Raw genomic sequence first — 288358 nt, 5'->3', positions numbered from 1 at the left:
CCAATACTAGGAAGGAAAAAAAAAAGCTTATTCTTTAGTTCTTTACCTGATGTAGATTAAAGTTGATTGTATCTTTAATGTGAGGGCCTTTACATACTCACAGGCTGAATGGATTGTGATTGTACTTTTGTTTTCTTCCAAAACTGAATGATCCCTTTCCTTCAACTTTTTTTTGTCTTCATTTTCTACACATGCTCAAAATGTATAGTTTTCTATACATTTCCATTGCTCAAATTAGCATTTAGGCAGAGATGAGTATAAACGAGTATTTTTGGTATGTGCTATTACCCTGAAGACACAGACATACCTTGCATCAGGCAAACCTTACATTTGCCAGGAGTTGGTGATTCATTTCAGAACATTCTCAGCAAGATATCTTCAACAGGACTACTTCAGTATTGTTATAACTTATAAAATGTTCACGTTGAGCAATTCTTTCATAAATTACAAACCACAGAGTGAATGCAGCCATAATCCTACTAATGTCTAGCTAATGTATTACTTGGGTTTAAGATATGGGCTATTATGATTAGCATACTGCAGCACAATTCACAATAGCTAAATTATGGAATCAACCCAGATGCTCATCAATGAGTGAACAGATTAAGAAATTATTCTCTCTCTATATATATATACACACACAAAATGGAGTTCTACTCAGCTATAAAAGAAAAAATGAAATTATGGCATTTGCTGGTAAATAGATGGAAGTGGAGAATATCACACTAAGTGAAATAAGCCAAACATAAAAGGTTCAATGATTTCTCTCATATGTGGAAACTAGAGTAAAATAAATGAAATGGGGAGGAAAGAATAGGATAATATAAAGAACCAATCAAATATAAATTAATGAGTGAAAGGAAGTCAACTAGAGGAAAGAGAATGGGAGAGGGAAGGCAGGATGGGAAGAAAGGGAGAGAAAAGGGAGACTCATGAACTAAAATAGAATTCCATGAACATACAAGTTTGTGGGGATTAACCAAAATACTATAAAACTGTATAACTATAAAACCCTACTTTAAAAAAAGAAAAAGAAAGATATGTGCTTTATTCTTGTATCTGCTACTGGAGATATGAGTTCCTCAGCTCAGTGGTAGAGCACATGCTTAGCATGTGCAAGGCCCTGTCCTGTGTTCAATCACAACACCAAAAAAAAAAAAAAAAGTGTGAAGTGAATGTGAATATGTGTGGTGAGCAAAGAATTCCAGGAAAACATGAATAGGATGTAATGTCAGATATATATTTATAAATAATGTAGAGTAACTTTTTTCTTTTAAGGGCCATATTCCTAAGAATACAAATATATATCTGGTAATACATATTTTATATATATATATGAATACAAATTATATATATATATGAATACAAATTATATATATATATATATATATGGCAATACATTTAAAATATATATATATATATATATACACATAAATTTTTTTGGACTGGGGATTGAACCCAGGGGCACTCTACCACTGAACCTATTTTGTATTTTATTTAGAGAGAAGGCCTCACTAAATTGCTGAGACTGGCTTTGAACTTGAGATTGTTCTGTCTCAACCTCCTGAACCACTGGGGTTACAGGCATGTGCCACCATGCCCAGCTCAGAAATCTTAATCTATATGCCACCAGAATTGGAGTGTTTATTTTGTGCTACTGTAAAAGAAAACAACAGACCAGTAATTGATAATGAACAGAAATTTATTGGCTTGCAGTTCTGGAGATTGGAAGTCCAAGTCCAAGGTGCTGGCATCTGGTGTGGGCCTTCTTGCTTCATCATACACACGGCAGAAGGCAGCACATGGGCATGAGAGAGAGAGAGCACAAAAGGCCAAAGCTGTCACATTTTAAGCACCTACCTCCTCAATAAGAAGCCCATTCCCTTTATAATGGCATTAACCCAGCCTCCCAGCTATGCCACAGTGTGGATCAAGTTTCCATCATATGAACTTTGGGGGACATGTTCAAACCACAAGAGGGTGAGATGGACTTCACATAAGCCCAAATTTAACTAAAGCTGGCCCTATTTATAGTACCTTTAAGATTTCATCCAAGCAAACAAAATAACAGAATATAATCCATATAAGTGCTCCTTGGATTAAAAATATGGCTTCTCCCCATTATTATAGATGAGAGCTTGAAAGGTAGAGTTTGCACCCAGTAGAGGACTGAAAATGCTTGGTGGTGATTTCTGCCACAAGTATTTTGATAAACATGGTAATGGCAAATCCCCACAGCCACAGTGGAAATTCTACTAAAGAGTAACTGAATAGAGATATAAGAATCATGTAGGGAAATCTTCAACCTGTATCTCAGTAGCCTCTTTAAAAAAAAAAAAAAAAAAAAAAAACTTTAATATTGCTTCTTAACCACCCTTCCAGCAATACAGTTGGGGAATGATACTGGTAAATTAATTCTTTAGAGAAAAAGATGTCAGCATTACTTGTGTATCTTTTCTTCTTTCTACACACAATTACATGTGTGCTACCTTTCAAGTTCCTTAACATTAGATATCAAAATAGCCTCCACACTAGATCCGCAATACAGGTACCAGTACATCAATAAAGTGGGTACTCGGGCTGGGGATGTGGCTCAAGCCTGGCATGCATGCGGCCCAGGTTCGATCCTCAGCACCACATATGAAGATGTTGTGTCCGCTGAAAATTAAAAAATAAATATTAAAAATTCTCATGCATGCTCTCCCTCTTTTAAAAAAAAAGCAAAAACTCAACATCCTCAATTTTCAAAAAATAAAAAAAATAAAATAAAGTGGGTACTCTACAGCAGCTTTTTCTGAATGAAAAAAACACATTTTTTTAACTTTCATATTCAAAGTGTTTAATTTAAAGTTGATAAACACAAGAAATTAAGCTTGGTCTTCTGAGTTTAGGAGAGAGGCTTCAAATTGATGCTCCCCAGCTCAATCTTGGTCTGTAGAAGTATCTTGTTTGGCCCACACAATATTCTGAAAATCAGGCCTACATACATATCAGACAACATTTCCAGTTTCTGAGAGGGTAATACCAAATCCATAATCCTGTGTAACAAAAACTGACTGGAATTTATCATAATTGTCCCTCCCTTTCAAAAATTACTCAGATCCCCCTATGTGTAAGCGTGATATATTTCACTAATTTACAATAGTACCAGGCAGGCCTCTATAGATACTGCAGAGTGATTTTGGGGGGGGGGAGGGGGGATGTGGAGGGAGTCTAAAAATTGGAGATATCTACCATAAAAATTGTTAAGAAAATTCAGTAAGAACATATATTAAAAATTGCTAGGCCAGGGGCAGTGGCACATGCCTGTAATCCCAGCAGCTTGGGAGGTAGAGGCAAGAGATTGTGAATTCAAAGCCAGCCTCAGCAATTTGGCAAGGCGCTAAGCAACTCAGTGAGACCCTGTCTCTAATAAAATACAAAACAGGGCTAGAGATGTGGCTCAGTGTCGAGTGCCTCTGAGTTCAATCTCTGGTACCCTACCCCCCCCCAAAAAAAAATTGCTAGCACAGGGTTGGGATTGTGGCTCAGAGGTTTGATCCTCAGCACCACATAAAAATAAATAAAATAAAGTTATTAAAAAAATTGCTAGGGGGCTGACACTGTGCTAGCAATTTTTTTTAAGTTTCTTTTCTTTTTTTTTTAATATTTATTTTTCAGTTTTCGGCAGACACAACATCTTTGTTTGTATGTGGTGCTGAGGATCGAACCCGGGCCGCACGCATGCCAGGCGAGTGCGCTACCGCTTGAGCCACATCCCCAGCCCCAACTTTTAGTATTTTTATTGGCACATAATAGTTATTTATAATAGTAGGATTCATTTTGACATACTCATACTTGAATATAATTTGATCAATTCTATGTTTATGTATTTTTGGTGATACAGTGATAATTGTTGAGAATTGAATTACATCCTCCCAAGATTCATATGCTGAAGTCCTAACTCCCAGTATATCAGAATGTGACCTTATTTGGAGATTGGGTCAAGTTAAAATGAGATCATCATGGTGGGCCCCATAAGAAAAGGAATTTGGATACAGGAATACATAAAGGGAAGAAAACGTGAAGAGACATAGAGAAGATTGTTATCTGTAAGCCAAAGAGAGAGCCTTCTGAAGTAATCAACCTTGAGCTAAGACTTCTAGCTTCCAGAAGTATGAGACAATAAATTTCTGCTTGTTAAATGGCTCAATTTGAAGTACTTTGTTACAACAGCATAGAAAATTGATATCTTCCCCATCCCTCAGACCCTAAAAAGGTGCTGTTCTTCCCCTCAATAAAAAAATATTATCCCTGACTATAAGGATGATAACTGCAATGAAGGAAAGCCTATAAAAAGGAAAACAGGAATGATTAAGGATGTCATCAAAGACTTCCTTCCCTGAGGAAGTTTCTTTAAAGATTTTTCCCCTTTATTAGTACATTTTAATTATACAGAATAATGGATTTAACTGTGGCATATTTGTACGTGGAAATAACATACATTGATCAGCTGAGGAAGTTTTTAACTAAGCTGAGATTTAAAGTAAAAAGAAAGGAACAAGACTTTTAGGTAGAAGAAAGTATTTTAAATCCCCTTACAGGAAGAACAAAAAGAAGGCAAGTACCTAGTTCAAAGAAAGTAAGGTGCACAATAGGAGGTAAGGGTGAAGAGGCAGCTGAAATCCTCATTATGTAGGGGGTTTAGGTCATGTTAAGGATTTGGGAATTTATCTGAAAAAGCACTGGCATGAGACAACCAAACATTGGGTGCTCATACCATGAAGAAATGTGAAGTACCCAGCATCACCTATGAGTATCCTTGTTTAAAGAGAGGATCCTAAATCTAGCTGGGCCTTTGGAGCTAACTTCCAGGTATAGGAAATATGGGAAATGGAAGAACAAGTTAAATAATCCCACAAGGAAGTAATCAGACAAATCCAAAATATGGAACATTCTCAGTAACAATCAAGTCAGTTCCCACAGAGAAAATTACGTGACAAAAAACAGACAGGAGAGAAGACATACTCTAGATGACTAGACCAAATAGAACTCAAGAACATTGTTTAGATGCTTATTGGAACAACTCAACTGTTTTTTTCTTTAAAGAAAAAAAAGGCACTTTCAAGTAATTGGTGAAATTTGAATGTACTATAATGATACTAAGGAATTAATGTTACAAAATTTTAAAAATATGTTGCTTTCCTGTTGAAGTTGTGATCTTGATAGCACAAACTGTATGTAAAATAGGTATCTAGGATGCATGGCTAATGCTGATGCTGAATCTGAGTATTACAAATTTAGGAAAAAAGTCAAGAATCCCTGAGAAATAATTTGTATCTTTTCAGAATTATGAATTTTAGAGTTTTGAAATGACAAAGAGAAATTATCCAGTCAAATTCATCTTGCTTTCTGATCATCATGAGAGCTCCTTTTCTTGCCACACTCTTCTGCCATGATGTTCTACCACACTGTGAGCCCCAAGGAATGGAGCCTACTGTCTATGGTTTGAGACCTCTGAAACCATGGGCCCTAAATAAATTTTTCCTTCCCTAAAATTGTTCTGGTTGATTACTTTAGTCACAGCAGTGAAAAAGCTGACTAAAACAGAAATTGGTACCAAGAAGTGGGGTCATTCCTGTGACTAACCTGACCATGTGGTTCATAAGTTGTTGGAGCTTTTTGGAATTGGTAGGAGGAATTTTGAGATGTGTAGCAGCACAAACTTGGATTACTTCAGATTACTGTAAGCAGAGATTAATGGCCAATTCTGATGGGAACTCAAAAGAACAGAATGCCAACAGGACTGTGAAGACAGGGCTCAAGAGGGTTCAGAAAAGGAGGATCCTATTAAAATCTGGAGTAGAGGCTATTAGTGTTATGTTCTGAGAAACTGTCTTCACTTTGCCTGTATCCTGAGACTTTCTGTGAGGCTGATTTTAAAAGCGATGTACTTCTTAATCTGGTAGAAGAAATTTTTGGATAGCATAGCATTCAGGAAGTGGCATGGATATTGCTGGTGACTTTTAGCCAAATTTATTCTGATATTCAGGAGTAGAAAAAAAAAGAAATATTTGAAAAACTTGAACTTGAAAAGCAGGAATAAAACTGGGGATATGGAAGTTGCAAGTGTTAAAAACATTACTGCCACTAAATAAATCCTGAAGATTTTGCTCAGAGACAATAAGAAAGATTGCTTCAGGAACTGGCAAGACCATACCTAGCTCAAGCTCAAGGGAATAAAAGAGAAAATTCTCTTGAGAAGAGACCAGTGGGGCACCCTTCTTGCACAAAGGAGCCTAGGAAGTTGTTCAACATGCTCAGCTACTCAGGCACTCAGAGGTTGCTACAGCCAGGGTCCCTGGAGGCTTGGCTACTGCTCGAGATGGTGGCAGACCTTGGCATCAACCACATGGTGCTGGTTTTGCAGGAATGCTGTATGCTGAAGTTAGAGGGTCATGGAGGCTTCTACCAAGATTTCAAAGGAAGAACTGGGAGTGCAGGCAAGGTTCAGCAGGGTCAGAGTCCCTGTGGGCATCCCCTGAGAAAGCAAAGTGTGGAGATATGATGAGGAAGCTGAAGCTGCAGTGGAAACCCCCAAGATTAAGAAATGCTTTTAACATGGGACATCATCCTAGGAAAGCTGCAAGAATCTAGCAGAAATAAGCCAACAGGAAGGCCACTTGGGCTGCAACCAACAAAGCCACAGGGGTGGAACTACACAAGCCCTTTGGAGAGAATACCACAATGCCATATGTCCCAGTTGCTGGATATGAAGCTACAAGACTTGTTTGCTCAGCTGGATTTTGGTCTTGCTTTGATCCTATCTCTTCTTTCTATGCCCCTAATTTTGTGAATGGAAATATTTACTCTGTACCATTATATATTGTATACCTGTAAATTGCTTTTGTTTTTACAGGACCTCAAAATGCAAGATTGCCTTGAGCTTCAGAGAAGACTTTGGACTTGAACTTTGAGCAATCTTGGAAGAGTTGACACTATAGGGAGTTTTGGGAATGGACTAAATGTATTTTACATTGTCAGATGAGTGTGAGCTTCTGGGGGCCAGGGCTGGAAAGTTATGGTTTGAATGTGAGTGTACCCCAAAAGCTCAGGTGTGAGACAATGCAAGAAGATTCAGAGGAGAAATGACTGGGTTGTTAAGAGTCCTAACCCAGTCAGCGAATTAATTCCCTAACAGTGATTAGCTGAGTGGTAACTGAAGTGGTAGGGTGTGGCTAGACAAGGTGGGACATTGGAGGCGTGGCTCTGGCATGTATATTTGTATTTGGCAAGTGGAGACCTCTCTCTGCTTTCTGATCACCATGTGAGCTGCTTCCCTCTAATACACTCTTCTGCTATGATGTTCTGCCTCACCCTGAGCCCAGAGGAATGGAGCCTGCTATCTATGGATTGAGACTTCTGAAACCATGAGCCCCTAAATGAACTTTTCCTCCTTTAAAAAAAAAAATCATCTTAAGCATGAGGAAAAGAGCACAGAGCTCAGTAGGGGTACAGCTGGTTTGTAAGGCAGGCTTCTGTGGTAAGCCCACGTTATACTTCTTTCAGTGTAGATTACAGGGAGGTTCTTATAGCTCACAACTACATAGCTCACAACTCAATTATTTCTCCTTCCTCTTTTCATTTGTATTCTCACTCTTCCTCCCAACTTTTATCTCCAGGCATTTTAATTTATATTCATTTGACAACTTTTACTTTCCTTAGGAAAGCTGCCAAAGGTAATGATAACTGAGAAGGAATCATAATGAGCAAAGGGAAAACATTTCAAAATCAAGGTAAAATTAAGAAAAAAAAAAAAAAAACAGCTGCTACTTCAAGATTTTTCCAGATTTATATAGCTACTTCATCCCCCTGGCCTTCATGGTCACATTTTGTTCCTAAGTTCTGTCAGTGAACCCACAGGAGCTTGCTATCAATTGTGTAATTCTCAAAGGAAAAAAGGACTTAAACCATTGTGACCTAAAGAATGGATGTGGCTGAAATACCCTCTTACTTTCCCTTCTTTTTTCTTGTCCTTCATCTGTTCTTTTAAAAAATCACAGCTAATGAAAGACCAGAAATAAAAATATTATTAATTATCATAAGCATCTTAATAATATGTTGCTTTTTAAACTATGCATATTACTTTAGTAAAATTATTAAAGTTTAGAAAACTGAAGTATAGCTATCTAGAAATTTTTAACACTATATGGAAAAATTAAACTCAGCCTATACACTTATGGATTTATACTATATGCCAGGCAACCAAAATATGAGTTTAGACAATAAGTTAAACTAATGTCAACTACTCCAAAGAATTACAATTGTAGCATACAAAGGGATAGAAATGTGGGATTAATTAAGTATAAACTAAGTGGAGAATATGTGCTTCTGGGGCCTACTACATAAAAATGATGGCCATCTTCTACTAAATTTCTCCATCGTGTTATATTATACATATAAATTATCACTAATCCTCATAACAAGCCTAGATCAGACAAATTTCACAAATGAGTAAAAGATAGTACCAGAATTTTAATAAGACTGACTCCAAGTTCATATTCTTTCCATTGTGACATAAAAAATACATATCCAATTTAAATTTAGGAGAAAAAAAATTATGTTTTTTATTCCTATTCTATGTAACAGCAGCTAATTTTTACCATACCCCATGGTCAAGGCTGACATTCAGCTGCTATGTTCTGATGTGGCAATAAGAACAGAAAGCTGTACTGATTGGTTGGATGTCTGTTCCGCTTGATTGGTGCCCCTGTCATATTGATCATTAACGATTTTGATTATCACACCTATACAAGGAACAGAACTCTGAGTTCTCAAATACTTCAAATATTTACATATTTGAAGTCATAAAATAACACTTTATGACACATAATAACATTTATGCCTATAGGTATCCCAGCTCTACTTATGAGCAAACCTTGGCTGGTCTTCCCTCTAAGTAAGAACATGTTAAGATGCCCGACTTTAGTAGAAGCCTAATCTTTGCCATATTTATATATGCCAAATCATGGGGCACATCTTTAAATCAGCAGTATTTTTAAATACAAAATTATTATACTCTAGCTTTCTGTCAGCGAGTCAACCTTGAAGTATCTATCATCTTGCTTTTTCTTGCATTACACAGAAAAAGGACCTCAGAGGTTTTTTCCTTAAAATATCAAGGATTCAAAAATTCAAAAATGAAGATTTTCAAGAAGCCAACTTGAAATCATAACAAAAAGAAATGTGATTTACTTCTGAGAGCTTCATGCACTAGATTTATTTGTAAGTTAATTATGAGAAAACTAGTTTGCCTGTAAAATGTTGTACAAGCTCCCTCAACTGGCTAAAATACAGAACTACCAAAAAACATGTTCCATTAAATTGACTGTATCTTCTTCTTCAGAAATTTCTGCAACTCCAGCCTGAGATCGAAGAATGGATATGATGTCATTAGATAATTTGTCAAAGCCATTCTGTAAACATATATTTGCCAATTGTTGCCACATTTCTAGGGAGCAATATGAATCATTTATCACAAGATGTTCTACTGCATCTGAGAAGAAAAATACAATATTACAGTATAGTACTTATCTGATAATCCACACTTAGTGATTCTCTTCTTCTTTTTCTTTTTTCAGTACAGGGGACTGAACCCAGGGGCCCTTAACCGTTGAGTTCTATCCCCGGTCGTTTCTATTTTTTGAGACAGGCTCTCGCTAAGTTGCTTAGGACCTCACTAAATTGCCCAAGCTGGCCTCAAACTTATGATCCTCCTACCCCAGCCTCCCAAGCCACTGGGACTACAGGCATGTGCTACCATGCTGTGTTTAGTGATTCTTCAAAAAAAAAAAAAGGGACATAGTTTCACCTGAGTTACTTTTGAACTCTACCTGATTTCCATTAAGTTTAATGATATAACATTTAGTATGCTTAGACCTGCTCAGGTTAAGTTTTCAACTGTTAGTTCCTTCTCCCCCTTTATCATTTCTCAGTTCAGCCCTCTACCACTTTCCACATTCCACACTTCTCCACTCATCTCCTTTTGCATAAGGTAGTAGACACTCTGAAGGCTATAAGGTAAGGAGCTCAGAAAGTGAAGAGTGTGGGCTCTTCCTTATTCACAGAGCCTATAATGCTCTACCAGAATTTGTCAAATAACTAAGGATCTGTTGCCCGAGTTCTCATGATTCTTCAAGCACTTCAGTAAATGCCTTAGTAGTGCTGTCCCAAGGGTTTCAGAAACTCTTAGGCAAATCTTCCACCATTTCCCTAAATGGAAGCCTCGAAGCCACATCCTTAATGTGGTTTCTATAGCAAATGGTTTTCTAAAGAAATAATTTTGTTTTTAAGTGAAATCTAATGACATTATTTACTTTTAAAAGTCAATTAGTGACTCTGTGATCTATCAATTTATGTAATTAATTTTTTTAATTAGTGCATTATAATTATACATAATAGTGAGATTCTACAAAATGAATTTCTTACCAATTACCTGCATTTACTTAGTGATACTTAATAAAAGAGGATTTCTCTTTGGAATAGTTACTGCTATTATTTTATTTATACCACAATTGTAATTTATTTTCCTATCAAATATTTTAGATAATATCTGTAATGAGAATTTCAAAATATTAAATTATCTTCACAAATATGTTTTCAGGCAATTACATGTGGTGGTAAACATCTGTAATTCCAGCAATTTGGGAAGATGAGGCAGGAGGATTGCAAGTTCAAAGACAGCCTCAGCAACTTAGTAAGGCTCTGAGCAACTTAGTGAGATCCTATCAAAATAAAAAATAAAAAGGGCTGGGGATGTGGCTCAGTGGTAAAGCACCTCTGAACTTTACTCAACCCCCAGTATCAAAAAATAAAAATAAAAAATGAAATCAAACTGTCTGCTCAAATTCATGTTAAATTAATGAAAGAGAAAAAAGTGAATTTTTAAAAATTCTCTATCCCACTGCAGTTCAGTTCAGAATGATTATCATATTAAATATTCATATATTTGGTTTAGAAATTAAAATACATGTTTATATCTAAATAATATTTAATAAAATACACATAAAATATTGCTAAAAGTACACATACAGGCTGGGGATGTGGCTCAAGCGGTAGCGCGCTCGCCTGGCATGCGTGCGGCCTGGGTTCGATCCTCAGCACCACATACAAAGATGTTGTGTCCGCTGAAAACTAAAAAATAAATATTAAAATTCCCCCCCCCCTCTCTCTTTCCCTCTTTAAAAAAAAAGTACACATACATTAATATATGTAAAGTTTTATAATTTATAAAAGTGTTAGCTATCAATTGTTATTGCATTCCCCTCTGGCTTTAAAAAGATTTTCTCTTCATTCTAATTCTCTTAAGAAATATATAGTATTGTCAATAGACTATTATTGGCATGGAATTGTTATATTTACAAACTCCTAACTCTTTTTTTGCAGGGAATACTATCCCTAGTATTCCCCTAACACTTTTTATTTTTGTATATTGAGATAGGATCGCACTAAATTGCCCAAACTGGCCTCCAAATTGAAATCCTCCTGCCTCAATCTCCCAAGTAGCTGGGATTACAGGCATGTGCCAATGTTACCAGCCTCAAATTAATTCTTTTTCTTTTTTATTTTTTTATACCTTTATTTTATTTATTTATTTTTATGGTGCTGAGGATCAAACCCAGAGCCTGGCACGTACTACCTCTAAGTGCTCTACCTCTAAGCCACAACCCCTCAGATTAATTCTTGCTAAGAAGGAACCCTAAGGAAAATTTGTGTTAACTTGTACATAACTATCTTGAACCTTTCCTTAAATAATCCACTAATATTTCTTTCACAACAACATTTTACTCTACTTACCTGTCCCACCTTTGTTTATTTCTTGGAGTAGCTTAATGCCAACTTTTTCCATATTCACAGAGAACAGATGAAGTATGGCAAGTCCAAAAGATAAAAATGGTGGTCTCCCATTCTTTTCTTCAGTGAGACATTGAATTAGTTCAGTTTGAGGACATAATGTTATTAGCTTCATCAGGTCATCTGAAAGTAAAAATGAAAAACTATCTCAGCATCCTGATATAACCTAGGTGTTTCAAAATTCTGAAATAAACATTATTTCCTTAGTTTTTTCAATTTTAATACTTTAGAATATTATATATGACAGATAAGTTCAGTAATTTTAAAATAGCCCTATGTAGCCTGGTCCAGCATATCCATTAAAGTTATCTTTAAGAGTATATATTTCCATTTATACCCAAAGGACTTAAAATCAACATACTACAGTAATGCAGCCACATCAATGTTTATAGTAGCTCAATTCACAATAGCTAAACTATGGAACCTACCTACCTAGGTATCCTTCAATAGATGAATGGATAAAGAAAATGTGGTATATATATTCAATGGAATATTGCTTATCTTCAAAGAAGAATAAAATTATGGCATTTGCCAATAAATGAATGGAGTTGGAGAATATCATGCTAAGCGAAATAAACCAATCCCAAAAAACCAAAGGCCGAATGTTTTCTCTAATATGTGGATGCTAACTCACAATAAGGCGGTGGGAAGGGGGGTGGGGGGGCACTAGAGAAGAATAGTGTTACCTTAGATTAGGTAGAGGGAAGTGAAGGGAAGAGAGGGGATAAAGGGATATGAAAGATGGTGGAATTAAACAAACATTATTACTTTATGTATATGTGTGACTGCATGACCAATATGATTCTGCAACATGTACACTCAGAAAAAAGAGAAATTATATCCTATCTATGTATGATATATCAAAGTGCATAAATGCATTCTACTGTCATGTATAACTAATTAAAACAAGATTTTTTAAAAGACTATATATTTCTAATATCATCTAATTTACTAATGTTTTGGGAAAATGCATAATGAATTTTAATGTCTACCATGAAATTCAATTAGCTCCATCTTAACTATTTTCATGAAAAATTACAAAAGAAATATCCTACTTATCAATATGTATAAAATAGATTCTATAATGTAAATTTAAAATAATGCCTGCCGTGATCAGTGATCTTAGAAGTCAAGTCCAGAATTTGAATGTACACAAATAAGTAGTCTCTTTTATTTACCAGGAGTAAAGTCCTTGAATTGTTGTAAGTATTCTATGGCCCCATGGATCTGACCCTGTTTACACAGGCAAAGGAGAACTTTCTTATGCAGGCCACATTCACTGTAGATAATCTGAGCTAAAGCCAGGCACTTGGCTTTGTTAAAAGTATCTTGTTCCCCATAATCATAAATCACATCCCCAGCCTTCTCTGAAAATGTCAGCCTAGAGCAAGCAGATCAATAAGGCACACATTAGAGAAATCTTGATGAGTAGCTGAGACTGAAATATTTGAAAATTCAGCATGACTTCTCTATACCTTATAATGATTCCAAATCAGTAGACAATTGATATAAAAGAAATTAAACATATCTGAGATTTAACAACAACAAATGAACAAGTATTATTTGAGGGGAAGACATTTTGGTGAAACTGATATCAAGTTTTTAAAACATCTACAAACCCCAGCAACTCAGGAGGCTGAGGCAGGAGGATCACAAGTTCAAGGCCAGCCTCAGAAATTTAGCAAGACCCTGTCTCAAAAGAAAAAAAAAATCAGATTAAAAAAAATCTATAAACAAAGTTAAAACTCTCCTGATAATATCGACAGGACTTAAAATTACAAGATAAACAAAACTTCTCTTAGAATTGGGGGTCACAATATTCTCAGCAGCTACATAGAGTCCAGAACTGTAGAATATAAAGAACTTATTAATTGTTGGTTAAAGATAGAACAATTTTACCTCAAAATTAGTGATAGATCTTTCAAGAAACATTTGTACTAAAAAGAAAACAGAGAAAGTATGACAGCATTGTTACTTTTAAAATTTGTTATAGATTTATAAGAAGCAACGGGGGAGAAAAGACATAACTGTGCCTATTAGGAGAGATAAAAACTGAAGAAGCACTTCTTTTGAGACAGCTTGATCGAATAGATTTCATTTGCCTTTTTTTTTTTTTTTTTGGTACTAGGGATTGAACCCAGGGATGCCTAGCCACTGAGCTATATCCCTAGTCATTTTCAGGTTTTATTTTGAGACAGGGTCTCACGTTGGGTCTCCATAAGTTGCTAAGGCTGGCTTTGAACTGGCAATACTCCTGCCTCAGCCTCCAGAGCAGCTGGGATTACAGGCCTGTACCATCATGCCCAGCTGTCATTATATCTTAATTTTCCATCTTCACACACAGTTAAAGTGAATCATCTGTATTATCACAGTAACTCTTCCTAGAAATCATCAGCATGAGCAATAAGAACATCTGGGTATAATTAAAGATATCACTTTTAATTTCTGTTTGATAAAGGCTTGATAACCAAGGTCATCCTACCAGGCAAGTCATCAAAACCAACAGAAGTGCAAGAATAAAAAAAAATTTTAATTAGATGACAGAAGAGAAAGATAATTAGTACTATTTAGTATGGATGAATCTGAAAATAATTATAAGTGAAAGAAGCCAATCCAAGAAGAAAAAAGAATACATAACTGTATAATTCCATTAATATAAAATTCTAGAAAATTCTATAAACTATTCTACAGTGATAGAAAGCCAATCTGTTGTTACCTGGGTATAGAAAGGGAGGTGGTCAGAATAAGGAAATGGAGGAAGGAAGGAGCAATACAGGAAGTATAAGGAAACAGTTGAGAGTTATGTATGTTAAATTACCTTGATTATGGTAAAGATTTCATGAGTATATACTTATGTCAAAATTTGTCAAATTCTGTACTTTGAATATGTTGAGTTTTTGTTTGTCAGTTATATCCCATTAATGCTTTTTCTAATCAAACTCATCAAATTATATTCTCTAAGTATGTGTAGCTTATTGCATGTAAATTTTACCTCAATAAAGTTATAAAAAAAAACAAATTATGTAGTATCCTACATAGTAACAGGAGCTACAGTATGTCCCACTAACTCTCCTCAAGAATTATGTTTCCCTAGGAATTAAGACCACAGAATCCTGCAGAAGTTGGATACTTTTTTTTTTCAGCAACTTATCAAGAAAGATAACTCAGTGAGACCCTGTCTCAAAATAAAACCTGAAAAGGACTAGGGATATAGCTCAGTGGCTAGGCATCCCTAGGTTCAATCCCTAGTACCAAATACTTTTTTTAGGGGGGGGGTGGGTATGAGGATTGAACTCAGGGGCACTTGACCACTGAGCCACATCTCCAGCCCTATTTTGTATTTTAGAGACAGGGTCTCACTGAGTTGCTTAGTGCCTCAGGCTGGCTTTGAACTCGTGATCCTCCTGCCTCAGCCTCCCAAACTGCTGGGATTACAGGTGTGCATCACTGTGCCCTGTGAGTATACGTTTTTTTGTGTGTGTGGTGCTGGGGATTGAACCCAGGGCCTTGGGCATGAGCAGCAAGCACTCTATCAACTTAACTATATCCCCAACCCCGTGTATACTTTAATGTGAGAATCAAATAGAATGACTTTGTGCAACTGGTTGACTGGAATTGATGCCACTCAAATGTCCCATCCAAATTTTCCCTACAGGGCCAGAATATTCTTCCTGATAGAAAAATATAAAAGACTGGTCCATTACATCAAGGAAGAACAGCTCTATAGTGTGGTTTATGCTCCTGAGCAATAAATTAGGCCAAGTAGACTTTGTCTGAGGCCATATCCTTGCTTGACTCTTTCCCCCTCCCTATTCTATTTCACTCATTTCCTAATGTATTTCCTGAGAAGCCCTACCTCTATTAATCATATTCACCCAAATTCTTGTCTTCAGGCTTTGGTTCTAGGGAACCTAACCTCAAAGAGCTAGCACAAAAACTGCCAATCTGTGCTGAGATTCAGCTTCAAGAAGTCACCTCTCGCCTGTCACCTTGCCTGCTTTATGTGTTCTTTATCATCTTGGTCCATATTCTTCCTGCTTATACACTGTCTCTTGGCTGTATTCTTTACATGTCCCCACAGCCTATCCAGAACCAGATTTGAATCTGCCTTTTCTCTCCCAATCAGCATAATACTGACCAATCCTTCTCTATTCTTTTTTTTAAATTTTTTTTTCTTTTTTAAAAATTTTTTAAAATTTATTTTGCATTACAATTCTTAATACACCATTATACCATAATTTATCATATCTCTGATTATATATGTTGACATCAAATTCACATCTTCATACATGTATTTTGTATAATGATGAGGGTCTCCTTTCACCACTTCTTTATTCTTATTGCTCAACTTCCATCTATCATTAGGTTCTTTTTTTTTTTTAAGAGAAAGAGAGAGAGAGAAAGAGAGAGAGAGAGAGAGAGAGAGAGAGAGAGAGAGAGAGAGAGAGAGAATTTTTAAAAAATATTTATGTATTTTTTTTTTAGTTCTCGGAAGACACAACATCTTTTGTTTGTATGTGGTGCTGAGGATCGAACCCAGGCCGCACGCATGCCAGGTGAGTGCGCTACCGCTTGAGCCACATCCCCAGCCCCTCATTAGGTTCTTACAAATCACCTTGGAGAGTGCTGTCACTCAACTCTTTATTTGTGCTTATTGTGACTAAGTCTCATTACTCTGTGAATGCTTAGTAAATACTTTCTGATTAACTGCAACAGGGACCTGATCTAAATTAAATGCTCAAATAATGTATTGATATGAAAACTATTATAATTTTTAGACCAAACAATAATATTAACAAAATGTCACAATTAAGATTTAATTTTGCTTACTTTTCCTGGGTGACCCAGTTGATAACTAAATCCAGCCGTTTTTCAGATAATCCACATTTGATTCCTTCTAGGGTTAGATCTGCATCAACAGGAGTTTTAAAAGCATGGCTTGTGCTAAATATAGCCTCAAAAAATAAGAGTAATGGAAGAGTTTTTCCTCTAATTTTTCCAATAGCTACAAGAAAAATGTTAGAATCAAATATTTTAAGAAAGTTTGCTATTTCTTATTTCATATTATTATTTTCATTTCTGCATTTTCTAAAAACTTAGTATTACGTATAGATTAAACTTTATATATTGGATGAGGACTAAATATCATTATTTACACCCTGTGAAGATGGAGGCAGAAATTAGAGTGATCCGTCTACAAGCCGAGATATGCAGAAAAGTTGCTAACAGTGACTAGAAGGTAGGCAAGCCCACTTAGAGTCTCCAGAAGAAACCAACCCTGCTGACACCTTGATTTCAGACTTTTGGCCTCCAGAACTGTGAGAAAACAAATTTATTTTATTTCAAGTGACAGAGTCTCCCATTAATGGTGTGACCAAAAAGAAAAAAAAAAACAAAACCTGATTTGAATAAAGAACACAAAAGATGTAGTTATAAATACATTGAGGATAAAATTCCTCATGCAGGGGCTGGAGTTGTGGCTCAGTGGTGGAGTGTTTACCTTGCATGTGTGAGGCACTAGGTTCAATCCTCAGCACCACACAAAAATAAATAAATAATAAGGATATTGTGTCCAACTACAACTAAGAAAAAAAAATTTTAAGTCCTCAAGCAAACTACATTGCTCTATAACCAAATGAGAAAAATATAAAACTGGGTATTCAGAACTACATATTTAGCCAGACTATAGACCTTAACTTTGAAAATAATTCAATGAGAATAATAAATTAGAATCCTTAAAAAATAATGTGAAGCTGGGATTACACCTGTAATCCCAGCAGCTCGGAGGCTGAGGCAGGAGAAACTCAAGTTCAAAGCCAGCCTTAGCAATTTAGCAGGGCCCTAAGCAACACAGTGAGACTCTGTCTCTAATAAAATATGAAAAAAGGGCTGGGGATGTGGCTCAGTGGTTACATGCCCTGAGTTCAATCCTTGGTATCAAATGATAATAATGTATATTAATTGTACAAAATAATGGGTTTCTTTGTGGTATTTTCATACATGCATATAATGTATTTTGATCTTATTTACCCTCACTGTTACCTCTCTTACCACTTCCTCCTGATCCTTGGTTCCTCTCCCCTTCCCTAACAGTACCCTTTCTACTTTCATGCTGCCTAGCCCGCCCCCCTCCAGATTCCACACTAGAGAAAACATGTGATACTTGTCTTTCTGGGTCTGGCTTATTTTATTTAACATGATGAGCTCCAATTCCATCCACTTTCTTGCAAATCACATGATTTCATTCTTCTTCAGGGATGAATAATACTCCATTGTGTTTATGTGTATATACATGAACTGATAAAAACGTGATACATAGATGTATATACACACCCTGACACGCACATATGAACAGTTCATTTGTTGATGGGAATCTAGGTTGATTCCACAACTTGCCTATTGTATATAGTGCTGCAATAAAGATGCACATGCAGTTCTCTCTATTGTATATGGTAGTTCCATTTTTGTTTGAGGAAATTCCATACTAAAATTCCATAGTGGCTATATTAGTTTACCCTCCCACCAACAGTGTATTCCTTTTCCCCTGCAACCCTGAGAGCTATTTTATTTTTTTAAAAAAATTTTTTTTATGTGGTGCTGAGGATCGAACCCAGGGCCTCACTCATGCTAGGCGAGTGCTCTACTGCTGAGCCACAACCCCAGCGCCCCCCCAAGAAGCTTTTTAATTTGATAAAATCCCATTTGTCCATTCTTGCTATTACTTCCTGAGCTACTGGAGTCTTGTTGAGGACACTGTTGTCTATACCAGTATCTTGAAGTATTTCCCCTGTTTTCCTCTAATAATTTCAAAATTTCAGGTATTATATTAAGGTCTTTGATCCATCTTGAATTAGTTTTTGTGAGAGATGGGGATCTAGTGTCAATCTTTTACATGCAGATACCCAGTTTTCCCAGCACCATTTATTGAAGAAGCTGTCTTTTCTCCAGCATGTTTTTGGCTCCTTTCTCAATAGTCAGATGACTGCAGATAGGTGGATTTATTCCTGGATCCTCTATTCTATTCCATGATTCTATGTACCTATTTTTATGACAATATCATACAATACATGGCATATTTTGAAATCAGGTATTATGATTCCTCCATCATTGTTCTTTTTACTCAGGATTGCTTTTGACTATTCAGGTGTTTTGTGCTTCCATATGAACTTGATTAGTTTTTCTAGTTATGTGAATAATGCCATTAGTATTTTTTAATTTTTTTTTACATGTTGATGGACCTTTATTTTATTCATTTATTATATGCGGTGCTAAGAATTGAACCCAGGGACTCACACATGCTAGGCAAGTGTTCTACCACTGAGCCACAACTTCCAGGCCAGTCATTAGTATTTTGATGGGGATTGTATTGAATCTGCAGATAGCTTTCAGCAATATGGTCATTTGAACAGTATTAATTCTCCCAACCCATGAATATGGGACATCTTTCCAACTTCCATTATTTTCTTCAATATTTTTTCAGTGTTTTATAATTTTCATTGTAGAGGTCTTTCAACTCCTTAATTAGGTTTATTCCTACTGTTTTTGGTTTTGTTTTGTTTTTGAGATAATTGTGAATATGACCATTTTCCTTATTTCATTATTGGTGGATATAGGAAAAGCTGCCAATTTTTGTATGGTGATTTTGTATCCTGCTACTTTGCTCAATTTATCAGTTCTAAGATAATTATGGTGGACTCTCCAGAATTTTCTAGGTATAGAATCATATCATCTACAAACAAAGCTAATTTAACTTTTTCTTTTTCTATTTGTATCCATTTTCTTTCTTTCTCTTGCCTGACTGCTCTGCTAAAGTCTTCAATGCTAAATAAGAGTGTTAAGAGTGTACATCCTTGTCTCATTCTTGATTTTAAAAAAGATTCTTTGTTTTTCTCCATTTAGTATGATGTTGACTATGGATTTTTCACATATAGCCTCTATATCCTGAGATATGATCCTGTATATATAATTCATTAAAGGTTTTTATCCTGAAGGGATGCTGAATTTTATCAAAGGCTTTTCTGCATCTATTGAGATGATTATATAATTTTTATATTTGATTCTATTTATGTAGTGAATTACATTTATTAATTTGCAAATGTTGAATCAGTCTTGCATCCCAGAATGAGACCAACTTGACCTCAGTGTATGATATTTTTAATGTGATATTGAATTCAATTTGCAAGTATTTTATTGAGGATTCTGCATCTATGTTCATCAAGAATATTGGTCTACAATCATCTTTTTTGTTCTTCTTTTTTTTTTTTTTTTTGATATGTCTTTTTCAGGCTTTGGTAGTATAGTAATTTTGGCTTTGTAAAAAGAGTTTGGGAGAGTTCCTGTGTATGCCTTTGTCTGTTTATAGAGTAATTTGAGAAACATTGGTATTCACTCTTCAAAAGTCTGGTACAATTCAGCAGCGAACCCATCTGGTCCAGGACTTTACTTTGCTTAAGACTTTATTATTGCTTAGGTCTGATGCTTGTTATTGGTCTATTTACATTTTCTTATATCATCTTGATTCAATTTTTGGCAGGTCATATATGTTCAGAAAATTTATTGGCATGTAGTACTTAAAAAATATGTCCTAATGATCCTCTGGATTTCACTGGTATTTGTGAAATACTTTTTCATCTCTAGTTTTATTTATTTGGTTCTTCAATTTTGGTTAGTATGGTTAGGGATTTGTCAATTTTATGCTTTCAGAGAATCAACTCTTTGTTCATTGTATTGTTTTGCTTTTTTAGTCTCTATTTATTTCTCTCTGACATTTATTATTTCTTTTTTTCTACTGACTTTGAGGATTGGTTTGTTCCTGTTTTTCTTTTCTTTTTCTTTTTTTTGAGGGGGGCCCAACGGGGATTGAACCCAGAGGCACTTAACCAATAAACTACTGTACTTTTTCTATGTTTAAATATATAAATACTTATTCTTGTGTTACAGTTGCCACAGTATTCAGTATAGTAATATGCTGTATAGGTTTGTGGTTTAGGAATAATAGGCTATACCATATCGCCTAGGCTATTCCATCTAGGGTTTTTAAAGTGTGTTCTGTGCTATTTGCACACTGATAAAATTGCCTGACAACCTGTCAGTACACAGTACACATGACTTTAAAAATGAAATATATTATTGTACAAGAGACGGTATAAATAACATACACATATTATGTACTTTAAATACACACAACTTGTTGTATGTATGTCAATTTATGAAAAGAAAGTTGTTTTTTAAAAGGATATGCCTGCCTATCGGGCACAGTGGTGCATGCCTGTAATCCCAGCTACTTAGAAGGCAATAGGGAGAATCATAAGTTCAAGGCCAGCCTTGGCAACTTAGTGAGACCTTTCTCAAAATAAAAAATACAATGGACTGAGAGTGTAGCTCAGTAGTAGAGCACCCTTGGGTTCAATCCTCAATATAAAAAAAATAAGTAAATTTGACGAAATATTAACATTCATTACATTTTGATAGTGAGTATATGAGTGTTAATACATTTCTCCATATTTTCTATATACTTGTAATATATCAAAATTTAAGTTAGAAAAACTATTCAAAGTCCTTAATTTTAACAGTAAATGACAGAGATAGGGCTGGAGTCTAGATCTAATCTTTAGTCTCTCAGTTTAATATTCTTTATATTCTATCAAGAAAAAAAAAGTATAATTTACATACATGGATAAGGTTTGGAGAGAGATGCTTACCCTTAAATTTATCCATTGAACCCATGTTTCGAAGAATCCTTCTAGGACTGCTTGCTGCAAAATAAGCTGCCTTTTCATATTCACCAAGTGACATTAGTTCATTGAACCTAGAGCCATTGCATTGTATAATGGTACACAAAAAAGTAAGAACGCTGATTAGAAATATCTAATACGAAGTAAGTATAGTGGCATAATATAGAAGAACAAAAAACAATTCTAACGAACTATGACTAGATTTGTTTACTTAGAGGCTGTTCATTCAATTTTTTCTCTAATATTCTTGGGGGTGTTTTGTTTTATCTCATTATAAAACAAAGCTGACTTTGAACTTGATCCTGTACATATTCCAATAGTACTTAGTCGAATGCCCCTGAGTTTAATCCCTGGGAGGGAGGGAGGGGAGGGAGGGAAGGGAGGGAAGGAAGAAGGAAGGAAGGAAGGAAGGAAAGAAGGAAGGAAGGAAAAAGAAAAGAAAAGAAATTCTCAAAAGAACATTTAAGACCAGTAAATTGATGGCTAGGGAATGCAAGAAAAATGTAAATAAAATTTATATCAACACTACAATCCTCTTATCTTCTCTGAAATGTCTGCTATAAGCTGTGGGGTTTTTTTCCATAAAAAATGAAATTCTACTTTATGTTCTAAATTTTCAACTAAAATAGAATTTTAAAGATATAAAAACCAAAGACTACAGCTTATCAAAATACTAAATAAATGATAAACATGGTCACTTAAATGTAGAAAATCAAAGTTTTAAAAATATTTGCCTTTCAATGTAGTACAGTATAATTTCAGCATTTTTTGCCTTGCTTGGATCATCTTCAAGCAGTTCTTCAACAAAGCCTTGGTCAACTATAAATGCTAAAAGGACCAACATAAGATATTTAAGGTTATTTACCAATAAAAAATAATAAACATACTTTTTTTTTTTTTTGGTGGTGCTGGGGATTGAACCCAGGACCTTGTGTGTGCAAGGCAAGCACTCTACCAACTGAGTTACACCCCAGCCCATAAACATACATTTAATACTGCTTTGGTTTCCAACAGTACCAACCTCTTCCTAAACTGAGTGGCATCCCTGTCCCTTTGCTCCTTATTTTCAGTTCATTTTAAGGATTCCCTCTTTGGCTCACAAAGTCTATTCTTAACTAATATCTGACAACTGCTGAGGGAAGAAACCCATAGGATATCAGAGAACTAGTAGAGGTAAGTATATTTAAAAAAAAATTTTTTTTAGTTATAAATGAACAAATGCCTTTATTTTACTTTATGTGGTACTGAGGATCCAACCCATTGCCTCACACATGCTAGGCGAGCGTTCTACCTCTGAGCCACAACCGCAGGCCGAGGTAAGTGTATTTTTGTTTTCTTTAAACTCAGTTCATTCTTAGTTTTCTAGGGGAAAAATATTTCCTACTACTTGTGCTAATTTAAAAATGTAGTAAGCTACCATGAAAATCTTTGGTTTTCTGAATTTCTTCCACGAAGTCTTCAAATGTTTTGCTCTTATCAGATTTTACCCATGAAGAAAGTGCATATAAAATAATCTGCAGTCTTTGATGACTATAAAGATAAAAACATCAACAAAATACTAAGCCTAAAATTGAAAGGTAGAATATTAAAATAAACAAATAAAACCTTTAAACTTTAAAAACATACAATCAACTTTCATACCGAAACTGTAATTTTTCATTCAGATTTTCAGCTATATCTCGCCGTTTTAATAACACAATCATTTCCTCATCAAAATCAGCCATCCTTTGAATTGGTACATATTTTACCAACATAGCTTGCTTCATTTCTCTGTATTTATCTTCAAGGTGTTTCCTGAATTTCCTGAGAGCATTTAGATTGACAGAATCTTGGAGAGTCATGCCTATGAGAAGAGGAAATAAATCAACAGGCCAAGCAATTTTTGGGACTCTTGTGCTCAGACAGTGTCTCAGCAAAATAGAGCAGAGATTCCAATGCTAAGAAATAATTCAGAAGTAGTAGCATGTACTTACAGCTCCTGACATAAGCAAAATTAGCATAAAATTGCAAAAGGCTAGCAGTTTTAAACATCACCAATGAAGACCCAGTTAAGATTGCTTGTTCTAGTTGGACACAGTGGTACATGCCTGTAATCCCAGTGGCTCAGGAAGCTGAGACAGAAAGATCGCAAGTTCAAAGTCAGCCTCTGCAATGGCAAGGCACTAAGCAACTCAGTGAGACCCTGTCTCTAAAATAAAACACAAAATAGGGCTGGGGATGTAGCCAAGTGGTTGAGTGCCCCTGGGTTCAATCCCCAGTACCAAAAAATAAAAAGAAAAAAAAATTGCTTGTTTGAGAACACACAAACCTTAACATCTGCAAATTTTTAATATATATATACATATATATATATGTATATATATACATTATATATATATATATATATATATATATATATATATTTATAGATGGACACAATACCTTTAATTTTTTTTTTAATGTGGTTCCGGGGATCAAACCCAGTGCCTCACACATGCAAGGCAAGCGCTCTACCACTGAGCCACAACTCTAGCTCTTGAAATTTTTTTAATTACCTCATCAGTACTGCCTGAAAACTCCTAAATATCACCAAAAGCCTCTGCCTAATAACTAAGGATTGAATCAACAAATTTCCGTTTCCCATTATTTACAAAAATTAACCCCAATATAATCACCTTATTTTTTCCAACACAAAACTTATAAATGCCTGCCAAAACTCTAGTTATCTCTTCCTCTCTTGCTGTCCCCTGAATTAATTATTCCTAACTCAAACACTTCAAATGTCTTCCTTTCTCATCTGGGCTAATTGCTAACTTTATGAAATACCTCAAAATTCCACTCCTCCAGAACCACTCTGGATTAACCCTACTGGATTTTAATCACTCCCTTGTCCTGTATCTTCTCACCAATTTATTTGTCAGTTATTCTGTACTTATTCATATATATCTTTTTTTAAAACAATTGTTTTAAATATTTATTTTTTAAGTTTTAGGTGGACACATATCTTTTATTTTACATTTATATGGTGCTGAGGATCGAACCCAGGGCCTCGTGCATGCTAGGCGAGCACTCCACCGCTGAGCCACGACCCCAGCCCCTATTCATATATCTTATTTGAAGTTTGCTAGTCACAATTTTATATTTATATTTGAAAATGAATTTAGACAAAAAAATAGAATGTGAATCTTTATTTCCACAAAATGCAAGATGATCATTCAAAGTTAGTAAAAATCCTTTAGTATAGAGTAGCTTATTACTTCAAGGAAGAGCCTCTTCCATTTAGACCAAATCTGGCATCCTACAATTTCCACTTATTGATTCTACCAAGTAAATATCTTTTAAGTTTTGAATATCATTACCTATTTTCAAAGTCTTTATTTTCTCCAGGATAAATACTTAACAACTACTTTATATATTCACCATACAAACCTCTACAAATCCTACTGAATTCCAAGATACACTCCAATTTCTTAAAATATGTATTATACTAAGATGTTGAAACAGTGAATGAAGACATAAACACAAATAATAATAAGATGCATGAGAACAATATCCTACATTTTTTCCATACATTATAACAGCGGTTCTGAAATTTTATAATACATCATAATAACCAGAACTGGATAAAACATTGACTGCCAGACTCAATCACTGGGTTTCTAACTTAGTAAGTCTGCAGTGAGACCCAATAATTTGGATTTCTAACCAATTTCCAGGTGATGCTGATATTGATACAAGAACCATACTTTGAGTCACTGCTTTATACTTCATATAACCCTGACAGATTGGAATGCTTAAAATGTTTTAGGGTTGTTTAAAGTTTTCTATTTTCCATGTATCCGTCTAGAACACTGACTAAAGTTGTTTTGTAACATACAACTGATAGATATAAACATGTCAGCATGCTTATATAAATTTGTATAATAGGTAGTAACTGGAAATAGTTGGGCTTTCTCTCGAATATTTTTTAAATACTTTTTTAGTTATAGTTGGACACACACACAGTATCTTTATTTTATTTATTTATTTTTATGTGGTGTTGAGGATTGAACCCAGTGCCTCGCATATGCTAGGCAAGTGGTCTTCTGCTGAGCCACAACCCCAGCCCCCTCTCTCGAATATCTTAAACAAAATACAGTACCTGGAATAGGTTTTGAAGGATCTTTGGAGAGAGTACAGTATTTTGCTTCTTTTGTGTCATACTCTGCCCTAAGCTGTTTCATTTGATCTATTTGCAATTGAATCTTCAAGGAATTATTTTCAATAATCCTCATTCTAAAAAACAGAAATTCTTATGTTTCTTTCAATTAATTTAATTCTTGAATCATAATATTTAAGATAAGCAGGTTAAATCATTATTTTATTTTGGCTAATTATCATTTTGAACCATTATGAATTAGGTAGAAGTTCAGAAAAACATGTCCTGAAAAAGTTAAGTAATCTCACAAATAAGGAACAATTTTCTTTGAGAGCTTCAGTAAAAATATAATCTAATATTGGCTATGATTATTAACCTATCAGAAACTCATAAGTATTAAACATATTCTAGTCACAAAACACCATCTATTCCTTTTAGTAAAAAAAAAAATGACATTTGCAATTTAAATATCATTTTGGTAAATAATTGTTTTGGTTTCCTGTGGCTATTGTAAAAATTATAGAAACTTGGTGACTTAACAGAAATTTATTCTCTAGCAATTGTGGAGGGCTAAAGTCCCAAATCAGTATCACTATACATAAAATCAAAGTGTTTTGAGGGCCATGCTTCCTATAGAAGCTCTAAGAGTCAATCCATTCCTTGCCTTTTCCAACCTCTGGTTGCTTCAAGAATTCCATAGCTGCAAAGCTTCAATCTCTGCCTTCATGATCACATTGCTCTCTCCTATTCCTCCCCCTTATAAGAATACTTCTTAATATCTAGGGCTTATCTGGATAATCTCCCTACGTCAAAACCTTAATTTATTCACATCTGCAAAACCTGTTTCCAAACAAAGATAAACATTTGCAGGCTCCAGCAATTAGGACCTGATGTTTATGAGGGCCATTATTCAATCTACTGCAGAGATTTTGATACTAAAGCTAGAGGAAAGATAACACTTCCCTGAGGTAAAATTGAGCACATTCAGAAATACAGATCCTAAAAACTACAAAGTAGTGCTCAGCATAGCGGTTCACACTTGTAATCCCAGCAGGTTGAGGATTAAGTCTCCCATCTTGGGAGGCTGAGGCAGGAGGATTAAAGTCAGCCTAAGCAATTTAGCAAGACCCTATCTCAAAATAAAAAAAGCTGGGCGTGTGGCTCTGTGGTTAAGTGCCCCTAGTACTGGGGGGGGGGGGGAAAGAAATGAAATTTACCCTACTTCTTAGTTTAAGAAATAACCAAACTTAGTTTTAAAAGTACCTTAAGTCCGCACTATACAACTGAGCTACATCTCTAGCCTGTTTTGGTTTTGCTTTACTTTTTTTTTTCCTTTTAATATTTTTTAGTTGTAGATAGATACAATACTTTTATTTTATTTATTTATTTATTAATTTTTATGTGGTGCTGAGGATTGAACCCAGTGCTTTACACACTCTAGGTAAGCACTCTATCACTGTGCTATAACCCCAGCCCTGCTTTACTTTTTGAGACAAGGTCTTGCTACAGAGCCCAGGCTCACCTAGAACCTGAGATCTTCCTGCTTCAGCCTAATTTCAAAAATTCTATTAAGGATTATTTGAGGTTTATTTCCTAGCTTTGGTGGTCCAGGGGGAAAAATAACAGACTAAAATAAGTTAGATACCCTTGCAGAAAAATTAAGCAAGAGGGGCATGGCAAGATCTAGGGACCACTGTAATGGGGTTCTGTAGTAGGAGAGAAAGATTGGTCTCAATTCCTAATACATTTGGCAAGTGGGAATACATAGTCAAGAAGCTGTGGTGGGGGAGTATCAGTGGAAAAAAAAATAAGAGGAAACATCAGAAGGGAAGACTCTGGGTAAGTAGACCTAACAGAATTGCTGAAGGCAGGCCAGCAAGGCTCCACTATCTCTGATATGATCAGACATAAGGAATTTAGTCAGACAATGAGGATGATCAGGTATTTAGGGCTGGAAATTCTGCCTAAACCAATCTGATAGGATTCTTGCTAAAATTATACAGTCATAGGTGGATATGAAAGTCCAGAAGTCAAGTCTATATGAAAAAGAGTTCAGGGAAGCCAGATAAAGAATCTTTGTCAATATTTAAAAAAAAAAAAGTTATTTTTTTCTTTTTCTTGTTTTGCAAATTAAAACCCAGTTTTTTAGTAGATAACTGCTGTCCACTTCTGATTATTATACCGAATTCTTGGTAATGACAGATGACTCAAAGTAAAAGCCAAGTATTTATAATAAAGGGATTATAGAAATAAAATTTATTTAGCTTTATTCCAAATAAACTTCTGCTTGTGAAAGAAAGCTATATTAAAAATAAACAGGACTTCAAAAGAATTTAAAGCAGGAACTCAGATACTAGCATACAAACGTTCATAGTGGAATAGCCAAAGGTGAAAACAACCCAAGAATCCATCAACAGATGGATGGATACACAAAATTTAACACAACATTTAACGTACATATGATAAAATATTATTTGATCATAAAATAATGACATTCCAATTCATGATACCACATGGATGAGAAGGCTTCTAAGCGTTGCTCCTTTCTTTTTCTTTTTTTTTTTTTCTTCTAAAATGTTTTGGATGTTGATGGACCTTTATTTAATTTATTTATTTATTTTTATGTGGTGCTGAGAATCGAACCCAGAGCCTCACACATGCTAGGCAAGCACCCTGCCACTGAGCCACAACCCCAGCCCAAGTGTTGCTCCTTTCTATGCTACTTTTATGGTCTATTTTTTACAACTTCACGATGATAGATGTAGCTGAGGATTTCTTAGCATTTATCACACTTGGCTTTCTTGAATCTGTGAATTGGTATATTTCACCAATTCTAGAAAACTCTCAGTCATTATCTCTTCAAATATTACTTCTGTCCCATATTCTTTTCTTTTAGAGCTGTGATTAGACAAGCTAATATGACCAATCTGCCACATCTTTTATAATAGTTCTATTGATATGTAGTTCAGATTCTTTTAAAATTCACCCTTAAGAGTATAATTCAGTGAATTTTAATACAACCATCACCACTAAATAGTTCTAGAATGTATCATCATCCAAAAAATAATCCCTATACCCATCAGAAGTCTGCTGAGCAGAAAGTAATTTTCCATTCAGTCCCCAGGCATGGAGCAGTTCACCTGTGGTTTGCTCTACCAGAGTGGAGTCCTTTATCATTCTAGCTTTATGGGGAGGGCTTCCCAGTGGGCTACACCCCTTGGGCAGAGCCTAGACTTTGTCTTTTATCCCAAGTTGCATACTAAAAACTGAAATTTATGGTCACAAGTTTTAATAAATATTCTCATGGACAAACAATTTTTAGTGCTCTGCTTATTTTTTATCTTCTGTTAGATTTTGCCCTCATAATCTCTTATTTTCTCATCAGCTTTCTAATGCTTCTGGAAAGACTTTTGTTTATTTTATAAGCTGGGTACAGTGGTACAAGTCTGTAAACCCAGCAATTCAGGAGGCTGAGGCAGGACGATCATAAATTTGAAGGGAGGCCATAAGCAACTTAGCAAGACCCTGTCTCAAATCAAAAAATTACAAGGATGGGGATATAGCTCAGTAGCAAAGCCCCCTTGGATTTAATCCTCAGTATTAAAAATAAATTATAAAGCCAGGTGTGGTGGCACACACCTGTAATTCAAGCTACTTAGGCAGCTTAAGCAGAAAGATTGCAAATTGAAGGCCAGTCTGGGCAACTTAGTGAGAGCCTATCTCAAAATAAAAACAAAAAGAGCTGGGAATGTAGCGAGCGCTCAGTAGTAGAATGCTTGCCTTGCATGCATGAGGCCCTGGGTTCGATCCCCAGTACTGGAAATCTTTTAAAAAGAAAAGAGAGATCCCTAATAGCAAGGTCTATACCAACATCTAGCCATTCATATTACCAGAAAGGTCAAACTTTGCATAATTTTTAAGTTGATTTGAAATCATCTATAAAAATATTTATCAATTATTTGTCAAATTTAATACTGAAAACATGACTACTCAACAAGAGTATTTTCTCCACTCTAGTAGGTTACTTACTTTTGTACATTACAAGATTAAGCTCTAATTCAGAAATAATCATGAAATTGTACTATCAAATCACTGCTGGTGGGACTGCAAATTGGTGCAGCCAATATGGAAAGTAGTATGGAGATTTCTTGGAAAATTGGGAATGGAGCCACCATTTGACCCTGCTATCCCTCTCCTTGGTCTATACCCAAAGGACTTAAAAACAGCATACTACACAGCCACATCAAATATATAGCAGCACAATTCACAATAGATAAACTGTGGAACCAACTTAGATACCCTTGAATAGATGAATGGATTAAAAAAATGTGGCATATATACACAATGGAATATCACTCAGCAATAAAAGAGAATAAAATCATGGCATTTGCAGGTAAATGGATGGAGTTAGAGAAGATAATGCAAAGTGAAGTTAGCCAATCCCAAAAAAACAAATGCCAAATGTTTTCTCTGATATAAGGAGGCTGATCATAGTGGGGTAGGGAGAGGGATCATGGGAGAAATAAAACAACTCCAGATAGGGCAGAGAGGTGGGAGGGAAAGGGATGGGGCATGGGGTTAGAAATGATGGTGGAATTGTGATGGACATTGTTATTCAAAGTACAGGTATGAAGACATGAATTGGTGGGAATATACTTTGTATACAACCAGAGATATGAAAAATTGTGCTCTATATGTGTAATAAGAATTGTAGTGCATTCTGCTGTCACATACAAATAAAAAATTAATTAAATAAAAAATAAAAAGCTATTCCATGAATAAATAAATTAATTAAAATTTTTTTTCATGCAAGAAATTACTTAGAGAATCATTTTTTGCATCCCCAATTTTATGAAAACACAGTGTACCTCTGGTTTTCACAAAGTTCTCAAACAAAATTAATACTCCTACTTGAAACATGTAAAAAATATAATTAATAGGAGAGGAAAGCATAAAAACCCAGCTTTTAAAATTAAAATGAAATTTAAAAGACTAATAACCTTTGGTTAAAGTTATATTGGCTGGTTATTATAGTATAGAAACAATTATCACCTTTTGGGCTAGCTACTAATATACTTACTTTGCTTCAAGCTGGATAGCTCTTCTCTGATGATATACCAAAACTGTGGGCTCTGCTGCCCAAACTTTAAGTTTTCCATGAAGAAAAAATGTAGTTCTTCGGTCTTTCTTTAGTGTCTCAATAAAGGCATCATATTCTTTTTTGATTGAAGTAAGAATGGATTTGTATGCAGTGACATAGTCTATTACCTGAAATATGATATTTCTGCCCATGATACTGAAATTTTTTCTAGAAGACTACAAGTCAAAAGCCTTACAAATAGCATTAAGATTATTTCTTAAATGAAACATGATTAACAATTACAAATCTAAAAACTTTACAGAAAGCTCATACATGACTGGGCACTAAAGACAATATTTATTGAACATATACTCCTTATGGATCATTACAGTGGAGACTGATCTTAAGTACCAGAGAGAGGAGAAAAAAGACTATTTCTGTTTTACCTGTTATAAACGCATACCATATATTATGTCAGTTGAATCTAATACCAGGTTAAATTTTTCCAATTCTCAATCCTTTAATCACATATCTTCTCTTAGTTCCTTCATTTAAGACCTTAAAATCCTGAATTCCCTTTACCTACTGGCTAATCAATACTCTGAATTGATGTTGAGAGCCGCAGGCAAAGAGGCCCCAGCAAACTTCCAGCTGATTGGCTCCTCTGTGGTGATGCTCATTGGGCTCTTTCCCCGCCCTTTCAGACCACGGAGCTGCTCATTGGGGGACTCTTTTGGCTCCGCCCATGCGACCCAGCCAATCTGCCTCAAGAGTGGTTGAGGTGCTCACCAGAAGAGCCGGTGGGCTCTCGGGGAATTCCTGGAGCATGGTTTGCATTCAAAAAATAAAGTTCCTTCCTGTTTGACAAGTGGCTTGTGAATTGTGCCCAGCCAGACTGCGGCAAATTCCTAATGCATGTCTATTCTCAAGGTGTCAAATGCAACTTTAAAAAACCCTCATCACTACATAGTCATGGTTTCCAGTGGTGTTTAAGTAAAGACTATCTCAGGAAAGATAACTGAAGAAAATAACAAATAACTTAAGAAAGGATAACCGAAGAAACAGTGGGCACCTGCTGAGAACGGAAGGGTGTGAGATGAGAAGGACCAACCTTCCATGTACTAGGTTTTTTCCTTTACCAATTTTCTTTTTTCTTAATCTTGTACATTACCCATGCAAAAATAATCAAAAATACTTTTAAATAAGCTAGGAAAAAAACAGAAAAATTATAAATAATTATGGTTTCCAAATTTTGCTCATGAGGATTTGAGAGGGTACTGATGTGTACAGGGAATAGAAATGATTTGCTCAAAACTTTCTCTGAAGCCTGCAATTATGCTTTCTATCCCTGCTACATTCTAGACTCTAGTATCCCCCAGTAGTTTTCTTTAGCTAGTCAATCTAGAAAAAGTTATCCAGGAAGACTTTCAGTTGATCAAGAAATAAAATAAAGAGATAATAAATCAGTGGCAAGAAGGAGGAGAAATCACTTGAGTAGGAGATAGGTACTTGTCTCTTTTGGACATGACCAAATTGTTTACCTTAATTAGAATAGGGGTCAATAATAGAATAGAGGAACAATCTATGAGAACCCAAATTAAGTACCCTGCTGCTCCTATCATCCTCTACTTCATGAAGCCCTGTGATGTGCTCCAACAATGCAGCACAACTCATATACATTAATGAGTAGATAACAGAACTATAGTGATACCAAGATCAGATTTTCTGTCAGTTTGCTAGAAGAAACAGGTTTCAGAAGAACCACCCATGATATCTATGAGAATGCACAGAAAATGCTTTAAAGTAGAAGATGCAAACTGGCATGCCACTAATAGAAAACAGGTGGAAATTTTGCCTGATCCACAAAACAGCTTTAAGTTAAAAAAATTTCACCCCCAATAATATTTTCAGCTCCTCTTGAAAACTCTGAAAAGTCTACCAGCATGGAACCCACATTCCTTAATGGCAATAATAGCTGGACCTTTAGACTGAGTTGATTCTTCATTTTACAACAGTAAAAATTCTCTCAGAACTAGTCACTTAACTCTTTATATGATCATTCTGGCCTCTGCAGGAATTAAACTTTTGAGACTTTGTTATTAAGATTTCCATTAAACCCAAGAAAATCACAACTATACTTACTTGCTACAGGGATCGGAGGGAGAAAAAGAATGGCATTCATTCTGTCTCTGTTCCTACACATGGATCTGAACTATTTGTTCAACACACTATCAGGAACACAAAAGTCTAGTCATTTTCTAGAGTCCAGTACCTCCATAAGACACCCATTTCTATAGAAATTCCCTCTTCTAGTTTGTGTCTTGTTTCTTAGGCCTCTGACTCATTCTACATCTAACCCCAATTCTTAATATATGCATCTCAGGGGCTGGGTTGTGGCTCAGTGGCAGAGCACTTGCCTAGCATGTTTGAGGCACTGGGTTCAATTCTCAGCACCACATATAAATAAATAAAATAAAGTCCATTGAAAACTAAGAATATGAAAAAAAATATATATATATATATATATACATATATATCAGGTCCTCTCTGCTTTGATTCAGGTTTGATTCTCTACGTCAAATCATTTTAAATATAATTTGGTATTTGTTCTCCAATTCCAAGAACCTGAGATGCAAGTTGATATTTTTTATCTTCTGTCCATCAGATCCTTCCAAGAGAGAAAGAACTGGGGGAGGCAACCAAATCATCCAAATCAATCAAATCAAGTCATCTATCATCAAATGTGCTGGAATAATGTGAAAATCAAAGAGAAGCTAGGAAAAAAGTTTCTCTATTCTCCTAAAAGGATCAAATGATTTCCATTTCAGAATTGCCTCTCAGTCTTGAAAAACAGATTCTTTACAAAATAAATAAATGTACAAATTTTAATTATAATGTGCAATCTAGATGGAAATCTTGAAAAACAGAAAGAAAGGGGGCGTCAACTACAGATATAGATAATGTTTTTTAATTAATCACATCTGCTTTTCTAAGAATTAAATTTACCATTAGGCATGATTGTGCACACCTGTAACTCCAGCAACTCTGGAGGCTGAGGCAGGAGGATCACAAGTTCAAGGCCAGCCTCAGCAATTTAAGGAGGCCCTAAGCAACTTAGGAGACCCTGTCTCAAAATAAAAAATAAAAAGGGCTGGGGATGTAATTGAGTAGTGAAGACCTCCTGGGTTCAATCTCCAGTATAAAAAAAAAAAGGAGGATGATGATGATGATGATGATAATAATAATAATAATAATAACATTTATCAACACCAATTCCAAAATTATTTCATTTTAACTATACTAATTTAGAACAGACTGCTCTTCAGATGACAAAAATTCTGACAAAGTGTTATCATTTGGTCATGCAAAGATAAGTAGGTCACACAACTTTTCTTTGCTGATTTCACACAAATAGAGTCTTAGCGTAACTTATATTTATGAAACCTAGTCAAGATAATACCTTTATTTAAAACATTGACCCAGTATATTTCTTAATCACCAACTAAAAGACCAACATACAATGAACACATTAGATACAACATACAGACAACACATACAATGAAGATAATCTTAAGCAGTTCTAAGGGAGAGATGTTCTGTATGATTTAAAGGGAAGGGGAAAAAACCTCTCTATACTCTCATACATATGTATCAAGTTTCTTAATTCCACTGTTAGGTATATATCACTACTTAGGGCTCACTTTTCTGTAAAGTGAGGCACTAGGTTTTTGTTTAGAGGAGAAATAATTGACTCATAGTGTACTAACATTTAAAAATTAAGCAAAACACAGGGTTCCTATTTTGCCTGTAGCTATTTTACCCAGAAACCAAGAAACTTAAGGTAAGCACTTCCTTTAGGCAAAGATGAAAGGATGCTGATTTCTGTCAGGGTACCTTCCAAGGGAGAGTTAAAAAAAAAATAGCTAGGCAAAAAATTAGGATACATGTACAAATTGTAAATGTTTATAAGGAAAAACAATTATTTCTAAAATCTCAAGGAACTAAATCAAATGTTATATAAAGTCATAACATTTTTTAATCTAATCTCTATTATTTCCAGTGTTAGGTCCAGTCAAATCTCTTGCTCATGCTTATAAGACCACTAACTACAAGCGGTATCATGTTTTTATATCAAGTATTTTATTTGTTTATTTGTTTGCCTATTTATTTAGAGTCTGGGTGCTATGTTACCAAGGAGGGCCTCAAATTCCTGCCTCAAGGGATTCTCCAGCCTCAGCTCCCTAAGTATCTGGGCTATAGGTATATGCCACCATGCCAAGCTCAAAAGGTCTCAATTAATATGCTAAATCAAATTTGAACCAACATTTAATGATATCACAAACAAACCCAAAACAGTAAGGAACTAGCAAGCTCTTGATTAAAACCCAATTCCTAACAAGTTAGATGCCACCTTCAGATAGAGAGATCAAAATGATTATGAGAAGAGAAAACACAACCTGTTAAGTTAAAATAACTAAAACATTCATTAATAAGTAATGTAAATCCAGCATTGCATTTTCCTCATTCATCCCTTTCTGACAAACCAGTTGAACTTCTAAAAACCAACAAAAAGAATGAGGTCAAACAAGCAGTGGTATTTTTAAGGCAATTATCAAGGTAGGACATTTCTACTCTCATGAAAACTTCATTGCCTTAAGAGCATTAAGATACCTTATTAAAAACATTTTGGTATATGATGTAATATTCATCAGCAGGTCCTTCCTCATTACAGCCCACTCTTTCAATTTCTGTAATTATGTATCTTTGCGTACGTTCCAAAAATTCCTTGTCACATCTACTAATGATAGGAGGAAGAACTGCATGTTTATGTATTTCTTGGATGGACATAAGTCACAATCTGCACACTTAGTCACCAAAGAAAAGTGAAATCTTGAACTGCTTTTGTAACAAAGCCAAAACTTTGATAATCCTGAAAGAAAAAAGACCATCAATTAATCTAAAGGCTTAAAAATTATAAATTGAATATTAATCTAAAACATCAGAAAAATTCCCATTGATCTGTTTTTAAGAAAAATATTTCAATCTATAAATTAAAAGGTCTATGCTACAGAGTAGGGTGTAATTCAGTAGTAGAGTGCTTGCTAGCATGTGCGAGGCCCTGGATTTAAGCACCAGCACAAAAGAAAAAAGAAAAAAAAAGATCTATGCTATTCTAGGCCATGTAGATATCTCTGGGATAGAAATACCAATTACTAGTTAATTAGGAGCTCTTCCTTTATTAACCAAGCACAACTCCTCATATGTATCATATAATAAATGGTTTAACGCAACACTTTCTTTTTCTTTATTTTTTTTTTCAGTGCTGGGTTTCAAACTCAGAGCCTTGCACAGGCTAGACAAGTGTTCTACCACTGAGCTATACTCCAGCTCTCAATTTATTTTTAGATCACACTTTAATAATTATAAGGATACTTCAGGCAGCTAGAAAACTCAAATGAAGGTTTAATATTTTATTTGTTTCATATGGAAAAACGAGTTAGTAAGTCTCTTGATGACACAAATAAGGTCAGATAGGGCTGGGGTTGTAGCTTAGTGGTAGAGCGCTTGCCTTGCATATGTGAGGCTCTGGGTTCGATCCTCAGCACAACATAAAATAAATAAAAATAAATAAAGATATTGTGTCCATCTACAACTAAAAAATTTTAAAAAGGTCAGATACTCCCCTGCCCAAGTGCCTACCTGGCCCAGTCACAGCATACAGTACCTATGAAAAATTAATTTTTATAATAGATTTTATAATGATTCGCATCCTTGATACAAAGGTGCTAACTGAAAAGTAAGAGGCAGGTCTTCTGTTAAAATCCATCCATCAAGGCTGGGGATAGGGCTCAGCAGCAGAACCTTTGTCTCACATGTGGGTTTGATCTTCAGCACTGGAAAAAAAAAATCTATCTATCAATAATGTCAAAGATAACAGTACTTTGGGGAGTACAGTTTTCAAACAGCTTTTTACAATGCTTTTGGCAAAGAATCATTATTCAACTGAAATTGGATACAGAAGGTGATTCCTAAAATTCACTCACATTAACCCATTGAGTAGGCTGGGGTTGTAGCTCAGTGGTAAAATTCATGAATTTGTGTTTAGCATGTGCAGGGCCCTGGGTTCAACCCCCAGCACCAAAGCAAACAAAAAAACCATACTGTCATTGTATTAAACGTCAGACAGAACAATTGGTTGGCTTTGTCTGGCAAAGAAAAACATTTTAACTTTTCTCCCAATTACAGGAATATATATCCATGGAATAAAATCTGAAAATATAAACCAAAGAAAACTATTGAAGAAAACAAAAATCATCCAGAATCCTATTACCCAAAGATAATCATTATATTTCCTACCAATCTTTATAAGCATTGGGTTCAAATTCTATATTCAGTTGTGTATTCTAATTTTTTCACTTATTTTTTTAATTCTTTTACTTGTAGATGGACACAACACCTTTATTTTATTTTTTTATATGTGGTGCTGAGGCTTGAACCCAACGTCTCACTCATGCTTGGCAAACGCTCTACCACTGAGCCTCAACCACAGCCCTTTTCACTTAATATTAAAAGCACTTTCTATTTTGTTGTTTTCAACACATAAGTTCTAAAGATTGCAAAGTATTTCATAGTATGATATTTTATAATTTGTTTAACCATCCCCCTAATTTTGGATAATTTCACTATTATAAATAATGCTGTAATGAATAAATGTCTAAACCAATTGTATGATGTTTTGGCAATCAAATTGACATCTGGTTATCTGAAATAACATATCTATTATTTTCTATACAACTATAGAAACTATATAACTATAAAACCTATATAACTATAGGTCATAAAAAAAAGAAGAGACAACCAAAATAATTTTGAAGTTTAAGAGACCAAATTAATCTTATACTGATGAACTAGATAACAAAAAGTCAATTTAAACTACAACAACGTAATAACCCATAAATGGATAAACAGTTTTCTTAAATGAAAAAAAATCAGTGAATTTTTATTCATTCCTTGAGCCAGTATTTATTGTCTACTAAGCACCAAATAATATTTCACAGCTAGAAATTCAGCAATAAATAAGATAACACCACTGGTTCCTTGGAGCTTAAGATGTAGTAGGGGAGACACACTAAAAACCATGTTTTTTTTTTGTTGTTGTTTGTTTGATTTTTTGTGTGTGTGGGGGGGTGCTGGGGATTGAACCCAGGGCCTTGTGCATGCAAGGCAAGCACTCTACCAACTGAGCTATATCCCCAGCCCCAACAATGTAATTTTAAATAGTAAAAGATAAAAATCAAAGGAGGAAGGAATGGATTTAATCACCAGGGAACAGATGGTCAAATCAGAATACCAGTGGCTTCCTATAACCCTTAGGATAAAATTCAAATTCCTTTACTTGACCTATTAATGCCCTTTAGGAACCAATGACTCTTTTTCTCTCTGATAAAATCTACCCTTTTCATGTTCTTGTCCTTCTCCCCATACCATTCTATCCTCACCCCTATGAATTTGCCCTTTTACCTTAGGATCTTGTATATTTCTCCCTTCCTGCAACTCTCATCTCACACTCATGTTCCCCTTTCCCCCAAAAAATTCACACACACACACACACACACACACACACTGCATCACTTGTTCTCCAGATCTCAGCCTACATGGTTTCAGGAAAGCTGCCCCGAATTCCCTCAATGGTCAGCGCCATTGCCATTGTTCTCCTATAGTACTATGCACGTCCCTTGTCACAGAATTATTACACTGTTTTGTACAGTTTCTGTTTATATTCTCTGCCTCTCCCGTTAGGATGTAAATTTGACAAGATCTGGAACCAAAATGTTCTCATCCCCATTACCCCTCCTCCACCCATGTGCACTCCAGTACATAGTAGTCCCTGGCAGAGTGGGTATTCAACAAATATTTGCTGAATCAGCAAACAAAATCTTGTCCCAGAAGACAACTGACTTATGGTGGCCTCAAACCAGGAAACAGTTAAATTATTTATTCCTTAGCATATTCAAAATGTCACTGAATTACATATATCAACTAAGATTGCCATTCACTTGTTTTTAAAAACAAGTCACCTGGATTCCCAATCAAGTCTGTTGGGTCTAGTAAATGAGCCACTGCTACAGAGCAGAGAAGGCAGTGTGAAGCAATGAGCAGAGTACACTGGACTACAGATGCCCACAGAGCATTTCACTAACCTGTGAGAGAGGAGAGAACATTAAGTAGAGAACATCCAGTGGAACAATATAGGGTAATGCTTAAGTTGTGCTATACTTACTTCTTCAATAAATACTGAGGGCATCTGTCACTATTCTAGGCACTGGAGATACCAAACTGACTAAAACAAAATCCTTAACCTCTCAAAAAGTACATTCAAGTAGAGACAGACAACATATAAGTGAAAATATATGACAGATGCGGCAAATTGTATGAAGAAAAATAAGACATTATGGGAATAAGAAGCTGGGAGGGTGCTATTTTATGTAAGACAGGGTCAAGAAAGAGGAAAACCTTCACTGACTAGGTGACATTTCAGAAAACGTGTCATGCAGATTCCTAGAAGTGGTTGAGGTACAGAATAGTAAATCCAAAGGTCTCAAGGTGGGACAGTATATTTAAGGAACAAGAGGCCTGTGGGACTTGAAGAGAGAAAGGGAGAGAAGAGTTAAGGTCTGAGGTAGCTGTCACATCTTGCAGGATACAGGGCCACGAAGACAGGACTACTACCAGTTGATTTGGTGCCCCTTTCTCTGGGCAGTTTTGGCAAGAGGAGTACTGAGCTGGACTGTGGCCTTCACTTGTTCCTGTGCTGGAGCAATAGTCTCACTTATAGGAATTTAGACTTTGCTCTGGGTGAGATAGAAAACAAAAGAATAGCAGCTGATTTACATTTTAAATTAAAAATGACAGCTGACTTTCATTTAAATTGCTGGGGCTGCTCTGTGAAGAATAGATAATTGGGATAAAAGAGTCAAAGCTAGAAGTATTTTTAGAAGTGTTCTGTACATATACTGAAAACAAAGCCAAGATTTCCTTACAGATTAAATGTGGGGTATAAAAGAGCAGTCAGGGATGACCATACAATTTCTGGCCTTAGCAAATGGGAAAATGAGAACTGCCATATATAGAGATGGGAAGTGCAATTTCCTGAGATCAGGAGTCTGTGACTTGTCTTTTACAGAGGCTGAATACATATCTAGATATGTGAATCAGAAGCTCTGGGAAATGGTCTGAGTGACAATTTATGAGTCTTCTGCATATAAATGGTATTAAAAAGTTATTAGAATGAGATAACTTAGGAAATATAAATAAAGGAGAGATTTATAGACTGGGGTGCTCTAAGTCTAGAGGTCTCATGGTTAAAAGAGGTCTCATGGGTGAAAAATAAGACCCCGGAAAAGAGCTTTTAGTACAGTAAAAGTGTTAAGAGATACCCTGAAGTCAGGTGAAGAAAATGTTTTAAAGATAGAGGAAGTGATCAACTGTGTCAAATGTTGCTTACATCAAAGAAGATGAAATGACTAGCTTAGCAACATGGAATACACAAGTGCCTATTACAAGAGCTACTCCACCAGAATGGTGGGGCAAAAGCCTGACAGAAGCAACAATGAAGAGAAAAACTGAAGATAATGAGTATAAACAAGTCTTTGAAAGTTCTGTTGTAAAAGTGGAGACTAGTTGCTGGCTCACATGATCCTGCTGTCCAATGGTGACCTCTGCTGGCTCACATGATCCTGCTGTCCAATGGTGAGCCCTGCTGGCTCACCTGATCCTTACCTACCAATTAGAATGCACCCCAAGCCAGCTGCCAAAAAACCCTTTAAACTGTTTCAACTGTCAAACCACCCCCAGCTCTATAAATATGCAGAGCTGCCTCAATAAACAGGCATTTTTTTCTCCGAAGGCAAGACTTTATTGTTCTTTCAGGTATTGTGGCTATTCACAAATATATATATATATATATATATATATATATATATATATATATATATATATATATATATATATGAAAGAGAGAATGAATATGAATATTTATTAGAAAAGATTCTGTGGTTTGTAGAGAAAAAGCCTAACTTGCTATACACACTCCAAAATTTTCCTATCAGGACCTTCGCCAATGCTCGCCACGTCCAAACTTGTAAATTCTACAACTAACCATTTGAACGTTTCTTTCGCATAAGACTCCATTCTTACATTTGTAAAACTCCAGAAACTTTCGACATATTAAATCCTTTCACACCGAGGAGTGACATAACCGGCCCAGAGCCTTCCTCCAGCGAGGAGGCTTGGGGGTAGAAAGTAGGCTACAGAACGGCTGATGCCCCATTTTTGAAAATTTCATCTGCGCTCCGATTTGCCCCTTTCCCTTTCCCTGGAGGTCTGAAAGGCGACGCCTAATTCTCCCTCCCTCCCTCTGCGACTCAGTAAGAGCAAGAAGGATGCTTTCATGCTCACACCCCTTTCCCGCCTCTTAAGCCTTGCCTTCTAGTTACTTTCGGCACAGTCCCACCCTCCCAGAAACCATTACTCCTCCTCACCTCCTCTTGGATCCTTACCTGAATCCCTTTCTCCTAACCCGACTCCAGTGAGTGCTTAGTGACTGTAACTAGGGAGCCTGGGGTGTGGAACTGCATCTTGGGACAAGTAGTTCTGACCAGAGGAAAGCAGTAGAAAACTACAATTCCCAGAATACACTTCCATTACTTCCCTTTTCTCCAATCTTATTAGCCACTTTGAAAGACCCTCTTAGCCACATCGACGGCCTGCGAAAAGTCTTCTTAAAACATCTTTTTTAAGTTATTAAAATCTAGCATTTTAATTACATTCTGAAAGCTAACGTGAGAAATAAGCTCAGATTTAGAGAAAGGAGGAAAGAAGTCTCGCGACCCATTCTGGCACTGGGTTAGACAGCTGCTGTGACAGCGGCCAGGCATCTGCCTTGGTCGCCTAAGGGGTGGGACCTTCGGCCAGGAAACCTCGGGGACAGCGCCGCGCTCTTCCTTTCCGATCCGCCATCTGCGGTGAGTGTGTGCTCTGCTTCGGCCTCCAGTCGGCGGCTTATGAAACGCGTAAACCGGTATCCCCAGGTCTAACCCTGGTCTCCCTTTTTCTCGGCTTCAGGTGGGACCGCCGCCGAGATGCAGATTTTCGTAAAAACCCTTACGGGGAAGACTATTACACTCGAGGTACGGGCCAGGTGGTGTGAGGAAACCGAGGCCTGAATAAGGTGGTGAGGTGTAATTGGGGGCCCCGCGCCGCTTTCCAACCCTTAGGACATACCTCCTAATTTGAGTTCTGAAACCTCTCCCTGAATTGAGGGTGGTTTGCGGAGCAAGGCCGCGCCTTTCACCTCTCGCGTGGCTCTGGCCAGCTTGAGGTGAGGAAGGAGACGCTTGTCGCTAGGCGGGCGCGTTGTGGCCCAGCATCCGCCGGCCACCCTGTGCTAGGGAGCTCATCTGTAGCGTCCATTGGAGAGTGCCCACCGGGTCAGCTTTATTGAGTTCTGTTCTGTGGAAACTGTCGATTGAATTAAGTCAATGTTCTTTCTAGTGTAACCAATATACTTGGATTTTAAAATTCATAGGTTGAACCCTCGGACACTATAGAAAATGTAAAAGCCAAGATCCAGGATAAGGAAGGCAAGTAATATTTTTGAAGTTCACGAAAATTAACTTGTACAGACACGGCCTACCTGTTAAGCATTTAATGTATCTGCTCTTGGGGGGAAGAGGTCTGATTGACAAAGTACTAATGGAATCAAATAACAAATATTAATGAGAATGGACTCAGGCTACTTAGATTGGAAGCTCTGTAGAACATTTTGCATGTGTGAATTTCAATGAGGTTGGTTTCTTGAGATGGGTCTCACTAAGTTGCTCATGTCCTTGCTAAGTTCCTCAGGCTGGCCTTGAACATGTGATCCTCCTGCTTCAGTCTTCTGAGCCACTGGGATTACAGGCATGGGCCACCTGTGCCCAGCATTAATTGTGTTCTGATATATAAAATGATTCTTGTATTGACAGGTTAAATTTGCGAACATGTAAACCTTCAGAATTGTGTGTAGCTCTGTAAGGACTTAGTGACAGAAATAAATAGCAAATATTTGAGTCTGGATTATTTTGCAAATCTGGAGCATGTATACCTTTTTTCTGCTAACTAAACTGAGGGTTTTTGTTTTCTGCATTAGGAATTCCTCCTGATCAGCAAAGACTTATCTTTGCTGGTAAGCAACTAGAAGATGGACGTACTTTGTCTGACTACAACATTCAGAAGGTTTGTTTCGGGAAAAGAGGGGCTCCTTAAAAATAAGTCTTACATTAGAAATTTGGGCACATACAAATAAAGAAAATGGCAGTAGATTCTCAGGTGATTCCTACACTAACATTTGAGAAGCGCTATTACCATTTCTCACATTAATTAGCAGGTGCCTGATATTGTCCTTAATGTAGCATAAAAATGTTTCATCCTGTGTTTACAGGAATCCACCCTTCATCTTGTGCTGAGGCTTCGTGGTGGTGCTAAGAAAAGAAAGAAGAAGTCTTACACCACTCCCAAGAAGAATAAGCATAAGAGAAAGAAGGTTAAGTTGGCTGTCCTGAAATATTATAAGGTGAGCCAGTTTTATGTGGAGTAGAATATCAGAAAACTTGTTTATTTGTAAACTGTCTTCACAGTAACTTGTTGGCATTTTTCTTATGAAATAATTGGAATTAAATATACTTATATCTAAATGAGCCTACATTTGGTTTAAACAAGGTATTCTGAAAATGAAAAGCTCAATTTCTGAAGTCTTCTGCTTGGTAGTTGATTGTGCTTATATAGTGGAGTTCTGCCCTAGTTGCTTATTCCATGGGGTTCTGAATTTGAGGTAAGATCTGGATTCAGAACTTAACTTCATCTACCAGTAAGCAAAGCTGTATTTTAATGTACAAATGTCCTATGACTTTTATTATAGTAGTATTGGTAATAATTGGAGTACTTAAGCTTGTAAGCACAAAAGCCATCAGTATTGTGGAGTTAAAAAGTTAAATACTTTTTAAAATTTTTTTTAGTTGTAGATGGACACAATACCTTTATTTTTTTATGTGGTGCTGAGGATCAAACCCAGCGCCTCATATGTGCGAGGTTAGTGCTCTGCCACTGAGCCACAATCCCAGCCCAGAAAGGTTAAATTCTTTGAGTCATTGAAATCAAATACCAAAATGTTTTCTAAGATTATCTTACAGCAAGTTTGTGTTTTTCAGGTGGATGAAAATGGCAAAATTAGCCGCCTTCGTCGTGAGTGTCCTTCAGATGAATGTGGTGCAGGAGTTTTTATGGCCAGCCACTTTGACAGACACTATTGTGGCAAGTGTTGTCTGACTTACTGCTTCAACAAACCAGAAGACAAGTAATGTATTTGAGATAATAAAAGACATGAACTAATATTTAATTGTTGAATTTCTTTGCGGATTTAAAGAATACTTTTTGAGCATCAAATTGATGGTCCCATCATTCTTTGATATGCCTCTTCATGTGAATTATTTGACCTAGTGGTTCTGGGTCAACTACTTGGTATTTTTACTACATAGTAATTTCATACTTTGGTGGGAGTTACCTTAGCAGCTGAGTAAATATAAGCCAGTTTTCAATTCAAAGATGCATCCCATGTTGGTAGGATATCTGCCCTTTGCAATACAAGGGAACACACTGCTAGTTAATGTTATGCATAAGCTCTTAGAAATTATTCAGGATGGATCCTTATAAAATATTTAATGGTGTTCACGGCAAAAGAAAACAATATTTCAAACAGTACATGTTTGTGTCATATTTTACCCATTCAGCTCAATTTGGGGAGGATTGGTTCGTTGGTGCCACTCTAGCTAAAGTTTTATTAAACTATTACATTCAGTGGTAATGCTACCAACTCCCTTTTTTTGCATGTTACATTCCCACTTGAGAATTTCTCATTGGAGATATCCTTGAATGGTTTATTATTTCTGTACCAATCTGACATGCTCTAATACACATGGTGTCTACAAGTACTTTTTGACCATTTAATGGTGAAGCTTTAACTTCTGTAAAACAAAACCAGTTGGTGTAAAATAAAGCAAAGGCATTTCATCATTGACATTTTTAATATAGTTTTAAAATCCTGGGTCCCAAGAAGTCTTTGCTGAAACTTCCTTTTCTTCATAACAAACAATTTCATCTCCCACTTGGAATTCCACTTTTTCTTCATCTAAACTGAGACCACAATCCATTCCAGTTTTAATGACTGAGATGTCATCTTTATGGTGTTTCAACGAGGTCAATGAGCCTTAAAAGGAAATTTAAGGTGAGTATATTTAACAAAGTACTAAGGCAGGCATGAGGTGCACACCCATAATCCCAGTAGTTTGGAAGGCTAAGGCAGAATGATTTTAATTTTGAGACCCGCCTCAAGTACTAAATGCTATGTAGTTTGGTGTTAAAATAAAAATTCTCACTGGAATTCTTTGAAACTTTATTATACAGTCCTGTCATTAAATGGGATTTTATGCCAGGAAAGCCCAAAAATCTCCCACTTCAAGACCGCAAAGGATGGGATTATACTCAGGACTGCTAAACACTGTAGACGGTAGGTCAAGTTCTGAAAAGATGGGAGTAGAGGACTGGAATGTGTAAGTGTAGGATGAAAGTGAAGCCAATTTTTAAAAGCTTGGGAAATCGCTGCATGCAAAAGTACATGCCTATAATCCCAGCTACTTGGGGGCTGAGGTGACAGTTTCTCAAGTTCAAGGCCAGCCTGAAAAATAGGCTCAGTCTCCAGAAACAAAAGTAGTTAAAATCAAGTCTGAGGAACTAACAATCTAGAGGAATTGTAAAAATTAATAGGAAGGGAACTCATCGCTATGGAGAAGAATGCTAAAACAGCGTTATGATGGGAAAAGATCAATGGATTTCAGATGGTTATGCAATCGGTAGGTTTGGGGCCTGGATAAACCATAGAAAACATTTTGATGTTGCTTACCTTTCCAAATAACCTGTCCCTTGCGGATTAATTTAAATTTTTTTTGTTTTTCTAACTGTCCTTTTTGAACTCTGCAGCCAGCCACAGGAATTTTCTTCTTTCCTTCTGTTACAGAGAAGGTAGCTAGTATAGAAGCCTCACCTTTAGAAAGAAAATGATGTTAATGATCTGAAAAATAATGCCTCCTATTCTACAGTATTAAAAAAAGATTGTGTTCTATATGTGTAATAAGAATTGTAATGTATTCCATGGTAATATAAATTTTAAAAAATTAATTTAAAAAAAGGAATTCTCAAATTTTAACTATACTACCATGAGTCAGATTTACTAAAATGCAGAATCTTATTCATTAGTTCTGGGATGGAACTGAGTTTTCTGAATATGTAGCAAGCTTTCTAGTGATTCCAATATCAGTGGTATAAGAGAAAGTTTTGAAATGCAACAAGGTAGACCACCAAAAGGAAATATTTACTAGTAAATTTTAATGTATGTTATTAAAATAGGAAATAACAACCACCACCAAAAAAAAAAAAAAATGGGACCTAGGGATAAAACCACAGACCCTGTGTTTAACAGAAGAAAAAATAGGCCCTAATCATGGGGGATTAGGCCCCAATTTCCTGAATAAGACTCCTTTGGTGCAAGAATTAAAATCAAGAATCAATAAATGGGATGTACTCAAACTAAAAGTTTCTTCTCAGCAAAAGAAACAATCTGTGAGGTGAAGAAAGAGCCTACATCTTGGGAGCAAATCTTTACCCCTCACACATCAGGTAGAGCACTAAACTCTCAAAAAGCTAAGCACCAAAAAAACAAATAACCCAATCAATAAATGGGCCAAGGACCTGAACAGACACTTCTTAGAAGATGATGTATAATCAATCAACAGATACATGAAAAAATGTCCATCATCATTACCAATTAGAGAAATGCAAATCAAAACTACTCTTAAAGATTTCATTCACTTCACTCCCGTCGAAATGGCAGCTATTATGCACACAAACAATAACTGTTGGTGAGGATGTGGGGAAAAAGGTACACTCATACATTGCTGGTGGGGAGACAGACTCTGCAAATTGGTGCAGCCAATATGGAAAGCACCATGGAGATTTCTTGGAAAATTGGGAACGGAAGCACCATTTGACCCAACTATCCCTCTCCTTGGTCTATACGCAAAGGATTTAACAACACACTACAGGGACACAGCCACATCAATGTTTATAGCAGCACAATTCATAATAGATAAACTGTGGAACCAACCTAGATGCCCTTCAATAGATGAATGGATTAAAAAATGTGGCATATATACACAATGGAATATTACTCAGCAATAAAAGAAAATAAAATCATGGCATTTGCAGGTAAATGGATGGAGTTAGAGAAGATAATGCAAAGTGAAGTTAGCCAATCCCAAAAAAACAAAAGCCAAATGTTTTCTCTGATATAAGGAGGCTGATTCATAGTGGGGTAGGGAGGGAGAGCGTGGGAGGAATAGACAAACTCTAGATAGGGCAGGGTGGGAGGGGAAAGGAGGGCGCATGGCGTTAGAAATGATGGTGGAATGTGATGGACATTATTATCCAAAGTACATGTATAGAGACATGAATTGGTGTGAATATACTTTGTATACAACCAGAGATATGAAAAACTGTGCTCTATATGTGTAATAAGAATGGTAATGCATTCCATTGTCATGTATAAATAAAAAATTAATTTAAAAAATGAACTTGTGCATAGAAAGAAGTCCTGGTTTATTTCCACCAACTTTATTTCCCTGTCCAATAATTAGAAATAACAGATGAACTTGGGGCACTGAGGTAGGAGGTAGGGTATCCAAGTTCAAGACTAGACTGGGCAATTTAGTGAAACTCATCTCAAAAAGGGCTAGTATCCAAAGTACATGTATGAAGACATGATTTGGTGTGAATATACTATGTATAAAACCAGAGATATGAAAAATCATGTTCTACATATGTAATAAGAATTATAAAGCATTATGCTGTCATATATAAATTTTTTTAAATTACATTTAAAAAAAAGGGCTGGGGATGTAGCTTGGTGGAAAGCATTGGCTTAGCATGAGAGACTCTGTACTGCAAAAAATAAACATGAAAATCCTTGAGTGTTGCCACTGCTCTATGAAAACCTATTTTCTAGAGTAGATTACCTATCATTACCTGATCTATTTTTAAGTCACTTAAATGTTTTCAGATCCGCTTATAAATACTAATTCTGTAAATATTTTTCCTCTCAATGAAAATTAAGTTCCAATAATGAAATAACTTACTATAATTACCAGTTTTTTAGGGTGTTATTTGACTAGTGGGATTTGACTAGTAAAAACCCTCATAATATGACTGTTTTTCCAAATTGCTACTAGTATAAGAACATACAAATATCTGCATGATCATATTTAGCAGGTCAGAAAGGCATAAACTAACTTTGTATGAACCAAAATGTAAAATCCAATCTCATCACGAGGAAACATTAGACATTAAAAATTAAGGTATGTTCTACAGTTGCTTACATACACTTCAAAAAGGTCAAGGTCAAGAAAGACTGTAGAATTATTCCAGACTAAATGAGCCTAAAAAGAAATAGGAGGGGCTGGGGTTGGGGCTCAGTGGTAGAGCGCACACCTTGCACGTATGAGGCACTGGGTTCCATCCTCAGCATCACATAAAAATAAAATAAAGGTATTGTGTACACCTACAACTTAAAAATATTTTTAAAAAAAAGAAAGAAAAGAAATAGGACAATGAAATAACAACCCAAGATCCTGGACTAGAGGGAAAGCACATGCATTACAAAGTACACTGTGAGGGGCCTGGGGATATAGACCAGTTGGTAGAGTGCTTGCCTTGCGTGCACAAGGCCCTGGGTTCAATCTCCAGCACCAAAAAAAAAAAAAAAAAAGTACACTGTGAGGACAATAGACAAAATTTGAATTTGGACTGAATTAGAGAATATTGTTTGATCATTGTTAGTTTTATAAGAATATCCTTGTACTTATTTAGCAAATGTACATATTTAGAGGCAAGTGGGTACAATACAAATTCAGCCTTTAAATCTGGCTAAAGGATATGCTAGACAATACTTAACAATATTTAACATTTAAATATAAAGTAATTTTTCTTATTGTATAATTTCTTTGCCAGTCCCAGTGGCACCTTCCAAAACACTGTTAATTTTATATATGTGTGTGTGTATGTGTGTATGTATATATGTGTGTGTATGTATATATGGTACCATACGTATATATGTATGTATATATGTATGATGTGTGTATATATATGTATATGTTTATGTGTATGTGTATGTGTGTGTGTGTGTATATATATATATATGAAACCAGGGATTGAATCCAGGAGTGTTTAACCACTGAGCTACATTCCAAGACTTTTTTAAAATTTTCAGACAGTCTTGCTAAATTGCTGAGGCTAGTCTTGAACTTGTGATCCTCTTGACTCAGCCTCCCAAACCCATGGGATGACAGGTATGTGCCACTGTACCCAGTGACAGTGTTAATCTTTATGTTGCTGATCTTAGTCAAATTTGTACTACCATTAATTGCTCATGTCTACATTTGAGGGCAAGTTCTTAATGCCTTATTTGCCTTTGTATTTTCAGGGCTTAAATGAAGCACAATGTGTCTTACAGGACACATAATACATATGAGGTTACCAGGAATTTTCATCTTATGGTCATCAGTTTTTCTAAAACAATAGATATTTATTGGAAAAGTGAATATATTTCTCTTCAACTTTGCTTTCAGGGGCTGTTTACAACACCTAAGATATGAATGCTTAAAAATAACATTCAGGGGGCTGGCATTGTGGCTCAGTGGTAGAGCGCTTCCCTAGCATGTGTAAGGCACTGGGTTCAATTCCTAGCATCATGTATAAATAAATAAAATAAAGATCCACTGACAACTAAAAAATAAAAAAATAACATTCAGGCCAGGCATGGTGGCGTACACCTGTAATCCCAGTGACCAGGGAAGCTGAGTCAGGAGGCTCACAAGTTCAAGGCCAGCCTTAATAATTTAGAGAAGCCCTAAGCAACTTAGGAGACCCCATCTCAAAATAAAAAATAAAAAGGGCCAGGGATATAACTCAGTGGTAAAGTGCCTCTGGATTCAAACCCCAGTTCCACAATAAAATAAAAGAAACATTCAGTGAACACTCACCTATTAGGTGTTCCTCTACAGTACAGGGCATTCTGCTGCTCAGTTCCTCCTGCAAATCTTCAATAAGACGGTAAATGATTTTGTGAAGTTTAATTTTTACTCCCTTTTTTGCAGCTGACTGCTGGATAATATTGCTTACATTCACATTAAAACCAAATATAACACCTGGAAAAGAGAAATAATAAAGTAACACAAGTATTATCATTTGTCTTTCAAGCAGAACTCAAATTTTATTCTAAATAAGTTAAATGGCAATAGCAATTGGGGAAATGAAAAATTGTGGGGTTTTTATCCCACAAAAACTAGTAAATTTTCAAATCACTGAATTTTATAAATTGTTTAGTCAGGAAAATTTCTTCATATTAAATTATTAATTTAAGAAATATAATTTCTTAAGTGTCTATAATGTGCAAGGCAGTATGCTAAACAAAGCTTTGGTTTTATACCAGAGAAATAAAACAAAAAATGATCAAGGCTAAATTATTTTTTATTTTTACAATAATTCACTATTAAATTGTAATCCTGGATTGGGGTTGTAGCTCAGTGGTGGAGCACTTGCCTTACAGGTATAGGCAGTGGGTTCAATTCTCAGTACCACATAAAAATAAATAAATAAAATAAAGGTGTCCATACAATTGTAATTCTATTGTCTAAAAGTTTTTTGTGGTTTATATTTAGGTATCCATTTGGCCAAAAGTTGTTCAAAAATAGTTACTTAATTGGAAAAATTCAAGAATTGACCATTTTACCAAAGAATAATAATATTTAACTGCAAATACTTTGGAAGAAAAAGAAACAAAGGTGGCACACACCTATAATCCAAGCAACTCAGGAGGGTATGGCAGGGGGACCACAACTTTGAGGCCAGCCTCAGCAACTTAGCAAAGCCCTAAGCAACTTAGCAAGATCCGACCCTACCTCAAAAAATAAAAAAGAGCCAGGGATGTGGCTCAGTGGTTTAATCCCTGATACGAAAAGAAAAGAAGCAAGGAAAAACACCTTGAATAGGATGAATGAGAAAAAAAAAAAAAAGAAAGCTTAAAAGAAAAAACTCAATCACCCTGAAAGTTTTAACATTAAGAAATCTGTGGGCTGGGATTGTAGCTCAGTGGTAAAGCGCATGCCTGGCATGTGTGAGCCACTGGGTTCAATCCTCAGCACCACATAAAAATAAATAAAGGACAAAAAAAAAAATTCTTACACTGTATACCTTACACAGAAAAAACAGTGCTCGGCTAGTCAGTGCCTAACAAATACTTTGGTTAGCATTACTGAAAAAGACCTTTTCATTAATAGAAGTGATATCTGATCCTATAGTGGAAAGGGTAATGATAATGGGAATATTAGGTATGTCAAGCCAAACAAGACAGAATTAAATAATCACAATGTGATTGAGGGAACACAGACAAATAGGAAGTAGAAACCTTACCATCAAATGTTTCAGCCAAGTTAACATCATTTTCACTAATATCACCTACTCCATAATGTACTAAATCTAGTTGACATTCATGTGAAGCATCATAGGTATCCATAATGTTTAAAATGGCCTCAACAGAACCATCAACATCACCTAAATACAGCAAAAGTTTAAAATTGTTAATGTCAAGAATTAGGCATTAACAAAAAGAAAATTTAAAAAGGGAAAAAAATTTTAAAGAATTTATATAAAGTATAATGAGCCAAATGTTCACTTACAACTAAATTAGCAAAAAATATGTTGACTTAGAAAAATGTCTCTCAAAATACGGCATTAATTTTCACTCAAATTACTACTAAATTTGAGAAGAACAAAGAATAAAAATATACATGTATTCAAAAGGTGAGTTGTAAAGTAAAATCTTCAAAAAGATACCTTTAATAATTAGAGGTAGTACGTTTGAATCTCTTTCTATTTTCTCTTTTGGCTTTAAGGGTCTTTGTTCTTTTCTTTCTAAGTACTTCATAAATGATCTCTTCTTCCAGTGCAAAGTGCCATACTTCTCACGGGTTTTCCGATGTGCTTCTTGGTGTTCCTTTCGTTTTTCTTCCAGTATTTTCAGATCGTCTTTATTTTTCTCCTGTTCTTGTTCAAATTTCCTCCAGTTAATAACTTCACGTGCCCTTGCCTTTATATGAGAAATACTGGCATTATTTAATAAAACAGACACTGATATATGCTAGGTGAAAGGCTTTTATTTTCCCCCACTATGCAATTAATTAGTCTGAAACCACTTTTATAAGTTTCAAGAAACTTATAAAGTTTAATTGGGGAGCTTCTTATATAATTAAAAATTTTAAATTATAAAATTATAATTTAATTAAATTACAATTTAATTTTAAAATTTTATCTCAAAATTTAAAAATAATGCTAAAGGGGTTGTGGCTCAGTGATAGAGCACTTGCCTAGAACATGTGAGGCCCTGGGTTTAATCCTTAGCACCACATAAACATAAATAAATAAAACAAGGTATTAAAAAAATAATAATTTCCATTTAAAAAAAATGCTAAAGTCAAATTCTAAAAATGACACAACTAACTCCCTCAAGGCCATGTACAAACTAGAATTATTTGTTAACATCAATCACTTGATATAACAGTACAAACTTGATATTTAAAATAATTAATATCACTTATGTGTACTTATGAATATGTAACAATAAGTCCCACTATTATGTATAATTATAATGTACCAATAAAAAGGAACATTTTTAAAAAATAAAATCATTCTATCATATCTAATATTCAGGAATTAAACTTGAAATACCTCAGATTCTACTTCAAGAATTTCATCTCCTGCAGAAGGAAGGTCCTTCCAGCCTATAATTCCCACTGGCATGCTGGGATAAGCTTCATTGATTATTTTTCCATTTTCATCAAACATTAAGCGTACTTTTGCCCAACTCTTTCCAGCAACCAGAATTGAGCCTTTTCTCAAAGTTCCTCTTTGAATGATAGCTGTAGTAACAGGACTAAAATGAATATATATATACATATTTATTTAATGCCATAATAAAGATATAATTATACTTTCTTAACTATAGCAAAAATGTCTATATGCAGTTTAAATATATATAAACCTATGCATTAATTCTCTTCTCAACTACCGATTTTTGATACTATAAATACATTTTTTTGAAGCTGGGCATGATGGTTTATACCTGTAATCCCAGCTACTTGGGAGTCTGAAGCAGGGAGATAACAAGTTTGAGCCCAGCCTGGGAAACTTGGAGAGACCCTGTCTCAAAACAAAAAGGGATAAGGGCTAAGGATGTAGCCTAGTGGTAGAGCATATGCCTAGCATGCACAGGGACCTGGGTTCAATCCCCAGTATCTCTCTCTCTCTCTCACACACACACACACACACACACACAAACAGACATAAATCCTGAGCTGCCTAGTATTCTTAAAGCCCTGGGTTAATCCCTAGCACTACCACACACACACACACACAAATATATATATATATATATATATATATATATATATATATATATATATATTTTCCCAATAGCCAGAAAGTGAAAGCAACCCAAACATCCATCAACAGAAGAATGGATAAGCTGTCCAAGGAGAATGTGGTACATACACACAAAAGAATATCATGCATCCTTTTCAACATGGATGGACCTTAGGAACATTATGCTAAATAAAATAAAAGTAAGTGGGAGCTGAGGATATAGCTCAGTGGTAGAGCACATGTCTAGTATGCATGAGCCCCTGAGTTCAATCTCTATAACAGGGAAAAATAAAATCACAAATATGTGGATGTTAATTCACAATAAGGCGGGGGCACTAGAGAAGAATAGCGTCACCTTAGATTAGGTAGAGGGAAGTGATCGGATGGGGAAGGAAGGGGATGTGGGGATAGGAAAGACAGTAGAATGAAACAAACATTACTACTGTATGTATATATGTGACTGCATGACCAATATGGTTCTGCAACATGTACACTCAGAAAAATGAGAAATTATATTCCATCTATGTATGATATCAAAGTGCATAAATATATTCTACTGTCATATATAACTAATTAAAACAAATAATTTGGGCTGGGGATGTGGCTCAAGTGGTAGCGCACTGGCCTGGCATGCGTGGGGCACTGGGTTCAATCCTCAGCATGACATAGAAATAAATAAAGATATTGTGTCCACCTGGGACAGAAAAATAAATATTAAATAATAATATTTTTTAAAAATCCTGTATGATTTCACTTGTAAAATATATAAAGTAGTTAAAATTTTAAAAATAGAATAGAAACATGGTTGCCAAGGACTGGAGAAAGGAGGGAAGAGAAATTAGTGTTTAGTGGGTATATAGTCTTAGTTTTGCAAGATGAGGAAGTTCTAGAAATCTACTGCACAACAATGAAATATATTTAATACTATTGAACACTGGGGATGTAGCTCAACAATAAAGTACTCCTGGGTTCAAACTCTGCTACCAAAAAAAAAAAAAAAGGATAATATGCTATAATGTTTTTTTCCTTTTGGCAGGACAGTGGATTGCACCCAGCAGTGCTTTACTACTTAGCTACATTCCTAGTCCTTTTTGTTTTTTATTGAGGCAGAATCTTTTTGTACCAGGAATTGAAACCAGGGGTGCTCAGCTTCTGAGCCACAACCTCAGCCCTTTTTATATTTTATTTTGAAACAGGGTCTCACTATGTTGCTTAGGGCCTCGCTAACTTGCTAAGGCTGGCTTTGAATTCACAATCCTCCTGCCTCAGCCTCCTGAGCCACTAGGATTACAGGCATGCTCCATCATGCCCAGTTTAATGCAGTAAATTTAATAATATATTTCTTACTAAAATGAATTTTTTTTTCCTTATAAAGTTATGGTAAGGGAGGAAGCAGAAAGCAGAGTGTTTTGACACCATCCTAATATACTTTTTATGCCACTGGCCATGTCAGCTAAGAGATTGCTCACAGTTGGTACAGCATACAAAACAATGAAAAAATCTTTCTTGCTAATAGGGAAATTCAAGAAGAGAACACCATTTTAAACACCTTTCTATATATTATTTTTTATTTTTAACATTTATTTTTTAGGTGTAGATGGGCACAACACAATGCCTTTATTTTTATGTGGTGCTGAGGATTGAACCCGGGTTCCGCCCGTACTAGGCAAGCACTCTACCACTAAGCCACAATCCCAACCCTCTATATATTATATTAATGGGTAATGTCATTAAGAATTTAGAATTGCTATTTTATTTTAATTTAGGTCAAGCCTAGTCAGGAGAAAAAAATTGAATTACTTAAGTCATCAAAGTATGACTAGGTGTATACAGATAGTTGCTATGGTCTATTGACAATAACTGCATTTTTGTGTTCTGTGTGCTAGTACAATAAATACTTTTCAAAACAAATGCTTTGAAAATATTGTTCATGAACTAAAAATAATATGCAATAAAAATATGTAGTCATATAATCAAGTCATAAAATCATGAAACAAAATTATCAAAGAAAAGCATCATAGCATAGTCCTACCCTCTTCCTTTGTCTGTGAAAGACTCAATTACTGTTCCTTCCACTGGACCAGTGGGATCTGCTTTCAATTCTAACATTTCTGCAAGAGCAGTTGTTGCTTCTGCCAAAGCCATCAGATTATCGCCCTTTAACAACAACAACAAAGGTTAATATACATTAATAAATACTATCTGTAAATATAAATACTAGGGTCAGAAAACCAAATTATTCTTGATCTTTTTCTTTAAGTATTTAAAGTAAGAATTACCTATTTCTTAGAAGAAAGGAAGGAAGAATTAGAAAGAAATCCTGACCCAGGAACAGATCTTGCAAGGAACAACTGACTTACTTGTTTAATAGGTCGGTCACTGGTGGTGCTTGCTAATAATCTTTCATAAACGCATGCTAATCCATTCTTTCTCCTCCATCTGCCTCTACAATTGCTTTCTTCCTCTCACTAACTTCTAATGATGCTACTTTACATTTCAAGTTTTATCTAATTAAATAAGCCTGAATATATATTTTTTTCATCTGATCCACTCAAGAATCCTGTAAAGTAAGTGAATCAAGCATTACTTAGCATTATTAAATAAATGAAGAGAAAAAGCACTGAATACTCTCAGGCTTTAAGCCATACTCTGCAACCATCCAGCTATGCACTTTCATCCACACATCTGTCTCTCAGGTACCGATATTTACCGTGAGCGCAGAGACATGCACTGCTTGAACATCGCCTCCATAATCTTCACACACCACATCATAAGCCAGCAACTCTTTTTTCACTTTTTCAGGATCAGCCTCAGCTTTGTCACATTTGTTTATTGCAAGGACAATAGGAACTAAAGGAGATTAAGAAGAATGTAAATGAGAGTATCTTTAATTCTATATTCACAGTGAGACACCGACCTGTTCTGGCTTTTATTTACTCAGTAGATGTACTTATTTATTGAAAGGCTTAAAAGGTCCACTTTAGACTCACACCACCACTCTGTACTCTCTACACATAAAGAATGAATCCAAGGCTGGGATGTAGCACGCTCGCCTGGCATGCATGCGGCCCGGGTTCGATCCTCAGCACCACATACAAAGATGTTGTGTCCGCCGAAAACTAAAAAATAAATATAAAAGAAAAATTCTCTCTCTCTCTCTCTCTTAAAAAAAAAAAAAAAGAATGAATCCAGATGTGAGATATTAAAACTGTAACTATAAGTAAACTCTGAATTAAGAGCAGACACTTGACATGAGAAAAAAATTTAAAAACAATATTTGGGAAGTGGAGACCTATCCTTAAATCTGAAAGTGAGTTCAGTAACTACATAGATGATAATTTTTAGGGGAAAAAAATCACAAGTCTAGTTTAATACCATCAGATCACTTGCCTCTTCTTCTTTTTTTTAGTACCAGAGATTAAACTCAGGGGCACTCAACCACTTAGCCACATCCACAATCCTATTTTGTATTTTATTTAGAGACAGGGTCTCACTGCGTTGCTTAGCACTTCACCTTTGCTGGCTTTGAACTTATGATCCTGCCTCAGCCTCTGGAGCCACTGGGATTAGAGGCATGTGCCACCGCATTCGGCCTATAATCTCAGCCACTTGGGAAGATGAGGCAGGAGGACTGCAAATTCAATGCCAGCCTGGGCAACTCAGTAGTGACACCCTGGCTCAAAATAAAGGATACAAAGGGGTGGGGATGTAGCTCAGTGATGGAGACCCTGGGCTCAACCCCCAGTTCTACCAAGAAAAAAAAAAAATTCTCTTGCAGTGCTAGTAATGGAACCCAGGGCCTCATTGTGCATGCCAGACAAGCATCACTGAGATACGATTCCAGTCCACGCTTTACTACTATTTCTTTTCAAGAGATATTTTTCTCCAGTTTTCCTGTAGGAGACAATGATTAAGTGCTGCACTTTGATTCTTTGCATCAAACTGCTTCAGCCTGTTGGTTCTCCAGCTGCTTCCAATCATTCATCTGCTGGGTGCAATTCCCTGTTGAAAGCCTTTATTCATTGTTAAAACCTAATATCCCACCTTCAGCTGAATCTAAGTATCATTATTGCAAATTTTCTTTTAGGATTTAGAACAACTCTTTATTTATATACATACTCTAGTGACCAACACATAGTGGACTCTCAATTCAATAAGCATACACTTAAAGAATCTTATAATTTGTTCATCATTATTAAACATATCCTTTTATTAGAGATATCACACAAAAATCTAGGAGATAATTCTAGTTGAGTTTTACTATCTCCACCATTTTCTCAGGGTCAAAGGAACAGAAACCAAAAAAGACACAAAAAGTTTCTCAATCTATAACCTCTATTGTGAAAAAGTGCATATTCTATATAGGCGAACTTGAATTTAACAAGGATCAAAAGAATAAATGCAAAAAGCATAACAAGATGAATTGATTCTATCTCAACCAACTGCTTTATTATGGGATCCCTGGCAAATTTATACCCCTCTTCTTTTTGCCATGTATTGCCTAGAATTGTTAAGATCAACATACAAAGACAGTTATTATGGGCTGGAGTTATAGCTCAGTGGTAGAGCATGTGTGAGGCACTGGATTCGATTCTCAGCACCACATATAAATAAATAAAAAATAAAGGTCCATTGACAACTAAAAAAATATGTAAAGACAGTTTTGAGGAATTTAAAAGAAAAGAGGGCCTGTAATCCCAGTTACTTGAGTGACTGAGATAGGAGGATTGTCAGTTCAAGGACAGCCTTAGAAACTTAGCAAGACACTGTTTCAAAATAAAAAATAAGTATCTGGAATAAAATAAAATAAATAAAAAGGACTAGAAACGTAGCTCAGTGGGAGAGCACTCCTGGGTTCACTCCTCGGTACTACAAAAAGAGAAGGAAAGAGAATAATACTGGAAGCTAGAAGAGTCAGATCCCAAATTCAAACAAGTTGCACATTAGCTATGTAATTGTATATAATTGGGAAGAGTTCTGGCTCCTTCCTGTCTGGGTTTCAGTTTTCGCATTATAAGATGAAAGACTCAACCTAGATCAGTAATTCTCAACCTTTTTTATTTCTTGCCAACAAACCTGGGGGGATACAACACTTCATGTTTTCTCATTGGGGGTAGGTACAGCATCATACCACAATAAGAATGAATGCAGGGCTGGGGTTGTGGATCAGAGATACAGTGCTTGCCTATCATGCGTGAGGCACTGTGTTCGATCCTCAGCACCACATAAAAAAATAAAGGTATTGTGTCAACCTACACCTAAAAAATAAATGTTAAAAAAAAAAAAGAAGAAGAAACCTATAGAACTGGGATTGTGGCTCGGTGGTAGAGTTCTTGCCTAGCATATGTGAAGCATTGGGTTCAATCCTGATACCTCAGCACCACATAAAAATAAATAAAATAAAGGTATTGCATCCATCTACAACTAAAAATGTTTTTTAAAATTTTAAAAAGAATGAATGTATAGAATAAATGTGTGTGCATATGTGCAGTATTTATTATTATAATTTTTCCCCAATATTGGAGACAGAACCTAGGGACACTTTACCCCTCAGCTACATTTCCACCTCTTTTTATTTTGGGACAGGGTCTTGCTATACTGCTGAGGCTGTCCTTAAATTTGCAATCCTTCTGCCTCAGCCTTCTGAATCATTGGGATTACAGGCATGCTCCATTTATTATAATTTTTAAATGAGGAGGCTGGGGTTGTGGTTCAGCAGTAGAGCCTAGCACATGCAAGGTCCTGGGTTCGATCTTCAGCACCACATAAAAATAAATAAATAAAAAAAGACACTGTGGGCTGGGGTTGTGGCTCAGCGGTAGAGCACTCGCCTAGCATGTGTGAGGCCCCGGGTTCAATCCTCAGCACCACATAAAAATAAATAAATAAAGATATTGTGTCCAACTAAAAAATAAATATTAAAAAAAAGAATTAAAAAAATAAAGATATTGTGTCCAATTACAACTAAAAATAAATAAATAAATATTAAAAAAAGAAGAAAGAAGGGAGAAGATGCTGGGTGTGGTAGCAAATGCCTCTAATCCCAGTAACTTGGGAGGCTGAGGCAGGAGGATCACAAGTTCAAGGCCAGCCTCAGCAACTTAGCCAGGCTTTAAGCAACGTAGGGAGATCCTGTCTCAAACTAAAAAATAAAAAGAGAGAAATAAGGGAGAAAATGACCAGGTGATTTTTCCAAAGCCTACAATTTTATTCCTTTGATTAAATAAGAACTTATTAAAGCAGATGAAGATCCATGTATATCTAATATGTCAAAATATACTCTGCTGTCATGAACATCTAAAAAAAACAAATTTAAAAAAAAATAAAGGAAATGAAGAGAAAGTTTCTCTTAAGAATTCTAGGTAAATGAACAAGGAATAATGAAATATCACCTCTTGGCAACTCCTAATAAATCTGAAAAAGGGTTAATAGGATTCATTATCCTATTCTTAATGTTGCATCTATATAAATTCTCTATAATAAAAAGTTTTTTTTTTTTTTAAAGTGGAAGTAAGATTATCTTGTGATCACAAGTCCCAAGTCAACTCCTGCTGACACCTTTCCTTTTAGTTATATATCAGTGGGAAAATAATTTAACTGTCTTTGAAGCTTATCTGTAAAACAAGTATAACAATCCTGGGGCTGCTGTGATGATTAAAGCTACATGTAAATGGCTCCAGAACTGCAACTTTATGGAGGAGATCATTTTTTAAAATAAATAAATAATAAGCAACTTCCTTCCTGATACATATAAGTCAGACACACAATACCTTGAGCATCTTTAGCATGCTGAATAGATTCTATAGTCTGTTTCATCACCCCATCATCTGCAGCTACGACCAACACAACAATATCAGTGACCTGAGCACCTCTGGCTCTCATTGCTGAGAAGGCAGCATGTCCTGGAGTATCAAGAAAGGTTATTTTTTCCCCAGAGGGCAGAGAGACTGTGGAAACAGAAATCCAAGAAAACCAAAGATTCAAATATGTACTTCCTTAACATATATACGGAATGTACATATGACATTATTGAATACAATCAACAGTTCTTCAAATTAATTACATTCCTTCCACTAATCTTAATCAGAACAACACAGATTAAAATTTCACAATGAAAATTTACAAAATACTAGTGAGACCTTTAGGGTTTTCTTTTCATATAACAATTTCAAATTCATACTTCTAAAATATAGTAACTTTCATAAATGTACCAACTGACATCCATTCTGAAGTTAGAACAGACCAATAGTTGTAACAAGTCAGTCATCCCCTACATTAGCAAACCACATCTGAACAATGGCCTTGAGCCAGAGAAAGGCAATTTAGCACAGTTAGTAGCTCAGGATCCTTGAATTTAAATCTCATCTTTGCTGCTTACTAACTATGTACTTTGGGAAAGTTACTTAACCTGAAGATATCAACCTCCTCAGCTGTAAGTAGGAATATTAATACCTACCTAATGATGTTGTTGTGAGGATAAAAGAGATGAAGCATATAAAATGCACAGTGCTGGGCACATGTTAAGTGCTCACTAAGCAGTAGTTATTAATTATCATGAGCAACATTATCACAACCTAGCATAGGAGATTATATAAGCATAATTAATTAATTGAGTAAAAATTTTAGGCTCATTAAGCCAAACTAAGAATGACCAAGAAAAAACAGTAACATAAATTTCTTATAGAAAATACAAAATAACTTTTAACCACTTGCTCTACATTTCATTAATCCAATGGCTTCCCTTTTACTTTGATTTTTTATAATAACATTTTTTTTAATCATAACATTTGATTAAAAAAATAGTAAGTGGGGTTCCCAAGCCTTGTAAGGTAATCTGTGTCATACCCAGAAAGGCACCAATGTGCTGAGTGATGCCTCCAGCTTCCATTGCTGCCACTTGAGTTTTTCGAAGTTTGTCAAGTAACGTTGTTTTCCCATGATCGACATGGCCCATTATAGTAACAACAGGGGACCTTGGGGTTAATAAAGCTGGATCTGCTTGGGGCCTACAATTAACAGCAAAGGAGTTTCATTGCTTAAATATCTGAAAACATTTTATAACCTGTGAATTGGTTTGCCGTTATCTCTGCAAGCTACCATTAACTATAAAACCCAACATTCAATTTTAATTAGACACAACTCTTCTCTACATATAACTACTATAACAGAATATTTAATGACTTTCTACCTATACTTGGCATCTTCATAACAATGGGCAGATATGAATCAAAGTTTAAAATTCTGGTTAATATATATATTCAACATTCTATAAAAAAATAACCTTTAGAGTTTTATAATAGCCTGAATATACTTTCTGATGCTTTAATCGCTTTGAAAAAAAAGTTGACCCTGCACTCACATATCATTTTAATTACAAAAGAATTTTTAAGGCAAATCTTCCCACTAAATGGTCTCCCTCCCGCAACATATAGGTAATATTTACCTTCTTACAGCATCTTTATTTTCTCTGACTTTGTCCTGTTTTAATTTGCTCCATTTCAACTTCATCCCTGCCTTCTTTATTACTTCTTTGATCCAGATTTCATCTAACTGTGAGTGTGCTTCTAGTGAATCTATGTCAATTGCAGTATTCAATAAAGCTTCATATACATAATCTGGTCAGAATAAGACAAAACCTTTTAGGATCATGCATTAAATGCTTAAGAAAGTGACCTCTATTACTAAAGTCTACATAAACAGTACATCAATGGTGTATATAAATGGGATATACAAGTATATAAACTTTCTCTTATGTTAAAAAAATCACAAAGTTGAAAAAAAATTAATTCCTTAAAATGATACATTCATATTAACTGACAATTCTATATATTCATAAATATTTGTGTACCTTCTGAACCATCTGAAACATCAATAAAATGTTAAGTTGTATGTTGTATATATTTAGCATTGTGTGGTTGATCAGCCTATTTCTTTGAAAACTTGTATGCTCATATGTCATGCATATAAACATGTGTATATACAGAGTCATTTCTTGTTATTTACAATAGTTATACTCTACAGAGCTGCCATGAATACTGAATTAACAAATATTGAACCACACTGCTCTTAGAGGAAATGCAGGGTTAGGCTCCTTCAAGCCTCCAGTTGCAACATTTCATCAACAGATTAATACATAAAATCTTATTTTATGTGTTTCTATCTAAAGATACTTTAAAAATACATATTGTCAATTAACATTGAACTCACAGCTAATAACATTATACCTGACACCTAAACAAGCTTGTGTTAGACATATATATTTCCTACATAATACACATCACAATTTTCTTGTTTTAGGAACACTGGATAGCACCTCATCACAACAGTAAGGGGCCATTTTAAAGAGCAATATCATCCACAAAAGCACAAGAATTCAGAAACATGATATTAAATGTCACAGTATGACAGGTGAAACAAGAAGGCAGAGAATCGCCTTGTTCAATATCAACTGGGAACATATGCATGGAGCAACCCAAATTTTTCACAGCACTGAGCATGTCCAGGATAACTGCAAAACTACAAATAAATATTAGCAAGTAGGCAAATCTGTAAATACAGAATCTATGAAAAATGAGCATTGCCTGTATGTACATACAGATATACAGACACACACTCATCTCTGAACATATGTACCCATGATTTATTTACTTGTTTATGTATCTATTTAGGGTTTCCAAAAAGTCATGAAATAGCCGGACATGGTGGCACATGGCTATAATCTCAGTGACTTGGGAGGCTGAAATAGGAAAATTACAAGTTTGAAGCCAGCCTCAGCAACTCAGCGAGACCCTTAGCAACTTAGTGAGACTCTATCTGAATAAATAAATAAATAAATAAATAGACTAGGAATGTAGCTCAGAGGTAAAATGCCCCTCAGTTTAATCTCCAATATAAAAAATCTTGAAATAGAGGAAAAATATTTATTTATTCTCTTACTCATTTTATTTAATGTGCTTTGTTTTAAACTCAATCATATTTCCCTGTGGATAATAAGTCATGTATCTGTGATGATGATGAAAAAAATATTTTTATCTTTAAAGACTTTCAGTCACCCATTAACATACTTAGGAGATATGATATAAAAACATCTTCAAGTAAGAGCAGTACACTGAAAAACTCCAATTTCATGGTGTGCTGATAAATGTTTAATAATGAAGCTCTCAAAAATAAAAATCCGGGGCTGGGGGTGTGGCTCAAGCGGTAGCACGCTGGCCTGGCATGCGTGCGTCCCTGGTTCAATCCTCAGCACCACATACAAAGATGTTGTGTCCGCCGAGAACTAAAATATAAATATTCAAAAAAAATTCAAAAAAATAAAATAAAATAAAAATCCCAGGCTGGGGATATAGCTGAGTTCATAGAATCCTTGCCTTGCATGCACAAGGCCCTGGGTTCAATCCCCAGAACCACAAAATAAAAAAATAAAATAAAAATCCCTGTTTTGTAATATTTCCCAATTTCTGTAATGTAAATACTCCAGTCAAATTTGATTTCAAGATACCAACATGAAGTCAATGAATGCAGAGACAGGAAAAGAGCAAAACAGCACACTGTTATATAGTATTTCTATTATACAGATAAGAATAAAAAACCTCAAAGCAATTAAAATGGTTAGTAATAAAAAGCACTTAAGTAGTTAAGAAGTAAAGAGTTTTGTTGAATTTTGTTTTGTTTTGTTTGCAGTACTGGGGATTGAACTCAGGAGTTCTTTGACACTAGCTACATACCCAGGCCCTTTTATTTTATTTTGAAACAGGGTCTTGCTAAATTGCTCCAGCTAGCCTTGAATTTATGATACTTCTGCCTCAGCCTCCTGAGTCACTAGGATTACAGGTATGCACCACTGTGCTTGGCTTTGATGAGCTTTTAATATTTTCTTTTTATGATTTTATTGTAAAAAATTATTATGTGTAAGAACTAGCTCAATAATTCTTTTTAATTTAGCTGGTCCCAATTTGGGCTCAAAAACTAGTTTTTGCAATACTAGGAATTGAACTGAGGAGATGCTCTAGCCCTGAGCCATATCCCAACCCTTTTTAGTTTTTATTTTGAGACAGAGCCTTGCTAAGTTCTGAGGCTGGCTTTGAATTTGTGATCCTCCTACCACAGCCTCCTGGGACCTCCTACCCAGCCCTGCTGGGATTACAGGTATGTAGCACCACACCCAGCCTGTTTCTTATTTTGAGACAGGATCTCACTCTCCTGCCTTGGATTCCCGAGTTGCTGGGATTACAGGCATGAATGGGGGCAATACTGTTTTTAATAATGCTAAAAATACCTAATAATCCAATTACTACAGTTTTCTAATAAGTTATCCTGCACTTTTGAGAGGTACCTGGTATTAAGCAATAATCCTTTCTCTCCTATATTAAATACATATTATTATCAACATACTATTTTATCTTTATTCTAGCATGTTCAAGGCCTTGGGTTCAATTCCCAGCACAGCAGAACAAAAGTTGTAGTGATTACTATAAATATTTTTCTCTGGACTTACAGATATTGTTAAAATGAATGAAAAAAAAAAGGAAATCTGAAAATTATAGAAGAGACTGGGCGCAAGGCCTTGGGTTTGATCCCCAATGCAACACAACAACAACAAAAAAAAAAACACAAGAAAATTATTGTAACAAAGGGGAAAAATAAAAGTGTAAGTATACCCCTTAGTGCAAAAGCATTCTTTGGACTTATTCTAACAATCCACAAAGTTGCTAAAAAGGAAAAAAATAATTCAGATAAGAAAATATATCCCACTTTTATTAAAAGCAAAAGCATAGGGCTGAAGTTGTAGCTCAGTGGTAGAGCACTTGCCTAGCACATATGAGTGAGCCACTGGGTTTGATTCTCAGCACCACATATAAAAATAAATAAAGGTATTGTGTCCATATACAACGAAAAATACTAAAAAACCCCCAAAAAACAAAAAACAAATGCATAGAGAACTACATTTAACAAAGAGTGAAAATACTACTAAAATTTGTAACCTAAAATGAAAAATATTGGAACGACTTATCTTCTTCAGTCTAGTTTTTATCCCTGACTGCCTTAATCTCATTTGTAAAATTCCAGGTTTTCCACATCCCCATATTTTTCCTTGTAAACTTATCTGCTCACCTATGTCTTTTTCCAGTGCTCTGGCTAGTTCCTCAACAGTCATTCCAATCCATACTTCTACCTCCTTTTTAGTTTTTGTTGAAGACAATTGAGATTTCCTTGGTCTCTTTTCCTATTTTTTAAAAAACAGACAAATAAGAAGAAAAAAATTTAAGTGACAATTCAGATTTATTCTGGAATACCTACCATGATCACGACTACTATTTCTATCAATAAACACTTCCATAAGTAGTTAAACCTTAAGCTAAAATTTTAAAATCCTGCATCCTTTATTCATTGTTTTATAATGATCTCTAGGTCATCAAATTCACCAGCATTACCAAACAACAAACCAGAACTTCCCTTCCTCACCAAGATCTCTAGCCTAGAGTACAGCATTAAGTAATAAAGATACTACAAATGACAAAATACTAAAAATGAATTTCTACTCCTCTTTCGAAGCATTTTAATATCAGGCTAAATAATATTATAAGAGATAAAAATCTGTAACTACCTCCTTTGTTACTAGAAGCCTGTATTGCGATAAAGTAGCCCCAATGAGCACATCTGTTTGCCATGGCCAGGCGTACATCTGAGCTGTCCACACTGGGTAAGCAGATGAAAATCCATGCCTCCACTGTACTAATGTTCTTCTTTGACCCAGGCTGTGCAGCTGCCTACAAACGGTGTGATATTTATAGGTCTGAAGAAAATGTAGCAAGTTCTCCAACTTTAGTAGCTTCTGATTCATGTTTTTCCTAAAAAGAAAGACTTAAAAATAATGTTTGGATTAACATTTAAATCAAGTTAGCAAATATATTAATTGAACATCTACAACATGTCAAGCACTGTACAAGGGTATTAGAGTACAACAGTGAGTAAAACTGGGTTCCTGCCCTGAAGGAGCTCAGTCAAGTCAAGAGAAGGGATTTTTCTAAACTGTATATTTGAAGTCAATTACTTCTGCTAAACACCCTCTGATGACTCCCCATTAGCTAGTACAATGTGCTAACATCCTATATAAGCTCTCACTTTATCTCTTACACTCAGAAAATCTCCCCACTCCTATCTACCAAGCTTTTATATTCTCACCCACCTATAATCTCTAATTGTGTCCATCTACAACTAAAAAGTAAAATAATAATAATAATAATGTGTATCTTTTCAGACCTTTTCTTTATGCTTATATCTACTTAGAAAAAAATGAAGTCATACTATGTGTATAATTTTTCCCTAAAAAATATATTGTAAATAGTGTTTTATATCATTAAACATTATTCTTTAACATTACCAAAAGAAAAAGAAAAAAAAAAAAGTAAAAGAAAACCCAGGCAGAGTGGAACATGCTTGTAATACCAGCTTCTCAGGAGGCTGAGGCAAGAGGATTGCAAGTTTGAGGCCAACAAGTTCTGGCCAACTTAGGGAGATCCAGTCTCAAAATAAAATCTTAAAAAAGGGCCAGAGAGGGGCTGGGGCTGTTGTGGCTCAGCAGTAGCACACGTGCCTGGCATGTGTGAGGCACTGAGTTCGATTCTCAGCATGGCATACAAATAAATAAAAATAAAAGTCTATCAACAACTAAAAAAAATTTTTTTAAAAAAGGGCCAAGGATATGGCTCAGTGATAAAGTGCTTGCCTAGAAAGGCCCTGGGTTCAATTCCCAGTACTTAAAAAAAAAGAAACATTTCAATGTGTTTACCGTAACTATATAATTTATAAAGCTATCTTGAACAAAATTCTCAACTTTTACATTGCCTTAAAATACTTTTAGCTAGGCGTAGTGCCACAGGCCTATAACACCAGCTACTCTGCAGGTGAGGCAAAAGGATCACAAGTTTGAGGCCAACCTCAGCAACATAGTGAAACTCTATCTCAAAAATAAAAAAATTATAAAAATTTTTAAACTGTTTCTCATACAATATGGTATTTCTACAATATGCTTATAGTTTAATTACAGAATTACAATAAAATATAATTACAAAACATTTTCATAGAAATTAAATTCTTTTAAAAAATATTTTTAGTTGTAGATAGACACAATACCTTCATTTTATTTATTTATTTATTTATTTTTATGTGTTGCTGAGGATCAAACCCAGTGCCTCACACATGCTAGGCAAGCACTCTATTGCCAAGCCACAACCCCAGCCCCATTTATTCTTTTTTTTTTTTTTTTTTTTTTTTAAGAGAGAGGGAGAGAGAGAGAGAGAATTTTAATATTTATTTTTTAGTTATCGGCGGACACAACATATCTTTGTTTTGTATGTGGTGCTGAGGATCAAACCTGGGCCGCACGCATGCCAGGCGAGCGCGCTACCTCTTGAGCCACATCCCTAGCCCCCCATTTATTCTTTACATATATTTTCTACTATATACTCTTTAAAATTCTTCAGAAATGATTAATAGTTACAAGATATGATCAAAGAAACTGGGGCCTGAGCAAGTGAGTTTTGTTACAAAACTAGACAGTAAAGTAAAAATTAAATGTTACATTTTAACCAATCTTCCCCATATGAATTTTATGTTCCTGAAACAACAAATAGAGTTTTTGCTTGTTTGTTTTGTTTTGGTACTGAGAATTAAACCCAGGGGTACTTATCTACTGAGCCATATCCCTAGCTCTATTTTTCATTTTGAGAGATGGTCTCATTAAGTTGTTTAGCGCCTTGCTGAGTTGCTGAAGCCAACCTTGAACTTGCAATCTTCTTGCCTCAGCTTCCTGAGCCACCAGGATTACAGGTGTGCCCTACCGTCCCAACCCTGAATATTTGTTTTCAAACAAAAGAAATGAAAAAGGTGCAGTATAGTGAACAAAGTACCTGACTAGACAACAAAAGAATCTTGGATGGATACCTGCTCTGACATTTGGCAGCCCAGTGTTGTTATCTTGACTGAGTAAATCACTTCTTTCCTATAAGCCTCATTTTTTTCTGATCTCTGTAAAAAGAAAAGAAAAAATTGATTTAATGTCTGTCCTTCCTTCCACAAGGCTACAAAGAAAAAAAATGAGGTGATGTATATACTTTGTCACCAGCTATTTTAAACTACATTATATCATGGGTTTTTTTAGTGATAGTTTATATGCTTTAAGGATTAATTACTTGTAAGTTAAAAATATTCACAAGTCATTATCTTGTTTATATACAGATGATTCTGAGAGGTGTGTGTGTGTGTGTGTGTGTGCACGCGCGTGTTAAACAGAGTTAGCAAGTTACCTTAAAAAATTTATTCAAGTAAAGATCAAAAGAAATGCTGACTTAATTTCAAAGAAATAAACACATTAAGATTTAGAAATTCATTCATACATTAAACACTTCAAGAACTGCACGTTTAAAATCTTTTTTAGGTATGTACCCCTAATCTAAGAAGTAAAAAGTGCGCAGGGAGCACAGGCTTCCTTGGGAAATTATTTTTTTAAATTAATCTGAAAACAGATTTTACAAGGGCATTGATTCAAGGAGTAAGAGGAAAGACCCTACAAGATATTAACCTAAATCCAGGTATGTAATTGAGGTAGGAATTAGAAAGACACATTGGAGGCAATAAACCAAACGTCAAAACTGGAAGGAACCTTGGTTGTTATATACTACAAGACCCTCGTTTTACAGCAAAGGAAACTGGAATGCATGCAGAGGGGTCAAAAATACTTCTACAATGTCATACCGCTAGTTAGTGGCAGTCGGGACTAGAACCCAGGTTTTCTAACTCCCAGTTCGGTGCTATTTTGCCGCAAGGGTACTGGTGTGGGGAAACTAAAAAAAAAAAAAAAAAAAAAAAAAAGGACGGTGGGCCTACGTAACTGCACCAGTGGGAACGTCTACTTAAGAGCTGGAAACTTAGGAGCTTAAATGAAAAGAAAAGGAAGTCGGTGTAGAAAAATTACGAATGTGGGGTGGTTTCGCCTCAAACTCGAATCCAGAAAGGCTTTTGCAAACAGGAAGAGTAAAGACCGGCACCTCCGAGAGGAAGCAAGCCGCTGGCGGTTTCTCCAGGAACGATGAACAGGATTTGGTGAATGTCTAAGTGGAGGTCACGCAGGGACGAAATGCATCTTGGAAAGGCTTCCGAATGAGCAACGTTCATGAATTCGCGTGATTTATGCCATTGACATTTTAGACCAAATAATAAACGCCACCCGGAAGACCCTGGCTAAGGAACCCCACTCACTCTACTCCTACAAGAGGCTCTGGGCACCACGATTCTGATTCCAGTCGGAGATCACCATCCGGACCCAGAAGAAGTGTCCATCTGAAGGTCCGTACCATAAACGGTCCCCGTCGGGCTTCCGGTCGTTCCGGAAGTGGTTTTCCCCCGAATTCTAAATAGTCGCTGTCGCCCCGAACTCTGGCTGTCCGACGTGTTGTGATGGTGCAATCAGGGGTCTCCTTCCAGGATCCACCGCGTGTGGTTTGTCGCGTCTGCTGCACGTTTCCCTTTTTAACAAATTACTGCTTCTCCGGGATTGTTTGTGGCTGCAGTGTCTACACCGGAGGGAAAACTAAACGAGGAAATGTGAGAAAATGCTGTCCTTCAAAGACACATGTAACTAACAAAAAGGAAAAAGTTCAAGGAAAGGTGGCGATGGTGGTACTGTACGAGGAGTTCTTTCGGAAGTATTTCGGACAGAATTTATAGTAGAGCCAGGGAGCTTGGGTTCTTAACCTGATTTATTTCCCATATGTACGGAGGTGTTTTGTCAACTTTCTTTGCCTCACTTTCCTCATCTGTAATATGGTAACGACAGAAGCTATTTCACAGGATCATAGTAAGGTTTAGTGATTTGATAAAGTGTTGATAATAGCGCATAGTTCATGTAAGTGTTTACTCTTGTGATTTTTAAGCCACCTCCCACCTATATGCCTCACTTTGAGGAGAGTGTCTTTGGGCCCGTTCCCTTGACCACAGCCATCACCGCCTCTGACTGTTAAGTGTTTTGACATCGAACACTGCCATAGTTAATGGCTTCAATAAGTTAACTCTTATATAGAAGATTTTACTTACTCAAAAGCCTGCTTTCCTTTATTTCTCCCATAATGTAACCTCCTAATTCATGCCTCTACCCACCCATCTTTTTTCTTTTTCCTTTTTTTTTTTTTTTTTGGCCTTCGGGTGCCTACCACAAAAGTTTGTACTAAGCCTTACTGGTTGGGGCTGGGGGTGTGGCTCGGGAGTGGAGAGCACACATAAGCAGGAGGCCCTGGGATCAATCCCCAGCCCTGCCAAACAAACAAAAGGCAAAAAAAAGTGTTGCTCAGTGATTGAATGTAAACCTTACCCCCTAGCCTTCCCACCACCCCGCTCCTGGGGATCTTTTAATTTAAACCTAACACTCACATACTTGAAAACTGTTGAAATTCATTCCAGTTACTATCGTTGACCTACCATTTACAAATATCTACTGAAGTTTACTTTCTCCAAGAAGTAGTTCTTTGTTCTCTGGCCTTGCAAAGCAGTTGAGAAGCAGAAAATAGATTGGTAGAACACCAAAGTAGTATTTATATCTTCCCCTCCCCCAATATTAAACGGAAAATAATCTAATTTTATGCTATAAAAATTCAAGCTATACAACAAAATATAGGGGAAAATGACAATTTTTAAAAAATGAGGACAGTAAAGGAACAGAAAGCCAACTTGGAAGAGCTCTGAATAGCTTTGATAGTGCTGAGGATTGAACCTAGGGCTTTGTGCATGTTAGGTGAGCACTCTATCACTAAGCTAGAAACAGTTGAGCAGCAAAATAACAGTATTGGATTTCAACCCAAAATGTTGAAAACACACACACACACACACACACACACACATACACATACATGCTGATATAAATTCTCAAAAAAAAAAATAAAAAATGGACAAATCTTTCTTACAGCATTTCAAACAATATATGTATATAAGCCCCATTAGGAGGTGAAGTTTAATTCTCCTGTTTCTGTGTGTGTTTCATGAATTAGATTTAGTGCTTTCCTTCCAAAGGACAGAATATGGAAGTCAGAAAATAATAATTTAACTGGGGAGAAATACCACCTTAACCAAGCTTCTGAATAGGCTCATAAGAGATTCCTCCCCTTTTTTAAAAAAATTTTTTTTAGTTGCCAGTGGACCTTTATGTATTTATATATGGTTCTGAAAATTGAACCCAGTCCTCACACATGCTAGGCAAGAGATTCCCTCTTCATAGAGAATATTTACAGAAATAGAATCATGGTAACATAATCTGTTAGAGTTTTGTTGTTGTTTTGTTTTGGAGCAAATTTTGCTCAAAATATTGGTGAGTGATGACACCAGCAGAAGTTCTTAATTCCCATGATAAGCTATCAGGAAATAGCTCCTTTTTAAAATTTTAATTGATGAACCAGCTGTGAAACAGGAAATCAGTCATTTTATTAGGATTTCTTTCCAGGAGATATTTTAAATTATGGCACATGAAACAGTTCTGTTCAGATCAAACTTCCTTTATTAAAAGGCTACGTGAGCCCCCAAATCTAACTGCTTCTTAGAGTTTGACTTCTTTTTTGTGAACTTTTATTCAGGTAAATGTTAATAAAAATGGTGTTTTTTTCTTCTGATAATGTCTTTTGTTAGTTTAACTCAAACATCTCTGTGAATAAACCTAAGAGGGTAAGGAAAAGGTTTTCATCCCCAAAGCCTTTCTCTCCTGGAAAGTAATGTAATTCTGAGGGGTGCCTACTAGGTAAGGCTCCTGTCCTCAAGAACATTATAGTTCTTATGGTAGGAAATTCCACATGGATTAAATGTTTAAATGTTAAAGATGAGAAGATAATGTTAATTATGTGATTCATTGACTTGAGTAGGAAAGACCATTCTAATCATAATTTCAAAACTAGAAGCTACTGGGGAAAAAATACTATTGAATAAGACTAGTGGTCTCTAAACTTAAGTATGAGAGTCACCCAACAGGTTTGTTCTCTTGCCATAGAACTTGCCCCCATACACAGCACAACTGCCAGTACATATCATTATAGGGGATGCTTCATTTGCTATGATCATCAACAGTGTGTAGTTCAGCTCACTGACTACTTTGTCCTGCATTATTATCAAATTAGTGTCTGTTTCTGGCTCTGCAGCCACTGACATCCACACATCTTTACCTCTTGTTTCTGGTACACCTTCACAGGTAACAGGCTCTAACACCTCCTAAAGTCTCTCCTCCCTTCTGGCTACTGGCATATCTGGGCTCTCTTGGCCCCTGTTGGCTCCTGGCACACTCGGGCTCTCTTTTGGTCCCTGTTAGCTCCTAGCACACTGGGTTCTCTCTTGGCCCCTGCTGGTTTCTAGCAATCTAAGTCACAAGGTTGTGCAGTATCAATAACATATAGCATATGGACTGTCTTGCCCCTGTTGATTCCCAGCACCCTTAAATCTCACAGGCATGACCACAAAGCAGCCAGGGACTCTCCCAACCTCTGTCTAAATTGTTTTCCAAAGTCCACCATCCACCTGTTGTTCACAAGAACCCTTGGCTGCTGCTGCTTGGTTTTCTGCATTACCACTGTTTGCCACTGGCCAGGCTTGCAGGTATTAATCTTCCTCCTCTTTGAACTCCATCAACAATATGGGGGAAACCAAGAGGTATTTTCAAGGTTCATAAATCCTCCTGCAACTGTACTTTGGCTTCAGAGGCTTCTTTCTTATCTTGCAACTTCCTCATCTTGGCAGTCTGCATCAGTTTTTTCTCTCAAAAAAAAGTTATTTCTTCATCCCACATCCACACTGGCCATGTATGTGGCTCCTCAGGTTTCTTTTTGGTTAAGGCGACTAGCTGTAAATTAGGTGTGGGCACATTGTGTAGATCTTTGAACTTGGTGACATGTAAATTATTATGTTTTTCTTCTAGTTGATCTGGTACAAGCATACACTGAAGAATTGTTCATCTAACCAGACAAGCATGTCTGGTCATGCTCATATATCTGGGCCTCCATCTAGTAAGGATCTCTTTTTCTTTCTCTCCAAGAGCCCACCTATCTTTTTTAAATGCTTGCTGCAATCCATGTCTGTTATGGTTTAGATATGATGTCCCCCAAAAGCTCATGTGTGAGACAATGAAAGAAGATTCAGAAGAGAAATGATTGTGTTGTAAGAGAGTCTTAACCCAATCAGTGAGTTAATTCAGTTCACTGTAGATAATTTTTAATGTAACCTATTTCCTATTATTACTGTTTCCAATGTATTTGCTCTGAAGACAAAGGACTATACTCAGGATAGCATTTAATGCAGTGATCACACATATGTTTAACAAATAAATATTGCATTAAACCTGAGTTATGATAGTAGTTTTTTGTTTGTTGATCAGTGACATAGTTCTTTCACCATAGATTATTTAGCTCTGTTTTATAACAAAAGTCTTGGGTTGTAAAATCTTGGTTGCAGTATACTTGGTTGTTCAATCACAGGTACTTAAAATTAAAGAAGCCATTAGTGCTGAGGCATGGTGGTGCACACCTATAATTCTAGCAATTAAGGAAGTTTTGGCAGAAGGAGCACAAGTTTGAGGCCAGTCTGGACAATTTACCAAGACCCTGTCTCAGAATAAAAAATAATAAATGGGCTGGGAAGTAGCTCTGTGATAAAGCACCCCTTGGTTTAATCCTCAGTACCTAAAACAAAACAAAACAAAAACAAATCATTAGTGTACACCAGGGTGTGTGTGTGTGTGTTAGTTATCAGGGATTGAACCAGGGAGTGCTTACTACTGAGTCACATTCCCAGTCTTTTTTTAAGCTTTTGAGAGAGGGCTGGCCCCAAACTTGAAATTCTCTGGTCTCAGTCTCCCATGCAGCTAGGATTACAGGCATGCAGTGATCACACATATGTTTAATAAATAAAATGGCTGTCTGCCATTTCTTGGAATGGGTAATCTTTACTATTCAAATTTCATTTTTGGCAAAACCTACTGAAAAAAGTGAGCACATCACACCTAATATGCTAAAGCAAATCTTAAATACATTTTAATTAATTAAATATTCTTTTATATACATATGTATATATATATATATATGTCAACTAAATATATATATTTAGTTGTAGATAGACACAATACCTTTATTTTATTTTTTATGTGGTGCTGAGGATCAAATCCAGTGCCTTGCACATGCTAGGCAAGCGCTTTACCACTGAGCCCCAGCCCCAGCCCCATAATTAAATATTCTTTTAAAAAAATTTTTTTTTAGATGTAAATGGACACAGTGTCTTTATTTTTATGTGGTACTGAGGATTGAACCCAGTGCCTCATACGTGCAAGGCAGGCACTCTACCACTGAGCTATAGCCCCAGTCCCCCATAATTAAATATTCTTAAGAAAACAAAACAGAAAATAGTCTGAATATTCTATTGCTGGAGTTTAAACTCCTAAGTTTAGAAACTTAGGTCAAAAAAAGCTTAAAAAGAGTGACATTTGGTTACACAAAAATGAGTTTACTTCTGTAGATGGAAGCTGGAATGAAAGAAACACGATTTGGAGGATATATGACAAATGAAAGATAATTATTTATCAGTATCAAACCCATTAATATTCATTCAGTGGATAAATGAGTCAAGAAAGGAACAAAGCTAGTTCACAAATGGGAAAATAAAATAATAAACATGGAAACAGATGTGATCAGGTGCATTCAGGCTGGTAGGACCACAGACTAAACATGGAAACATATCCAGGTCCTGGGTAATCAGAAAAAAATGCTTATTAAAAAAAGAAAAAGAAAATTAAATTACAGCCGGGCTTGGTGCACAGCCTGTAATCCCAGCAATTCATGAGGTAAGGCAGGAGGATTACAAATTCAAGGCCAGCCTCATCAATTTAGTGACATCTTGTCTCAAATCAAAAATAAAAATAGTGGGGATATAGTTCAGTGGTGGAACACCTTGGTCTCAATCCCAAGTACTGTTATAAATAAATAAATAAATAAATAAGTAAATAAAATTAAATAAATAAAATTTTAATTTAGAAATTATATATACATATATGTAATAATCAGAAAAATGCATATTAAAAAATAAATGGTCCCTTTTGTCTGTCAAATTTTAAAATTATATATCTGCCAAAATGTAGAAAAATGGGTTAATTCATACATTGTTAATATATTATAAATAAGAATAATTATTTTGGAAAGCGATTTAGAATATTAGAATTCATTAACACAGGATGTCTACCAATGCAGAAATGATAAAGAAAATTATTATCCTGGTTTGGGGATGTAGCTTAGGGGAAAAGGACTGGTGTAGCATTCATGAGGCCTAGAGCTCCACCCCAGTACCTCAAAAATAACAAAAACTAATAAAAACTCTTAACAAAACTATGATTTAATACATATCTATTAAAATAGGAAAACAGTGTAGAAACAGGAAAATGCTTGTAACTGATAAAAGCAGGATACAAAACTGTGTATATATGAAGGTTTCAATTATCTGAAAAACTTTCGTTTATACAAAACAACAAGAATAAAAGAAACAAGCACAAGAATGGAAAGACAGACCTAAGTAGCAATAGCATTATAGGAACACTGGAGTTTGAGTGATCTTTACTCTTGTTTTCCAAATGCCCTGTAACGGTGTAATGCGATAAATTGATTTTGTTGTTGATCTGAATTTACTGAGGCCATGGGAAATGACCTGTTGTTTCTATAATCAGAAATAAAACAACTGCGTGGGGGTGGGGGATGTAGCTCAGTGGTAGGCACAGCACACAAGGTCCTCCAAGGTTTAACCCCCAGCGCCTAGAAGGGGGAGGGGTAAGCAAATAAGCAAACATGGACCTTAAAAAACAACAACAACAACAACAACAAAAAACCACAACTTAAAAGTCTAGGAGGCAGATAAAGCTGAGAAAATTGTGTTATCTAAAGTCAGTTCTGGGTGAAATTAATTGTAAATTCAGCCCTGATTTCTTTTTCTTTTGCAGCTTCTTCCAAGGCTCCTGGTAAAGACTCATTTTGCAAGTGATAAGAGAAGTTACCCGAACTCATCCACACAAACATTGAACGTTCCCAGGTTCCGTATGATATTTGAGCCTTAATCTAAATCTCTAAGTGAAACCCTAACGTGGAATTTCATGCCTCACTCAAGTGGTGAATGCGTGTTTGCCAGTATAGCTGAAAACACTGCACCAAGATGTTATCAAACTACCAAGCAAAAAGTGAGTCCCGGTTAGCGCTGCAATGGAAATGGATTCTATTTAAACGAAAAACGTGCGGACCCAGGAAACTTTCGGCCGGATCTGCGGGCACTGAGCGAATACAGTAACCTCCCTGCCGCAGGCAGGCATTAGCGCGTGGAGACGTAGGCTGGCGCAGAGTGGCGGGGCGGCGCGGCCCCGCCTCCGGAAGGTGCGCAACTGGGCTTCCGGCTCGGCTGTCATCCCTCCCGCACTTCCGCCTCAGGCTGTCGGCGTGGCGGTGGAATGGCGGGCTCTGAGTTGCGTGCAGCGCTGGAGCAGCGACTCGATGCCCTTGCCATCCGCACGGAGGTCGTGGAACACCCCGAGGTGAGGCTTTCGCGTTAGGCGTGACTACAGGGATAGCCCTGGCCAGAGCAGGTGCTCGCTCACTGCAGGTCCATCCGCCGAGGCCGTGGAGATCAGGCGTTCCAGGGGTGATGTACAGCAGAGTGCTTTCGATTAGGACTGTAAGGTTGTCCTGAAACTTGTTTTCTTCTTGGAGTGACTTGATCACATACTGTGTTGAGAACTAGTTCAAAATATGGAAAACTTGTGCATCTAACCGGTCTGGTTGTGGTCCGTTTGTCCACTTTGTGTATATAAAGTGATACAAAGCACCAAACCGCCTATTTAGTGGCCCCTACGTACAGCCGGAGGTGAGGGGTTGATATTTTGCAGTCATGGATCAGTTTATCACACTTTATCAGTTTATTACACTTTACCAGCATGGCAAAAATCACCATTCCCTCCAAAAAAAAAATGGTTGCGAATATGCACATTTTAACATTTTTTAAGACATATTTTTAGATGTTGATGAACCTTTATTTTACTCATTTATTTATATGTGGTGCTGAGAATCGAACCCAGTGCCTCACAGGTGGAAGACAAGAACTATACCACTGAACCACAACCCCCAGCCCTTAACATGGTTTAATGTACTAATGTGAATATTTGTACGTTTCCTGAAACTAGTGTAACTTGAGTGGTGCAGGGGCATAAAGCTTACCCAAAAGTGACAGTCGATAATGGCTAAAATGGCGATCTCCAAAGACTAGAATACAAAATTAGTATTCCTTACCTTTACAAATCCAACATCAAGACTGTTTTTCTGACCTTCCTCTCTTCCATATGGTCTCTGACATCCTCGCCCCCCACCTTTTGGTACTGAGGGGTGCTTAACCACGGAGCCACATTCCAACCCCCAACCCCCGCTTTTTGAGATAGGGTCTGCTAAATTGCTGAGGCTAGGTTTGAACTTGCAAACCTCCTGCCTCAGCCTTCTGAGCCACTGGGATTACAGGTGTCGCTAGGATTACAGGTTGTGCCACTGTGCTGGGCTTTACCTGTGCATATTGCCAGATTTTTTTGATGCGTTTTATGTAAGTTTCCAAGTCTTATGCAGCTGTCTACTTTTAATACCCAAAGTTTGAAGTTTTTTTTTTTTTTTTTTTGGAATGTGAGAGCATGCTTGGCTGCACCTTGGAATGGAACACTGGTCTAAAGAGAAACTGCCTGAGATCCTAAGATGAGGAATTGAGAAAAGGGATTGTAAATATTTCATAATGTGTAAGTATGTATATATGCATATTAATTCCTAAACTTCTCATATATGTGATTATTTTGTAGGTGTTTACAGTTGAAGAAATGATGCCTCATATCCAGCATCTGAAAGGAGCACATAGTAAGAACCTATTTCTTAAAGACAAAAAGAAAAAAAACTATTGGTTGGTGACAGTTCTTCATGATAGACAAATTAATTTAAATGATCTTGCCAAACAGTTAGGTGTTGGGAGCGGAGGTCTGCGATTTGCTGATGAAACAGTAATGCTTGAAAAACTGAAAGTTGGTCAAGGCTGTGCCACACCTCTGGCCCTCTTCTGTGATGATGGAGATGTAAAATTTGTTCTGGATTCTGCTTTTCTGGAAGGTGGACACGAAAAGGTATACTTTCATCCAATGACCAATGCTGCAACCATGGGATTGAGCCCTGAAGACTTTCTTACATTTGTGAAGATGACAGGACATGATCCCATAATACTAAATTTTGATAAAAATTAATGCTCCGAATAACTGTATTTCTGAAAACTGTCTTTCTTGTAATTTTATTTTTTTAAAATGAATTATATATAAGATTTATTGAATCTTTTAAGAATTCAGGCCTAGAAGAAAATAGGCCTTGGGGTGAAGGTAAGGACATGGAGTTTTTATTTTATTTCTGGTACCCTATTTTATCCCCTACTCCCCACTTTTTTTTCCTGGTAATGAAAGTGAGTACCAGGAGGCAGGAACAGGGGAGAGAAAGGGGAGGTATTGGAGGGAAAAAAAATGACCATATTATATAGTTATATTGTGTTCCTGTACAAATATGTAACAATTCACTATTTTAAATTATATGAAATAAAAATCAAAAAATTGAAAGTGATAAAGTAGTATCTTTGGTTTTGGGATTGTGGCTCAGTGGTAGAGTACTTGCCTACCATGCATTGAGGCACTGGGTTCCATCCTCAGCATCACATAAATGTAAAATAAAGATATTGTGTCCACTTAAAACTAAAAAGTAAATATTAAAATAAATAAATAAAAAAGATGGAGTTGGGCGAGGTGGCACAAAACTGTAATCCCAGTGATTCAGGAGGCTTAGGCAGGGGGATCACAAGTTTGAAACCAGCCTCAACAACTTAGTGAGACCTTAAGTAACTCAGTGAGACCCTGTGTCAAAATAAAAATGAAAAAGTATGGGATTATAACTTAGTGGTGAAATGCCCCTAGATTAAATCCTCAGTACTGAAAAATATAAAAGACATACTGAGGTAGTTTTAGTCAACTCAGATCCTGTTTTCCATCTCCTATAACAGTAAGTCATTACAGGAATGCCTTAAACAATTAGGAACGCTTAGCTTTAGCTAGCTTACATCTTTAGAATGCTTATTGTACTTGAAAAAGCAAGCTGAAAAACAGTGTGTGTGAAATTTACACATGGTAATGTACATAATACAATAAAAAAGGAATATATTAAATTGTTATTATTTCGGAAAATGGGGATTAAGGAATAAGGATTCCCCAACAAGATAATTAAAACAAACATGGGAGAGAAGGATAAAAACTCCGTTGTTGGGTGTTCCATTGATTTTTATGCCATTAAAAATGATTTATTATCTGGTTCAGAGGTTATAAATCTGAACATACTTCCACAAGTTTCTTCTGTCCTTTAGGGTATTTTACTACACTACTTCTAGGATTTTACTCATTCAATTATGACATCTGAAATAGTATAAAAGCCTATAAAAATGTAGTTGGTTGTCATATAGAAACTAGTTAAAAAAACCAGAAAATTTGACTTTTTTTCACTTCACTTAGAATCAAACAAAAGCCTTCTTTAACTGAGGATCTGACATGGTTTAGATTACAAGAATTCCTGTTGTGGGTCATTAAAATTCACATACTTTTCTCTAGTACATAATCAAATGGGATGTTACTGAAAGGTAAAATAAAGGTAATGATTACCTGACTGTAAGGTTCCATGTTAGTTTTTAACTAGTCTGTACTGTATTTCTAAGACAATAGTGACAATAGTAATTTTAGGTTGCTTTGCACATAAAATGAAGGAATAAAATCACAATTTGAGGACCTTGAGAAGCTTGTCTGATGGTGAAAACAGGTCTAGGAGGTCTGATTGCCTCCCAAAGTCTGTAATTTTGTGCAGTCTAGTACACTGGTCCCCACTTCTCTGCAGTTTTGCTTTCTGAGGTTTTAGTTACTCATGGTCAACCACAGTCCAAAAATATTAAAGTGAAAATTCCTGAAATAATTCACAAATTTTAAACTGGGTGTTGTTCTTAGTAGCATGATGAAATCTCACATCTCATCCAGCTTGGGGTATTTATCATTTCTTTTTCCAGTGTATCTATGCTGTACCAGCCCTTTAGTCACTTAGTAGCCCTCTTGGTTACCAGACTGACAGTGGGTCAACCGTGTTAGGATCAACTGTAGTGGTATCAACTGTGTTAGGATAACTGTAGTATTGCTGTTCAAGTAATTCTTAGGTAGTAGTAGTCTAATGCTTTGTTACAATTTCTACATCATTGACCTCACCCCCCTTACTTCATCACATTATTTTTATCATTTGACATCTCATGAGTGAATACAATAAGATATTGAAAGAGATTACACTCATGTAACTTTTACTATAATGTTATAATTATTCTATTATTGGTTACTAGCATTAATGTCTTACTGTGTCTATAAACTTTTATCATAGTTATGTATGTCATAGGAAAAAACAGTACATATAGAACTTGGTATTACTTAATACTTTTATCAGGGATCCACTGGGTTTTGGCCTATTTGGGGGGCCAATATATGTAAACTGTATTTATACCTATTTTGGGATTGAGAGAACTGACAGACTCTTCACTTTCTCCCCAAACCTCTAATACTCATCCCAGTATGATAAGAGCAAAGTAATCTGAAGTTAGGAATTACATTTGAAAGTAGTTCTCCAGGGTACAGAATGACACTTGGTTAAAATTATGACTTAAAAATGATTACTACTTCTTGTAAAAAATCACCTTTTATTTTTTATATATCAGTCTGAAAAGTGAATGTTAATCCAACTTTTTAAAGGAGAAACAAAGTTAAAAGCTAAGTTGAAAATGAATGTTTTTAAAAGACAAATCAAACAATGGTGCCTCTTTTCACGAGTTGGATTTCTATGGCTGATATTAAGTATTGCCAAGTAATAAACATTTTGCCATTCAACTCCAAATTCTCATCAGCATTAGTTTTAAAGGAAATGTTACAGTTATATATTGATTTGGTATTTAATAACAGTTGTAAGTACAATGGCAAACACTGAAGAAAGAACCCTTAGAAAAGAAAAAGGCCATTTAAAATCAGGTTTTGTTAATGGGGGTTGTAAGTGCAACATTATCCGTTAAGCATTCCTTTTAAGGCATTTCATTATCCAAATAACATGTACATCAAGTTTGTATGTTATAAAATGGGCTCCTTTTGTATTACTCATTCAAGGCTTTAAGAAAAAAAACACATTTTGGGATTAAGCAGTTGAAAAGAAAAACACAAAATTCACTTTTCTTTTAAAAAGTAACTTAAAATACAAAAGTAATTTAGAATACATTATTATTCCCATTATAATTTCAGATTTGGTACAGTATCATTTTCATTTCCTGACATAATCTGTTAAGACAGTACAGGTTGTAGAACTTGATCTGTGAGGTGGCTGCAATTCTATTACACGCACGGTGGTTTTTTAAAATAGGCCCTTACCATGCCTGGCATGAAAGGTGCTACATACGAACCTGTCTTATAAACTCTTTGGTAACCACCAATTCAAAAACTTGGACCAAAACATTTCCACATGGCTAGATTTGAAGCACATGATTACAGCTCTAGGCCAAAGTTATTACCCTGTATATTGAATTTTTCAGTTTCCTTAGGGGTTTTAGGTATTGATTCAGAGTAGAACCAGAAAATTAAAAGTATGTCTGGCTCATCAGGAATAGGCCCTGGTGAGTTTCCAGTTGGCTTTACTATTTTGTTTGACAGAAGTTTATGTATGTAAGGTAAAAGAGTGGCTTCCTACATGTTTGCTTCTGGCGGTAGCTTTTGGAGAAAGTAAAATATTCATGTGGTTATTATCTAGTCCTTTCTTGAAATGGTATGAAAAAGGTGATGAATATAATTGAGAGTATTTGTTATTTTTACAGTCTCACTATGTCCCCTTGTTTGATTCTTTTCAATTGTCCTTTTAGATCAGCCTTTTTAAATTTAGTACTTCAAAGGCTGTCATTCAGCATTTTCTGTAGAAACAGTAATGTGCTGGTTAATTCAGCAGATTCTCTATTTTAGAATATTAGTATCCTGGAGAGGTGAAAGTGTGATATTCATCTTCATTGGGCCACCTCACACTCATTAAATTTCAACTTTTCAGTAACAGTTCTGGGATGTGTCCTAGCTGTGCAAATTAGATGCTAGTTAATATAAATCTAAGTTACCCACTTACTGTATTTAGCTAAAACATAATGTCTACATTTACTTTCAACTTACCCAACCAAAAATAAATTTACATTTTTTACATGCAAAGTGTCTCTAGACTGTCATGATACCCATTTACCAATTTGATACTTGAATCAAGGGAGTCGTGATAGAGAGATCTCAAAGTCTAGAGAATAGATTTTGAATATTTCTGTTGTGCAATATTTGTATTTCAGTAAGAATCCTTTGTATTTACATTTATATAGCACCTTTCATCCAAGAGTTTCAAAGAGATTTAACTTTATTTGGTGGCAAAACCTACGTTAATGATGACACTGAGTTAATAAATCCAAGTTCTCTAATTTTCATTTCTATTTCTGGTCAGCTAAACATGCTGTCTCTCTTTCTTTTTTATTGATGGTCTTTCCAAAGACAACTATAAATACAACACTGCTAACCAAAAAGAGAGACAGATGGACGGAAGGGGAGAGAGGCTATTCTCATGGCTACTGGGTTAGTGATGATACACACACAGTTCATAAACCACATATTAAGGAATAAGGAATCATTTCTAAAAAGTCCTTTAGAGCTGGTAATGAGAGCCTAAGAAGTGTGCTATTAAAATAAAAAATAGTCAATATCTTATTTCAGAAGACTATTTGATATTTATTGTTAAGTAATGAATTTGTATTAATGAGTATCAATGCAGTTTTTTGGACTTCATAAGAAAATAAAACTGTGATATAAAAATTGGAACTACTAAAAAATGATGTTTCTCTGGGTTAACTAAATCTACTTTTTTGTGCTTCTTCCAAATGTTTAAGGTAACAAATGCATACAAATATTTCAAAAGTACCTGTTATTCAGTTTTCAACTTTAATGTAATATTATAAAGAACAAAAACAGAAAAGTTCTTATTAATAAATGATAACCTTAATAATAAATGAGTTCCTGGCAAAATGCAGATTGTAATAAATTATTTACATTATTTTTGCCATAAGAAAACTTCTTAAGCAACAGTCAGCTCTCAAGTTAAAAAAAAAAAAAAAAAGAAAAGAAACATACGTAGCCCAACAGTAAAGAAGTGAAAGAGTGAAACAGCTTTACCTTGGGAATGCTATTTAGTGGAAAACCATCTTATTAAAAAAAGTTTCAGAAAAACACTTTTATCTTGGATCAATATATGAATGCTTAGTGTAGCTTAGTTAGGAATATGGAAGATTAATATTTTTATAACTCCTATCTCTTGTTATGAATTTTCAGATTTATCTTATAAACTGAATTTTTTGCAGTGCATCAAGATAACTGACTTTAAAAAGAAAAAAAAAAAAAGTACCAACACATGCAGTCTAACGAAAAAAAGGCTCTGACATGCCAAAACAATTTTCTCTGTATCTTCATATATAGTACATTCCACAAAATACTACAGCATTTAATTTAGATTTACACAACTAAATATAAATGGCTAGATTTGGGCTAATACTTAGCAGAAGCATTAAGCAAACATAGATAAATTCATAAACAAATGATGAGAGAAGTAGATTGTTCCTGGAGTACTTCTTTTAACACTTGACCTTAAAACACTTGGTCCTTAGTGAGAGAACGTCCTTTATTCAGTAGAGCTTAACAATACAACGTATAGTTAAGTCCTAAAACCTTCTAAAACTTTTGGCAGTTGAATCCAGTAGTGCTCCTTGATTCAAGGAAGGAATGAAGGTTTGTATTTCTTGCCTGCTCTATTCACGAAGGATTGTTTAAAAGTCTCCTTAAAGATTTTAAAAAAATGGTTCCTATAGTTGCTAGGTGTCTTGTTACTTCAGAAATAAAGGCTTCATACTGAGAAACTGAAGGACACTTTTCTCTCTGTATTTAGTTGAAAGGCAGAAAGAAGAAAGAAAATATAAGAAAAGCTTGAAGATAAGAGGGATACTAACTACAGAACAGCCACTATGAACAGCATGCACCAGATACTTCAATGGGAATGAGAGAGTGACAGAAAATGAGACAACTTTTCTTTATAGAATAGGCATCTAGTTTATTCTCATTAGTTATCAACAAAATAGTGGGGGAAGCTCTATTTTTACCATAAAAAGATTATCATTACTCACCAGAAAAATTAAATTTAAAGTGAAGGGAAAAGAAGAATATGTAAAGATTTGTTCCCTGTCCTGACAGGCAAAAACCTAGGGCAACCAACTAATCTTGTTTTACTAGTAAACAAGACAGAAAGTCAACCAATTAAGCAAGCAATATTTACATCTGTTAATGCAATATGCACTTGTTCTCAACTTAATTTGGTTAGTTTGTATAAATGAGACTAATCTCATTTACATTATAAGCAGTAAACTCACCACTTGGCCCACATGTCATGTAGTGGGCAATAGAATTAGGAGCTTTGTTGCTCCCTAGACCTGCTTTTTGAATGTCTGCTTTCTTGTACTTTGTCCACATCTGCAGGAGAAAAGCAGTTCATGTTATTTATTCAAAGTTAAACAAAACAATTCATGAAGATTAGACACTAAAGAGTTCTCATTGAGTAGGGTAAGGAGAAGGAAACTGTAACTGGGAAATTTATTAACCTGATAGACATCTCATTATTTAAAGATGATTTTCACACTTAATTCGTTAATTTATTTTTCAGTATTGGGGACTGAACTCAGGGACACATTACAAATGAATTACATCCCTAGCTGTTTTTATTGTTTATTTTGGGACAGGGTCTCACTAAGTTACTTAGGCCCTTGCTTAAGCTGCTGAGTTGGCCTCGAATTTACAATCTTCCTGTCTAAGCCTCCCATGTTGCTGGGATTACAGGCATGTGCCACTGCGCCTGGCTTAATTTTTAAATTTATTTATATAATTATGAATTTATGTATTTATTTATTTAGTTCAGGGCTGAGGATTGAACCCAGGGCCTCACAAATGCCAGGCAAGGTGTCTTGCACAGAGTCACATCTCTAGCCCTTGATTTTTATATTTTAAAGCTACAAACATTATAAAAGCTATCACTATTTCTTAAAAACCTATAACAATGATATTTTTCTGTGTGTCAGGCTCACATGCTTTATTTAGTAAATATTTGTTTATTTACCAAATGGTTACGTAACATACAGTTTTTTTAAACTTTATTTTATTTATTTACTATTTTATGTGGTGTTGAGGGTGCTGAGAATCAAACCCAGTGCCACACATGTGCTAGGCAAATGCTCTACCACTGAGCCACAACCTCAGACCTACATACAGTTTTTAAAGTAAACTATAATTTTGCATATAACAGAAGCATCCAGAATGAAATATTTGTATTATTTACTAAGAAAACTAGGGTTGAGTTATATTTTTTAAATAATATGCCACTCTTACTGATTACAGCTAAAATTGTTTTGCTCAAAGTGGATCTATAGCATGACATTATGTGTATAATATTGCACAAATCATATGGGTATAACTTCTGGAAACCTAACTCAGGAATATAAAAGCTATTTAATTTCATTGTTTATAAAATTGAATAATTTTGAATCTTCAAATTGTTTTCAAATAAACCTTTGTGAAGCTGTAGATATTCAGGGAGGTGTCTTAGAGAAAATAAGCGCAGCTGCTTAACTGAGTCTGAATTGATTTATCTTAAATTTTCTTTTGCCATCTACGTAAATTTTCATTTACAGAAAGTATTATGCTAATTTAAACAAAATTTTTGGAGGCAATGGTTCTGTACAATTTATAAGTTTTTTTCCCCCACCACAAAAATTTTACTTCAATTGCTCTGAAGTAACGGAGGTAAGATACTAGTTTTGTTTTGGGGAAATTTCATGACTCCATGGCAGGTGATGGTTTCTGGAGGAAGTCTAATCTGCATTCGCAGACAATCTTCAGGACTCATGGAAATGTTATGTATTTGTTCTACATGCACAGTGTATATATTCATTTTGAAAATATGCTATATATCTATACACATACAATTATTTGGGAGGAAATACTTCTTTCCTATAAGTTTAATTGTAAAATAACCACATTAATATAACAGTACATGAGTTTTAAATGTATTTTGAATGAATAAAGTTAATATTTTAAGTTTAAAGTATTATGGGTAGATTTATGATATCTAAAAAATTTGAAATACTTGCAAAACAATCTTTGACTCAATATGGAAAAGGAACAACACTAATTGTATTTGTATCATATATGGCTCCCATCTAAGCTATATTTACCATTAAACTGATACTAGGTGATAAAAAAAGACTATAATCCCAGTGATTTGGGAAGCTGACGGAGGAGGATGGCAAGTTTGAGGTCAGCCTTGGCCACTCAGTGAGACCCTATGGGTTGGAGGGGAGTAAAAGGGAATGGGAATGCAATTCAGTGGTACAGCATCCCTAAGTTCAATACCCAGTGAGAGAGAGAGAGAGAAAGGAAGAAGAAGGAGGAGGAGGAGGAGGAGGGGAGGGACAGGGGGAGGAGACAGAGAGAAAACAGAGGGAAAAATAAATATTAGTACCCAAAATTTTGGAATGTTAGGACTAACTGAGCAAAAACTGATAGTAAAATAGAATGAAGTATTCATGCAGAAAGTGTAGTAGGTGGTACTAAAAAAGGTGAAAATTTCTGATTTTGTACATCTGATTACCTAGATGTAAGGTACTGGACCAAATGGAAGGAGCCTAGTCTGTGAAATGATGTTAAGTATGAGACTTAATTTACCAAGGATACACATTTCATTAAGCAAAGATTCTCTGTGATTTTTCCTCTAGTCCAATAATAACAGCTTAATAATCATGAATATAAAATAATAATTAATTCTTTCTTTCTTAAAGTCACATTTCAAGGCATTCCTTCCAGATTCCAGGCTGAGTTATTTTCAGTAATAGTTAGGCTCAACCAAAATGGCAAAAATATTCCAAAGACAGATCTAAGATATATTCCTCCAGATGTAAGTGAATCAGGATTACAGTTTTTTCCCTTAATATTCTGGGAATTAGAAATTCAAGTTTATCTGGTTTGCTTTAAAAGTTATATTAACATAGAAAGATAATTTAGAAGTGTATGACAGGGCTGAGGTGTACCTCAGTGGTAAAGCACTTGCCTAGCATGCGCGAGGCACTGGGTTCGATTCTCAGCATCATATAAAAATAAATAAATAAATAAATAAAATAAAGGTATTGTGTCCATCTACAACTTAAAAAAAAGTTTACGACAACGGAGTTAAGAGTTTGCAATTATATTTATCTTATATATTGTGTTTTTTGCTACAGCGTTTATATTTGTTTTTGTTCTATAATTTGTCTTATAAAAACACATTTGTTTGTTTAAATGGTTACAAGTCCTAATTGTACATTTTAGCAAAAATGTATTAATTTTAAAAAACTGCTTTAAGGACATACATACATATTTTAATCATTAATTACAGAAGTGATGATTTTCACTTTGTAAACTTGCTACCCTTTTGAAATAGAAGGAAAAATACAAAAATTTCGAACACACTGAGTATGATTGTTTATTTCTCTTTGAGTCTATAAAAAAGAACTAGAAAAACTACTGTGTTAACTGGTTCCAAGTAAATAAATCATCTTGAAGGAAAGATAGTACTTAAACTGTTGTATTTATCAGGAAAATGCAAAGAAGAGAATTAGTACAACTGCTTCTAGTCACTGTGTAAATGACATTTAAATTTGAAGGGGTTTTCAATGGGTAACACTAAATTTATGAATATTTACAATGTCTTAAATCTGAACAATGTTTTATAAACATGGGCATCATTAAAATTTGCTACACAAAATGTTAAATTGCATTATTAACTATTTCTTTGTATGCACAATAGACAGCATAGTTAAACTATATAAGAAAATGATTTTTTTACATATTTTTCTTAATAATACTGTACATGTGCAATATAAAGTGCACATTCTGGGGGTAAAAAGGAGAGAGAGAAAAGTAGGAGCAGAAGATGAAGAAGCAGAGTGAGTGGACATTCGCTTTTTGTAAGCAACAAAGCAAATATGACTTTGAAATGTCTTACTGGAAACAGAACATGCAACTATTTTAACATGCATAGGATATCAATGTAATAACCTCTTTATCAAGTGACAAAAAATGTGAAAGAGGAGCACATATAGTTGAGGTTTTTAAAGTCATGCATACAATGTACAATGTAATTAATATTTCATGCAGGCTTTGGTGTGGTTACACATTTATGTATATATACATGCCATCACATACAGCTGAAGACAATGCCACAATTTTCAAATTAAAAAAAAAAACTAGCCAAATGATACTTTTCAATAGCAGCTCTTCAAATCAGATGAGAGAAGCACAGTGCATATTAAAGAACATCAAAGTATTGTGCAAATTTGATCATACACAACCATATTCATACCAAACAGTTTGATTATCCTCAGAAACCAACAATGCAGCTTCTGTGTCATCAGGATAGAGGCATGCAGGAATGATAAGGTTATTGCTATCTATAGAGGACTGTGAGTTACTGTTACTAGGGTTCTGACTATCAGAACACTGCTCATTATCTTTCTTTGCAGCTTTATCCGAAGGGGCAAAAACCTGGTCAGTATCTCTGGTGACTGATCTGAGAGGTAACCCACTTATGTTACTAACTAATTCTGTATTCAGGGATAAGAATGGCTGAGATGAATGAACCATAGTAAGTGATCCTATGTTATCTTTAGTTGCTATTCCAAATGCCTCATTAGATACATTAAAAGTAGCAAAAGTTTGGTTTGGAAAATGTGACTTTTCTGTTCTTGAGCTTCTAGTCAGGGCAGATAGAGACTCAAGCATATCTGTAGCTAAATCATTTTGGGCATGAGAATCTACAGCACATGTTGAACTGTGAAATGCATGAGAGGACCACTGGTGTAAATGGTACTCACTAGATGCTGCAGTGATGTTGCTATCAGCAGCAGGTGGAGGTGAATCAACTGATACAGGTACTCTACTGTCCTTGGTCAAAAAATCATGGATGCTTGTCCTTCGTGTAGTTCCTTCGGCAGTAGAGATCACACTACTTGCACGGGGTAAAGTGGCATAAGGATTGCTATCTTTTGATTGTCGTGACAGAGAGGTTTCTTTTACTAATTTTATCTTTCCTTGAGTGCCTGGTGTAGTTTTTCCTGAAGAACTAATCAAGTATGCATCTTCAGTCTTTCGAGGACCAGATCTCACAAATTCAGGCTTAGTTGTCCGTCTCTCATAGAAGTCCCCTGGGGCTTTTCCACTTACTGACCTGGCAAGACCAGAGCTAACTGGTTTGTCTTTTCCCAAAAAGTCAGAAGAGACAGACAAACTTTTCATTACTTCATCTAAGAGATTCTCTTGGCTTGAGGACTTTAACTGTTTAAAAAAAAAATAAAACAGATCAGTAAATACAGCCATGTTTTGATTTTCCTGATATACTGAGCTGTATGATATACAGATGCTGGTAATTCTTAACACTCCAGAATTTTTTAAAAAAAGCTCTAAAGTTCAAACAGATATTTAACTTGTGATTTAACTTGTGGTATTCTTCTTCTTCTTCTTCTTTTTTGGCACCATGGATTTGAACCCAGAGGCACTAACCACTGAACCACATCCCCAGCCCTTTTTTATTTTGAGACAGGATCTTACTATGTTTCTTAGGGCCTCCCTAAATTGCTGAGGCTAGCTTTGAACTTGCAATCCTTCAGCCTCAGCCTCCTGAACCCTGGGATTACAACCACTGCATGAGGTAATATTCATGTTAATTAAGGTCATCATACATAAAACTAACCTGTATTGAGGTAAGCTTGTTGCTTTCTTCCAAAAACTGTTGTAGAGTAACAATTTCACTTCCAGGGGAACCAGTTTTGATTTTGTGATGTGCTCGACTTTCTAGTGTTTCAGGCATTTTGTGCTGGAGCACTGGACTTGATCTGGTCTGTCTTTTCAAGTACTGGATTGGACTGCTACCACTGCTGGACCAAGTCTCATGATCATGAAGCAGGCTAAATTCTCCACTGCTGTGGCTTTGTGGCCTGCTTTGGTTATTAACTGCACCTGCTTTTGGAGTAAATGGTATGTTGAGACTTCAGTAATAGAGATGAGATTAATACTACATAAGCAGTAATATTTGTTGATGGGACTCTTACTGTATGAATAGTCAATCTTATTTTCAGGTTTTATTTAGAAACGCTTAGTAAACCACATTAATCTTTCATCAGTTTAACAACTATCTGTCACAGCTTGCTTCCTTATTTTGTCAAATTGACAGATATTTTAAGTTCCACGAGGACAAAAATTTGCTTTTACCATAATTCTCAGAGCCTAAAGAGAACCCCTTACATAGAAAACATTCAACATACTGATGACTAAATATATGAATAAACAGATGAGTGAATAATACATTTTTAAAAATTCAGGCTCAATTAATTGTAAAATTTAGTCAAGAACATGATTACATGAATTTTAAATTATTTCAAGATGTTAAAATCTAAAACTGTTCTGAATGCAAAAAAAAAAAAAAAAAAAAAAAAAAAACAGAGGTAAAACAAGAAAAGATTTCTAGTTCTTTGTTTCTCTGTGAAGTTCCCTTTACTTATTTGAAGGTTCTGTTCATCCTAATTGAATACTTAAATTAAAATTTAAATAACACACACATAAGGTAAGTCAAATGGAGACATGATACAGTTAGTTAGAAAACTCCAGTAAAATATGAAATCAAATATTTACTGTTTTATTCTTTTCTTAATGAATCATCTTATTGTTCCTACTGTCCACTGTTGGTATGTTGCCTACATAGTCTTATAAGACTCAGTTGAAGGTCAATTATATAGAATTAGTTAGTTCTGGAATAAAGCTCCCTAAAATTGATACTATTCCTAAAGAGTACTGATTTATTTTGATCAATAAAAAACTGTATAACACATCAAAACAGAAAATGAAACATTCCATGGTTTCCTAATTACAGAGAGTAAAGTGGGAGATGAAAGAATTTATCCCAACTTATGTAACATTTCACAGCAATAGCATTTTCTTAAATTTTCAAATAAAAAGAAATTCTTCACAGTTTATACTATGTTTTCTTACTGGATATAATATGCTTGTAAAAATTTTTTTTAAATCCCTCAAAATCAGATATTTTACATCACTGCAGTATGGCATAGCATTCATGATGAAATTACAACTGAGACAAAATAATTTTATAATCCTCAAAGCACCAGAATATATTCATTATATAATTTGATAATTCTGGACTATACAGGATAACTATAATAGATTGGTTAAATAATTCCAGCATCTGAAAAGGCAGTATATCTTCAAAGAAAAAGATTTTAGTCAAAGTTTCCATACATTTAACATAAAAGCCTCACCTCTGAATGCATATTTAAGAAGTGACGAAGAAGTATTGAAATAATTCTTTCTATGAGCAATATGCATCCATATAGTTCTTGTGCAACACACACACACAGACAACTGCTTTTCAAATTAAAAAGAACAAAGCTTAATTTTATTTTGTGGATAAATTAAGCTAAAAGTATTTCTAAAATATGATTAATGTAAGTTTATTTATTTATTTATTTATTTTATTTATTTATTTTAGTTCTCGGCAGACACAACATCTTTGTATGTGGTGCTGAGGATCGAACCCGGGCCGCACGCATGCCAGGCGAGCGTGCTACCGCTTGAGCCACATCCCCAGCCCTAATGTAAGTTTAAAGTACATGAATCATAAGAAAATTAAGGACAATCACTTAGATGTCCAACAAAATGTAAGTAAAATAAGGACCTATGAACAATTTTTATGTACAACACGAATATTTTATCTGTGAAGATGAAAAACTGAAACCAAAATAACTGCTCCTGTTTTTACATTAGTATTCATTGAAATACATATGTATTACAATGAAAAAAATACAAATGTTCAAAAGACTATGTTCCAAACACAGATTTGTATTTCACACTTTATCCTGGAAATGTCATCTCATCTCCAACTTTGTTCCCCACTGGTGCTGAGGACTGAAAACAGGGTCTTGTGCATGCTAAGCATGTGTTCTACCAATAAGCTACAGGCTCAGCCCCACCCAAACTTTTAATTAGTACTGGAAATGGATGGATTACATTAATAAATTTACCTACAGCATACCTTTGACTTCATGGAGTGAAGCATTATTATTGCTATTGCTAGTGGATGTTCTGCCACTATCAAGGCTGGCTGGTCTTGAAGCTAAATGAAAAAATCAGGAGACAGTGTGATAAAACTTCTAAGCTGATAACACTGAATTGTACATTCTGATCACAGAATGCTTTGAGGAAGCAATCATGCATACTTTCACAGACTAAGCATGCCCACAGACAGGTGAATCTTGTAGTTTAGAAAGCAAAGACATTTTCAGATTGTAGTCCTATCTACAATAGATAGAAACAGCCGTACAGTTCACATTGCCCTATGCTACTACTTCTTAAAACCCTGCTTAAAATTCCATGAAATTCCTCTATTATGTTATCCATTTATTATTATTAATAATGGTTAAGTTTTTTAACATATGATTTCAGGTGGAAATTAAACAATCTGAAATATTCAATTGTAGAAACTTTGCTAAAGTTCATCCTTTGCCAAAATGAGTATTTACAAACCAATGGTAAAATTAAACTCTTATAACTAAGCTTATGTAAAAATAGAAATAAAATTATCTTTGGAGATTGTGCAGGCATATTTTATAAATGACCTTGATTAAAAGAAAAAGCATGTAAATCAAAGGCTGAATGTTCTCTCTGATAAGTGGATGATGATTCATAATGGGGGAGGATGGGAAAAATGGAGGAACTTTGATTGGGTAAAGGAGAGGGAGGAAAAATGGTGGAATGAGATGAACATCATTATCCTAGGACCATGTATGATTGCACATATGGTGCAACACTACATTGTATACAACCAGAAAAATGAAAAGTTGTGCTGCAACTGTGTAACGAATCAAAATGCATTCTGCTGTCATATATGCCTAATTTATATAAATAAAAAAAAAACAGAAAACACATAGAGAAACAATAATATTAAAAAGGACAAAAGGGAGGATTAGGTTTGAAGAAATGGCAGAAGTAACTGTGAGATTCAGGACAGACAGAACATGCTTGCTGGCAATACCACATTTACTTTTCAATGCAAGAGTGTCAGCATTCCCATTTAGTATTTAATGTGTACTCCCTAAATAAAGGACCATAATCTTACCATGAACTCTTGATCCTGTACTAGAATCATCACTAATACCATGTGGACTTATGTCTTCAAAGGATGTAGCATCTACATAAAATAGCAAAATGGATATAAACATATTTTTGTAACAAAACAATACCACTACAAAATATTATTTACACAGAATATAGAAGTTCTTTTTCAATCACATATATCTTGACTTAACATATTTCATAGACTCAGCCAGAAACTGGAAATAGAAGTAAAGAATCAAGTAGTTCTGATGAGAGTTGACTTGCTTAGGGAAAATGTCAGAAGCAATGAAACAATCACTCCTGTGGCCCTGGAAAGTAAAACAAGAACCTGGATTGTTCTATGTAGTACTTTTACATTTTGTTTTGATTTTTAAACTTAGATTTCTTTCTCCTTTTTTCACTCTTTATCTGGTATACTTCTTTTCAATTGTTAGTTTATCAGCTGTTTATTATGAAAGTAGGCCTAGAGTAGATTTTAATTATTTGTGTAATGTTTTAAATTTTTGAAATGCTTTGGAAATTCCTCCAAATTAAATCCAGATTATGTTTTGATAATTATTTAAGGTTGTTTGAAAAAAAGAACACAGGGGAAAGTCAAATTAAAATTCCTGCTGTCAACAGTTACACCACAGTGCAAATAGCAGACGGCCTATACCTTTATTATTAACCAAATGCTTGGATCTGATGCCTGCAGAAGAGTTGACAGTTGAAAAGTTGATGGCTGTAGTAGAGAAGGCCATAGCTCCCAATTCTTTTCTCCTTTTACCCGTTGAAATATCATCAGGAACCTCCAAATTCTCAGTACTACCTGTCCACTGTCCTCCTGCTAGGACCATGGACTGCACCAGGTCATTCATGGCTGGGATGCAAATGAAAGCAAATGAATCAGCATGGTTAATGTATTGCTTTTATTTCTATTTTGTATTAAAAATGATCTGATTTTTGTCTATGAACTAATGAAAATGGACATTAAAAAAAACTATAACCACAAGGTCATTTGAATTATGACATGCATTCAGTTGAATGAAATGAGGAGGCCAAAGGCTGATAAGTTTCAGTAAATATTTTTATCCCACCTCCACCCGCTTTAAAAGACAAAGAAAGGAATTTTACTAGGTACAATTGCCATGCTTTTGCACAATGATGTGCAATATAATTAGAAGCCTTCATAATGTGGTTTTGTGGTGACAAAATGGAATGAATTAAGATGGAGAGCAATTCTTATATAGCATCACTATTGAAAATGAAGGAGTCCTTGGTCAGAGCAGGTTACTGAAGAAATTATTCATTTTATAAATAAGTACACCACTGAATAAAAACCTGAAAGAGATGATCTCCAGTGATAGAGACATTTAACGTGATTATGTAGTTACCCATTCCACTTAGAAAAAAAGAAACCCAGAATATTATTATATAAAGAATGACAAACATTTTCAAGGATTATAGGCCATTTTATTTATTTATTTAACCAGGTTCATTAAGTAAACAAATACCTAATGCTAAAGATTTTGTTATTTTTTCCTTAAGTAAATTTCTTGAGGGAAAAAAATCTCCATGGCATATAAAATGTTCTTTTTTCTGCCAACTTTCAGAAAGCACTGGAAATTTTAAAGTATATTACATGTATTATTAAACATATGCATGTATATGTATCAGTAGACATACATATAATGCAAACTCAGTGCAGACTTTGAAAAAAATATTCTTCCAGCTCCTTGTAGTAAAGGAAGACTGCACTTTGCAAAATAATAAACTGGCACAGTCCAGAGAAAGGTTAGTGAAAAATTAGTAATGGAATCTAGTGTAGTCATTTGAAAGAAGCTGAACTGTCATAAAGTCTTACACATGGAACGACGGTAGCAGGCCTTCATTTTGTCTTTATCCTTCGGTCTGTTCCTCAAAAAGGGCAGTCTTTTCAGTGCAACCACTTTAATGTCAGAGCATGAGGGAAAAACAGAAACAGGGAAATGAAAGAAAAAAGGGAGAAGAACAGATGGGAGTTAAATGTTGAAATTAAGGACAGAAATGAATGTTTTGAGTTTCAGCTATGTATGCTATATTAAAGCTTATTCTCATGCTGCTGAATGATAATGAAATATGAAATATGTACTTTGATATTTTAAAATACTTGGAAAAGCACTGAAGACAATGATGAGGAACATACTTGGAAAGCTTAGATTGGCTAAAGTACTATAAAAACAGGAACTGGTTAGAATTACTTAGGAAAGGACCAATTTTTCTAGTTAAATCATAAAGGCAAACTTTAAAAATTAGGCTATTGGTGTTCCATAAAGTACATGATGAAAATGAACAAGGCTTTTTAAGCCCTTATTTTCTTTTACTTTTGAAGTTAAAGGCTTTATTTTAGAAAAAATAATTTAGGAAACTGTACATTCTATTGTAACACATCAACAAAAAATTAGGGGTCCCTAAAGATGTTCTGAATAATCTAAAGAAACTTTTGAAGTTACCTTTCATTTTCCCCCTAAACTTTAATGAAGAAAATATTGATCTAAACTGTCTTCTAGTGCATCATTTATCAGTACCACAGAAATACATATGGTTTCAACCAAAGTCTAAAGATGAAACAAGCAATTATGTGGAGTTCATTTTACAAAAAGTTGGCTGGGGAAAAGGAAAAAAAGAATATATTGACAGCAGTAATAAGTGATAGCACTAAGCTCTGGTAAAGTGAAAAAGATAAAGACACCCCAAAGTAAGCAAAATGAGATAAAAATGCATATAATATTTTAAAACATTTCAAAGGGTGCTTTGGATGAGTTTATTTAAAAAAAACATTGCGTGAAAAAATTTTATCAGTGAAGGGATTACCACTCAAGCATAGGAGTCATTAGAATAAAAATTAAAATGTTCACTTGAGTCACTTAATCATTCTCAAGCTACATTTTTGTTAAGATTTATCTTAAGTATACGAAAAATTATGACCCCAGAAATGTAATATAGGAGTTGAGAAAACAACTTTTACAAGACTTAAAAACATATTACACACCCTTCTCAGGGTGTGCTATCATTTTGTAAATCATTGAACCTCTTTTAATAAGTTGAAAAGCATCATTCATTAAAGAGAATGCAATGGACATACAGTTTTTTAACTTGTTTGACTGCTAAGGTCTTTAATCTGACCTATTTCTCCTCAAACTTGGTAAACACAGCTGTTTTCAATGATTAAAAAGAATGGACTGAAAACAATGTAAAAATGGACACTTAGCTAAAACAAAGCTGGGTGGTTGCAGCATGCATGCACACACATGTTGTTTTGTTTAGACACTTTTTTCTTTTTCTGTTTTCAACTGTTTTCCAAAGACTGCTCTACTGACAGACAGACACTCTTCCAAAATGGATAAGATAAAAAATTTTAAATTTGCCAGGGATGAAATGTGATTCTTCTTATGGCAGTTAGTGTGCTGCTTTTTCCAAAGCACACTTAAAATTAAAGGAATATTAATACTGTTGGGTTTTGTGTCTGCTTTAAAAATTCTAAAAATGAACAACTGTAGGAAAGCAGAAGCAAGAATCCTTCTGCTTCTTCTGAATGTTCTGGCAGAGAGCATGAAAGAAATACAGATTTATACTTCTAACAGATAGGATGACCTCAAAAGAGATTGCTGTGCCTTTCTTGTGTATGCTCTCATACCTGAATCAAAACATCTTTGTTTAACTAAAAAAAAAATGAAGTAGATGTGTTACCATTTTTTTACTTAGTGTGAGGTATTTTATATCTAAAGGAGACAGTTAAAACATCTTTTAAAGGAAAACTTTAGGATTTCTCTAAAACAATAACTACAAATTTGTGGACAAGAGTAGATCGCAAAAGACCTAGGATGACAATAATTTTATTTGGAGAAATAGAATCAAAACTGCTTTCTAGAGATTAGTGTTTACATGTAAGAATGCATGTTTACTTTCTATTATTGTTGCTTGCCTATGGATTCTTGTATTTTGAAATACATGTTATAAAATGTTTAATATCCTCACTCCAAAATAATTGTTCCCTTTCAAAGATAATTCACCTGAAGCTCAAACACTGTGCAGTTTTCTGAATACTCTGAGAATCACTCAGGTGTAGATCTTATCTCTGGGGGAAGCAGCTGCTTTTGCTTATTATTTATTTCAAAAGAATTGGGGTGTATCTATGTGTGTACTCATTTAAAATTTTAAAAAATTTAGTCATTTATATTGGTGATAATGTGAGAGGATTCAAAGTGCCTGGTTTACATATTTTTAAGAACTCTAATAGTTAACTTATTGGATTTTTTTTCTCTTGAAATATGATTTTTTAGGCTTTTACTTTGCTCTTCCTGTGTAAGCAAACTAGTAGCCAAATAAAAAGGTTACAAATTGTATAGAGCATGTTATGATGTGATACTTCTAAAATTTGTAATAAAAAGTTAAATCACAAGTTTAGTATTGCCAATTCACATCTTTATTTCATTTTAATCAAAACTTTTCCCAAGCATCCCTCTCTAATTTGATAATCATCAAATTGCTCAAAGTATATGAGCAAACCCCAATTATAAATGCCTTATTTTGATTATTATAAATATTTATGAAAATGAAATCTTATACATATTTCTTACTTGTTTCTCATAACCACCCTGTGAAGTATAAAACAAAGGTAAAAACTGCTCATGTTAAAACAATCTGCAACCTGCAATTGGCAGACCTATTCTGGCTCTTATGTTCTTTCTACAATATTTTACCTCTCAGGCCAAATGATGATGCATAGTACATTTTAGAAAATTATGTGACTGGGTATTACTGCAGTATGTGATTAATTTGATATTGGATTAAAAAGAAATACCATATATCAGATTGTTTTCCCAAAAGATTGCTTAAGTGTTTTTTGAAAGGACTCCTAAATCAACACTAGGTTTAAAAGTTTGAGCACTCACTGCTGCTTTTCTTGGTCCCCAGGGTTTGGCCATCTTCTAAAGAGTTTGATCCTACTGAAGAACTATCTTGACTATCTTGATGGGGCAGCTGAAGAAATCCTTCACTGGAGTCTGAACGAGTAGGTGTTAACGTTAGAGATTTCTGACGTTCTCGATTAATATCTTTCTTGGATTTTATCAATTTTCTCATTTTTAGAGTAATCCAGTTGCCTCTCCTAATAGAATAATTTAAAAAATTCTTAGTCTAAAATTCAACACATAAATTCCTCATGAATTAGAAGTCTTCAAAACTAGAACAATTTATTTTCCAAAATAAAAATTCATAAAATTTGGTTAAAAGTACCTTCTAGGAGGAGATGGGTCATAAAATTTGTATTGGTCCATAATTTTTTCTTCTAATTTCTCCTTTTGCCGTCTTAATTCATTTAACTTATCACTATAGAAATAAAAATGTTTTAGGACATGCAGTCATGTTTTGTACAGCTATGAATGATATTAAATTATTCTGGGACTATGATATAACTTCTTCCCCAAATGTAAACAAATGGTCACTATGATTGACAACTCTTAAGTTTGTTTATTAGGAAGAACAATGGGTTTTTCCCATATTTCTCCTTTTCTTCAAATTTCCAATTTAACTGGGCATAATGGTGCATGCATGTAATCCGACCAGCTTGGGAGGCTGAGGCAGGGGGATCACAAGTTCAAAGACAGCTTCAGCAATTTAGTGAAATCTTAAGCAACTTAGTGAGACTCTGTCTCAAAATAAATAAATAAATAAATAAATAAATAAATAAATAAATAAATAAAAAGGGCTAGGGATTTAGCTCAGTAGTAAAGTGCTCCTGGTATCAAAAAAGAAAGAAAGAAAGATCATTAGAAACTTCTCAATACTACCTGTGTTCACTGTCACTCCTGCCAGAATCATGTGATAGAGGCATTTGGCTAGAAATGTCCAACATATAATAAGGATATTTTTAACTTATATTCAGTGAGTCAGAATGGATAATAATATTTGGAAATCAACCATACAAAAACATCACTTAAACCCTGGAAATAAATTAGTCACCATGGGTCAGAATATTAAGACAAAACTTTGGGTAATACCTCTGCTTAACGAACAGGAAACTCAAATGCCAAGAACTTTATATATACTCAGTGCTTTTTTAACTTACAATATGGCAGAGACTAAAGGAACATATATTCCTAAAAAGGTTGTAGTCCAAAGTGGCCAGCAACAAATGTGAAATTTCTTTAAGGTTTTGCATTTATCTTAAAAGTTCATGCTAACTCTGAGATGGGTATGATGGCAGATACCTGTAATCCCAGCTATTTGGGAGGTTGAGGCAGGAGGACCACAAATTCAAGGCCAGCTTAAGGCAGCACAGTGAGACCCTATCTCAAAATAAAATTTAAAAACTGCTAGGCATGTAGCTCAGTGGTGGAGTGCTTACCTAGCATGCACCCTTGAATACAACTGCCAGTACCATGCCCCCCTCAAAAAATATTAAAAATAAAAATTTAAAAAATTCATGCAAACTCTGTGTTCCATGTGCATTAATATAACTGATGTGAATCTGCAATCTGTGTATGGGGTGAAGGTGGGAGTTCATAACCCACTAGAATCAAAGTGTGGAATATGATATGTCAAGAAATTTGTAATGTTTTGAACAACCCACAATAAAAAATTAAAAAAAAAAAAAAAAAAAAAAAAAAAAAAATGCTCCCTACCCTAAATTCTATAATAAAATAGATATTTGAAAAATATATATATTTTGGTTTCAGATGTGCCTTGGCTTCCCATCATGAACAAGTCGGAAAAGCATTATTTCATTTACACTTTAGAATAACATGGAAGTAGCTGTTATCTTTATTTTAGAGAGGCAGCAGCTAATGATCAAAGAAATGAAGTGACTTGTTTTTAGTCTTCAGATAAAACTGAAAAATTAGGACATAAATTAGGAGCTGTTTGATTTCAACAGCTGGCAGTTTCTATGACACTATGGTGTTTCTTATTTTAGTGGGGAAAAGGAAAGGAAGAATTTAATATAGGTGAATCATGGTATAATAAACTGACCTGCCCAGGTCCAAATCTCTGAGTCTTATCAAATTCCCCCATTCTTAATGTACTTAACTTCTGAATAATTTAGCTGGCTAATTCTGTCTCTCATATAATTTTATTTTTTATTTTTTATTTTTTGCTATGCTGGGGATTGAACCTAGGGCTCTGCACATTTAAAATAAGTGCTTTACCACTGAACTACCTCCCCAGGCCCATGTAATTTGATCTTAACTTATGGTATAAAGAAACTTTTGTGAACTGGCTCCATATTTCTCTAGTGTTCCTCCTCCATCAGTTTGGCTATAGAAATAATAATTAATTTTTAGTTCTTACAACACACTCATCATACCTCCATGTTTTTGCATTGTTATCTATTTTGGTCTAGTATGTACCTTAAGCAAATTTTTTCTTGTAACTTCAAGTCTCATCTTTGAAAACTAGGGCCCCCTATACATATCTCCATTATGTGTGTATGTGTGTTTGTGTTATATTGACAGTATTGGAAACTGAATCAAGGGATTCACACATGCTACGCAAGTACTCTGCCACTAAACCACATCTCCAGCCCTTTTTGTTTTGAGACAATTTCTTGCTAAATTGCCCAGACTGACTTCAAACTTGCAATCTTCCTGCCTCAGTCTCCCAAGTACCTGGGACTCTAGGAAAGCACCACCAAACCTAGCTTTAGCATCATAGTATTAAAAAGTATTTCCCTGTCTTTACTGCTTTATATTACTAATTCTTTCAGAGCAGGAACCATGTGTTTTCATGTTAGTGTTTCTGGAATATAAGCACTCAAAACACATATTCAAATAATGCTGATAATCAAGAAAAATGAGTATGAAATTTTCTCTGTCACCAGGTATGGCAATGATAATATCATGACTACTATTTCAGAGTGTGAAATTATTTGATACCTACATGTACTGTCTTTGTTCAACATGAAAAAGATCCTTGCTTTCCATATTCTGCTCCAAAAGTGTTCTGTTCTGTAGCATGAGAGTTTGAATTTGATCTAGTAAGTGTCGATTTTCTTCTTCCAAATTTCCTTTAAGTTGGCTAAGCAACTGTTTAAACACACACAAAAGAAAAATTTTTTAAACATTTACATTTTACATAAATCACCTGACCCAAAACATTTAAAATATATTAAGTACTACACAAAGACTTAAGTCTTCCGCTGTTTTAACAATTAGATGGTTTCACTTTGGTCAGAACATGAATGATTATTTTAGTGATAATGACAGGTACAGCACTGGGTTACATGCTATACAAATGTATTTTCTTATTCCCTCAAACACTGGGTTTAATATATCATAAATGATCTGTTCCAAAATACTTTTTTTTTTTTTTTTGGTGTGGTGCTGGGGATTGAACCCAGGGCCTTTTGCATGCAAGGCAAGCACTCTTCCTACCAACTCAGCTATATCCCCAGCCCCCAAATAATGCTTTTTACCTTAAAAACTGTTTTACTTATAGTTCAAAAGCTAGATCAAATCTCTGGTCTTTTGTTTAAGTGGCTAAGAAAGTTTGGACAAGTTAGTTAATTCTCAAATCTATAAAATGAGAATAGCTCTTACCATGCTGCAACTGTTGAAAATAAAGTATACCTATGTCACATAGTAGATAGTTAATGAAAAATTCTCAAAAGGTAAAGAAAATCAGGAAGAATGATACTTACTATGAATAACCATACAAAATCATCTTGATCCAAGAAATATCAATATTGTACATGACTGGTTTATTTATATATTGTTATATTGAAATATAATGTGGTAGATTCATTGAAAAACAGTTATTTTCTTTCTTATCCACACCTTCTTACATTATGACTTCTCACTCTTCCCATAAAGCAGTGGAATCTATTTCCCCTCTTCTTGAATTTGGAATGCCTTTGCCCAAGAATAAATGGGAGTGATATATGAAAGTTCAAACCTGGGCCTCAAGAGGCCTTGTATACTTCACCTCAGTCTATCCAAACCCTTCTAGAAGATGAGAAGCCACATAAAACAGAAAAGAGGTATCTCAGGCAGCTGTCCAGCATATCTGCCAGGTAACTATAAATGCAGAAGCAAATCACTGGTCTATACATTAGTGGGTGGATTGGTACATCTGCTTGGCTAACACACAAACTATTGAGCACAAAGAAATGTTTAATGTCCATCACCATTGAGGATTTATGGTTGTTATTATGTTAAAAGACAATGGATGAGACATATATTGAACCCTGGGCACTTAACCACTGAGCCACATCCCCAGCCCTTTTTATTTATTTTGAGACAGGCTCGCTAAGTTGCTGAGAGGCTGGTTTCAAATTTGTGATCCTCCTGCCTCAGCTTCCCACGTTGCTAGGATTATAGACATGCACCACCACATCCAGCGAGACATATATACAGAAAAGAGAACAGATTTTAAGTGTGTATATACAGTTCAATGAATTATCACAAAGTTAACGTGTTAAGACAGCACCCAAATCAAGAAACAGAACATTAATTGTATTCCAGTAACACTGCTATGCTATTTTGCAGTCACCATTCCTTCCCACCAAGGTTAACTACCATCCCCAACCTCTTTCTTACACTTTAGACTTCTACATTTTCCATATCATTTTATTACATGACTTCACCCCTAGCCAAAGATTAACATTTGTCCCAACTTGTGACAGCCAGGCAGAAGCAGATAGCTAGGGCCTTCTCTGATCTCTCCTGACCAGCATACCAGATACCAGACCACTTGGTGAGACCTACCAAAACTCACTGTGGTAGTCTTATTTCTTGGATGTCTTAGTTAAATTTCTGACTAATTTGCTAGTCAATTATTTGCCTCAATGTACTTTAATCTCAGGCTATCTGGGCAAGGAGCTTTTCCCTGCTCTGCTCAAAATCAAGCCAGTCTTCTCTAAGAGCAGTGCTGCTGGTTTTTACAGCTTACTTTGTGCTGTTAGAACTTCAGAGGAAAGAGATACCACAAGATAAAAATGCCTCAGAAAACCAACCACAGTTATTCTCTAAGGTTGATCAATTTTTCTCTAATAAGTGCCTCTCACTTTTCTGTATGCCATTACTTGAGTTCTGGAGTTCTAAAATATTTTTTGACAGTTCTATCAAATTTTATTATTTGTTGAGGAGTTGATTTACCAAGTACACCCACCTAACTATATGTTATTTAGATTTCTATAAATCATAGGTAGAATGAATGCTCTGCACCTTTTAACTTTGTTGGGTAATTAAATATATGTGCTTTCAAACTAATTTTCCTTTCTACTGGTTTATAGTATCACAGTAGGTGTAACATAAACATTTTTTCACTAAGGAAACACATAACTTTACAATTCAAAGTATCTGGACATAAAAGTTTAAATGAATAATAAAAATGAATGAAATTAAAGATACAGTAGGTTTTTCTAAATCACTTGTGATTTTAATTATTTGTGATCAATTCTTTTGAAAACATACCACTAATTATATGCTGCTGATGTTGTTACAATATGATTATTTATTTTTTAGGCATGTTTTGATATCCAAAGGAAGTAAACAGTGATTCAATTTGTTAAAGCTCACCTCACACTGATTATTCAGCTTAGTGGACGTGATATCTAGCTGTTGGTACTGCTCCTTCAGTTTTGAAAATTCAGCTTCTAACCTTGTTTGTTCCAGTTTAGAAGTATTTAGAAGACTTTTCAAATTTTTATGGTCAGTTTGTAAAACTTCAGTCTCTTTTAAAAGCTGAGTATATGTATGATTCAACCTAAAATTAGAAATCACAACAGAAACATCATTAGATTCTCTTAATAGCTTTCATGTAATTTACATATTGTAAAAATGCTGTATAAATAAAAGAGATATTTAAAGAATATACAAGATTCTTTGCCAGTTACTAAACTGATCAAGAATCAGTCTCTTTTCTGGGAAAACTAGATTAACAAATTTCTGAGTACATTTCTGTAGAAAAGAATCTTTATCCTTTAAATAGGTTGAAGAAATAAAGATGTGGGCTGGGGTTATGGCCCAGCGGTAGAGCGCTTGCCTCACATGTGTAAGACCCTGGGTTCAATCCTCAGCACCACATATAAATAAATAAATGAAAGTATTGTGTACAACTACAAAAAAAAATATTAAAAAAAAAGAAAGATGCTCACAATTTTGTCACAAAAAGTATTAATAAAAATATTTAGAAAAAAAGATAAAAGAAGAAGTGACCAATTCAGTTTTGGAGAATTTAAAATTCAACATGAAACAAAGCTTTTTCTTTTTTCCCCCCATTATTTATATTCAGAACAAGGTTCACTGATCTCTAAGGAAAGAAGTGATAGACACACTTTCTGTAAAGAACCAGAGAGTAAATACTAAAGTTGTGGGCCACATGCAGTGTCTGTAGCATGCCCCTTTCCTCCCATCCCACCAACCCTTTAAAATATAAAAATTTTTCTTAGTTTTGGGGCTGTACCAAAACATGTCTGAATTTGGCATGTAAGCTAGCAGTACTTTGCAAACCTCTATCTTATAACATTAAGAGCAGAAACCCAAGAAAAAGGGAGGCAGCCAAATGAAACAAACTTGCTCAGTGTGGTCCCTGTTCAGAGCATCTAATAGTTTACACTCAACTCATTTCTCAGAGAATTTAAACCAGATTACAAAAATCACAAATAAAAATAATATATTTATAAAATTAAGACTTGGTAAAAAGAGATCAAAATGGCAAAATCAGAAACATACAGCAAATGGGTTGAATCAATTAACAAATGCACACCATGAGTAAAATAGCTGGTCAAACTTGAGACAGCTATGTAGTACATTGACAACTATGACAATCAAAAAATTTCCTGGGCTAGGGTTGTGGCTCAGTGGTAGAGTGCTCACCTAGTACATGTGAGGCACTGGATTTGACCCTTAGCACCATATGAAAGTAAATAAATAAAACAATGGTATTGTGTCCATCTATAATTGAAAAAAAAAATTCCTGCTTATGCTTCAATTGAGGGGGGTGGTATGGGTTATATAAAGAGATAATGTACAAGGTCCTAGTATCTCTATGGAAATGTTAAAATGAGCTGAATTTTTATTTTTAATTTTTTTTGTAGATGTAGATAAATAGCATGCCTTTATTTTATTTGCTTACTTTTTTTTTATGTGGTGCTAAGTATTGAACCCAGTGCCTCACACATGCTAGGCAAGTAACCTGCCACTGAGTTACAGCCCCAGCCTGAGCTCTTTGAATTTTTATATACTGCCCTTTAAAACATTAATAACAAAATGCAAGTGAGTGAATATAATTCTAAAGAGGCCAAGACAACCTAGTCTAAGAGGGAAACTTTTTTGGTCAGGCATTACCTTAGATTAAACAGACTAAGGAATAGATGAATTATTATCCTTCAGATATCTTCATAAATATACTTATTAAAGAAAACATCTCTTTCATGTTTTACTTAAAGCCTTTTCTTTCCTTAAAACACAGACATGAATCCACAAAAGCTGGGCAAAGGCAAATCCAAGAAAGAGAAAATACTCAGAATCACTCTTTCCCTCCAACTTTAGAGATTTTTTTGAGGTCAAGCTCCTTATACTCAATTTCTTCATTTTGGCTAAGTTCTTTCTCAGGAGGCCCCTATGTAATGTACACAATTAGATTACTGTAAGGCCCACCTAGGTCCATGAACTGTCCCAATTATGTTAAAATCCCAGCAATGGAAAAAGATTAGCTAAAAGATGGGACCTTCAAAGTAAATATTCCCCAATATGGTACGTAATAAAAATGATGCTATCCTTACATTACATAATTTGTCACAGTCTTTTACTACATAAACTATACATACATATTCTCTTTACAAACTACAGTCTTTTTAAAAAAAATTAAATTTGTTTTAAAATTAGTTATACATGACAGCAGAATGCATTTTGATACATCATATATAATGGAGTGTAATTTCTCATTCTTCTTGTTATATATGATGTATACAGTGTTTTATTTTGGCTTGATATTGAGCTTATTGAAGTTCAAATTTGCAGTAGAGAATTTCTAGTTTTAACCATAGAAAACTAAATTCAAAACTATTGATGTGTGGGCTGGGATTGTGGCTCAATGGTGCTGCACTTGCTAGGCACATGTGAGGCACTGGGTTTGAGCCTCAGCACCACATAAAAATAAATAAATAAAATAAAGGTATTAAAAAAAAAAACTGGGCTGGGGCTATAGCTCAGTTGGTAGAGTGCTTTCCACACATGCACAAGGCCCTGGGTTCAATCCCCAGCACCACAAAACAAACAAACAAAAAAAATTGTTATTGATGTGTAAGCCTTGAGTTTAATCCCCAATACTACAAAACAAACAAAATCCCTGTTGACTATGAAAATAAAGATGGCTCTACAAAGTTAGGGATTTTAAAAAAAGGAAAACAAAGTTTAGTTTTACAAAAGGATTGTATTAGGGGCTGGGGACGTAGCTCAGTTGGTAGAGTGCTTGCTTGAGTGCACAAGGCCCCGGGGTTCAATTCCCAGCAGCACATGAAAAAAAAAAGGAAAAAAAAAAAAAAAGAAAAGAAATGGCTCTTACAAACGTATTAAATTCATAATTGAACAATGCCTATTTGAATTTTGTATGCTATCTTTCGGTCCCTCAGCTATGGCAGTGTAATTGTAGTACAAATGTCACAGCTGTTCAAGCTTTTTAAGAAAAACCTTCACATAGCCAAGGAAATAAGAGGTTGCTCATTTGTAGTAATTTCAATTTGTGTGTGTGTGTGTGTGTGTGTGTGTGTGTGTGAGAGAGAGAGAGAGAGAGAGAGAGAGATAGAGAGAGAGAGACTGGGGATTAAACTGAAGAGGGAGGGCATAAACCACTGAGCTATATGCACAGTCCTTTTCATTTTTCAATTTTAAGACTGGGTCTTGCTAAGTTTCTGAGGCTGGCCTTAAATTTATCATGCTCCTTCTTCAGCCTCCACTAGGCCCATCTTTATAGCAATTTCAAAAGACAAGAATCGGGATACCAGAATAGTGAAAAAAAGACATAAATGATCAGGTTTAATTACAATGTAGCAAAAAAAAAATGTAGAAATTTTGTTAAATATTGTAACTTAAAAACTAATTAGTTGAATAAAACAAGAGAGACCAATACATGAAAATAAGAAAATTAGGTTTTTGAGTGATTCCATAGCTGCATGATTTTGTTATGGGTTTTTAAAGAAGAATTCCTTCCTTCCTACCCTCCCTCCTTCTTTACCTGTAAAAGGAATTGTACCAAAGAGTCTGTTTTTTAAAATTCTAAGTCCACATTATGGTTGGTATCACAGAGTGGTAATATAAATTTCAGATAAGAGGAAAACAAAATTAAAATATTTGTTAAATAAATATGAATTAAAATAAATATAAATTTGTTAAATAAATATAAATTAAAAATTTGTTAAGTAAATATAAATATTTTTTACCTATCATTTTCACCACAAAGTTTCTTGTATTCTGCAGCTATTGTCTCATGGTTTTTGTTTTCAAGCAGGATTTTTTCCTGTTCTACTTTGAGCATTTTTTCCAAATCTTCCAGTTGTCCTTTCTGTTTTAGTAACTGATTGTAACTGGAAAAAAATTAGGTATATGGTTTATAATATTTCCAAGAAAGAAAATATTTTAGAAATAAAAGTGAATATGTTAATAAGTATCAATAAAACACACGTAAATTTAAATATATTTCCTTCATAAATTACCTCTTAGATGTGTTTAATGCATAAGTTTATTATACTACTCAAAGATAATTTGATTTAAATTAACAACACAATGAAATATAATTAATTACCGGTCTTCAAGGTCTTTATGTTCCACCTCAAGATTTTTGTGGGCAGACTTAAGAGTTCCATGTTTAGAGATGAGAGATTCATACTCTGAAGCCTGCCGTTCATGAAGAAGTTCCAGCTTTTCATGATCTTTGACCAAAGAATCATAGAGAGATTTCAAGTCTTCTCGATCTTTGATTAAGGATTCATTTTCATTTTCTAAGGAAGACTGCTGGATTAGGAGTTGTGCATTCTGGTTCATTAGTGAGGTACTTTGGGAATTAAGGGTGGAATTTTCAACCTGTAAGAATGTGTATTATTAACAGACATAAGAAAACTAGTTAATGTTTTCTTTTTTAGAAACAAAAAATTACAATGCTAACTTAGGGAAGCTCTAAATCATAGCAGATATATTCATATTATACTAGAAAACTTTGGATTTAGCGTCCCAAAGAAAAAGGCTACCATTTCATTTTTATTTTGGAGTCATCATGATACATGTATGTACACACACACAATATACATATGCATAAATTAACGTGTGTATCATATGTATATTTTGAGTTGAATTTGAATTTTAATGCATAAATTTATTATACTACTCAAAGATAATTTGATTTAAATTAACAACACAATGAAATATAATTAATTGTCCCATTATATTTTTTGGCTATTTGTATTGAACTTATGAAAAAGTAAATAGTTTGAAATGCTAGTATATCATTTCTAGAACTTAAAAGTTGATAAAACTGAAAAAATTATGAGGGAACTTGTTTCTGTTCTTTAAGAAGTTTGTTTCTGGTACAGGGATTGAACTGGACCATATGACCATATCCTCAGGCCTTTTTATTTTAACACAGGTAAGTTGAATTTGTGATCCTCCTGCCTCAGCCTCCCAAGTTGCTGGGATTACAGGCGTGCACCACTATGCCTAGTTTGCTCTTTAAGAAGTTTTGATAAGAACTGTGCTTTTCCCCAATAGATTGTTTTAATAGAAAAAACAGTGAGTGACAGGCTGGGGCTGTAACTCAGGGGCAGAGCACTTGCCTAGCCATGTGTGAGGTACTGGGTTCCATCCTTAGTACCACCTAAAAATAAAGGCATTCTGTCCATCTACAACTACTACTACTACTACTACTACTACTACTACTAATAATAATAATAATAATAATAAATAAAGACAGTGATAGCTGGATGCCTGTAATTTCAGCAACTGAGTATGAGACAGGAGGACAGCAATTTTGATGCCAGCCTGGCAACTTAACGAGACCCTGTCAATAAAAACAGACAGATAGATAGGAAGGACAGGGGATGTAGCTCAGTGGTAGACCAGCTGGGGGTTCCATCTCCAGTACTGCCCCCTACTCCAGCCAAAAAAGAAAGATAACACTGGCAATGTTAAGTAAAAGATGGGTCCTTTCAACTAAAGACAAGTCTGATGACAAAATTCCAATGTTGTGTGCTTTCAACTAACTAAACTACTGATAAAAAAGTTGTAAAAATGAAATATGGAATGGGCTGGGCTTGTGGCTCAGTGGCTGAACATTTGCTTCACATGTGTGAAGCACTGGATTCAATTGTCAGCACGGTACATAAATAAATGAATAGAATAAAGGTCCATCAACAACTAAAATAATTTTAAATAAAAATGAAATATGGATACTCTAAAGCAAAGATTTTTACCTGATTAATTAGAATCAATTTATTTAAGTGATGGAAAGGTAATAAAATGAATAAAAGAAAAATTACCTTTACTTATTTAATTTTTGGTGAGTTGGGGATGTGGCTCATTGATACAATGCTTGCCTGACATAACCAAAGCCCAGGGTACAATCCCCAGCACCGTAAGAAAAACAAACAACAACCAACAAACAAAAAAACAAAACAAACAAACAATAACAACAACAAAAAAAGGAGAGCCACTTATAAAATTTTTGGAGTGAATTAATAAATACATAGAGGCTCTCACATTTTAAAAAATGCTTTTCGAAAGTTTGGCATGGAACTAAATAAATATATATTTTTTTTTTTTTTTAATTTTAAATAAATATATTTTATCTTCAATTATTAAATGCACTCACTAAGAAACAATGTCTAGTTTCCCTTATTTTAACTATATAACTCAAGAGTTTGGTTACATATTCCAAAGACATTACATCACAACCTGAAGCTTGGCATTCTGTGTTTGAAGAGTAGTATTCTGTTCTTGTAATGACACCGTCTGCCGCTGAAGAGCAAGAATCTGAGCCTGCAAATTATTGTTCTGTGTTTCAAGTTGCTTCAGTTGAGTTTTCAAAGCTTGCTTCTCTGCTTGCAGTGTAGCATTCTTAACAAAGAAAGAAAGAAAGAAAGAGCCATCACATATTTTAAAAATAAAATCAACATCAAATGTATTTCTTTAATGGACACTGGAATTTTATGCAATTAACATTCATCTAAGAAAAAAGGCAATAATAGTAAAAACTTAATATACTATTTTGCCTATGTCCTATTTGCTTTATAATGTCCTAAATATTCCATTCTAAATGTATTTAACCCAAGAAACTAGAATGAGATTTTCTGTTTAATGGGGTTTAGTTGTAGATGGACACCCTACCTTTATTTTATTTATTTATATGTGGTGTTGATCATTGAACCCAGGGCTTCACACATGCTAGGCAAGTGCTGTACTGCTGAGCCACAACCCGAGCCCAGTTTAATGGTTTTAATACTGCTCAAAAGTACTAAGGCTGTATCCAGCTAAGAGAGCGTGTCTTTTCTAATTTACTCAAAGCAAATATATACATAGGTGAGTGGTGGTCCTGGGGATAGCAGCAAAACTAAGTATTTTTTAAGTACAAATATATGGAAGAAAGCAGGTTTACTGAAACAATGTTATTCATCTATTTAAAAAATTTAGTCCATAACAGACCCAACAGATATTACATCTTTTCTTTATTTTTTTTTCACAGTATAAAACACTTAGTAAAACTCTTTTTCAATATAGAATTATGGAACATATTCATTTCAAATGGCCACATTTTAATTTTATAACAGGTTAATTACTACACAAATCACAGATCATTTTATTTAATGTGACAAACATTAAAATGCTTGTTATGGATAATACATGTTCAAGATTATTTACAAATTTCATAAAAAATAAATTGCCATCAAAAAGTATTAACAGCCAGGTATGGTAGTACATTCCTATAATCCCAGTGGCTTGGGAGGCTGAGGTAGAAGGACTGCAAGGTCATAGCTCGTCTCAGCAACATAGTAGGACCCTGTCTCAAAATAAAATATAAAAAAGGGCTAGGGATGTGGCTCAGTGGTAAAGTACCCCTGGGTTCAATCCCTGGTACCAAAACAATTAAAAAACCATAAATGAAGAATCTATCAGATATTAGAAATAAAATTTTAACACACAAAAAGGCCATAATTGCTCTATTGTCACTATAATATGCATAAAAAGTTGCAACCAAATCACAACATATCACTCTTACATATACTAGGAAACAAAGATAATACTTATTTTCATCTCATATATACTTCATGTCAATGTATAAAAGGCAGATCATAGATGGGTGCAGTGGTACACACCGGTAATCACAGCAACTCAGGAGGCTGAGGCATGAGGATTGAGAGTTCAAAGCCAGCCTTAGCAACTTAGCCAGGCCTAAGCAACTCAGTGAGACCCTGTTTTTAATAAAATTTAAAAAAGGGCTGGGAATGTTGCTCAGTGGTTAAGTGCCCCTGGGTTCAATATCTGGTGTCTCTCTCTCTCTCTTTCTCACACACACACACACACACACACACATACACACACAAAAGGCAGATCATTATTTGATTCATATATTATATCATAAAACCAAAACTGAGGAAGAAAAATATTTCAAGATGCTTTTTGATATTGTACTCTTCTTTTGTTCATTTGTTCAAATAAAGGATGATATGAATTTACATTGGAAAAATATGAAATACTGATGTATTTACATACTATATTGGTACAAAAAGGTGAACAAAAAGACTTTAGAAACTAAATTGTATAAGCTCTAATGATTTATCTGAGTATCTCTAGAAATAAGAAAAATCCCTCTAGACTATAATGAAAAGAAGAGATAGCTGAGAGTAGAAAGGATATATCAGAAAATGAAAAAAAATTAGAATAAAAAAGTACAAAGTTAGTCAATGTAATACTGACAAATGCAGAAAAATTACCAGTTTATAACAGGGCTAACCATTTTTATAACCTTATCAATAACTGTCAAATGGCAAAAATGAGACAACCAAGTAATTTTTTTCTAATGAAAATTTATTAAGTCAATAGAAAAAAATGTATCACCTTATAGAACTTTACATGTGAGCCAAATTTTCTGAAATCTAGTTATGAATCCAAGTGACAGAAGTATATGTGTATACATGTGTATAAGTATATGTATATCCCTGAATAATTACATGTTTATAAATGGCTAATAAATATATGAAAAGATGCATACTTCATTCATAATTTAAAACATGTAAATTAAAATATTTCCTCTTATCACTTTAACACAACCTAAAATGTTGGTAATACCCCAAGTTCTTTAAAGATAGGTACTCTATCAGTGGGAATGAAAATTGGCATGAGTTTTAAAGACTAATACAAAAAACATCAATTAAAACACACACACAGGGCTGGGGTTGTGGCTCAGTGGCAGAGCGCTCACCTAAAATGTACAAGGCACTGGGCTCGATAAAGATAAAGATATTGTGTCCATCTACAACTAAAAAAAAAATTAGAAAACACACACACACACATATTACCACTGGTTTAATAATTATATTGTAATTCAGCATCCCATATTTATACATGGATATTCCCTGCAGCAAAACCTAAAAATAACCTTTATGTCCATGAATGTAAAATTTATTTAAATAAACTATAGTAATATCCACACTATGGGATAATGTATACAGTCATTAAACAAAATGAGATAAAATCATATTTGCTAAAATTGGGAAATTTCCAAGATAAAATATTTGAAAAATGCAAATAAGAATTTTATATAGTATGACCTTAGAGGCATAAATTTATAAAAGAAATAAACTTCCATATACAGATAAGTCACAAACAGTTGGGAAGATAAAACCATTTACAGTGATTACTTTTGGATGACAAAGGAGGAATCAATGGTGTTAGGACTAATTTTTTATTTTAAAGCTATAAAATAAAAATGAGTGGTTTTTGTTCTTTTTTTTTTTTGGTTGTTCTGTTTTGGTGGGATTTTTGGTTACTGGGGATTGAACTCAGGGACACTTGACCACTGAGCCCCATATCCCCAGCCCTGTTTTGTATTTTATTTAGAGACAGGGTCTCACTGAGTAGCTTAGCATCTCAATTTTGCTGAGGCTGGCTTTGAACTCGTCAGCCTCCGGAGCTGCTAGGACTACAGGCATGCGCCACCGTGCCTGGCTTAGCTTTAAGTTTTTAATTAAGTACATTACTTTATGTTAAATTAAAAGAATAACAATTTAAAAATTAAATTAAAAAATAACAATTATTTTACTTGCTAGCAGGTTAAGTTTCTTAAGCTTAGTCATCTTTGAAGGTAAAATATTTATTGATGAAACAATTATCTGCTAAGGTGCAGTTTTTTTTAATAAACAAACTGCAAATTAATGAATAAAAAATATAACTTCACTAGTGAGGAACACTATGAAGAAACAATTAAGAAGTATGATAGTAAATTGTTTAGGTTGCAGATAGCTACTTCCTTAGGAGAAGGGTCAGAGAAGACCTCTTGCAGGATATGTGATATAACATCTGAATGCTAAGGGAAGCCAGCCATGTGTTTGGGAAGGGTAAACAAAGAGAAAGGTCTCAAGGTAGACACAAATAGAAAAGATCAATATAATTAGAATTAATATACTTATTATGTGCCGGGCATTGTTTAATACTATTATTCTCAGATTTTAAAGAGGGACTTGGGTGCAGTGGTGCACACCTGTAATCCCAGTGACTCAGGAAGCTAAGGCAGGAGGATCACAAGCTCAAGGTAAACCTCAGGAATTTAATGAGACACTCATCAGTTTAGTGAGACCTGTCTAAAAATAAAAATAAAAATATGGAACTCAGTGGTAAAGCGGTATTGAAGCTCCGATTCAATCCAAGTACAAGAGGGTGGAAGAGGTAGAATAGTAGTGTAGTATAGGCAGGGCAAGACACAGTAAAGAATATTAATTTGATTCTAATTGAAACTGGAAGCCATAAAGGATTTTAAATAGTGAAGTGACATGGTTTGGATTATATTAAAAAAGATCACTCTGGAATATTACTCAGCAATAAAAGAGAATAAAATGATAGCATTTGCAAGTAAATGGATGGAGTTAGAGAAGATAATGCAAAGTGAAGTTAGCCAATCCCCAAAAAAACAAATGCCAAATGTTTTCTCTGATGTAAGGAGGATGATTCATGGTGGGATAGGGAGCGGGAGCATGGGAGGAATAGACGAACTCTAGATAGGGCAGAGAGGTTGGAGGGGAAGGGAGGGGGCACGGTGTTATTAATGATGGTGGAATGTGATGATCAATATTTAGCAAAGTACAGATATGAAGACACGAATTGGTATGAATATACTGTGTATACAACTAGAGATATGAAAAATTGTGCTCTATATGTGTAATAAAAATTGTAATGCATTCCACTGTCATATATAAATAAAAAAGAAAGAAAATAAGTCATCTTTTTTTTTTTAATTTTTAGGTTTTTTTTATGATGGATACAGACAATGGAGCAAAGGAGGATTTTTTTTTTAAAGAGAGAGAGAGAGAGAGAGAGAGAGAGAGAGAGAGAGAGAATTTTTTTAATATTTATTTTTTAGTTATCGGCAGACACAACATCTTTGTTGGTATGTGGTGCTGAGGATCGAACCCGCGCCGCACGCATGCCAGACGATCGCACTACCGTCATCTTAAAAAAAAAAAAGATCTCTCTGGCTACTGCACTGAGAATGAGTTTGAATTGGGTATGAGTGAGAAAAAAAAGGAAGTGGAGATTGAAAAAAAAAGGAGAGATATTCTAATAGTTGAAACAATGAGATGATTATTATTAAATTATTAGATCTTCAGTCTTTTGCCTATTAGACAATAAATCAGTGAAAAAAGTACATGACAAAAGTACAAAATGACAAAACTAAAACCCCAGTTTCTAAATTTCTAATTTATCTAAGATAAATATAGCCAATTATGCTTCCTCTCTTTCTTTTGGTACTGGGGATTAAACCCAGGGGCATTTTACCACTGAGCTACATCCCCAGCCCTTTTTATTTTTTATTGTGAATTTAAAGTTGCTGAGAGCCTTGCTAATTTCCAGAGACTGGCTTTAAATGCTCCTTCTTCATCCTCCTGTTTAGTCTCCTGAGTTGCTGGGATAATAGGTTTATGCCAACGTACCCAGTTACTTTTGAGGTGGCTTTCTTAAAGTAGGCTGCAAAAACACTAGAAAATACTGGATAAGATATATTCTTTGTTTGCTAATTAAAATATTAACAATGTGTTCATCTTATATAGACAAAATTATCGGATTTAATATACCTCTCTATATTACTATAACACTTATCCTGATTCACTAATTTATCTTTGATGTTTTTACACTTTATTTCTAAAACACTTCATTCATATTTTAAAAATTTAAAATTACTTACATTTCTTTCTACTTCAATTAATCTGTCTTTAACTTTTAGAAGCTCTCTGGTTGTTTCTTGACTTTCTCGCTCCCATTTGTTATCTTCACCAGTTGTTGGAGGAGAGCTCTGCACCATCCTTTCCTCATCTTGTCTCTGTTTGAGAGCTTCATAATTTTTTTTTACCTAGAATTTTATTTTTATGGGTAGAAAAATCAAAGTTATAATTCTCATTATTAACATAATCACAACTTGTGCTTTAAAAAATGAAAATCACTCCTTGAAATATTAGAAATTTGCTTCTATACCATGCTGCTAAAATGTATTTTATAATTTCAAGGATTATAGTGTGTGATGAAAATGGCCCTTAAGAATAGATTAACTGGACACAGATATGCAGCTAAATACTAAGAACTCTTTGTAGAGATATTTATTATAACCAGTTTAGAAATTTAACAGAGATTCCTATGTAAAGAAAAAAAATGAAACTTTGACATATTAATAATTAGTCTTAAAAAGATTTCTAATAAGATTAGAAAGTATCTATTAAATGTCTGTTTTTTAATAAAAAGATATATTACCTAGAATGGATATAGATATTAGATATTTTTACACTTATCCTGATTCATTAATTTATCTTAAATGTTTATCATAAACTTTAAAATTAATCCTAAAGTTTGTGCTAAGACAAGAATATAGTTAAAATAGCTCAATATTTATTGCAGAACTAAGAAACCTGTAACTCAACAAATTAGTATTGCTATCAGTGAGTTAATGGTGTGACCCTACTTTGGGTACAACCAGAGAAGTCAAAAATTGTGCTCCATTTGTGTACAATGCATCAAAGAGCATTCTGCTGTAATGTATAACTTATTAGAACAAATAAATAAATTAAAAATAATAATGACAGATGAAAGAAAAAAGATGGCAAGAGAGAATGTAAAGTTTGCAAATGATCTAATAGTTGTTCTGGTATCCTGATTTTCTAGGTATTTTTCTTTTCACACCTTTTTAACAAAAGATGAGTGGGCAACATTTTCATTATCCTATTATACATTAATTTCCTACAGGGACTCTTCTAGGTTTAGAAAGGTCATAGATATACACCATTATTAAGGAGAGCTGAGAATAAAATTCAAGGTTTTTCATTTTTAGTCCATGGTTAAAATTAAAATGTCTCCTTTAATTGGACATGGTGGCATATGCTGTAATCCTAATCACTGGGAGGCTGAGGAAGGAGGATCACAAATTTGAGGCCAGTCTCAGCAACTAAGTAAGGTCTAAGCAACTTAGCAAGACCCTGTCTCAACATAAAAAATTTAAAAGGTCTAGGAATGTGGCTCAGTGGTTAAGTGTTCCTGTGTTTAAATCTCTAGTACAAAAATAAAATAAAAGGCTAGGGTTGTGGCTCAGTGGTAAAGCGTTTGTCTAGCATGTATGAGGCACTGGGTCTGATCCTTAGCACTACATAAAAATAAATAATACAGGCACGTTGGCGCAAGCCTGTAATCTCAGTGGCTTGGGAGGCTGAGACAGGAGGATCACAGTTCAAAACCACCCCAGCAATGGCAAGGCGCTAAGCAACTCGGTGAGACCCTGTCTCTAAACAAAATACAAAGAAGGGCTGGGTATGTGGCTCAGTGCCCCTGAGTTCAATCCCTGGAACCAAAATAATATAAAGTAAAATAAAATAAAATAAATAAATAAAATAAAGGTATTTTGTCCATCTACAACTAAAAAATATTTTAAAAAATAAAATGTTTTCTTTACCTTACATACAATTAAACCAAAATGTTTAACTTATGTTCAAACAAAAAATTAATAAACTGAATCAAGATAAACTTTGTAACAAAAAATGGTTAATTTAAATCAAATTAATTTTTATTAAATTCATCTATCAAAGTTTAATTAAAATACAGTGTTGCAAATTAGGTTATTATGAATTCAAGTTTAATGGTTCCCAAAGATAATGTAATCTTTAAGAAAAAAGTATGATTTCTATACAGTTACTAATACACAGATTTTTAAGTGAAATTTGGTGATTTTTGAGAACAGCACATACCCATGACAGAACATTTCAATCACTCTAGAAAGATCACTGCTAACTAGGCAACCACTGTTTTGATTTCTTTCACTAAAATTTAGTATTGCCTATTCTAAAAAGCCATATAAATGAAATCACACACTATGTAATCTTTTGTGTTTTCCCCAGCTATTTCTAAGCTTTATCCATGTGTTGAATGCATAAGTAGTTTCTTTTCTACTGCTGTGTTGTCTTCCATTATATGAATATATCAAAATTGCTTATTCAATTACCAATTAATGGTCATTGAGTTACTTCCAGTTTTTAAAATAAAATATGACAAATCAAGGTGTTATGAAAATTCAGTTGTTTTTATTCTCTTTGAATAAACAGAAGTAGAACTGCCATTTCAAAGATTAAGTATACATACGCCTGACTGTATGAGAAAGTGCTATAAAACTTCTAAATTAGTTATACCATCTTAAATTCCCAACAGTATATGTGATAGTTCCAGCTGCTTAAAAAACATGCTGTCAATACTTCCAGATAAATTTTGGAATCAGATTATTTTTTAAAATATTTTTTAGTTGTAGATGGACACAATACCTTTTTATAAATTTTATTTATATTAATTTTTATGTGGTGCCTTACACATGCTAGGCAAGGGCTCTACTACTAAGCCATAACACCCACCCTTGATTCTTAATCTATATATTAATCTTATTTGGATTTTCACTGGGATTATGCTGAATCAAGAGATTCATTTGGGGAGATCTGTCATTTTAACAATATTGAGTATTCCAATTCATGAATATGGTACTCTTTTCCATTTACTAAGATATTCTTTAGAATGCTTCTATTAAATTTCTTTTAACATTATCTAAAATTTAAATTTATAGTACGGAATTCTTACACATTAATTTTTTATAGTCTTCTCTAAGAAGCTGGGTTGCTTAATGGTGTTTTAAAAAAATTATTTTCTAACTTTTCATTGCTAATATATAGAAATACAATAGACTATTACATATTAACTTTTATTTGGTAACATTGAGAAGTTCACTTTAGCTACAGAGATTTTTCTGTAAATTTTTCAGGATTTCTGTGAATAGAATCATGTCAGAGGCAAGTAAAAACTTTTTTTAAAATATTTATTCTTAAGTTTTAGGTGGACACAATATCTTTATTTTACATTGATGTGGTACCGAGGATCAAACCCAGCGCCTTGTGCATGCTAGGCAAGTACTCTACCACTGAGCCACAACCCTAGCACCCCCCACCCGGAAGTAAAAACTTCTAAAAAATATTTTAGTTGTTGATGAACCTTTTTTTTTTAAAAAATACTTTTTTAGTTGTAGGTGGACACAATACCCCCACTTCATTCATCTTTATGTGGTGCAGAGGATCGAACCCAGGGCCTCGCACTTGCTAGGCAAGCGCTCTACTGCTGAGCCCCCACTCCAGCCCGCCTATGGACCTTATGCTGAGAATCAAACCCAGTGCCTCACACATGCTAGGCAAGCACTCTACCACTGAGTTACAATCCCATTCCCAAATAAACATTTTTATTTCTTCCTTTCAAATCTGTTTATTTTTGCCTTGTCTTATCTTATACACTGATTAGGATAAACAGTACATTTAATAGAAACAGTGAGAGCAATTATTTTTGCTTTGTTTCTGATTGAAGGGGAAGTAGTCTCTCACCATTAAGGATGATATTTGCTGTAAGTTATTCATAAAAGCCTTTTATCTGATTGATGAAGTCATTTTTACTTGTTGAGATTGGTATTAGGTCCTCTAATGACAATTGTGGATTTGTCTTTCTCTATGTAGTTTTATCAGTACTTGTCTCATGTATTTTAAAGATTTTATTAGGTATGAATACATGTATCTTATTATTTTGAGCTAAAATTTCCCCTTTATTATTGGAAAATGAATGTCTTCAGCCCAGTTACTATTCACTGCCCTAAAATCAACTTAGTCTAATATTAATATAACCATAATAACATTCTTTCATTAGTATTAGAATGCTATATCATTTTTCCCCAAAGTTCTTCAGGTGGCAAATAATTGAGTCTTGCTTTTTTGTCTAATTTAATAATCACTGTTTTTAAACTGGGGTACATTATTAATATAGCTGGTTTAAAACTATCCTTTTATTGTTTTTATGTTTGTATAAACTATACTTTGTCCTGTTTCTTTTTATTTATTTTTGACTTCCAGTTTATCTTTTGGGGGACATATTAGCTATACATCTTTGCCAAATTACTTCAGTGGTTATTTTAGACCTTATGCTATTTGTCTTTAACTTTTACAATCTGCTTTCAAGTGATATGCCTTTTCATGCATAATATTAGAAGCTTAGAACAATAGACTTTCAGTTCAACTGATGTGACAGGAAGCTAATCCATAGCAGTTATGTCAAAATGGCTGAAAAGTGGAAGACAATGAAAGAATAAGTTCTATCTTCTAGACCTGAAACACACATACACCAACCCATAGCCAAAGCCACTTATTTTCAAGCTGAGTAGCTTCATGAAAGTAAATTTTATTCGTAACAAACTGATACTATTTAATAGGATAAAAAAAACTTAGGATGTGAATTAGATTAAAAAAAAATCTGGCACCAAATTTCACTTTATATTTTGGATAATCATTCACATTAACTAAGCAAAGTTGCTAAACTTCTGCCAACAATTCATGTTCCATTGCAAAATCTGTGACAAATATCATGATGGTGTAGCAAATGGTGAACAAAAACCATTTCCTTTTCTGGATGAAATTTAAATTTGGTTAACTGTTTTTCTAGAAACCTGCTAAAATTGTATAATTTTACTTGGTAAAGTTAGCATGAAAGAAGAACAGATTAAATATTAATAAAATGACATCTGCATTTTTATTTTATACTTTTCCATCCAAATGTTTATAAGATAAATGATAATTAAAATTCCTTCCAAGAAAATCACTTACTGTTTTAAGTTCTTGGCGCAATTGCTGATTATAATTTGTGGATTCTTCTAATCGAGCTTCTAAAGCAGCAATCTTTTCTTCTTTTATTTCAAGTGACTTCTTAAGAGTAGATTCTAATTTTGATTCCAAAAGTTTGTACCTACTATTCAAGTAAAAAAGTAAAAAGGTCCATCATTGGAGAAAATTATTTTTAAAGATAACTTATGACCATAAATATTGCTGCCATAAATGAGTCTTATCAAATTCTTTCAGTGTTAAGAGGCAAATTCAATTATCTTGTCCCACTCCCTCTTTAAAACTTTCCCTGGTCATAAACCAACAAATATCAGTGAGTGAATATTGTTCCAGATTACAACTTGGATTGTCAGAAGCAATAATTCATGTTGAAAAAAGGAATCTGGAAAACTTAGTTCCCAAAATATTTCTTTTGCTTTTATAAGACTAAAATTGATAGAGAAAGGAAATAAATGGATTCATTATATCATTAAACATTTGCCTATGATATTATTATGTAAAATAGTCATACAAGGACTCATGAAAAATTAAGACATAAAACTCGAAAAATGTAATGACATACTTGTGATACAAGATGCCAACAGGCAGATATAAGTGACTGTCAAATATTCTATTTGCCTTTCTGAATGATGTATCAATAATTAAATTATTATTAAATAATTTTTTTGGTATTGGGGATTGAACTCAGGGGCACTCAACCACTAAGCCCCTCATCCCCAGCCCTATTTTGTATTTTATTTAGAGATAGGGTCTCACTGAGTTGCTTAGCACCTCACTTTTGCTGAGGCTGGCTTTGAACTTGTGATCCTCCTGTCTCAGCCTCCCGAGCCACTGGGATTATAGGCATGTGCCACCACGCCTGGCTAAATAAATTTTTTAACAAAAAGGATGGTACACGAACACAATTTGAGAATGTATCATAAGCCAAGGATTATGATTAATGTATTTCTTTTATTTAAGGATGCTGAAGTCAAAGATAAAACCAAATAAAAAGCTGAATATATATGAAATTTTATCACATTCTTTTACTATAATTAGTTTGTATGTATGTATGTATGTGTATATATATATATATATATATATATATATATATATATATATATATATATAGTTTCTGTTCAGATCTAAAGTTCATTTAATATACAGAATAAATCTCACTCATTTTGGCATTGGCTTGAGTCAACAAAAATTCTTAATGAAATTTACTGATTTTGGATATGCTGAATTTGTAATATTTGAGTTGCTTCTGGGTGATCTTGATAATGATGTACAGAAAGTAGAGAAAAAGATCTCAAGTGAGATGATGGATTGGAATGTAAGTACACACAATGAATGGTAAGAGGCCTGAAAACATAACTCTAAGAAACAACTATATTGAAAGAGAAGACAGGATGAAGAGCTGTTGAAAGATAAAGTCAAGAATAATCACATCTGTTTACAACTCTAACTTTGCTACATTTCATCTATTTATACATTCAATTCACAACTAGCCTATATATTCCTTGATAGGACAAATAAGTGTCTTTAATAATACCTGTATCTTCAAAGAAGGTCAGAAGAAAAGACATTAGGAAGACTAGACTAATAAAGGAATTAGAGATATCATCTGAGACTGATACATATAAATTCCAAGTTGGAGGAGATGAAAGGTTAAAGAAATTTATGTCTATAAGCTTTTCTTTTCTTTTCTTTTCTTTTTTTTTTGATTTTTAGTAAGTAATTTTATTGGTAATTGAGGAAAAGTTGGAAATCATTTTCAAACATAATCAAGATTGAAAGTTTATTTTTGAATCTTTTTGTTTATGTCTGCATTTTATATGTCATATAACTTTAATTCTCTCTTTGCTGATCTTTCTTTTCTTCCTTCCCAAAGAAGTAAATTCTCCTAGGAACGTTGAATTTTTCTTACCACAGGTTAGACAACATAGATGTGATTTGAAAGGTCATTTGGTCTTTTTTACACTATTTTCAAAATGATTCTCTCCTTTGGAATAACAATGGATGCTCACTTTTAAATAAGAAACAGATTTGAATTTGTTGGTAACCAATTCATTTTGTTAATTCACAAATGGAAATTTCATATTTCATATCCATTAGTGGGAAGCTAAAAAGTATGGCCTTATATCAAAAGGCTGATATGAACTTTTAGTTTAGGATCTTATATGTATTCATTTGAAAAAGACAAAATATAATTTGTCTTCTATTTATTTTTTTTTTAATTTTTTATTGTTGGCTGTTCAAAACATTACATAGTTCTTGATATATCATATTTCACACTTTGATTCAATAGATGAATGGATAAAAAATGTGGCATTTATACACAATGGAGTATTACTCTGCATTAAAAAATGACAAAATCATAGAATTTACAGGGAAATGGATGGCATTAGAGCAGATTATGCTAAGTGAAGCTAGCCAATCCCTAAAAAACAAATGCCAAATGTCTTCTTTGATATAAGGAGAGTAACTAAGAACAGAGTAGGGTCGAAGAGCATGAGAAGAAGATTAACATTAAACAGGGATGAGAGGTGGGAGGGAAAGGGAGAGAGAAGGGAAATTGCATGGAAATGGAAGGAGACCCTCAGAGTTATACAAAAGTAAATACAAGAGGAAGTGAGGGGAAAGGGAAAAATAATACAAGGGGGACAAATGAATGTCAGTAGAGGGGGCAGAGAGAGAAGAGGGGAGGGGAGGGGAGGGGAGGGGGGATAGTAGAGGATAGGAAAGGCAGCAGAACACAACAGACACTAGTATGGCAATATGTAAATCAATGGATGTGTAACTGATGTGATTCTGCAATCTGTATATGGGGTAAAAATGGAAGCTTTTCTTTTCTTTGTGAAATAAAAGCTTACTTACTGAGAAAGAAAACTTAAGGACTTAAGACACTTCTTTCCCAGTTTCCTTAACCTAATCACAGCTATCAATTGCTTTCAATCTCATTTCTTGAAAGTTTTAGTTCAACATATACTCTTATCCACCTAAATTTACATGACTTTCTGATCAAATAAAAAAAACATTTTCTCATAAAATACCTGTAATATTTATTCAACATGATAAATTTCTATAGTATCGCCATATGGTAATACAATATGGTTGTCTGACTTAAACTGACAGAATAAATATCTGAAACTATTTCTCTTTTTTATTATAGAGCTAACCTTTTTTTAAGAAATATAGTTTTAGTTGTTGATGGACTTTTATTTTATTCTGATTTATTTATATGCAGTGCTGAGAATCAAACCTAGTGCCTCACATGTATGAGGCAAGTGCTCTACCACTGAGCCACAACCCCAGCCCCTGGAGCTAACCTTTTTAAGTGTCTATTTTCTTTTAAATATTCTCAAAATTACATTAGTAAATACTATATAATAAGCATTACTTTTTCATAATTGTATTTATGTTAATATAGAATATTAATACTTGAACAGTAATAATAGGTAGATCAAAAAATATAAATTACATTATTATAAAAGTTCCAATAAATTAAAATCTAATCTATATAGAACAATATTCTTGGGGCTTTGGCTGTAGCTCAGTGTTAGATAGCTTGCCAAGCCTTTGAGGCCCTGAGTTGTATCCCCAGCATTTCAATAAAGGAAAAAAAAAAAAAAAGGAAATAGTATTTTTAACAATATAAACTTCTGTCCTATCTGGAATCACACAGCCCAGGATGCTGGATATTAGACTACTTGAAAATGAAATTAACCCTAGTTGATAGACTGTAATTACCAGGGAAAAACAGAAATTTTCTTTAAATATATATTGATCATTTTTTAAAATTAAAGGGATATGAAGTAATTTCCTATCTTGTTTGTAAAACTTTCATTTTTCCACATCATTTTTATACTTTAATCACTTCTCAGTATATTTTCCTTTGTTTCATACTTTTCCTGAATTTCCTTTTTTTTTTTTTTTTTTGTGGTGCTAGGGATTGAACCCAGAGCCTTGTGCATGCAAGGCAAGCACTCTACCAACTGAGCTATCTATCTCCCCAGCCCTCCATTTCCTTTATAGTCCACATTTTGGCAAACAAAATAAATGAAAGAACTGAAATAGGGAAGATGGGGTTAAAAAACAAAACAAAACTGAGGTACTTAAGCACATGATTCAGATGAAAAATAACTTGCTTATCTATCTGTTGTTTTGTTGTGCTTCACAGGTGATTACAGCTCCTGATCATCTTCTACCTGGGTGGCCTCCTGTTTTTTCTATTTTTTCATTGCATTTACATAATAACATTGTAACTTTTTTTCTTATATTGATATTAGGTGTCTTTGATAGTTTTTTTTCTTACAGAACTTTCTGTAAGGGAACAAAGGGCTCAGAAATGGTGAAATACATAAATATTTTCTGTATCTAGTACAGGAAGGAATTCATGTTGGGCCAAAATAATAACAATAATTCCAACTTTTTGCAAAACAGACTTTGTACTCACTCACTCACCTGTCATCAGTACTTTGTTCATCATGCAACAGTCTTTCTTTATTTAACCCTATCTTCTCAAGTTCATGAGTTAATTTTTCAAGATCATTATTCATTTGTTGAGTCTTCAATTTTTCACTCACCAAATCCTTATTTCAAAAGGAATGCACAACTCACTTAAGTGTAAGAACATTAATATCTAGAAAGTCAGCCAAGATTCTAATTACTATCATCCAGAAATACACATAATTTGACCAGGAAAGACAGAAATATTGTCATTAAATCTTTTATTATTAAAAAAGTCAAATGGCAAAATTATAACTCAGTTGAAACATTTTTTCCTTCTTTTCTTGTGCTAATGCTTCTTAAACCCTAATGTTAAAACTAAAAAGGAGCAACTTTTTTGTGTGAATGTACACCTCAGTCTGAAAATTATGAGGGAAAATAAATCACACATCCCATTCAGTCTTTAATGACAAAACTTTAGTGCCTACTTCTTCCTATGAATATATATTGAGTATGACATTCCTCCTCCACAACAAAACCTCTTCTCCTTGTAGAAGAGGCCTAGGATATTGACCTGAAGAACTAGGTAATGAAGTTCAGGCATAAGAAAACTGCTGTTCATGTCTATAAGACTACAGAACAACGGGGGGCGGGGGAATTGTAAAGGTCCTTCTCAAAGTCTCTTTAGAGAAACAGAGAGAGCACAATGTGACTTTTTGCCAGAATGCTAAGACATTTTAACTACATTAAAGGGTTATAACATACCATATTGCACAGGGATGGGAAAAAAGAGCCAAACATGTTATCCTCTGATATGCACCATGTTTCACAGGAAACATTACCACATACTTATGAATTTAAGAATTTTTAATACACAGATCCAGGAAACAACCAGTTATTTAGTGCTGACCTTTAACCTGAACCTAACTTGTAATCTCTTGCTCTTCAAAATTCATGTGGCTCACGGGGCTTTGGAGCCTGAAAGATCTGGGTTTGAATCCAGAAATTCAACTCTGCCATTTATTAGCTGTGTGATCTTGAGTAAGTTACCGAATGGTTTTTAACTTGTTTTTTAATATGGAAAGTGCAGGTAATACCTACAAGATTTGGTTATAAAAGTACAACTTAAATCCAAGTCATTAGACCAGTCAATACTTGGCACAAGGTATTCAATAAACAGAAGCTAGTATGCTTCCTATTATACTTAGCATTTAGTGAGAGTCCTGATCAAATATCTTAATATTAGTTTAAAAAAAGTTATAATATATTATAATATAATGAATCAGATACCTCAAAGAAAATTTATTACTGCAAATCATTTTTTCCCTACCCATTTGATAAAGTTTTATTAGAAACTATAAATCTCAAGACTTAAAATATTAAGCAGCATAGAGATTTGGTTAGGAATTACTACAAATCTTTAAAAATACAATTAATATGTACTTTTTAATAAAAGTAGGAAACCTGAAAGCTGTTTCTAGTTCTAATTCCAAAATTCTACTAAACCATAAAAAAGATGATACAAATTACTGATGGTATCCAATAAAATTTAAATCTTGAGTTAAAAATATAAAAAATATAAGCTTTAAATTTAAGTAAGTGTATATTTACCTCACGTAATGTAACCAAAGTTTTTATATCAATAGTTGCTCTTTTCACAAGTTCTTTGTTTTCTTTCTCTAATTCTTTTAGACGAACACAAGATTCTTTATATACACCAATTTCTTTAAATAAAGTTTTATTTTCTTTTTCCAAATTTCCAATCTTCACATTGTTTTCTTCTAAAGTGGTATCTTTTATTTCTGCTTGTTGTCGGAGTCTCTTATTTTCCTTCTCCAATTGTTTTTTATCTTTTTCCAGTTGAGATGTCTCTTGCTCTAATGATTTATTTTCTTTTTCCAGTTGTTCTAGTCTTTTGCTAGATATTTTCAATTCCTCTAGGTTTTTTTGCAATGTTTGATTTTCCATCTCTAAGTCTTGTAGTTCACTTTCTAATTGTTGAATTTTTTTATTGCTATTTTCTAGAGCTTTCTGTAGCCGCTGATTTTCTGTATCTAATCCCTGGTAACTAACTTCCAAACGTTCTGTTTTCTTGAAAGATGCTTTCATAAGCTCCAAACTCTTCTTAAGTTGCTCTTTTTCACTTTCCAGTTCTTTGTTTTCTAATTGTAGCTGAGCCATTTTCATGCTGGCACACTTCAAAGATTCCACATTCCTTCGCAGTTCTAAGTTTTCCTCATCAAGTTGGGAATTCTCTTTTTCTAGGGATTCTAACTGAAAAGTAAGATTTTTAAAGCTATCCAATGTTTTTTTTAATTTTCTATTTTCTCTTTCTAGCTCTGAATTTTCATGTTCTAAGGCCTCAATTTTTTCACAAGTAATTTTTAAATTAGTTATCTTTTTCTGTAACAACTCATTTTCTTTTTCAAGATGATGCAACTCATTTTCAAGTTCTTCAGCTCGTTCTCCCTTTTCTTTATAATGCTCCAATTCTTTTCTAATTTGCCTTTTTTCAAATTCAATCTTGCTTAGCTTGCTACTTGTTTCTTTGATAGATTCATGGAGAATCTTATTTTCTTTTTCTATGTCTTTCACCCTTGCTTCAGCACTTATCTGGGAGCGCTGCCTTAAGGAAGACACTGTTTGATTCAGATGTTCATTTTCCTGTTCCAATATTTTAACCTAATTTTTAAAAATACAAAAAGAAAAATTTAAACTATAGTGAGCAAAACTCAAATATTCTGAATTACATAATTTTTACTTTCTAAAAATGAACAGGGAAAAGACAAAGGAGTATAGAATGTATGTATGTCTTATTTTAAATTCTGACAAATATTTATTTACTAAAGACTGTTGTGTATATATATATACTGTCAGGTTTATTAAAGTTCATGTCTTTAGAGACAATATAAATGAGACAATCTAAATGAGTGGTTGAGATAGACATTCATAATTATGCAGTAAAATATGAATTAATAAAAATTATCTTCAGATTGTTTCAGATTATTTATGCTTCAAATTCAGATATAAATGTAGGTGAAATAATGTGCGCATGCCTCCTTACAGACAGGAAGTTTTATTTTCAGGTAACCATTTTTGCAATGCCTGTGCATACTGGGTCCTCAATAAATATGTACACATTATATTTGTTTATATATATGGGTACATGTATGTGTATGTTCATTCCTAAAATAATAAAAAATTCTAGTTAGGAAACACCTAATAACAAAATTACCTAGTACATTTGATAACCAATTAATCCAATTTGTAGTATAGCCCAAAACAATTGGTCTCAAAACTTAGTGTGTTAAATAATCCTTCGAAGTTTGTAAAAGTACCTGCAGGAATTTCTGTGCCCTAAAGAAATGTGAATTTTTACTGGTGGTCTTAGGACTAACTACTGCCTGGATGATATAAAAGAAGCAAGTAAAAAATAAACAAACATTTCAAAAGCCAAGATAATCTATTCACTTTTCTCAGATATAAAATAAGAATGACTAGCAAACTTGACAGTAGTTAAGATGTCTGCTGCCACCATCCTTCTTCCTCTTTAAATAGGGTCACAATACACATGCATTTCTCTAATTCCACTCAGATTTCAAAATCTGCATTTCTACTCCACAGACATTTGAAGGAATAGGTGCTGCAAAATTTTATGCTAGATTACTACTAAGCACACAGGCAATTAAAAAAATTTTAGGTTTTCTTTTCACCTTTCCTGAAACAGAAGGGATAGAAAATGATGTAGAATTACACAGTAGTCCTTCCTTATCCATGGGGAATACATTATAAGACTCCCAATACCCACAGTACTGAACCCTGTGTGTACTCATCTTCCCTATATCCACACACCTATGATAAAGTTTCATTTAAAAACTAGGCATAGTAAGAAATTAACAATAACTTCCTGTAGATCTTACCAATCTTGGTGTATTTTTTTCTTTCCTTATTAATTCAAAAACTTTCACCTTTACATTTAAAGGAAGCATTTAACAACCTCTTTGACATATCTGAATTTGTAGCATCACTACTCTTGCAATCTGGAATCACTACTAAGTAAAATAAGGATTACCTGAATTTATTAACCACTATGATACTACAACTAGAAAGTTGATCTGATAATGGAAGTGACTACTAAATAACTAACAGACAAATAGTATGTACACAGGGTGAATATGATGGACAAAGGGAATGGCATAAGGTTTTATCTTGCTACTTGGGATGGCATGCAATTTAAAATTTATGGATGGTTGCAGATTATGGGTAACTAAAACTGCTGAAATAAAACTGTGGATAAGGGGATAATACTACAGTTAATTTGAAAATCTAAAAAAAAATCTAAAATATTTCTCTTTAACATATAAACATTCTGTTTGCATATACTTTAAAGCCACTTGTTAATAAATTTTAAAATACATTGTTTGCTTAAGTAAGAAATTTATGAACCTGTCTCTCTGAATTTTCTCTAAGTGTTTCAATCGTTTTTTCAAGCTGAGCTTTCTCCTTCATTAGATCCTTGCTTAAATTCTGACAATTCTGAAGACTTTGCTTTTCTTGAATAATCTCACTTTCAAGAATTTCAACCTAGAGAAAATTAAATCACAAAAAAAACATTAACTATTTTCCAAAAGAGGAAACATGTCAAAACAAAATATAATGATTGATTTAAGCATATAGTTTTAATACCTAAAGGGTGAAATTTAAGAATTTAGAATAGAAAGTAAACTAATTTTAATAGATGTATAAAATATGCAGACATGATTATCTTCCGTATCCTCTGCATGTTTTAGGGCATATTTCTATTTCTAAACACAAAGACAAATCCAACTGAATAAATGATAATGACACACTACATAAGGATTATACAAATCTTACTGAAATATTCTCTTAGTTTAAGTTGATTAGTAATATAAAATTTTAATTATAGTCATGGAATTTCAGTGAGCAAGGAGGAAGAGAGGGCTGGGGATATGGCTCTGTTGGTAGAGTGCTTACCTTGCATGCACAAGACCCTGGGTACAATACTCAGCACCAAAAAAAGAAAAAAAGATGGAGGAGAAGAATATAAAAAGCATAAAGGAGCTGGGTGCAGTGGCACACGCCTGTAATCCCAGCAGCTCTGGAGGCTAAGACAGGAGGATTGGGCAAGGCACTCCCCCAGTACTGCCCCCCCCCCAAAAAAAAAGGCTGAAGCAGACAGACTGCAAATTTGAGACTAGCCTCAGAAGTTGAACAAGACCCTTTCTCAAAATAAAAACTAAAAAGGGTTGGGGGAATCTAGCTGAGTGATAAAGTGCCCCAGCTTCAACCCCCAGAACTGAGAAAATAAAAAAAAATAAAAAAATAAAAAGTATGAAGAAAGAGATAAAAAATGGTATAATTTTAATAAAGCAAGAAGGAACTGCTTTAAAATAAAAAAAGAGAAAAAAGAGAAATAGGGTTGAACAAAACTATAGCAAAGACTTTTATTTTAGGTTTAAATTTATTTACTTTTGGTACTGGGATTGAACCCAGGGCCATTCTACCCCTGAATACATCCCCAGCCTTTTTTATATTTTTATTTTGAGACAAAGTCTCACTAAGTTTTGAGCCAGGCTTTGAATTTCTTCTGCCTCAGCCTCCTGAATGGCTGGGATTACAGGTGTGCCACCATGCCCAGCTGACAGAAATTTATTCTGATTGATAACATTTTAAAGATAAAATAATATTGTTGGTTAATAAGTATGGGATAGCAATTTCAAGCTAAAATATTCCAAACTATTGGTAATCTTATTATTTATATAACATATTCAAACCAGGCATTTTTTTAAATGAAAATGTACAGCAGTCTATATCTACACAGTTCTCCAAAGTCTCATGTGTTAACAGCCTGGCTGACAGCCTGTAGAGCAACTAGAAGGTGGTGGAACCTTTAGGAGGTAGGCCTATTAGAAAGAAGTTGGGTCATTTGAGATGCACCCTTGAAAGGGTAATTGGCACTTGAGTCCCTTCTTATTGTTTTGCTTCCTAGTTGCTACAAGGTGAGCAGCTTTGCTCCACAATGTGGTCCCCACCATGATGTTCTGTCTTGTCACAGACCTAAAAGCAATAGAGCCAGCCTGCCAGGAAGTGAAACCTCCAAAACCATGAACCCAAATAAGCTTTTCTTCCTTATAAACTGTTTACCTCAGGCATTTTGTCATAGCAACAGAATGCTGACTGACATAGAAGACTTTATGAAATATTCCACTTCAGGTTTAAATGTTAAATTCTTATTTCAATAATGAACTCTAGGGGCTGGGGTGTGGCTCAGTGGTAGAGCTCTTGCCTAGTACATACGAAGAACTGGGTTTGACCCTCAGCACCACATAAAATAAATAAATAAATAAAGGTATTGTGCCAATCTACAATTAAAAAAACATTAGGGCTAGGGTTGTGGCTCAGTGGTAGAGCACTCGCCTAGCATGTATGAGGCACTGGGTTTGATCCTCAGCACCACATAAAAATAAAGATATTGTGTTTATCTACAACTAAAATATAAATAGTTTAAAAAAATTTTTTTAAATTTTTTTTAGAACTCTAGAACAAGTTTAATGTTTCTGTTTTAACAACAGTGGTATATAACTACACACAGAATACAATTTTCAATTAGTATCTCAAAAGCCATCAAATCACAATTTTTTTTTTTTACTTAAACCCAGGCCCTTGCACATTCTAGGCAAGTACTCTACCAGCAAGCTACATTTCCATTCCTTTTTAATTTTGAGAAAGGTCTTGCTATGTTGCCCAAGCTGGCCTCAAAGTGCAATCCTCTAGTCTCAACCTTCAGAGTGGCTGGGATTACAGGCATGTGCCACTACATCTAACTTCAAGTTACATATTTTACTGGGTAATTCAATTAAACATTAATTTGCATGTTCAGGAAGTATAATTATTACTAATTAATTAATCTGGTTCTCCCAATATAGATGGAAATACATGAATAATAGTTTATTAAACTCACCTACTGGTTTACACAAATGGGATTCATAAAATATTAAATTTACAAAAAATTTCTTTCATATAATGAACTGACCAAAACTTGCTAGAATCACTAAGAATTTACTAGCTATCAAAACTAAGTTCAAAATGAAACTATACTTTACAGGTTTAATTATAATGGTAACCAAAATACAAATGTTCCAATTTCTAAATGAATTTTCTAATTTAATATTCTATCAATTGCCAGATACTCATCAAGATTACTTGGTTAACAGACTGGTAACAATCAATGCAAAAGTATTTTAAAGCAGTAAAAATTTTGCAAGAAAATCATGGAATATATTTGCATAATCTAAGGCAGTGGTTTTCAAAACATGGTTTTGGGACATTATGATGAATATCACATAGGACTTTTTTAGGAAATGATTTTATTCATGCAAAATTATGTGAGGGGGCACAAAAATATACGCAAAAATTAATTACTTGGTTTAAATGTTACAAAATTAAATATTTCTGTTCAGCTAAAGCCTAATTAAAATTCGGGTTTCAAGATGATAAATTGTGAGCTCCAAATAACATTTCCCATTTAAAAAAAAAAAAAAGATTTAGAGAAATAGGTATTTCCATGTCTGGGACAAAAAATGTTAACAATGAACTTAGATTTTCTCAAGGAAGAAAGCAAGGAACGCTTTTTTTAGGAGTGCTAAGTTGTGTCAAAGATACTATTTATTTATACATATATCTAATATCTATAGTAACATAATAAACTTATTTACCTTTTTACTTAACCTTTGATTTTCTTTTTCCATTTTTAGAATTTTGGAGGTGTTGCCTTCTACAGAATCCATAGTACTCCGGAGCTCTTCCACAGTTTTTGTCAAACTCTGGTTTTCCATTTCTAACTTTAATAACTTACTTGATGTCAGCTCATTCACCTCATGGCCCAAGGATTTCTGTGGTGCTATAATATTGAAAAAATATGCCATTAGTAAAACTACGTTTATATAAAAAATGTTGAATGTTAATGCATTAGGACACTTGGTTTTTAATTTTATAAAATCAATAAAAGTTAATAGTTATATAAGCATGAAAAATTTAATGTACAAAATTTAGCCTTAAGAGAGTAGAAAGAGCTGGGCATGGAGGCTCACACCTATAACCCCAGTGGCTTGGAAGGCTGAGACAGGGGAATCCTGAGTTCAAAGTCAGCCTCAGCAATTTAGGCCTAAGCAACTCAGGGAGACCCTGAGTTAAAAAAAAAATGTATATATATACATATATATATATATATATATATATATATATATATATGTATATATAGAGAGAGCTATAGATATATATATATATATAGATGGATGGATAGGATAGATATAGATATAAGCTAGCAATGAGACTTGGTGGTTGAACACCCCTGGGTTCAATTCCTGGTACCAAAAAAGAGATCACCAGTTCTAGTTCCATGAGAAATGAACTACTTGACAATGGCCAATCCACTTTACTCTTAATGATTTTTAGGTTTCTTTTGTAAATATAGGTACTGCTCTGTGATCTTAGTGGTCATTGTGTAACCCAAATAAGAAATATAAAGCATATTTATGCGATACCTTCAAAAATTAAAAGATGACAGATTGAAGAAGAATCTTATGATATGGACAAAGTTAAGACAGTATACATGGGTCATTTTCTTCTAAATTAAGAATTCATGACCATGTGTAGTAGCACATGCCTGTAATCCCAGTGGCTCAGGAGGCTGAGGCAGGGGGATCACAGGTTCAAGACCAGCCTCAGCAATTCAGCAAGGCCCTAAGTGACTCAGCAAGACTCTGTCTCCAAATAAAACATAAAAAATAAAAAAGGGGCTGAGGATGTAGCTCAGTGATAGAATGCTTGCCTAGCATGTGTGAAGTACTGGGTTCAATTCTCAGCACCGCATATAAATAAAATAAAGGTCTGTCAACAACTAAAAATACATTTAAAAAAATAAAAAAGGGCTGGGGGGATATGGCTCAGTGGTTAAGTACTCCTTTCAGTCCCCAGTGCCAAAAAAAAAAGAAAGAATTTTTACGAGCAGAGAGCAAATCTATTCTCTTTTGCCAAGAGAAAGCATCTTTAGCTTTACATATTTTAAAATAAGAAAACTTGGTGTCTACTTCTGAAAATACTCTTCAGTAAGCCAAAAATAATTATTTTAAAAATAACCCTACAGTAGTCTGGGCGTGGTGGCACACACCCATAACCAGAGCAACTCTGGAGGTGAGACAAGAGGATTGCAAGTTCAAAGCCAGCCTGGGCAATTTAGAGAAACTAAGTCTCAAAATAAATAACAGAAAGGGCTGGGATATAGTTCAATGGTAGAGCATCCCTGGGTTCAATCCCCAGTACTGGGGGTGAGAGGAGGCTCTATAATACCATAACTTGCTAGTGCAAAAATATTAGGCTAGGCTGAGAATCACTTGAGCCCAGTCTGTAGAACATAGTAAGACACCATCTCAAAAAAAATAAAAGGAATTACAAGTGAAATACCATACCTAGGATTTTTAAAAATCCCTCAAGAATTGAAATGGATGAGGTATTAGAGGGCATTTCTATTTTGTGCTTTAAAACTTTCTTGATAAAAAGCAAAGAAACACTCACACAGCATTTACCCCTGCTTGCATACATTCTCTTAAATATTAGGTACAGTAAATAACTTCCTAGTTCAAAAAATGCAAACCTCAATTTTTATGTCTGGCTTTAGTTGTAGTCATCATGTTGTTAATCTTTTATTAAAATTTTGTTGGATAATTTTATAATTCCATTAGTTCCCCAAATCTCTTTTGTTTTGTTTTCACCTATAATCTATTTACTCCATCAAAGAACAGCAGAGACAGCAGAGTAAAGGAAGAGGAATAGGGGGAAGAAGGAGAAAAAGGAAAGAGAAAATACTGGGAAATGAGTTGGAACAAATTGTATTACATGCTTGTATGATTAGATCAAAATGAACCTTAATATTATGTATAAATATAATGCACTAATAAAAAATCAGGAAAAAGCTGGGCACAGTGGTGAACGCCTGTAATCCCAGAGGCTCAGGAGACTGAGAAAGGAGGATCACAGTTCAAAACCAACCTCAGCAATGGCAAGGCGCTAAGCAACTCAGTGAGACTCTGTCTCTAAATAAAATACAAAATAGGGCTGGAGATGTGGCTTAGTGGTCGAGTGGCCCTGTTTCAATCCCTGGTACCACACGCCCCCCAAAAAAAAATCAAGAAAAGAGGAAAAAAAAGATTTTAAAAAGACGATTTAACTAAAAACTTACAGGATAAATTGCTCTAACTGACAACTAATGAAGCATTAAAATTGAATTTTGAAAAGACACCACTTTTTTCATTTGGGTAAGAGTTTAAAAAAAGTGACATGCCCTAGACTTGATGAAATTATTCACATTTTTCCCATTTCTATTTCCATTATCAGCCTTTTGTAAATCTGTTCCATCTTGTAAATGATATTAAAACAGCATAGAGGGGCTGGGGAGACAGCTCAGTGGTAAAGTACCTGCTTAGCATGTATGAGACCTTGAGTTCAATCCCCAACACAACGTAACACAAAAATAGCATAGAGGTGCTGGGGTTGTAGTGCAGTGGTACAGCTTGCCTAGCATGTGTGAGCTACTGGGTTCAATCCTAAATGCCACATAAAAATAAATATAAAAATAAAGGTATTGTGTCCATCTACAACTAAAAACAAAATATTAAAAATAAAACAGCAAAGAAACAATTTAGATATACATCATTCTTGAGTATTATTATCAATCCAACGTGGATTTTTTTTTTTTTTTTTTTTGCACTAGGGACTAAACCAAGGGATGTTTTATCACTGAGCTATGTCCCTTATACTTTTAATTATTATTGTTATTTTTTGAGACAGGCTATTACTAAGATGCCTTGAACTTGAATTGCTCCTACCTCAGCCTCCTCAGTCACTGAGATTACAGGCATGTTCCACTATGCTTAGCTCTGGATTAGATATTCTAACAAGAAAAAACAAGCTTGTTTGTCAAATTAAAAATGTAAAAATATTAATAAGCATTGTTTTTATAAAGCATCTATAATTTTTTAATCTAGGATTTCACTAATTCACTTTATAATTTTCTTTAGTTATAAAAAAGAGCAACAAAAGGAATTATAGAAATTCTCTCAATCTTAAATTCACATTTTCATTTATTAAAAATTTTAATTGTTTTCATGCTACAATTACTGACATATTTATTTGTTTTTTGTTAACAAAAATTGTATATATTTATGGTATATATATATATGATGTTTGGATATAACTACATTTTGGTTAAATGAAGCTAATATTTTATTACTTCACATACTTTTTTCTGTGTGTGCTGAGACCATTTCATTTTACTCTTTTAGTAATTTTCCAGTATTCACAGGGTTTTTATGAACTACAGGTACTATGGATGTACAACAGACCTCATAAACTTATTCCTGTATAACTGAAAATGCTGCATCCCTTACCCAACATCTCCCTTATCTTCCCATTCCGTAGCTTCTGGTAACCACTAGACTTTTTAAGATTCCATGTATAAGTTAGACATTGCAGTATTTGTCTTTCTGTGCCTGAATTATTTAACTCAACATATTGTCCTCTAGGTTTTTCCATATTGCCAAAAATGACAATTTCTTTTTTTTTTTTTTTTGGTGCTGGGGATTGAACCCAGGGCCTTGTGCATGCTACATCCCCAACCCACTTTCCTTGCTTTTTTTTAAGGCTGAATAATATTCCAGTCACATTTTCTTTATCCCATTCACCCACTGATGGATACTTAGGTTGATTCCATGTCTTAACTATTGTGAGTAATGCTGCAATTATGATGGGAGTGCAGAATCTTTAACAAGCTGATTTCATATTTTTTGAGAATATACCCAGAATTAGGACTGCTGGATCCACCTGGTATATCTATTCTAATTTTTTAAGAAACCTCCATACTGTTTTCCAAAATGGTTCTACCAATTTACATTCCTACCAACAGAATACAGATGCTCCTTGTCATCTGTATCCTTACCAACATCTGAATCCTTTGTCTCATAAACAGCCATCCTAAGAGGTTTCAGGTGATATTTCATTGTGGTTTTAATTCCCATTTCCCTGATAGTGACACTGAGTTTTTTTTAATATACCTATTAGCCACTTGTATATTTTCTTTGGAGAAATGTCTATTCAGATCCTTTGCCCATTTTTAAGTCAAGCTGTTTTCTTAATATTGAGTGGAGTTCATTATATCTTTTGAATATTGACCCTTTATTAGATGCCATATTTTACAAATATATTCTCTCCACTCTATAAGCTGTCTCTCTTCACTCTACTGATTGCTTCCTTTGCTGTGCAGAAGCTTTTTAAGTTTGATGTAATCTTGTAAGTGTATTTTTGCTTTTGTTGCTCTGTTTTGGGGATCTTGTCCAAAAATCATTGCCCAGACCAATGTCATGGATCTTTTGCCCTATATTTATTTTCTTCAGTAGTTTATACTTTCAGGTCTTATATCTAATTCTTTAATCCATTTAGACTTGTTCTTTTGCATGTGTCTGTTCAGTTTTTCTAGCACCATTTATTGAAGAGATTGTCCTCTACCTATCATTTGTTCCTGGCATGATTGTCAAAAATCAATTGACCACAAATGTGTAGGTTTACTTCTGGGTGCTCCATTCTGTTCAATTCATTTATGTGTATGTTTTTATGCCCATTTTATTTATTTATTTGTTTATTTAGAGACAAGGTCTTGCTAAGTTGCTGAGGTTGGCATTGAACTTGCAATCCTCCTACCTCAACCTCCTGAGTATCTAGGATTACAGGTGTATGTCATCATGCCTGGCTAGTTTTGTGCTATTTTGTTTACTATAACTTTGTAGTAGATTCTGAAATCAAGTAGTGTGATGCCTTTGGTTTTATTCTTTCTATCCAAGATTTTGCATGGTTTCAATGAAGTTTAGGATTGTTCTTTGTTTTCTATTTCTGTGAAAAATATTGTTGAAATTGTAATAGGGATTGCACTAAATCTCTAGATCACTTTGGGTAGTATGAGCATTTTATTCCCCCATTAGCAGAGACTGAATCCAAGAATGCTTGAACACTGCCCAGGCCGTTTATTTTTTATTTTGAGACAGCTAAATTGCTTAGTGTTGCTAAGTTGATGAAGTTGGCCTTGAGCTTGAATATTCTTCTGCCTCAGCACTTTCTATATTAAAAGAGTATATCATCTGCAAACACAAATTTAACTCCTTCCTTTCTGATATGGATTCCTTTTATTTCTTTCTCTTGTCTAACTGCTATGGTTAGAACTTCTAGTACAATGTTGAATAGAAGTAGTAAGAATAGCCATCCTTCTCTTATTCCTGACCTTAGAATATCAGGATGCTAGCTAGCTATGGATAATAATGTTGGCTATGATGATGGCTGCAGTCTTGTCACTTATGACCTTTACTATGTTGAGGTACATTCTTTCTATCTCTATCCTAGAGTTTTTATCAAAAAGAGGTTTAGCCAGGTATTGTGGTGCACACCTGAAATCCCAGTGGCTCAGGAGGCTGAGGCAAGAGGATCAGAAGCTCAAATCCAGCCTTAGCAACTTAGTAAGGCCCTAAGCAACTCAGCAATACCCTGTTGTCTCTAAATACAAAAAGACGGGTGGGGATGTGGCTCAGGAATTAAGTGCCCCTGGGTTCAATTCTCAGTACAAATAAAAAGAGAGGTTTAATTCTTTTGTCAAATGCCTTTTCTATCCATTGAGATGATCATATTGTTTTTAGTTCTTTATTCTGTTAATGTAGTGTATCACATCTATTGATTTGTATATGGTGAACCATCCTTGCATTCCAAAATTAAATCCCACTTGATCATGAAGAATGATGCTACTGGATGTGGTGAGAATTTTTCCATTTATGTTCACTGAGAATACTGAACTGCAATTTTCTTTTCTTATAGAGCTCTTGTCTGATTTTCAAGAATTAGGATAATGCTGGCCTTGCAAAATGAATTTGTAAGCTTTTTCTCTTCTTCAACTCTTTTGGAAGAGTTTGAGAAAGATGGTATTAGTTCTTTAAATGGTTCATTCAGCAGTGATGGAAGACTTTATTAATGATTCCATCTCCTTACTCATTATTGATCTGTTCAGATTATATTATTTCTTTATGCTTCAGTCAGACCAACTCTCAGTCACAATTTGTAGTCATGTGTTTCAATAAATAATATTACGCTATAACATGGTATATATTAATACTTCCAATGCTATGACTGTGCTTCACTGAAGCTTCATGTCAGATCATGATGTATTAAAAATGAGGCTTACAATACATTTTTAGTAATATGGAAGAGTGTCTATGTAGTAGTGTTAAGTAAAAAAAGGAATTTGAATTTTATACACATTGTGACCTTGTAATGTTTAATTACATATGTACTGAAATGTTCTGAAGAAAGTTTTCTGAAATGTAAAAGTAATATAAGCAACTATTATTGATCTTAATTTCCTCCTTTGTACTTTTCCACATACAATTAATTTTATAGAAAGAAAATCCCTTGTATAATTTGAAGAGACAACTACTACACCACATTAAAACAAATATTCTGGTCTACAATTACAGTTAAAATCAGTTATAAAACAACTGTGTGACATAATGATTACAATGATAGTTACTATCTAAGGATTTTGAAGTATCAACAAAGTTAATCCTCACAATCCTCCCAACTACCTCACAAGGTAGTTAATATTTGCTCCCGTTAGGTGAAGAAACTCTTAACTGTAAATTTTAACTACTTTAATAGAAAGCATTTAGTTTGAATCACTTTCTTTGCAACTCAATTCCCAAGGAGTAGGAAAAAACAAGTTAAACAAATATTTTAAGTAACCCATCTCTGTAAGTTCATTAACTGAATGTGGTCAGTACACAGGGGACCAGAATTTTGAATTAGGTTGTCAAATTTTGTAAAATTAGGAAAAACCTTAAAGATATAATATATAGGATAAGTCGTGTGCATAAGTAATTATTCTATAAGTATCTGATTCTAAAATCTCTTAGAGATTATATTACCTCAACACTATATCCTCAGTGCCAGGTATAGTGTTTTACATTTGGCAGATGTTTAATAAATATTTGCTGAAGGAATGCAAAAAATAATCCAATATGGGGTAACAGAAATTATAAAAGTAGTCTCATTTGAATAAATATGACCTGGCTGTAATTTCAATAAAGTATGTCATCATTAGTACATCCAAATTCATAACCCAAGCAACTGTATTTTAATTAGGCCCAACTTTAAGAAAGATAAATTAATGGGAAGCCTAGAAAAAGAGAACAAATTGTAAAAAATTTGTCTGATAGTCGATTATTATCTCCAGGAGTAGACTGGTTAGCAAGAGTAATCTTGTAACCATCAGTGGTTGGGCTGGACAGAATCCTATAATGGCAATCACACATATTATGAAAGTAGCCATGAAAATCTTTAACTTCTCTTACCCTGACCACATATTAACCTAAGAATCTGCCCATTATATTTTGACTTCCTATTTTGGTCTGTCTATAGTCAAAGAACATGCTGACTAGCTAATACAACTTTTCTGTTTTCTTTACTTACAACTTATTATTTACTAATAAATTATATATTAAATATATAAATATTAAATATTATTAAATGTTACTACATTTACTATTATGTTTTTTGAAAAAAATCAATAAATTGTTATTCCAGCAGCCTCTTGTGACATTAACATGAAATAGTGTCTAAATCACCAATTAAATCTGCTATTGCAATCGTACATAAAATTGAATTCTAGACATGGAAAGCTAATAATCAGACCTAAACAGTGTAATCAACATATTATTATGCTAGACAATGGTTTGTTGGCCTTCTGAGGTATTTCCAGTTAGGAAAAATGAAGAACTGCAATAAAATATCCAAAAATATAAACAAATACAACTTTCATTTATCTTTGTAGGTAAAACAATATTGGGAATACCTTCAGAAAGTTCACTAGTTCTGGATATCTGTTCCAGCTCCCAGCCAAGATGTAATGATTCATCCATGCTTTGCTTCTGTGCCATTTCCAAAGTCATGTTTTCTTCCATTAATTCTTCGATCTTTTTTCTATCCATATCTCGTTCCTTTTTTATTGGCAAGAAGTAGGGAGAGAAAAGAAAACTAAGAAACAGTACTATTTTAAGCCACTGTTTTATTATTTATAACTTCTATTAGAAAAATAATATGAGGATAAGTTTTCATTTCCTTAAAATTTTTAGTTTGAAGGCAATAATCAGTTATTATAATTGTTACTGGTCATTATACTGACCAGGTATCTGACATTCTTTTAAAGTGATCTTTGGGAACAATGAAAATGCTTCTTCTCTGAAGTATAGCTTCAGTGATACCACAAAAGTATTCTGACCCAATGCTAAATTTTAGCCAACAGCTTTATTTTTGTGTTTTTAAAGACATGTTTATACAATAGCTAATTTATTGTGGTTTTGAAAGGTAGATGACAAACTTAATAATACACATCTGTAACAAAAGCAGAAATTTCTACTACTTATGTGTTTATGCAAAGTTGGAAGCATCTAAATTATTTAGCTATCTCTTTTCTGCTAATGACTTAAGGATTCTAGTCATTCTTGGCATTAGAGAGAAATGAGTCATATTTTAGAATTTTTCCTTAGAGGCTATTAATTGATATACCTATAAAACTTACCATTTCCATATCATGCAGTTTAGCCTTTAATTGTAAATTCTCTTTTTCTAATTCATGTAATTTATCAGAACGAGCTCGAGTTCCTTCTAGTTGGTCTTCCAACATGGTTTTTGTTTCTAATAAAACTTGATTGTCTTCTTTTAATTCCTATAAACATTTCAAAGTCTTATTTATCACCAAAGTGCTAGTGTCTGTTAGTTTTTGAAAGTTAACAGAACATAAAAATTATTTATTGTAAACTAAAACATAAAAGCCATCCTTATTGAAAGATCTATGCAAGAGTAAAACTAATGAATAACAAATATATCAATGTGTTTTGGCTTCATTCCCTTTCCTCTCCACAAATTTAAGCTAAAATGCAATCAAAATGCTTAGTCCTTATATTAGAATGAGTAATACTACTATAATTTCACATAAAACTGTAGGGAGTATATTTAAATTTCTTAATCACAAGGTTAAAGAACAAAGTAGTCTTTCAGATATTTAAGAAACTAAGTTCCATAGAATCGGGGCTTATTCTATTAACTGAAATAAGACTCACATTTCTCTCTAGATATAACTTGAGAGTGAAGGTTTTTGTAATAAAATACTAAGACTCACATAAATGATAAACCAAATGTCTATCAATAAATGTTTTATAAAAACATCCTGAGGAAATCCTTAAAAATCCCCATATATGATTTGAAGATTCTATCTAAGTTCTATGCCTGTGGTTTATACATCCTAAAGAAAATATATAAAAACAGTGGCATCCATGAAATACCTTAGCCTTGCATATGTACATCTAAAAGAATTAATATGAATTTTGTCTTGAAGGCCTGTTGGGGCTATTTAGTGATAATTTTCAGGATAAAGTGTTCTATTTTCTCTTATATTTTCATTTCTTCATTTTGCATACTCCTTTCTTCTGTATGAGGATACATACTGAAATTGACTAAAATCTCCTCAGATTTAGCTGACAGAAAATAAGAAAACTACTGAAAAAGGAAAAAAATAATGCAAGGACTGTCAAATTCTTGCTGTTAGTGTCAAATTTCTATAACACTGAACTACTAAGGAGGAAAAGTTGCTTTTTAAAAATTTACTTATATATACATAGCCTTCACTGATTCACATTTACCAACTCAGTTAAGCAGCAATCAGGAACATGTTATGCTTTCACTTATGGGGATAAGTTTGATTAGTAGAGAAATGCTTTTGATTATGAGGGAAGGACTTGAAAAAGTCTGCTTTACCTATGATGTTAAGTAAAGGAATGAAAGAAGAGACACAGAGTTGAAAATGTCTGAAAATCTCTTTTTAAAAGTCTAAGAAATAATGCTGATCTATCATAATGTGAACAAAAGATATTTACTGTTTGTTTAACATTTGTAAAGGTCCTTGGTTATCAAGCGCATTTTCCATGCATTTTGAAAATCATATCACTTTTAAAGAAAAAATATTGTAAATGGTTAATATTATGTAACATACCTCAACTCTTGCTTTATAAAATTCAATATCATGTAGCCTCTCTTTATATCTGCTGACTTCACTTTCAAGCTTATCAACTCTAATTGCCTTCTCTCGAAGTGCATCTAATTCATCTCGGTACATTCGAGCAGAACGAGCATCCGAAAGTAAATTCATGTTCTAGATATAAATAAAGAGTAATACTTCTAATATTACTTTCTATTTTAAACATTTTATGCCTCGAAATATTTACTAAAAAATCATTGAGTTACATATTTTAAAAAGGGGAATTTTATATAAATTGTATCTTAATTAGAAAGTTTTTTAAAAAATGGAAAAAAAATGAAGCCTTTTTTCTTAAATCAAGAAAAAGAAAAGGATTTTAAACATACACAAAATCTTATATAATACTCAGGAATGTAAAAAATATGAAGATATTTTAAAGTAAGTTAATCTCAACAAAATCATTTACAAGTAATTTAAGGTGAAAAAGTTAACTTTAAAACACAAGACAATAAAAATATAGAAGATGCCTGGTGTGGTTGTACACACCTGTAATGCCAGTGACTTGGGAAACTGAGGCAGTAGGATTGCAAGTTCAAGGCCAGCCTGGGCTATTTAGAGAGACCATCTTTCCAAAAAAAAATTAAAAGGAGGGGCGTGCCTCAGATGTCCTGAAATCAACCTCTAGTACTTAAAAAAAAAAAAAAAATACAGAAGAGACAGACTGTATTACTTAAGCATATTAGTAGTTATTTTAGAGAAATGTTTCTATTATATTAAGTGTTTCAAATATATTGTGATATAGCATTTGAGTCAAATTTTAAAAACCTTTTAAAACTCCTATTGTAATCTTTTAGAACAGTCGTTCTCAAAGCATGGTCCAGGGGCTTCTTTGAAAAGATTTCAGGGAATTCATAATAAATATTAAGGTATTTTATCTTTTTCACTCTCATTCTCTCATGACTGTGCTGTAGATTTTTCCAGAGGCTACATGGCATGTGACATCTTAATAAACCGAATGCAGGAAGAGAAGAGAATCCAGCAGTCTTCTACTGTATCAGGCATTAAAGAGACCTTCAAAAATATAAAATAGTAGTACTTTTTCCCTTTAATTTTCTTTTTCAGTTAATAATGTTTTGGAGAATCACACTTTTGGGCAGGGTATACTGGGGACTGAACACAGGGACACTTAACCACTGAGCCACACTCCCAGTCCTTTTTTGGATTTTATTTAGAAACAGGGTCTCACTGAATTCCTCAGGGCCTCACTAAGTTGCTGAGGCTGGCTTTGAACCTTCGATCCTCCTGCCTCAGCCTCCACAGCCGCTGGGATTACAGGTGTGCACCACCACACCCAGCTTAAGAACCACACTTTTAGAGGGCACACACACATATAATAAACAAACTGAAAACAAAAATCCCTCTACCATTAAGAAGCAGAATAGTAGCCACAGCTTATCTAGAAATAGGACTTTCAGTCTCATTCATCTAGGAAGTCCCAGTTCATGACCCTACAAATGAAGTGTTCTCTACATTTAAGATGGCAGATTACGGGAAATTGGGGACCTTAGCCCAATCCTTATCATTTGTGAATTAAGAGCCTATACACTACCCTGAAATGAAAAAAAATAGAGTGATTAAAAGACGTGAATTCTTACACACTCTTGGTTCAAGATAAAAAAAAAATAACAAAACCCTCAAAACACAAGGCTTTAAAATAAAATATAATTAAAAAAATAAAAAGTAATCTTATTTAATAGGAAAATAGTAAAAGTAGATGGAGAGGAATGAGGGTAGGGCAAGGGAAAGTCAAAATATGTTATGAGCATAGCTAAATGGGCCACAGTGAAACCTGCCATACTGTACAATTAGGTACCAATAAGGGGAAAAAACACAACTATGCAGAAGCACGGGAAGAAGTTTCCCAGTTTTAAATTTCACTTAGTTTTTTATTTTTTAAGTCTATTCTTATATCCTCAAGTTCATTTTCTCCTTCTTTTTTTTAAATCTGTATTTTATTTATTTTATGTGGTGCTAAGGATTGAACCCAGTGCCTCACTCATGCTAGGCGAACGCTCTATCACTGAGCCACAACCCCAGCCCCAGTTTCACTTAGTTTTAAGTGATAGTGAAAGGAACACACCATCAGAGAACAAAAACCCAGGGAGATACACATAAATAGCACAATTCATAGTATGTAGAGGTACTCCATCTTCCAAGACCACAAAAGCCAAACATAAAAAAAAGATGGAACTGTCCTAGTCCCAATAGGCTCTTTTTTGGGCTCTGTTATTTTTGAAGACAGAGAATTTAAAAAATCATCAATTTCTTTAAGGCTTGGTTACTTTACTTAATAATTTAAAGAACTAAAGGCAAAGTTATAAATTACAAGAAGAAAAATCAATTTCTAATACTTGGTGGTCTTATGTAACAACAGTTCCAGGTACAAACCTCTTGTTGCAGCCTTTTAAGTTCTATTTCCATTTGTTCAAGCTCCTGCTTACAATCCAACAACTGTTCAGTCTTTTCTTCCCTTATAAACACAAAAAATATATTTATTAAAGAATAAACAATTCTTTTAAAAACTGTGATCATCATTTGCATTAATACAAATGAATTATTTCTAAATGACCAGTTGAACGTAGTATTAGCCATAATCCCAACCCAGTGGGAAAAAAAGCAAAGCAAAAGATATTAGGAATGCATATAACTAGATGTCACCAAAGTCCCACCTCAATGTTCTTCAAAGGCTAATTTCAATGACTAATGTTCTCACAGTTTATAATGTAGTCTCTCTCTCTCTTGATCTTTCCTTCCCCTTTTGTTCCCAACTCTCCTTTCTTTTTCTCCCTTGCTCCCACCTTGCATGGTCAATGGCAATTAAGCTTGAAGGTTTTTTTTTGATGCAATACTGAGGTAGACTCTCAAGGGTTCCCAATGGTCTAAAGGAAATTATACACTTACTACTTGCCATACAGATTTCTAAACTTCTCTAATTGTTTTCTACAATGTTATCTTAAAATGTCTTCAATTTCTTCTATTATTTTTTGAACTGTATTTCTATGTCCCTTCAGAGCAAATCTGCTCAGAGTAAGCCTCCACTCACTATCTCTACTTTCTTATATTTTCTTTTTTAATAATAATAAAAGGTCACTGTATAAACAACCTGTTATTCACATCTCCTCATATAAAAACAGGAAGCATATCAAAACCATAATTTTAAAAGGTGAAGAAATATTCTCTTTGTTAGAGCAACCATAATTTGTTAAGTAGGTTCCATTTCTCGTTGTAATGAATGTTTAGGTAATAAAACTCATTACACATGAAATCCTGTATATTTCAGGACAGATGTCTGAAAGTGTAGGTTTAAAGGTGTTTAACATATACTGTCAAACTGCTCTACAGAAAGGATAATACCAAACAGCAGAGGACAAAAGTAAAAACTGTTGTATTATTATTCTAATTTGTATTCCTTTGAATACTAGCAAAGACTAAATTTGTTTCCCCACATTTGTGATATTAAAATTTCTATTTTTGGTCTGGGATTGTGGCTCAGTGGTAGAGCGCTCGCCTAGCACGGGTGGGATCCGGGTTTGATCCTCAGCATCACATAAAAATAAAGGCATTATGTTGTGCCCATCTATACCTAAAAAATAAATATAAAAAAGTTTCTATTTTGTGAATTATTAGATCACGTCTTATTCTAACTTTCTACTGGATGGTCTGTCTTTTCCTTAACTAAAAAGTTATTTCCAACAAGGCTTAGTAGTACAGGTCTATAATCCTATCAGCTTGGGAGGCTGAGGCAGGAGGATTGTGAGTTCAAAGCCAGCCTCAGTAACTTAATGAGGCCCGAAGCAACTTGGCCGAGACCTTGTCTCTATGTAAAATACAAAAAGGGCTGGGGATGTTGCTCAGTGGTTAAGGTCCCTGGGTTCAAGCCCTGGTACCAAAAAAGAAAGCTATTACCTTTCATGTTGTTAATAATATTTTTTGCAAAGTTTTGTTGTTGTTGAGTGCTTTTTTAAACTTAGTTTCTTCATTGTGGTAACATATATAACATAAAATTTGACAATCTAATTTGTTGTTGTTTTACTGGAGATTGAACCCAGGGCCTTGTACATGCTAGGCAAGTGCTCTACCACAGAGCTATATCCCTAACCCTTGTAATTTTATTTTGAGATAGGGTTTTGCTAAATTGCCCAGGCTAGCCTTTAATTTGTAATCCTCCTGCTCCAGCTTCCTCAGTAGCTGGGATTACAGGAATGCACCACTGCTCCCAGCTGCTCTAATCATTTTAAAGTGCAGCATTATTTGTAATAGTCAAAAAGTGGAAAACAACTCAAACACCAATCATCTAATGAATGAAAAATCAAAATGTGAGATAATCACCCAATGGAATACTATTCAACCATAAAATACTGAAGTACTTGCTATAACAGGGATGGAACTGGAAAACATTATGCTAAGTAAAAGAAGCAAATCACAGAAAGCCATTTATTATATGATCCTATTTATATGAAATATCCAGAATAGGCAAATCCATGGGAAAAAAGTAGAGTAGTGGCTGCCAGAAGCTGAGGGAAAAGAAGGATAGGTATAAAATATGTTTTTAAAAACCATCAAAAAATATAAAAATAAAAATGTCTTGGAGCTGGGGTTGTGGCTCAGTGGTAGAGCGCTCGCCTAGCACATGTGAGGCCCTGGGTTCGATCCCCAGTACCACATAAAAATAAATAAATAAAACACAGGTATTGTACTACAACTAAAAATAAATATTGTTTTTAAAAGTTTTGCAATTATTGTGTGGTCACTGAGCAATTCTACTTTGTAAATTAAAAGCACTTAACTGTACACTTTAAAAGGATGAATTTTCAGATACAGAATTATTTCTGGTATTGGGGATTGAACTCACGGGCATGTGACCACTAAGCCACATCCCCAGCTCTATTTTGTATTTTTATTTAGAGACAGGGTCTCACTGAGTTGTTTAGTGCCTCACCGTTGCTGAGGCTGGTTTTAGACTCAAGATCCTCCTGCTTTAGCCTCCAGAGCCGCTGGGATTACAGGCATGTGGCACCATACCCAGTGTTCAATAATCTATATTTTAAAAAAATTATTTACATTACAGAAACTTTCAAAACATGAAATCAATGAAGCATTAAAAATTATTTAAGGGATGAATGTGGTGGTGCACCCTTGTAATCCCAGCACTAGGGAGGCTAAGGCCAGAGGACAGAAGTTAAAAGTCAGCCTCAGCATCTAAGAAACCTAGCGAGACTCTGTCTCAAAATAAAAAATAAAAAGGGCTGGGGATTGTGGCTCGGTAGTTGAGAGCCTTGGGTTCAATCTCTAGTACAAAAACAAAGCAAAGCAAAACAAAACAAAAACATATATATGATATATTATACACACACACACAAACACACACACATATATATACATACATATATTACTAAAGGCAGTCTTTGAAAGTGTAACAAATATATTAAAGTGAAATTTACAAGGAATTTTTTCTTATATCCAAATGGTAAATCATACTTTTACTCTGAATGTTTATAAATCAAAGGCAATATTATGATGTATCACCCATAAATGATACCACTTAATTTGCACATTCTAATTACCATTACTTATTATATAGGTTTTGTTAGGTATAAAACTACCTAGACTATTTTTGTGCATAATGAATTCTGAAGATGGCTGCTTCACTTTAGTAAAAATCTGTTGCAATAAAAAGACTTAAAACAAATGTTAATATATGAAATTCATGAAAAGACACATTTTCAAAGGATAACAAAGATATTAAATGGTAATGATTAAGTGCTAGTTACAGGAAATACTTGCTTATATATCTGGCATATTTATTTATCCATTAAAATACTCATTTACATTTTTAGTAAGTATATATGAAACCAAATTTTGTCAATCCCTGTTTAATAGACTGCAAGGCCAAGTAATTTTTATTTAAAAATTAAATTCTAGTATAGTGCAAAATGTTAAGCGAATTCAAGGCCATCATTGCTGTTCTAATTGCATGCTTTATCTAAAGACTGGCAAAGATTGTGCTAAATTATATGGAAAGAACTAGTGTTCACTGTTTAGGCTATCCATTAACTGCCAGTCAAACTAATAACAGCAATCTTTTCCCTAATTTTCCTGGTGCAGCTGTTTATAGAATATCCTGGGCGTGTTCACTTCAATAGACACATAGTAATGCAGACATCCACAAATGAAAGCTGTTATTTTTTTGTTGTTTTCAAGTTTTCCTATAGACTAATATTTTTCTACCTTGCATATTTAAATCATTTTCTTTAGCTGCTTTAAATAACCACTAAATAAATTTAATTGCTATATTGTGTTTTTAAATTTACTATCTACACTCTGAAGCTCAAATTTCAGGAACACACCAAAAAGAAGAGGAAAAAGGCCCTAAAATAAAAATCCTTTGTTCTTTTTAAAGTACCAAATAAAAAACCAACAGCAGAGATTTGACTTGTGTTTTACTAAGAAATGTATATATGGCATTTATATCAATTTTCCTGTAATATCTTAGAAAGCTGAAAAAATATAATGTTATCAACTCTAACCAAATCAGAATATTTGATTTACTAAACAGATGACTTAAGCATCTCAATTATGTAATGCAGACGATACACGCAAAAATTGTTTGTATACTATTATATGCTAATAATTTAAAAACATTAATTTTAAAAGAACTGAACTTATTAATCTATATCAGTGATTCCCAGAATTCTAGATTTTAAGGAATATAAAAATTTTAAAAATTAAGGCATTCCCCCAATTTTCCAAAGAAGGACACTATTTTATAAAATAAATGATATTTTAACACTAGAAAGACAGAAAGAAAAAAAAAATCCAGAATAAAGGCAACCTTTAAATTGGTAAGAACCAATACTGGCAAAACCTTATGCCAGTCTCTATTTTTCTCATTTTGACAAATACTAGTGAAAAATTTGACAAATACTAGCAATGGTGGGACATTGATCTGTATTCCATAAGCCTAAAAATATTGTTTAGGTCACCGTATAAATTCAATGAACTTTGAAAACCAGCAACTTACAGTTCCTGCCTAAGCCTTCTTATTTTGGCCTTAGCATCTGCCAGTTCCACTGACAGATGCTGTCGACTTTCTGTTCGCTTCATGCCTGGAGAACCACAGGGTGATTGTGCAGATGAAGAGGCATGGGGTAGAAAATGAAGACCATCTCTCTCTTCAGAGAGCTCTATGATAGTCTAAGAATTATAGAAATAAACACAGAATCACTTTTATTATTCTACATATCATCAAACTAAACATATTTACACTATTTACTGGGTCTAAGATTTATAATATAATATTTTTAAAAATTCGTTGGTCAAAAGACTGTCATATTTAGCTGCATTTTTAAAGGTTTAATTCCATAAAATGTACAACCACAAGAATGGGGAGTTATTCTCCATGTATGTATGATATGTCAAAATACATTCTACTGTCATGTATAACTGAAAAGAACAAATATAAAAGAAGAAAAAAAGGTTAAATTCAACAAACAGTTTATGTATGAGCTATTTAGTAGGTAACACTTGAAGAAGATTTAGCACATTCTTGCTTCCCTAGTTTTTTAAAAAAATAAATTACAATAATTCAGACAGCAAATGTTGGAAAGGCCTGAAAAAACTTGTTGACACAGGAAAGAAATTTACCTTAGAATAATTTGTCTAGAACTGTGCTAATATACTAGCCAGTAGCATAGTGGCTGTTTAATTAAATATTTAAAAAGTTAAAAATTCAGCTGTTTAATCACACTAGCCATATTCCAAGTACACAACAGCCACAGGTGGCTAGTGATTACTGTACTGGAAATACAATACAGCCATAAGGACAATACTGCTCTAGAATTTTATTCTGGAGGGAATAAAAGACCTCACAGGTTTAATTTATTTTTTCTGTAGTAAAAATAACCAAAGCATAAAGACTAATTTGGCTATGGTTACACAACTAGGTAACAGCTAGTCTCTTGACTCCATATCATATGCTCTCTCTCCTATAATACTATACTATTTCTAATCTGTCTCCCATCAATGCTTTCTTTACTTCTTTCTCCAGAGACCCTCCACAAGGCACAAACCAACTTTTCCTTTTCTAAACTTCAAGGGCTGTTTAACCTTTATATACCTCATGCAACCAATTACAGTTCTTCCATTCTCCTAATTTTCCTTTTCTTTATTGGTAACTTCTCTTATTCTAAACAAATTTCTTAGTTTTTGTTTGAAATTTCTCAGGCAAACAAATTATCTTCTACACAAATTCAAATGTGCTACTACTGTAGGCAGAGTAGGTGGAGTTACTGCATGAGACAATGAAACCACCATCCTTATTTCTCATCATCAGCTCTTATCCACCCCATTGAATCATTATTTTTTTTTGTTTTAACCAGAAGTCATTTATCATTGGGATACATTTCAGCACCTGATCAAGATCTGTCTTAACTTTCTGTCTGCAATTACTGCTTTCACAAATTCTACTACACATGACAAACCTTAGTAAGTAACTTACCAGTTCCTTTTCTCTCCACAATTCCACATCCACTCCATATTCAATACATGCAGGTTTCTCCAGTAAAGGCACCAATCATTCTTTTGTGGCATGCCTCCTTTACTCACTGTTCCTAAGTCACCATACCTGTTTGAACCTCTGATTACTAAACTCCTTCCCTCTTTTTTTTTTGCGGGGGCGGGGTACTGGGGATTGAACTGAGGAACACTCAACCCCTTAACCACATCCCCAGCCCTGGTTTGTATTTTATTTAGAGACAGGGTCTCACTGAGTTGCTTAGCCCCTCATCTTTGTGGAGGCTGGCTTTGAACTCATGATCCTCCTGTCTCAGCCTCCCGAGCTGCTGGGATTACAGGCATGCGCCACGGCGCCCAGCTAATCTCCTCCCCTCTTGTCCAACAGATTATTCCTAGCTACTCTAGAGTTCCTATTCAATTTGGAACTACAATTAGGCACTTAAATTATCATTCTCAGTTTTCATTTTAGTACAACCATACCACTGTCTAGCGATGGACCATTGCTTTATGTTTATAGAATTCCTAGCTAGGACATTCTTGAACAAGATCTCATGCAATATTATAATCTGCAACAGAGGTATTGTCTATTTTAGACACAAGGAAACTGACTCCTATAAATCAAATAACTCAACCAAAGTCATACAACCAATGATACATATAGGAGAAATTAAAATTCAAGTTTGAATCTAACATGATTTTCTTTATCTACCATCAGTTTTCTAAGGTATAGAACTCTAAGAGAAAAAGAAAAAAATTATACAACCCTACTACAGGTTTTGCCACCCACTTCCAATGAAACTCTTTCCATTATTCATCAATTCCTTTATTGAAATCTTGATATCCTGGTAAATTTCCCCCAAAAGATTATTATAAATATATTTCCTTTTTCTCTACTTAAGTCTCCAACTGTAAAATATTATCATATACAACAAATGACCTCTTTTCCAATTTATCCATGAAACAAAACCACCTGGGATTAACACCTCCCTTTCTAAGTATTTTTTTGCTCCCAATAATATATCCTTTACTTAAACATTTTCAATTTCTTTTTCACTTGTTTTTTTTTCTCCTTGTTCTTCAAAGATATACATACAGGTTTTTAATATTTTTTTAAAAAATTTATTTATTGCTGCTCTTTGAAAGGTAGTTTACATGTTCACTGACACTACTCTAACCCTATCCGCCTACCCAGTATGCCCACCTCAACTTTCCCGTCTCTGTGGATAGTGTCATTAATCTCCATAGTGGCCCAGACTTGGAGTCCACTTTCAGTTCTATATTTTCTTACTAACCCAATCATCTTTGATCTTGCTATTATTTCCTAACTTGTAACAACAGTACCTGGCAGATAGTATTTAATAAGTATTTGATTCATACACAAATAAACTGGTACCTAATTATACGCTAGATTCACACTTTTCATGTACAAACTTCATCTTTTCTAGAATAGTACTAAGCACAAAAAGAGATGAACAAGAATATTCAACTAAGTTATTCACAAAATATAAAACTCAAGGAAAGTAAAAAAGACAAATATATCATTCATAGGTGGTGAAATGGAGATATCAAGAGTTTTCAGATTATCAATGAACAGAACATAGAAGAATCATGTGCTACAAGATATATTTTAAAAGAAAATAAAGAGAGAAAGAAACTTGGTGCTAAGAGTTTATTTTCCATTAAAGATTATTTAGAGATTTTGACTTTTCTTTATTGGTGGTAGCTTTAAAAGTTCAAGGCCTCTCATACATTTTCAAAACAATCTGATGGGAAATATCATTAAAGTATAACTCTTAATTTTTCATAAGTTTTGCCTGATCCTTCCAACTAGCAGCTGCAAATAAATATTCCTTCTTTAAATTCCTATAGTATTTATATATATATATATCACTTTTGCTACTTATCACTTCTAAATTTTTATTACCATTAATTACTTTATTAAAAGTCTTCTGTATTAGATTTAAGAACCTTTGATCCTTTTTCAAACAGCATAACACTCTGTTGTTCCCAATCTCAATGATTTGACTTGGGAGTCTGAATCAGAAAGATCACAAATTCAGGGACAATTGCATAATGTAGCAAGACCCTAAGCAATCTAATGAGATTCTGTGTCAAATTAAAATATGAAAAAGATGAGGATGAAGTTTTTCAGGAAAGTGCCACTTGGTTCAATCTTCAAGATTTTTGGAAAAAAAAAACAACAGGTGTTTATTAATATATAAAAGAATGACCATAAAAAAATACATCAATACTGCTGCGGCTGTGGCTCAGTGGTAGTGCATGCCTGGCATGTGTGAGGCCCTGAGTTCAATCCTCAGCACCGCAAATAAATAAAATAGAGGTCCACTGACAACTAGAGGAAAATATTTAAAAAAAAATACACCAATGCTAAGAAAAAAAACTTCAAGTAACCCAATATTTTTACTTACAGAACTCATCATTAAGAGAAAGAATTAGAGATATTCTCAGCACAATTGTGGATTTAAACAAAGGTATTCTAATGGTTAGGAAAACAAGCATTTAAGTTAGACAGACCTGGGAAGTTACTTAACTTCTCAGAGGATGAGTATCTTCCATCTTTATAAAACATGGTTATTATGCAGATTTAATAAGACAGTATGTATTAAGACTTGCAGTACAAAGTCTGGCATAAAAGAAACAATGACAGTAAAGAGATACTAAATTCATTCAAGTCTCCTACTGGGTACACAGTAGAACTGTTCCTTAGCATTAAGAATAAAAAAGTAGGGGCTGAGGCTGTAGCTCAGTGGCAGAGTGTTTGCCTAGCACCTGTGAGGCACTGGGTTTGATTTTTAGCACCACATAAAAATGAAACAAATAAAATACCATCTACAACTACAAAAAACAATTTTTTTTTTTTAAATTTCAAGAATAAAAAAGTTGGGCTGGGGATATAGCTCAGTTGGTAGAGTGCTTGTCTTGCATGCATAAGGCCCTGGGTTCAATCCCCAGCACCACAAAACAAAAAACAAACAAGAATAAAAAAGTAAAATTTAAAATTTTAAGAATTACAAAGTAAAAAGCAAATTTAAAATAGGGTGATCAAATATACTTTTTAGACAATTATGACAAAAATGAATCAAAACATAACACTTTAAGAGTAAAACATAGATAAGAACTTGTTTGGGGGCTGGGCACAATGATGCATGCCTATAATCCCAGTTACTTAGGAAGATGAGGCAGGAGCATCACAAGTTTAGGGCCAGACTGGGCAATTTATCAAGAATAACTCTCTCAAAAAAACAAGGATATAGTTTATTTATATTTAGATACAGAATTATTATATTTATATACTATTATATATTTTACATTTGTCTAATATTTTTCACAATTATCTTCAATGGCCTTTTCTAATTTGTCTATTGGTGGCTCCAATTGGGGGAAAAAAAAATCTCCATGGAAATGTATTTAAACCAGCTAGCAACTGGTTCCCCAAATACCTGAGACAGTAGTACAGCTGCTTTCTATTTTCCTTGTTAGAAAAAGTAATTCAACAAAAATGCTTAATCGGGCAGGATGGTATATTCTAAAAGGTTTTCCACACAATCACTTCATGCAGTGTTTCATCTTCCTTTTAGATTTGCCACAGTCACATAATGACAAGTACTTTTGTTCAACCTATATTAATCACTTAAGGTAAACAAGATAAAGCAATTTATACATGTCCATATCATATGAAACCACAGTATGAATTTTTAAAAGTTATTTAGGAGCACCATATTGAAATACCTTTAAAAACTTGAAATACAAATGGAGGAATGTTTTAGATAATGGATAAAGCAGTAAAAAGACATTAAAACTGAAAGAAGATAAAGCCTATGGTTAAAAAATCGGATAAAAAATGAATGATCTAAGTATCTTAGGATAAACTTGATATACACTAGGGATGCTTTCTACTCTTTTAATGTTTAAAAAATTGAAAATTCTCATCAGAAATGAAAATACTTTTATAGGGGCATGAAAATTTTGTTTAGAAAAAAAATTACTTAGGAATTTCCTCTATGTAGTCTTTCATTAGTTCCAAGAGTAATCACATAAATTCTCTATAAATAAGCTCAAAACTGTCTGTCACATGTAAATGGAACAACTAAACAGAGCTATACATTCTCCTGAATGGAAAAGTATTTTTGTCTGCTATAAGAAAATATTACTCACCACTGCATGCACTAAAGTTTAGAGGGCTCCAAAATTTCAACTTGCTTTCAGAGAGTGCAGACAAAAAGTTCAGTGTAATATTACTCTTTTTAAAAAGCAAAGTTCTGCTTTAAAGGAGCTTATAATAATTATTTTTAAAAAAAATCATACTTCATAATATTGACTACAAAAATTTGAAATCTTTGTGGGACATTTTTATTCAGAACACCTGTTTTTCTCCTTTTATTAATACTTATTTTTCCAACTTCAAAATGTGGCAATAAAACTAAGAAATTAACCTTAAGCAAATTCTTATGCTTCAAGGCAATGATTTTTCCACTTACATCAACTATATTTTCAGTTTCACACTTCTGTACTGTTGCCAGAGCTGTGAGGATGATTTGAAAAACACACAGGAAAAAAATCAAATACTAATTTAAAAGGAAAGGAGAAAACTTAACTGTAATTCATTAACTAACAATTTGAGGTTCTTACATTTCCTTTCTGGTTTCTGTATTTCACATACACACACACACTCGCGGTCTCTCACACACACATACTCTCTCTGTCTCTCTCTCTCTCTCACACACACACAACAGATGGCCCATCATGTGGGTTCCACATCTGCAGATTCAACCAAATGTGGATGGAAAATATTCAGGAAAGAAAAATGTTTATACTGAGTACGTGCAGACTTTTTCTTGTTATTATTCCCTAAACAGCACAGTATAACAACTATTTACACTGTATTAATTACAAGTAATATAGAGATGATTTAAAGTATACAAGAGGATGTGTTGGGTTATGTGTAGGTTATATGCAAACACTGAATTATTTTATATAAGAGACCTGAACATTCACAGAACTTGAAATCCTCTGTGGTCCTGGAAACAATCCCAATGGATGCCAATGGATGAACATATTTTATTACCCTCTCTTAAGAAATAGAGTATCAATTCTAGAAAACTTCTGAAGATACTAGTTTCTGTTCTTAGAAAGAAAACTTTAATAATACACTGAAATTTACAAACCTCTGAATGTTCATCTCTTTCATCTATAAGTCTTTTTAGATGCAATGCCATATTTTTCAAGAGTGGTTCTATATCTTCCTGAGACATATCTGTTGCTTCCATCCATTGCAGATCAAACACATTTTCCTGATTATGTGTTACCTTTAGAAGGACAAGCAAAATAAACAATCAAAAACAGGCTTACATTTAAATATTCATTATATTTTGTACTAGTACAATATTAGCTCAAATATTATGCCATAAAATAAAAAGCCAATATGATGTCTCTAAAGGTACACTTGAAAATGAATGAAAACACAACTGAAATTATTTTATACTAAATGTAGTCTTCAAATGAATTAATATTCATTTTCTAATCAATGAAAAAAATAAAATTTAATTCACAGCATTCCTATGGGAAGTTAAAATTGACATACTGGACACTGTTGTAACAAAATCTATTGTACTTTTCTTTAGATAAGACTTTAAATTTGGGGCTGGGGTTGTGGCTCAGAGGTAAAGCACTTGCCTAGCATGCGTGAGGCACTGGGTTCAATCCTCAGCACCACATAAAAATAAAATAAAAAGATATGGTGTACACATATAACTAAAAAGTAAATATAAAAAAGACTTTAAATTTATTACACTTGAATTCAAAAGCAAATTTTTTTTAAATTTATAGGGTATGTTACTGCATTCTTATACTTGAAAAGTCTTTGTAGATTCTCAACATGGCATGGTCACAGAATCATAGAGAAAAGTCTCTCAATATAAAGATATTAAAGGGCTGGGGTTGTGGCTCCGTGGTAGAGCGCTTGCCTAGCATGTGCGAGGCACTGGGTTCGATTCTCAGCACTGCATATAAATAAATAAAGTAAAGGTCCATTAGCAATTAAAAAATTATTTTCAAAAAAAAAAAGATATTTAAAAGAATGAAAAATAAAGGGCTGGGGCTCAAGCGGTAGCGCGCTCGCCTGGCATGCGTGCGGCCGGGGTTCGATCCTCAGCACCACATACAAAGATGTTGTGTCCGCCGAAAACTAAAAAATAAATATTAAAATTCTCTCTCTCTCTCTCTCTCTAAAAGAAAAGAAAATATTTCTTGCTTTCCATTTCTTACCATGAATCTGGTATTTTGCTTTAACTTCCACAACAAATAGAAAAATAACACTTTCAAGGATGGTTGCAAATTCAGTAACTTGTAATACTTAACATTTATGTGAAATGAAAAAAAAAACACGAAGATAGCACAACATATATGTAAAAGGGAACTACAAATAACACTTCATTTTATCAAGTACTAATAAACTTACTACTGAACATAATGTTACTGTAAAGAAATCTGGGCTCTATGGATGTTAACTAAGATAAAAGATTACATATGAAACACAAACTCATCGAAATAGAGAATATTTCAAACACTACCAATTCTCAGTCTTCAAAATTCTCTCCTTCCCCTTTTCCAATTAACATGCAAAATTAATATATTCTGATTTTAAAAGTTTTTGTAAGATTAAAAGCCCATGAGTAGATAAGAGTCAGAAAAAGCATTTTTAAAATAATATTTATTAACAATCATATTAACTTTATTTATTTGACACTGCACTTTATACTCTAGATTTAAATTTGTATATCAATGTTACAAAATATCACTGTATTGATATTTTGAATTACAATCAGAGTTCTACTTTTTGCTGCTTTCCTTTACTACTATACAATTCATTCTGTGCTAACAAAGTCATACACCTCATTCCTCAAATAACAGTTTATCCCTAAGTCCTCACAGACAAAGGCAACAATACATTTGTAGTTAGCACCATGCCGTGTTATATGATGATGCCCTTGAGGACTATCTCTTAAAAAAAGAAATTATCTGTATAAAAGTAGAATTCATTTAAATATTTTATCTCAATCTTGTTCAACACCCTATGACTAAGTATTTCAAGAGATATATAAATATATCAAAAGCTTCATAAAAAGTACATACAAATTTATATATAGGTCATTACCTCTTGAATATGTGCGGCAACTGCTGCTTTTGTATCAAAATCTAAACCTTGAATTCTTTCAATAAATTCTTCTTTTTTCTGACACTAAAATAAAGGAATAAAATAATCATTTATACAATGCAGGGTATCATCCTTAAAATGTTGTATATATCTGAAACCTCATCAGGCTTAGCTATGTTTTGAATAGTATAGTGGGGATTTATTTTACACTTAAAGTGTCTAATACACTTACCTAATACAGAGATAACAATTTGGAAATATTTATTTAAAAAAGCAATGCACTGAAAATTCATACTATGCTGGCAAGTTCTAAAGTGGGAAACCATTACACAACCTATTTGAGGTCAGCACAATATTATTATGCTAACTTTACAAACAGAGAAGTAAAGAATCAAGAACTTGTTTCAGGAGGATAAGTTACTTGCCAAAAAACACAGTGAGTCAGTGGCAGAATTCGGAATACAGCCAAAATGCTCAGTCAGTCCCTGGCTATCACCAAACAACACAGTCTTTCTTCTTAGGGAAAAAAAAATTTTAAGCAATTTTTACTTCAGGCTTACAATTCATTCTCACATCTTCATGCTATCAATCTTAATAAAAAGAAACTCACTTTTTGTGGCCCAGTTCAACATTTATAAGGTAATATAATAAATATTTGGTGTTTCTAACATAATATAGAGTTACCAAGGGCAAAATTTAACTATGTATATATAAATGCACATGTAATCAAATGGAATAAAGGCGACAATTCTTTATTGTGTAACTTTTTTTAAAGCTTTATAAAAATTAAAATATTGAAATACAAACTTAATTTTTCCTTCCAGTAATAAATAATATTTAACGTGCATCTTAATCTCTGCCTCTGTCTACATCTCTTATATTGTAATCCAACTGCTAGTATAATTGTATTCTTGCAGCTACCAAATGAGAAGTGCATACAAAATAGACAGTATTGTCTTGCCTAGCTTAGATGAATCTCCAGGGCCAATTACTGAACTACCAATAAAGACAATACACTCACAAAAGGAGAAACTGGCTCTTTGATCACTAAGAAACTTACAAAGCCCAAATTTATACTCTATATGTCAAATTTTTTTCAAATTGTAATATTCAATTTCTGTTGCTGTACAATTCGAACATACTGCCATCCAGTGTACAAAGTTCTACATTTTATAAAAACAAAATTATAAGGATGACATAATATTTAAAACAATTACCAGAAATGTAAAACTACTAGATATGAATAGGATGTCAGAGTCTTGGAGAGAAAGAGAAGAAAATTTGGAGTTTAAAAATACTAATTTTTTTGGTCTAGTAAACAACTAGCTTACTAGGCAGAGTAATCACAAATTTTTAATTTAATGCCTCTTACAATTGTTGATCTATGCATAATTTCTGAACTAATCAGAAAATAAAATGGCAGTGTTATTATAAAAAGTTATGACTCAGGGCTGGGGTTATAGCTCACTGGTAGAGTACTTGCCTCCCACGCATGAGGCCCTGGGTTCGATCCTTAGCACCACATAAAAATAAATAAATAAAAATAAAGGTACTGTGTCCATATACAACTAAAAATATTTTTAAAAAGTTATGACTTCTAATTTACCATAAAGTCCCCAATTCAACTGTCTTGTATTTTTCCGCCTTTAAACAAAACAGATACACTTCCCTTTTCTAAGCCCCAGAGGCACTGTTTCTTCACTCATACACGTTAATATACACAATAAAAATTCTCTTTATCCTTAAAATACACAAAGTTCTACTAAATCTCAACATAATTTAAACATTAACAATTTTAAGAATTCTGAATGTTTCATAAATAGGCGAGGCTTTCTTTGTGAATTTCACAGGTCCTTAAAGGACAGAAAAGAATAAGAATGTCAAGATGGAAAAGAGAATAAGATTTAAAATCTAAAGCTGGATAACTTCAAATCAAACATTTTGTACCAGCACTGTTCAACATGGTAGTCACTACCTACATGTAGCTAGTGAGTACTTGAAATGTAGCTAGTGCAATTGAAAATTTAGTGGCTACTATAGTTCCAGAGCATAAAAAAGTTTGGCATTAAAAAAGATACATAAATAATTTTTATTGCATAGTCTAAAAAGACTATGAAGACTAAACAATAATCAACATATATATTTTTTCATTTAAAAATAAGTTCTCTTATCTTTACATATAGTTCTCAAACTGTCATGGGCATAAAATTACTTTTAATTGTGTTATAGTAACTAGATTTCTAAGCTAGCAGATTACCATAATATTCTTAGGATATGGAAACTGGGATATGGAGGGAAAGGAGAAAAAGTTATTTGGATGAGAAGGAAAACTACATGGACCTTAAAGTTGTACATCTGCCACCAGAGAGCTTAAGTTCTTAATATGTTATTCCTTATATTCCTCATAGTTTTCACTTGGTACTTGGTGATTTCTCATCTTAAAAAGAGACAGGCTTATATGGAAAAATTAAAATAGAGGAAAGGGCACACCCAACAAGTTACTGAACAAGAAAACAATAAACAAAGAATAATAAAATCTTATAAGAACACTAATAAAACCATAGTTCTAAACAAGTTAAAGTCCTACCAAAGACCAAAATAAGCCACACATAATAAAAATAGAAAAATTAAAATTCCCTCCTTAAAGGATAATCATTATCAAATAAAAACAACAAATGCTGATGCTAATGTGGGAAAATTAGATTCCTGAGTACTGCTGGTGGGAATGTAAAATACCAACCACTATGGAAAACAGTATGACAATTCCTACAAAAAAACAGAATTACCATATGATCCAGCAATTCCAATTTTGGGTAGATACACTAAAGAATGAAAGCAGGGACTCAAACAGATATTTATATACACATGTTCATGGCTGTTATTTCCAACAGCCAAAAACTAAAAGCAATCCAAGTGTCCACTGACACAGAAAGGGGTATACACATATAGTGGCATACTATCAGCCTTAAAAAGAAAGAAAATGAAAAAAACGCTATAACATGGATAAAAGGATAAAACTTGATAAAAGTTTTACCATGGCTAAGGAAAAAAGCCAAACACAAAAGGACAAATACTATATGATTCCATTAAGTGAGGTACCTAGAGTAACCAAGTTAATACAAAATGAAACGGTGACTGACAATGGGTAGGGGCAAATGAGTGTTAAGTTATTGTTTAACACGGAGATGCTCTTTCAGAAAATGAGAAATGGATGATAGTGAAGATTATACAACAATATGAAAGCTTAACAATTTAGATACTGGTGAACTATATACTCAAAAGGGGTTACAATGGTAAATTTCATTTATATTCTATTATATGTATATTATATGTATATTCTGTCACAATTTAAAATTAACAAAACTAAAATAAAAAAATCAGAGAAAATTATTTTTATATTTGCTATTTTATACATTCTTAGAAAAAGAAATGCCTAAGCCAGAAGTTATATGACCCCCAAAATAATATGATGATAAAGGTTCCAGGGGCTGGTGTTGGGTTGTGGCTCAGTGGTAGAGTGCTTGCTTGGCATGTGTGAGGCAATGGTTTCGATTCTCAGCACCACACATAAATAAATAAACAAAATAAAAGTCCATCCACAACTAAAAATATATATATATATATATATATATTTATTTATTTATTTTAAAAAGTTCTAAAAGGCGAATTTTAAAAATATTTTAGTTATAAATAATATTGGGATTCATTTTGACATAATCATACATGAGTGAACTATAATTTGCTCCATTTCAACCCCCAGTACTTCCTCTTTCCCTCCCACTGTTCCCTTCTTCAACTCTACTTCGAGAGTAAGTAGGAATTATATTAAAAAGGAGGATGAAAGACTCAGAATTCCCAAAACAGTGTGTACCAGGGAGGAGCAAAAGTGCCCTGTTCATTTTTTTTTTCAAATGGTGCTTTACAAATATAAAGGTAAAATTCACCGTGGTATAGTCATAAATGCACATAGCATAATTTGGTCAATTTCTTTCCACAGTTCCTCTCTTTTCCTGTCCTTCTCCTCTCTTCCCCTCTATATTCCCTTCCTTATTCCCCTGAATTCCCTTCTATAAAATGCTAACTTTTAAGATGCTTTACAAATAACTAATGGGTGAATGACAGATTGTAGCTCTCAAATTGAGCAAGTTCAGGGCTAGGGATGTGGCTCAAGTGGTAATGCACTCGCCTGGCATGTGCGGGGTGCTGGGGGTTCGATCCTTAGCACCACATAAAAATAAAATAAAGTTGTTGTGTCCACCGAAAAACTGAAAAATAAATATTAAAAAAATTCTCTCTCTCTCTCTTTCTTTAAAAAAAAATTGAGCAAATTCAGAATCAAATACAAATGTATTTGCTTCTGAGAGTAATACAAAAAGGTCAAAATTTTATTCCAACCACACTTTACAGTTACTTTCAGCACTACCTGGCCAAACACCAAAATAAGTAATATTTCTGGAAACTAAACAGCCAGAAAAATATAATATCTAAGTTCTGTTGAAAAAGGGTGAATTTTACATGATCTTAAAGGTCTTAAAGAAATTTCCAAACAACAAACACTGCAAAATTCTGTCCTGCTATATAAAATGATTTTGCCTAGGAATCTCCCAACTGTATCAGGGCTATGGTGAAGAACCATAAATCTGTAAAAATTCTACGTGATGTTCAGAAAAGGTTCAGGAGACGTGTGTTATCCACTGAAAAAAATTCTAGAGGAATTTGACTGGTCTAAAGCCATCCAATAATGAAAAATTCCAAGCCTTACCCTTAGTATTATTCTTCACATTCAAAGTTATTCCTGGGGCTTTTATTTAGGTATAATCAATGATAAAAAATCTTATTTACAAATTTATTTATGAAGTAAGATCATTGAATAGTGCTAACTTAACTTTTTAAAAAAATAGTTTTAGTTGTAGATGGACACAATGCCTTTGTTTTGTTTATGTAGTTTTTTTTAATGTGGTGCTAGGGATCAAACCATGCCTCACATGTGCTAGACAAGTGCTCTACCACTGAGCCACAACCGCAACCCGTAACTTAACTTTTGAACGTCGCTTCCTCTCTTAAGAATTTCATAATTTTTTCTTCAAAAGAAGCAAATTTTTTTTCCAATGTTTGCTTTTGTTTTCTTTGTTATGAATATAACATCTTTTGAACCCTGCAGCTCACTGAATTCAGTGATTTATCTAGCTACTTCTACCTATGCATCACATGTATAACAAAATTGATCTGGATAAGGAAAACACTTTTGCCACTTACTACTATACTATATATCATAGTATAAACACTAGGATTTTAAACTGTTTGAATACTAAATGAATGAACACATTTTTCCTGTAATAGTACATGCTAAAAAGTATTTCAACAATACTTTTTTGGCAGATTGTTTTCCTCAACAGTTTCTTATCCTGAAGTACATTTTGGCTCTTCAATATCAACAAAGAATTCTTACTATTCATATAGTCATAGTTGAAGGAAAACAGGAGATTTTGATTATTATTACACATTTGATGTTATTAGCCCTAGTGGCTCCAAAATGCCTATAGGATGAAATCTAAACTCAAAGTGGCAAATCCAGTCCTTCATGACCAAATTCTTGTCAATTTTCCAGTCTAATCACTTGGCTTGCTTCTCTTTTGCTACATTCAAGCCACACTTTATGTTCTCTGAACAAGCTATAGTCTCAACATCTTTTCCATTATTTCAGATATTACCTCATCAAAGGCCTTCCCTGACACTACAAACAGACTTAAGAAAATACTTCCTCTATGCAACAATATATATTTTGCATTATGGTAATTATCACCTCTTACTGTTATTGTTTGGTCTGTCTGCCTCTAAAATTTAAACTCTACGAACTTTCTATATGTTTTCTACAAGAGCTATGCCTTTCTTTTACTACAGCACCTGTTACATAGTTAGCATTAAAAATAAATAAATCAGGTCACTAGCGTTGCTAAAATACAGAATAAACCATTATTTTTCAAAATTGGATCTTTCTCCTTTCTTGGTAGATTTGCAATTCTAGCACTGCAATAGATGTAAGTCTCATGGGCTTTCAAAAAAAAAAATCTTTTTCTGTGACTACAAAGACAAAGTATATACTAAGACTGTTTTCCAAGTTTCTTGGTAAGGTCATATCACATCAAAGACCAATGTCTGACAACCTTCCCATCTCCTCACTTACATAAAAACCTTAAATGTTGACACAATTCAGAACAATGGTATCCCTGAGTCTAAACTCTCTTTTTGTTTTGTCTGGTAAAATTATACAAGCAAGGAATATATCTTATTCTAATTAGGACCCCATTCTTGTGGGTGGGCAGGATGGTGGGATTCACCTGAGTATTTTCATATTTGTACACGAGAAAATTACGTTAGATTTATTCTACCGTTTCTATAGTTGACAAAACTTATCCTCTCTTGATGTAAAAAAATAAACTGGCTTACATTTATTCTTTCTTTATTCTGAAATAAATTTACTACTTTGGGTCCTGGACATCTTCCATATAGCACTACTGACTGCTATCCACTAACTCTAACCACATACTTCCCTAAAGTTGCCCTCTAACATTTTGTCTACCAGCTTTTCAAACTATTCTCAAGTTAAAATAAAGTTGATAAATTCCTCCCTTCAGCCTTAAAACTTAGCTTTACAGTGCCCTATTCTTTCAAAACATCTCAAAATCACTTTTTTATTTTCCTGCTTATTATATACCCACACATATTTGTATAACTATTCTTTTACATAATTTCCAATTCTGTTTTCTACCTAAGTCCAGCCAAAGATTCTTCCTCTCTTTTCCACTGACCTTGAAATAACACCCACCTTTTATCTCCACATTACATGAATCTGGATCATATGAATCTATAAGCAGATAAATATAGCAGCTCATATATTTACAGAAAAATTAAGAGAATACTTAAGTTCACTAGAATACCCTCTTGTTTTAATTATATGACAACATTAAACTATTTTAGAAGATATGACAGGTCTATTTAAATATTATTTTGCTTTATGTCTTATTTAGTTCTGTGCATCATTAAGAGGGAATATCTAATATTGAGGTAGTTGATTTAGGAGCAATGACTCATTAAGAAGTTATAAGAAGGGGCTGGGGTTGTGGCTCAGTGGTAGAGCACTTGCCTAGCATGTTTGAGGCACTGGGTTCAATCCTCCACACCACATAAAAATAAATAAATAAAATAAAGGTATTCTACCCATCTACAACTATATATATATATATATATATATATATATATATATATATATATATATCACACACACACACACATATATATATACACATATATACACACATGTGTATATATATATACATATATGTACATACATAAAAGAAGTAAGAAAAACACATCTATTGCACAACTCTGCTATGTCATAAATATCAACAATCATTCAACTATAAAAATTCTTGAAATTTTTCTTCAGGAAATACCCAATGGCAGAAATAGAAGAGCCTGACTTGGCTAATGTATAGGAGTAACTTCTAATGTTCCAGAACACAGCAGGATAACAACAGTAGACAACAATTAATTTGAGCTTTTCAAATGACTAGGAAAAAGGATTTTGAATGTCCCCAACACAAAAAAAAGATAAATGAATGTTTGAGATGACAGATATGTCAATTACCCTAATCTGATCATTACATTTATATATATGTACATATATATGTCATATTGTACCACATAAATAAGTATGATCACTATATATCAAATTAAAAGAATACAGCTGCTAGGCAGTCAGCTTCTAAAAGTCAGCTTTCTGGGATGTAGAATTTTAGCTATTCATTTGTTTACAAATTTCACAAAGAATCAAGATAGTTTAAAGTAACACTGTAATCATTCATGTAAGAAAAAAAGCTGATTAAATTAATTCACTGCAATATAATGGTTCAGAAATCAAACCAGAATTTCAGTTCTTTGGCCTGCTAGCAATATGACCTAATATCTAAAATAATTATCTCAGTTTGCCTTAGACACATGCAGTTCCACCATAATTATTTTTAACTTTTTTTAGTTGAAGATGGACACAATATCTTTTGATTGATTGATTTATGTGGTGGCTGAGGATTGAACCCAGTGCCTCACACATGAGAAGCAAGTCCTCAACCACTGAGCTACAACCCCAGCCCCTCCACTGTAATTATTAACAACTCCTTCCTTGACTTTGAGAATTGCCCTAATTTTGATAACTTCTAACTGAAATATCATGCTACCTAATCTTTTTATTTAAGACATGAGAAAACCTATGTAAAGTATAACATAAAGTAGGAATTCAATGAATCATAGCTATTACTATTAGAATAATCACTGATCAAAGGGCAATATAATAATAACCCAGACTCCTAAAATGTTTTTCATAAATTCTGCCTCCTTTTTATTATTATTATTTTGGGGTCAGGGAGTTCTAGGGATTGAACTCAGGGGCACTTGACCATTGAGCCACATCCCCAGCCCTATTTTGTATTTTATTTAGACAGAGGGTCTCATTGAGTTGCTTTAGCACCTTGCTTTTGCTGAGGCTGGCTTTGAACTCGTGATCCTCCTGCCTCAGCCTCCCAAGTCATCCTTTTTATTATTTTTTTAAATGAATCTCATGTTCTTTTTTTTTAATCGTAGACAGACACAATATCTACTTTATTATTTATTTGTTTTTTAAAGTGGTGATGAGGATCAAACCCAGTGCTGCACACGTTAGAAGGCACTTTACCACTGAGCCACAATCCCAACCCCCTCCTTTTTATTATTACTCCTCCTTCCCTTTTCCTAAAACACACACAAATGCAAACATAAATCATGAAAATTTGGGGAATAGGTTTTTAAAGATATCTTTCTGAAAAAAAAATCTTTAGAAGAAGACCACTAAAAGCCTCAGAATGAGAATAATAATAACTGAAGGTTTTTAATAATATATAACTACATTTTAAAAGAATATATTTTTCTTTAAGATAATCTCCTTATACAGATATTTAAAATTTTCTAACACACACTTTGAAAACCAAAGGTCCATCCTTAAATCTTTGAGAAAGCAGAGCCTGAAAAAACATAAAGAGGTTTTAAAATGAATATAAGAAATATTTAAACTTACCTGAACTGCACACCCCAGTAAGAGTAAAAGCAGCTTTTTAACTTCTTCTGTGCCTTGCTCTGAAATAAAAACAATAACTAAGTACAACATTCAGCTCTATTTCTACTCTCTTTCTTATAATGGGAGAATCACTTCTATAATAAATTGACCAAAATACTTACTCTATAAATATAGCAAACAATTAAAAAAAAACAACTCTATGTGCAGTGTAGTACTAGAAGAAGAAATGGGCAAGGATCTCTATGTTGGAAGATTATTAATATAGATAAGTATGCTTCAAGGCTTTTTACAGTAAATATACTATAAAATACTACTTTTCCATAATTAAATTATATCAGTCTACCAAATTAAGAACCTACCAAATTATGTAGATATAGGGACATGCCACAAAGTCAGCCAATATGGCTCCTCTTAGTGTTCTTATAAAAACAAATACATTATGACTTATCTACCTATAGCGTTTACATGGATTTCCACTATGTAGGCTTATAAGGGTCAGAACCTTAAATATCTTTTATAGTCCTCTATTAAGAGGCTAAAATAAATAAGACAAGCAAGATAAGAGTTAATGGTCTGTAATAGAACTGGCAAGAATACCCCTATTCAATAGCATTCAGTGAAGATTTTGTTAAAATATATCTATATCTCTGGGCTAAATTTTCACTATTAGGTTAAACTGTCTGTGATAATAGCCTTCATTTCAGACATTTTCTCCTATTTTCTATGAAACAACTTAATTTCTAGCCACCTGAACCATGTTAATCACTGTTTCTCTCAAACATACATGCATACCCACTCTTTTGTCTTAACTTTGGCTAATTCTTCTGCCTTTTTTCCCTTACTTCCTCATCCCTGTGTGAACGACTAACTAATTATCTTCCTAGGGAAAGCTCTAACACATTTCTGTGTAGTCTTTCCTGATCCAATCATGAATGATCCCCAACTTTCATTAATTAAGAATGATTAATGGATCTAATATTTATATGCCTTTTTTCTATTTCATACTAATTATTATACAATTTCTTAGTAAGCTCGCTCTCACTGAACCACAAGATCCTCCAGAACATGGATCATTTCTTTATATTCCTTGTTCATAAAACTTGGTAGGGACTTGCTAAATAAATATGGAATGAAAATAATATCATTCTTGCCATGTATGACTAAAAAAAAATAAAAATAAATCGTATGGTAAAAAAAAAACAAAATAATATCATTCTACATGTAAACTTTTTCCCTTTTTAAAATGTGTATAATTAAATATCCTGGAGTATCTCTAAAGACTATCCATACTCCTAATCCACCTAATTTAAGTACTAATTAAATTTACTCCTGATCCATTAATTGATTGCTTTCTCTATAATAACAGTTACTTTTGTTTTTTATTTTGGTTTATTTTGACGACCGTGGGGATGGGATTGAAGAAAATATACTCATTTGGATACCACAGGGCCTGCAAGAATCAAACTTTTTGTGGAAACAAGTAGATACTGATTTCCCCAAATATTAAAAAACTAATCCTGAGGGTGTTAAGGGTATAACTCTGTGATATAGCGTGTCCTTAATAAATGTGAGGCTCCAATTTCAATCCCTATCACCAAGAAAAAAACAAAACCAAAAATTCTCAACATGTAACATTTAAAATCTGGCAAAGGGTAAAGAATTTCAATGAAGAAATTTAAATAACCTAAGAAACTACTTCTCAACTTTCAATTCAGAAGTAGTTTAACGTACATTAAAACATATCATCAGTAAAACCTTAGCTTCAAACAATTTGGCAAGGATAGACAGTAGATAAATAAATGGAAAATGGAAATTATTTCAAAGTAAGGTTATATACCTTTAAGCTTATAACTAGATCATCCTCTATATTTGTTTACAATGACACACTAAAAGCCATAATCACCATCAAAAAGCATCAGTTTGGTATATTCGAAAAAAATGGGAGTTAGTGTTAAATGTGTGTCTGGTCTCACCTGTGACTTACAAATATTCTAAGCTTTCTTTCTTTTTTTTTCTTTTGGTATCGGGGATTGAACCCAGAGGCACTTAACCACTGAGCCACATCCCCACCCTTTTTATATTTTATCTAGAGACAGGGTCTTGCTAAGTTGGTTCAGGCTGGCTTTGAGCTTTTCGATTCTCTTGCCCCAGCCTCCCAAGCTGCTAGGATTACAGGTGTGTGCTACCAGGCCCAGCCCTAAGCTTGCTTTCTGTCTACAAACCAGAAATTCTACAGGGTTGTAAAAAACCTAGTGAGTCAATGTAAATAATCAAATACCTGGTAAACATTATAGAATTACACAAAAAAAGACATTATCATCACATTATATTAATTTCAATACCTACCAGAAAAGGGATTTTTACCAATGATTAAGACATTTGGCAATGACATCACAATCAACTGCTGCAAAGTCTCCTGTAAAATAATACCCAATAGTTATTGTATGGCTAATGCTGATGAGATAATAATTATTAATCAAGTTATAATTATGTGTACACTCTTCTGTACGTGTGCTATACAAACGTGAGAAAAGATATGCAAGGTTTTAAAACTTTTGCAACTTTAAATTAGTGGATTAAACAGCTAAAATTATAATACCAGATAGACTTAATGCTCACAAAAGAAAATTATCTAGGTTGAACTGTTCTAATATTTATTATTTTAAAATCTGAAGGTTGAGGTGCTAGAAAATTAAATAGCATTCCTCAATAAAAGATCAAGAATGTGTACTTTTTGTCCTTTTGTTATTTCTCTCTGGGGGAACTAAAAATGCCAACTGACTTGAAAATTAAGAAAGCTAATTATCTTACTAAAAATACTGTCTTATGATCATTTCACACAAGCAATCTTCTCCTTAGTGAATCATTATTTCTCTGACTACTATCAAACTTTTATTACCAAGAATATATGCACATCCTGAAGGCACAGAATGATTCAAAAAGAAATGAATGTTTTAAAATTACACATCTTAGATACACATCTAGTATGTACTTCTGTTTATACCATCTTTTCCTTGAGAGGAAATGAAGAACACTGCCATTATAACCACTGACACTGATGATATGCTACAAATGGTCTGGGATGAATGTACCAGACTACAGGATGGATGGGTACCATATGAAATCACTGAATCTTTGCAACAGAGTATAGAAATAATCACGATAGTTTCTTCACAAATTGGCTTTGACTACATTACTACTAATACATTTTAGATAAGTAGTTACTGAGAAATATATTTTTGAAAGCATTCAACTTTTAAAATCATCCTTTTAAAAATAACAATGTGAGAAAGCAAATAACCATGAAAAATAACTATGAAAAGTTAACTTGTATTGCTTTTTAAAGATATTCAATTCTAGATCCTTTAAAGTATTTTTTCATGGTTGATGGGTGCCATCACAATAGATCTTAATTAGAATTAGTCTTTTATCTATAATTCTTCATATATATGAAAGTTTGAAAAATTTTTCTTCAGCATTATATTTACTAGCTATTTTAAAAGCCTACTACTAAGAATATGTATTCACTTAAAGAAAAGTAAATACTCAATGTGTATCACGTTAGAAAAATACAATTAAGAATATTAAGAATGAAACCCAATTACTATGTATAACCATAAAACTCTTATAAAAAATATTAAGAATGTGTCAAAAATTGCTAAAATCACTTATGCCAAGGAATGATACTGATTTGGGTATTTAATAAATAATTTTTCCAGTTAAAAGCAAGTTATATCAAGAGAGACAATGTTATAACCATGCATGTAACAGCTCAAAGAAATTAAAAGAATACATTTCTGATTTAATTTTAGTTTCTTGTCTTGAAGCAAAATTTTAAAGGTTATCATCATGGATATTTAAAAGAAATTATAAATAAGAGATGTTATTTGCATAAAACAACAATAATGTTTTGTCCATATCCTAACTTTGTGAAGATAACCTATGTCAGAATAAAGAACCTTCAAATACACCCTCACAAAGAAGAATTTTAAATTGTATTAGATTCTGAATTTTTTTTAAAAAAAGCTTTATCTCAATTTAAGGACATCACTGATAAAACTCATTTACATTTACTTTTGAGTAACATGAGTCAAAATTAATGAATCTACATATTTCCAAGGCAATTAATTCTACTGATTTACCATGTAACACTCCATATCAGTAAACTCTCATAAGCAAAACTGTCCAAGTAGATGGTAATCTTCAATCTACTACTTTCCTGCTTCCTTTTCCTTAGTAGTTTGCCACTTATTGTCTGTTTTCCCATGCTCCCATGTTAAGCTAGTCTTTCTATAGTGATGAAAGCAATCTCATACACTCTTACACCACATGGTATCATCAAAGACCTCATGTTAACAAAATCTGAAGTCTGATTAAACTGCTAAATTCAAACTTACCTCCATGTTATCAAAAAATATATTCTAGTATAGAATGCAAATGCCTAGTATAATATACTTTGGAAGAATGGAGCCAGATGTCCTGGCTTAAAATTTAGCTTCATGATTTACTATATACGTGTTTTTGTGGTTGTGGTTGTTGTTAGGGTAAACAGTGAAATGAAAGCAGAAAATTTTAAATTATTAAAGATTATTAAACATTATAACAGTTAATGAGAAGGGCTGGAGTTGTGGCTCACCTAGCACATGTGAGGCACTGGGTTTAATCCTCAGCACCACATAAATAAAAATAAATATAATAAAGATATTGTGTCCATCTACAACTAAAAAAATTAAAAATTAAAAAAAGAGTTAATGAGAAAAAACTTGCCTTTTACTTTATTTTCAAGCATTAATTTTACATTATATCTAAACTACTAATATTGGGCAATCAGGCAGTTACACAAATTTTTAAAAAGCAAATTACTTTAAAATCACTACTTGGCTGCCCTATGTGTTCTTCAGAGGATTCTGGCTGTTTTTGTAAAAATTGCATTTTATTTCCTTACTCCAATATTACAAGCAATATTGAAAAATGTACTAAACATAAAAGAAAGCAGAGGATAAAAAACTGACTTCTCTTGTTAAAGCTTTATTATGTAATCTCAAAACTCCCAGACATCACTTAGCCCTAAAGATATTAATCATAAAGTATTAAAGAAGTGGCAAAAGGATATATAAATGAGTCCAAGATACAAATGACTTTACTAAGAGGAATAAATTAATTGTCAGGTCAAGGAAATATGTATATAAACTACTGAAGATAAATTTGTTGCTCAAATTTTATAGAAGCCTATGAAAATGGAATAAGAGGGGAGAAATTTTTGAGGAAATCATGGAAGTTATTCATTCAACAAATTTTTGAATATCTGTTATCTGCCATGTATTAATCTAGACACTGCAAAAATAGCAGTGAACAAAAATCCTTGCTCTCAAAGAATTTTCATTTTGGTATGATTAGAGAGAAAAAAAATTGTTTTGATGATGAAGTGCTAAAGATAAAACAGGGAATACAAGTATGGAGTAAAGGTGTACATAAGAAGGGTGAAATCTTTTAAAGATATGCAAGTATTCAAATATAGAAAACTAAAGCATTTCCAGGGCCATTAAAGCAAACTTTTACTGACTAGATAGAAATTCTATTCTGGCATGAGACAGCCCAGAAAGATTTGGAGAAATACATTCATTAGTAAAAGATAGGGAAAAGGATGAACTGGCAGATATCATGTTAAAAGTAATAACAGTATTAACTAATTTCATTCCAATTTCTGTTAGTTGGTTTTGTATAACTTTGTTATATAAAATGAAATATTAATCATATTTTAGTTGACCATCTAAAAATATTTTGTTGAATATGTATGAATTAAAGTTCATGTTCCTAATAGAGTATAAGAAAGACTATTTTAAATAAATGCCAGATATAAACATTATTATTATTCAAAGATAATTAAACTAGGATTGCCTTCTTCCTAAAAATAATCCATAATAACTTTCTTCATGATAAGAAATTAAACAACACTTCTGGTAAAGGTCAGGCCTCATTTCCCTTTATTTATTTTTTTCCCATTTCCCTTTATTGAATCACACATGGAACAAAATGCTGTTACTAAAATACCCTGAAATGACAGTTAATAATCTATTGTAAAAAGTCAGCATATAATTACATTTATCATACTTATGTTTATCATACTATATGTATTTGTCTTTCTGTTACTAGTGAAAAGATTTAATAAGACTACACATTTTAGTAGGTTATAGAAAAGATTTAAATGAATGGCATTTGAAAGTAAAGAACATTTGCCCAGTTTCAAAAATATAAAGAAATATAAAGCATTTTTTGTATAATTTTATTTGTTACTGGATTTTATTAATACTCCAAATGTTGCTTATTACCACAGATGTTTAAAAAAAAAAAACTAAACAGTATTTGCTTTCTGTAGCAATTAGATTATTAGTACTACACCTGTGTTTTCTGTTTTCACTATTATTGACATTGACACCATGCAAAAATTTCCTAATAAATTTAAGTTCCTAACTATAATGATACCAAAACTCTCTCTAAAACAGTTCTGAAAATGGACTAAGATTTGTTTTATTTGTACATAGTGTCTCTGATAATATTCAATATCTCCCTCACAATAATGAAAAAAAAAACTTTTAAATAGAACCTATGCAATTTTATATAACCACTATAATTTATTTTCTGACTTCAAAAACTTTTGAATATTTACAAAAGAAAGAGACATCTGCTATGGATTAAATGAATATTTTAAAAGATCTGAAATGAGGCTGGGGCTCAGTGGTAGCGCACTTGCTTAGTATGTGTGAGGCACTGGGTTCGATTCTCAGCAACACATATAAATAAGTAAAACAAAGGTCCATTGACAACTAAAAATATATACATACATATACACACACATATGTATACATATTAAAATAAACAAATAAAAAGGTCTGAATTGCCACTTAATCACAATGAAGTATACATTCAATAAAATTTCTGATAGTCTAATGTTAAGTAATTACCTCTATTACAATACCTCACTTCCCTTTGTTAGGGATTAAAAATTGTTTCCCCAAGGATTTGCAGTAATGTGGTCCCAATTTTTAAAAATATTAAACACATACAAATATAATATATAAATACACAAGTATGGAGAAAAAAGATCTAAAAAGCATATATTATTCAGGTGATAAATGTGGTAATATCCTAATACTGGAACCATGTTTGTATTTACTCTTTTTTTTCCTAATTTTCTATGGTGTACCTAATTGGTTCTAAAAAATACAAAATTGCTTAGAATGAGTTAAATGAAAAATGGCTCAGGGCTGGTTGCACGAAAGGAAAAAAAAAATCTCTTGAAGGCATGTATCCTTTGTCCAAACACCAAAGAATTACTACAGATAATGTTCTCCTGGGAGATGAGCTTCCAATTAAAACACACAGACACATCACTTCCACCACAAGACATAGTAAGCAGAAAACAAAAAAGGAAAGATCCAGATCTCCACATATTTCAGATATTATAATTATCAGAGGCAAAATCTAAAATAGAAAAATTTTAAATATCTAAATAAAGAACCAAAATATTAATGAACAAAATGAAAAAACAGATATATAAAGAAGTAAAGAGACCTTCTAAAAATGAAAGATGTAATCAATACATTAAACAGAAGGTCTGACACAGATGAGAAGCAAATTAGCAAACTAGAATTCTGAATAAATTAGAATACAACCCAAGATAACATAAAATAGAGTTTAATAAACAAGGAGGATAGAATAGGTAAGTCTAATATTCATTTAATACAAATATATGAATGTTAATTTTATTTTTCATTTAATTTTATTTGTGATGCTGGGGACTGAACTGAGGACTTCATGCATGCTAAAAAAGCACTTCTACCACTTGAGTCACATTCCCAACCTTCTTATAATATTAGATTAATAACAGAATATGAAAAGAGACATGGCTGTGGATGTGGCTCAAGCGGTAGCGCGCTCGCCTGGCATGCGTGCGGCCCGGGTTCAATCCTCAGCACCACAAACAAACAAAGATGTTGTGTCCACCGAAAACTAAAAAATAAATATTAAAAAATTCTCTCTCTCTCTCTCTCTCTCTCTTTTTTTAAAAAAAGAGACAATTTTAGAAGAAACAGTATTAAAATGAAGAACGTGAACAGTATTTTAGCCAAGAGAGAAAACAGCTTAAACCAAGAACAAAAATTAATCTAATAATTAACCCCAACAGAGGGAAAAACCTTGCAGAGATAGAAGAATAAAATCTGCAAAGCCCTGAGAAAAAAATAATTGTCAACCTAGAAGTTCATACCCAAAACTACCCAGAGCAAGTTCTTCATATGTGAGATCCTCAATTCAATCCCCAGCACAAAATAAAAAACAAAAACATATATAGTTGAGATTAAGGCAATTTCAGAAAATAACGATTGGGAAGCCTTATTATCAGCACTCTAAACAAATAAAAGATGTCTCCATCAAAATACCAACGATATCTTACAGAACCAGAAAAAATAGTCCTAAAATTCATATGGCAGAATAAAAGACCCAGAATGACCAAAGCAACCCTGAGCAATAAGAACTAAACTGAAGGTTTCAAAATACCTGACCTCAAATTATACTACAGAGGCATAGTAACAGAGGTAAGACACTGGTATCAAAATAAGACATGAAGACCAAGGAATAAAACTGAAGACACAGATACAAACACAAATAGATAAGAGTCATGTGATGCCCAAAAAAGGAGCCAAAAACATACACTGGAGAAAAGATAGCTTTTTAAACAAATGATGCTGGAAAAACTGGATATCCATATGTAAAAGTATGAATCTAGATCCCTAGCTCTCACCCCGCACAAAAATCAACTCAAAGGATATCAAAGACCAAAGAATTAGATCAGAAACACTGTGAATGCTAGAAGAAAACACAAGATCAACACTCCAACATAATGGTACAGGCGATGACTTCCTTAATAAGACTCCTAAAGCTCAAGAAATACAACCAAGCTGGTCACGGTGGTGCACACCTGTAATCCTAGCAGCTCAAGAGGAGGAGGCAGGAGGATCACAAATTCAAAGCCAGCCTCAGCAAAAGCCAGGCGCTAAGCAACTCAGTGAGGCCCTGTCTCTAAATAAAATACAAACTAGGGCTGGGGAATGTGGCTTGGTGGTCGAGTGCCCCTGAGTTCAATTCCTAGTACTCCTTCCCCCAGAAGAAAGAATTAATAAGTGGAATTCCATCAAATTAAAAAGCTTCTGCACAGCAAAGGAAACAAGAGTATAAGGAGAGAGGCTACACAATGGGAGAAAACCTTTGCCACTACTCTTCCATCAAGGGATTGAGATCCATTTACAAAGAACTCAAACAAAAGAACAAACAAATAACCCAACCAAAAATGGGAAAATGATCTATACACACATTTCTCTAAGAGGAAATAGAGTTGGTCTTAATAAAAATACGAGAAAATTAGGGCTGGAGATGTGGCTCAAGCAGTAGCGCGCTCGCCTGGCATGCGTGCGGCCCGGGTTCAATCCTCAGCTCCACAAACAAAGATATGGTGTCCGCCGAAAACTAAAAAAAAATAAATATTAAAATTCTCTCTCTCTTTAAAAAAAAAAATACGAGAAAATGTTCAACGTTCTTAGCAATCAGGGAAATGCAAATCAAAACTACACTGAGATTTCATCTCATTCCAGTTAGAATGGCAATCATCAAGATTACAAATAACAATTGCTAGTAAGGTTGTGGAAGAAAAAGTTACACTCATATAATGCTGGTGAGACTGAAAACTAGTATAACCACGTGAACTAAAGTCAGTACTACATTGAGACAAGCATACAAATGTTTCTAGCAGCATAATTCATACTAGACAAGTTGTAGAACCAGCTTAGGTGCCCATCAACAGACAAATGGATAAATAAAAATGTGGTATATAAATGTAGTTTTGCTTAGTCATAAAGAATGAAATTATGGCATTTGCTGATAAATGGATGGAATCAGAGAACATCATGCTAAATGAAATAAACCCGACACAGAAAGTCAAAGGTTGAATGGCTTCTCTCCCATGTGGAAGTGGAGGGTGGAGAGTATACAAAGGGTGGTGAGACCTCTTGAAAACAGAAGAAAAACAGATAATGAAAGAGGACTAAGGGAGAGGAAAGAGGGAGAGAAAAGTACTGGGGAATGAAACCTACCACATATGCCATGTTCACGTATGATTATGCACTAACCACAATAATAATAGAAGGGAGATAAATAAGAATTAAGCAAACAGATCAGGGAAGAAGAAGAGGGAAAGGGTAGGTACTAGGGAATGTAAATGATCAAATGATGTTTCGTGTGTATACAAATATGGCATAATAAATCCACTATTATATATAATTGCAACACTACAAAGTAAAATTTAAAAAACAAAGATGTATTTCAGTAAGAAAATGATAGCAAAAGAAAGTCTTGGATACAAGAGAAAACCATGAGGGAGGGGGAAAGGGAAATATGTAGCCTGACATAAAGAAACACTGGCTTAACTGATTTAAATATACTTTCAGTATCTAATCTATAGGGTGAAAAAAAAAAGAACAAAAATGCAAAATAAGAGCTTAGGGCTCAGAGTACAGCTCAGCAGCATAGTGTATGACTAGCATGTATGAAGCCCTGGGTTTGCTTCCTGAACACCACATCAAACAAACACAAAAATAAAATAAAAGCTTTAAAGTTATGAGAGAGAATAATAGAGTTAAAGCTTGTAAGGTCATAGTACTATTCCACAAAGGTATAATGATGTTGACTAACTTTGGCCTTTGCTATTTTAAGTATGAAAATATGAAAGGTATAATTTTGAGAGTCATCTCTGTAAAAAACAAAAAGTAAAAAAAATTTTTACTAATAAGAAAAAAATTTAGAATTACTGGTAAATGATCCAATTCTTGAGAAAGATTTAATAATTTTAAAGTTAATCTGCACCTACTAACATTGCTTCGAAGCATGTAACAGAAAGCTTGACAAATCCACCATCACAAAAAGGCATTTTAACTTTTTTTCAAGAGACAAAAATTAATAAGGCCAAGCCAAATAATTAACAACAAACATCAAAGAATCAGAACCATAAGAAACCATATCTTTGACCAAAAATCAAAATAAAAACATTCAAAAACTGAAAAAAAAAAAAAGTTTGGAAATGTAAAAGTACACTTCTCTACAAACTTGTAACTGAAATAAAGCCTAGTAGAAATTAGAAAACGCATAAACATTTTAAGATATACCAAACTAAAATCTGCATAATGCAGTCAAAACAATTGTTAGAGGAATAATGATAGCCTTAAGAATACTCTAATTTAAAATCTGAAATATACACCCAATTCAAGTTTTTTGAAAGACAATTAAAAACATACTCTTCAAAAGCATAATTCTGTAGACTAACAAAGTATTACATTATGCAAATTCTCATAAAACTCAGAACTGGTCTTAAAACTACATAAAATGCAGTAATTTTTAATTTTAAATAATTAAAAAGTGTTGTCTTATATTTTAAATATTTTAAGAATGTCCAGTAAATAATCCAGGACCTGGCATATAATAAGGACTTAAACATTTAAGATTTATTCAATTAGTGTTACTAAATAGCACAGCAATGTAAACATGTAAGTTGTTATTAAAATCCCAGATTTAAATAAAGGAACACTTACCTGGTAATAAAATTTTATCTGTCTCACCAAAATGGATAGATTATGAATTCTAAGTGAAGCATCATTGTTGACTTTTTTATTTACTCTCTGACTCTCCGATTTTGGATTACTGAAAGAAATTTGAAAAATGCTTTACAATTACATTGAATGTAAATCAAAACTACATTGAGGTTTCATCTTACTCCAGTTAGAATGGCAATCATCAAGAATACAAACAACAATAATAAATTCTAACAAGACTCTGGGAGAAAAGTCCATTCATACATTGTTGGTGGGATTGCAGTATGGAGATTCCTCAAAAAACTAGGTATGGAACCACTCTTAATATTTACCCAAAAGAACTAAAAATAGCATACTATAGTGATATAGGCACATCAATATTTCTAGCAGTTCAATAGCCAAGTTATGAAACCAGTCCAGATGTCCATCAACAGATGAATGGATAAAGAAATGTGGTGCATGTATATGTGTGTGTGTATATATATATATATATATATATATATATATATATATATATATACGTGTGTGTGTGTGTGTGTGTGTGAGAGAGAGAGAGAGATACACACACACACACACAAAATGAAGTTTTACTCAGCCAAAAAGAAAAATGAAATTATAGCATTTCCTGGCAAATTGATGGAAATGAAGAATATCATGGTAAAATGATCTATGCCAGATCAGAAAGTCAAGGGTCAAACATCTTCTCTCATATTTGGATGCTACAGGAAAATAAGGGGGAAAAAGCTAGAACCCCATGAAAGAAAGGGAGATCAGTGGAGTGGAAGAGCAGGTCTGAAGGGGATGGGGGAAGAACAGGTAAGGGAGAAAACGTAGAATGAGGTTGAGCAAACTATGCTTGCTGTGTGTATACCTGAATGTACCATGATGAATTCCACTTTTACGTATACTTAAAAAGTAGAATTTATAAAAACCATTAATAGATGGAAGGAAGGCCAGTGGAATAGAGGAAGGGGAATGAGGTGGTATGTGACGGGGAGAAGGGTTGGGCAGGAAGAGGTACTGAGGAATGAAATGTAGTAAATTATAGCCCATACATGTACGATTATGTCAAAATGAACCTCATTATCATGTATAGGTATAATGTACTAATAATTAAATGTACTAATAATACATTGAAACACGATTAATCCTGTATTTTGTTTATAAAATTGTGTAAACATTTTCATTATTGGATACAAAAAGACAGATGTTTTGTCATGTATTTTGTGCTTCTAACTAACACAAATACATCTAATATTCCAAAATCAGTGGCAAAATAAATTTGAAACCTGGATCAGACATTGTCCTTTATTCTCATGTTTTCTCTCCCCATTCCTGAGATGAATAACACCTTAGTCCTAACCCAAACCCTCACTTTTAGAAACTGGTACTGGGGATTGAACCCAGGTGTGCTCTACCACTGAGCTACATCTCCAGACTTTTTTAATTTTCATTTTGAATGGGTTCTTGTTAATTTGCCCTGGGTGGCCTCAAACTTGCCATCCTCCTGCCTCAGTGGGATTGTAATTGCTGGGATTACAGATGTGCGTGACTGAGCCTGGCTTATTCCTTTTGAATATATATTTTACTAAACCAAAACGAATCCACTTAAATCAAGAATTTAAACTACTGGCTAATAACCCAATAAATGTTACTTATCCTCCCTGGGTAATGGAGATTATATTTGAGCAAATGTTCTAAAGAAATAAAGAATGAAGTGGATAATGCAAGTTAATACTTTAATATTGATAAACTTTGTAGATTCAATTAAAGCAATGGGCTGAATGATTATAAGGACAAACTGAAGCAGAAAGAGTAAGGCCGTAATTAAGAATGGGAAATAAAATTAAAATGGTGGCATCAGAATAGATGGTTAAGTTGAGGCCAGAAGACAAGCATGTACAAGCTAGGTTCTCATTAAGAGAAACAGGCCAAGCTATAGAAAGATGATGCCAGCTTAAATGACAGATAATAAATCAAGACATCCTGTTCAAGGGCTGAGTTCAGAATATCAGAAGCAACCTAAGCAGTCAGTCACTCAGTATATTTTCCCATGATTACAGAATTTAATCCTCCACATAAGGATGCAGAGAAGTCAAGAAATTGACATCTACCCAGTATGGAATACAAGCTGAATAGAAAACTCTCATTCCTTAAACCACCTCCTTTTCTCACAGCCCATTGCACTTCTAATGCCTTCAGGTCCTTCCCTAGATGAATTAGAATGAATGGTGCTTTATTTCAGCAATGTTCCAATTATGAGGCCTTGAGTCTCCTTTACAATCTTAGCTGATGACCTCAAACAACTTTTGTTTTAGTGTGCTATAGTTATCACTATTTACTGTATAAGAAATTAAAACTGCTCTTTTTCTTCAACGAGGCCCCCAATGACAGACACAGAGATGCACTTTGTGAGGACCCTGATGGGCAAGATCATCATCCTCAAGGTTGACCCTTGTGACACAACTGAGAATGCCAAAGCCAAAATCGAAGATAAGGAGGCATCCCACCTGATCAGTGGTGTCTGCTATTTGTGGGCAAACATCTGGAGGACAGAATGGCTATTCTCTATCAGATTACAACATCCAGTAAGAGTCCACCCTGCTGCACTTAGTGCTTCATCTGCAAGATGGCATCACTGAGCCTTCCCTGTACGAGCTTGCCTAGAAGTATAACTGTGACATGATTATCTGTTAGAAGTGTTATGTCCACCTTCACCCTGTGTTGTCAAATGCCACAACAACATGTGTGGTCACATCAACAACTTCCACCCCAAGAAGGTCAAATAAAGTCCTTTATATGGCTCCTTTCCCCAAAGGGATCCCTACCTGCTCAAGCAAGACCCAATTCCTTGCTCTCAATTCATATCAAGTGTGATACTTGTTTTCTATTCACTTATTCATTGACAAATCATTCCTAAATTTCACTATTATACACAATGCAGCAATAGGCGGTGTTTTCTCATACATACATCACATGTTCAAGGTTTTTTCTGAAGTAAAGAGAAGAACTATTGGGGCATAAGGTATACGTATTTTCATTTCTAATAAACGCTGCCAAAAAGATCTTCGCAATGGCTGTCAGAATTTATACTCCCACTCATAATCCCTTTTCTCACATACCTTTACCATTTTACAGGTATCAAGCAATTGTGCTTTTATGTTGTAACTGGTAACTCCATGATTACAATATTAACCATGAGTATCTTTCATGTGTATTGACCATTTTAATCTCTTCTACTATAAACTGTAAAATATTCATTTGCCTTAAATTTCATCCACTTTTCTACTGAAAATAAATGTTCAGGAGTTTGCACAATGTTTTTTAAATTCTTTATCTCTAATGAGTTATGAGATTACATTCTTCCAAAATCACTCAATTGACAGCCTGGAATAGATGCTCCCCACTAAAGTTTCTGTTTCAAAGACACCTGAATAACAGAGTACTTATCTGCAGAACAAGGAAGAATACTAGTAAGGCAGGCTGAATATGAGTTGTGACAGATTAATGCTTACTGTAGGGGAAACAATGAGTAAAACCAGACCAGCCCAAGGCAAATGAGAATTTAAATGGAAAACTGGGTCTATGAAGTCAAAGCACCAACCAGAACTAGTTAGTCTTATAAAAACAAGGAGACTATAGCATAGCAGTCAAGTCATGTGTCATGGCAAACAAAGCCAAATAGCAGCATGGTCAGGAAGTCATGGTTAAGAACTCAGACAACCAAAGGGAAAAATCTTGGCTTACATAATCAACTCCAGTACATTTTTAGTCAGTGAGCTACACAAGTACTCACTGAATACCTACTATACCAATTATATTACTTAATATGTATAAAAACTTCAGTCAGTCAAGCTTTCATTATGGAGAAAAGTTCATCTGTAACTGGGAAAACCAAGTAGAAACAACCCCAGTGTTAAGTTCACCTACAGTTATATAAATTTAAGTTGCAACCATAAGCATTCAATAAATACCTTAGCTCTAAAGCATTCTTCCATCTTTTTATTTCTATTTTATTATATATTTGGAACCCCTTATATACCTCTCACCCATGACTGTTCCTATTCACACACTGATAATAGTTAGAGTAAGAAAATACTTGACAGAAACCTAGTTTCACTATAAATCAGAAAGTTGAAGTCCAAACTTGTAATTTTCTTCCCTAGTGCTTTTTCCCTTTATTCTTTTTTAGACTTTTCTCTTAAAGGATCTTTTAGGAAAACAAAGGAAAAAAATGACAGAAAGGTTCAAGCAATATTACCTGTAAAATTTGAGCATATTCCTAATTCTGTTTTCACAGAAAGTAACTAAAGATGATTTGTCCTTTTCCCACCAGTTCATGACAGTGACATTTATAAACAAAAACACTATACCTATTTATAGTTTAGCTCATTACTTCATGACAACATAATTTGGACCAGTCAATGAAATTAATAGTATCCTAATATATTTGTGGTTTCATTTTTTTTGTGGGGGGGGTACCAGGGAATGAACACAGGGACACTTGACTACTGAGCTACATCCTCAGCCCTGTTTTTTTGTATTTAATTTAGAGACAAGGTCTCATTGAGTTGCTTAGCTCCTCACTTTTGCTGAGATTGGCTTAGAACTCACAATCCTCCTGCATCAGGCTCCCAAGCCAGTAGGATTCCAGGCCATCCTCACTATGCCTGGCTTGTGACTTCACTTTCACTTTAACAAATTTTATGATGCAAATATTATCTTGTGACACAACACAATGTTATCAAGTTTCTCTGTTTTCTTTAAACTGATTTATTTTTTCAAATAAATATTTTGCTTATTTTGTAGTGCTGGGGATCGAACCCAGGGCCTTGTACATGCTAGGCAAACATTTTATCTCTGAGCTACATTCCCAGACCTCAAATAAGTTTTAAAATTTTTCTTTTAAATTTTATGTTTAACACTTTTCAAGTGGTATCTCAAAATTTATTCAGTTTTTAGGAAGTCTGAAAGTCTCCTTTGCATAAAGCTCTTCTAAGAATTACTCAGGTTTCAGAATTTAAAATTTTGGTTTAATCAAATCTTTTTTGTAAAAACAACTAAGTTCACGTTAAGTTCTTCTAGCTTTTGAGAAAACATGCTTTTAACAATTAATTCTGAGTATACATAAGAAAGAGTTTAATTTTTATATATTAATGGTATCAGATTAATTTTTTTAGAAATTGAAGGGAAAATGAAAAATACAACTTGAGCTAGAGAAAATATTTAAAAAACTTGAGAAAAATACTTTCAAACCTAAAAACAGCCTTACATTGAACAGAAATCATAAAGAGATTGAAATAAAAGTTTTCTACATCCTTTATAAAACTGTGCTGCTTTGTATCTGCAAATCTTTGAAATGAACACATGAGATCCGAGAGGACTTCTATGATCTGGTAGACTCATTAAGAAACTCAGGAGAATAATGAAGTTCTTTGGTTGACTAGGCTAACCTCCAGGCACTTCAAATCCCCAGTTTCAGTTTCTAATCTACCTTGCACATGGTTGAAGGTTATTTTAGTATGAAACAGAACTGCAAAGTTCCTACTTCATAGTCTATTACCATAAACTTTCTGCACTTTGAGGCCAGGATAACCACTAAACATTCTAGGCATGAATCTAGAAAGCAATAAACTTTCAATTACAAGGCTCAGGTTTCCCATTTGATGCATGTCTAATATGAGAAAGGGTCACTCTGACATATGTTAGGATCATAGAAAACATGTCCTTTTGCCCGAAAGATATGATCTTTACATGTGAGAAAAACTGCCCTCAGGTTAAACTGCTAAAAAGTAAGTTGCACTTCTATGAAAAACAGTTGAATATTTAAGGATGAATTTACAGAAAATTATGCAAATCAACACACTTAGTGACTTCAAGAAAAATAATACCTAATTTGGCAGCAAATATTTTAAAGTTACAGTAATGTAGGTACTGATTACTAACAAGTAAACTTGTAATTACTGTTTTATCAGGACAGGGTAAGGAGAAATACAGATAAGAGACATAAAAAAGATAAAATCTTATCTGCCATTATCAGGATATCTACAGACAATGTCTAAAAGCAATAAACCAATAAATACCAAAGTAGGCATATTATGTAACTATAAATAATACATATAAAAAATAGGAAATTTTTTGTCCAAAAATTATAAGTTTTTACTCTGGGGAATGGAACTAAGGGGAGAGAAAGAACAGTGAATTTCTGGATTTTGTTATAAACCCTTTGGTATTAACTAACCCTTTTAATTATGCAAAACATGTTTTTAAGGAGATGTGAAAAGCATCTCCAAAAAATTTTTTGCTTCATGAAGCCTGTCCATTTTATTTACTACTTCTTTTTTTTTTTTTTTTTTGCATGTTGGGATGACTATTTTATTTTTATTAATTTATTTTTATTTCTTAATACATGACAAGAGTGGAATGCATTACAATCATAATTATAATTAAAAATAAAAATATTTATAATTAACTATTTATAATTCTAAGTTAAAATATTTATAATTGCTTATTATTTAGCAGAAGCATATTTAATAAAACTGTATTATATGTTGAATTAAATGCTAAGGATTCAGAGTCATAAGAAATCCATGAGACTAAGCATAAACCAAACAATATAATTCTTCTGTAACATCCCCATTCTTGTATTTCAAGGTATTTATTTAAGGGAACATCTAATTTAAAAACCTCTGTGTAGTAATTTAAACAAACTGAATATACTATGATTCTAAAATTTTCTAAAAAAAAAAAAAAGAAACTGTGATCAATTAAGTATTCCAAATAGTACACTGTTACGCTTTTTATTTTGTTTAATATTCAAAATGCTGAACAAAGATTAATTCAGAATATATAATCATAATTAACAAAGTTGTTTAAGGCTCTTTAAATGCATACCTTTTTTAAAAGAATATATATGGAAAGGCCATTTTCTAAAATAAAAGATGAGCTATTAAATGGTACCTATGTACCATGTGCAGTATGAACAAGTACTTTTCTAATCATACACAGCTATTTCCAAGGTAACACAATCGCAGATCAAACAACCTTTTTTATAAGATGGAAATGAAAAATGTTTTAGTGACAAATAGTCTAGCAACATAGCTCAAATCTTCCAGTCAGAAGTTAAATGCAATATGGCAGTAAAAGAGAGCCTCAAGCAATTTTGCATTTATAAATGACCTATTTATGACAAGTTGCATTAATTTCAATTAAATAATAAACAGGTAATAGTATTATTTTCTACTGTATACATCTATTTTTAAATTAGGAGAAAAGATGAAGGAAAAGTTAGCAATTTTGCAACATTAATACACTGAGATTTAGTCCTTGCACAACTGAGGATTATGTCTTATTCACTGATTAATATATATGAGAAACAGAAATCTGATAGTTTTAATGGCTTTATGCTCTTCTATCCAGACTGCAAAGCTGTTGTGTGTCCTCTTGGACCATCTGTTCTGTGTTGATGCTTAACTGATGGTGGTAAAGCACCATCAGCGCTTTTGCTACATGTGTTCATGCTTTTGATCATGTCTCTATAATTTAAAACTAGTTGTATAGAATTTTTGTGTTTTTTTTGAAATTTTTTGTTATATAAATACATAACTATGGAACTTTTGAAATAACTGAGTTTCATATCTAACTTAAAATACACATAAATCAGAATGTTTTATGAATATAGTTAATCTGGTAAATATTATCACTATCGAGGTCTATTGAAATATTAAGTATTAATACTTAGTATTAATCAGTGAAATAAATGGCTTTTTTTTTTTAAAAAAAAAGGTATCCCTTTTTTTTAAAGGTAGCCCATAAACTTAATTAATTCACATTAATTCATCTAAAAATATTGTATTCTCACTGTCATACTGTTTCACAAATTTAATCACTATGCATGGAAGCTAACAATACAACTTAATACTAATATAATCTTCTACAAATCTGCAGAATATTTTCACATGTATTAAATATTTTTATCTTTTTTTAAAAAATATATTTTAGGCATTGATGAAACTTTATGTTATTCATTTATTTATATGTGATGCTGAGGATTGAAACCAGTGCCTCACACATATGTAATATGGCAGTAAAAGAGAGCCTCAAGCAATTTTGCATATAGCTAGGCAAGTGCTCTACTACTGAGTCACAACCCCAGCCCCTATTTTGATCTTCACAATAATAAACATGTTTGGCACAGTATGTATTGTAACTACCACCTACAGATTTATTCTCATAATTTTAAACACACTGAATTACTCCTTTAAAGATTGAAGAAAAATCTGGCATCTTCTAATAAGTCCAAATCTGAGCTAATAGCCCACCAAGATATTCACTAATTTAATAAAAGAAGTAAAGCTTTATTTAAAAATTGCAAATGCACAGAAAACTTATTAAAATCCAATACTACATACATGTAACTTTGGTTTTATCTAAACTGGAGAAGATGGCTGAAGACGTACCCTTTATTTCCTACAGAATGGGTAAACATGAACCCTTCAAATATTAATCTATTCGTATTCTAACTTTTAGGTTTCAAAATCCTTTCCCACTGTTTAAAATTATTAAAGACCCCCAAATCTACAGAAATTTGCTTATTATATTTACTGTATTAAAAAATTTAACTTTATTAATTCATCTAAAAATATTATACTTACTATCACAAAGAGTATATTTAGAAATATATCTTTTCCAAAACAGAAAAAATATCAGTGGAAGTAACTTTTTTTTATCTTCCTAAATCTCTTTAATAGTTTAGCCAGGTGTGGTGGTGCATGCTTGTAATCCCAGGGACTCAGGAGGTTGAGGCAGGAGGATCAAAAGTTCAAGGCGAGCCTCAGTAACTCAGTAAGGCCCTAAGCAATGTTAGTGAGACCCTGTTTTAAAATAAAAAATAAAAAAGGGGCTGGGCTTGTGGCTCAGTGGAAAAGCATTTGCCTGGCACTTGTGAGGCACTGGATTTGATCCTCAGAACCACATAAAAATAAATAAATAAAGATATTGTGTCCACCTACAACTAAAAAAAATGCTTAACAAATAAATAAGTAAATAGAATGAAAAAGGGCTAGGGTTGTGGCTCAGTATTCTTCTCTGACACTACAAAAATTCAGTGAGAGGTACCTGGTTGCGAGGTAAACTGTGACACCATATTGTTCAACTTTCCTTACTCTGACATTAAAAACCAATGGTCTATCTGGCATGCTGAATGGATGAATGTGGATTTCTTAACATCTTAAACTAGTCATTTTGAAAATATTGGTTCTCTGAGTTTATAATAAAGATCTTCCAAATGTTAGCATATTTTATTCAGAATTTTTAAAAAAATCACTATCACCTCTGACCTCATCAGAAAAGTCTTTAAATACTTAGAAACTGACAAGCTTATGTTTCCATAATTCAGATTTTATTATTGAAAATATAATCCGTTGTTTACAGGCTCACTTTAATTTTTTTGATAAAACATCTGCTCAATACTCAAGTCTGAATTTTGTCAGTGTTCTTTCAAATAAAAATAGTTCTTCACAAAACAAAGATTTGTTCACCTTGCAACTCAAAACTCACACTTATTTCCTTGAGCTAATCATACTTCATTATGCAATGGAAGTGCTTTATGTACTCTTTCCATTTTGTTCCACAGAATGTTAAAAAAAACGTGTGTAGTCAAGGATCAAAACAATAAAGCAATCTTTACTGTTTCATCAAGGACATTTTTAAATCAACTGGATTTTTAAATTTTTACTTTTTTAAACTACAAATGCACAGTATGCAGAATACAATAACTACCAATACCAATCTGGTGCAACTCCTTGATCATGCCAAGAAGCCAACAGTTTTACCCACCTTTACTTTTGCACCATCAGTGCTTTTTCAACACAGGTGAAAAAGGCAAATGACATTAATATTTTTATGAAAAGTATTCTGACCTGATAGACAACCTTCAAAGTGTCTCTGGGGTTGCAGAAGTCTATGGATCTCACTTTGAGAACCACTGAATTAGGCAAATCAATTCCTGACCTTGGTAATGGAGACCTAAGGACTTAGTATTAGGTTAACTGGTACCTTCATAAAGTGATGTGGTTAACCACATGACTAGTGACTAAAATGAAAAAAGACTGTTTATGGGACAAGTGAGTAGCACTGATCTGTGACAGAATTTTTTTATTTGTTCTTTTTAGTTATACATGACAGTAGAATGTATTTTTGACATATCAAACATACATGGAGTATAACTTCCCATTCTTATGTTATACATGATATGGAGTTAACACTGGTCATATATTAATATATGAACATAAGAAAGTTATGTTCAATTCATTCTACTGTCTTTCCCATTCCCATCCCCCTTCCCTATCCCTGATCTCCCCATCCAATCCAATGAGCCTCCACTCTCCTACCCAACCCCACCTAGTGTGAGTCAGCATCTGCATATCAGAGAGAACACCTGGCCTTTGGTTTTTGGGGACTGGCTAATTTCACTTAGCATGACAGCCTCCAGTTCCATCCATTTACCATCAAATGCCATAATTTCATTTTTCTTTATGGCTGAGTAATATTCCATTGTGCATATGTACCACATTTTCTTTATCCATTCACCTATTAAAGGGCACCTAGGTTGGTTCCATAGCTTAGCTATTGTGAACTGAGCTGCTATGAATTTTGATGTAGCTGTGCTGTGACAGAGTCTTTACCTGTTATCCTTATTAAACCTTAAGATAGGGTTACAGAGTTTTGTTTTTTTTTCACCTTTTTTTTTTTTTTTTTTAAATCAGTATTCTAGGGCAGTATCTGTCCAAATGTATTCAGTCCTAGAGACTCAAGAAATGCCGAAGTGGGCTGATGCAAAGTTAGGCATTTCCTCTATCAGTAACACACTTCTTAATTACTATTGCTTTCACTTCTACACTACTAACTCAATAGGATACAAATACTTAACCTAAACTCCCCCTCTTGGTAATTTCAACAGTTCACCTCTAAAATGAAGAAAATCTTTAAAAACTTTTTCCAAAGTATAACCTCTTCTAATCAACAAACTAAAATATATATAAAGACATAGAAACTGTCAACCAGTTTTTAAATTAGGTAAGAAATTGTTTTTCATCATCAATTTCCCTAATATTGAAAAAGTTCCCAGGCTGGGGCTGTAGCTCAGCAGCAGAGCGCTTGCCTAGTGTGAGGCACTGGGTTCAATCCTCAGCATCACATAAAAATAAAACAAATAAAATAAAGGCATTCTGTCCAGCTACAATTTTTTTTAAAGTTCCCACAAAGGACAACTCTAAGAAAATGGATTCCCATTAAGAGTATAACACGATTACAACAATATTAGTTTGTCTTTTTCAGTGTACCAGAAAGTGCTCCAAAAGGATCAATGCTAACCACATTATAAAACCATGAATTAAAGGCAAGTTAACAGGTACCTATTATACAAGTACTGCTAAAGATAATAAAAAATAAAATAATATAATAAAAAGTAAACTAGAAGAGAAAAAGAGAGCCATGTCTAACAAGTGTAACACTGAAAACAAATGTGATCTACAAAAAATCAGTAGCAGTGTGCTTGGCTAACATGCACAAGCCCTGGGTTCTATACCCAGCACTACCAAAAAAAAAAAAAAAATCATCAAGTTAATCAAGTTAGAGAAAAGATACACATATAAAAAGGTAAGGAATTATTAATAGAAAACTTAAAGAAATTTGCAGCATGATCTACAATGGCCCAAGAAAAGTAAGCTGCTTGGGGATTTAAGTGTACGTGTGTGTATTTATCTGTCTGCCTGTCTATCTCCCTCTGTCCATCCATTCATCCATCTATGTATCTGCTGGTACTGGGGATAGATCCCAGGGTGTTCTACCATTAAGATACATCTTCAGCCCTTGTTTTTTGAGACAGGGTCTCACTAAATTGCCCAACCTGGCCTTGAACTACAGGTATGTGCCAACACATCCACCTCAGGGGCTTCCAATTTATTAAATGGGTCAGTAATTTTTAAAAGATGAAACAATAAATGACCTAAGATTTAAGAATATTTTGAAAATAGCCATGAATAGCAAAACTGAGGATAATGGAATATTCAAAAGAAAAATGTAGACAATAAATACTGGACATTAAAAAAAAGTTTTTAGACTGGCACAGTGATACATGCCTGTAATCCCAGTGGCTCCAGGAAGCTAAGGCAGGAGGATCAAAGGTCCAAAGCCAGCCTTAGCAATTAATGGCAAGGCACTAAGCAACTTGGTGAGACTCTGTCTCTAAATAAAATACAAAATAGGGCTGGGGATGTGGCTCAGTGGTTGAGTGCCCCTGAGTTCAATCCTCAGTACCAAAATATAAGGTTTTTTTTAACATTAACTACTTGAAATAAATTTCTATATTGCACAATTAAGAAAAAAAAACACTCTGTAAAATCATGCAAATAAGAAAGGAATTTCTTCCAGAATACAATTCAATACAAGTAACATTTATAGAATAACATGGAAAGGAGTAATTATATGAATACTCTCAAATAACAAAAGTTTCTTAAAGACACAATGAATAACAAAAGTTTATTGAAGACAGCAATAGCTCAGATGAAACGCTGAATATTCACAATTAATAGAAATAACATTAATAAGATCACTAATTCTGAGTAATTAAAATGCAAATTACTTTCCAGAGAATTAAGTCTCCCAGATAAGTTATAGCCTATAAATGTAGTTGTCCAAGCATTCCAATGGCCCAAAAGAATCATAGTAATACATCCCTAAACAACTACTAAATAAATTTGAAAATGAAACATGCACTTTCTAAAACAAAATTTAAACAAGAGCATAAATATACTGCTACTGAAATGTTCTCACACAAAATTAGATGTCATTGTCAAAACATATTGCTGTTTCATACATTTAAATGGTTTTAGTTGCAAATAAAGAAAAAAGTATATATTTTATGTAAAATTAAGTATCCAAATCTCATTTTTCCTATAAATATATATTTTAAAATATAATCTGTCTGCTCAGTTTCTTTTTTTTGGGGGGGTGGTACCAAGGATTGAACTCAGGGGCATCTGACCACTAAGCCACATCCCTAGCTCTATTTTGTATTTTATTTACAGACAGGGTCTCACTGAGTTGCTTAGTGCCTCACCTTTGCTGAAGCTGGCTTTGAACTCATGATCCTCCTGCCTCAGCCTCCCAAGCTGCTGGGATTACAGGCATGTGCCAGAGTGCACTGGCTCAGTTTTAACCTTAGCATCATGTTTCATTCTTCCCTGTCTTTCATACACTGCATCTAAAATACTATCAATTCTTTTGAAACAGTTCTTGAATTTGCTCCTTCTCCAATAACCGCTCAACGTGATCTAGGACCTGACCACCATAAACTCAGATGTCATCTATCACTGCCCACTCATCCCCTTTCCTTGCTCCTTTCTATTCCCCCCTATGATGATTAATCTGGATTGTCTACTTGACAGGACTGAGATGTCAAGGAAATGTCTAGGATTAGGAGACTTATGGGGGTATATATGAGGATGTTTTCAGAGATAATCAGCATGTGCAACAGCAAAGTGAGGGGAGACACCTGCTCCGAATATGGGCAGTAGTGTCCAAAAGGCTAGGATCTGGGATGGAACAAAAAGCAGAAAAAAGGAAGAAACTGCAGAGGATGCACACTCAACTCTTCTTTAGAGAGTATGTCTATTGCTGATGGCATCATCCAAAGACATCAGACTCCAGCTTCTATACTCCTCCAATGTGGACTCCTACCAGCAATTTTCCACAGAGTTTCCAGGCCTTCAATTTCAGACTAGGGATACATCATTGGTCCTTCCTGTTTTTAGGCTTCCAGCTTCTTGAACTGAGCAGCTACTAGTTCCTCTAGGTCTCCAGCTAGCAGATGGCCTTTTGGGACTACCCATCTTCAGATGATGTAAAAGAATCTAATAAATCTTCTTTTATAATTATGTGTGTATATGTGTGTGTGTTTTCTTCTGTTGGTTCTTTTCCTTCAGGGAACCCTAATACACACCCTTGCTTCAAACACCCCTACATTCAAGTTGCATTGATTCACTGATGTACTCTCAGTCTCACAATAGTGTACATAGTACAGGCTCAATAAAAATTAGATGAGCAAATGAATTCCATATCAATCTAATGTTTTAATCACGTAATAAGGAATTTTAAGTGGTTCTCCATTGCCTGCCATATACCTTCTAAATTATACCAGTTAATCTCCAAATTTCTCATAATCTGGTATACTTTGCCTATGTGAATTTATAGTCTGCTATTCCCCAACTTGAATCCTCTAATAAGCTAATCTCCTCACCATCTCTAAAATCATACATACACTATGCTTTTTCCTATAGCTGCTTCCCTAGCCTAAAATATCTTCCTCTCTTTATCTTCATGTACCAAAGTACAATCGTTCTTCAAGATTTAAATTAAATCTAAATTCCTCCATATACAGGTTTCCATGACTCTCCATGGTTTCCAAAGGTCAAAATAACTTTTGTAAACCTCACAGTTCCCTATTCTACTCCCATTAACTAATTAATACTCCCCCCACCCCACCCCTCTCTCAAAAGAAACCTTTAAATCTATACAAACTAAAGAAAAAGAGGAGGGGAAATCCCAAACTAAGAGATTTGTTTTCAAATTCACACTTTGGATTCATTCATCTTTGGGTTCATTTGTCTTAATATATATATTCAATATTTAACATTAACATAAATTTAAAAAAATAAAAGGAGAGACAAGATTTTGAATTATTACATGTATATTCTATTTACAACAGCATAAATATAATCTAATTCATTTGTAAAGATTTTAAACAAAGAGCTGGAAAAATTAAGTTAACTCTCAAATATGCGAAAACCCAACACCTCATTTTCCCTGAACATTTTCAGTTAACTGGAATTTTACTATAGTTCACCCTTTTTAAGCAGTGTTGGTAAAGATGTATTAGGGTATTGTCTCCATTAGGTTTTCTCTATAACTTCTTATCCTTCACTAGTTTATAATTACCAAGGTTTTAATCAAGGACTAGCACTCAATACTTAAAACTAAACCATCTTTCTTGCTCCTTCACCACCCTGGGAAAGAAAATAGTTATGCCGTCAATGATAATGTGAAGTTCAATTTCTTGTCCTAGTCTTCACTAGAAACTAGGTCACATTAAGAATATGTTATTCAGGGCTGGGGATATAGCTCAGTTGGTAGAGTGCTTGCCTTGCATGCACAAGGCCCTAGGTTCAATCCCCAGCACCAAAAAAAAAAAAAAAAAAAAAAAGAATATGTCATTTAATTTTTTTTCATTTTAAGACAAAGATTATATTTATATAAAGTTATAAACAGAGGGGCATGGTGGCACAAACCTGTAATCCCAGAGGTTCAAGAGACTGAGGCAGGAGGACTGCAAGTTCAAAGCCAACCTCAACAACTCACTGAGGCCCTAAACAACTAAGTAAAACTCTGTCTCAAAATAAAATATAAAAAAGGGCTGGGGAGGGGCTGGAGTTGTGGCTCAGTGTGTAGTGCTTGCCTAGCATGTGTGAGGCACTGGATTCAATCCTCAGCATCACATAGAAATAAATAAAATAAAGATATTATGATCATCTACAACTAAAAAAGTATTTTTAAAGGAAGGGGGGCTGAGGATGTGGCTCAGTGATTAAGCACCCCTGGGTTCAATCCCTGGTACCAAAATGATAATAATAATTAAATAATAATAAATAAAGTTATAAACAGTTATCAGTTTTTTCCTTCCCCACTATTATTCTTTAGTTAAAATTAACTATTTACTGCCTTATTTTCTATTTTAATTTCTGAATTAACCCTCATTTCTACTACTAGCAGCAATTAAAAAATCAAAGCTTCAAGAATAAGGAAGGAAGTTCCTTCTCAACTTTAATTATTATTTTCCTCTAAGTTCATTTTATCCACCTTTACACATTGGTCATCTTGGCTCTAATCACTATTCAGAATTGCAAAATCCAAAATCTCAAATTCTATTAAGTACTCTCTGAATTCATCTTCCTATTCTTTCCACCCTCTCTCATTTCTTTTCTTCTAAAACATACTCTTCCTGCACAATTCTTGCAACCTCTGGCCTATCATCCTCTTCCTGAAGACATCTGCTTTTTCCCCTCACTTTAATGTTTATATGCTAGTCACCTGAGACCCCAATTATTCACTTAAGAATCTCTACTATTTTTTTTCTCTCATCCCATACTTACTTATCAATTTCCCATTCTGAATAAATTCTACAGACTTTTCTTTTTTGTCAGTTTCTGAATAGCTAAGCATTACTGGTTTACCCAACCATGATGACTGGCTCCTCTACAAATGTGTGGTTTCCCAATTTCAAATAAGCCATCAACCCTGCATGACTATACTTGTATTCATCTTTAACTCCCTTTGTGATTCCCTCCTATAATAGTCTTGCAAAAAGTTTCCACTTTCCTCAAAACTTCCTGATCCACCATTTTATTCATGCCCCTTTCTTGCTACTGTCTTTGCCTAAAATGTCTTTCCTTCCACGCCCCCCGGTATTTAGAACTCCTGCTCAGCCCAATTATTCTTAGTTAACTTTTATATCCAGTTCAAATGCTACTTTCTCCAAGAAGTCTTTCCTCCATGTAAATCATCATTTTCCTCTTTGTACCAGCACTGTATTAATCACAATTTCATCATGTAGCATACTCTAATGCTTACATGCTCATCCCCCTTATTAGTGGACAAAGCATATTCCAGCACCTAGCAGACAGTTTTTTATATAGTAAGCGCTCAGAAACTATCCAATAAATGAAATGATCTTTGATGACTCACTCCTTCATCCCTGAGTATTGTATTCATATCCTATAAAAAAGATCTCTGCTGAGTCCTACTGTGGCCCTCCCGCGCCACACAATTCCACTAGGAAAGGAGTCCATGTAAACAGAAGGATGTACCTATACGTCACCAACTCTTCTTTTCAAATAACATTCCAGGTACCTAGAACTCTGGAATATCTTGCCCAATTACCTCTAACCCAATTTCTAACAGATGTGTTTTGAGGATGAACTACACTGCAGATGTGTACACCCTTGGGCCAAGGGGAAGCTGTCTGGAACAGGGAGTGTAAAGCTTGGATTCTAGACACACATGCAGAGTGTTGACATGCCTATGCATGAGACATCTTTATGGTGACAGAAAGAGCCAAGGGTGATGGGAGGAGAGTAGCTCCAACACATTCTGCTGTGAGTTTATAAATTCTAAATTTTAAATTTGAACGCTTCCTTTTAAGCCATTATTAAGATACATTTATTAAGATAAAAGACCATAACATGCCTAAGAACTTATTAGTTTGGTTGATAATCTTTAAATATTTAGACCTGTTGTAACAAACGTTTTCCCTGGGTTCAACAAATATTAGAAGCAGGCCTTCTTTTACTCAAAGTTGATGAGTTTCATCAACCTAGTTTTTTTGGGTTTTGTTCTTGTTTCTTTTAGTGGGTTGGAGACCAGACCCAAGGCTTCATACAGAGTAGGCCAGTGGTCTACCTCTGACCTAAGTCCCCCATCATCACCTTTTTTGAGACATGTCTTGCTAAGTTGCCCAGGCTATGCTCAAACTTGCAAATTCATGATTCACCTATCTCAGCCTCCTGAGTTGCTGGGACTACAGGTGTGTGCCCCAATGCCTGGCTCATCAACCTAGTTCTGTTATTTATTGACCTAGCAAAATAGTACTAAGAAAGCATAGGAATAAAATCAGGAATAAAGAGAATATTTCAGGTTAAATCTCAATTTCAATAATGGGTTAAATACTACATTACATGACTGATCCAGGGCTTAACCTCTCAAGTCCATGTTTTTTACTTTTATACCACACTGTCTCTAAAAACAGCAAGTTCACTAATGATCAAATTGAGGTACAAATATCTCAATATCAAGTAAAATCTCAAATATTATATCCAAATATCAAAACTTTATGCCTAGACTGATATCAAACTCTTTCATGGATCCTGAGGTCCTTTTAAAAGAATATAATTATAAAATTAGTCTTACATTCTATCTATACTGTGAGAACTAGTTTCTCATAATTAATACATGTTATAAAGGGAACTTTCCGTTAAAAAATTTATACATATTCCATATGTAGCAACCAACTCATTTGTTCTTCTCCAGGTTCTCATAATTTCTACAGTTTAACTAGATATGAGTTATAATGAGAATTAGGCAATCACTATAGATAGATCTTCAGTACAAAATAAGGCAATGTACAAAAATCTCAACATTCGGGACATTTCAACATCAGAAGAATTACTGGAAACTAAAATAAAAATGATTATATATTTTAATACCATACAAAACCATAGACCATGACCTGTCATTCTCACCTCCCATTAATGGAGACATAACAGGAGGAAAAATGTCCAATAAAGGTAATTGAAACAAATAAGAATACAGGGAAAGAAAAAAAGAAAAGGGGAAAATGGAAGACAAACTAAAAAGTAAAACTAAATTCTAGAATACTAAACAAGAGCATATTTCCAAAATTTTGAAAATTTATAAAATTATAATGTCTTTATTTATTCCTCAACATTTACTGAAAACTTACAGCATGCTAGATCCTATGTTAAGTACTGATAGTATATACAAGAAGTTACAAATCATTACACAAAAATGCTAACAAAAATCTAGAGCGGCAGCTACTCTGATGAAGGTACTACAGAATCATAGCAAAGAAAGGAATTAGCTTTACCAAGAAACTTTACAGAATGTTAAAGGATAAGTAGAAATATGCTTAGCAAAGAAAGAAGGGAGGGAATCTAGAAGGAAAATATTATATAAATAATAATAAAAACAAAACAGGACTGGTGTTGTAGCTCAGTGGTTGGACACTTGTTTCACACGCGTGAGATATGGGGTTTGATCCTCAGCACCTCATAAAAAAATAAATAAATAAAACAAAGATGTTGTGTCCATCTACAAGGCACTGGGTTTGAGTCTCAGCACCACACAAAAAAATAAAATAAAGATATTGTGTTCACTTATAACTTAAAATTTTTAAAGAAGATATCAAGAGTTAACATTTATTAAACACTTACCATATGCTAAACACTGTGCAAAAATTATTTTATTTGATTCTCACAATAATCCTGTGATTCATTTTACCCCCCATTTATAAATGAAGAAACTGAGAAGTTACATAGCTTGCTAAAGAGGTGACACCAAGTCAGATCATACAAAACTAAACTGTGAAACAAGTAAATATGTAGGTATGATGTAGCAAAGGAGAATTAATGACAGTAACCAGCACTGGAGATACAGTGGTCAACAAATGAGAAAACAGATACTATCCTGGCCTTAAGATTATGTCCAATCCTTCCTGCTTCTGAAGGAAACATTATCTCCCATTATAATGCAGGAAGTGAACTGTGGAGATACTAAAGCAAATTATTTAAGTTCACACACTAATAAGCAGAACAGCTAGAACTGAACCAGAGTCTGTCCAAATTCATTTCATGTACTGTGCTAGGAACACAGATGAAAGATACAATCCCTAACTTCAAAAAACTCACATGCTAAGTCAGTAGAGTGAAGCAAACCAAGAATTGTAATACAGTGAGATAAATGCTATAATCAAAGCATATGCAACGTCCTATAGAGGCACAAGGAATACATAGGCTAGCAGGAGCCAGGAAATGGCAAAGGAGGAGTGAAGGTAAGTAGAAGTCAGTTAAAGAAAGCAACAGTGAGGAGATATAAGTGTTCTAAGGGAGGAAAGAGTGTATAGAATGGCACAGAAACATAGGAGAATACAGTGTCTTTGGGAATTACAAATTTGCTGGATATTAGACCATTCAATGAAGAGTGGTACTAAATTAAAGAAGCTGGCAGCCAGATCACAAAGAATTCTAGATGCTTAAACAATGTGTTTATTCTGAAGACAATGAAAGATACAGATCATTTTAAAGAGAAGAGCGACATGGTAAAAATGTGTTTTAGAAAACTTCTTGTGATTATGGATCAAGACAACAAGTTTTTAAAGAAGTAATACATGAAACAAAACTGAATATAAACTATGAGTCCCACTGAGAAAAACTGAGGTAGATTGGGCTAATGTTAATTCAAAGTCAATGTCATACCTGGTAAAACAGCCTACATATTTTATGTCATTTGATGGTTATTAGACTCATAACATTGGCCCAATCTACTTTTTTTAAGGCATTTTTTTAATTTTTATATTTGTAGTTGTTGATAGACCTTTATTTTTTATTTATTTATATGCAATGCTGAGAATCAAACCCCATGCCTCACATGCTAGGCAAGTACTCTGCCACTGAGCCACAATCTCAGCCCCCCTTAATCTACTTTTGAAATCTCAAGATTTGATAGGAAAAAAGAACATTTCTCAGCCAACTGCCTGTATTAAGTGTTTCCTTAGATATACTTTATGAAGTTGATTCTCAGGAAATACCTAAACAGAAGTTGCATGATCAATTATCAGGGCTTTAATTAAAAAGGGATTTTTAAGATGGGAATGTAGCTCAGTGCTGGTGCACTTATCTAACCCATGTAAGGCTCTTGGTTTGATCCCCAGCACTACAAGCATCAATCAATAAATAAAATTTTTAACAAAAAGGAATTTTCACAACAGATGATAAAGTTCCTTCAAATTCTAGATTCTAAAAGAAGAAAAAAAAAGTCATAACAAATATATCACAAGCAGCTGTTCTAAATAAGATCTCTACAGATACCTAATGAGGTTAAATCACAGAAAGCAATTCTAAATATTGTTCTGACACTACTAATAATTTTCTTAGTATAAAACTCTAACATTTAAAACATATCCACATTTTTAATAGCTTAGATAACATAAGTAGCACAGGTTTAAATTTTAGGATTATGAAATTAAATATGTCATAAATTCCTTAAAAACTTATAGTAAAATATATTCAACATTGGTTCAAAACTGTATGACTTCTCAAACAGAAAATATATATATATATATTTCTGCTTGACTGTCACCAAGTCTGATGTCTGGTAACGAATGCCAAGAAAAAAAATATTTCATTTGGTTAAAGTAGGAAAATGCCCTGAAGCATACAGAAGAGCTGGCCTATCATTCCTCATCTCTAAATAGCTTCTCCTTTCCCATTAGTTAAAGATGACTGCTGCCATGTCACAAGCTCCTAGAGATTCTTTGACTCGAGGAGTTACTCAATGAAATCCAAGATTCACCTTTAAACACAGTGAATCCCAAGTCAGTGAACAGTTTCCAAAATTGTAAGACAAGATCAGAAAATAATGTCATTAAGAAGTCAATTCCTCATTTTCAGAGTCTGGGTCCAAAACAGTAACACCAGACTCACTAAATTAATCAATATACCTGTACTTAATAAACACTTTGAATGGAAAAATTCTATAGTAAGGCTCCTATAATGAAAGTCTATGTCACCTCTGAAAGCAGTAATATAAGACCAGCAGAGCAAAATGTAATTAAAAGTATATAAACAGATTTCCACTTCTGGCTAAGATAGAATAACAGGGACCAAATTTACTCAGTTGCCTGAAACAACTAGAAAAAGTAAGCCAAAATATACAAAACATTTTTTAAGACATTAAACATCAGGCAACAAAGGACAGTGATCTCTGTTAGATGAGAAACAGCCTGGGTCCAACAACTGCTCCAGCTTATTGTCTTGAAAAAGTTTCCAGGCCAAGGAATAGGCAAGAGGAAACCTAGGCAGTTGCAAAGTGGTCTCCTGAATTGAGGAGATACAATTAAATCTGGAGATAAGGCAACTGGAATACACAGGGTAGAGTACCTAAGAGCTGTATAGGAAGACCGTATCTCTCAAGTTTTCAGAGGAGTACTTACCACTGAGCCACAACCCTAGCCCCCCGCCCCCAATCTACTTTTGAAATCTCAAGATTTGATAGGAAAAAAGAATATTTCTCAGCCAACTGCCTGTGGGTTGTTCACCCACAACTAAAAAAAATTTTTAAAAAGAGCAGATTAAACATTATAGAAGAAAAGATTAATGTACTTGAAGACATCAAATAGACTATGCAAAGTGAAACGAAGAAAAAGACAAAAGAAAAATTGAACATCAGTAATCTTTAAGACAATGTCAAGCAACCTAACACCCATGTAATCAGACTTCCAAAAGGAGGAAGGAGGTACAAATGTATATAATAAATATACATATTTGAAAAAATAATGGCTGAAAAGTTTCCAAATTTGATAAAAACTACAAACCCACAGATCCAAGAACCTCAACAAACTTCAAGCACAGGGTACTGAAGATAAATATATAAATAGTTTTACAAATGGTTCTTGCTCACAAATTCTATAACCAAATGTAATCTAGAAATTATTTAGACTAACGTTAACCTTTAGGTTAATTTACTGGGTTCAAGAGTTTCAACTGACACTTTCTTAATAAGGTACATTAAATCACATGCCCATCAGAAATCCTAATTTTAAAAAAATCCTAAGATTTCAAAATGTAATAACACAGCTTTCAAAATAATATATTGTTTATTTGCCCTATCACTGAAATAAAAGGTCATTAAAAATTTTGTACTTATCTGATTTTAGCAAATTAATTTTTAGAAAAGCAAAAACATACTTCTCTTTTATAAATTTTCTTTTCCTTTAATTTATATAGGTCATTCAGAACAGAATTAGGACACCAAAAAAACTTTTAAGGAACCTGAGAGATGGAACCGAAAACAAAGCAGCAGATTTGAGGTTTAGAAAGCAACCAGTCCTCTCCAAAAAAACCTGGCAACCACTATTTGGAACACCATTATTTTTCATTTACAAATGAAACACACACACACACACACACGGATGTCATATATACACATACGTATGGATATATATAAACATATTTACTTAAATATAAAAGTGTACTCTAAGTGGAAATGAGCTAATTACTAGGAATCAAAACAATCTAAACATTCTTTGGGGAAAAAAAATCAGCAAAAAAAAATTAGAGTGGAAAACTAATATATTTCCTATTTTTTGTGAATACACATTTTTTAGCACACAAATTAAAATTTTCTGCCTACAAATAATCAAGTAAAGACACAGAGGGGGAGAGTTTTAAGTATCTATCATAATGGCTACCCTTCCTGTCCTGTGTTCCCTAAAATAGTCAGTTTGATCATTCTACCATTTTGTTCAGGAAATAGTATAATATTTCAAAGAAGAAGTTATTCCATGGGGTAGCTGCTAAAAATAAAATACTAACGCTGGAAATAATTTATGTCTACTCTTTTTTTCTTTCTAAAGAAAAAAATATTTACACACATTTAGATTATGTATGTATTTCTTAGGAGGCCTGTACAAAAAAAGAACACATTTTCTGAAAAGTATAGTAACATAATACTTCCCTGTATGATTAACATATACATGAAAAACAACACAAGAATCTCTGAACACATAGAGAAGCTAACACTGGAACAATTATTTATGGATTTGACTTCTAACCTCCTTTAAAGACAAAAATATAAACAGAAAAAATAATTTTCAATGAAATACAGAATTGTTATTTTATATATAAAGTTATCACAGCAGAATAATAGATCTAGTAACAAGTATTTATTTAAAATGTAATAATTTTACACAATATAAGACAAGAATTCAAATCAAAAGTTGCAAACTACTTTTAGAGTCTATTCATGAGAAATAAGGCTAACTACACATAATTCTAGACACAACTATAATATTAAATTTGATAATCTACATGGAAGTTTTTAGTATGTTTGTATGCTATAATACCTACAATGATAAAAATGGAGGTTTTATTTCACTGATCAGCTACTGATAGGCTTTCAATATCCAATTCCCATCTCAAAAACACACTGCTGCTTAATATTAATTCAACATTATAAACACAAAAACAAAGATTCGACTACTCAATCATCTAGCTGTCAAGACTTCAATTACTTGCATTTCAAAACCTTAAAAATACCTTTAAATGATTGACCATATATTAAGCAATCTCAAAATTCACACAATAAAAGTCATCTAATCAGACTTAGTTACTATAGGCATTTAAATTGCTTGCTACAGCAACAGTCCTCCTCACCAATCAGAACTGATGTTTAAAATTCTATCTTCTGAAATCTGTTATTACTTCATCTGTTTTGAAATTTGAGCCATTTATTCTTGGACACAAAGGTTAATCAGACACCATTTCTGCATCAAATGCACATAACTTCATAGTAAAGTCTTTTTCTTTTCTCTTGGAGAACCAGAGTCATATGTGTCTGTGTCTGTCTCTCTGATGCTCTCTTGTTTTACCAATTATCAAAGATGACACAATGTGGTTTGGATTTCAGTACTGAAGACAAATCAACGACAATAAAGGCAGAAAGAAAAATAAAAGTTTCACAATTTTAACAGGTAAAATTACTGGGCTGTGATAAATGGGCTGGGCACATATGATTATCACTTCTTTCAAGATCCAATTCTTAAACCACCTAAATTTTCTGCCAAAGAACCAAATTAAGGGCTTAAAACATAAAGTCTCCAAGTTCACAGTAGGTAATTTTTCAAGGAAAACAAGTTACCTAAAAAAAGAAGAAAAACACTTACATTTGGAGCATGACCTGGTTCAAGAATACCCCATCCACCAAAGCCACATATTCATCCAGGTTGGTCCCATTTCCTGCAGCCAGGGGTCCAAACGTTTTAACCTAGAACAGAAGGATCATTAGGACGTAAACGCCCACCTCCATCTCTGCAGCCACAAATAACACAGCAATAAAGGACATCCTACTTACCCAAGTGACCAATGGGCTGGTCATGAACTGCTCCAGAAGGGGAGTAAAAATTTCGTTCTCCATTTTACAGATTATGTATTCGAAAAGGGATAAAAAAAAAAAAAGGAACTACCACAAAAATACGCCTAGGGAATTGGCCACTAAACGTTAAATAAGTAAGAAGAAATCAATGAAAGTCCATTTCGACAAGCGAGGAAAATCCCATCGAGGAGGGGGGGGAAACTCTCCCTCCTCAAAAACCCCCGAGGGAAACGAGCCGAAATCCCGTGAAGCGCCTTCAAGAACCCCCACGAGCGGTAGCCTGCGCTGGAAATGTCTGTACCGGGCGAGGAGGGGCAGAGAAAAGGCATCTGGAGGAGGAGGAAGGGAAAGGGGGCTGGAGCAAGACAAAAAGCCCGTCAAGGTTGCCCAGCTCCTGGAGGAAGCGGACCGGCGAAACTGCCCCCGATGAATTAATCCCAACGTGGGCTAAATGAAATTCCGCGTCAGGGATCCGAGAGGCCGCCAGGCTCGACCCCCGCGTTCCGCGCTACACGTTCCACCCACCAGTGGGCATGGAGCCGCTTCGACCCTCAGAGCCTCCCCTGACCGCAGCCCCTCACCACCGACAGGCAGGGTTCGCCCCTTCCCCCCGAGCAGACACCATCCCTCCAAAGCTCTCACGCCTCGCCTCCAGCCCCCTTCCCCTGCCGGGGGCTGGGGGCTTAAATGTGTGTCCCTAAGCCCCCGGCTGCCTGAGCTCCGCCAGCCTTTTCAGTGCGCCTCTGGGAAGCCCTGGCACAAAATCACCGCCGCACTCCTGCCTCCTCCTCCGCCCTCTCTGGAGGAGCCGGAGTAACGGCCTCAGAACCGCAGTGCCGCATCACACCCACTCCTCGCCGCGCGACCAGCGCTTACGAGCCCGCCGTCAAAGGGAAAGCGCTGCTCCCTCCGCGTCGATATCCTTCCGCCGACTCCCCGCCCCTCCTGCACCGCTGCCTCTGGATTGTGGGAGAAGAAAACCGCTGCATGAGCGCGTCCCCGAGCGCGCGCCCCCGGGCCGGCCCCGCCGCCGCCCAGATTCTGGCCACGGGCGGGAGCGCGGGCGCGCGCTCTCGCAGCTGCTGCGGTGGCCGGCCCGTCGCTCCCGCGCAGGACGGCTGCTAGGGCGGCGGAGGGGGGCCCGGGGAGGAGGGGATGGGTAAGGCAGAGGAAGGGGGTCTGTCTGCTCGCTCGCTCATGCCTAATTATGGTTTATTTCCTCCTCGAGTGCCTCCTTTGATGTGTGAAGGAAAGAGAACGCAGTCCTTCTTTTTTAAACATGAGGGATGCAGACAGCCTTTTTCGGACAGTTTGATCTGTTAAGCATGCTTTCTCCCCAGCGAGATGGAATAGAAAAACAGGCAAAGACATTTGAGCCACAACTTGGTTATTGTTTCTTTCTTTTTTCTTCTTCTCCTTTTCCTTCCTAAGAAAAAAAAAATCTAGTCGGAGAAAGCGTGAATGTTCTTCAAAGTTGCCAGTGAAATATGGTAGGATTTTAAATAACCAATGCTGTATTCCCTGACTGGAGCAAACGTGATTCAGACACTGTGTGTGTGTGTGTGTGTGTGTGTGTGTGTGTGTGTGTGTGAGACTATTTGGCCATTGAAAAATATCCGAAAAAAAATCAAGAGCTACAAAGAGGAAACATTTGGAAGTCATCCAAGTTAGGTGACAAATAAACAGATTACATATTTGTCATAAATCTCTATTCTATGCATGACTGAAGCCATCAAAATAATTTTAGCAGTCCACTAGCAAAATCAAATGTTTCTCCTAATTTTTCCTGAGATAAAATGGGCATGTGAAACGCATTTTTTAAGAAAATAAATATACTGTTATAGTTTTACAATGTGTGCCGTGTTCACATTTACATATATGCTATTTTAAATAAACAGTAAAAACGTTTTTGTCATAACACTGAATTAAGAAACAGCACAATTTCTTAAATTTAATTAGATATTTGAGAGCCTGATTCTGGAGTTTGCCTGATTATAACACTTACCAGCTTTGTAAGCCTAGGCAAATTACTGAACCTCTCTGTCTTCACTTTCTTCATATGAAAGGAAGATAAGGGGCTGGGGTTGTAGCTCAGTGGTAAAGCTCTTGCCTTGCAGGTGTGAGGCCCTGGGTTGAATCCTCAGTACCACATTAATAAATAAGAATAAAGATATTGTGCCCATCTACAACTAACTAACTAACTAAATAAAATCATATGAAACCAGTAAGCTTCCATGAAATGACAGCTTTTATAAAGCAACTATTCTATTATTGTTGGTGCTGATGTTTTCATCACTATCCCCCATGAGGAATTGTTAGAGAAAATTTAACCTGTAACCTCCCCTACTTCATTTCAGTTGTAACAGAAAAGATCTTGTCTTGAAAATAGAGAAATAAATGCCTTTCTAAAAGTTATTAGGATGCATTTATGTGGCACTGGTGGTGTAGAGCACAGCTTTGCATTGCCCTGGCCAGTACACAAGACTTGAGTCATCCTGGTTGCTAGCAATCTTTTTCCTCTACTCTTGATGACTCTTTCTTAATCACATTCATATTTGGTAAAGGAAATGCAGACAGAGGGAGAAGAGGCTCCAAGAAGGAAGCATTACTTTCAAGAGCAGCCCAGTGCTTGACATGTCTATTTTCCTTTATAATCTCATAGAAACTTGACAACATGGAAGTACTCATGTTTATTCTGGAGTTTACCCTAGGACAGACCAACTTACTTCAATCACAGATGGAAACCCCAGGAAGTATTAAGAACAAGTACAGCAGGTTAAGGATGTTTCAGATAATGGCAGCTGAAGGGTTAGCCCAGGAGTAGTACATTAATGTGCATGGTTTATCCATTTTAGATTTAGTACCCATCCCATCCTTCACAGAAATCTGGATTCCCCTCTAGAACCAGATGGCCCCAGATGCTTCCTGGTCTATCTTTAGGTTTTACACATACACAACACACACACATACACACACACATACTCAACAAAGAAACATGAGGAGTTAATTGTAAAAACAGGAAATTTTAGGCCAGACTGAAGTCTGCAGGAACTTATTTGAAAATCTACCAATTCACAATTCTCTAGTTTAACAGCAGCCTTAGAAATGTTTTATAATATCTCAAGAGTACAATCAGGAAACTTCTCTGTCTGGCAAAAGAGGGACTGTACATTATATATAATTTAATGGTCCTTGAATTGCAATGTCCTGTAAGATTAAATTCAAAAGCCTCCTATCCTTTCACTTAGGAAAATATTTCTCAAGATTTATTCAAAGTGCTTTTGTTTTGTACTTTGTAGTGATTTTCCATCCATCCTTTCTCAGAATGTTAAATGCAACAGGAAAGTACTTTGGAAAACCATACCCATCTTGTTAGTTTCCAAATTATTTACTCAGCTTTCTTCTGAAGCAAAACTAAATGGTTGGAATGGACTGTGGTTCCATTTAGAAATCACTAGACAAAGATTCTATCAGTATATAACACTACCTATATACCAAGAGCACCTATCTCTACTTCTACCTGTGTTTATCTTGATCGGTACCATAAGAAGTGATAGTTTCACCCTGAACAAAGCCCAAAAGTCAAAACACCTGAAATGTCCATTGACTGATAAATGACTGCATAAGATGTAGTATATTCATATGATGGAATGTTATTTGTCAATGGTATAGAATGAAGGGCAAGAGATGCTACAACAGGAGCTGGGGTTGTGGCTCAGTGGTAGAGCACTTGCCTAGCATGTGTGAGGCATCGGGTTTGATCCTCAGTACCACATAAATAAATAAATGTATTGTGTTCATCTACAACTAAAAAATACTTAAGAGAGAGAGAGAGAGATGCTACAACATAGACAAATCCTAAAAGTATTATACTAAGTGAAAGACACAAAGGAAAACATTTTGTATGATTCTACTTTGCAAAATGTGATCAAGAAATTCACTGTCACAGACTTTTCAGAAGAGCCCTCTTGATGCAATGAGTAATATTTTAGATTCACCTGACAACATAGAAGGTTTTAATTATCCAATATATCCAATATAGTTTTAAGAGAAATATAATGTGGGTGGGGTGATCAAAATTATGCAAGGTTGTTTAACTTCTCTGAGCATCAGTTTCCTCAACTGTAAAATGGGCATAATGGTTTTACTTCCTACTGGACACCTGCTTAGACCAGTGGACTTATTGTTTTGTCCTGCATTTCAACTGGAGAGAAAAAAGAAAACTCAGAAAGAGAAAGTCCTCTTTTCAGTGCAGTATAAATTGCTATTCTCAAATACATTAATTCTGTATTCCAAACAAAATGAACCATCACAAATTCACCATAAAATTCCATGCTCAAATTCACCATAATACACATGCTACCATCCTTGTCCAGAATGCCCTATGCTCTTTCTTGCTTGCTAGTCAAACCGACTCCTACTCATCCTTCAGGATGTTACCTCTCTGTAAAGCATTCTCTGCCTGCATAGTATCTAATCTCCATCTTCCTTTAGTAACTTGCTCTGAATCGGCATGTATTTGCCCACATGCTTTTCTCCTTAACAATTTTGATTTATTCAATTTTGTATCCTTGGGTCTAGGATTGTGCTTTGCAATAGTGGACACCATTATGGACACATCTATCTAGTTAATAGAGCAATGTCTTCCTTCAACCATGAAGACCAGTTTAAATTCCTAACAATAGACAAGAGCTCATAGCAGAGCAACTCTGAGAACTATTCTAATTAACTAATGACCTTGAGAAGACATTAGCTAGAAATTGTTGAAGGACTAAAGAATTTGCCCTGGGACATTGAGGTCAGAAAATAAATAGCCTTCAAGACAGCTTTTTCTCAAGGCTACATATTTTTTTCCAGAGAAAAGCTTAGAGGAATACATAAACATCATATAATCTTTTATTTCTTAGGCAGCATACAATGATATTCTTCTCAAAACACCCAAACTGTTTTTTTTTAATTTTAAATTGTTATTTATTTATTTATTATTTATTATTTATCATTTATTTTTATTCATTTACTTATTTATTTTTGAGACATGGAGATCTCTCTGTGCTTCCTAGGCTGACCTCTAATTACTGGCTCAAGAGATCATCCTGGCCTCAACCTTTCCAGAACCTGAGACCTCAGATGCTCACTACCTGAGACTACAGATACTCTTTTTCCTTTTTGGGGATCCTTTTGATGGAAATCTGAAAATGTGTTATAATTGACTAAGCTTTGTTGAACAGCATGTTCTGAATATAAATTGACTTTTTTGAGAAATTACATCATAACAACTATCTAAATAATCCTGTTGTGCTTTTAATATAATGATATACTCAGAGGCTCTTAGGAAGTGCTAGGGTAGCTTGGCACAATGGTGCACTCTTTTAATCCTAGCTATTGAGGAGATTGAGGCAGGAAGATCACAAGTTCAAGGCCAGCCTCAGGAACTTGGTGAGACAAATGGCTCAAAATTTAAAAAATAAAATAAGAAAAGGCTGGGGATGAAGCTCAGTGGTAAAACACTCCTAATTTCAGTCACCAGTACCAATTAAAAAGAAGAAGAAAGGAAAAAATTACAAGGATATACTCGAAGGCTCCAGAAAACTAAGTTTTGAATTTTATTTTCCTTGGAATAGTTTTTCTATCTTCTTTTGTAACTGACTATATATCTACCTATGGCCTCATTTAAATTCAGTGTTTCTAGTTTTCTGTATGCTAGGAATGCATGTTAAAATAGTCTAAAGAATTAATAATCTAAAGTCTAAGTCTAATAGTCTAAAGAATAATAGTCTATCATTAAAATAGTCTAAAGAATTAATAATAAGATGAATAAGATGAGTAAAGTCTATGGATTTGTAACAGGTCTAAAAGTCTCTTAGTATAATGTTTTTGCTTACTTTCAGTTTCCTCATCTTTGTTTAGGGAAGTGTGATTCTACTCTGTTTCTTTAACTATTCAGCCACAGTATGACACAAAATAGTCTTATAAATTAATGGTCAATTCCAGATATAGTATTTTCAGTGCTGGCTGTTCAATCATGTAATCAGTTCTGTGTTTGCATTGTTTTTTCTTCAATTCTTCAAAACTATGCAATAGGCAGTGACTCATTACTACATACGATGCTGTTTTTGAAAGAATATTAAGCAAGTGGAAACCTCATAAATAAAGGAAAAAATAAAGACATTTGCAGAAAATGACAAAATTGTAAAATAGACATTTAGAAAGTAAGAAAATAAGTTTCTTATTCTAATCGTAAGCCTATTCCTAACCTCTACTATTCATCCATTTATATCCCAGAGACAGACATAGTAATGACTAGTTGATTCAGAACCTAGTCTATGTCTGCATAGAAGATGGATTATTAATAAAATAGATAAATATGCCCTGTGGGGGGCATTAGTCCCATGGTAAAGATCACTGACAAGTTATATAGCCTGAAAAAAAATTAAGACCTTCTAATAAAAGAAACAAATTGATATTCTTGGGTATAACAATAACATCATTAGGGCATGCCTTGAACTTACAACTTAGCATTCTCTTTAAGATAAATCAGTAAGAATATTTCCACATAGGCAATAATTGACACCTTTCTGCTACTAAGTGTGGGTTTAAACAAGTAAATACTTTAAATCATAGAAAAATGTAGACGTGCTCCCATATTTTAAAAAATATAAATTACGAATGAGAACATACAAGTGAGGATATCTGAAGACATTTTATTTCCTTCTGTTGAATAGCAGAAAGAAAGCATATAAAAATGTATATACTGCAGGACGCAGTGGCAGACACCTATAATCCCAACAGCTCTGGAGGCTGAGGCAGGAGGATGACAAGTTCAAAGCCATCCTCAGCAAAAACAAGGCACTAAGCAACTCAGTAAGCCCTGTCTCTAAATAAAATACAAAATAGGGCTGGGAATGTGGCTCAGGGGTCAAATGCCCCTGAGTTCAATCCTCAGTACCCACCTCCAAAAAAAATTATATACTGATAAGTACCCATATATTGGTGATGAAAAATTAAAATTCATATGAAATTTTGAAAATGTTCCAAATTAAATGTTCTTATTCTCTATTTCAACTAATATGTGCCAATATCTTAAAAATTAAAATACTAGCTTGAGAAGAGTTTTCAGACTCAATTTCACTCTATTTCTCTTGTAAACTAAAGTGTGTCTTTGGTTTCTAAAACTAAAATAATGATATAAAAATTTCAGTTACATTGAGCTAATCATGTTTTGTATCTTAAAAAATTTTTTTGTTATAAAAGTAATGTTTCAATTTCATCACTGGAAAAAAATCAATAACATTTAAAGGAAAAAAACCAATAGAAAGAGCAATGTATAATTCTACTCAGAGGTTAATATGTTGCTGTAATTTTTTCATAGTATTTTAATGAATTAAACTTTCTCATAAGACCATTAAAAATACAGCAATGATCAAAGTTTGGATATATGCTTTTTAATTTGAATTCATCAAAAAAAAAATATAATCCAAATGCATTTTTACAAATGATTATCATATTATTATGGTGTAGAACTACCAGGTGAACAAAGTTTAAAACATCAGAACTCAATTCCCATATCATAAATGAAATTTGACTAATATGTCTTATAAAAAAATAAAATATATTCTCCAAGTTTGGAGAAAAACTGAGGTTATGAGTTCTATGTTTGTCAGTACATTCTCACTTTCTTCATTGATCAGTATTTCCTGAACTACAGTGTTTAAGCATGTTAGCATTCAAGATACACAGAAGATTGCTTCTAAATGAGGTCAAAGAAAAGTGACAAATGTATCATTCAATCAACTAGTTTAAAAGTTGGCAAACTTATTCTATAAAGGCCAAATTGGATCTGTGGGCCATAATGTCTCTGTTGCAACCAGTCAATTCTGCAATTGTAAGATAATGAAGTAGGTAAACTATGTTGTAGTTAAAGTCTATTTACAATCAAAGATGGTGGATCAGGTTTGGTTCCCAGACCATGGTTTGTCAATCTCCAAACTAGTTGAATATATTGGCTGCAAATCAAACAGAAAACAGGATTGACTTTTTTCCAATGATTTTTTAAACTTTACAAATATTAAATTATATATATAATATAATATATACATATATTATAGTTATTTTCCATCAATATATTGTATAGTTATTTTCTAGAATTGCAGAAGTGGCCCACAAGTTGCTTAGAAGCTGGATTTCATTATTCAAGTGTATCAGGTATAATTTAAATTGTTTCAGTCACCATTGAAAACTTTTCTTCTGGATAGAAGACTATTTTTTGGAAATCTTCTTGAGTTCTGGCCGGAAGCAGGGGGCACAGTTAAAGTGTTTGAATGAGGAGAATTTGATAAAAGAATGCTTTAGAGCAGTGTGGAGAGTTAAATGAACCAATAGAAGGTGGTGAAGCACCTGGCATGAGCAATTAACAGGTAGTATTCTCTACTGTAGGCCTGAAGGGGTAAAAGGTAGAGAGTGTATTTTGGGGAACCCTAAAAGAGCTGGTATCATGGGAAAAAAAGCCACTGGACAGGAGCTGTGTTTATAGAGCATGGAGCCACTGCCATAATCATAACACAGAAGAAATTCATCACTTTTATTTCAGCGTGTTGTTGAACCTAAGGGGAAGCAGAGAACAAGAAACCACAGACAATGTAATCTGTAGAGGTCAACCTCTGAGGCAAAAAGAACAGAGTGGAGGTGGAGCAAGAAGATACAACAGGACAATGCAGCATAGAGCTGTGTCTAACACCTGGAATCATTTCTATAGATCTTCTGATAGCCATACATGATGGCAATTCTTTTCAAATTAACAGAGGCTTAAAATTTTGATAGATTGTCATTAAGAAACACAGCTGATAAGTATGTTAACAAGTTGCCATAAAATTTGTGGCATATAGTTAGTTATCTATGATCTCCTAATGCATGGTAGTAACTAACTTTTTAACTAACAAATATATAGTATCAATACCCTCTGAAGTCTTATATATTTTATATGCTGTGTGTAGGTTGAATGAAGAATTTATTGAAATAATTAATTTTTCATAGTTTTCATAGTTTCCATCTAGAATTTTTTCTTTAAATAGAAAAAAGAATATTTAAGTAGCATAAAATGTTATTTATTAAAAGACATTATTTTAAAAGAAAAAATCAAAATAAAGTTAAAGTGACCATGGAGCAAAAATTACTTGTGATTCTCTTATGTGTATCCCCATTTGGAGCAAAATCTGGAAGTAGTATTTACAAACCAACTTTCACTAAAACACATTCATTAAATATTTATTAAGAATACATACCCATTTCAAATCACTTACAAATTAGATTTCATGTTAAAATCCCATCAGCCTCTTACAAAATTATGAAAGCAACATAGTATACAGCTATGGTACTGGTTGGGTTAGTATTAATAGATGATACTTTCTGACAAATTTGTTTAATCTTTTTCTACCCACCAGCTAGACTTCCTATATTTCACAATACTAATCTTGTGAAGATGTTGTCTCTAAATTAGAAAACAACGATGTGCAATTTTTGCCTTTCACAAACACACACACCTTTTGTGGAAGTTTACTAGTATACAGGATTCCAAATTCTGGATTGGGCCTATTTTGATCTCAGATGGGAGCCTACTCTCAGTGTTAGGTTTCAATATCCTCTATTTTAATTTCAGAGATGGCCATAGTACATCAATTATATCATGGTAGCCACAAAAAAGGTTTTTAGTTTGGTAACTCTGAATTAGTTAAGTAACTGTCTCCATTTCCTTGTTTTCTATGGCCCTATCTAGCTTAGGCTTGAATACATACATGTGTTTTTTTTTTTTAACAAGGTTCATAAAGACAATATCCATATTTTTCCTGGAGTACAATGTGAAAGAATTTTTTCTCTTACTCAATTTGCAAGACACATATCAAATTACACAGAATTGGCAAAAATCAACATGATTTTGAGAAGAACAAATCCTGCCAAAATAGTTTTTCTTTTTTTTTTTAACCAACTGCAAAACCTGGCAGATGGTATAACAATGATCACCTCTACAAAATATCATCTGTGTCTACTTACTGCTATATAGATCATGTGTTTTTGAACATTCTGTGGTACTCATGCCTGAGGTCAAATCATGAAAGGAATGTCTCCTCTCCTTTTATTGCACTCTTGAATGCTAACCTCAGCATATGGGCAAAATGAGACTGGGATCAGTTACGAGTATATTGAGTACACACAGATTGTAGATCATCCCTTGTCTCCAGAGAAACAGAGAAGTGGAATTCCACCTGTCTCGAAAATCATGTGACCTAGTGCTACCAGGATTTCTTTAAACTGTAACATAATTTCCTGTGCTTCTGCCTCTACCTTGGACTAACATTACAAAAGTCCTGATAACTAAGAGGTGGTAATGAAATTAAAATTTACCAAAAATGTCCACTTATTTAAAAAAAAAAACTTTCAGTAATATTTGATACTTCCAAATCTTGAGAGAAGTACCATCCACGTGCCTTAACTACATAATGCTAGTCTAAAATATAAGCTGTTTTTCCCTATATAAGAACTTCCTTCTCAGTTCCTTTCCTTTGTTCATTCAGTGAACACATACTTAGAATATTTACTTTGTATCAAGCATTGAGGATATGAAAATGAATAGATGTTTCCTTTTTGACAAATGAGTCCTCTCGAACTCTGTAGACTGCTAATGAATACAAACTGACTATTTGAAGCAGTGGAACCCATATTATGTGCTATTTGAGAGAGAAACAAGGTCATTTTTAATGATAAGAAAGTCTTTACAGAAAGGTGACTTTTAAGCCAAGTCTTGCATGAAGATTAGGCATTCAATGGGGAGGGGAAATACAGGGAACTTCTGGTGGGTAGAAGAACAACAGAAGAAAAGCACTGAATTATACAAATGTATAGTGTATTTGGGGAACCACAAATAGCTTTAAGAAGGCAGTTGACAAAGGTGGAAAATGGTGAGATATGAAAGTTAAAGTTATATTAAGAAGAAATCCAAATGTCATACTAAAGAACTTGGCCTTGTGGTGCACACCCAAGAGTTTAGGAGACTGAGACAGGAGGATCACTAGTTCAAAGCCAGTGTCAGCAAAGGCGAGGCACTAAGCAACTCAGTGAGACTCTGTCTCTAAATAAAATACAAAATAGAGCTGGGGTTGTGGCTCAGTGGTCAAGTGCCCCTGAGTTCAATCCCCTGTACCAAAAAAAGAAAGAAAGAAAGGAGAGAGAGAGAGAGAGAGAGAGAGAGAGAGAGAGAGAGAAAGAAAGAAAGAAAGGAATGAAGGAAGGAAAAAGAACATGGCCTTTATCCTATAGAGAATAGGGGACAATTCTACCAACACTGTAGTGTGGAGATTGAAAGAGAAACCAGACAAGAATTCCTCCTTAAAAGTTTTGTATCTTCAATACCATGCATCTTATCTGATCATAATGGAATGAAACTGAAAATCAACGATAAAAGAAGGAAGGAAAAAGCATGCATCACTTGGAGAATGAACAATAGGTTACTGAATGATTAATGGGTTATAGAAGACATCAAGGAGGAAATTAAAAAATTCTTAGAGATAAATGAAAACACAGACACAACATATCGGAATCTATGGGACACATTGAAAGCAGTTCTAAGAGGAAAATTCATTGCTTGGAGTTCATTCCTTAAAAAAAGAAAAAAACCAACAAATAAACGATCTCATACTTCATCTCAAAATCCTAGAAAAAGAAGAGCAAAACAACAGCAAAAGAAGTAGAAGGCAAGAAATAATTAAAATCAGAGCTGAAATTAATGAAATCGAAACAAAAGAAACAATTGAAAAAATTGACAAAACTAAAAGTTGGTTCTTTGAAAAAATAAATAAAATCGACAGACCCTTAGCCATGCTAGCGAAGAGAAGAAGAGAGAGAACTCAAATTACTAGCATACGGGATGAAAAAGGCAATATCACAACAGACACTTCAGAAATACAGAAGATAATCAAAAATTATTTTGAATCCTTATACTCCAATAAATTAGAAGATAGTGAAGGCATCGATAAATTTCTTTTTTTTTTTTAAAGAGAGAGGGAGAGAGAGAGAGAATTTTAATATTTATTTTTTAGTTTTTCGGCAGACACAACATCTTTGTTTGTATGTGGTGCTGAGGATCGAACCCGGGCCGCACGCATGCCAGGCGAGCGCGCTACCACTTGAGCCACATCCCCAGCCCCTGACAAATTTCTTAAGTCATATGATCTGCCCAGATTGAGTCAGGAGGATATAGAAAACCTAAACAGACCAATATCAATTGAGGAAATAGAAGAAACCATAAAAAGACTACCAACTAAGAAAAGCCCAGGACCGGATGGGTATACAGCAGAGTTTTACAAAACCTTTAAAGAAGAACTAATACCTATACTTTTCAAGCTACTTCAGGAAATAGAAAAAGAGGGAGAACTTCCAAATTCATTCTATGAGGCCAACATCACCCTGATACCTAAACCAGACAAAGACACTTCAAAGAAAGAAAACTACAGACCAATATCTCTAATGAACCTAGATGCAAAAATCCTCAATAAAATTCTGGCGAATCGGATACAAAAACATATCAAAAAAATTGTGCACCATGATCAAGTAGGATGCAAGGCTGGTTCAATATACGGAAATCAATAAATATTATTCACCACATCAATAGACTTAAAAATAAGAACCATATGATCATCTCGATAGATGCGGAAAAAGCATTCGACAAAGTACAGCATCCCTTTATGTTCAAAACTCTAGAAAAACTAGGGATAACAGGAACATACCTCAATATTGTAAAAGCAATCTATGCTAAGCCTCAGGCTAGCATCATTCTGAATGGAGAAAAATTGAAGGCATTCCCTCTAAAATCTGGAACAAGACAGGGATGCCCTCTCTCACCACTTCTGTTCAACATAGTTCTCGAAACACTGGCCAGAGCAATTAGACAGACGAAAGAAATTAAAGGCATCAAAATAGGAAAAGAAGAACTTAAATTATCACTATTTGCAGATGACATGATTCTATACCTAGCAGACCCAAAAGGGTCTACAAAGAAACTATTAGAGCTAATAAATGAATTCAGCAAAGTGGCAGGATATAAAATCAACACGCATAAATCAAAGGCATTCCTGTATATCAGCGACAAATCCTCTGAAATGGAAATGAGGACAACCACTCCATTCACAATATCTTCAAAAAAAAAAATACTTGGGAATCAACCTAACAAAAGAGGTGAAAGACTTATACAATGAAAACTACAGAACCCTAAAGAGAGAAATAGAAGAAGATCTTAGAAGATGGAAAAATATACCCTGTTCATGGATAGGCAGAACTAACATCATCAAAATGGCGATATTACCAAAAGTTCTCTATAGGTTTAATGCAATGCCAATCAAAATCCCAACGGCATTTCTTGTAGAAATAGAGAAAGCAATCATGAAATTCATATGGAAAAATAAAAGACCCAGAATAGCAAAAACAATGCTAAGCAGGAAGTGTGAATCAGGCGGTATAGCGATACCAGACTTCAAACTATACTATAGAGCAATAGTAACAAAAACAGCATGGTACTGGTACCAAAACAGGCGGGTGGACCAATGGTACAGAATAGAGGACACAGAAACCAATCCACAAAACTACAACTATCTTATATTTGATAAAGGGGCTAAAAGCATGCAATGGAGGAAGGATAGCATCTTCAACAAATGGTGCTGGGAAAACTGGAAATCCATATGCAACAAAATGAAACTGAATCCCTTTCTCTCGCCATGCACAAAAGTTAATTCAAAATGGATCAAGGAGCTTGATATCAAATCAGAGACGCGCCGTCTGATAGAAGAAAAAGTTGGCTACGATCTACAGTCGGTGGGGTCGGGCTCCAAATTCCTCAATAGGACACCCATAGCACAAAAGTTAATAACTAGAATCAACAAATGGGACTTACTCAAACTAAAAAGTTTTTTCTCAGCAAAAGAAACAATAAGAGAGGTAAATAGGGAGCCTGCATCCTGGGAACAAATCTTTACTCCTCACACTTCAGATAGAGCCCTAATATCCAGAGTATACAAAGAACTCAAAAAATTAGACAATAAGAGAACAAACAACCCAATCAACAAATGGGCCAAGGACCTGAACAGACACTTCTCAGAGGAGGACATACAATCAATCAATAAGTACATGAAAAAATGCTCACCATCTCTAGCAGTCAGAGAAATGCAAATCAAAACCACCCTAAGATACCATCTCACTCCAGTAAGATTGGCAGCCATTAGGAAGTCAAACAACAACAAGTGCTGGCAAGGATGTGGGGAAAAGGGTACACTAGTACATTGCTGGTGGGACTGCAAATTGGTGCAGCCAATTTGGAAAGCAGTATGGAGATTTCTTGGAAAGCTGGGAATGGAACCACCATTTGACCCAGCTATTCCCCTTCTTGGTCTATTCCCTAAAGACCTAAAAAGAGCATGCTACAGGGACACTGCTACATCGATGTTCATAGCAGCACAATTCACAATAGCAAGACTGTGGAACCAACCTAGATGCCCTTCAATAGACAAATGGATAAAAAAAATGTGGCATTTATACACAATGGAGTATTACTCTGCATTAAAAAATGACAAAATCATAGAATTTGAAGGGAAATGGATGGCATTAGAGCAGATTATGCTAAGTGAAGCTAGCCAATCCCTAAAAAACAAATGCCAAATGTCTTCTTTGATATAAGGAGAGTAACTAAGAACAGAGTAGGGACGAAGAGCATGAGAAGAAGATTAACATTAAACAGGGATGAGAGGTAGGAGGGAAAGGGAGAGAGAAGGGAAATTGCATGGAAATGGAAGGAGACCCTCAAGGTTATACAAAAGTACATACAAGAAGAAGTGAGGGGAAAGGGAAAAATAATACAAGGGGGAGAAATGAATGACAGTAGAGGGGGTAGAGAGAGAAGAGGGGAGGGGAGGGGAGGGGAGGGGGGATAGTAGAGGATAGGAAAGGCAGCAGAATACAACAGACACTAGTATGGCAATATGTAAATCAATGGATATGTAACTGATGTGATTCTGCAATCTGTATATGGGGTAAAAATGGGAGCTCATAACCCACTTGAATCAAAGTGTGAAATATGATATATCAAGAACTATGTAATGTTTTGAACAACCAACAATAAAAGATTAAAAAAAAAGTTTTGTATCTTCAATTTGTGCTGCCTTTATTTTTTGCAAATTTAATACTAACTTTTAAAATTTTGTTGAATCAGAAGGCTACAGTCAATCCAGCAACTTGTTCATGTTGCCCTCTATTGGCAAAAAGGAAAAGAAATTACTGTCAAGGGCATTATTTCACATTTTATTTGCTGATGGTATTTCAATTTCCCTAAAATAAATGTTTGTTATTTTTGATACCATAAAAATACATGCCAGAATTATGTCACAATTCTACATGCATGCTACCACTGAGATTTTTAATTATTCTTTTTAAAATTATTTTTTATTTATATATGACAGTAGAATGCATTATAATTCATATTACACATATAGAGCACATTTTTTTATATCTCTGGTTGTATACAAAGTATATTTATACCAATGAATGTCTTCATACATGTCCTTTGGATAATAATGTCCATCACATTCCACCGTCATTTCTAACCCCATGCTCCCTCCCTTCCCCTCCCACCCCTTTGCCCTATCTAAAGTTCGTCTATTCTTCCCATGCTCCCTCTCCCTACCCCACTATGAATCAGCCTCCTTATATCAGAGAAAACATTCAGCATTTGTTTTGGGGGGATTGGCTAACTTCACTTAACATTATCTTCTCTAACTCCATCTATTTAGCTGTAAATGCCATGATTTTATTCCCTTTTATTGCTGAGTAATATTCCATTGTGTATATATGCCACATTTTTTTTAACCATTCATCTACTGAAGGGCATCTAGGTTGGTTCCACAGTTTAGCTATTGTGAATTATGCTGCTATAAACATTGATGTGGCTGTGTCCCTGTAGTGTGCTGTTTTTAAGTCTTTTGAGTATAGACTGAGGAGAGGGATAGCTGGGTCAAAAGGTGGTTCCATTCCCAGTTTTCCTAGGAATCTCCATACTGCTTTCCAGATTGGCTGCACCAATTTTCAGCCCCACCAGCATTTTCAATAGCCTCAAAATAAACAAACAAACAAATAAATAAATGAAATACTTGGGAAAGTTTTTTTTTTAATGAAAGAGGTGAAAGATCTATATAATGAAAACTACAGAACCCTAAACAATGAAATCAAAGAAGACCTTAGAAGATGGAAAGATCTACCTTGCTCTTGGATAGGCATAATTAATATTATCAAAATGACCATACTACCAAAAGTACTATACAGATTTAATGCAATTCCAATAAAAATCCCAGTGACATTCCTCATAGAAATAGAAAAATCAGTCATGAAATTCGTCTGGAAAAATAAGAGACCCAGAATAGCTAAAGCAATCCTTAGCAGGAAGAGTGAAGCAGGTGGCATCACTACACCAGACTTTAAACTATACTACAGAGCAATAGTAACAAAAACAGCATGGAATTGGCACCAAAACAGACTGGTAGACCAATAGTACAGAAGAGAGGACACAGAGACTAACCCACAAAATTACAATTATTTTATATTAGACAAGAGTGCCAAAAACATGCATTGGAGAAAAGATATCCTCTTCAACAAATGGTGCAGGGAAAACTCGAAATTCATATGCAACAAAATGAAATTAAAACCCTATTTCTCACCATCACGAAACAACTCAAAATGGATCAAGGACCTAGGAATAAAACCAGAGACCCTGCATCTAATAGAAGAAGAAGTAGACCTAATTTCCATCATGTGGGATTAGGCCTCAACTTCCTTAACAGGAATCCTAAAGGCAAGAATTAAAATCAAGAATCAATAAGTGGGATGGACTCAAACTAAAAAGTTTCTTTTCAGCAAAAGAAACAATCTGTGAGGTGAACGGAGAGCCTCCATCTTGGGAGCAAATTTTTACCCCTTACACATCAGATAGAGCCCTAATCTCTAGGATATATAAAGAACTCAAAAAGCTAAACACCAAAAAAACAAATAACCCAATCAACAAATGGGCCAAGCACCTGAACAGACACTTCTCAGAAGATGGTATATAATCAATCAACAAATATATGAAAAAATGTTCATCATCACTAGCAATTAGAGAAATGCAAATCAACACTACTCTTAAGATTTCATCTCACTCCAGTCAGAATGGCAGCTATTATGAATACAAACAACAAGTGTTGGCGAGGATGTGGGGGAAAAGGTACACTCATACACTGCTGGTGGGACTGCAAATTTAATTATTATTTCCATGTTTTTACACACACAACAATGTGCACAGTTTGATCCTTCCTTTAAATTCAATTCACCAATAAATTCCATTGTAACTGTGTGCCTGTAACTGCTAAAAATAGAGGACACAAAAAAGAATATTATGAAGTACATAAGAGATCTGGGTTTGTGACTCAGTGGTAGAGCACTTGCCTATCATGCCTGAGGCACTGAGTTCAATTCTCAGCACCACATACAAAAACAAATAAAATAAAATTATATATAAAAAAGGGCGGGCTGGGGCTGGGGCTCAGCAGTAGTGCACTTGCCTGGCATGTGTGAGGCACTGGGTTTGATTCTCAGCACTGCATATAAATAAATAAAATAATGGTCTGTCAACAACCAAAAAAAAATTAAAAAGAACAATTACAAAATCAAAATATCATTAGCATGGTAGTCACAAAACATAAATAAAATTAACGTTTTATACAAAATACTCTAAGCACTAATTCACATCTGTCCTTGAATTCTTGTTATAAATCTTAATACATTCAATATAAATAACATTAATAAAATCTAAGTTTATATAAGTTTTATATTTATATAAATTGCCTTGTTAAAATATATCTTTGCTTCAGGAAAATCAGATACTACAAATAAATATAAAACAAAAAAATTGAGAAAAGACTATACCCACATCCCATTTACTTAAATCCTTCCAAATTCCCTCTCTCTCTTTCTCTCTCTCTCTCTCTCTCTCTCTCTCTCTCTCTCTCTCTCTCTCTCACACACACACACACAAACACACACAATCATATTATAGATAATGTATATTACGTATTACTCTTTTCTTCCCACTTAACAATATACCAAGGTCATATACCCATGTGAGTAATTAAACTTTTAGAATATAACTTGAATTGTATGGGAACCTGCCGCAGTCTGGCTGGGCACACAATCACGAGCCACCACACAGCTTGTAGATTCAAACAGCAACTCTTTATTCCCGAACTCACACCAGCCGTCTACAATCACATTCTGGGGAAATCCACGTTCTCTGCCCAAATCCACCTCCACTGGGCTTCTATCTCCCAAAAAATACTGTCTGAATCCCGTGAGAACTCAAGGGGAACTCAGGCAGCAGGATATGCCCTATTCCCAGCAGGAATAATCTTAACCTTAAACCTGGAACCTAAACTGGGAACACCCTAAACCCGATTATCTTAAACCGGGAACACCCTAATCCGCCCTGGTCCTTGAGCAAGGTCACCTACATTCAATGTCACTGCAAAATGTCAGCAACATGGGGTACGCTGGCAAGGAAATTGTCATACCTACTTGGCTAATGGCTCCCAGCATCTCCCCCCTTCTGATTAATTAAACAACAAGCAATGTGGCTTAAGGACCGTGCCTGGTAGGTTGTCCAATTCAACATATGGTTCTTACCCGTCATCGGAAAACTGACCTTTAGGCGTCAGCCTCCTGTCTTAGGTTGATACCACTGCAATTGAATCATACCCGTCACTGACTACCGTTCCAGCATACAGCCATACTCGTGGATAGGTCTATGCACCAGTGGGGGGGTGAGGTTCTTTGCCTCACCTCTGTTGGCCCCCAAATTTGGCCTTGGTGCCAGTGGGGGAGTGAGGTTAATGTGGCTTAAGGACCGTGCCTGGTAGGTTGTCCAATTCAACATATGGTTCTTACCAGTCATCGGAAAACTGACCTTTAGGCGTCAGCCTCCTGTCTTAGGTTGATACCACTGCAATTGGATCATACCCGTCACTGACTACCGGTCCAGCATAAGCCATTGGCCCCCAAATTTTAGACCATCACTAGCAGAAGGGAGGAGGATACAGAAATGCCACGACACCAAGCCAATTGACGGCTCCTTGGGAAAAATTGCATCACTGGTGACACCATCAGCAAAGATATGCCAGCACTACCACAATTAACATGGGGTGCGCTGGCAAGGAAATAAAAATTGCATCACTGGTGACACCATCAGCAAAGATATGCCAGCATTACCACAATTCGCTGCACCAAACGATAGTTACATAGTCCAGGCAAGTTCTGCAAGCAGTTCAAAGCGGAGGAATCTATCAGTATGTCCATTTCCTCCCAAAATCCGTTTCCTCCCAAAGTAAGTTAACTCCTTGATTGAGCATTACTTGTTGAGTTATATTCATTGATGCATCAGTTTATACAGTTTACTGTGATAGCTATCATAGAAGCTGTAGTCTGGTTGTATCTTTGTCTTCACCGGCAGTGGGATGGAGATAGGAATTCTGGCAATGATGCTAAAGAGACATTATCCTGAAAAGAATTATTAAATATAATGAAAAGGAAAGGTGAAAGTAAACAAACAGATCTGTTAACCTACTTTAAAAACAATCCTTAACAGCTATTTACCTAATTTAAATTAGTAAACAAACAGATCTGTTAACCACCTTTAAAAACAATCCTTAACAGCTGTTTACCTAATTTAAATTAAACCATTTAAATCACGTGAATAAAAAAAATAATAATAATTCAGATCCATTTTTTCATGAGCGCTCCTCATATAAGAAATATGGACATACGCACATACAGACATACAACACAAAACACAAGAGTGTACACAGACGTACAACACATAAGAAAATAGTAAAGGCCTTGTAGCTTTACCTGGGTGAAATCTCCATTGCAATGTTTAAAAACTCCACAGTCAAAAAATAAAACTGATCAGAAAAACATTAACCTAGGTTTGTATGAGCTCAAAAAATAAAAATAGAACCTTATGATGTGGAAAAATGCAATAATAAAATAGATATTGAAAAAAGCATCCTGGTTAATCACTGTCGCAGATGTAAGAATGGCCAAGCTGGAGTTCTGGATATCAGCTGTTATGGATTTGAGTCAAATCATCTTCTTTTTGATCTGTAGAAATTGTTTTAGTTAACCTCTCTGGAATCCAAATCGGCTGCTGTTCTCCCTGTGGAAAAACACAAACAGACCCCCGACTCCAGACAATCACTGGGTCAGGACCTTTCCATTGTCCTGTTAGAATATCTTTCCAAAGTACTTTAGGCTTATGTACATTTTTTGGATACATATGCCTTTCCGCAGCACTAAGTCCTGATGAATCCAAATTTAAAAAGTTTAGAGTAAAAAGCGTTATTTTAAGTTTATCTTTGGGGGATATATATCCCCTTCCAATTCCCTCTTTTTGCTTTAATAAGTACATTTTAATAGTTTGATGAGCTCTTTCAACTGTGCCTTGTCCCTGTGGATTGTATGGGATTCCTGTTATATGAGTAATACCAAATGATGAGCAAAATTGTTTAAAAGAGGTAGAGGTATAGCCAGGACCATTATCGGTTTTTAACTGTTTAGGAACGCCCACAGTGGCAAAATTTTGTAAGCAATGAGCTATAACATCTTTAGTTTTTTCTCCGGCATGAAGGGAGCCCATCAAAAATCCAGAAGAAGTATCAACTGTAACGTGTAAATATTTTAATTTTCCAAATTCTGGCAAGTGTGTGACGTCCATCTGCCAAATATGGTTAGGTATCAGTCCTCTAGGATTGACTCCAAGATTAACTTGTGGTAAAAATGTCACACAATTTTGACATTGTTTTATTATATGTCTGGCTTGTTCCTTAGTTATTTTAAAACGCTTTTGTAAAGTATTAGCATTAACATGAAACCTTTTATGAAAATTTGTAGCTTCTTCAAATGTAGAGAAAATATGTATGTCATGTGTAGTTTTATCTGCTAAATCATTGCCTAAACTAAGGGCTCCAGGCAATCCTGTATGTGCCCTAATATGTCCTATAAAGAATGGATCTTTTCTGTCCCAGATTAGACTTTGTATAGTGGAAAACAAAGAGAAAACAGTAGAAGAAGGGGAAATCCTACCAGCATCTTCAAGAGATACTATAGCATTAACTACATACTGACTATCAGAAAATAAATTAAATACAGAATCTTTAAACATCAAAAAAGCTTGTAAAACTGCATTAAGCTCTACCTTTTGAGCTGATTGTTTGGGTACTAAAAATGTAAATGTTTGATCAGGGGTAACTACTGCTGCTGTACCATTATTTGACCCATCAGTGAATATATTTGGAGCATTCATGATAGGTGTTTTTCTTGTCATTTTAGGAAAAACTACAGGATGCTTAGACCAAAAAGACAACAAAGGATTAGATGGTAAATGATTATCAAATGAAACATTAGATTTACACATGATTATTGCCCAAGTATTTAACTCATTAGCTAACTCATCAATTTGATCCATAGTATATGGAGTAATAATTTTATTGGGAGAAATTCCAAACACTCCCTTTGCTGCTTTTATTCCTTTGAGTATTAATTGTCCTACAGCCTCAGGATTCCTAGTAAGAATAGTGTTAGGAGAATAAGATAAATGTATCCACAATAATGGACCTTCTTGCCAAAATACTCCTGTAGGAATATTTTTTGTTGGTAGTACAATAAATAATAAAGGCAAACTTATATCAATTCTATCCAAATGTATATTTTCCATATATGTTTCAATAATTTTTAATGCCTTTCTTGCTTTAGGAGTTAACATGCGGGGTGAATTTGGATCTGATGGACCTTTCAGAATATCAAATAAAGGTCCCAACTCTCCTGTTGGTATACCTAGATAAGGCCTTATCCAATTTATGTCTCCCAATAACTTTTGAAAGTCATTAAGTGATTTGAGTTGATCTACTCGTATTTGAATTTTTGGTGGACGGACCATGGTTGAGGATAATAGAACTCCTAAATAATTAATTGGAAAATTTAATTGTACTTTATCTATTGCTATCTCTAGATTATAATTTTTTAATAAGTTTGTAAGTGTGGCATAACATTCCAGCAATATGTTTTTATCTTTATGTGCCAATAATACATCATCCATATAGTGAAATATTTGTAGTTCAGGATTTTGATTTCTAAGAGGCTGGATTGCTTTGTTAACATATATTTGACACATAGTTGGACTGTTAGCCATCCCTTGAGGGAGTACTTTCCATTCATATCTCTGATCAGGACCTTCATGATTTAATGCAGGGATAGTAAATGCAAAACGTGGACTATCCTTGGGATGAATTGGAATTGAAAAAAAACAATCTTTAATATCTATAGCTAAAACATGCCAGGTTTTTGGCAAAGCAGACAATTGAGGAATCCCTGATTGAGCAGGTCCCATAATAACCATCTCATTATTAATGGCTCTTAAATCTTGCAATAATCTCCATTTACCAGATTTCTTTTTGATGACAAAAATGGGAGTATTATGGGGAGATACGGAAGGTTGTATATGTCCCTCCGCTAATTGTTGTTTGACCAGATCATGGGCTACTTGTATCTTTTCTTTAGTCAGGGGCCACTGAGGAACCCACACTGGTCTTTCTGATTTCCAAGTAATTTTGATTGTCTCAGTGGCCCTTTCTGAAAATCCAACCCATGTCTGTCTGTTCCTTGATCTATTTGTATTGGTGCTGCTATACCTTGCCCTTGTTTTCCTAATCTTTTTTCTTTCCTAAAGCCTTGTCTAGCCCTAGTAGTGGGCGCATTAGGATTGATGTTATTTGTTAACATCAAACCTAATTGATCTAGGACATCTCGTCCCCATAAATTTATAGGAAGATGATCCAATACATATGGCTGTATAGTTCCTTCACATCCTTCAGGATCCTTCCAATCTAATATCATAGAACTTCTATGGGGATTAGTCGCCACTCCTAGGCCTCGAAGCGTTTGAGTGGCTTGTTGTAATGGCCAATGTTTTGGCCATTCTTGACGAGAGATGATGCTAAGGTCAGCTCCTGTGTCCAGTAGCCCATTAAACTCATGACCTTGAATATTTCGTTTTAGCATTGGGCGAGAATCTAAATTTAAAGACAACATAGCCCAATCTACACCTGTGGAGCCTAATCCCTTGGAACCTCTTTCTACACTATGACTAGGACATTTATTATGTAGGCTGGGTATTATTAACAACTGTGCTATTCTATCTCCAGGTGAAATTACTGATATACCTCTTGGAGAACTAGCTATAATTTTTATTTCACCTACATAATCGGGATCAATTACCCCAGGACTTATCATAAGTCCTTTTAATGTAGATGAACTACGTCCCAATAATAAGCCTACTGTTCCTTGGGGAAGAGGTCCTTTTACTCCTGTGGGAATGATTTGAACTCCCATCTCTGGAGTTAATACTGCTCTGGCAGAGGCGCAGATGTCCAACCCTGCGCTCCCTCGGGTTTGTCTGATGAGGGATTTAATGGACAATGTGTCCTGGGCACTAGCCTGATGGTGTTGCTGGGTTCCTCCACTGCCCCGTAGATTTGTGGTTGTGGGCCCCGGAGCATTGGGCCCCCCTGTCCGTTTTTTGGCAATGGAGCCTGATGCCTTTCTCCACGATATCGTGGATAAATACCTGGTCTTTGTCCGTTTTTTGATAAGGGAGTACCCTCTATAGTGGTTTGAGAACGGCATTCATAAGCCCAATGTCTCCCTCTACGGCATCGTGGGCAAATACCTGGTATTCTATTCCTTTGATACCTACTTTTGTTAAACCCTCCTCCTATGGGGCAATTCCTTTTAAAATGTCCTGTTTGTTCACAATCATAGCATGTTTTTGGCCTGGCATCTAAAGCCTGCTGTACTGCAGCTGCCAAGACTTGCCCTTGTTCATTAATATCTCTACATAATTTAATATGTGTTTAAATCTTCATGTCTCCATGGTCTAATAACCTCTCTGCAGCAACAATTTGCTTGGTCATAAGCCAGTTGTTTTATTAATGGCATTGCTTGTTCTGTATCCCCCAAAATTTTGGCAGCCGTTTGAATTAGCCTATCTACAAAGTCAGCGTAAGGTTCATTAGCTCTCTGTATTACCTTAGATAGCTGACCTTGTAAATCTCCATGTCCTTGTAAAGTCTTCCATGCCCTAACTGCGTCTGCAGCAATTTGTGCATATATAGCAGGATCATATTCAATTTGTTGCCATTGACCCTCATAAGGTCCTTTTCCTAACAACATATCTAGATTTCTTTGAGGGTAACCGGCTGCTGCATTTCGCCTAGCTGTCTCCGCGCAAAATTCCTCATTGGCAACCTTCCACAACAAATATTGTCCTCCATTTAGTACAGATTTACACATGCTAGCCCAATCTGCTGGCGTCATGTCCAAGTTAGTAATGGACTCGACCATGCTTACCGTGAAGGGAGCTTGGGGACCATAGGTTGTTACAGCCTCCTTTAACTGCTTCACTGTTTTAAAATCTAAAGCACGGTGAATTCGCTGCCCTCCTGCCTGTTCAAGTACAGGGCATGCTAATCTTTGAGGTCCTGTCTCAGGATCCCATTTATCAACTACGGGGTTTGAGGGCCACTCAGCTGTCTCCATCGGTGGGGCTGTTGGTTGAATTACGCCCTCTTGTGATAAAACGGAGTTAGTAACAGCCTCCTGTTGTGGCCTTTTTCCTAACAACCCCTTTTCCTTTAAATTTTCTTCCTCCGTCTGACTAGCTCGAGAGACCTTCTCTTTTGCTTGATCTAAAATGTCTTTCTCCATGGTCTGAACCTCTAACAATTTACTTAACATCTTTTCGGTTTGTTTTTTACTAATTTCTAATCTGTTATAAAGATAACGCAACCCAATAAGATAACACAAAACAAAACCGAAACTGAATGAAACAAAAACGGAATAAAAAATCGTTGTAGCAATTTTCTCTTCCTCAGGGCCGACAAACTTCAAACCTTTAGTCAACCATTTTTTCCAGTTTGCCTGAGAAATTTCTAGGGATAGGCAGCTTGAAACAAAAACAAGATAAATCAAAACAAGAACGCACTGTTTTTTTTTGAAATGGTCACCCATTCTTTTGCTCTTCCTCAGGGGCGAGCAATTTCACTTACCTCCAAGCTTCAGAAGTTCCCCGCACGGGACGCCAAATGCCGCAGTCTGGCTGGGCACAAATGCCGAAGTCTGGCTGGGCACACAATCACGAGCCACCACACAGCTTGTAGATTCAAACAGCAACTCTTTATTCCCGAACTCACACCAGCCGTCTACAATCACGTTCTGGGGAAATCCACGTTCTCTGCCCAAATCCACCTCCACTGGGCTTCTATCTCCCAAAAAATACTGTCTGAATCCCGTGAGAACTCAAGGGGAACTCAGGCAGCAGGATATGCCCTATTCCCAGCAGGAATAATCTTAACCTTAAACCTGGAACCTAAACTGGGAACGCCCTAAACCCGATTATCTTAAACCGGGAACACCCTAATCCGCCCTGGTCCTTGAGCAAGGTCACCTACATTCAATGTCACTGCAAAATGTCAGCAACATGGGGTACGCTGGCAAGGAAATTGTCATACCTACTTGGCTAATGGCTCCCAGCAGGAACCAATTTTTAAGTAAAATCCTATGCTATTAGCCATAGTTGTTTACTAAATTTTTCCATTATAAACAGTGATACAATAAATATATTTGTAGCTCAAAACTCTCAATACTGCTTAGTTCCATAGGATAAATCCTCAGAAATGGATTTTCTGAGTTAAATGTTACAGATGTTTTAAAAATAAAATTTCATGGTTTTTTTTTTTTTTTGCAAATATGTAAATTTGGGTACACTAAACTATATAGTTCACCAAACTTCAATGGCTTAGTATAGCATAAATTTATTTCTAGTTAATAAAACTGACTAGGACTGGTATTCAGGTGTGTGGCACCTCTATTTTAAATGAAAATTCAGAGCCCTCAGCTCTTTTCTTTTTTTTGTAATCCTTCTTCCCTTTGGACCTTTTTCTTTGCATTCGGAGTAAAGAGTGAAGGCACACATACTTCTATTTAAACCACACAAGAGAGAATTTAGTCACATATCATAAAACTATTTTTCTTGCCATGTCCTCAGCTATCATAAGAGATAAATGGATTTTGGTTAGTACCCTCTCTATCATGATGAGTAATACAACTTTTCTATACTTTTAAAAATCAGAATAAGAAAGATTGCATAGGGGAAAACATTTTCAAAATTAACGTCTCAACAAAGTTTGTAGATGTGAAATCTGTGTTTATAAGGATATTTATAGTTTTACATGCATATATTAGAAAAGAAAAAAAAACTAAAAAACAATGATTTAAGTTTTTATTTCAAGAATCTAAAAATAAAACCCCAGACACAATCCAAGGAATGTAGAAGAAAATGAATAATAAAGAATAGAAATCAGTGAGATATAAGAAAAACTTAAATCTATGAAACTTGAAAGAAACATTACAACAGACCCTACAGTCATTGGGAGTGGGTGAGGGGTGGAGTAAAAATCTGTTATGAACAACTCCAAGAATCTTATGAATGATCCAACTTTCACTTTGAATGAAATGGTCAAATTCCAATGTAACTTACCAAAACTAACAGAAGAAGTAGAGAATCTTAACAGTCCATGTTATATCTAAGACATTTAATTCATTCTTATAAAGCTTCCCACAAAGAAAATCTCAGTCCCAGATTGCTTCACTGATAAGTTCTTCCAAACTTTTGAAGTAGAAATAACACCACACTTATACGTATATTGTAGTGAGAATGATTATCTCCTCAAAATGTACACCTCCCAGTTCTTGGAACTGGTGAATATGTTACCTTTCAAACTAAAAGTTACTTTGCAGATGTGATTATGTTAAGAATTTGACATGAAAAGATTATCCTAGATTTTTCAGGCAGTCCTAACGAAATCAAAAGTGTCCTAAAAAAGGAGAGACAGGTGTATTAGTCCAAAAATGAGAGACACACAACTGGCTTTGAATATGGGGGAAGACACCAAGAGCATTGGACATGTGGACAGCTTTTAGGCGCTGGAAAAGACAAGGAAGCAGATTCTCCCCTAGAGTCTCTAGAGGAAATGTAGCCTACTAACTCAATTTTTACTTCCATATGCTTATGTTATTTAGAGCCACTGAGTTTGCAGTAATTTGTAGAAGCAATAGGAAACTAATGCAACATAGTTTTTCAAATAGAAAAAGAAGAAACATTTTTTCTTTATAGGAAGCAAACATAACCTTCATTTCCAAAACCTGAAAAGGAATATTCCAGACCAATCACTCTCATGAATATATATGCAAAAATTCTCAGCATATCCAATCCAGCAACATATTAAAAACAAGAAATATTAACAATGTTAATCTGGCAATATATAATGTGGATTATATATCATAAGAAGAGGTTTTTGGTCATTATACAAGGATGATTTAATAATTTAAGAAATCAATCACTTTAAATTACCACATTTACAGAAAAAAAGAGAAAAATCATATGATAATATTGATGGATGCAGTAATTATTTCAAATAATTTAATGCTCACTCAAATAAAAAAGAAACAAATCTTACTAAAAGAGCTCAACCAGGTCTTAAGATTTTTTTATTAGGGTACATAACTGGGTAGAATATGTATGATCTAAAGGGGGCTGGGCTTCTCTTGTGACTGAAAAATACTGAGCAACAAGATCATGTTTCCCCCTTAGAGGGTCTGATCTGGCTCATGGTTTTCAGCTTACATCCATGACTTTGAAGTTCGGGTGGTTAATCAGGTAGTTATCAGGTGATCAGGCCAGAGGGTCATGGCTCAATCAAATGTTAGCCTCTATCCTCATGAGGTTAATGGTCCCCTTCTATTGAGGTCTTATTCCTCTTTCACTACATTCCAGAAAACTTAAAGGGAACTGGAAAATTGCAAAGAAATTTATGATCACTTTAACACAGACTTACATTCTGACCATTTTTGGCCTTTAGATTCCTTCTTCTGGCTCACAAGTTTTGGGGTCTATATTTTGACAGAGATATTCCTCCTTCAGAAGCCCAGTCTTCTTTCTGTATCCCTAAATTTCTATCCCAGTTAGTTGCTGGGGGCAGAAGAACAGGAAGGCAACACAAGGATGAATGCTTTGGGAATGCTTATAACATTCTAATTTTTGACCAAGGTGCTGGTTCATTTGTGTATTCATTTTTATGAACATTTATTGAGCTGTAAATTTTGATGTGTGCATAAAATATGTTATGTGCATAATTCTATAAAGTTTTTTTAAAAAACAGTATATAATTTTAAAATATCCTGCTAGAATAATTTTTAAAATATTGTATAGCAACAGAAAGGCAGATAGTGCAGCTGTAAAGGAGAATGAGTACGAGTTCTATGATTCAATATGGACTGATTTCCATGATATAGACACCTGTGAAAACAAAGTACAAGAACATTTATAGAATGTCATCCTTCATGTCAGAATAAAGAGAAGATAAGAAAATATATCCATATCTCTTTATTTGTGAAGAGTGAGAAGGAGGAAGAGGAGAAGAAGAAAAAATAATAAATTAGGAACTGATGATATTGATTACTTTTATTAGTTTGGGCTGCTCTAACAAATTATTATAGGCTGGATGGTTTATAAACAACCAAAATTTATCTCTCAATTTTGGTGGCTGGAATTGTCAGGGTGCCAGTATGCTCAGGTTCTCGGGAAGGCTTCTGGGTGAGACTGGAACTTCTCAATGTTTTCTCATATGGTAGAGAGCAGAAGGAAGCAAGATCTTGGGCTCAGGGTGTAGCTCAGTGGTAGAGCACTTGCCTAGCATGCATAAGACCCTGGATCCTATCCCCAGCATACCAAATAAATAAATAGGCAAGCTGTATTGGCATAATCCCATTAAGGAGAGTTATGACCTCATCTCATCCTAATAACTTCCCCAAAGCCTCACCTCCTAATATCATCACTTTGAGTTTTAACACAGAACTTTTGGGAGAACAGAAACATATAGTCCACTAATTACTTATAAGGGATAGGTGGGGGCAAGATGAAAAGAATGGAGGAGTGGGAACAGGATAGAAGCGATAAGGGGGTACTGACACGTTTGTAAGTAAACTATTTTATGCAGTTATGCTTTTAAGACTATGTTAATATTGCACTTACTAAGAAAACAAAACAGATAATTTAAATCAACCAGAATGTGAGAGACACCTATAATTGAGTACAAATAATAACAAGTGAAATTCATTATATGACAAAAATAACACAACCACACTGAAGCAGTTAGGAAAGATAAAAACTGACTCAAGTAACTTTGGACCACAGCATTTTCTAGTATATATCCTAAGGCATGGGTTGATGAATTAAGGCCTCTGAGCTAAATTTGACTCACCAACTATTTTTTAAAATAAAATTCTTTTAGACACAGCCATGCTCATTCATTTATGTATTGTCTAAGGTTGCTTTTGCACTCCTATGGCAGAGTTAAGTAGTTGAAATATAGACCATCTATCTAGAACACAAAGGTGAAAATATTTGTTATCTGAATCTTCGTAGAAAAAGGTTTATAAACTCCTATTGTAAGGCTAATGATAAAATGAACTGTGCATAAGTATTCCACTCTAGTTAATAAATTTGTTTTTCTTAAGGGAATAAGTTAGCAATTCTGAATGTATTTTATATGTATTATGGGATTAAGCAAATAAGTAAATGTATTTTGAGTACTAAGAGCCAGATTTTATATAGTAGTGATGTCAAGTGATTTTAATTTAATCTGTCATTACAATGAAATATTTAATAACTTCTACTTTTAGTATGGAAATTTTCAAATACACATAAAAGTGGAGATAATAGTATAATAAATCCAGAACTAGTTTTAATAATTGTTACTACTTTGCTGATCTTTTAAAACCTTTTTATACTCCCTCCCTAAATTTTTGTGTGTTTGGCATATTTTAAAGCAAATCTTAAATGCAAAAAGACATGTCTTTTTCTCCCATAAATACTTCCAGTGTGCATCTTTAATTTATAAGGACTTTTTGCATAGAAATTTTTTGAATATTCAAAAGTGATATTTAAATGTGTCAATAAATTTTTAAAGAACAGTAAAAGAAGAGGGAACTTGATCCTCCAGGTAATAAAAAATACTTTAAAGCTACAATAATTAAGATTATATATTTAGTCAGGAATGGAATAGTAGCGGGAAGGAGAAGAAATATTTTCAAAGGCTATTAATAGGTGTAAATTGGCACACATTTTTCTGGAGTATTTTGGCAGTATTATTAAAAGTTTTAAAAATGTATATCTTTTATGGCCTATGACTTACTCTTACATGGTTTAAAGAGTGAGAAAGAGGAGGAGAGAAAGAGAGAGAGACAGCAAATGTAAAAAAAAAAAAGTCATTTAGTGAATCTTTGATACAATTCATGTGCTTTTTCTACAGATTTGGAAATTTCCAACACCCAAAGTTTTGGTTTTTAGTGTGCATCTTTCTAATCTGGATGCTCTAGAAATTTATTCAGAAAAAAAGGTATGCACAGATATATGTACAGTAAAATATGTAGGAGGAATTTCCTAACAATACTATTTTGTACCTAATGATGAAGAACTAAAAACCAACCTAAATATTTAAAGCAGAGCCCTATGAATTATAGTACACGCATACCTTTGATTATTACACAACCATTTAAAATCATCTTGAGGTTGCATATATTGTCATGTAAAATATTATTTTGTTAGTTAGAACTCTTGTTTGCAAGTAACAGAAAACAGCCTGAGCTGGTGTAAGTTATTATGTTATCATCCCTTTGCTTCAAATCTACCCTTCCATAGTCTCTGCTGGGGTAGGGACCCTTCAGGCACTTCTTTTTGGCTCCTCTCCCAAGCTTTTAAGATGTACTGGTTCCAATCTTTTCCTTTGTTCCTTCCAGCCCCAAGAGTCTTTTTCCTGCATTTGCTTCTTCTGTGTTCTCTAAGTGTTTTTGCCTTTTCAGTTCATCAGTACCTAGTTGGCAATTCTTTATATCAAATTATATTTGTAAAAATAACTGATTTGGTTTTACCTCTTGAGAGCTTATTTGTACCTTAAAGGGGAATGAATTATAAGGATTCAAACAGGTCTTACATGGGCTGGTGGTGTAACTCAGTGGGAGAGTACTTACCTAGCATGCACAAAGTCCTAGATTTGATCCTCAGTACTATAAAAGAAAAAGGAGGGTGAAAAAAAAAAGTGTCTTGTGGCATCTGAGGGCAAAAGTACATCAAGAAGAGCCTAGGGTAAGAAAATGGTTAGCAGCAAAGAACCCAGGAAGTGGCCCCTCTGTTCAATTCTCACTTCTCTGCCTAGGAACTATTTCACAATTCCATTCACATATCAGATAACTGCTATACCCCAACTTTGAAAGTTTTATCTTTCGTTCACTCAGGAGAGTAGCTCAGTCAGTCTGAATAAATATATCATGACCCCAATTTCAAATTCCTGTTAGAAAGAATCTGATCAACCAGTTTGTGTCAGATGTTCACATGTGATTTGACTTTTTCTGATCAGGGAATGAAGTGGTTCAGCAGAAACATGGCTGTCTGAGGCCCAGCTTTAAGGAGGAGGAAACAAATTAGGTCATTGTGAGATGAACCAATACTCAAAATGAATCCACTACAGTTGTTGAGTGGAAACAGAAAGGACCATGTATGATACAATCCCATTTCTGTAAGAAAAGCAAAAATGCAGATATATTTACATAAAAATATGTCTATTGGTAATAAATATGATCAGAAATATTTTCTTAAATTTTTTTTGGTTGTAGATGAACATAATACCAATATATATATACAATCCAGCCCATGATTAGAAGTCTTAAGGAGTTTTTATGAAAAAAAATATATATATGCATATTCACTTTTCATTATGAAATAATTTCAGACTTGCAAAAGAATTGCAAAAATAGTACAAGGAATTCCCTAAACTCTTCACCCAACTTCTCCAAATGTTAAATCTTACATAATCACAGAAAAAAAAATAAAAACCAAGAAAATAACACCAGGAAATACCACTAATATACAGACTAGCCAAATTTTGTCAACTGTCTCACTATGTCATTTTTTTCCCAGACCAGAATGCTATCCAGAATCACACAGTACATTTATTTATCTCCTTCATCTATTTAATCGGGGACAGTTTCTTAATCTTTCTTTGTCTTTCATGTACTTAATATTTTGGAAGAATGCAGGTCAGTAATTTTGTAGCATGTCCCTCATTTTGGGTTTGTCTGATGTTTCTTCGTGGTTAAAATCAGGTTATATGTTTTGGCAGTGATACCACAGTAGTGCTGCAGCACGTCAGGAGATACTTGATACTGACATGCCTCGTGATATTAACTAGAATCACTGAGGTAGGGTGGACTGTAACATTATTATTTTTCTCTTTGCCACTAGTAACTATGTTCTGGGAAGACACCTTTACACTACGTAAAAATACCATTTCTCCATACTACAGCCCTTCATTTTAAAATCCATTAATGATTCTTTTCTGAACCTAGTTTTCACTGTGGTGTCTAGAAAATGATGATTTTTTTTTTTTTGTGTGTGTGTGTGTGTGGTGCTGGGGATTGAACCCAGGGCCTTGTGCATGTGAGGAAAGCACTCTACCAACTGAGCTATATCCCCAGCCCTTTTTTTCTTTTAAATCTCCACCACTTCTTCCACATTTATTTCTTGGAATTCTTTTTTTTTAATTAAAAAAAAATCTTTATTTATTTATTTTTATGTGGTGCTGAGGCTCAAACCCAGTGCCTCACATGTGCAAGGTAAGCGCTCTACCACTGAGCTACAGCCCAAACCCCTATTACTTGGAATTCTATCACAAGGAAGAACTTCCCCTACTCCCCCAATTATTTATTTATTTTATTGAATTTATCACTGTGGATTTATGGATACTTGTTTCATTCCATGGTTTATTATATAGTATTATCATTATTTATTTTGTAGCTTAAATTATACTAGAGATTCAACTGGGGCCTCACATAGGCTATTCATATTCTGTAATACAGAGGTCCATCACCAGCCTTTCTTAGTTTAATTTATATATATATATATATATTTTGAATTTTGAGACAGGATCTTGCTAAGTTACTCAGGCTGATCTCAAACTTGGGATCTCCTGCCTTGGCCTCCCAAGTAACTGGGATTATAGGCATTCACCACCACACCAGACCCCATTATATTTTGAGTGTTTATTTTGGCATTACAGGATGTTCCAGGCTTATCTTGTTCTTTTCCTATTTTATCCCTGGAATCAGTTATTTCTTTAAGGACTCATAGCTTCTCATATTTGGAAAACTATATTTAGAAAACAAGATCTGAGGGCTAGGGTTGTAGCTCACCTGCCTCACCCACGTGAGGCCCTGTGTTCATCTACAACTAAAAAAATATTTTAAAAAAATTAACATAAAGAAAGAAAACAAGATCTGATATTTTGTGTATGTACAGATATGTAACAACAAATCCCACCATGATGTATGACCATAATGCACCAATTTTTAAAATGTGGAGGAAAAAAGAAAACAAGATCTGGATATCAGGAATGTATGGAGAGGCTGCAAGAGCCTCACCAGGGGGTCCTTCCTGCCCAGGAGGTTATAAGCCACCAGAGAAAATAAGTCAGAAATAATTAGTGAAGAACAAAAGACAGAGAATCAGTGTTTTAGTTTTAAAATAGAGCACCTGATAGATCCAGTCCACACGGAGCTAGAGCTGTACAATTAAAAATGGCTCCCGTGGTTTATTTAAGGGGGTACATCAAAGGCAGGAATAGGGTTTCAGGGATGGAGTCTTCCTTGTGATGTCTTGCAGTCAACAGGTTGATTGACATCTTGGCAGGTTACACCCATCTCTGAGAGGCTCTGTGGCTACAGCAGGTCACACCATCTCCGGTGCTGTGTGGGACCTGGGGCAGAGCTTGAATAGGGCTCACAATGTGTCTGGGAGGTCTTGGACAGAGGAAGTTCCCAGACACCAGATTCTCCTATTCACTAGCTGCGATGCCAGTGTAAGTCCACACGTAGCCCACGGGTGGCACGCGACAGGTATGTTCATTGCTACTGATATTCCAGTAGCTGGAAGTAGGTAATATTTTTATCTACATAGATAAATAAATTAAGTAATGTGGCTAATTATTTATTAGTTGCTAGAGCCAAAGTTTGGACCCAAGCAATCTGACTCCAGAATTCATGTTCTTGACCACTATATAAATCCTATTAATAAAGCCTGAGGAAGCTAGCACAATGTAACCAATCTCATGCATATATATTTACTTTTCTAATAAATGTTTATATACATAAACTTTTGTAACAGGAGGGATTAAATAAATGTGAATTTTCAAGGAAGAAAATATAGGTGAATATTCACCCTCAGGATAATAGAGAACTATTGGGTTAACAAATATCCGTTCCCCAGCTGCCTCACTCACTTCAGGACACATCCCCTAGTTCAGTGGTGGCAGGAACCACTGAAATTTCCTAAAAAAGGAAATTGCTGCTGTATGCCTTTTTTTTCTCAGGATCATTCCTGGCTTGTCTGCCTTGCTCCCTGTTGAACTCTCTTTGTATTACCTTCTGTGTTGGATCCATCAGCTTTGAATTAAAGCTTCCGCTTCTCATTGTCTTATCTGATTTTGGCATCCTGACCTCAGACTATTGGTCTTGGCACTACTGACCCAGAAACTCCATAGGAAATTGACCTGGCAATTATTCTCTTGGCACCATTCACTGCAGCCTCATGCCCACTTCCAACCCAGGGACTCAGGGCCCCCATCTGTCCAGGGCAGGAGTCTGTAGACAAAATATATTGGAAATACACATGCAAACAAACACAAGAAAAAATGGACAGATTTGACTAAACAATAAAGTATAAAACTTTTGTTCTACAAGGCAACATAAGATTATATGATTCTATACACACATATATATGCATGCATGTAAGTGACTTTAATTGCCAACATTTCTTGAGTACTATTTACCAAAGACCTTTCATTTTTCTATAAATTAATATTTGAAAAATTTCAAACTTACAGGAGTTTTTAAAGCATAACGTAATGTTACCCACATACCCCTTTACCTACACTGAGCAATCAAAATTTTACTTTTCCTGGGGCTAGGGCTATAGCTCAGTGGTAAAGCGCTAGCCTAGCATGTGTGAGACATCAGATTTAATCCTTACCACCACATAAAAATAAACAAATAAAATAAAGGTATTCTGTCCATCTACAATTTCAAAAAACTTTTTAAAAATTTACTTTTCCCACCAGATTTAAATATTTATTGGTTCTATGTCAAAAATTCATATATACTTGTCAGATACTCATGGCTAAGATTTATCATGACAAAAGATAGAGACCAAAAAAGCAACAAGAAAAAGATAAACACTGAAAGGAATCCAAGGAGATCAGCTACACTCTTTTAAGTCCTTATCATCCAGAGTCATAGAAGACATGCTTTCTCTTAAGCAGAAGACATGTGCAAAATGTCTCTACCAGTTTAAGTCTCAGGATCAATGCTTTGAAAGATGCCTCATCACATACATATAACCGTTAAAGGCAAAAGAAACTCAAAATTCTAACAATGGACCAGATATACATCATCAATTTTGATGTTTGTGCAAAGCAGATCCAACAAACTAGTAAGACATGGTCCATTGCTCCAGGTGTATAAAACCAAATCATTGGGCTAGGGTTGTGGCTCAGTGGTAGAGCTCTTGCCTCGCATGTGTGAGGCACTGGGTTCAATTCTCAGCACCACATATAAATAAATGAATAAAATAAAGGTCCATCAACAACTAAAAAAAAAAAAAAAGCCAAACACCAAATCATCAACATTAACAAAAAGAACCTGCCAGCCAGGAGTGGTGGTGCATGCCTATAATCTCAGTGACAGGCTGAGGCGGGAAGATCACAAATTTGAGAACAGCCTCAGCAACTTAGGCCTTCAGCAATTTGGTGAGATCTTGTCTCAAAATAACAAATAAATAAATAAAAAGGGATGGGGATATAGTTCAGCGGGAAAACTCCCCTGGGTTAAATCCCCAGTACCACAAAAACAAAACAAAGCAAACTTTCCAAGGGCCACTTACCAGTGGCCAATGTTTGGTCAATGGCCAATTATGGGTTCAACTTTCCCTGGAGGTATGCAAGGAGAGAGCAACCAGCCCTGCTGTGTAAACTTTTCACAGGGAACCTTGGCGGGTTTGGATCCTGGCACTTGAAATGCCTTTCTCAGAAGCCTAGCTCAAGTTCTACCTTCCCTCTAGCACCTGCACAGTCCCTTCCTTGAGCAGGTACTTCCTAATCAGGTTCAATGCAGTGAAGCCTTCCCATAAGTGATGTCTCCCTTTTTGCTGAACTTTCCACTTATTTTATGATTAATCATATAATGCCTTGTCATATTATAAGAACTAGGTTATTATCTGATATTATCATTTATTTTTTTCAAGTTTCTATTTTCTCCTTAACCAAATGGTAAATGATGCTCATCTCTTAAGTCACTTTATGTATGTATATTCTGCTGCTCCTAAATCAGAGTATTGATTATAATATACACACAATAGATATTTATTGATGCCAACTGATCACTGGCTCATAAACTACTTTCCTACAACTTAATTTTTAATTATATGTGAATAATAAAGATTGAATTATGCAGCTCTGGCTACCATGCATGTTGAAAGGAGTTTGCCTGATTACCAAGTGACGTTAGTAAACTCAACCTTCCAGTTTTGTGGAAAAAAGTAAAAAAAAAAATTAAAAAAAGATTAAAGAATATGATATTGAACGGAAACACCTTAGTTCAGCATTGTGTGTACTATATGACATGATGTAAATATGAGTATAGAATGATAGAAGTACAAATGACCTTAGAGGTTCCTGTTGATGACTTGAAAAATTGATGAGGAAAACGAGACTGTTCAGACCAGCTAACATGTAGATTTAACATCACTAGAAGTCTATAAAATGATAGAAGTCTACTAAGTTGGTTTATTGCCACAAAAGAATCCTATGTATCACATAATTTATATCTTCCATTCCTATTGCTTGGGTAGTTTCATAAGGCATTGGGATATTGCTCATAACTAATTAGAATGAAGTTTCTCAAACTTCAGTATGTAATGGAAGTACTTGAAGGACTTGTAAACACAGATTTCTGGCCCAACTCCCAAAATTTCTGATTCAGCAGGTCTGGGGTGGGGCCAAATAATTTGCATTTTTAACAAGCTCCCAGGTGATGCCGATGCTGCAAGTCCACATATCATATTTTGAGTAGCAAGGCATTGACTCATTCATGCATACCCAACAGTATGTCTTTCTAGTGTCTTAAGTACAATTCTCAGTAACCAACTAGGCTATTAGTAGAACTTTGGCTTTATCATCCACTATTCCACCTTTATTTTGATCTTATCCACCTATGTGTTGCCATTATCTTTTTTATAAGAATAGTAACATTTCTGTTCCTCTTCAGAATATAATCAATAATAGAATTTCATGCCAGAAAATTGCCAATAATTGCACTGAAGCGTATTTATTATAAACACTTAAAATTACAACTGATAGAGCTGGGGTTGTGGCTCAGTGGTAGTGCACTTGCCTAGCATATAGGAGGCACTGGGTTTGATCCTCAGTGCCACATAAAAATAAATAAAATAAAGGCATTGTGTCTATCTACAACTAAAATTTTTTTTAAATTACAGCTGATACCCTTTGTCTATTTTTAAATCAATGCCATCATAAATTAGACACCATAATATTATTGTCAGATACTATACTACAATTTATTGTTATTTGATAGTGTTTTTGCAATTTGACTCTTTGAATCTTCTTATTAACTGGGAGAAGTGGAAAAATAACAGTATCCACATTGCAGGTGGTCAGTACTTGACCTGGCACTTTATGTCTGACAGATACTACGTGGAGTGAGCTATTACCAACAATCTGTTCATGCTACTCTTCAGTAGGCACAGCAAATAGGATGTGTTCCAACTAAGCCGTAGGTCTTCTTGAGAGCTAAATACTGCATATGGCGATTGTTGAATCATCTTATTGTCCACAAGAGACAGAGATATATTTATTGGGAGCATCATTCACCTGGAAAATCTCTGAGCTTCTTACCTGTAGATGATGATTAAATATTGAACTGTTTTTCCTAATGCCAAATTCAACTAATTGCACTAATTAACGAAATTTATTTTGGTTGTGATATTCACTGTTATGATGTATTAACATGCTTTTTTTCCAGGTCAGTGTTAGCTCACATCTATTTATAAAAACATTCAGATTTGAGGGAAAAATTCAGGAAGTTCTACTGACAGTTATTCTACATGAGTCTATCTACTGCAAAGTAGGAAGAAGAATGAAGTTTATAAACTATAAAATCTTAAGACATAGAACAGTTTTAATATTTCTTGCTCATCCAATTTAACACATATAAGCCAGAGATCCCAAATATAGAAAAGCAAAGAAAGGGGAACTGGATGGGCTGAGGAGGCTATGGCAAGTACACTTGTATGGAGTTTGGTACCCATCCCTTTTTCTTCTATTTTTTTTTTCAATTTTATTGTGGTATAATGGACAAATAAAAATTGTATTTATTTAAGGTGTACAATTTGATGTTTTGATATACATATGCATTGTGAAATAATCAAGCTAATTAACATGTCCATAATCTCACATAGTTACAAGTGTGTGTATGTGTGTGTGTGTGTGTTGCTGGGGTTTGAAACTAGGGCCTCACATATGCTAGGCAAATTCTCTAAAACTGAGCAACATTCCTGACCCCGTTTATTTTATTTTGAGATAGGATCTTGCTAAATTGCTCAGTCTGGCCCTGAGCTTGTGAACCTTCTGTCTCACTTCCTAGATAGCTGCGATTAGAGGTGTGAGCCACTCCTCTCCACATACTTTTTTTTTTTTAATGGCAAAACACTTAAGCTAAAAAGCATGAAATGCTTTATAAATTTATGTGCCATCTATGCACAGGGAACACACTAATCTCTGTATTGTTCCAATTTTAGTGTGCATGCTGCTGAAAGGGGTGTTCCCTTCTACTGATAATGGTCCTCCCTCATAAACATAACACAAGGCAAGTGACCCAGAATTAGAATACACCAGCCTCCTGGATAGAAATGTTGCCCTTGGAGTTATTATTAGAGCAGGTGACACAAATTGGCATAATCCAATTCCGTCTCTAGCAGTTTCTTAAGGCACTCCTAGGTTCCAGGGTCATGGAGCTAAAAGGAGGGGAAGCAAGAGGGACTTGCAGGCCTCAAGAAAAGGTCTATCAGAGACAGAGAGAATTAGATCAAAACAGAGAGAGGAACAGACCTGTGAGGAAGATAGACACACAAAGAGGGGATGAAATTTTAGTGTTCTTTGAGTCAGTCCAGAGTGCATATGGCCAAGTCCTCCCCAGACCATGAACCAATAAATTCTGCTCTTGCTTACATCATTTTGAGTAGGATTTCTGCCCCTTGTAAGAGCAAGGTATATTACATTTTATCCATTTTTGAGTAATGACAACTATTTTTAAATTAATTTCACTCCTAAGCCTAGGAGGAAAAAACAAATTCCATGGGAAATAAAACTATGTTTAAATATTATGAGATAAAGGTGTCTGATATTTTGTCTGGAATTTGCTTAAAAATATCCTAATTTAATGTGTATGTGTGTAAATTTCTTACCCCACAGACAATAATTTAAGATTTTTAATGCCTTTATCAGGAGTCCCCACCCAAGGTAGGGGTGAAGAGCTAGAAGACAAAAGACAACAGGCCACCCTCCAAAGAAGGCTGGTGTAGAGCATTAGCTATCACCATCTGAGCATGTACCATTTTCATAGTGAAATAGTGGTATTGAAAATATACTGTACAGGTACTTGCACTGTACATAAATGGAGCCTGTGAATCTGGCAGTCCAGCTGCCTAACAGCCTTTAAAGTAGCACCCGAGGTTTAGAACTTGCTTTTTTCCATGTCACCTTTCTTGACATAAAATTGTTTTACATAACCTGATTAGAAGGTTAACTGATGCTCTGTCAAAATATGGTTGAATCAGCCTCCAAGTGAGTCTTCTTTGCAAGGGGCTTGTTAGAGTGCCAGCTGTAAGCAGGGAGTATGGACTTTTCCCAGTCTATAAGAACTCTTGTATGACTTTTCTCTTTTAGCTTACTTGATAATAATCCAAATTTTGTATGTGTGGAAAATTTAGGTCTGACACTAGCTTTTTTTTTGAACACTTCTATTGTAATAAATCATATTAACAATTTTGTAATCTTTATATTAGTTTTTAATTGACACATAATTTTATGTACTGATGAGGTATGATGTGCTATTTCAATATGTCTATAATGTATAATGATAAAAGAAATGCAATTAACATATCCATCACCTCAAATATTTATCATTTGTGTTGGGAATGTTCAAAATATTTTCTTCTAGGGGCTGGGGTTGTGGCTCAGCGGTAGAGTGATTGCCTTGCACCTGTAAGGCCCTGGGTTTGATCCTCAGCACCACATAGAAATAAATAAAATAAAGTTATTAAAAAAACCAACATATTTTCTTCTAGCTATTTGAAATACACAATAAATTACTGTGCACCATATAATTTCTTAAGCTTTAGCCATAAGTATGTGCTCTTAAAGTAGAGGCCCTATTCTTTGGGGACAGGCTAGTTTGTTAATATAGATATAAATTTATTTTTTATATTTATCAAAACAGAGTATCTGTCTAATTTTCTTTTTTTAACATTTATTTTTTAGTTTTCGGTGGACACAACATCTTTATTTTATTTTTATGTGGTGCTGAGAATCGAACCCAGCGCCCCGTGCATGCCAGGCAAGTGCATTACCACTTGAGCCACATCGCCAGCCTGTATCTGTCTAATTCTTGGCCACTTGCTTTAGGAGACTGAAAAGAATGTGGAAAAGTATTCCCACTTCCATTAGAAAAATGACTTTGGGGCTTTTCTCACTACCAGAATATTTTTAACTTCTTTGTATTAGCCTATAGAAAATACACAAAGACCTAATAGAGAACTAAACTGAGCTGACCTCAAGGAAGGTAGGTGGGTGGAGGGGGCTCGATTTTAGCCGAGACCTGTGTCCCACTTACACAGAGTATGTGGATAATGAAATACCTGCATGGGGTCTTAGGACAGGTGGAAACTAGGTGCTTGGCTTGGAAGCCTTGAGAAAGTTGCCCAAACCCAATCATGGCATAGACATAGTAGAGCACCTGCTTTCAAAGGAGTGGTTATGAAGCATCTGAATTCCATACCAACAATGGCTTGAAGACCCAAGTTCTTCCTGAAATGTTGTGGATTATATAGGCCTCCCCACCACATATATATAATTTCCAGTATTACCATAAGATTGTGATGATATTTATTGCATATCTGTATTATGGAGTAAATTCACACCTACCAGAAGTAAATACACTATTTTTTAAAAAAATATACATTAAGCCACCTCTTTTTTAAGCTAATAATAATTTCTTGAGGATGCTTTCTTTAAATACTATATGTTAGAAAAGGCTACATCTGCATGAAGTAGAAGAGTATTTTGTTTGCATCAGTGTGTTCTAAACAACATAATTTATTTCTGAGATACTCACTGACTTGGGATGGCTGGTTACCCCTGATTGGTTGTCTTCAGCTGTAAGCAGTCTCTTCCTTTTGTCTCAGTGAGCTGTACAAATACTGTATTATTATTGTATGTGTGCCATTTGTGTTAGAAGCACTGGTTCACATGATCTATGGTAGTTTAGTGCAGGGTGGCGGGGATTAATCTTTAGCTGCATCTCTTCAACTGACAAATTAATTTTAAATAGTAGCTACCTGCATTCAAAAAAATATTTTATCAGATGTTAGGGCAATGCCAGAGTTAACAACAACAACAAAAAGATTCAACCCAGGACATGACTAAGTTTCTGTATTATCAGATACTTTGTAAGGTTTCTGGATAGTTCTTCTATTCAGAATTAAAGGTATCAGATAGTGTTTCTGGAAAGAGTTTTCTTCCAGTTCTATAAGGATGGAGAAATAGAGACAAATTGCTGAACAGAAGTAAAATTTGGAAACCAAGCACAAGTGAAATTTAGGAATTGAGTCTACCCCTACTTTCCCCACAATGTATCATACATAGAGTTTGACTCCATGGACTCTAACCAGGACTCTATCTGAAATTCGTTTATTCATTCATCTGAAGTGTCCTGATTGAAAAGGATAAGGCTTTCTGTACTTTGTTTCCCTTCAATTAGAGAGTAAGCAGTGCTAGAGCAGTGATTTTTTTTTTTCCGGACACTGAAATTACCTGGAACTTTTTTTTTTTTTCCAACAGTCTCAGGCCTGGGTCTTACCCTAAACCAGTAATTCTCAAATGTGGTCTCTGGACCAGCAGCATCAGCATTACCTGGAAACTTGCTAAAATGCAAATTATTGGGCCCAACCTTAGATCTACTGAATCAGAAATTCTGAGGATGGCACCCAGCAAATTTGTTTTAACAAGCCCTCCAAGTGATTTTGATGCATGCTAAAGTTTAAGAATGTTTGACTTAGAGAAATTAAATCAGAATATATGAGGTGAAGCCTGAACAAATGTATCACTTCAGGCAATTCTAATGTACAATGGACATTGAGATTGTTGCCTTGGATAAAAGGAACTCAGTATCAACTTTTCAGTTCACATACCTGACTATGCTCCCTTCTTTCTGATTCCAAGGTAAAATGATCAGTAACTCAACAGATTTTTGAATTTGCTCCTGAATTTATTTCTGGCCCTGGCTAGACTTCGTGTTTATCTAAATCCTTGTTTGAACTTATTACTTGTTTGTTCACTATGAAAGTGAACAGCCAAATTTCACAGCATTTGTTTTTTTGAGCATCTTGTACAAAACACTCAGAGATACCTTAAAATAGAAAGTAGAAAGAATTAGGGCTTTTACATTTTAAAGTAGAACTTCTCAATCTTGGCTGTACATTTAAAATCAGCTTTTAAAGACTCCCGTGTCCCAGACCATATCCCAGACCAATGAAATAAAACCTCCTGGGGTAGGACCCAGACAGACATCAGTATATTTTTTAAAGCTCCCAGATGACTCCAGTTGGCTTAGAATCACTCTAGCAGGAGAAACTTGACTGGGAACTCAATCTGTGAATGAGGCAAAGGAACTTCTAGGATGAAGAAGAGTCTCTCAGTGCCAATAAGCAATTAATATTCACATGCACATATTTGTCCTGCAAACTTTTTAAAAAATACCTCTCCTCTCTCCCTAACACAGCATTGTATTGGCCCTTTTCACATTTAGGTGGCATGAGAGAGAGACAGAAAGGTAAGAAAGATAGGAAGCAAATGTGACAAGCCCGTGCTAATTGTTCATCTTGATGGATAAGTATATGGAAGTTTATTATATTATTTACCTATTTACATTTTTTGTATATTTGAAAATTTCCATAGTAAAAAAGAGAGTGATCCTGGCTCCACACATGGGGGAGGAGAGTGACTGCGCTGCAGCCTACATCTACCAATGCAGCTCTCTTGGCCTACTTCCACGTAGAGACAACAGTCAGGACCTGGAAGACCATCACCAAGGTCCCTGCAGGCCTGGTCACACCAGAGGTATCCACGCTAGTCCACTTCTTTTGATTCTTCTTTCACCCTTCCTATAACCTAATACCTCTATTTTCTCACCTCCCACCTCATAAACCCCACACCCTACCCCCACCCGCTCTTTGTCTACCGTTAGATACTGTAGACCCATATGCAAACCTACTATTTATATTGTGGATACTAGTCAAACACATCATTTCTGTTTGTTGCAACAAAATTATAATTGTCTAAATGGAAGCTATTTGGTCTAAGGCTGCATAGTATTTGCATTGGGCGCTGTGAATATTGCTCTCACCTTTAAAGGTAAGGTATTGGTAACCTGCAAGTACACTACAAGATTATAGGGTAGAAATTGTAATGCCTCAGATATGCACTGCTAGAGAGGAAGACACATGAACAACATGAGAAAACAAGGGAAGAAGGTGCCCCAAACAAACTGAGATGCTATAATAATAGAATCCATTGATGGCACAGTAGCTGAAATGTCAGAGAAGGAGCACAACAGACGTAACTAAAATGACCTGCAAAGCACAGAATGATATAATAGAGCAAACACAGGCAACAATTGATCACTCCTACAAAAAGATAAGAGAGCAAATACAGGCAGCAAGCAAAAGATTACTTCAAGAAAGAGATAGTAATTCTGGAGCATTTTTCTTTTCAACAGTCTCAGGCTTGAAGGAAAAAATATACCAAATAAAAAATTCAATAGAAAGCATCACTAACAGACTAGATCACATGGAAGATAGAACCTCAGACAATAAAGACAAAACATACAATCTTGAAAATAAAGTTGACCATATAATGAAGACAGTAAAAATCCGTGAACAGAACCTCCAAGAATTATGAGATAACATGAAAAGACCAAACTTAAGTATTATCAGGATAGAGGAAGGCATCTAGATACATACTAAAGGAATGAACAATCTCTTCAATGAAATAATATCAGAAAATTTCCCAAACATGAAGAATGAGTTGGAAAATCAAATAAAAGAGGCTTACAGGACACCCAATGAATGTACAAAATTACAACAGCTCCACACAACAGCACGCTATAATGAAAATACCTAGCATACAGAATAAGAATAGAATTTTAAAAGCTGCAAGAGAAAAGTTTCAGGGCTAAACCAATTCAAATCTCAGCAGATTTCTCAACCCAGAACCTCAAAGCTAGGAGATCCTGGAACAATATATAGCAAGCTCTGAAAGAAAATGAATGCCAACCAAGAATCTTAAATCCAGCAAAATTAAGCTTCAGATTTGATGATAAAGTAAAAACTTTCAATGATAAACAAAAGTTAAAGAGTTTACAATGAGAAAGCCTGCACTACAGAATATCCTCAGAAAAATATTCCATGAGGAGGAAATGAAACACAACAATGAAAATCAGCAGAGGGAGGAACTACACTAAAAGAAAAGCAATCAAAGGAGAAGCCAAGTCAAAAATACAAACCAAAAATAAACCAAAATGACTGGAAATACAAACCACATTTAATGGCCTAAACTCATCAATTAAAAGACATAACTGGGGGCTGGGTTGTGGCCAGTGGTAGAATGCTTGCTTAGCATGTGTAAGGCACTGGGTTCAATTACCAGCACCACATAAAAAAATAAAGATTTTTAAAAAATAAAAGACATAGGCTGGCAGATTGGACCCCCCCCCCAAAAAAAAAAAACAACTCAACAATATGTTGCCTTCAAGAGACTCATCTCATAGCAAAAGAAATCTATAGACAGAAGGTAAAAGAATGGTAAAAAATATATCATATGGTCCCATATAAACAAACAGGGGTTTCCATTCTCATATGAGATAAAGTGAACTTCAAACCAAAGTTAGTCAGAAGGGATAAAGAAGATCATTCATACTGCTTAAGGAAATCATACATCAACAAGACAAAACAATTATAAATATTTGTGCCCCCAAACAATGGAGCATCCATGTATCAAACAAACCCTTCTCAATTTCAAGAATCAAATAAACCACAACACAATAATACTGTGTGACTTTAACACACCTCTCTCACCACTGAACAGATCTTCCAAACAAAAACTAAACAAAGAGACTATAGAACTCAATAATATAATCAATAATTTCAGACTTAACAGACATATATAAAATATGTCATCTATTAATAAGTGAATACACTTTTTTCTCAGCAGCACATGTATCCTTCTCTAAAATAGACCATATGTTATAGCACAAAGCAAGTCTTAACAAATACAAAAAAGTATAGATACTACCCTGCATTATATCAGACCATAATAGAATAAAATTAGAAATCAATGATGAAATAAAAAATAGAAGCAACTCCAACACTTGGAGACTAAATAATACTCAGTTGAATGATATATGGATATCAGAAGACATCAGGAAGGAGATAAAAAATTCTGAGAGGTAAATGAGAACTCTGATACAACATATCAAAATCTCTGGGACACTATGAAGGCTGTGCTAAGGGGAAAATTTGTTGCATTGAGCTCATTCATTAAAAGAATAAAAAGTCACTATTGCTCTGTAGCATAGTTTAAGATCTTGTATAGTGATACTGCCTGCTTCACTCTTCTTGCTAAGGATTGCTTTGGCTATTCTGGGTCTCTTATTTTTCCAGATGAATTTCATGACTGCTTCTTCTGTTTCCATGAGGAATGTCATTGGGATTTTGATTGGAATTGCATTAAATCTATATAGTGCTTTTGGTAGTATGGTGATTTTGACAATATTAATTCTGCCTATCCAAGAACAAGGGAGATTTTTTCATCTTTTAAGATCTTCTTTAATTTTTTTCTTTAATGTTCTGTAGTTTTCATTGTATAAGTCTTTCACCTCTTTCATTAAGTTGATTCCCAAGTTTTTTTTTTTTTGAGTTATCATAAATGAGGTAGTTTTCCTAGTTTCTCTTTCAGAGAATTTGACACTGATGTACAGAAATGCCTTTGAAATGGGGGGTTGATTTTATATCCTGCTACTTTGCTAATTAATTTATTACTACAGAGCAGTAGTAACAAAAACGACATGGTATTGGAACCAAAATAGACTTGTAGACCAATGGTACAGAATAGAGGACACAGAGACAAACCCACATAATTACAGTTATCACATATTAGACAAAAGTGCCAAAAACATATATTGGAGAAAAGTTAGTCTCTTCAACAAATGGGGCTGGTAAAACTAGAAATCCATATGCAGCAAAATAAAATTAAGCCCCATCTCTCACCATGCACAAAAGTCAACTCAAAATGGATCAAAGTCATAAGAATTAGACCAGATACCCTGTGCCTAATAGAAGAAAAAGTAGGCCTAAATCTCCATCATGTTGAGTTAGGCCCCGACATTCCTTAACAAAACTCCTATAGCACAAGAAATAAAATCAAGAATCAATAAATGGGATGGATTCAAACTAAAAAGCTTCTTCTCAGCAAAAGAAACAATCAGTGAGGTGAAGAGAGAGCCTACAGAATGGAAGCAAATATTTACCACATGCACATCAGATAGAGCATTAATCTCTGGGATATATAAAGAACTCAAAAAAACCCCACTAATCTTTGAAAAAATAAATAAAATTGATAAACCCCTAGCCTTGCTAATGAAGAGAAGGAAAGAGAAAAACTCAAATTACTAACATCCATGATGAAAAAGGAAAACTCAAAATGGACTACAAACACACAGAAGATAATTAGAAATTATTTTGAAAATGTGTACTCCAATAAAATAGAAAATATCAAAGTCATCAACAAATTTCTAGAGGCATATGATATGCCTAAATTGTGTGATATGCACAATTTAAACATATCAATTTCAAGCAAGGAAATAGAGGACACTGTCAGAAGTCTACCAACCAAGAAAAGCCCAGGACTGCATGGATCACAGCTGAGTTCTACAAGACCCTTAAAGAAGAACTAACACCAATACTGCTCAAACTATATCACGAAATAGAAAAAGAAAGAACACTTCCAAACACATTCTATGAGGCCAGTATCACCTGATTCCAAAACCAAAGACACATCAAAGAAAGAAAATTTCAGACCAATATCTCTAATGAATATAGATGCAAAAATTCTCAATAAAGTTCTGGCAAATTGAATACAAAAACATAACAAAAGGATAGGGCATCATGATCAAGTAGGGTTCATCTCAGAAATGCAAGTTTGGTTCAACATATGGAAATCAATAAATGTAATTCATCACATAAAGACACTCAAAGATAAAAATCATATGATCATCTCCATAGATGCAAACTAGGGATAATAGGAACATACCTCAACCTTGTAAAGGCTATCTATGCTAAGCCCCAGGCCAACATCATTCTAACTGGATAAAAATTGAAAGCATTCCCTCTAAAAACTGGAACAAGACAGGGATGCCCTCTATCACCACTTCTATTTAACATAGTTCTTGAAACTCTAGCCAGAGCAATCAGACAAAGAAATTAAAGAAATACACATAGAAAAAGAATAACTCAAATTGGCACTATTTGCTGATGATATGATTCTATACCTAGAAGATCCAAAACATTCCACCAGAAATCTTCTAGAAGTAATAAATGAATTCAGCAAAGTAGCTGGATTAAAAAAAAACTTATAAATCAAAGGCATTTCTGTACATCAGTGACAAATCTTCTGAAAGAAAAACCAGGAAGACCACTATTTACAATAGCCTCCAAAAAATAAAATACTTGGGAGTAAATTTAACAAAAGAGGAGAAAGACCTCTACAGTGAAAACTACAACATTCTAAAGAAAGAAATTAAAGAAGACCTTAGAAGAAAGAAAGATCTACCTTGTTCTTAGATAGGCAGAATTAATATTGTCAAAATGATCTTACTACCAAAAGCATTAAACAGATTCAATGCAATCCCAATCAAAATCCCAATGGCATTTCTTATAGAAACAGAGAAAGCAATTGTGAAATTCATCTGGAAAAATAAGAGATCCAGAATAGCCAAAGCAATCCTTAGCAAGAAGAATGAAGCTGGTGGCATTACTATGCCAGATCTTAAACTATACTACAAAGCAATAGTAACTAAAACAGTATAGTATCGTCACCAAAATAGACCCTGTAGACCAATGGTACAGAATAGAGGACACAGAGTCTAACCCACATCACTTCAGTTATCTTACATTAGACAAAGGCTCCAAAAATGTACAATGAAGAAAAGATAGCCTCTTCAACAAATGGTGCTGGGAAAACTGGAAATCCACATGTAACAAAATGAAATTAAACCTCTATCTCTCACCATGCACAAAACTCAGCTTAACATGAATCAAGGATCTAGGAATTAAACCAGAGACCCTGCATCTAATAGAAGAAAAAGTAGGCCCTAATCTCTACCATGTCGGTTTAGGTCCCAACTTTCTTAATAAAACTCCTGTAGTGCAAAAATTAAAACCAAGAATTGATAAATGGGATAGATTCGAACTAAAAAGCTTCTTCTCAGAAAAAGAAACAATCAGTGAAGTGAATAGAGAGCCTACATCTCGGGAACAAATTTTTACCCCTCACATCAGATAGAGCACTAATCTCTTGAATATATAAAGAACTCAAAAACCTTAACATCAAAAAAACAAATAACGCAATCAATAAATGGGCCAAGGAACTGAACAGACACTTCTCAGAAGAGGATATACAACAATCAACAAACATGAAAAAATGTTCAACATCTCTAGCAATTAGAGAAATGAAAATCAAAACTACTCTAAGAGTTCATCTCACTGCAGTCTAAATGCAGCTATTAAGAATACAAACAACAGTAAATGTTGGCCAGGATGTGGGGAAAAAGACACACTCATAAATTGCTGGTGGGACTGCAAATTGGTGCAGCCAATCTGGAAAGCAGTATGAACACTCCTTGAAAAACTGCGACTAGAACCACCATTTGACCCAGCTATCCCACTCCTCCATCTATACCCAAAGGACTTAAAAACAGCATACTACAGGGACACAGCCACATCAATGTTTATAGCAGCACAATTCACAATAGCTAAACTGTGGAACCAACCTAGATGCCCTTCAGTAGATGAATGGATAGGGAAACTTTGATATACATACACAATAGAACATTACTCAGCATTAAAAGAGAATAAAATCATGGCATTTGCAGGTAAATTGATGAATTTGGAGAATATAATGCTAATTGAAGCAAGCATTATATCTTCCAAAACCATAAGCCAAATGTTTTCTTTGATATGAGGACACAGACTTATAACGGCAAATGTTGGGGGAGCATGGGAGGAATGGAGGGACTATACATAGGGCAAAGGGGAGGGAGGGGAGACAAGGGGGCAAGGTGGTAGGAATGATGGTGAAATGGGTTAGACATCATTACCTTAAGTACATGTATAAGACATGAATGGTGTGAAAATATTCTGTGTACAATCAGTGTCTTGAAAAATTGTGCTCTATATGTATGATATGAAATGAATTGCATTCTGCCACCATGTATAATAAATCAGAATAAATAAAAAATATATACATATGGGTGGAGCCTGGAGTGTAGTGGACAGAAGGTGCCAACTTCCACATTGTCTTTTTAATGAAGCTTCATGAGCTATCCTGTACACAGACCCCACATTGATCCTCTCATTTATCTACAAATTATGCCTGGATAAATTTGAATTGTCAACAGCTACTAAGATCTTTGCTTTGATATTCCAGATACAGACAGGTAGGATTTACACAGATATATGAGAAAGAGAAAAACAATTGACCTCATCCTTACCTCACAACTATTCCCAGGGGTTCAAGTCAGAAACCTGGGAATCATGTAGATTCAGTCCCCACATCCAGTTTGTCAGTAAATTTTTTATTTCTTTCTCTTAATCAGTCTTAAGTTCATACCCTCCTTTCCATTTCCAGTTGTTACTTTAGACCAGGCCAACATCATCACTGTTTTACACACATAATCTCTGTAGTCTGCTAGGGCTGCTATAACAAAATGCCAGAGACTAGGTAACTTAAACAACAAAAATTTATTTTCGCATAGTTTTGATAGTTAGAAGCTCCAGATCAAGGTGCTGGCAGACTTGGCTCTAGTGAAGCCTTTCTTCCTTTCTCTTTTTGCTGTATTCCTCACATGGACTCTTCTTTGTGGCTACATGGAGGATGAGAGAAAGATAGAGATCTCTTGGGTCATTTTCTCTTCTTCTAAGGCCACTAGCCTTATTGAATTAGGACCCCATCCTTACGGCTTCATGTAACTTTCATTACCTCCCTAAAGGCCCTATCTCTAAATGCAATCACATTGGGGTTAGGGCTTCAACATATGAATGGCAGGGTAGGCACCAAAATTCAATTCATATCAGCCTCCACACTACAGTCTTCTAAGTTATGTGCTTAAAATCCTTCATAGTTGTGTGTCTCTCAGGGTTCTTTGGGTGGAGAAATTGACTCTGCTCATCTTAAGTGAGTTTCGGGAGCTTTTAGAATTGAAGATAAGGTGGGAGGGCCAAGCTTGTAATGAGGAAGTTCCTGGAGGTTTCAGTAGCAGGGATCCCTGGACTATCATGGTTGGACACTTACACTACAATGGGTGGACTCTTTCTGCTTCTATTCTTCTTATGTTACATTGTTACAGATATAAAATTTCTAGTATACAACATTATGAATATACTTAAGTCCACTGATTGTAAAATTAAGATCACTTAAATGGCAAATTCTACATTATAAAGTATTTTTTTTTTTAATTTTTTATTGTGGGTTGTTCAAAACATTACAAATTTCTTGACATATCATATTCCACACTTTGATTCTAGTGGGTTATGAACTCCCACCTTCACCCCATACACAGATTGCAGATTCACATCAGTTACACATCCATTGATTTACAAATTGCCATACTAGTGTCTGTTGTGCTCCGCTGCCTTTCCCATCATCCACCCTCCCCCCTCCCCACCTCTCCCCTCCCCTCCCCTCCTCTCTCTCTACCCCCTCCACTGTATAACCCTGAGGGTCTCCTTCCATTACCGTGCAATTTCCCTTCTCTCTCCCTTTCCCTCCCACCTCTCATCCCTGTTAAATGTTAATCTTCTTCTCCTGTTCTTCGTCCCTACTCTGTTCTTAGTTACTTTCCTTATATCAAAGAAGACATTTGGCATTTGTTTTTTAGGGATTGGCTAGCTTCACTTAGCATAATCTGCTCTAATGCCATCCATTTCCCTGTAAATTCTATGATTTTGTCATTTTTTAATGCAGAGTAATACTCCATTGTGTATAAATGCCACATTTTTTTTATCCATTCGTCTATTGAAGGGCATCTAGGTTGGTTCCACAGTCTTGCTATTGTGAACTGTGCTGCTATGAACATCGATGTAGCAGTGTCCCTGTAGCATGCTCTTTTTAGGTCTTTAGGGAATAGACCAAGAAGGGGAATAGCTGGGTCAAATGGTGGCTCCATTCCCAGCTTTCCAAGAAATCTCCATACTGCTTTCCAAATTGGCTGCACCAATCTGCAGTCCCACCAGCAATGTACAAGTGTACCCTTTTCCCCACATCCTCGCCAGCACTTGTTGTTGTTTGACTTCCTAATGGCTGCCAATCTTACTGGAGTGAGATGGTATCTTAGGGTGGTTTTGATTTGCATTTCTCTGACAGCTAGAGATGTTGAGCATTTTTTCATGTACTTGTTGATTGACTGTATGTCCTCCTCTGTGAAGTGTCTGTTCAGGTCCTTGGCCCATTTGTTGATTGGGTTGTTTGTTCTCTTATTGTCTAATTTTTTGAGTTCTTTGTATACTCTGGATATTAGGGCTCTATCTGAAGTGTGAGGAGTAAAGATTTGTTCCCAGGATGTAGGCTCCCTATTTACCTCTCTTATTGTTTCTTTTGCTGAGAAAAAACTTCTTAGTTTGAGTAAGTCCCATTTGTTGATTCTAGTTATTAACTTTTGTGCTATGGGTGTCCTATTGAGGAATTTGGAGCCCGACCCCACCGACTGTAGATCGTAGCCAACTTTTTCTTCTATCAGACGGCGCGTCTCTGATTTGATATCAAGTTCCTTGATCCATTTTGAATTCACTTTTGTGCATGGCGAGAGAAAGGGATTCAGTTTCATTTTGTTGCATATGGATTTCCAGTTTTCCCAGCACCATTTGTTGAAGATGCTATCCTTCCTCCATTGCATGCTTTTAGCCCCTTTATCAAATATAAGATAGTTGTAGTTTTGTGGATTGGTTTCTGTGTCCTCTATTCTGTACCATTGGTCCACACGCCTGTTTTGGTACCAGTACCATGCTGTTTTTGTTACTATTGCTCTGTAGTATAGTTTGAAGTCTGGTATCGCTATACCGCCTGATTCACACTTCTTGCTTAGCATTGTTTTTGCTATTCTGGGTCTTTTATTTTTCCATATGAATTTCATGATTGCTTTCTCTATTTCTACAAGAAATGCCATTGGGATTTTGATTGGCATTGCATTAAACCTATAGAGAACTTTTGGTAATATCGCCATTTTGATGATGTTAGTTCTGCCTATCCATGAACAGGGTATATTTTTCCATCTTCTAAGATCTTCTTCTATTTCTCTCTTTAGGGTTCTGTAGTTTTCATTGTATAAGTCTTTCACCTCTTTTGTTAGGTTGATTCCCAAGTATTTTATTTTTTTTGAAGATATTTTGAATGGAGTGGTTGTCCTCATTTCCATTTCAGAGGATTTGTCGCTGATATACAGGAATGCCTTTGATTTATGCGTGTTGATTTTAAATCCTGCCACTTTGCTGAATTCATTTATTAGCTCTAATAGTTTCTTTGTAGAGCCTTTTGGGTCTGCTAGATATAGAATCATATCATCTGCAAATAGTGATAATTTAATTTCTTCTTTTCCTATTTTTATGCCTTTAATTTCTTTCGTCTGTCTAATTGCTCTGGCCAGTGTTTCGAGAACTATGTTGAAGAGAAGTGGAGAGAGAGGGCATCCCTGTCTTGTTCCAGATTTTAGAGGGAATGCCTTCAGTTTTTCTCCATTCAGAATAATGCTAGCCTGAGGCTTAGCATAGATTGCTTTTACAATATTGAGGTATGTTCCTGTTATCCCTAGTTTTTCTAGAGTTTTGAACATAAAGGGATGCTGTACTTTGTCAAATGCTTTTTCCGCATCTATCGAGATGATCATATGGTTCTTATTTTTAAGTCTATTGATGTGGTGAATAACATTTATTGATTTCCGTATATTGAACCAGCCTTGCATCCCAGGGATGAATCCTACTTGATCATGGTGTACAATTTTTTTGATATGTTTTTGTATCCGATTCGCCAGAATTTTATTGAGGATTTTTGCATCTAGGTTCATTAGAGATATTGGTCTGTAGTTTTCTTTCTTTGAAGTGTCTTTGTCTGGTTTAGGTATCAGGGTGATGTTGGCCTCATAGAATGAATTTGGAAGTTCTCCCTCCTTTTCTATTTCCTGAAGTAGCTTGAAAAGTATTGGTATTAGTTCTTCTTTAAAGGTTTTGTAAAATTCTGCTGTGTACCCATCGGGACCTGGGCTTTTCTTAGTTGGTAGTCTTTTGATGGTTTCTTCTATCTCCTCAATTGATATTGGTCTGTTTAGGTTTTCTATATCCTCCTGACTCAATCTGGGCAGATCATATGACTTAAGAAATTTATCTATGCCTTCACTATCTTCTAATTTATTGGAGTATAAGGATTCAAAATAGTTTTTGATTATCTTCTGTATTTCTGAAGTGTCTGTTGTGATATTGCCTTTTTCATCCCGTATGCTAGTAATTTGAGTTCTCTCTCTTCTTCTCTTCACTAGCATCGCTAAGGGTCTGTCGATTTTGTTTATTTTTTCAAAGAACCAACTTTTAGTTTTGTCAATTTTTTCAATTGTTTCTTTTGTTTCGATTTCATTAATTTCAGCTCTGATTTTAATTATTTCTTGCCTTCTACTTCTTTTGCTGTTGTTTTGCTCTTCTTTTTCTAGGATTTTGAGATGAAGTATGAGATCATTTATTTGTTGGTTTTTTCTTTTTTTAAGGAATGAACTCCAAGCAATGAATTTTCCTCTTAGAACTGCTTTCAATGTGTCCCATAGATTCCGATATGTTGTGTCTGTGTTTTCATTTATCTCTAAGAATTTTTTAATTTCCTCCTTGATGTCTTCTATAACCCATTGATCATTCAGTAACCTATTGTTCATTCTCCAATTGATGTATGCTTTTTCCTTCCTTCTTTTATCGTTGATTTTCAGTTTCATTCCATTATGATCAGATAAGATGCATGGTAATATCTCTACTCCTTTATATTGTCTAAGAGTTGCCCTGTGACATAATATATGATCTATTTTTGAGAAGGATCCATGTGCTGCTGAGAAAAAAGTGTAACTGCTTGATGTTGGGTGGTATACTCTATATATGTCAATTAGGTCTAGGTTATTAATAGTGTTATTGAGTTCTATAGTTTCCTTATTCAACTTTTGTTTGGAAGATCTGTCCAGTGGCGAGAGAGGTGTGTTGAAGTCTCCCATGATAATGGTATGGTGGTCTATTAGACTCTTGAACTTGAGAAGAGTTTGTTTGACGAACATAGCTGCACCATTGTTTGGGGCATAAATATTTATGATTGTTATGTCTTGTTGGTGTATGGTTCCCTTAAGCAGTATGTAGTGTCCCTCTTTATCTCTTTTGATTAACTTTGGCTTGAAATCTATTTTATTTGATATGAGTATGGACACGCCTGCTTGTTTCCGAAGTCCATATGAGTGATATGATTTTTCCCAACCTTTCACCTTCAGCCTATGTATGTCTTTTCCTATCAAATGCGTCTCCTGTAGGCAGCATATTGTTGGGTCTTGTTTTGTGATCCATTCTACTAGCCTGTGTCTCTTAATTGGTGAGTTTAAGCCATTAACATTTAGGGTTATTATTGAGATATGGGTTGTTCTTCCAGCCATATTTGTTTATTTCTGTTACTAAACATTGTTTGTTTTCCTCTTTGATTGTTTCCCCCCCCCCTTTACTGTCCTACCTCCCACTGTTGGTTTTCATTGTTTTTTTCCATTTCCTCTTCCTGTAATACTTTGGCTAGGATGTTTTGAAGAGATGGTTTTCTAGCTGCGAATTCTTTAAACTTTTGTTTATCGTGGAAGGTTTTAATTTCATTCTCCATCCTGAAGCTTAATTTCGCTGGATACACAATTCTTGGTTGGAACCCATTATCTTTCAGTGTTTGAAATATGTTATTCCAGGATCTTCTAGCTTTCAGAGTCTGTGTTGAAAGATCAGCTGTTATCCTGATTGGCTTGCCCCTAAATGTAATCTGCTTCCTTTCTCTTGTAGCTTTTAAAATTCTCTCCTTATTCTGTATGTTGGGCATCTTCATTATAATGTGTCTAGGTGTGGATCTCTTATGATTTTGCACATTCGGCGTCCTGTAGGCTTCTAGGATTTGGGATTCTGTCTCATTCTTCAAGTCTGGGAAGTTTTCTTGTATTATTTCTTTGAATAGACTGCTCATTCCTTTGGTTTGGAGCTCTGTACCTTCCTGTATCCCAATGACTCTTAAGTTTGGTCTCTTAATGTTATCCCATATTTCTTGGATGTTCTGCTCATGGTTTCTTAACAGTCTTGCTGAGCTGTCTATGTTCTTTTCCAGTTGAAATACTTTGTCTTCATTGTCTGATGTTCTATCTTCTAAGTGTTCTACTCTGTTGGTAGTATTCTCCATTGAGTTTTTAAGTTGGTTTATTGCTTCCTGCATTTCTAGGATTTCTGATTGCTTGTTTTTTATAACCTCTATCTCCCTGTATAGTTGATCCTTTGCTTCCTGGATTTGTTTGCGTAATTCGTTGTCGAAGTGATCTTTCATTGTCTGATTTTGCTGTTTAATGTCTTCCTTGATACTCCAGATCATCTGAAGCATGTATATCCTGAATTCTTTATCTGACATTCCATCTGCTGCAGCTGTTACCTCTTCTAAAGTTGCGTTGACCTGCATTGCTTGTGGTCCTTTCTTTCCTTGTCTTTTCATACTGCTTGCGTATCTTTCCTGCAGGTGCGGGCGGCGGCTCTGCTCTCTCCTTATTCCAATTGGGGTGTCGTGGCTACCACGCCGGCAGGTCACTGGGCCTGTTCTGGGAGCTGGTGGCGGCTCTGTTCTGCCCCTACTCCAATTGGGGTGACGTGTCTGTCGTACCAGCAGGCCACTGGGCCTGTCCCGCTGGTCGGTCGCAGATCTGCCCACCTTTCGGGCACGGGTGGAGGCTCTGCTTTGCCCCTACTCCAATTGGGGTGTCGTGACTACCCCGCCTGCAGGATGCTGGGTCTGTTCCTGGCAAGGGAGGCGACTCTGCTCTGTCCCTACTCCAATTAGGGTGGTGTTTGTACCCCGCCGGCAGGCTCCTGGGCCTGATCCGCTGGTCTGTTGTAGGTCTGCTTACCTTGAAGGCGCGGGCGGCGGATCTGCCCTGCCCCTCCTACCACGCCTGCGGACCCCTGGGCCTGATCTGCAGGTTGATCACTGGTCTGCTCACCCTGCGGGCACGGATGGCGGTTCCGCTCCACCCCCACTCCAATTGGGGTCACGTGACCACCACACCGGCAGGGCCTGATCCGGGCGTGGGATAAGGATCTGCTCTGCCCCTACTCGAGTTGGGGTGACGTGTGTACCACACTGGCAGGCCACTGGGCCTGACCCGCCAGGCTGTCACAGGTCTGTTTACCTTGCAAGCGCGAAGGGCGGCTCTGCCCTGCCCCTCCTACCACGCCCATGTACTACTGGGTCCTGGGTCTGCCCACCTGGCGGGTGTGGGTGGCGGCTCCGCTCCGCCCCCTCTCCAATTGGGGTCACGCGGTCACCACGCTGGCGAGCCGCTGGGCCTGCTCCGGGGGCTGGCGGCGGCCCGGCTCCTTCCCTCTGGCTCGAGGACAAATTGAGGAGACTCGGTTGACTGAGCCTCACCCCCCTTACCAGGAGACCAACTGCTTATGTCACCGCTGGTATTGATGAAGATCTCTCCTCCACCGCTTTCTGCTGACATCAGATCTCTGCCATGTTGGTATCCTATGCGAATGGCAGCATTTCGTTCCCCTTGCCAGGCAACCCAAGCAATGGGTGAGTCCTGACCTGCCCTCAGCAGGACCCGGACCGAGACACAGTTTCCGCGGGCTCCTAGCCCCGGTCCAGGGAAGTTCCGGGAGCCGGAACTCGGCCGCTCCGTGCTCGGTGTAAGCTCCTATAAGTGTAAGCTCCAAGAAGCAGCCCCCGCGGGCTCAGTTCCGGGAGCCGGAATTCGGCCGCCTAGTGCTTGGTGTATGCTCTGATAGTAGCAGGGTCCAAGAAGCAGCTACCGCGGGCTCCGCAGCCCCGAGCCAGGGCGGCTCCGGGACGGTTCCGGGAGCCGGAACTCGGCCGCTCTGTGCTCGGTGTAAGCTCCTATAAGTGTAAGCTCCAAGAAGCAGTCCCCGCGGGCTCAGTTCCGGGAGCTGGAATTCGGCTTCTTGGTGCTTCGTGTTTGCTCTGATATTAGCAGGGTCCAAGAAGCAGCCTCCGCAGGCTCCACAGCCCGGAGCCAGGGCGGTTCCGGGACGGTTCCGGGAGCCGGAACTCGGCCGCCCCGCGCTCCGTGTTCACTCCGATAAGATCAGATTTTAAGAAGCCCCCAGGCGCTGAACCCTAGCAATCTGTCTGCAAGCCGCAGGCGAATTGCAGCCTGAAATTACCTGTTCTATGGCTGAATGAGCTGCGGTCAGTCAAAAACAGGTGTGGTGACGTCAGTTTACCAACATGGTGGCTGCTGGCCTCCTCTGTGGTCTGACCGGTGTGGAGAACCGAGATGGACCGCTTCCTTCCCCGTCTCGAACCCAGAATTCAGCCCTGAGTGCGGTGCTTGCGCGTCTGGCAGAAACTGCAGCGCTGTAACCCTGCGTCTCTATCCCAGCGCGCCTTGCAGACTCTAGCCGCGGGGCGATTTGCTTAATAAGCAGTGTTACCCTCCGTGCGACAAACCTCTCGCGTTTGAGTCCCCGTAGCCGATCCTCATGCGATGGAAATCCTTCCTCCAGGTTCCGGCGCACCCCACTATTGCTGGAAATTCCTAACAAGATATCCTTTAGCCGTCCTGACTTGTCATACTCCCACACAGTGAAGCAGCACACGGGGGTAATGCACTCCCCTCGCCGCCATCTTCCTCGAAAAGTCCCACATTTGTTTTTAACTCCCTCCTCTATTAAAGCTTTCCTTTAAACCAGACGCATGCAAAAGAACCGGCAGCCAATAGGGGGTTCGTCCGCCTTCAATGTGGTCTACCACTCCCAGTGGAACTGAGATTTCCCTTCTAGGCCTCCAGAAGGCTTCTTCATTCAGGAAAAGACTGAGGGGTTGCGCACCTACCAATGAGCAGACCCCAAACGCAGGTGAGAAGCAACCTGGTCCTGCGGAGGCGCGGGTGGGAGCCCGTGGCGGGCTCGGCGGCCGCTCTCTCTCACCTGGGCGGAAGTCTATAAAGTATTTTAATACCATAAAAAATTTTAAATATTTTTTTAGTTGTAGATGGATACAATATCTTTATTTATTTATTTTTATGTGGCATGAGGATTGAACCCAGGGCTTTGCACATGCTCTATGAGCACTCTACCACTGAGCTACAACCCCAGCCCAACCATAAAAATTTAATAAGGATCTTGATATAGCCAAATATTTAACATATTCTGGAAAACAATGAAATATATGGTTTTAGATCTCTCTTTTTTTTTTTTTGAGGGGGTGGTACCAGGGATTGAACTCAGGGGCACTCAACCACCGAGCCACATCCCCAACCCCATTTTGTATTTTATTTAGAGACAGGGTCTCACTAAGTTGCTTAGTGCCTCACTTTTGCTGAGGCTGGATTTGAACTCATGATCCTCCTGCCTCAGCTTCCTGAGCCACTGGAATTACAGGCATGCGCTACCGCATCCGGTTTAAATCTCTTTAGAGATTAGATGACTCAGTAATAAGTGAGGTTTAATAAATACAAGTAAGTTAAATAAAATTGATACCCTTATATTTGACTTTGGAGATCAAAGAACAAAGACAAAGAGGCAGAGAAAGAAGATGAACAAACCTGACATTTCTCCCTTCATCTACTCAACATCTGTTTTGTAGGCTTTGTCACTTAGCACTAAATACTGAAAGGACTTTTGGAATTCATTATCTTTATCGCAAATCACTTTCATTAAACTAACTTAAATTGTTCAAATGGTTTATAGTAATAATTCTTGGAAAATATTCCTTGATATTATAACCAACATTGGTTTCCGAAATATCTGAGGACAAGGGGAAATGGAGAAATGAACGGATAAAACAGACTAGCCATGAATTGATCATTGTTGAGAATGAGTTTTGGTTCATGGAGATGCATTACACTATCTGTTTTATTTTTGTGTATATTTGAATTCACCACAATAAAAAACCTTAAATTCTAAAAAAAGAAAAAGAAAACAGAAGTAGCTTAAACTAAGAAAAGAGAAAAAGCCCAGAGACAGTGAGTGTGGTCAGTCTAGTTTAGGTTACACGTATGCCCCTGATTGCCCCTGACTATATCAGGGAGGTGTGAGGAAAGAAGCCTATAGGGACTTTGGTTTCAGTACCAGGAGCACATTTGAATTTATCCTGTCAGTGAGACACAATCGGGGTGAGATAATTCCCCCAATACTAGGGTGCAGTAAGTTACAAAGAGGGATGAAGGCTTGATGGCCTTACATTATAAATGTGCACTTGTTTGCATGACTCATGAGGCATATTATCCATTTTCTTCCCTCATCTCCTGTCACCCTATTCCACCTTGCACTCCAGCCAGGCCAGCCAACTTGTGCTCTCTTGATTCTGTGCCTTTCCACCTGCTGTATCCACTTAATAGGTCTCTCTTCTGATTGTTCCCTAGTGAAGGCCACACCTTCTTCAGACTCAAATCAGACATAATCTTATATTAAAGCCAGATATTATTTTCTACCTCTTAAGTAAGCAAAACATTGAAATAATTTAATAGATTGGAGAGGATGGCCTGAAATGCATACTCATTTATTGTGCTTGGTCTTATACATTGATATGCTTTGGCCATCTACATCAAGATCCAGAAAATGCTTGATTTTGCAATCTCAATTCTATTAACTTTAATTCAGTAATCTCAATTCTGGGAATCAATCCAAAGTAAATAATCCATAACATATTAAAATGTATTAATGAATATACATTACAGTAATTACAGTAGTAAAATGCTTGAAATAGTATCAATAAGGTAAATATGTGCACTTGATGGAATACTATAATAAATTGAAATGTCTGGCTATTTATTAATTTATATAAAAACTAAAAAATTTGCTGCGATGTCTTCAAAGGATTATATTAATCTGCACCCTTCCCAGCACTGTCCTTGTTTTCAATGACAATGGACACTGTCATTGTAAAAAATAGCTGTTGATGGTATCTTATATCATTTTATATTTTACTTTCATAGTGGAGAAATACTAAAATTATATTTTTAAAAGATTATGTCATTTAGGGAGAAATGTGTATCAGATAACATGGTTAAATGTCAGTGTTTTAATTTCTTTTGGTTTCTGTCATTTAATACAGCTTAAATTTTGAATTGAGTTAATGCAGGGTAGTTTTTGCTCCTAAAAAGAACTACTTATTCATTGAAGGCCTGATGGTGTCTTGTTTGGTTTTTCTCTAACTTAGCCATATTTATTTGATTAATTTAGTCCTAATTGTCTATGAAGGACAAATTTCTCATGTGTATATTTGTATTCAACCAAATAAGGAATCAATAAAACATATCAGAATCCTTTAAAATGTTCTACTATTTAGGCTTAGTAATTATGTTTCTAAAAATAAATATTAGGCTTAAAATCCAAATGGTTTTAATATTTTAAAATTATCGAAATAGCACAGGAAAGCTGAGAAAAGCCTTATACTCTAAAATGGTCTTAGTACTTTAAAATTATCTAAATAGTAGGGGAAATTTAAGCAAATTATATTTATAGGTGGTTTAAGAACATGGGAAAATGATATAGTGTTAAATAGTAAAACCACTATTCAAGATTGAATATTTATTATAATCAAAACCATGTGAAGCAAATTTATTATGATAAAAGCTATGTAAAATAATCTATTGTGATAATAACTATGAGAAATAGCATTTAAAGTACTACAAAAACTCTGAAATACTCATCTGGCTCTATTGTAAGCATGAGAGAATAGATTATTTTCTTTCTTTCTTTTTTTTTTTTTTTGAGAATAGGTGATTTTCTTTTTTCTTTATGCCTGTCTATATTTTTCAAATTTCTTCTACATTTACCATGTATTACTTTTATATTTAGAAAAACAAAAATATGTAAAGACTATTTCAGTTGAAATAGACAGAAATACAACTCTATGCAATAAAGAGAGAGGAATTGAGAGGAGTAAGAAGATTGGGGGGTGGGGGTGGGGAGAGTGAGAGTGTTCCTGGATGGATTTGGCTTCAGGCCCAGATGGAAATTATATCATCAGGTCTCTTTCTTTCCCCCTCCCCCAAATCTCGGCTCAGACTCCTCTGTGTAGTGACCTCATTTTTTCCATCTTTCAGACTGCCAGAGAAGTAGGTTGCCCACTGCTCTAGGCTTACATCATCTGCTTTAGGAATCCCAGAGGAAAGAGACCTTTCTCTCCCAATATCTCAGTATCAATTCCAGAAGACTCTCAAAGCCCTGTTTGGGCCACAAGCCTACCCCAAGAGTAATCACATGCCTGGGGAATGGAGTATTACAATTAGGTGGGCTTGTGACATATGCCCACATCTGTCCCTGGGGAGAGGCTCTGGTACTGGAAGAGAGAAACAGTGCCATGCCAGCCAAATTAAGTCAGACTTTGGGCAGCACAGAATGCTACTATGGTTCACTGTCTTCATCCACACTCTTGCCTTTCCAGATGTGCAATTCTAAAAATGTTCTTTACTGAATTTAATGCAATATCTCCCTGTACAGTTCATCTCCCAGTGAAACAATCCAGTCTCATCCAGTGACCATATTCTTTTGAAGTCTGGGAATTCTGGGTGATATGCTTTCTTTTTTTTTTTTTTTTTTGAACTTGCTATGTAGTTTTTATTTGCTTATTTGGTCATATGCTTTCTTTTCTCTTGGTCAGGTGGAGATGGGGTTTCTCTGGTCTTGTAATACAAATATCATCTAAATTTGCTTCTCAGGCAATGAAAAATTCTCTTTGGTGAGTCAATCTTGCTGCATGGGTCTACAGGTGTAAGGAGCGAATCTTTCCCTGCCCCTCACATTCTAGACTGCACTACTTCAGCCACCGATTTCTTATTGTTCTGATTATGGAGACTGGATATTGGCTTAGGCTTTGAACAAAGACACGATTATTTCCAAGGTGGGTTTTCTGGCAATACAACTCCCTTTAGACCTGATGGATTTTTGCCAATTGGATATCTGGGTATTTCACAGACTAGGCACCAGCAGTCAGAGATCTTACCTTGCACTTGAAGTTTCTGTTTCTTAGCACAGTATCCCAGCTATACCCATCCTATAGGCTCTTATAATGGCTAACCTGCCCCTAACTGTGTGACCGAGGTAATGTTTTGCCACAGGTACTGATTTCAATTATGTTTATCATAGAATAACAGACTTGAAAGGGGAAAGGGAAACAGGCGTCTCGAATTTGTAGGTCCTTACCAAGTCCCCAGTGTATTTCCTGCTTCTCTCCTTTGTATTAACTTCAATTTAGAGTATAAAATTCAGTTTGTTTTTTTTTTTTACCAGAGTTCAGCAAGTAGAAATATTATTTGACACTCCATGGTCCAGGCTGCTTGCTAGAGGCAGAATGGGTCTCCCTGTGTGCTATTGCTTTTCTGCTTTCAAGCAAATGAGTTTAGATTCAAACTTGTCCATTTGCCTAGCTCAGCAGGGCTTCCTCCTAGCATCTCTATATTTGCATCATCCCACCCCACAGTAATGCTCAGAGAAAGTGGTACTGTATTTGATTGGACCTAGATCATGTGTTCACTTCTAAGAGGGCAGAATTTACTGAAGAAAGGGTATAGCCAGGAAACCATGATGAAGCAGACTACAAGGTCCAATGTAAACTTTATTTTTAAAAAAATTTTAGTACCTCATATAAAGATCTTCAAAGCTATAATTGTAAATATGAGTAGAAAAGATTTTTAAGATCACACCCTATTATCTTTTTCATTTATGGTATTAGGGATTGAACCCAGAGCCTTGGACATGCTAGGCAAATAAATGACTTACAACTGAGCCACATTTCCTAACCCTTGTTTTTATATTTTACTTTGAGACAGGGTCTTGCTAAATTGCCCAGGCTGGCCTCAAAGTTATGATCCTTCTGCCTCAGCCTCCTGAGTCACAGGGATTACACGTGAGTGTCACTGTGCCCTGCTGCCTATTCAGCAACTTTCTTAGCTTTTCCTCTACAGGCAGTTTCCAAATATTTAACATAGAGTCTAAATTTCAAAAGTATTTTTAGAAAGTGCCTTCTTTAGCGTTATAGCCATCATTTTGTTTACATAATATTTTGCTTTTATTGCAATACCTTCTTTTAAACCTTCCATTTCTATGCTTCTAATATCAGTGAATACCTGTATTTTAAACCTAGAAGATTTCCCCTCTAGTCAAGAGCTTTTAGCCAACTCTGAACCTCCTCACACAGCAAAAGCACTCTTGGTTCCCAGTCTTTTTGGTTTGCATCTTCTGTCTTATTTTCTACCATAACCTAAATCCAATCCCCAGATCACTGCAGTAATGAGCCTAGCACACTTATTCATGGATGTAGACTGGAAAATATAACTTTAACATACTGCTAAATTCTTTTTGAAAAATAAACTTTTAATTTCAGAATAATTTTAGACTGATGGAAAGTTACAAAGATAGTGCTGAGAGTCCTTCCATGTCCTTTATCCAGTGTCTCCTCATGGTAACATCTATTGCCAGGATATCTCTGTCAAAACTAGGAAATTAGCATTTGTATATTATTAACTAAATGCCAAACTAAATGGATTTTATGTTTTTCTACTATTTTTTTCTATTCCAGGATCCAATCCAAGGTTGCATATTACATTTAGCCTGCTAAATTGTAAAACATTTTCAAGTCATTTCCAGTTAAGCTATGACCATTAGGAAGAGTATGGCATTTTAATATTTAAGATAAAATGATTCATTAACTAAAATAACACAAGTCAGTAAGATACCACTTGTACTGTGATCATGAGTTCCTCCAGGAAAAGTCTCTGTCTTTTGTTTGGCACATTTTAGCTACCTATAGTTTCATAATTCTCTACAGGATGTAGTTTTCACAGCAGTAAGTATTGAAAGAAGTACAAGAAATTCAAAGCATTCTTACTTCTGGTGGAAAATAATCTCATTCTTCCTAATGTAATTAGAAGAGTTGGGATTTTATTCCCATGTCATGCCATAAGTGTAGTGTGAATATAATTTATTAATATGTTACAAATATGATCCAATCATCACAGTCTGAGCCACAGAAACCACAAAGACCTCCCAATCAGATTCTTGTCTAACCAACTTCTCTAGGGGGAAGGATGCTTGCCAACAAAACCCTAGTACTCTCTCTAGGAGTAATACATTGAGTAATTTGGGGGAAAGTAAAAGTTACTCTGCAGTTTTGTTTTGTTTTGGTACCAGGGATTGAACTCAAGGGCACTCGACCCCTGAGCCACATCCCCAGTCTTATTTTGTATTTTTTATTTAGAGACAGGGTCTCATTGAGTTGCTTAGTGCCTCGATTTTGCTGAGGCTGGTTTTGACCTCATGATTCTCCTGCCTCAGCCTCCTGAGCCCCTGGGATTACAGGCATGCACCACTGCCCCTGGTGACTCTGTAGTTTTAATTAAAGGGATTTCAGACTTATAGAGGTCATCTTATATTTAAGACCTTTCTAAAAAAAATCATGTATTGGGGCTGAGGTTGTGGCTCAGTGGTAGAGTGCCTACTTCACACATTTGAGGCTCTGGGTTTGATCCTCAGCACCATATAAAAAATAAACAAATAAAATAAAGGTATTGTGTCCATCTACAACTAAAAAAATTATGTATTATCATGTAAGAAACTTATATTGTGTTAAGATAATGTTATTCAATTTTTAATTATAATAAAAAGTTACAGTTATCTTTTCTTTTGAGACCAATATTTTAGGTATTAAAATAAAGAGCTATAAAGAATTCTGCTTCAAGTCAATTCAATACTTATTCAACCCAGGAGAATTATAGAACTTTACTAAGTATATATTCTATCTAGTTCCTGCTACAAGTAATAGTTATTTTCAGATACAATCATCAATCACGGGATGACATGTAAGATTTTTATAGAAGGTCTCTCTCTCTCTCTCTCTCTCTCTCTCTCTCTCTCTCTCTCTCTCTCTCCATTTCAGAAAAATAAATCTAAAACTTATCTAAGTTATTTCATAAAACCCAAAGAAATCAAAGACAGAAGGAATGCAACAAGGAGCAAGAAAATATTTTGCTAAGCATTAGAGTATAAAGAAGGCAAATGAAGGTATTATGTACCTAGGTTTTTATTTAGCAATTTGTTTTCTGAAGGAATAAAGAATATAGTAATTTTGCTTATTAATAAAAATTAAATGAAATATTTACATAGTACCTTATTGTTTCTTACTTGCTCATCATGTATGACATCTTAATAATTAACTAGTGATTTTGTATTTTAGGCACACCTACAATGGGTGTTGTCACCAGGCAAATAATGTCTGATTATACTTTTGAACCTATTTCACTTTTTTTTTTCTTTTTTAATCTTATAGTGCTTGGGATTGAATTCAGGGCCTCACACATGCTAAGTAACTCTCTACCATTGAGTCATATCCCTAGCCATAAATCTATTTCAAATGTAACCTGCTTTTTGAAACTGATTGCCTTCCCCTCTCTAGCTCCTGCACAAGGCAAAATCTGTAGTCTCTCTTCTGTGCTCCCAAGATACTCGACCACTAATTTTACCTATTTCTATGATAACATTTATCACATTGCCACTTCTTTTAGGGACAATATCTTATTGAACATTTTATCCTTATAAAAAGTCAGTGATGGTGTTATGGGCCAAATCCCTGTCCCCCGCCTCCCATCCATTTTTTGAAGTCCTACCTACAGTACCTCCAAATACGTTTTTATTTGGAGTTAAGAGCTTTGAAAGTGGTAATTCAGTTAAGCTGAGGCTCTTAGGCTAGGTCTTAATCCAATATGATTGGTATCTTTATAAGATAATATTTGGACACACAGTCACAGGGATGTGTTCAGAAGAAACTAAACCTAGAGGCTTCTAGCCTCCAGAACTGTAAGACAATAAATTTCCTTTACTTAAGCCACCAAGCAAGATATTTTGTTATGACAGCCCTAGCAAGTCTATATAGACACTCATAGGCAAATGACACTTGGAAAGTGCATAAAAAGTGGTAGTTTTTCTGCATAATTGGCAGTTATTATGTATAAACATTTTGTATTAGATTATTTATCGCTTATTTAGCTTTAAAAAATTTATAAGTCTCTGCATACATGTCTTCTTTGTGGTTTCTTTTAAGTTTTATGGGTGCCTATTCCTTTGTGTGTTAAAGGCAGTTGAATGAATTATTGTTTTTTTTTAAGCTTTGCATCCTAAATAATTGGAAGAATTCTTATCCATTAGAAAGACTTCTTCCATGAATAACATTTATTCCCTTAGGTAAATAATTGTGTCCTATAATTTTCATTTGTAGGAATTGGTGTAGAAAAGGTCATACACATAGAAAGGGCATAGAAAATTTTCAGGATTCAAATTAATTCAGAAGGGAAATAGCTCTGAATTTAAATTTTCAATTATTTTTTTGCAAATTTTTATTATTTTTTCCACAATTTATTTAATTTTTTCAAAAGATTAATTCAGAGCCACGAAATCAAGTAAGAGTTGATAATCCTTTATTTAAGCATGAGGGGAAAATTCCACATAAAAAAATTGGGTCATAAAATCAAGTCCTACCTATATGATTTGTGGAATCATAATGAAAAATATCAATGGATCTAGTCATTCTCTGTTCTCAGCATTGCAAAGGATTACACTCAGATTTACCTCATCTTGAGGACCGTGAATGATATGACTTCAACTCCCTGCTCTGACTCCATTTTCTACTCTTCTCTTTTCTCTCTGTGTTTTGCCACAGAAGCTTCTTGAGGATCCTGAACATGCTAAACTAATTCTGTCTACTTCGAGAACTGATTTTCCTGAGAGGCACATGACTCATCCCTTTCCTTCATTCCAGTCTCTCTTTCACTGTCACCTGATCTGGCTTTCTTAATCATCCAGATAAGGAGCATCTCCTGTTATTCTCTTTCTCCTGTTATTTTTTTCAGGACATCTATTAATAACTGGCCATTATATACTTACCTGTTTATAATCTTTCTCATTGCTACTAGATTTTCAGTTTCACAAGGATGGGGGTTTTGTCAATAAATGTTGGTTAGATGGGAGTATTTGTAGTATCAAATGTTAGAGTCTGAGATAACAGCTTTTAACACTACTTAATGGTATAATGAGTATTGCAATGAAATAGCCAAATAATATGGAAGAGATGTATTCCACTAAAAATTGGGCACATTTGTGTTGTCCCAGAAACCACTCTATTTGTTATTTTATACCGGGTAGTTGATCCTTTTGAGGGTGTCCAATCTATTCAGAACTTTCATTCAGTCTTTTAAAATTGTGCTTAATCTTCAGAAGCAAATCCTCAGTAGTTATAAAAGCAACACTATCCAAGAGAAATATAATATGTGCTACACATAAAACTTAAAATTTTCTAGTAATAGCAACATTTCTTGTAATAGCAGTTATATTTTAAAGTAAAAATAATACTTTTCAATATTTTATTTAACTCAATATGTCCAAAATTTTATCATTTCTACATGTAATCATTAAAAACTTGAATATTAATAAGACATCTTACCTTCTCTTTTTTCCATACTGTGTTCAAAATCTGGTATATTTTACAGTGGCAACACATCTCAATTTAAATGATAAATTTTAATAGTTAAAATGAAATGCGTTCAGTTTACACCAAAATAAGAAAGTTGTGTGCAACAGAAAAATATTTCACTTTGCTTTAATCTTTAAGTTAGTTAATAAAATTAAATAAAAAATTCAGTTTGTCAATTGTGGTAGTCACATTTCAAGTGCTCCATGGCTACATGTAGCTGATGGCTTCTGTATTGGACACTGAGGGATATAGAGCATGGGAACCAATCAGATTGTGCCCCTTCAGAAGATTTTGAATTTAAATTGTGATACACAGAGAACGGAGAGTTTGGACTAGCCAAGTTAAAGGCATAATAAAGGAAAGGAAAGTTTCCTAAGCAGTTGTTACCAGGGTCTCCAGAGCTTCCTTGGCTTCTGCTCTTCATGGTTGGTTGGTCAATTCTTTGGATTCTATGTGATAGACTCATATGTTTCCAATAAGATTTTCCCCCTTGAGCCAGCTCATCCTGGTTTCTGTTGCTTGTAATTACATTAAATAACTAAATGAAGGGGAAAAAAAATCTTAACAAATTTCCTTAAAAGGAGACACACAAAAGAACATAATTATGCATATCTCTATACATTTATGCAAAACTGCTTTGACTACCTTAGAAAAATCATAATTGTCTAAGGTGTTATCAACTCTTAACAGAATGGGGCATAGTATAGATAATTCAAAAACAGTGAATTGATACAAAAGAAAGAATATTTATTTGATTTTGGAATAAATTTGTGTGAACTGTGGGGTGGAGATGAGGACAGAGCAAAAACAAGATACAGCTTCCTAATTGTTTTACAGGGAATTTAATCAGCATGAATTCTCCAAGAATGACGCTGATCACGCAGCAGGTGCCAGATAAAAGCATGATGATTAACCAGCTGTCGTTGAAAGAATGTGATCCACAATCAAACCGTTTGACAGAAGAAAGCCAGGATGGCTTTTAAAATTAATAATGACAGGGAATTCTACATGCAAATAATCTCGAGATGGTGTTGCTGTCTTTGGTTTCCTTACTGGGTAAGAAAAAGATAATCATACTCTGGGAGGAAGGTATTTAGTGTTTAAGACTAAATGTAGGTTTAAAAAAAAAAAAAAGACTAAACACAGGTAAACACATTTTCCAGTCATTTGTTCCCAGTCCTGAGTGTGTAAATGGAAGGGCTTTCGGTTGCAGATACCAAGTCTATGTGATGAAGGGGGATGAGGGAGGTAGGAAAGGGGCGCATATAATCATGAGTAATCTCCTCTGATCCTGGGGAGCTTTGGATTTTCCTCCTCTTAGCATCAGAAGCCAACATTTAAATTTCACAAGGTTGAAAATGGGTGGGGGTGAATGTAATTAAGCCTCTATACTACCAGTTTACAGAAGGATCAGATAAGGAATGCACACAGGGATACAACCAGACAAATACAGCATATGGAAAACTCTACAGAACAAATGTCCTGGCTTTTCCAATAAATAATAAATTCTAGATTATTTTGCAAATGGCACAATTACGTTGGGGGACAGCGCCTCCTCGGGTAGAACACTGTTTAAGCTGGGTTCCCTAGATGCAAATTCTGAGGTGGAGAGTTGCCTGCAGAAGTTTACTGGAGAAATGCCTCTGGGGAAATGAGGAAGGTGGAATGGTATGCATGAAGTGGAATGGATCTCAGTCAGGTTTCATTCCAAACCTCAGTTGTCCTATAGGGAGTTCTGGAGTAGGGATGTCCTTAAAAGGAGACACATAAAAGAACATAATTATGCATATCTATATACATTTATGCAAAACTGCTTTGACTACAGCATATGGAAAACTCTACAGAACAAATGTCCTGGCTTTTCAAATATATTTATAGATAAATGTATATAAATTTATATATAAATGTACAACTGTCCCAAACTAAGAGAAGGGGCCAGGTTATGTATTGTTACTCTCAGCCAGTCATTTGGCTTGGACTCCCTACTGGTAGAGTGTTTACCTTTAGGAGCGCAGTTTCTTATAGTCCAAGGGTGTTCTTAGTGAGGGATACATCTGTAAGACAACAGCAGCTGACATTCCAAGCAGCTAGGAGATGAGAGTATTGGCCCCAAAGAAGAAAAAACTCTGAAAAAAAACACAAAACATTATTGATTTTTTTCTTTTTCTTTCTTTTTTTTTTTTTTTTTTTTGGTACTGGGATTGAATCTAGGGGTGCCTAACCACTGAGCAACATTCCCAGCCATTTATTTTATATTTTATTTAGAGTTAGGGTCTCACTGAGTTGTTCTCATCAAGAACACCTTGGGAGGCAGGAAGATTTCAGATTGGAGGACAGCCTCAGAAATTAGCAAGACCCTAAGCAATTTAGCAAGACCCTGTCTCAAAATAAAAATAAAAAGGGCTGGGGATGTAGATCAGTGGTAAGGCACCCCTGGGTTAAATTCCCAGTACCAAACAAACAAAAAAGTGTCCACTACAATAATTCAAACCAGAATTTAATTCTGAAATTATTAGTAATACTTAGCAATTATTCAAACCACAATTTGCATAAAAATATTTTATTTAAAAAATCTAAAATATTATCACAAAAGTTTTGACATTTTATATCTTCAATTATCATACATTCTGATATAGGGAAATAAATTATTATACTCTATTCATTCACTAAATATTTTAATTATATAACCATTTTTGAAACTCTTGGTGAGGAGGCCCTTCCTCACTTGGCTCTCAGATTGCCATATTTATTCCCCCACCTCAGTGACCACTCCTTCCTCATCTTTTCTGATGACTTTCCCCCAATTCTGGCCTCTAGATTTTGGAGTGCTATAATAGGCTTAGTCCTTAGATGACTTCTTGCTTTTCTTTTTTTTAGTTAACTTTAATTTTCTAAATGTACTTATAACTTTAAATATCATGTTGTCTTGACTCACAGATGTTTATCTCTTCCCTGCACTCTAGACTTTTGTATCCAAATGCTTACTCAATGTCTCTACTTGGGTATCTATATACATCTCAAACTTACCACATGCAAACCAAACCCATTATTTTCTCCTACTCATTTCCTACAAAACTGCCTCTTCCTATAGTCTTCAAAAATCTCTGAAAATAACAGCTCCACTATCCCAACTGCTCATGCCCAAAATTTTGGACTTATTCTTGAGTAAAGAATATTTCAAATAGTATTCAATTCACTAGTAGATAGTTCATTCTGCATCTCTAACTTACAGGACTTTTAAATTTTTTCACATGAATACCACGCCTAACAAAAATTAATGTAATTCTTTAATATCATTTAATACCTAGCCTATATTCAAATATCCTTTATTATTTCAAAGATGCCATTTGTTGTTTTATACAAACTAAGATTGAAATAAGGGAGGAACCCAATAAACAAGCATAAAATTGATCAGGTGAAATCAATACTACAGAGTAGACCAGGGGGTGGACAGTAGAAGGGATCAATTGGTTGACTATTTAACCCAGAATGCTCAGGAAAGTCTTTTCTAACAAGATGAGATCTGAGCAGAAATAGCAAGAAATTTTGGGGAGAATACGACTAACTGTCAAATGCTGCAAATAGGTTACATGTAAGGTAAGGACTGAGAATTGATCTTTGGACATGGCAACATGGAAGTAATTATTGGGTACCTTGATTAAAATTGTTTTTGTGAATGGTGGAGATAAATGCCTGATTGGAATGAGTTCAGGAGAGAATTGGAAAAGATGAGGTGGAAACATAAAAGAGTTGTCTGTACAACTCTAAAGAAAAGTATGTATGGGAAAGCTGACAAGTGGGGTACTGGTAAGAAGAGATGTGGAGCCAACAGATGATTTTTTTCCCCAATGGGGAAATACTACAACATGTATGGTAATTGCTGAGAGCCATAGCCAAGTAGGAATGACGCATGGCAATTTCCTTGTCAGCCTACCCAATGTTGCTTAGAGGGAGGACTCTCCATTGTGGAAATGGGCTTGCCTTGGACCCAGGTCATTTGCAGTGACATTGCATGAATGTTTGAGAAAGGTGACCCTGCTCAAGGACCAGGGCGGATCCGGGTTTAGGGAGGATCCAGGTTTAAGGTGGATCCTGCTGGGAATAGGGCGTATCCTGCTGCCTCAGGCGCCCGCTCCTTGAGTTCCCGTTGAGTTCTCGCAGGATTCAGAGAGTATTTGGGATGCAGAGCCCAGCTCGGTTATTTTGTGCCCGTGTAGAGTGCCTTGTAGATTCAAACAGCAACTCTTTATTCTCAAACTATCACCAGGACTCTACACACACGTTCTGGGAAAAATTTTTCGCCTCCACCGGGCTCTGCATCCCCTCTAAGCAATATTGGGTAGGCTGACAAGGAAATTGCCATGCGTCATTCCTACTTGGCTATGGCTCTCAGCAGGTAATAATGGGAATGATTCAATAGAAAGAAACGATGATTGTTTTAGTCTATTTTGTGCTTTTATAATAAAATATCTGAGACTGGATACTTTGTAAAAGGAAAGAAGTTTTGGTGGCTGAAAGTCCAAGATCAGGCAGCTTCATCAGATCAACTCCTGGTGAGGGCCTTCTGGCTACATCACACCATGATGGATAACAAGAACACATATGGAAGAGCACACAAGTGAGAGAGTAAGCAAAAGGGCAAGGTGAGAAAGTTATATTCACTGTATAATAATTTGCTCTCAAGGTAATTAATTTAATCCAATAAAACCTAACCCAATCCTACAAGACAGGTGTTAGTCTCTTCAGAGGGTGGTGGCCCCAATGAACTAATCATATTCCTCTAGGCCTACTTCTTAAGGTTCTACCACTTTTCAATACCGTTACATTGGGGACCAAGGTTCCTGCATATGAATCTTTGGGGGACAATGCATGTCTAAATCATAGCAATGATGCAGAAGAGAGAAGGAACAATTTATGGAGACAGGGCCTTGAGTAAGTGAGAAGGGATTCAATCCAGTGTATGTATTGATTTTACACAGGCAGATGGACAGTGTATCCATACTAACAGGAAAGAAGGCAGAATATGTGGGCAAGGACACTGGCAGACTAGAAAATGTGATGGTGGATGTGGAAGTTCTCAGAGAAGCAGGAAGCAAAGTCATCAATAGAGGGTTCAGAAGATGTTAAAGAGTTGGAGAATGGAATAGGAATAAAATAGCACATTTGTGACTCTCTCTTTAGGAGAGGAAGAGAATGGGCTAAGGGATACACTGGGACTCTATTAAAGGCCTACCTGAGTGGGGTTATGAATTTTCAGTATCGTCTGCATACTTGTTCGTTCTTCTCCAATCACATTGAACTGATGTGTGTGACATAGGGAGAGAGCTGGGCTTCATTGGGCCTGGAGTTTGGCTGTCAGTTACAGTAAAGGGAAAGAGAAGTAACAGATTTGAGAGCATGCAAGAATAATTATAATGCAAGATCATAAAATGGAAGCAGGGGAAGCAAACAGAAGATGAGTGAGAACTAGTGAAAAGGTAATAATGGCCCATAGGTCAGAGGGAGTGGAAGAGTTGTGGGAGTCAAGGAGTAACCTGGAAAAATAGATAGTGGTGATAGATAAAGTAAAAATATGCTACATTACACCATGTAAAAATAAAGGAATTGGGAAGATATGCAGTCTGATGCACTGATAGTGGGAATGTAAATTGGTATCGCCTCTTTGGGGTGGGGGGCAACATGGAAATGTATATAAAAATAATCTACCTATTCAATATGGATATGCAGGTCAAAATGATCTATCTATCTATTAAATGCCTTTAAACTAGCAATTTGTCTTCCTGGAATTCAGCTAACAGTTATAGATGCACATTTGCATAAAAGATAGCAGGGTGTTTTGCAGCATTGTTTGTAACAGCAAAAGACTATAAACAACCTAAATATCTATCAGTAGGTGACTTCATAAGTAAATTTTGGTACACCTCTGCACTAGTACAGTATGAAGTCATCACAAAAAAATAACTTAGAAAATTATTATTTAAAAACTCCAATGATACCTAAACCAGACAAGGACACACCAAAGAAAGAAAACTATAGACCAATATCCTTGATGAAAACAGACATAAAAAAAAACTTAATAAAATGCTAGCAAATAATATTGAACAACACAGTAAAAAGACTGGACATCATGAAGTTGCTTTCATTCCACAAATGCAATAATAGTTCAAAAAATTAATAAATGTAATTTACCATATAAATAGAATTAAGGAAAAAATCACATAACATTCTCAATAGACGGAGAAAAAAAACTCAACAAAATTCAGTACTCATTTATGATAAAATCACTGCAGAAACTAGGGATAGAAAAACATCATAAAGACTATATATAACAAATCCAAAGTCAACATCATAGCGAATGGGGGGAAAACGAAAAGCATTCCCTCTAAAATCAGGAACAAGACAAAGATTACACTCTTACCATTTTTTTCAATATAGTAGTTGAAATTTTGGCCAGAGTAATTATGCAAGAGAAGGAAATAAAAGGCAGACAAATAGGAAAGGAAGAAGTAAAATAGTCATTATTTGCAGATAATATGATCCTATACTAAGAATATCTGAAAAAGCTTCACCAGAAGTTCTTTATTTCTAGAGCTAATACATTCAGCAAGGTGACAGGATACAAAATCAAAATGCAAAAATCAATAGCTTTTCTATACACCAACAATGAATCTTATGAGAAAGATATCAGGAAAACAATTCCATTTACAGTAGCCATCACCAAAAAATTAAGTACCTAGGAATAAATTTAACCAAGGATGGATTAGATCTCTACAATGAAAAATATAGAACACTGAAGAAAGAAATTGAAGAATGGAAAGAACTTCCATGTTTATGGATAGGCAGAATTAATACTGCTAAAATGGCCATATTGCCAAAAGCAATGTACAGATGGATTCAATGCAATCCTCATCAAAATTCCAATTACAGTCTTCACAGAACTAGAAAAAAAAAAACAGTCCTAAGATTTGTAGAGAAGAATAAAATACCCAGAATAACCAAAGCAATTCTAAGTAAAAAGAGCAATCCTGGAGGCATTACAATACCGTAGTTTAAATTATATCACAGACATATAGTAACAAAAACACTGTGGTACTGGCATAAAAACAGACAAAGAGACAAATCCACATAGATACAGTCATCCTATTCTTGACAGAAGTTCTGCAAACAAACATTACAACACCATAGTTTAAATTATATCACAGACATATAGTAACAAAAACACTGTGGTACTGGCATAAAAACACACAGAGACAAATCCACATAGATACAGTCATCCTATTCTTGACAGAAGTTCTGCAAACAAACATTGGATAAAAAAATAGCCTTTTAAGCAAATGGTGCTAGGAAAAGTGGATATCCATATATAGGAGCATGAAACTAGATCCCCATCTCTCACCCTTCACAAAAGTCAACTTACAGTGGATCAAAGACCTAGTAGTAATTAGATCAGAAACTTTGCAACTACTAGAAGAAAATATAGGTCCAACACTCCAACATACTGGTGCAGGTATTGACTTTTAACAAGACTCTTAAACCACAAGAATTAATAAGTAGGGGTGAGGTTATAGCTAAGTGGTAGAGTGCTTGCCTACCATGTGTGAGGCACTGGGTTCAATCCTCAGCACCACATAAAAATACATCAAAAAAATAAAGGTATTGTGTCCATCTACAAATAAAAAATATTTTAGAAAGAATCAATAAAGGAGATTGCATCAAATTATAAAGCTTCTACACGGCAAAGGAATAAAGAGCATGAAGAGAGAGCCTAAAGAGTGGAAGATGTTTGCCACCTGCTCCTCTGACAGCGGATTAATATCCAGAATATATAAGAACTCAAAAAACTTAACACACACAAAAATTAATAAATGGACAAAATAACTAAAACAGACAGTTCTCAAAAGAAGAAATACAAATGGCCAACAAATATATGAAAAATGTTAAACACTCCTAGCAATCTGGGAAATGCAAATCAAATCTACCCTGAGATTTCATTTTACTTGTGGTCAGAATGGGAATCATCAAGAATACAAATAATAATAAATTCTGGAGAGGATATGGGGGAAAATGTACACTCATACATTGTTGATGGAGCAGAAAATTAGTACAATCACTCTGAAAAGCAGTATGGAGATGCCTCAAAAAATTAGGAGTGGAATCATTATATGATCCAGCTATCCTACTCCTTGGTACTTATCCAAAAGAACTAAAATTAACATGCTATAGTGATATAGCCACATCAGTGTTTATATGCAATTCACAATAACCAAGTTATGGAACCAGCACATTCATCAGCAGATGAATGGATAAAGAAAATGTGGTGTACATACATATTGAAGTTTTATTTTGCCACAAAGAAGAATTAAATTACGAGATTTGCTGGTAAATGGATGGAACTGAAGAACATCATTCTAAGTGAAATAAACCAGACTGAGAAAGTCAAAAGCCAAATATTTTCTCTTGTATGTTGGAGCTAGACCAAAATAAAGAATAAAAAAGTGGGAGTAGAGGGGAATCCCCATGAAAATAGAAGGGAGATCAGTAGAGTGCAGGTAAGAGGCTTGAGGGGTAGGAGGAGGAACTAGAAAAGAAACAGTGGAAGGAAATTGGCCAAATTATGCTATATACATATATGACTATTCCACAATGAATTTCACCTTTATGTATATCTGTAGAGCACTAACTAATTTAAAAAAAACTATAAATAAATAGAAGGAAGACCACTCAAATAGAGGAAGGGGAGTGTGGAAGGAGGAAGGGAGAGAAAGGAAAAGTACTGGAAACTGAAGTAGAGCAAATTATATTCCATGCTTGTATGATTATGTCAAAATGAACCCTAAATTCATGTATAACTATAATGCACTAACAAAAATATTTTGAAAACTCTATATTTTTTTAAATTTTTACTTATTTTTAGCATGTAAAAATTTATTTTTAACTGATTCATAAAACATACAAACTATATATATATATATGTGTGTGTGTGTGTGATATATATATATATATATATGGTACCAGTTGATGTTCTGTTAGATGTATACATTGTTTAGTTGCTTTATGGTGCTGGGGATCAAAAGGTATTAACCATGCTAGACAAACACTCTTACCACTGAGCTACATCTCCAACGCAACATTGTACAACCAGGTTAAACTTATCTAAGTCCTCAAGCATTTATAACTTCTTTATAGTTAAAACATTTTCTACTCGAGTTTTTGAAAGATACAATAAACAATCTCTATTTACATGCACCTTCCTGTAAAATAGCACACCAGAACTTCTTACTCCTATGGAACTGCAATTTAGTACCTATTGATTAACTTTACCAACCCCCTTCCCTCTAGTTCTCCTCAGCCTCTAGTAACCATCATTTTACTCTCAGTTTCTATGAGATTAGCTTTTAAATATTTGACATATAAATGAGATCATGAGATACTTGTCTTTCTGGGCCTTGCTTATTTCACTTAATATATAATGATCTCCAGTTCCATCTATGTTGTTATGAATAACAAGATTTCATTCTTTTTTATGGATCAATACTATTCCATGGTGTGTGTGTATAGCACATTTCCTTTTTCCATTCACCAGTTGATAGAAACTTAGGTTGTTTCCATTTCTTGGCTATTATAAAGAGTACTGCAAAAAACATGAGAATGTAGACGTCTCTCTTAACATACTGATTTCATTTCTTTGAATATATACCTGGAGTGAGATTACAGACCACATGATAGTTGTATTTTTAATTTTTTGAGGAACTTCCATACTGGTTTCCATAATGGATGTATTAATTTACATCTCTACCAACATTGTGCATAGATTCTCTTTTTTCTACATCCTTGCTATCACTTGTTATCTTTTGATAGATAGCCATTCTTACTGGAGTGACGTGATATATCATTGTCTTTTTAATTTATATTTTTCTCAAGAATAATGTTGTTTCATATTTTTTTCATATTTGACTATTCATCTTCTTTGAAAAATATGTATTTCGATCTCTTGCGCATTTTTAATGAGGTTAATTTTTTGTTATTGAGTTTCTTATATATTCTGGCTATTATTCCCTTGTCAGATACATAGTTTGCAAATATTTTCTCCCATTCTGTACATTGCCTCTTTACCCTGATGATATTTTCCTTTGATATGCAGACGTTTTTAAATTTGATGTAACCCAATTTGTCTGTATGTGTTTGTTTCCTGTACTTTGGGAGTCTTGCCCCCCAAATTATTGCTCATTCCAATGTCTCATGTATTTCTCTATTTTATTCTAAATCTTTTATCCAAAAACTCTATAATCTTAAATTTGGACAATCTTTTATAGGACTTGAAGAGTCCTAGTAGACAAGAAAATGAAATCCTAGTGACTAATATTTCTGTCAACAACTTTTATAGTTATGTCACTGTTTTTCAGTAGTTTTTCAATTTTTAGCAGCAATGCAATGAACAAAACAGAAAACTTAAAATATGGTTAATAGAGAAAATATAAATGCCAACCTTTATAAATTTGGGCAGTGGGTACGGGGATTGAACCTGGGGCACTTTACCTCTGAGCTACATCCCTATTTCTTTTTTTGAAGACTAGTCTCAACGAATAGAATAATTTATAAGTAATTAAGAAATAGTAGTTAAGATTCATTGTTTAGAATTAAACAAAGTGACCATGAAGAGCCTTGAAAGAGAAAGTTTAAAAGTGCTTCCTGGGGGCTTGGATTGTGGCTCAGTGGTAAAGTGCTTGTCTTGCACGTGTGAGACCCTGGGTTTGATCCTCAGCACCACATAAAAACAAATAAACAAAATAAAGAAATTGTGCCCATGTATAATTAAAATTTTTTTTAAAAAAGTGCTTCCTTCTGGGAAGTCCAATTAGGCATGGAAAAGGGTGGGAATGTACACCATACTTTTTCATTCATATATTAGTAAGCCTTGCTAATATATCATGCTTTTCTATGTATGTCATTATTGTGATAAGATGTTTTAGAATAAGGAAATTTTAATAAAGATAAGAGGGAATAACTTATGATTCATAGTGGCTACACAAGCACAATAACAACTTGGTGTTTAACTTAAATGAGTTTTCACAGAGGTTCCAGGGTGGCTTGGTTATTGGAGGATATATCATAGTATAAACAGGAGAGGAGCCTGATGTAGAGTTAGGAGGAGAGATAGAGAGAGAGAATTACAAAGTAATTAAAACACAAGGTTTGGCTATCAGAGGTAATTTTTAGTTGGTACATTACATTAATTATTTTATTCTGTATCTCATCACGTCCCAGCAACTAGGAACTTGGGCCAAAGCTGGGGAGAGATGGTTATAATTTAGAAAACAGTGTATAAAACCCCTGAGTCTCTAAAGTTGTGGATGCACAAAGCAACACTGCTCTGTCTGGAAGTGACAGGGAACATTGCTATCCTCTCACAAGACAAGCGACCCAGACAGATACTTGGGCCCAAGAAGAATCCTGCTGGCCACCAAGGCCTTTTTTACATAAGCACATGTAGCCCCCAGTGAATTCTGGGGGAGATAAGACTGCATTGCTGTGGGTACAGGGTAAACTAGAAAAAAGAAAAAAGTGTGTGTGTTTGTGTGTGTGTGTGTGTGTGTGTGTGTATTGCTGGGGAATCAACCCAGGGCTTCATGCATGTTTTACCACTGAGCTACATGCCCCCAGCCCTATTTTCTTGATGTTGTTATAATCCACAGTAGCTGTAGCCTCATGTGGCCTATAAAAACATGATAAGCACAGCTGTTTTTATAGCAAAGTGCATTAACAGAATTATACTATGATTAAAGATAGATTTTTAAAATGAAAATAAAATGCTATAATGGTAAGTCTTAAATATAATGCAACACTAAAATAGAGTTTTGAATTGACAGAGATGCAAGGATAAATCTTTTGGGTTGAAGCATTATGGAGGATAAAATGGGATAGATTATATTATTGTTTCCTATTATTTGCTGCCCTCCTTATGAAAGCATTATGTTCTCCAATTAAATTTATCATTTGACTTGCTTTGGCTTGTAAAATGTATTCAGAAGTGATGTATGCCCCACATCTGAACAGAAGTAAGAGATATCCTGTGCCAAAGATTTAACCATAAGCATTGCAAAACAACAACAAAAATTAATTCAAGAAAAAGTTTTTAAAAAGCAAAAACAAAGTAAAAAACAAAAAAGGAACCTTCTATGATTCAGACACGAGGCAGTCATGTCCTATATGTAGGCTGCTCCTTTAGTCTAAATCCTGGAATGAAGATCCTGGAAGAGAACTATAACCAACACGTACAGTGAATGACTAGTAAACCTTTGCTGTTGTCAAGCCACTGTGTTTTGGGGGAAGTTTGTTTTGCAACATAATGTACTATTATATATCATAACTTTAAAAACCATTTGCTACCAACACCTAGAAAAACTAGTTAAGTTTATAACAGACATAATTTTAAGTGCATAAACTCCTGAGAGAATAAGGAAAATCTCCAGGATCTCTAAATGAAAGGCATACTGAAGCAAAATAGGTTTTCCTAAAATGGCACTGCATCTATGAATAGTAATAAGAAAAAAAAAGTGCAATAAATTAACCAACCTTAAAACTGTAGACAAGAAAATGCATAATTCCTTAGAGGCGAACAAGAAAAGGGAAATACTAAAAGTTAAAGCAGAAATGAACAAATTGAGTAATAGAAAAGCAGAACACAAAATATACATACCCCAAAACTCGGTTTGTATAAAAATTGTTTTCTAGAGTATTATCTCACTGTTGTGTTCCTTTTTTTTTCTTACCCTTTGGCTCAATTTCCAAAATATCATGTTTGATGTTCACTTTGAAAAAATGAAAACATTTCAGCACATTAACAAATAATATTTAACAACAATGAAGTTACATATAGTAATTTAATTATAAGCAGATGTTTTTGCTTCCATAAAAAATAAAACATGGGGCTGGGGGTGTGGCTCAAGCGGTAGCACGCTCGCCTGGCATGCGTGCGGCCCGGGTTCAATCCTCAGCACCACATACAAACAAAGATGTTGTGTCTGCCAAAAAAACTAAAAAATAGATATTAAAAAAATTTTTTTTAAATAAATAAAATAAAACAGAAAATGTTCTCTGTTGGAAACTCTACATCTTCATCAAATAGTTGTCATGATTTAGGTCAGTGTTTTTCAGTTGATGGTTGCATCCCACTAGTAAAACATGAAAACAGTTTAGTGGTGACAACATATTAAAAATAGAAACAAATAAAATTAAAAATATCAGAGTGCAATGCATACAGTAAAAATAAGTACTGCTTCATGAAACATTAGTTTAATTCTACAATAATATATGTACATTGATATTAAAATGTGTATCTTATAGTAAGTGGGTTGAAGTAAAAAGAAAAAGTTTGAAAATCACTGATTTATGCCCTTGTAATCAAAAGTGATGTAATATTTCACAGCTTGTAAAGCTTGGTCATGGCCCAGTCAGAACTAAAGCTAGCTGCAGCGCTGGAAAACTGGTCTGCAGGGTTATATTTTTGTGGTGGACCGCAGGGAAAGGCCAAAATGACCAAGGCAGCAAAGGGCTTGGGGCAGTGTCTCTATGGGTATATAGGTGGTTTAGTCAGCTTTTTCATAGCTGTGACCAAAACACCTGACAAGAACAATTAAAGGAGGAAGAATTTTGGCTCCTTGGTTTCAGAGGTCTCAGTCCACAGACAACTGACTCCATAGCTCTGGGCCTGAGGTGAGGTGGTACATCATGGTGGAAGAGTGTGGTGGAAGGAAAGCAGCTCAGGACATGGCAGCAAGGAAGCAAAAGAGAGCTCCTCTCACCAGGGACAAAATATAAATCCCCAAAGCATGCCTCCAATGAACTACCTCCTCTAACCACTCTCCACCTGCCAACAGCTACTGTCCAGTAAATACAAAGCAGGGAATTAATGTAGTGATTAGGTTAAAGCTCTCCTACTCATTCATTTCACCTCTAAACTTTCTTATATTGTCTTACCTGTGAGCTTTTGGGGGACACCTCATATCTAAATCATAATAATTTATTTTCATTGCTGTAGTACATAGAAAGTTACCACCTCCAAGAGGAGGAAGGGGAAAGTTAAAGCTACACCAACTAATATAACTCAATTCATTGCTTTCCCCTCTCGTATGTTTTTTTCTAGAAGTTTAACCATGAAATGGGTTGACTATCTCAGACTCAGGAGAACTGAGAGAGAATCGGGCATAAATTTAAGAAAAGTATATGATAGAAATAATCTTCCTTTTAACAAGTGAAAATTTTAAATACATACATATGAACTCATTGTCTTCATGAATGTTGATTTTCATTGGTTATAAGATATTCATTTTATGATTTCAGCAAGTGGCAGTTTTTAAAAAGTGAAGTTCCAAGAAGCCATGCCAACTTTTATAATTCTAAACCATTTCATCATTCTTGAAAAAAAGTCTCCAGAACAGCATTTCAGAGTAATACCCAACAAATAAAGTCTGAAATTTAAAATGTCTATACAAACATACATACCCTGTCAAGGCGCAAAGTTTACTCGAGAAACTCATGTCTTAGAATTATAAGATCTTTTAAAATCAA

The 288358-nt window shown here is 34.7% G+C and overlaps 5 protein-coding genes and 2 non-coding genes across 26 annotated transcripts; 2 read left to right on the top strand and 5 right to left on the bottom strand.

The window, feature by feature from the left end:
- Positions 1–1684: 1684 nt before the first annotated feature.
- On the bottom strand, positions 1685–41460 carry Clhc1 (clathrin heavy chain linker domain containing 1). 10 transcript variants are annotated; one of them, XM_046423913.2, is made up of 14 exons: positions 41383–41460; positions 36524–36717; positions 35495–35753; positions 30824–31011; positions 25747–25880; positions 23268–23469; positions 23044–23156; positions 22361–22454; positions 21594–21700; positions 16723–16897; positions 13071–13273; positions 11836–12015; positions 2553–2658; positions 1685–1772 (listed from the first exon to the last, which is right to left on the bottom strand). In XM_046423913.2, the coding sequence occupies exons 3-13, from the start codon at positions 35669–35671 to the stop codon at positions 2594–2596; spliced, it is 1638 nt and encodes a 545-aa protein (XP_046279869.1). In that variant the 5' UTR covers positions 35672–35753; positions 36524–36717; positions 41383–41460; the 3' UTR covers positions 1685–1772; positions 2553–2593. The 10 variants fall into 10 exon arrangements, with proteins under 10 accessions (XP_046279869.1, XP_058429064.1, XP_058429056.1 ...); XM_058573081.1 differs by having other exon boundaries at positions 2576–2658; XM_058573073.1 differs by having other exon boundaries at positions 1685–2658.
- Positions 38006–38078, bottom strand: Trnaa-ugc (transfer RNA alanine (anticodon UGC)). Its single transcript has one exon. It is a non-coding gene; the product is annotated as a tRNA-Ala (tRNA).
- Positions 41461–41781: 321 nt separating the features above from the next.
- On the top strand, positions 41782–44253 carry Rps27a (ribosomal protein S27a). The gene is made up of 6 exons (XM_046423890.2): positions 41782–41847; positions 41948–42012; positions 42411–42465; positions 43014–43099; positions 43305–43436; positions 44071–44253. Exons 2-6 carry the CDS (start codon positions 41965–41967, stop codon positions 44218–44220), a joined length of 471 nt encoding a protein of 156 aa, XP_046279846.1. The 5' UTR covers positions 41782–41847; positions 41948–41964; the 3' UTR covers positions 44221–44253.
- A 595-nt stretch (positions 44254–44848) lies between these two features.
- On the bottom strand, positions 44849–69829 carry Mtif2 (mitochondrial translational initiation factor 2). 6 transcript variants are annotated; one of them, XM_058573052.1, is made up of 15 exons: positions 69704–69829; positions 68356–68473; positions 66051–66307; positions 65558–65669; positions 61887–62058; positions 61289–61449; positions 60214–60390; positions 56154–56293; positions 55476–55600; positions 52751–52955; positions 51860–52112; positions 51437–51577; positions 50008–50172; positions 45819–45959; positions 44849–45125 (listed from the first exon to the last, which is right to left on the bottom strand). In XM_058573052.1, the coding sequence occupies exons 3-15, from the start codon at positions 66285–66287 to the stop codon at positions 44953–44955; spliced, it is 2202 nt and encodes a 733-aa protein (XP_058429035.1). In that variant the 5' UTR covers positions 66288–66307; positions 68356–68473; positions 69704–69829; the 3' UTR covers positions 44849–44952. The 6 variants fall into 6 exon arrangements, with proteins under 6 accessions (XP_058429035.1, XP_046279796.1, XP_046279803.1 ...); XM_046423840.2 differs by having other exon boundaries at positions 68390–68473; XM_046423847.2 differs by having other exon boundaries at positions 69493–69794.
- Position 69830: 1 nt separating this feature from the next.
- On the top strand, positions 69831–78775 carry LOC124078777 (prolyl-tRNA synthetase associated domain-containing protein 1). 2 transcript variants are annotated; one of them, XM_046423869.2, is made up of 4 exons: positions 69831–70048; positions 73389–73476; positions 76446–77027; positions 78327–78775. In XM_046423869.2, exons 3-4 carry the CDS (start codon positions 76944–76946, stop codon positions 78756–78758), a joined length of 516 nt encoding a protein of 171 aa, XP_046279825.1. In that variant the 5' UTR covers positions 69831–70048; positions 73389–73476; positions 76446–76943; the 3' UTR covers positions 78759–78775. The 2 variants fall into 2 exon arrangements, with proteins under 2 accessions (XP_046279825.1, XP_046279839.1); XM_046423883.2 differs by lacking the exon at positions 73389–73476.
- A 2865-nt stretch (positions 78776–81640) lies between these two features.
- Positions 81641–205981, bottom strand: Ccdc88a (coiled-coil domain containing 88A). 5 transcript variants are annotated; one of them, XR_006847034.2, is made up of 33 exons: positions 205086–205979; positions 204898–204998; positions 180327–180435; positions 171037–171106; positions 168691–168749; positions 159585–159668; positions 157597–157737; positions 150918–151090; positions 146285–146366; positions 143852–144010; positions 142382–142528; positions 141656–141800; positions 133434–133618; positions 130144–130281; positions 127309–128379; positions 125713–125840; positions 121252–121393; positions 116283–116447; positions 110783–110944; positions 108642–108919; positions 108280–108423; positions 104417–104603; positions 101778–101923; positions 99138–99230; positions 98795–99009; positions 95725–95808; positions 94537–94740; positions 93883–93954; positions 92800–92880; positions 90448–90716; positions 89926–90032; positions 85046–85145; positions 81641–84557 (listed from the first exon to the last, which is right to left on the bottom strand). XR_006847034.2 is itself a non-coding variant. In XM_046423793.2 (33 exons), the coding sequence occupies exons 1-32, from the start codon at positions 205146–205148 to the stop codon at positions 85081–85083; spliced, it is 5622 nt and encodes a 1873-aa protein (XP_046279749.1). In that variant the 5' UTR covers positions 205149–205979; the 3' UTR covers positions 81641–84557; positions 85046–85080. The 5 variants fall into 5 exon arrangements, 4 of the variants coding, with proteins under 4 accessions (XP_046279749.1, XP_046279767.1, XP_046279733.1 ...); XM_046423793.2 differs by having other exon boundaries at positions 89573–90032; XM_046423811.2 differs by lacking the exon at positions 95725–95808 and having other exon boundaries at positions 89573–90032.
- Positions 205982–244168: 38187 nt separating this feature from the next.
- On the bottom strand, positions 244169–244270 carry LOC124080174 (U6 spliceosomal RNA). The gene has a single exon (XR_006847616.1). It is a non-coding gene; the product is annotated as a U6 spliceosomal RNA (small nuclear RNA).
- Between the last annotated feature and the right edge of the window lie 44088 nt (positions 244271–288358).

This window comes from Marmota monax, unplaced genomic scaffold (assembly GCF_021218885.2).
Source record: "Marmota monax isolate L192 unplaced genomic scaffold, Marmota_monax_Labrador192_F-V1.1 WCK01_AAM20220418_F8-fsc00015, whole genome shotgun sequence".
In the NCBI taxonomy this organism is placed as follows: Eukaryota; Metazoa; Chordata; class Mammalia; order Rodentia; family Sciuridae; genus Marmota; species Marmota monax.
The sequence above is the reverse complement of the archived record's forward strand: the minus strand, read 5'-3'. Positions and strand labels throughout refer to the sequence as shown.

Excerpts from the sequence above, each read along its gene's own strand:
- Clhc1 (XM_046423936.2), bottom strand. The coding sequence starts at position 35,671 with ATGTCCATCCAAGAAATACATAAACATGCAGTTCTTCCTCCTATCATT. Across the intron at positions 25,881-30,823 it reads GCTATCCAGCTTGAAGCAAA|AATGAGGATTATTGAAAATA; the intron begins GTAAGTATATTA and ends TCTGTTTTTTAG. Across the intron at positions 9,536-11,835 it reads AATAAACAAAGGTGGGACAG|ATGCAGTAGAACATCTTGTG; the intron begins GTAAGTAGAGTA and ends TTTTCTTCTCAG.
- Rps27a (XM_046423890.2), top strand. The coding sequence starts at position 41,965 with ATGCAGATTTTCGTAAAAACCCTTACGGGGAAGACTATTACACTCGAG. Across the intron at positions 42,013-42,410 it reads GGAAGACTATTACACTCGAG|GTTGAACCCTCGGACACTAT; the intron begins GTACGGGCCAGG and ends TAAAATTCATAG. Across the intron at positions 43,100-43,304 it reads CTGACTACAACATTCAGAAG|GAATCCACCCTTCATCTTGT; the intron begins GTTTGTTTCGGG and ends CTGTGTTTACAG.
- Mtif2 (XM_058573052.1), bottom strand. The coding sequence starts at position 66,287 with ATGAATCAGAAGCTACTAAAGTTGGAGAACTTGCTACATTTTCTTCAG. Across the intron at positions 61,450-61,886 it reads AATAAAGATGCTGTAAGAAG|GCCCCAAGCAGATCCAGCTT; the intron begins GTAAATATTACC and ends TGTTAATTGTAG. Across the intron at positions 52,956-55,475 it reads TTCACAGACAAAGGAAGAGG|TCCTGTTACTACAGCTATCA; the intron begins GTAGGACTATGC and ends TATTCATTTTAG.
- LOC124078777 (XM_046423883.2), top strand. The coding sequence starts at position 76,944 with ATGGCGGGCTCTGAGTTGCGTGCAGCGCTGGAGCAGCGACTCGATGCC. Across the intron at positions 77,028-78,326 it reads AGGTCGTGGAACACCCCGAG|GTGTTTACAGTTGAAGAAAT; the intron begins GTGAGGCTTTCG and ends ATTATTTTGTAG.
- Ccdc88a (XM_046423777.2), bottom strand. The coding sequence starts at position 205,148 with ATGGAGAACGAAATTTTTACTCCCCTTCTGGAGCAGTTCATGACCAGC. Across the intron at positions 133,619-141,655 it reads AACTAGTGAACTTTCTGAAG|CACCACAGAAATCCTTGGGC; the intron begins GTATTCCCAATA and ends TCAATATTATAG. Across the intron at positions 116,448-121,251 it reads TGCGCCAAGAACTTAAAACA|GTAAAAAAAAATTATGAAGC; the intron begins GTAAGTGATTTT and ends ATAAAATTCTAG.